The 261,925-nt window shown below is 36.6% G+C and overlaps 5 protein-coding genes and 1 long non-coding RNA gene across 8 annotated transcripts in view; 2 read left to right on the top strand and 4 right to left on the bottom strand.

The window, feature by feature from the left end:
* Positions 1 to 20,468: 20,468 nt before the first annotated feature.
* On the bottom strand, positions 20,469 to 32,706 carry si:dkey-118j18.2. The gene is made up of 5 exons (XM_038289058.1): positions 32,333 to 32,706; positions 32,075 to 32,156; positions 30,380 to 30,539; positions 27,387 to 27,519; positions 20,469 to 23,191 (listed from the first exon to the last, which is right to left on the bottom strand). The coding sequence occupies exons 2-5, from the start codon at positions 32,092 to 32,094 to the stop codon at positions 22,965 to 22,967; spliced, it is 540 nt and encodes a 179-aa protein (XP_038144986.1). The 5' UTR covers positions 32,095 to 32,156; positions 32,333 to 32,706; the 3' UTR covers positions 20,469 to 22,964.
* Positions 32,707 to 34,632: 1,926 nt separating this feature from the next.
* Positions 34,633 to 37,896, bottom strand: timm21 (translocase of inner mitochondrial membrane 21). Its single transcript, XM_038289052.1, has 6 exons — positions 37,476 to 37,896; positions 37,268 to 37,330; positions 36,479 to 36,576; positions 36,275 to 36,348; positions 36,040 to 36,145; positions 34,633 to 34,942 (listed from the first exon to the last, which is right to left on the bottom strand). Exons 1-6 carry the CDS (start codon positions 37,744 to 37,746, stop codon positions 34,850 to 34,852), a joined length of 705 nt encoding a protein of 234 aa, XP_038144980.1. The 5' UTR covers positions 37,747 to 37,896; the 3' UTR covers positions 34,633 to 34,849.
* Positions 37,897 to 40,603: 2,707 nt separating this feature from the next.
* On the bottom strand, positions 40,604 to 163,939 carry neto1l (neuropilin (NRP) and tolloid (TLL)-like 1, like). 3 transcript variants are annotated; one of them, XM_038289067.1, is made up of 12 exons: positions 163,224 to 163,938; positions 162,604 to 162,663; positions 162,366 to 162,500; positions 161,112 to 161,360; positions 75,386 to 75,427; positions 73,431 to 73,558; positions 63,127 to 63,209; positions 61,659 to 61,804; positions 53,167 to 53,280; positions 50,209 to 50,839; positions 49,357 to 49,431; positions 40,604 to 40,943 (listed from the first exon to the last, which is right to left on the bottom strand). In XM_038289067.1, the coding sequence occupies exons 1-11, from the start codon at positions 163,249 to 163,251 to the stop codon at positions 49,371 to 49,373; spliced, it is 1,677 nt and encodes a 558-aa protein (XP_038144995.1). In that variant the 5' UTR covers positions 163,252 to 163,938; the 3' UTR covers positions 40,604 to 40,943; positions 49,357 to 49,370. The 3 variants fall into 3 exon arrangements, with proteins under 3 accessions (XP_038144995.1, XP_038144998.1, XP_038144997.1); XM_038289069.1 differs by lacking the exon at positions 40,604 to 40,943 and adding an exon at positions 45,341 to 46,966 and having other exon boundaries at positions 163,224 to 163,939; XM_038289070.1 differs by lacking the exon at positions 49,357 to 49,431 and having other exon boundaries at positions 163,224 to 163,939.
* Positions 163,940 to 178,925: 14,986 nt separating this feature from the next.
* On the top strand, positions 178,926 to 184,053 carry LOC119786021. The gene is made up of 4 exons (XR_005281133.1): positions 178,926 to 179,117; positions 179,212 to 179,473; positions 179,553 to 179,622; positions 179,705 to 184,053. It is a non-coding gene; the product is annotated as an uncharacterized LOC119786021 (long non-coding RNA).
* Positions 184,054 to 248,676: 64,623 nt separating this feature from the next.
* Positions 248,677 to 255,688, bottom strand: fbxo15 (F-box protein 15). The gene is made up of 10 exons (XM_038289065.1): positions 255,607 to 255,688; positions 255,418 to 255,575; positions 254,267 to 254,371; positions 253,234 to 253,464; positions 251,695 to 251,898; positions 251,470 to 251,599; positions 251,250 to 251,332; positions 249,857 to 250,002; positions 249,150 to 249,274; positions 248,677 to 249,034 (listed from the first exon to the last, which is right to left on the bottom strand). Exons 2-10 carry the CDS (start codon positions 255,516 to 255,518, stop codon positions 248,771 to 248,773), a joined length of 1,389 nt encoding a protein of 462 aa, XP_038144993.1. The 5' UTR covers positions 255,519 to 255,575; positions 255,607 to 255,688; the 3' UTR covers positions 248,677 to 248,770.
* Positions 255,689 to 260,508: 4,820 nt separating this feature from the next.
* cbln2b (cerebellin 2b precursor) overlaps positions 260,509 to 261,925 on the top strand; it is a 3,332-nt gene continuing 1,915 nt past the window's right edge. Inside the window, exons 1-2 of the mRNA XM_038289066.1 lie at positions 260,509 to 260,819; positions 261,126 to 261,637. Of these exons, the coding sequence (XP_038144994.1) occupies positions 261,350 to 261,637 (288 nt within the window). The 5' untranslated portion in view covers positions 260,509 to 260,819; positions 261,126 to 261,349. The remainder of the gene's footprint in view (positions 260,820 to 261,125; positions 261,638 to 261,925) is intronic.

Genomic DNA, 261,925 nt, shown 5'->3' with positions numbered 1-261,925 from the left:
TGTTTGTGTAAATTAGTCCCTCCCCTAAGCTTCCCCGCTTTCACAGCTGCTCCACCTCTCCTCTGATAGCTTTCTGGTTGGCTTCTCCCACTCTACCTCTCTATGCAAGTGAACTTCTAGTCATAACCTTTCCTGGATACTTCCATTGTTCTGTACTGGATTACATTCTACATCCCTGTTATGACTAGCCCTATTATTTTATCTGTCCTCTTCATCGTGTATCTTATTGTTGCTTTTGTTGACATTAAATAGATTTATCCTGCTGCTGTTCCCAATTTTCTTTCAGCTCCTAACTCACAAATCTTGACAAACTTTCTAGTGGGACTGTTCTAGATACTCTTATCATTGATTTCTTATAGAATTTAAGCAGAGGGAATGACATGGCTAATATATATATATATATATATATATATATATATATATCAGAATCAGGTCTGAGTCATTGTCTTGTTAAAAATGCACTCTTGCTTCATCTCCACATTGTAATTCAAGAATGCTGTAACACATTTCTCCATTCATGATTAAGTTACATAAAGTCTAAAAAGACCGTTAATTAGAACACAGCCTAACAATATCATATATATTCTCGTCAAACTTCACTGTTCTCACATGGGTAATGGGTTTTGGGCAATTTACAGTGTAATTTCTGATCTTTACATGGAGTTCAATAAAATCCAACAATTTCTGTTTTGTTCTCATATAATCAGACTTCATTTCATTGTTTCACAGCAGAATTGAGACTCAGTATCCCGCAGTTGGTGTGCAAAGAGAACATTGGAGCTGGATGTATTTTTTTTTGTTTTTTAAAGAAAAACTCTCTCCTACTTCTTTTTCTGAAGCTCTCTGTATTACTGATGTTACTTCTTATAATATGTTTTTGAGCAAAAAGTTTTACTTTTATGTCTGATGAAAAGCTTTTAAACTTGATGAGAATGAGTAATAAGATCTCATATTTATCAACTAGGACTAAGCAACTGTATATTAATTTGTACTGTAAGGGGTTAATCTAGCTTTATAAGTACTGTTAGATTTTATTAACAGATTGTATATTGACTTATTTTCCCCACATATTTATATATACTTTTTGTCCTTGTATCATTTCATTTTTTATATCTCATTCATGGACTAATTAGTTTTCATTTCATTGAATGTGTAGATTATGTTGACTGTTACTGACATGCAGAGTGAATTTCCCATCAATAGCCCCAGGGAAAAGTAACTGACACATCTAAAACATATTCCTGCTAATTCAGAACAATTTCCAAACAGTAAAATATATCAGAACTATTTACTAAGACAGCCTCCATATTTGACTGGAAGAGCCAAACAAAAAAGGAAAAAGCAACCTAACTCTAATGCCTGCCTTGTTGAGCCAAGCACCCACTTCTCACTTCAACAATACATGTATTACCATAATAGCTACATGGAACGCTATCAACTCCTAAATTGATGGGTTAATTGTTCAGAATCCTCACTCTGCACCCTAATGACCGCCAAATGTCGCTTCAGGGATTGTAGGATTTGTGTCAACATTTCTCCATGTCATCTCATTCATTCCCTCCTTCCTGTCTCGCTTCTGTAAAGCATGAAGCATGAGATTGGATTTACAGTGTAATGGAATAAAGCGCTTTGTTTCTCATCTGTGAGGAGAAGGATAGCGCTGATAAAATGCTCTAGCTTGGCCAGCTGGAAAAAGCTGATCAAACACTATGCAAACAGGAAGGTAGGCCTGTGTGTTTTTCTCTGACTTGTTAAGTTTACTTTCCCCAAAACAATTTTGGTTTATGTGACATTGTTGCCACAGATTTGCTCCATTGTCTGCAGCTAGATTCTGAAAAGAGAGATGGAGTAAATACAATTGGCTATCATGAGGTGATGAAAGGCTTTGATATGAGAGGAGTTATATTGTCGCTAAAAAGCCTGCAGGGCTATTCACATTGAAGCATGCATGTTAAAATACATGCTTCTTGCTTAAAATCATTATTATTGGAGGCTGTGATGAGGCTTACTTGGCTTTCATGCATGTGAAACGTAATCAGGCAGAGTAAAATTAGCTACTCCTCATTGCCATCCAGAAGAACCATTTTTCAACACTCCTGGCCTTTCATTTCTTTGCTTTTCATCTCAGTGAATAGAGTGCCATTATCGCTTAATTAATTCTTATCGAAATTTCTGTTCCAATGATAACATTTTCTAGTGTCACACCAAAAGCCTAATCTGCTTAATGCTGCAGCTAGCGTCCATTACCAAAGGTTTAACCTATTTCCATTTGTACAGACCAAAGACAGGGGGGTGAGTATTTATATGTTCTGGCAGAAGCAGAATCATTGGAAGGTCAACGTTAAAGTAATTGTCATCCAGAAAAGGTTTTCCAAAAACGGGTTCTACTTGATGCTGGATTTATGCCCTTGATTCCATTCAGATGCGAGTGAAAGAATCTGTTGCAGTCTTGCTACATGCACTGGAAAACAGTGGTGCTTTCATGATGTTTATTTGAAGTCACCTTAAATTACACATTCCAGCCGCAAGTTGGAAAAGCTGTCAGCTTTACAAACTGTTTTGCTAAATCAATTGGCTAGGCTAATACTTTATGGAATTTGAACTCATATGTCAGAATTTCCAAGATCAAAATTTGCAATCCAACACTAAAGATCAGAGGTCCATAAGCATAAATGTGTTCAATAACACTAATAACACAATTCTAGTGAAATTTGGTGAATAAACTGTAAATGCACATCTGATTGTTAGTATCTGAATTAACACTTAGCACATAGCACTTTTCCATAACTCAGCAAGTCCTTTTTGTGATTAAATACATAACATTCAGGGACAAGATTGCATAGATTGTTACGGCCTCCAGCAGCAGCAGTGGATTTAGTGTGAGGTAAAAGTTTTTCTTATCCGGAAAAAGCTCTTTTTGATTGGTCATTTTAAAAGCCATGGTAATTTCATTGGCTCTCTCTTTTGATTGGCAGCTCTTCACATCAATATGGTTCCTATGGAAGTGCTGAGATTGAGTCCAAAGTAGTTATACATTTTTAGACTACAGCAGAAGAAAGCTTCTTTACGTACATTGGAGACAGAATGTGGATTGAAAATTTACTTGAGAGTACAAAAGGATTTTACCAGTGGTTTAATACTATGTTTTATTGTGAGCTGTAAAAAGTGCAATTTCAAACATAAAAATAACTCCTTAATTATTAGAAACATTTTGCATTTTTTTTTTTATAAATGGAAATGCACATATATAAGATGCATTGGGCTATAAGCCACTGGTTTCCACTGAATTGTCTCTGACCAAATCTGTAGGGAGAATTCTGGCAAGAGACAGAAAAAGACATGTTGGGTCATAAAGCAGAGACAGGTACATAAATATACACAGGGGCTAAACGTAAAATTAAAGGGAGTCAATTTATGATAAAATAGCACTGTTCTGTAATGATAAAACAATAGTTTTGCTTACATGGCTGTAATCAGCTTTTTAAAGACTTTGATAATGTTGAAGAAGTCTGATATAAAAATAAATGCAAAACCTGTTCTACACCGCTGAATTATCCTGTTTCATAGTATGATGCATGACTGTCTTGATAACAGAAGTCACTATAAGTGAAGTCATTGACTGCATTCATCATTGATACGTTTTATTGTTTTTTGTAGTGTATATGCATTATGTTCTTTGGGGATTAAAACTATAAATTTCAACATCATGGCATAAAATTTGATTCCCACATGTATGAGCAATTTCACACTTTTCTTTCAAGGGCAGTCCAATTTCACATCTTTATCTCTTCTTAAAAGTTTGCCATTACTGTAGTCAGGAATGGGCTGGTATTCGGGTACATGTATCCGGAATGTAATCGTCTGGCATTTTCTGGCAAAAGCTCACTAAATTCCATCTCGTCACTGTTGAGTCCTTTACTCCCTCTTGAATTCCTCTGTTTTTGTAACGTAAGTACAGGTAACCACTTGGTTAGTGTTTGTGAAATGAGTAGTGCTACAATGGATGTAAAGTTCATTCATCAATGTTCACTAGCATTTGCACAGTTTAGTATAAACACAGAGAAAAAATATTTCCAAATGTCTGACAGGGTAAAATGGCTGAAGATACTGATGCCTAACCTCATGAGGCATATACTAAGAATCCTTTCTCTTTTGGCTACAGTCTGTGGCAGATATTGAAAACTCACATATTGTATCTGCAGGAGTGTCAACTATTTGAAATAAGAAAAAAAGCCATGAACTACGTAGTTTCTTTTTGTACCCAGTAGGTTAGCTTGATACCCTAATACCCAGTTACACTACCCCCTGAAACCGTTCCGTGCCGAGTTCGGATCGAATTTAGTTGTGCCAAGTTTGCTTCCTTACGACTGTTTATATATTATGCTAGCATGGTTCCTCGCCTCCAATTGAAGATCTACGGTACTAGTGTTCTATAGGAATGAAGGAGGGAATCAAGCAAATCAAAATGGGGGCACCCGTAACATTCAGGATGTTTTGTTTGGTTGTAATTGTGATATTTGTGATATAGTCAGGCGAAGAAGGAAATCTCGGCATCATCCCAGGTCACGTCACTCTCTTTTGAAACCATTTTATAAAATGTAGTGTTGAGAAGATTTTGATTGTCGTTTACAGTTCTTCTTCTGCTTTATGGTGGTTGGCAAGCAACTTTTGTGCATAACAGCCAACTACTGAGCTGACTTTAAGGAGACTATGCAGTTTGCTCTTTGGTATCAGAGAACTGAATCAAAACTGAACCAAGCCGAGTCCTACTGTTGAACTAGTACTAAATTTAGTTTGGTTCAGTTGTCTCTGACACTGTCCGGTTCAGTTGCGTTCCATTTACGCTCAACATTTATCACGGTTACTGGCTTAGACCGCTCTCGGCACAGTTCCAAAAGGTTAGTGTAAAATGGGGCATTAAGCCATTAACTAGGATCAGGCTAGTTGACTGCCTCGTCTTGCCCGGGACAGAAAACAGATTAAGTAGTGATCTTCTTTCAGCCTTCCAGAAACGATGACAGACAGAGAGCACAGTCTATCAATCTTAACAAAAAAATCCTTCAAGGAGGAGAAAAAAACATATAGTAAGATGGTGATCCTCTTTGAGCCTCACAAAAAAATAATGAGGGGCAGACAGAGAAAGTAAGTGCAGCGTATCTCTCTCACCTCTTTCTGAGAAAAAAGTAAGAAAAACAGGGCTCTGAGAGTCACCTCTCACTACCTCAGTCAGCATATAAACCGTCCCAACGCGTTTATTGCCATATTTTTTTGTTTGTTTTTTTCTTAGAGATAGATATCAATATATTTTTAATATAGGCCTATAATTATTCTGTATCTGTTCTAGTTTGAGATGCTGCACAGACTCCTTAAGTGGGGCTTTGCTTTATCAAATATGCTGGTGGTGTTTTATAATTTTTTTTTTATAACTTTTGATAATCAGTCCAAGTGAAATGTGGGAAATTGTTTTAATTTGTATATGGCACAGAGACAGAAGTGAAAAGAAAAAATTGCGTAGATCTGCCCACCCTGCCTAGTTGGAGCCTCTCTATATGCAGTCCCTTTGACATGGACAAAAATCGTATCGGAGCTTAAAAAGCCATACGCAGCCGGTGTGTTCATGCCTTTAGACGCTTAAAAAATGCTCTTAATTAGTGTGTCTTAAATTATGAAGAGCCTACTATTCTTTACAAAAATAGAAATACTAACAAATGCATGTTATCATTTTCTCCATTGATTAAATGCGTTGAATTTCCAAAACAAATTAAACATGTTTTAATGGGTTACTGAAATATGCTGATGAAGGTTCTCAGTCATCCAGGTCATAGTCATTCCGTAAAAATTCAAAAAATATCCACTGGACTTGGTTTTCAAGATTCGAAGACGTTTCGCCACCTCTCCAGGAAGCCTTCTCAATTCATCCAGATGCGGATCCAGACATTTGAATTGAGAAAGCTTCCTGGAGAGGTGGCGAAACGTCTTCAAATCTTGAAAACCAAGTCCAGTGGATATTTTTTTTTATTTTTACGGAGTTACTGAAATACAAAAAAAAAAAAATTATAAAAAGAAAAAGCCTAAACCTAAAAACAGCACAGTGATTATCTTTGGTAGATATTTATCAAATATAAGCTATTTTTTCCTCTCTTAAAGAAAAAGTGTTTACAGCTCTCAAGTTTTATTAGCTGTACTTGATGTAAAAATGGCTCTTTGGACTGTAAAAGTTGTGGATGCTTCTCGGGAGTTTCAGCTTCATTCCAACTAAAAGTGATTGCAGTAATAAAGTCCAGCTTCAGCAATATTAAAAATTTTTAAAAAATGTATCTTTTTTTCCAGATTCATAAGGAGAGGTGTTATGGTTCTCGCCTTATGTTTTGCATAATCACTGACAAGCTAAATATCTCGCTGCCCCATTTGTCTAAAGCAATACTGAGGAAGCTGACGACTAACCAAACACAGACATGCTGACAAACCATATTGTTCTCTCTCATCAGATCAGGCAGACTCTCAGCTGTGCAACATGCCATATCAAAGAGAGTGTAGGAGTGGATATGTCTGTACTAATTGGTGCATTTCACTGATCCTTATATTATATTATAATGAAAGTACAGACAAAGCAGTCCCACAAACAACTATGGAGCTTCTACTGTAGCTTACGTTAAAAAGTTGACTCAGTAATTAATATTTGAAAAAGTGTGGTCTTGTGACATTCCTACATGCTCAAAACAGGATATTCCTGTAGATTCCAGACAAAGCAATCTTTAATCACACTAAGTTGAGTCTGTTCGAATGGCTCAGGCAGCCTGTCATCTTCTGCAGACTCCCTCTTCAAGCCCATGAGCTTTTTAGTTATTTTTTAGTGAGGGACTAAGCACAGTTTGGCTCAAACACCAGAATCCAATTAAAATGTAAATTTATAGTAAGCTGATAAATGGAAACAACAGTTCTTGGAACCACACAGGAGACATGCTTCTTCACAAGGAGGCTTGTATCTTGTCTAAAACAGCATGCAAGCAATGAGGTCCAGCAAGCGTCTGGTAAACAGCACATCAGGGTGAAGCCCAGCAATTTGTACGCTGATCTTTACAATTATATATTTTTTTCCTGTTATTTTTCACTGTTTCTGAAGATGGATCTTCTTCCTGTATTGAAAGCTTTTGCTCTTCTTTTTCCACTCACAGGGCATAGAAGTCTAGAAGGCTTCCGTAAAACTAAAGGCTGAACCACACTGCTTGCATCCAACTTTACAAGCTCCAATCTGGCTTTTTTCTGACTTACTGTCTATATAGAATCTCCCTCTAAGGACAACCAGCCTGGAGAGATCAGGTATTCATAGGGCAGTATGTACCCAATATTTTCACTGCATAACCAAGCTGGGCAGTAAGTATTGATGGTGGTGGCCTAGGCTTCAATTTGAATTAATGTCCCAGTCAGCATCATTTACAACATTAACAGAAATACATAAAGAATGTAGGGCATCAGGGTGGGTATATTCAAGGCAGTGGAGGTGGATCCATATTTCTGCTATGCCCAAGATGCTCATGCCCACCTGTGTTTGTTGGAATGCATTTAGAAACTTAGGGTTTAGGGTGGGAGAGGTGGGGGGACACATCTACCCTCCCCCTGGTTTTAAATACATATGATCAAACAGAAAACACTATATCCTAGTAGGAGGGGCAGGCATGGTGTTTTTCACACCTCTGTTCTCTCAGCTCTGCTACCTACAGTAGGAGTGGATGTTGTGCTGTGTTTGGGGCTAGACTTGGGCTATACTTGTCTTAGCCTCTCTTGGGTAATTACCAGTCCTGGCCAATTTTTTGTTTGCGTATAAAATGCATTTTAAGCATTCATAGCAGAGATACCCAGCTTAATAGCTTCGGCAACTTGGTCGTACATGAGAGCCACAAACAGAGACACCATATTCACAATAGGATTTGTCTGCAGCTTCTTGAGTACACAATTAGTGGAGTAAGCTGATAAATCAAACTTTTTCAATATCCTGTCACAAGAGAAGCAGAGACATATTTCCCATTTACAAATGCACAAAGCACTTCTCTTTACTCTTTACTGAGAAATTGTCACTATTTTAGCTAAATCCGAGTCAAATGCAGTATCGACAGGTGAGTCCTCCAGCATAGCCATGTTTGTAATGCCCTTCTGTAATGCAAAGCCATTCTGACTGTCATCATCCTACATGTCCCGCCCCTAAAAACACTGCTGGCATGTCATTCTTCCAACTCGCTGGCTGTTACAAGATGGACATATTAGTGGGAGTCTTTCAAGATGGATTTGTTGTGAGACTGAAAAAGCTTGCAGCGCGAGGTTAGACTTGTACTGTTGTGTATTAATCTGCACTAATCATAAGATAAAATAAAGTTAATGTTTTATAAGTTTAAAGTTGTTTTCACAAATACTGTTATAAGAGCCATTCAAGGCCAAAATGAGAAAAACAGAGCAGTGAGAGCCATTCAAGGCCAAAAAGGAGAAAAACAGAGCAGTGAGTGTGCATCTGGCCCAAGAGGAGTGGAATCTGCAGGAAAACGCAAGGTTGAGGCCCCATAGTGATAAGAAAGCACACTCATTAAAAATGAAATATTTGACATCTCAAGGTTGCCCAGCTCAGCAAAATTTGGCCATACAACTTGTGATAAATAGAGTTGTTATTTTCAAGGCACACGGAGCGGTAATGGTCCCAGAAAGGGTGATGCTTTGACTGAGACACGAGGGGGGAGCACTAGGCCAGACTGACATGGCTTGAAGTAAGGAAAGGATGTATTCCAACATGTTTGTGATTAAACTGTCATAAGTTTCTGATTTGAATGCACCAGATGTTTTCATGGCCTGAGAGATTGCTCTCACAAGAATGAGATGTGTCTATGAATGTCACCGTGATTTGCAGATAAATATCAATGTGACCTTTACCAAAGACTGAAATATGTTCTGAAGGGGGTTTTCCACCGATAAAAAAATGTATAAAAGGGAGCTGTTTTCACCATTTGTTCAGCTCAGGCTCACCGGTGACCAGCTCAGTGTGAATGTGTTGTGTTTAGCAATAAACACACTGGACCTGGACTCAGCTGCCTCTGTCTGAATTTTTTTTATCTTTGTTTGAGACTTTTTCTGCTTTTTAATAACTTTGAATTTTACAAAACTTAGCTTCAATTTTAAGTCGTCAAGAAGAGAATTATAGACGACAGTACTGCCTGTCCAGTCGGGTCTAGTTTTCACTAGACAGGTAGTGTCCACTCCTGGCTGCTTCTCCTTATTCTTGAAAAATCCAGGGTGGATGGTTGTAAAATCATTTGAGAATTCAAGAAACATTATCCTACTAGTGCTTCCAGGCTGAGCTCTTATCCACCTATGATCTCCAACAGACCTAAGGTTAGTGCTACCAGCCTGTAGTGACCTTTGGATGTTTAATCTTAAGCACAGTTATCAACCAACTGGAGTTAAGAAAGTAAGCTCACATAGAACATAAACCTGTGATATCACACTGTTATTCTGAGTAAAAGAGCAGTCAGTCACGATGGGAGGGAGAAAAGATTCAGAACTTTCACCCATCCAAAAGCCCCATTACTCAAAGCTGGGTTTGGACTTTTCCCAGATGGTTCTTGGTCAGAAGTTATGGTGGCATAGACTTGCCTCTCTTAACATCTTACCTTGCAAACTGCAGTGACACTCACAGGCTTCTGTCAAGATTTGGTTGGATGTTTTTGTGAGGACCCAAATGCAGAGGCAGGGAGGTTGAGGTGAGTTCTTCCAGATTTAACAGAAAGATTGCAGGTAGCAAAAACAGGACTCCACAAATCCAACATAAAAATTAAACACAAACCAGAACCACGGGGAGATCAGGGGAAAACAATCACGAGGAGCCAGGGTAAGACGAAGCAAGACGAGGAACCAGCACTGTGGGGGAATGCACAGGGAATGTATTTATGGCTGACTGAACAAAGGCAGAACTAACGAGCGGATAAGGAGCAGGTGTGAGCAGAGCTGACGAGGAAGCCAAGGGAAAAGAAAACACAGGGGGGCAACAGAGGACAAGCAAAGAAAAACCTAAGAAACTTAAATAAATCCAGAACACATCAATAAAGCTAGAAAACAAAAAAAACTGAAAACTTAGAGAAAACCAACAGAACCAAGATCGTTACAGCTTCATCATTATGACCAGATTCAAGTGTTTGGTATATGACCTGACACTCTTTTCACTCTTCTAGACCAATTTTTGTTTTGTTGCAAATAGTACTCCATCTTTTACCTGCATTTCCATCTCTGATCTTTTTTCTCAGGTCGTTCTCCTTGTTTCCTGATCTACATGTAGGTTACTTTTCATATGAAATATGTCATTTTCATATTTGTTGTATTAGTTTTTTGCTCTCCGCATAAACAATTTCTAAGTTGCTTAGAGAATAATAATATTAAATAGGTTTCTCTTGATTCTTATATATAATCAAAAACAACAAAAATTAAAAATTCTTATTTGAATTGTGATTAATTTAGCGCTCAAAAAACTTTTTTTTTTTTTATAGATAAATTATATATTTGTAATATACACAGATTAATAAGATAAATAAATAGAATTTTCTCAGATTAATAATTGATATAGTTGAGTTGGATCAATTTCTGTGTTAGAATTTTTATAAACCGAACACAATTTAGTCACCTTATCAGTAAAAAGACAAAAATTGTATGACCTGATAAATTGGTAATGTTGAATAAACATTTTTAAATGTTTACTCTTGCGTAAATGCCTCTTTTAAACACTAATAGACTGTAAAATATGATTTTCAAAAACCACAGCTAGTGTTTATTTCTCTACAAAACCGGAATCCTCTTAAGTTGCAAACCTCTAATATGTCTGCTTGATCAAAATAAATCAAATCAAAATAAAATACCAATTAATTATTTGCAAATCAGGTGCGATTTTCTTTGGTTTCTTTTAATTCTGTCACTAAAGGTTTTAGAGTATATGTGATACAAATATTGAAGACAAATATATGCTTTGCAAGTGGGAAAACATACTAAACTCTCCATTTTATAAAAATTTTTGTTGTCAAACTACTTTGGTACGGGAATCTGCTTGTGTTGATCTCCTTTACATACATTTCTTTTCTTTTGTAAATTTTTTATTAATAGGTTAATTTTCTGCTGAACTATGAGATACTTATTGCAGATTCACTATTTTCTAAATGCATCGTAATTTGCACATTTAACATGACAATAATGTCCCTCTTTGCAAAAAGGCTGTGTTAGACCTTGTGATTTAAAACAGTTTAGATAATCTCTTCAAGATTTTTCCTTGCAAAGGTATTTCTATAACTGAAGCCGTACTGGAATTTTTACAGACATAAAAAGCAATAATTCATATAACAACAGGGAGGAAAAATAACTGATTTTAAAAACAAATGTTAGTGTTCAGACTGAAAATAAAAGCCATCTTTTATTCTTTTATCAGTTAAATGACCTGCAAAAAAAAATCATTTACAAGAATCCTGTAGGGGTAGGTTGTTATGTTACACAGTTGTTGCACAGCAGGTGTGAAAGGAATTTTAAGAAGGTATGAAAGACATAAAAAAGAAAAGGTCTAATTGTCTCACCTTTGTGATGGAAAGAGGAATTTACATTCATACATCTTGACCTGGTAGGGTATTTCTTGCCAAATTCAAAAATGGGCTTTTTTTTTTTTTTCCTCTCCCTCTTCTTCCCATGGCAGTCCCATACTTGGAACCTCCAAAATACCAGTCGTTTATTAGGTGCTGCAAATATTTGCACATCCTGATAGCACAATTCATCTTTTCCAGACATCTGAGGGTAATGGAGTCATCTATTTAGTTTTATAGATGGCCTTCAAGACCTCAATATTCCTGTAAGGGCTTCAGCAAAGATATTTGGATATGATATTTTAGGCTGTTTACATTATAAAGCTGTTTATTTCCAAAAGCACTGAAATATTAAAGTTATATCAGTGATGAATTGTTAACCATTTCCAAAAACTAGTAGGCAAAGTAGTTAAGAAAAACTGACTCTGTTTCATATTACAACTAAGTATTTAGTTAAATTTGTTTAACCATATAAAAACATATTGACAGGAACAGATTTTAGTCACCTTCAGGTGAAACTCCTGTATCAGATCCAACTATAACCAATACTTTTTTTTAGGTTAAACATTTGAAACTCAAAACGTTTATAGCCTAATTTCTCTACTTGCTACTAGGAATGCAGCTATGAGGGAAGAAAAAGAAAAGGTCCTTGAGCATGCATTTAACATAATGGTCCAGCAATTGATCTTAAAAGATTTAGAAATTTCAAATGTCTAGTTTAGGAGGGCTGGACTTATGTAAACCATACATATTTTGTAGGAGCTCATTGTTTAGTTAGTGTGTCAATGTACGTGTAAAAATATATAATAATGCCACTTCTAACTTCATAATGAACCCACTGAGTCACACATTAAATATTAAGTTGAAATGCCTAAAGAAATATTGATTTTTAGTAACTGAGGTAAGAACTCACATGCTTTTATTTCTTCCTAAGCCATTTCTAACATAACATTAAGCTGTTATTAGTGTGAAATCTGTTAATTATACATTCTTTTATCGTATGTTACTTGTTCTTTCACTGTCTCTTTTTTTGTTTTTGTTTTTTTTGCAATTTTGATTAAAAAAACTAAAAGTAATAAAGCTTGCATCACTCTTTAATAGTAACATTTTTCAGAAGAAAAGGTACCGTCAGTTTAGGTCAATCAATATGTGATACAGCATTTAGATCATTTTAACTAGCATCCCAGCTCCTTTGGCGCCCAGCAACAAGTGCATCCTGTTCAAATACAGAAGGCCAAATCATAAGCTGAGTAACACTGTCCTCTGGTGGCACATTCATGGATAACGTGTTTATTCCTTCTTAAACACCATGCACAAAGCTAGGCATATACAATGAAAAAAAAGCAAAGATTTTTTTGTTTGACAGTTTTTTTAGGGAATATAAACACATTTAATAACCCAGTTATATTTATGGATACAGACAAATTATGCTCTAATGTTAAAGTGCTTTACCTTCTCTAGACATTCTTCTTACAAAAGAAATATTTATTAAAATAATTTTTTTTTTACTAAATAGTATCTAATTTAATCCCTTCCTTTTTAGGTTAGGATTTCTTTCTCAGTGAGAGAATTAATATTATATACATAAAACAAAAACACAGCAACACATAAAAAAGGGACACAAGCAGTCTACTATGCCTGCTATCTTCCCATCAAGTCCATCCAGCAGCCCAACCCCTGCATATGGTACTTAATAAGAATTTTAGACAATAAAACTTAATTAAAATACTTTTCGGTGGTTGTATGATGATTTGTGGTGACTTTGTTAGAAAACTTGCCCTAATCCATGGAACCAGTCATTTTTCTATCCCCATTAGAACATTATAAACAATTAATCTTAAGCACAAGCACCTATATACAGGTGCTGGTCATAAAATTAGAATATCATGAAAAAGTAGATTGATTTCAGTAATTCCATTTAAAAAGTGAAACTTGTATATTATATTCATACATTACATACAAACTCATATATTTCAGATGTTTATTTTGTTTAATTTTGATGATTACAAATGACAACAAATGAAAATCTCAAATTCATCATATCAGAAAATTAGAATATTGTGAAAAGGTTCAAAATTGATGGCCCCTGGTGCCACACTCTAATCAGCTAATTAACTCAAACCACCTGCAAAAGCCTTTAAATGGTCTTTCAGTCTAGTTCTATAGGCTACACAATCATGGGGAAGACTGCTGACTTGACAGTTGTCCAAAAGACGACCATCGACACCTTGCACAAGGAGGGCAAGACACAAAAGGTCATCGCTAAAGAGGCTGGCTGTTCACAGAGCTCAGTGTCCAAGCACATTAATAGAGAGGCGAAGGGAAGGAAAAGATGTGGTCGAAAAAAGTGTACAAGCAAGAGAGATAACCGCACCCTGGAGAGGATTGTGAAACAAAACCCATTCAAAAATGTGGGGGAGATTCACAAAGAGTGGACTGCAGCTGGAGTGAGTGCTTCAAGAACCACCACACACAGACGTATGAAAGACATGGGTTTCTGCTGTCGCATTCCTTGTGTCAAGCCACTCTTGAACCACAGACAGCGTCAGAAGCGTCTTGCCTGGGCTAAAGAGAAACAGGACTGGACTGCTGGTGAGTGGTCCAAAGTCATGTTCTCTGATGAAAGTAAATTTTGCATTTCCTTTGGAAATCAAGGTCCCAGAGTCTGGAGGAAAAGAAGAGAGGCACTTCATCCACGTTGCTTGAAGTCCAGTGTAAAGTTTCCACAGTCAGTGATGGTTTGGGGTGCCATGTCATCTGCTGGTGTTGGTCCATTGTGTTTTCTGAGGTCCAGGGTCAACGCAGCCACATACCAGGAAGTTTTAGAGCACTTCATGCTTCCTGCAGCTGACCAACTTTTTGGAGATGCAGATTTCATTTTCCAACAGGACTTGGCACCTGCACACAGTGCCAAAGCTACCAGTACCTGGTTGAAGGACCATGGTATCCCTGTTCTTAATTGGCCAGCAAACTCTCCTGACCTTAACCCCATAGAAAATCTATGGGGTATTGTGAAGAAGAAGATGCAATACACCAGACCCAACAATTCAGAAGAGCTAAAAGCCACTATTAGAGCAACCTGGGCTATCATAACACCTGAGCAGTGCCACAGACTGATCGACTCCATGCCACGCCGCATTGCTGCAGTAATACAGGCCAAAGGAGGCCCAACTAAATACTGAGTGCTGTACATGCTCATACTTTTCATGTTCATACTTTTCAGTTGGCCAACATTTCTATAAATCCTTTGTTTTTATTGGTCTTCAGTAATATTCTAATTTTCTGATATGATGAATTTGAGATTTTCATTTGTTGTCATTTGTAATCATCAAAATTAAACAAAATAAACATCTGAAATATATGAGTTTGTATGTAATGTATGAATATAATATACAAGTTTCACTTTTTAAATGGAATTACTGAAATCAATCTACTTTTTCATGATATTCTAATTTTATGACCAGCACCTGTATGCAGCTGCACAATGATTTGGAACACACAGCAAGTCAATCTAAACTATATAATCTAATGTAGTTGCTGTAGCTTGACCTTGAACAAGCTGTTCCTTTTTGAATAACTAGCAAAATAGCTGGATTTAACCTGAGAACATAAGGCTAAAATTCCCTATTTAGATTTTGGTTAGATCATGTTGTTGTTTTTTCTTAAAATAAAAATAAAATCTTACTTTTAAAACATGTCTTTTTTGTTTTGAAGTCTGTTGTCTTTGTATCATATGTTAATGGACTTGATAGTTATAATCATGTGAAAAAAGGAAACACAGAACATAGCTGAAAGGTGGAATGGAAGCCACAGTAGACACATTTTTCTCTTCATAATATGTCAGTTTTGATCTTTTACACAGTGTCTGTCCTCACCAAGCTGGCTGACTGTTACAAAGCTGTTTAAAGGCATGTTTATATTCTACACTGATACACTATGGTATTCTTAAAGTTTTTTTGTTGTTGTTGGTTTTATATTGTTTTGTTTATGATCAGTCCATGGAAAGCATAAAGCTATCATTTACTTTTATGGGTGATGCCATTTAAAAGCAGCTGTAGCGTATCTGTAAAAATAACAGTATACTATATTTTAAATCAATGCAAATTGATCAGAACCAATAAGGTGAATAGACTAGTTATCAGAATATAGATATGACTCATGAAACAGCAGACAGACTAAAATTTTGCAGTTGCGAGTGCCTTGTATTTATAGTGAGGAAAATTATATGCATATTTACAACATCAGTGAAACATCCAAATGACCATATAAAATGCACAAAAGTGAAAAAAACAAAATTAATCAATTCCACAATTAATGAACCCACATCTCTTCAGTTCATTCACTTTGTTTAAAGGTCCCAAGCAAGTTCCTTTTAAAGTTGATGCAGTGCAGGACAGGTCATGGAGACAAAAGTCAGGGCAGAGTGGAAACAAAATTGTTTGTTGGCTGCAAGGAGCCTCCTACCAGCTTGGCAGGAGATCGAAAGTCTTCATGCACTCAGAAGTGCAATCTTTCTGGGGCTCTAGGCCTGGACCTTCAGCTCGCCATCAACACCTAGCCTGAATAAAAAAAGAGGACCATTTTCTCCATATAATATATATATATATATATATATATATATATAAAATCAAAACATTCTAGTGTGCACACAAATTCAGATTCAGTAAGTGGCACTCTTTGCACTACAGATAATTCTAATTCCAAACAATAATTTTCAGTCAATATGCATATTCAATGAATATAAAGTTCTATATAAATTACATCCATGAAAAATCCAATAAATATGCACTATGTAAATTAGCTCAAATGAAATGTATAGAAAACCTAATATAGACAAGGGCTCAATAAATATTTAAGTCGCCTCATTGTTCACATATGAGTTGTTCAAAGCTAGTATGCTAGACAACAAACAAAGACATCAATGAGCTAATGTTAAGCGACACAGGAGAAACACTCACCAATTCCATAGTTTGTATCTCACACAAACAGGTTTTTTTCCATCTCATCTTGGCTAAGTAGTCAGCTCCTGCAGCTCTGCTTCTCCCAACATGCCCTAATCTTTCATATTTCCCCACTCCAACTCATATACCTAACAGATAGGCTGTGGTACATGTGACCCTGATACTCAACAGCAATTGGCTGTGTAGTAATGAGGGGATGGAAGTTAAAAATGACACAGATGTGACCACTGTGATCTTTCTCCATTATCTATACATTTAACAGGAAATCACTGGGATTTACACCCAGGTTACACAGCTCACCTAGAGATTCATCTCCTTAAAGTCAAACAGGAAAAACATATGTCTGAAGAAAAATCCTATTACACAGATTTGCTGAAATCAATATATGCTGCTTTACATCTAGGTTAGGTGGAGTCAATAGCTGTTACAGATTCAGGTATCCCTGGCATTCAGCTTTACACCCCTGCTGACAAAATCTCTTTCATCCTTTTTATCCTTAGTAAATGCGGGCATCTTTCTGGCTATGGAGCTTTGGAAGAGTATTCATACATTTTAAACTTTCTCTATTTTGACACATCCCATTTCTAAAATTTAATGTCCTTTTAAAAATATCTATTATGTATTAGACCAAGACAGAGTTGTGCATAATTTCCATCTAAAATAAGAAAAATGACATAGTTGGAATCTTCAAATGCAGACATAGAAAAAGAAGCAAAGATGCAAAAGGCAACTGTAAACCAGCTCCACAGGCGGCTCCATCCAGGAAATATAAGCCAGGCAGACGAGCTCTGAGCCAGCTCCCATGTCAGAGGATGAAGAGAGCACATCCAGTCAGTCACAGTCAGAGAAACAGGACTGCTCTGACAAACAGGCCGATCTCCATCATCTATAAACAAAGGTGTTGATGGCAGCAGCACAGCTGATATTTCTCTCCAGGATGGAGTCACAGCCAAACAGGAACAGACCAGATGAAGCTACTATGAGAAAAAGCAGAGAGAGCATAGTGTTAGAGATTGAACTAACACATTCTACACAGTGGGAGAATGGAGATAGAATGAAGCAAAATGATGAAAAAGGGGTCCCTATGTCCTCCAGCGGTTTAAGTCTATAGCAGCATAACTATAAAGATAGCTCAGGATAACCTGAGCCAATCTAACTACGGTATAAGCTTTATCAAAAAGGAAACTTTTAAACCTACCCTTAAAATTAGACATGGTGTCTGCCTCACAGACTAAAACTGGTAGTTGGTTCCACAGGAGAGGAGCCTAATAGGTAAAAGATCTGCCTCCCATTCTACTTTTAAAAAATTCTAGGAACCACTAGTAAACCTGCAGTTTGAGAGCGAAGTGCTCTGTTAGGAACGTAAGGAACAATCATATCTCTGACATAAGATTGAGCTTGGCCATTTAAGGCTTTATATGTGAGAAGGGTGATTTTAAATTCTATTCTGGATTTAAAAAGAAAGCCAATGAAGAGAAGTTAGGAGGGGAGAGATATGATCTTTCTTTTTAATTTTCATCAGAACTTTGGCTGCAGCATCTTGGATCAGCTGAAGGCTTTTAATAATGACACATCCTAACAGACAGATACCAACTTGGTGTTATAGATGGTTTACTGTTATCATTAAGGTAAAATGACCCATCAGAAATGTTTTTTAGGGCTCATTCTTTATGTTTCTGATGCCAGTGACAGCTTTAAGGGGGTGCACCACCCAGTGCTGTAATTTTGTACAAATTTCTCTGCTAAACTTAGATTAAATCATGTGAAAGTTTCAGTTGTGTTTGAGAATCTATTACTATAAGGAGAAGCTTTATTTAAAGTGTCATTTAAAGAGCGATTGCTTCAGGCAAAAGAACTGGAAATAAACCATTAGGCATAAGCATCTTCTTAAAAAAAAAGGTTCCAGTCAGTCAATTATCAACATAGCCTGAATTATTTTCAGTATATATTTTATTTTATTTAACCAGGAAAAAAATTCCATTGAGATTTGAAACCTGTTTTTAAGGGAGTCCTGGCCAAGAGGCAGCAAAGTTACATAATAAACAGAGATACATTAAATTAAATGACAGGTACATAAAAAAAAGAAAAACATATCAAGTAAAACAATTACATATCATTGAAGCTGCTTCAAATTCTTTCACTTTCAACCTAAAAGCATTTAAAAATAAAAATTCAGTCAACTTCCAGATTCTTTGTAAAAAAAAACAAAAAAAAACAGGCAAAAGGAACAGTGAGCAACAGCTGATCGTGTTGCAGTTGAATGACAACATATGACTACATATGTACTTAAAAGGTAGTCCTACAAAAGAGAGATTTAGGCCGCAAAATATACACAGACATCCACCATAAGACTTATGAACTGCTTTGTCTGCCCTATAAAGAAAATATAGCAAGTAAAATGCATTGCTTGCAGTTGTAACAGGAAAAATTGTTAAAAACGATTAAGTACTCTGAGTTCCTTTGCCAGGCTCTGTGTGCATGAATTTATGAAATGCATGTTTTCACATTTCATTAACTTTCTGATTATAATGCTTCTTGCTCTATAACACCTCACCAGTGTGCAGGGACTAAGGAGGAAATCATGGCCTTCATTAGATTTTAAACAAGTGTCTCTTCCTCTGGAACACATCTGAAGTCGGAGGTCAAAGTCTGACCTGAATCCATTAGTCATGATTTATATTTTGATGAGACATCAGGAGCCTGATATACTCCATTCACCTGTCAGATGACCTGGAAGACCCCCACCCCCTAGCAATTGAAGAGCAAATCTTATTTTCTCTAGGTCTGCAGCTTCTGCTTTCATTTTCTTTAGCCCAGCATGATAGATCTAAAACTGTATTATGGAATAAACATTTTGCAAATGTTCTAGAATTTGCCAGCAGTAATATTACATCTCTCATAACAGAGAAAGGAGCATTAAAAATGGGTGAAATATAAGAAACAGAATGAGAGCAAGCATTGATTAAAGGAAGAAAGATGGGTATTTTGATTGTTTCCGTTTTCTTCCAAAAATGCACTGTGGGAAATATTTTTGTGAAGTACTGATTTTGACCACAAGAGGGCGCAAAGCAAATTTGAAGTGAATTTGAGGAGGCGTAAGATTACAAAGACCAAAAGATGCAATGCAAAAAATTGTTTTATATCAGAAATTCTGGACCATTTGGAGCAAAACTGAGAATGTAAGAGGTTTTTGATGTGCAACTTGTAGAACACAATTTGTTTACTTCTACTTAAAATTTGAACAGGATTAAAAAAACATTGTACTTGTGAATTTTCTTTTATTCTACAATTACAAAAATTATAATGTAGTTCTATTTCCAAATTGCAACTTCAAATTTACTTATAATGCACAAATAGTTTTGATTCAAAATGACCTTCATAATGTGTCAATTCTGTTGGCTCCGAACCAGAGCAATGTCTAGTTGAAGGGCTGATATATCATCATGGAGGTCCATCCTCTTAATCACAAAGTCGGATGCAAATTGATTACCCACCCTTTGTTCTTCTGGGTTGTTGGAGCCTTTTGTTGTGCATAGGCCATGGGATTGTCCTTTTGAATAATCATGAGGGGTCTTATGTAACCTCTGTGGAATGGGATCCATGACTGAATAATAAATGCCTTCACCCCTCTTTCAAACCATCTGTCCTCTCTGTCCAAAATCTGATGGTCCAAAAGCTAATGTGTGAAATTAAGGACCAATGGTGTCAAGATTGAATTGTTTCAGGATTTATCTTATCAATTTAGGAAGCTATAAAAGATCATTTTACAGTTTGATAAAAAAAAAAAAGTTGACACAATTTTAGACTTTCTACTTTGGTTTAGAAGCTTGAAGCTTAAACACTCAAGTTATTTTTTCCACCCAAGCTGTTTTGTTTATATTTTTTACATCAAGCATAAAATATACACAAGATACACTTTTTAAACAAGATTTATTTCCAGATTCAGGACAAAAAAATATATATTTTTTGCCTTTCCACACCTAGAATTAATGGAAATAACCATGTTTCCAACAACCATAGGGAATGAACATGAAGTGAACGAACAGTACATACATAATATTACAAGACCGTATTGATTGTAGCCGGTTAGGACTGTTTATCATGCTGCTGCTTGCAGGTTAGTGATATCGAACAGGTTTAGACATACATTCAACTATACCTTTGCATACATCAGATGGGAAAAACAATGACAAATGCATAAGGGGCACAATTTTATCACTGCAATGTCAAGACATAGCACATAAAAAAACTCAGTTTTATACATGATCCCAACATTGAAATACAGCATCTATTCTTGTTAATGTTAAATCAGGGTAAGCAGAGATAAGGTGGTAAAGCAGCCAGGAATAGAGGATGTGTATTTAGCTCGATTGATAAAACACCATGTAAGGTGTCAAAACTGAAAAACATTTATATATACGATTTTTTTTATTTTTTATTATTCAACCAGAAAACGTTTAATAAATCCAGCTGTCAAATTGGATTTTTTTTTTAGGCCGGTCTCTGGTTACAACTCAATTGTAATCTGTATTTCCTTTCCTGGCTGATTTCAGACAATGTCACCCTGTTTACAACAACCTCCACTCTAACACAGAGCTTTCTGTTTTATTTCTTTACATTTTCAAGAAACATTAGCAAGTTGCATCGTCACAGGTTTTGACTGTCTTAGAAGAAAACCTTCACAGTGTTGTGTCTTCCAACAATTTTAACAGATGCTCACTAAAGGCTACACTTACAAGCTAATTTTGGGTGTAATTTCTTGCTCTGCTGCTACAAAGAATCACGGCCTGGCCACATAATACAGCACTACCGAACAAAGGAAAAGGGTTATCTATGATTATATCAAAATGTAGCTTTATGAAATGCAATCTCCTTAAAAATGGCAGAAAATATGTTCCCAAAATAATAGCTCACAGGAACATACTGGAACATACCTGCCTGCGTTAAAACAGAAAGGCTACAGAGAACATGTTTATCTTTCATTTAGTTATTTCGGTTTTTAAAAGACTGTTATGTAAAAAATAATTCAGTTGATGACTATACAAGTAGCTTTTTAAACTCTTTTACACTAAGTAGATAGATTTCTTAACCACTGTTATGTCTCAAGGTTTAGTTTTTGGAATACAGAAGCAAAAAAAGTTCAGTAGTGATGGTTACAATTGGAAGAACCTCTTATCTACTGAAATTAAGGGTTTCAACATCTTTCTTTCCTCATCTGCTCAGTCCCATTCAGTTTAAGTGTGTGTCAGTATAATTTACAACCAAATCATATATGCTAGTGCTTATAGATTTCTCTACTGAACTAGTGTCGCACTGAGTAGACAGCTGACAATTTCTTATGAATGTGCACAACGTAGCTCAAGATGTTTTAGATTGTCTAAACAAGAAATTTTGTATCCATCTGGTGCTGAATTGCTATTGAGCACGCATGCCCAGCTCCAGCCATTGTCTTGCATGTTCTAGATGTGCCCCTGCTTTCCATCGACGATAAACACATTTCTGCTGAAAACCAATCATCCAAATAAGGGTTTTTTAACCCTGGTCTTCAGGGCCAACTGTCCTACATGTTGTAGGCGTTTCCCTACCTCTACACACCTGGCCTGAAGGAAAGGACGATTAACAGGCTATTGCAGCATCGGATGGCTGCAGAGGAGGTAATGGAATCATTTAAATCAGGTGTGCTTGAGTGGAGGTATCCAAAACATGAAAGGATAACAAACCCTGATCCAGCAGATGTGTTCAAAAAGGGAAACATCTAAAGCTGGTTTCCCCAATTCTGGTCATTCAGATTTAGTTTCCTGCACATTTTAGATGCACATCTGCTTCAACACACCCAAGTCAAATCAGGCTATTAGCATGATTCTGGAGAAGTTGACTGCATTATTTAGAAGGTAATTTAGCCATTCAATTCAGGTGTGGAAGTGCAGATGCCTCTAAAAGATGCAGGACATCGGACCTTCGGGATAAAGCAACCTTGAACTGAAGCATGCAGTACACATGCCCTTGACTGTCTTTGGACCCTTCTGCTGTACAAACTGCCTTTTCCTGACATGCAGTGGGAATAAAAATGATTCAATTCTGCAGATATTTTACACATACAGAAAAACATATAAAAGAGCACACAGTTTAAAAGTCCCTCTTTCTATTGTTAATCCTTGCTGGGAGGCAGGTCCTGCGGTCCTGACCGAGGCACAAAGGCTTGCTGCAGTCATCTGTTATTGTCTAACTCAGATGACCAATTTTAAATACATGTAGAAAAGCAAATTCACACACATACATACACAGGCACACAACCACCCAAATAAACATTTGCTCTCTTGATGTGAGAGTAAGGCTTGCAACAATCACTGAGATTGGATGTAGGAAGGCAGTGCATGGGGGGGGGAGGCAAACTTGAGTAAGGGGTTGTTTAAGCAGCCCTGCTTTCAGGCAGAGGCTCACTCTGGCTTACAGGACTGCCTTGTGGGTTGACCACTGTAGGAGGAGTCAGTGTGTATGGGGGAGGAGCTTCGCTGTTACGAATGGAATTTCCTCCCTCTGAAATGAGAGGAGTATTGTGGGAGGAGAGGAGAGGAGTGGGGCCAGTCTCATCGCTCCGGGCGCATTCGCTGTAAGGAGGTGGCTTCAGGTCATCCTCTGAAAGATAAAATAATAAAAGTTATATGCTTTTCTAGAAATATCTTAAACTCTACCATCAATTGATTAAAAAAGGTTTTTTATTTATTGGTCTCTAAAACCTATAGAGACCTTAGTCAAATCTCTTATTTAATTAACCTTTAGCCTAAAAACCCTCAGAGCTTGTTGAATCATCTGAGACCCTCTCAGGTTTATGTTAATGCTGGGATTGCTGTTGACATTTCATTTCGATTTGGTTCACTTGACCCGATTGAACTGATCTAGTTTAATAAAATACTTAAATCTTTAAAATTATACTACACAAAATTTATTTTGTGTAGTATAATTTTCCAAAGTTTTAGTTTGGTCTTGTTTTTACAAACATTCATATCAATCAGTTGCCTTTCATTATACAATTGTATACACTGTGCTCTTAAACTTATGACAGCTTTGAGTTTTTGTTTTATAAATGTTAATTCATAGTTATAATGACTGCCTGATTATTTGTCTGCTTGTTTAGCAAATGCAGTGCCCTTAAATTTGTGGTCTGTTTAATTACCACCATCATGAAAGTACTGCAAGAAATGCAGAAAAAGAAAGAGCTACATATCATAGTTACAACACGTTAGTGTCGCCAGGTTGAGAAATAATTAGTTGTTGAATAAATCTGAAAATGCTTTCTTTTTAAGTCAATCTATAAGAATGGGAAAATAAATGCTCATGTAAAGGTGAAGTACAAACTAGCTTTAGTTGTATTTGTATCTCCTTTTGTAACAGACTGCATCCTGTTTAGATTCCCCCAGCTCAGAAATTACTATGTAAAAAAAAAACAAAAAAAAAACTAAAACAATAAGACAACATGTGGAATGATAACTGCCAAAGCTTTGTAGTTCTGCTGGAAAACACCTGCGGCAAAAAAAAAAAGGCTAATAACATGGTTAGAGTCCTCTGAAAGCATATTTTCTACAAAGCTTACAACTCAAACTCAACAAGGATGACTCAACCAGACTGACCTAAATATTTGTTCTCTTAAACTGATCAGCTTTGCAAAATGAAGTCCAATGACCCCTAATTTATTAATCTGAAATAAGAAGAAACTATTAAGTGCCATGCGAAAGTAATCCCCCCACCTTTTGCAACATTTCAGGCCTCAAACATAAAGATATAAAAAAATTTTTTTTTTGTGGATAATCAACAAGTGGGACACAATCATGGAAGTGGAAAGTTACTGAATATTTAAATATTTTCAGAATATTTAACAATTTTTATTTTATTAAATATTGTAGAGTTGGGTGTGCAAAATTTAAAAATAAATAATAACAACTCAACTTTATTGAACTCACATTGGAGAAATTCCCCTCTGCATTTAACCCATCCCCTTGGGGAGCAGTGGGCTGCTATTGTGTGGCGCCTGGGGAGCAGCGTGGGGTTAAGGATCTTGCTCAGTAATCCAGACTGCAGGCTGTAGGGATCGAACCGGCTACTTCCAACATACTCAGAGCAAAAGCGCACTGCTCTAACCACTAGGCCAACACTCCCCAAAAATTAATTGGCTCCTTTACTTTCAGTGAGGCAAACTTAGTCCATCAGTTCAGTGAGGATCTCTGAATGATCCTATATTGATCTAAATGGCTGATGGCAATAAATATAATCTACTTGTGTGTTATCAAGTCTCTGTATAAATGCTTCTGCTCTGTGATAGTCTTGAAGAACGACACAAAGAGGCTGTGTTTTTACTTCTGTCTGCTTGCAACTTGTGAAAGTGTTTAAGATCCCATCAAGTAATGAGATTACTGCTTAGATGACACAGTTTCTATCAACTATAACCACATCCTGCTATCAGACTAAACAAGCAGCCCAGAAATGGCCTGCAAATTACAAAAGAGGACACCCTTGGTAAAAGTTCAGAGATAGAATAACTAGTGAGGCAAGCTTTTGTCACCTTCATAAGAAAATACTACCAAATGTATCCTCATTGAGAATAAATCCTAGTAAAGTGAATGAAGTTATTAAGAGAAACCCTTAAAAAATAAAATGAGATAGAAACTGAATAAAAAATAAATACCTTTATTCAATAAATGTATTACTTTTTTTGTTAAAACTACCAAGATAAATATATACCTAATTTTTATTTTAGATCATAAACTCATATTGATCAGAACTGTGGTCGGATTTTCCAATATTGTTCCTCCACAGGTTGCTACTTTCCGTAGTTATGACATGAAGCTTTCATTCTGCCATGCAACCATATTGGTGAATATCTTCCTCTGTGAGGCTTCCTCAGTCTGACCGAAAACCGTCTTAGTAGAGAAAACCACGTCAGTGATAAAGCAGAGCGGACTTTCCCCATCAGCACTAGTTAGAGGTTTAATTTAAGTCACGCAAAGCAGGGACCAATTAAAATTATATGGGTTAATATTTAACCTTTAACTAAAAAAAAAGTCCTTTGCAAACGTATTTATATCCTATAACTGCAAAAGTCAGTGTATTTTATTGGGATTTTATGTGATAGAGTAACAGAAAGTCCTGAGTGTATAACACGATGGAAAGAAAATGATTCACGATTTATAAAATTTCATATAAATAAAAATTAGAAAAAGTGACTAGATTTTATATGCAAACATCCTCTAAAAACAAATTTCATCCAATTATTTGTGTTATATCTGGAGGCCAGTTAGTTATTACAATCTACATCTACATTTAATTTCTATAGAAATACAGCTGGTTTGTAAAGGTGTCAGAGGATCAGTGCTGCAGCATTGAAGCATACCGGACAGATGCAATTGTTGCAAACTCCCAAGCAGGTTCTTAGTAAAAAAATATATTAATAAAATAATATATTAATGGCCGACAGGTTTTTAATACCTTTGTAACAGTGATACAAACCTAGATCGCAAAGACCCTTTGGTCCTGAACAGAAAGGAACAGTGAGCTGCCATTGTATGGCGCCCGGGGACTAGTGCTGGGTTAAGGGTCTTGCTCAGGGACCCAGATTGGCAGTCTGTGGGAGAACTCAGAACCCCTGGATTTCAAGATCAATGCCTCAACCACTAGGCCACCACTCCCCTACAGTTTATTTTAGGTTTTTCATTCAATGAAATTGAGCATCAGGACAAAACTGTTGGTTTAAATGCCTTGGCCTTTAGGTGATCGCTTTTGGTTCCTTGTTTGCACTTTATTTATATTAATTAATTTTAATCGTAAACATTACCAGCATTACACTGCTGATTTCAAGATGTGCCGACTGAAAACGTCATCGGTTTAAATATAATTGGTTAACATTCATTTGAATATCTTTTTGCTATTTAAAAAGTATTGTAAAAGTATGATTTTCTTGAGAATCTAAAGCTGAATTTTAAGATTGTCAATATCTCACAAGATCACCTAATTCAGTAGTCATGCTTCAAAATGTACTGTCTACTTTGACATTTCTTTTAAACAGAAAACTGTCAGTCAGCAACCACAGCAACACCTACCACCAGGTTTAGTCACTTTACTTGGTAAACCCTGCGTATGGTATGACATTGCGGTCTACCTTAACTGAAAGGTCAGGCAAGAAAAGTCAGAAAGTGACCTCTAGAGAAGCTTCTCAGGTGTTAGAATCTGTTTATAGGGGCTTTTAGATGTGCACCCTACAAATCTGGCCTTAAAAAAAAAAAGGGCAGAGAGACAACAAATAAGCGTTGAAAAGACTTGAAAATTACACTTATTCTGGTCTACATGCAAGAGTAAGAAAAGAAAACCAGCTATGATTGGTTGAAAATTAACAAATTGTTAAAGTTTCGCTCAACACAAAGCATAGCAGTGGCAGCCATTATATTGTGGGGTCTTTTTACAGTAAAAGGCACATGGAAGGTAGTCAAGGTTGATGGCTAAATAGGACTTGAGAGAGGCTGGCAGTCATTTTCCAGCAGGATAGGTCAATCAAACACAGAAGTAAAATAGAAGTACTTAAGACAGAACTATGTATATTATGCACATCAATCTGTCAGAGATGCAATGTATTTGCTCAATGCGTCCTTATAAAGATAAAGCATAAGTATGAAAACAATCATGTGAGTAGACAACAGCTAAATAAAAAAAGAGGAATTTAGAGAAAAACAATAAAAAAAAAAAAAAACGTATGTAAGTGATCCGGTTTTCTGGGCCTGATGTATGAGGAAATAAAAGGATGCACTCAAAATTACAGGACTAACTGCGAAAATGCGTTTGCTACCTCCAGAGACGGCCTCATAAGGTGGGGGCATTTCCAGGTGGGAGAAGGAGGCAGTCGGTGGCAAAGCAGATGAGGGTTCCTCAACTGAAAGGTCATCCTGGACTCCATACCAGCCGGGCCATACAGAGGTTTGCTGCAGAAAGGGAGGAAATAAGTACAAGTTAATATATTTGTGCCGACAGCAAGGAGAACTGAAAATACAGAAGTGCATAAATGTCTGTATTATTGTATTAATCGCTTGTCTGTTTTTTAACATGGCCATTTTTCTAAAGATGACAGCTATGCTACATCTGTAACTCTAAAGAATAGTTCATTCCACATAAGTTAATAAAGCTCTTTAAGATTTTCTGCAAATCTAAAGTGCTCAATCTCAAATCTCTTTCTCAACATTTGTAATTATTCTATTTATATTCTGCTCAATTAGATAAAAAAGGGTTAAGTTAAATAACAGACTGGTGACAAAGCGATCCGATGAGTCATTCTTTTAAATCAATATCCTGATGTTGTGGGTGTAAGAGGAGAACAAAGCAAGCAGCACGGATGGACAAGTCTGAAACATTCATGCCTCAACAAACCTAAAATAGATTTAAAAACTAACTTTTTACTTCCTCTCAATGAAATTAAACGGATGTCTGGTAAACTCAGTTATCAAACTGCATTCTGCTCTATTAAGTTGTGACACAACCAGTAAGGGTTGTTTAAAAACGCAGCTGACTTCCACAGAGAAACATACGACAAATCCTAATTAAGGATCTGCAGTTTTTAATCAAATCAGCTGTTTTATTTTTTTGAAGACAGTCTTTTAATATAATGACTACACAAGTCATGGCTAAGGGAGATTTGATTCTTAATTTAAGCTCCAAATTGTAGCTATTTTGCAATTCCCCTAAACAGCCAATGGGTCATGGATGACCTTAAGATTCCTCTTCTAGACATTCCACTAACTTCTAAACATGGAACATTACCCACTGGAGAGAGCAAAGGTCCTAAGGAGGGCAGGAAAATAAATAGCAGGATGAAAAAATATGCAGAAGACAGAAATGACAGAAAGTAGAGGCAAGCAGTTTATAATCAGGTGTGAAAAGGAGTATGAGAAAGCTGGTAATAAGTGAGAAATAGTCAGTAAAATGAGGAATAAAATATTTATTTTCAAGATAAGTGGTCTACTGGCAAAAGGAACTGGTGTGTAATTAGGTAGTGCATATTTGATAAGATACTATCAAGTGCAACTAGGCAGCATGTTCTTTTATGCATCCTAAACAATTAGATAGCATACAGAACAGTATCAACAGTGAGGAGACACCCCAGGGCTACAAGCCTTGGTTTTGTGCAGCTTCAACTGAATCATTTATTTTCTTTTACAAATGGGGAATTTCCTGGAGGACAAATATTCTAAACAAGCCTAAAAATATAAATGTCTGTCCTTCTGCAAGTATGTGAGTAGAACGATTAGAAAAAGAAAATATCTGGTGCGGATGAAACAACTGATTTGCCCTTTTTTCCCCCTATATCTTCAATTTCTAGACAGGTTTAAATGGAACAATTTGAGCAAAACTGTTTTAACTGATTTGTTAAAGCAAAACGAAGATGCGGTCCACCTATTTTCAGAAGACTGTGTTTATAAGTTGTTGGGCTAAAGAAAAAGTTATTGCTGAAAGCACAGATGTAAATAAAAAAAACTCTTTACAGGCAAAGAGTAAAAGAGTCTTGTAACGGGAAAAACTAGAAATTCACACCGATCAGCCGATGATTTTTATGGGCCGATATCCAGGAGCACAAATACTACAGTGACATTGTATTAATAAGGGCCTGAACAATGGAGCAACTGTTTTTTTTTTCTTTTCGTAAGAGCGGCAGGATGTACCAACATAACCAGCCTATTGATGATTTTAATGATAAACTCAAGTTTAAACTTGGAAAGGGGAAATATGCTCTAAAATGTAAAAAACAAAACAGGTTCTTATTTAACAAACATAAAACTCGACTACTGTAAAACCATTTTTTAGTAAGAAGTCCGAGTAAAAAAAAAAAAGATTAGAATACTTAAATTGATTCCCCCCCAACATTTGCACAAAAACTATGTGATTCAAAGGAATCAGTGAATCAAAGTGTGAGTTTGTACACACAGTGTTTGTGTGTTCTTATTTTTAATACATTTTGGGGCCAATGTTTGAACTGGCTGCACAGATGAAGTTTTAAGGTGGACTTTCTCACTTAAAAACATAATAAAACTACTTTTTACCCACTGATAAGCAGCAAATATAGCTGCCATTGTTATAGGCAAAGATAGGGTAGCTCCACCCAACACGCATCAGACCCACTTTTTTGAACCACACAGCCTAGAGCAGCAAAGATGCTTCAGCCAGAACTAAACTTGTACAAGCATCAAAAATGAAGCAGCACACGCACTTTTGCTGCCTCTGCTGCTTTAGGTATGAACGTAGCATAACTGATCATTTTCTTATTTTAAAGCGTAGCATGCAGTTGTGTCTAAATAAGTCAACTCGGGCCTTTGATTCTCACCTAAAAACACACATCAGAATACTTGCTGACACTGTAAGAGTATCACAGCTGCACAACTAGATTTCTGTTTTCTTTAATAACAAAATAAAGTGAACTGAAATGCAGAAGTGCATATGTCAAAAAGCTAATGCATCGACTAAACTCTGTCAGAGTCTCATACTAAATGTGTGAAGTAACTAATCAAAGAAAGGGGTAACACATGCATTCTTGATGAAGACCACAAACAACCCGCCTGTTAGAACATGACCCAGCCGGCAGTGACCTTATTTGACTGTCTTACACACTTTTCTTACTCACTCAACCATATGCCTCTTAAGAGATTTTCTTTATCCCACAAACCCTTAAAGCTCTCCAGAACTGTGTCCCCACAATAATCAAGACATGCTGGAAGCAGAAAACCACTTCAGCTGTTGATGGCCATTGACAGCCTAATGACGCATTTAAAGGGGAACACGTAGGTTTGCACTTACATTCTGCCTCTCACACATCTGATGAAGGTAAGCCCTTCCTCCGACGATGACTATCTGTGCATTGCGTGTGTTGCTCAAGTATGCTGCCAGCTGCCTTTGTCTTGAACGGTACCAGCACACATAGAAGAAGATCTTTATGATGATGAATATTATCACAACTCTGTTGGAAAAGGAGAGACATTGGGGAAACATTAGCGCCATTGTTCTCAGATCTTTTTATAACCACCATTTTATTACTCAGCCAATACAATGATTTCCCAGTTCTGTCATCCCATGAACACAATCATATATGTATATTACATCTTGTCCAAAAACAATTCATGTTTAAAATAAAGATCTCCAGATTCATAAGGGGAAAATAAATATTGGGGAAATATAAATATTGCAACAGCTGCTGCTATTTGCATTTCTGACAGTTTACATCTTTCACATCCTTACAAGTATATAAAAATCTACAGCTTTGGTTCCTGAATATGTTAAACTGGTATCTTGATGCATAAAAAAGGACATATACACAGTTTCAAGATTGTTTAGTGGTTTGTTTAAAGTCCAAGTGGCCAATCCTTTGGTTTTCACGCATGTGGCAATCAGAGGTTGAATCTGCTTGGAAAATGCCACAGACTGAAATATATCTATTGATGCACCCCTCTTGTCTCTATTTTATATGAAATTGATCAAGTATTTTTAAGGTAGAAATTATTGCAAAAAACTAATGATATGAAGACTCAAAATAGGGATTTCTTTTCATATTTAATCATCTGTTATGCTATTTGCATTATAAAATGTTGAACCTCTGAAGCGTCTTCAAGCATATATATTAGCTATAAGCAAATAACATGTATTATAATAATTGTTATGCTTCATTCCCTATATTTCTTGGGGTTGTTTTCATACTTGGGCTTGAAGATTGGGGTTATTTAAAGATGGTAGAAGTCAGCTTTCTTAACAGCTTTTGGTGTAAATTTAAATAAAAACTGCCCTGTAACTTAGACACTAGTTGCTTCCAATCTTTAAACAGAACCAAGGTGCAAAATATATGCACAGCATAACCTTTAATAAGATTATTATGACACTGTTAAAACATTTATAATAACAATTTATTAGAAACAACCAGATATTGAAAGGGCTTTGCCTACAAGAACATTTTATACTGATATAATAATTTGAGGTTTTTAACTTTTCAATGGCTTTTTCATAGAATAGCAAAAACTAACAGCTGTTAAAATCAACCTTAAGTCTGGTGTGTCAATAAATCTAAACTAATAATTCACTTGTTTTGAAATGCTACGATTTTATATTGCTGTTAGTATACATCCTTTTCTATTGGGAAGAGTTCTTAAACTACTTTTCCTTACAGATATTATTTGTTTTTTAGATATAAAGCAAATACCAATGCAATAAAACTATTTTCGTGTTTCTGTAGAGCTAATTTCCCTAAAGCCTAGCTAATTACCAAGCTATTACAATATAAAAAAATCTAACTAAAAACAAAGAAACATGATATATATATATATATATATATATATATATATATATATATATATATATATATATATATATATATATAGAGAGAGAGAGAGAGAGAGAGAGAGAGAGAGAGAGAGAGAGAGTTCTCGGTTACAATGGTTCACACTGAAAAGATTACCGTAAATACATAAATATCAAGTGAAAAAACTAAGTAAAAGTTGAACTTACATATACCAGTAAAGCTCCATTTCATAACACTTTTATAACCGAGAGGATCGTCTCATCGCTGAAGAACCAAACACCACCTTCCCTGCGGGCAGGAACAGCTTTAGTTACAAAAAAGCAACATTTTTCACCTCATTTTACCCCCATGCTTGCAAACAAACAACCACGTTGTTGTATTTTTAACTTTTTTTTTTACCCTTGTGACAGACAAAGCACCAGCAGTGCTTCACTGGATTTTAAAAAGCATAAAAGTAAACTTACTTAACAGAGGGAAGTCCACCCGAGTTAGCTGGAAAGGTGTGCCATTTCTCTTTCTATTTTCGTGGGGAATGTCAGAGTAGCTCCAAGATCCAGGGGAGGCTACAGCTAGTTTTAGCTAGGCTATCCGTGTAGCAGGCCGAAACAGCAACAGCTTTCCTCACTTATTTCAGTAGCAAAACACCGTCCAAATCTAACCTCAGTTACAAGCATACCGTTCGACTGTTGATACGTTTTAATTGACGATAAATACGGTGAGCTATTCGTTGAATTGATCTTAAGGAAAGAACTTTAGTAGCTTAGCGGAGTTAAAGCTAACGCACACCGTTCACATCCTCCTGTGCTCTGTGCTGCGTTCACTGACCTAGGTGGGAGGTGTTCATGCGGGCGGTTGCTGCTTTCGTGCTTCCCGTAAGACGCCCCCCGAATTACACTAACCTACTTCTCAGTATTAAACTATCGGTTTTTATTTACGATCTACACTTTTTCTTTTTTTTTCCAACCAATCTAGGTTATATTCGGCAAAGTTGAAGTGTGAAACCACAAAAAGAAAATATTAAAAATCCTTGAAGAGTATGATGCGCTCATGGGGGACAGAAATGAGCACATCAGAAGTAATTACACACTCCATCGAAGGGACTTTCTGTGCATCACTTAAAAGTTAAAAGACAAGCAGCTTAACATATAAATAAACCACACCAGAGTTTAATATATGAGTGGAAACATTAGTTGCGGTTTTATGTCAGTATCCGGTAAGCCTACTGGCAAACGACTGCAGGGCCGCAGAAGGGATTTTTGAATTTGGTGGACAGGGACCAAATCTACTACGGAGTATTAGGGTCCGGCTAAAGATTATTATTCTTTCATTATTTCAAGAATAAAGTTGTAAAATTACAAGAATAAAGTTGCAACATTACGAGAATAAAGTTGCTACATTATGAGGATAAAGTTGTTATATTACGAGAATAAAGTTGCAACATTACGAGAATAAATTCGTAACATTACGAGAATAAAGTCACAACACTATGAGACTAAAGTCGTAATATTACGAAAATAGAGTTGCAACATTATGAAAATAAAGTCACAGCATTATGAGAATAAAGTCACAACTTTACGAAAATACTCTTGATATTATGAGAATAAAGTTGCAACATTACGAGAATGTCGTAATATTACGAAAATAAAGTCACAACACTACGAGACTCTCGTAATGTTACGAGAATTAAGTTGCAACATTACGAGAATAAAGTCGTAATATTACGAAAATAAAGTCACAACATTACGAGAATAGTCGTAATATTACGAGAATGAAGTTGCAACATCACGAGAATAAAGTTGTAATATTAGGAGAATAAAGTCACAACACTACTAGACTGAAGTCGTAATATTACGAGAATAAAGTTGCAACATTACGAGAATAAAGTCCTAATATTACGAGAATAAAGTCGCAACATCACAAGAATAAAGTTGTAATACTGCGAGAATAAGGTTTGCAACATCACGAGAATAAAGTCGTTACGTCACGAGAATAAAGTCAAAAAATTACAGAAATAAAGTTGCAACATTGGGACTAAAGTCTCTAGCCAGGCCCTAATACTCCGACAAATCATTATCATATATATATATATTTTTTTGTAACTTGGGCTTTAACTAGTTCTTAAGTATTTACGTTTGAACCACTTCATGACTCAATATTTAGCCCACCCTAACCTCACACACATACAAAAACATGTAAGTTAACAGGTATTCGCTTGAGTAACAGATGGCATGAATTCTGTCAGGTTGGTAATGTCACTGGGGCACTGTAGGCCCAATACACAGTCCTGCCTCAGTCGACTCATATGTATCAACTGATATGTTTTTGTTTTGTGTTTTTTGGTCTAAGCTAACAAAAAACCCTTCACCAGATAGTCATGGAGACTCATACATGACATCATCAAAGACAGAAAATAATTGTCCTATAGTAATTTCTTTTTTCAGTCTAATAAAAGAAAATGTGTTTTATTTTGTAAGGCTTGTATATACTGTATACTAATAACCTTTAGAACTACATGTTATACAAAAACAAAACCCCAAAGCTTATAAATAAATGAACCAGATGTTTAAATAAAAAGGTTTTGTTTTTAGATCAAGTTCACATTTTGTCTCCATCTAGTGGTCAAACCTAAAAATGCACCCTACTATTCCAAATGATGGAGACTCATCATTGAACTGGCAATTTAAAAACAAGTTTTAAAACGTAAAAATAATAATTTCAATGCAAAAAGAAGTATCAACAACAAACTTTAAAAAAGCACAGAAACTGATGAAGATGATTTTATTAAACTTAAAACTCAAAAATAATCTAAACAAAAAAAATTATATTTGTAAAACATAGGACTTAGACTGTTAGACAAAATTTCCTTTAAATCAACCATCAATCAAGTGTTGCGACATATAAAGAGTAAGGTTTTCATTTACTGACATACAAATTCAAGAAAGCACTATTTCCCAATTTCAAGCTGTAGAATCATAAATATCTCATCTGTTGTCTTCCACAATAATGGTCCTCCTAGGGTAGGAGTCTATGTCCACAAATATATAACGAAATTCATATTTTCCAGTTTCAGGGTTCTGCAAAAATAATAACACAAGTGTCAACAAAGGCAGAAATTTTCACAAAAATATTAAATATTTTGATTGGAATTGCAATGCTTTTCAAAACCAATTAAATCTCTTCAGGTTCTTCATTTTGAAACCACAAGCTTGAATATAATTTATTAGGATTTTATGTGATAGACCAACCCAAAGCAGTCAAGTAGAAGTTAAAATTAACATAGCTTTTATTTACTTTTGTTAAAGTATGAAAAACAGGCACGCCTTTGCATTCAGTCAGCTTTATTTTGATACACCTGAATCCAAACCACTACAAGCAAAGTAAAAAGTCACCTAACAACTGTGGAATAGTTGTTCTGTGAACGCCTCAGAAGTTTGTTCGAAAATGTAAGGGAAAACCATACAGACAGGGTATCAGAGAAAAAGAAAATGTAATTCTTAACATCCCACAGAGTAACCTGCTGCATAACCCACTATAAACTACTATTGTATAACAATCCACATAACAGGATAGGAAAAGAGGACATTCATCAGAGAAGCAGCCGAGAGTCACTCTGGAAGAGCTGCAAACATCCATCACCTATGCGGGAGAATCTGCTGACACCAAAACTAGCAAATGTTTATGGAAGAGAGGTAAGAAATACAGCAGTGCAGCAACCAGCTTTAGATGTGGTTCCTTTTGCAGCATAAGAACGCAGGCAGGAGTTTATGGGGAAAAAAAAAAAGTTGAATAAAGGGTAATCATGGAAGTAAGTCTGTCAGAAGCGACAAAAAGCTTCTCTTTAAACCAGGACCAGCATAAATATTAGGTCAGAGATACCATGGAATGGTTTAGATCAAATGGCCCAGTCAAAGTCCATCGCTACTGAGTAGCTGGCAAGATTTATAAACTTCTGTTCACATATTCAGTATGGTTTCCAAATAACATACATGTCAGATTTGTATCTGTTAAAAATTGTTAAAACTATAAGTCAACTTACTTTACCTGAACACTTATAAACAAATATGTATTTCGTCTGTCACATAAAATCCCAATAAAATATTTATTTTTAGTTCAGAAATTGACAAACTTTGTCAATTTAATAGGAATAAGATTTCATATGTAAAGTACCTACCTCCTTTGACTCTGTATGCACGGTTCCTTTCAGGCCCGGCTCTGAACCTTCAATGTAAAACTTAAGTCTCATATGTTTTAGTCCATCCTTCATGTACTCCACGTGACTGAGTTAGAAACAGAGGCAAGCAGAAAAATCACTGTAAAACTACAAAGACAATGACCTCTGTTAAAAGCAGCATAAAATAGATTTACTGTTAAAATATCTGAAGATAAGGTTTGGTATTTAAGGCCACCTGACTTGCTGCCTCCTTCCTCTCCGGGTCGTCTCGCCGTAGCACTTAATTGGCTCTCCAAATGCGCCGATCACCTGCATTTCAGAGGAATCAAGAATGTTTTTGTGTGTTACTTGGATTTTAACTGAACCAAAAGCAGTCATCAGTTCCAGCTATATCAGCATATGCCACAAGTCTTTTGCTGTCTACTTTTATTTTTTTCACCTCTGGTTGGGATCGGACTATGTTAAACGCTCTGCTGTAGACTTTGTTTGGGCTTGAGGAGGAAAACAGCTCCTGAAACACCACATATAGCAGCCCACCTAAAACAGAAATATCCAGACCAGTCATGTTCAATGCTTTTGTTTAAGCTGAAATGGCTTATGAGTTCATGCATCATTTAAAATGTTATTTCCACACATTCTCGTTCAGTTTTAATCAGATTTCAGAGTTTAAGTGTGCATTATATTGAGAACATTTCCAGAAATATAATAATTCATGAAAAGGGGGAAATAACAACATTCTAAGGAGCGAAGGGGAGAAGGCAAGCAGATGTAGGAGGGATTAATAAATTCACGTAAAAAAAAAAAAAATCCACAGATGGATATTAGCCTACAAATGGATTAATGGATGGTTATTAAGAACTTATTAGTGTATATATGGACTCATGCAAAGAAATCTAGATGAAAAAGAGAAACTGTCAAATGGATGAATGGATAGATGGTTGGATGGATGGATGGATGAATGACAGTTGGAACCTGAAAATGGATGGATATATCAATGAATTATAATGAGTTATGTAGAATAAGACAGATGGATAACAGATGTGAGATTAAAAACATGGATGGTTGATACACTAGATCAGACAGATTAATAGACAGATGGGTGAATAGTGACTGATGGATAAATGCATATATTTATTCATGCAATAAGATATTGTATGAAATCTGTTAATCATACCACCTAGTTCATCATCATATCTTCCCAGACAATATAAAGACGCGTTTTATTCACCTGTCACGCCCAGACCGACGAGAACTACAATCAAGTAGGTGAAATCTCTCCCAGCTTCTTTCACTGCAATAAACAAAGGAGAGCCAGTCTACAGGATTTCATAGCACTCCAAATGCAATCAGTGGGATTTTGCAGTGACGGGTGTTTAGCTCAGAGTAACCCGTCCAGGGACAGAAGGTGACTGTGGACATGTCTCCTCCCTGCGTACCTTTCTGAGCAGCTGAAGGTTTGGGAGTCCCGCTCTGGTACCGGGACACCGACTTTCCTCTGTCCTCGCTTCTGTTCCTGGCTGAACAGTGGATAGACAGAACCTGGTGTCTCTGAGCTGAAGTGAAGCAGCTCAAAGAAGGAACATTTTTCCTGAGACCGAGCCATTCTGGTGCTGTGGACGCTGTCCTCAGCGCGTGCAGAGAGAAGCAGAGCTGAGTTTGTCTCAGGTTTCTGTACACGACTTTCAAAACGTGAGTATAAGTCATCATTATTTTGATGGTGAAACTAGTAAAAAGCAATAATTAAACAAGCACCGAATAAATATAAAAAAAGGTGCATAAGAAACAAAACTAAACCACTGCAACCTTAGTGTCAACCAGTGTGCGCATGACTTTTGTGCTGCCCTTCTTCTTCTGCTTGTTGACATCTTTATGGCGGATGGCAAAAAAAAGTTAGGAGAAAGCATTACCGCCACCAACTGGTAAGGAGTGTGGACCACATGGCAAAAAAACAAAAAAAAAAACAACAACAAAGAAGCATAAAACTATATCCTAATATACAATATAACCTAATATCCTCTGCTAAATTTACTCAGTGCCAAATTTTGATTCAAACCCCATTTATATTGATTATGACTGTCCTTTTATAAGTAAGAAAACAACCAACGAAAGTATGTCAGCTTGTGTATTTATTGGTCCAACACTTTTGAAAATATTAATTGGAAATGGACTTGGTTGCTCCTTAAAAAATACTTAATAAACAATAAAGTAAGAGAAATTTCTTATAAAAGTATTCGTAATGTTTAGCCTGTTAAAGCATTTTTGATTAAAAGATCCAAATGGGATTTGGACCCAATGTGTACTTTTTGTAAAAATAAAGAAAGAAAAGCTTATTTATCTTTTTTGGGATTGCAATTATACCAAAATATTCTGGAGAGAAATGTTTTTGTTTTTTTTCCAACAAAAAAATCTTAACATTATTTTAACAGCTAAGGACATTTTTTTGGGATGGAGAAATGTGAACTTGTCAAAATAAAATGTATATATGTTATACAATTTTTGATTATTTATGGTAAATATCATATTCACACCTCCAAATATTTACAACATAAACCTAATTTCCAGATTTTATTATCTTCTATTAATATCTATATGGAATCCTTAAAATTTAGTTCAAATGCTAAAGCCATGCAAATTCTAACTGCCATAAAGAATTATTATAACCCTCGAGCATAGATTAGATTTGATTTTGACATTGTAAATTAATGGTTCTGTTCTTTAAAACCCTTTGTTGTTGTAGATTTTTTTAATTTTAATGTTCTATATTGTTCATGTATGTTCTTTTTTTGCAATAAAAAAAAAATCCTCTGCTTCCTGATTCCTTTTGCAGTAAATCAACATTGTTATTGTATAATTACTAAGTTTCCTAATTAACTTGTTTCTCTGAATCAAATATTTCCTACAACTCAAAATAACATGTTCCACTGTTTCATCTTCCCCACAGTCACATTTCCCTGTCTGATGTTTCCCTATTAAAAATAATGACCTATTCAATGCTGTGTGTCCTATCCTAAGTCGTGAAATAATTCTCTCTTCTCTTCTGTTCCTTTCTGTTCTTCTCATTTGTCTAATTCTCTTTTGGATCTTATAGAACCACCTTCCTTTCTTTTCTTCATTCCCATAAGTTTTGCCACCTGTCTTTTGTTTTTTGTTTAATTATACTCTTTCTTTCTGTTATACTAAAACTAACATTAATATCTATCCTTACCTTATTTGTACTCTCCTTAGCCACCCTGTCTGCCATTTTATTTCCCTTAATCTCGTTATGTGCTGGAATCCAAACAAAATTTATTACTAGCCCCATGATATTTATTCTGTAATGTGTTTTTTGTATTTTAATGAATATATCTGGCCTACTGTCTGACTGATTATATTACCTTTGGGTTCCTCTTTACCTCTCTCACCAAGGCTCTTCTCCCACAATTGCTCAGTTTGGCTGGACGGCCAAGTCTAGGGAGAGTTCTGGTTATCCCAAATTTCTTCAAATGAAGGATTGTGGAGACCACTGTGCTCTTAGAAATCTTGAGTGCTGCCGAAATGCTTTTGTAACCTTGGCCAGATCTGTGCCGTCACAATTCTTCCTCTGAACTATTTGGGCAGTTCCTTCGATCCCGTTTGCTCTGACATGCAATGTGACATGCAATGTGAGCAATAAGGAAATAAAATTAACTTTTTATGATTTTAGCAAATGGGTGCAATGAAATGAAGAGTGAAAAATTTAAAGGGGTCTAAATACTTTCCATACCCACTGTAGAAGCGAGATCAGATCAAATGTTTTTTATATGGAGCTAGAGGTGGGAAAGAGCAAAGAATGATCTGACAGAGGACAATACAATGGATGAGGTGATATAAGCAGTTGATCCACTATGTCTTTTTTATGTTCACCAAGCTCAACAGCAAAAAACCATGTCTCCATGTAGACTCACATAGACTAAAATGTTTTAAGAATATTCAGTTTGGGCTTAAAAGCAGTGATTTCTTTTTTTTTTTTACTAAAAATAAATCTACAAACAGCTGAGGAACTGAGAGGTTTGACAGAGTAAATACTAAGCTCAATGAAACAGCATATTTCTGATTTGGTTTTCTAAAACTCTACATAGATTAACACACTTACCTCTCGATGCTTGCCTTCGACCTTTGCTTTTAAAGCTACTAAGGGCTGCCGAATAGTATGTAAAATCAGTACAGAAAATGTCAAATAAAAGGTCCACCACAATGAAATCAGAAAGCATTAGTTTATTGAAAACAATTCAGTCCAGCATTTTCTTATATTATCAAATACATACTAAATTAGTTAAAGAAAAAGAATAAACAAAAGCAGGTTTCAAACTAAATTAACCCGATGAATTAATCATGATAATAAAAAATACAGAGTGCCACTGAAGTGTTATCAGGTAAATGTTAATAATCAGCAAATTCATTTGTAAGTTTACCATAGTGTGATTTCACATCTCCTGCTCTTATAATTTCAATATAAAAACAATCTCTAAATCAATCTATAAATTAATCTCTAAAGCAAAACTGTAACATCAAAGTGTAAAATATGTGCAATGGTAAGTATGTTTTGAAGAATGTGTGAAAACGTAATAAGAAACCTGATTCTGTCCTTTTTTTTTTTTTTTACTTAGGAGCTATTTTACATTAAAGGTACTTCACTTAAAAAGAAAGATCAGTTATCTGATCAGCACAGGGTGGGAGTGGGGATGAGGGGCACCTTTATTGTCCAAGGCAGAAGGAAGGAAGGAAAAACTTTCAGAAACTTAAAAAATATATTCTGATTACAGCACTCTACAGCAGTAAAGTTACTCAGAGTTCATCACTCAGGTTGCACACAGGAGAAAACCCTTAGCTTCAAATGATGTCAAACCTGGCAAGATGCAGCGGAATGATGCATCTGTCTGATGTATCTGCAGAGAAATAAAGACACCATTACTTAAAATCTGCTCCAGGCTGTGTTCCACTCCCACCTGCGGCCTGGGAGTGAACTGATTCAGACTTCCTCTTATCTCTGAGGTGGCAGAGCAGTTTTTGAGTATGTATGTGTCTGTTTACATGTGTATGTATTGAGGAGATATCAGTAAGTGCAGGTTAGAAGCTGTGCTAGATAGCTATTGCATTTTCTGGATTGTGAACTAAAGAAAAAACACACACATAGGAGGTCTGCCATGTATGAACACAAACAAAATAATTTATTGGTACTTCTCACAAGTATGCATGAATTTGCTTATAAGTAGGAAAAGCACAAATGTAAATAATGCATAAAATACATCATACTAATAACAAAAATGTACATAGTGTAGATGGTAAATGCATGCTAAGTGACCAAAAAAAGCACATATTTAGACAAAACGCTATGAGAACAAAACAAGCATGCAGGATGAAAGGGATTAGTTGTTAGAATTCATAGCGTTCATCTATTAACTTTTTGTACTCATGCCAATTTTGTAGCCAGCTCATCAAAAAACATAATCAGTATTGGCTTTAATTCAGTAATTTCACACCAATACTTTGATGTTCATAATAATAGCATTGCATAATCACTCACAGTCAGGCCTAGGAAAAAAGTAAGTAAATACATTTCTTATGAACTTTGTAATATTAACATTAAACAAATAAATAAGGGGGGATAAATACCACCCTTCTAAAAATGCTGCTTTTTATGCAATATGCCTTACAATGCTACAGATAGAGAAGCATTTTTGATATGGCTCACTGCACATGGCGGCACAGCAGGGTGGGCATCATAAACACTCACAGTAAACAGATGCAGCTTTAACAAGTGTTCTGTTTTCTATCACCAGAAATATGTCTGAGTCAAAGTTTGGTGTCAAGTGCACAGTATAAACCCCTGTAACAAGCAAGGCCATTCAAGGAAGGTAGGTAATGTTGCTAATAGTGTAAATTCATTAGTAGGGTGCCATTTGGTGTTAGACCAAATGTATAAAGACCATCTGTGACATATTAAAAGATATCATAAATATTAATAAATAAACAGGCATACGGTTTAATGCTCATAAAATGTGTTTTTGTTCCTTCAGCTTTCCCATTTTTAGGGAGTCACTTTGCAAAGTTTTTACACCTAATACCCATCATTCCGCGACTGGGATTTAAACCTGGCGACTTAAACGGCAGTAAAAAATACTGTAACTAATTAAATGTAGGAAGTGAATTATTATAGAATATTATAAATGCCATATTTCTTTAAAAAAGCATATTTATTTATACACCTTTGGAATAATCCTGTCATAATTTTATTCGTTAAAACTTTATTCATTAATTGCTACTAATATAGCATGTATATTCCATTTCATCATTACTAACCAATAGGTAGATGATTTGCAGGATGAGGCTGAACATAGAAAGGTTAAAGGGGCAGGCAGAAATAAAAAGGATTGCAAGAATAAATAACCCCCCAAGAAATACAAAGAAAGTATAAAACTATTAATATTGAATATAAAATATTAAAGCAGGCATGCCCACAGTTGGTCCTCGTGGGCCGCTGCAGGTTTTAGAGGTTTCCCTGCTTTAGCACAGCTGATTCAGATGATTGTAGCTGAGCAAAAGCCTGTTAATCAGCCATCAATGAAAATCAGCTGTGCTGGGTCAGGGAAACCTCTAAAACCTGCAGGACAGCGACCCCATAAGGACCGACTTTGGCATGCCTGTATTAAAGCAGACACAGAAATACATTTCAAGAATGTTTAACTTAGAAATACAGATAAAAAATAAACAAATACGAAATAAACAAATAAGGTATCTTTATATGAGGGTGAATAATTAAAGTGGAATATATATACCGGTATACATCTATATATATATATATATATATATATATATATATATATATATATATATATATATATATATATATATATATATATATATATATATATATATATATATAATGGTATAAAGTCATTACTGCCCACATGTATTTTGCTTTCTAGTTAAACCTAGTTGGAATATGATCATCTCTATCTCAATACTGTAAAGTTATCAGAGCTTGACATTTTTTTTTTAAGAAAACCATATCATAATTGCTTTTGTCTGAGAAATATGTTTGTGAATTAAGATGAAGTTGGTGTGGGGAAACAGTATCTATGGGGACATTTTTATAGACATTTTAAAAACCATAGTCTAGTTATTAAGAAAATTATGCTAGGTTAAAAAATGTGCTGCATACTAATATCAAAACTATATTATAGTTGTGATTTTTTATCAAACATTATTGTTTGGACCTCAATCTCTTCACTTTGAATTTGTGCTCCAGGAGTATTTAGGTTAATGTCTGGAGCAGTTCATACTATGAACTAGTAGTATTAGTAGTAGTGGTATTACTTATTACTAGGTACTAGTAGTACCCTGTTTAAGAGAGATTAGGTCATGTCAAAAGACAAGGAATTGAGCGCAGACAGATACCAAAAACATAAAATATGGGAAGATTCATGTGTTGTAAATATTTTAGTCTAAATTATTACATAACAGGCTTATATTTGGTGGAAGATAATAAGACATATCATTTTGGGGGTTCAAAGTTCTCTTGAAATACATGTCATTCCATAATATATTTCATTAGCACTTGATGTAATCATCTATAACCTTTGTTGTTCAATAGGATGTTATAAAGCACCATCACTTTGATAGTTTAATCCCACGCTGCACTTTGACAAAACCCAAAATACACTTAAAATACAAAAAAAAAGGAAAACCGTGTTTTGAATGTTAAAGCTCAAGCTTTGCATTTTGTGAAAATTTTATTTAAACGATGACCAGAGCTTAATATATGAGTAATTAATGAATCATTAGGATGTTCCTCAAGATTATAAACACAAACCATTTTTTATCTCTTTGTAAAGTTTTAGTACAAAACTATTCTGCCTATTTGGAGAACCTGGCTTTTCTCATTCATGTGATAAACATATATTTTCAATAAGTTTACACAACAGGAATGTTTATAAAAATACGGTAACTAGAAATGTTCTAATCTTCATGTCATCTTAGAACCAGTAACACAAAAAACATTTCTTTGTACTTATGCAAATTATTTTCCAACCTTTCTTGTAATTAAATGGCCTAAGATTATACCCAATTCAAATTAAATAATGATAAGGTATCACATTTATATTTTTATGTTGTCATAGTGTAATTAAATTTGATCTACAAAAGAAAGACACATTACTTATATGGATGACCCTTATGCTACACTATTCAAATGTTCGGTCTGCATCAATAAAGTTTTCGTCACTTTAGACTACCAAATAGCTAATACAACTGGTGTCATCCAATTACACTAGTTTTCACTAGATGTGGATGGCGCCAATGATCTGCATTAGATGGCGCACATGACGTGAAATAATTATTTATAAACAATAAACTGAAGCCAAGAGTAACGAGTGACGAGTTTTAAAAATGTACGGAATAGAAAGTACAGATACTTGTGTGAAAATGTAATGAGTAGAAGTTAGAAGTAGGAAGAAAAATAAGTAAGCCCTGTGCACCTCAGAGAAGCAGATTCATTTCTCCCACTAAAGGGCTTTATCCACTACTTAGTTTCCTGTCTTTTACTACTGGACAAGCTGATTAACCCAGGTGTGTCTGGCTGGTTACTGTGGTTCTTTTCTTTCTAGCCCTCTTCTAACTTCTGCCTGCTCTCTGTTGTAGACTGACATTGTTTCAGATTAAAGCCTTACAAGGAATTTTCAGTCATTCTTTTAAATTTTATCCCGAGTCTCTTTTACTCTGCCAGGTGCAACCAGTGGTCTTTTCTTGATTTTTGTTGATTAGTATGGTTAATGTTACAAATTTGAGTCCTCATCTTTAGTAAGACAAATCACATCCAAGCCATATTTTTTCTTTTTTTACCTGGGCAAGAACCAAACATTTATCACACGGACCAGTCCAATCAAAATTAAATGAATCACACACTTACCACAAGACAGGGCAGCTTCCCATCAGTTGCGACCCTTTGTGACAACACAGTTCCTGTTCTTCTGTTTTAAAAGTGGTGCACTCTGTTCCCCATCTTTACATTAACACCAGAGAAACCAGCTACCATAGCAGTGGTTTCTGTGCGCAACATGCTCATGTGTACTTTCTACCATAATAAAAGCCCACATGCAACTTTCCCTCTCTCGTTCAAAAAACAGTTAAATTTGAGATATTTCAGGGGTTAGCTTTAGCAGGAAATCGGGAAATGTCTGGTCACTCTAGAGGGGTGACCAGATATCAGGGTGACTTTTGTCAAACTTTTAGCCTGAGATGGATGGATAGATGAAAGAAAGAAAGAAAGAAAGAAAGAAAGAAAGAAAGAAAGAAAGAAAGAAAGAAAGAAAGAAAGAAAAACTTTAACAGAACTACAGTGAAGGTACGAAACTTTTATAAAGTGCAAATTTGGTATCTCCAAAAATAACAACATGCCATGTGTTAACCACTGGAAACAATATGTGGGAAACATTTAGCCCTGCTGTACATACATGAAGTAGGTACAGTCTTCTTTCTTCACATAACACCCAATCCCATCTCCCCCCCCAAAAAAAGCTAAATATATTTTATCTTAGATACTTCAATATACACATTAAATTAAGCAGTATGAAGTGTCTTCTGTCGGACTGATGCTTTAACTTTGATGATGGGATCCATATTGCAACATTATTTGTTATTGTGCTAATATTTGACCTCTGATATAAATGGTCAGATTCTAAATCACACTCATGCTGGGCCACTTCAAAATGTTAATTATGCTTCCATTCAAAATAAAAATACTCAGGAACACAAAATAACAATAAATCAATTTAGAATATAGATAAAAAACCAACACAATTTCAAAACTCAAGGATTTAGAGATGTTAATGGTTTGCCTAATAATCTGAGGACACTTAGTGGACAATTTGAAGGTACTGACTAAAATCTGAAAAAGCTTAAAAAAAGTTGAAAAGCTTAAACGATGTTTTTGTTTTATAAAACTTCAATTACATCAGCCCTAAAAGCTAAATAGAGCAATATATAAACTGTCCTTTTTATTTATTTTTCCTATTAGAAAAGTGTATTTTATATAAAGATATTAAGCTTCGGTTAAAGAGAATTCAATCAAAATTAAATGTTTGTCTAAAAAGCGAAAGAAAAAATGCCAGTCAAAGGCTAAGCCGGTATATTCAAAGTCAACAAACTCAAACTCTAATTACATTTAAAAAATGCTAAACACTTAAAAAAAAAGAAGAATGCTGTTTAACCACATAACATGCATACCTTTAATACATCTGTAAATACTTTTTAAATTGCATATAAAGCTTATATGACCTAATGCTAACTCATTTTTTCCTCAATTTTTTTGCTAGCATGTTAATGCATTAATGGAAAATAATGGTGCATGCACAAGCCAAACATCTCATTAGGTTTTTTAATTAAACTTGGAAGAATTCTGCCATACCCCCCTATTAATAATTTCAGTTAGGTTAGTATTAAGTAGAGTCAAGTTTCAAAGATGTTGGACTAAGGAGGTGTGAAAAATTTTAACATGTATGTTATTAACTAATAAAAGGCATGCTGAAAAAAAGAAACTTGAAAATGGTCAAACTGGCTTTATGGTAAGAAGGAATCTATCAAAAATAACAGATATTTCACAGCCCACACTGCACTCCTTCATATTTGTTTCTTATATAAAAGCCACAGATATTAAAAAGCATTCAGCAAACTGCATCAGCAGTAGAGGTAACTGTTTTCTCTTCACAGCATTGTGGCTAGAGTATTTAATTCTAGTCCATCGTAATCTTTGCACATGAATACAACTCCAGTATGTATCCATTTCACCAAAGTGTACCCTCATCATCATCATCATCACCAGCATCATGCTGGTGTGAATTCCCGATCCACTCTGTCATGTGTCAGTGACGCCCGTTCGTACTGTTCCAGGATAGCACTATTTTCAAGAAGTCTAAATGATGGAGACAATGCAACATAAAGCACAACATAAGCAGACAAATATACCAAGACAATACTAAGAAAAAAAACAATGAGAAGTAATCGGACAACTTCATTATATGCACGCATGAAGTTGCAACCCCTAATAGTTTAGTCATGTTTTTACTAAATCAAACAGTTTTTACTAAATCAAACTGTTATTTATCAATTTCATTAAAATGAACTGACAACAATTGTCTATATTGCTATTGAGAACTTAAACTTCAGTCAGACTGGGGTTTTTGCAACTTCATCTGAACATTCTCATGGAGCATTTGCACATAAAGTGTTACATACAGGCATAACATCAAGAACTGATACGTCATGCAGTCCTACAAGATAATTCCCCTTTAAAGACGTCATATTTAGAGAATCTCAGTGTGCTTTTTAATTAACTGCAGAGCAACTCAGTTGAAGTGTAGGACCATGTTTGCTTTAATTTTGGTGTTTATCTTAACAAAGTTGGTTTCTTTTTCTCAATATTTACTTAGGAGGTTTTTCTTTATTCCATGAGTCATTCCTTACCGACTTAAATTTTCCCAGCTCAAACCATGGATTGCTCTGAAGGAAACATCTCTGTAAGAGCTCATTGTTTCCTATAGAAACCCGAAATTACTAAACATTTCAATGTTTGTGAAAGCTTTTCAGAAAGATATCATGTAAATCTCCTTTTTAAAATATTTAGAAAATTCATAATTGTCTAAAATATTGAATTCAACTAATCTTTTAGGTGTTGCAACAATGTTCATTGACAAGAAATCCTATGCTATTAAAGAGGCTGTTTATTTCTCAAAAACATGCAAAATTTAAAGGAAAGGTATGTGTTGGTTGAGCAGGAGTTGTTAAATCCTCTTTACTAATGCCAAGCAATTTTGAACGGAATAGTCTGGAAAACGGAGTTACCTATTATTGAATGCAATCCAAGTATATAAAATACTAAAGTGATATGCTCCAGGATGTCAGTGGTAACTCTCACAGAGCAGGGTTTATCAGATAGAATTTGGGAGTGCAGAAAGGCTTTAGGCCCATTGAGATCATGTGGGATCAGCTTTGGTATGCTATTTGCAGCACAATGATTGCCACAAACATGGTGGAAATTTTGCATCCCACAGCAGTTTGTGACTAAGCTTGTAAACAGTTTGATGAGGATATGACAGGTTATCATGGTCCTGTATTGTTATCCCATGGGCTAAACCCCCTAATGAGCTTGCCTGCCTTGCCAACGTTTTCTTGTTTCTTCAAACTTCTTTCAACTCTCTGGATAAGATCAACAAACAAGAGTCAAGGCAAAATAAGTTATTTAACACTGGCAGAAAGGAACGTTTATTTGTTTGCGTTCAGTTACAGTACACTAAAAATTTGTTAAATGAAAAACAAAAGTAATTAACTTTTCTCTTTTTAGGGTAATTAGCTTTGTGCTATTTCTTAACCATCTAAAAAAAAAAACAATAAGAGCTATAGTTCCAGATAGCAATACAAATTTAATAGATATTTAGTAGTATCCTAAGGCCGAATCTAGCAGTATAACACTATTCTCCAGATTGAAATGGATACTATATAATTTGATAAAAACTGAATTTATTTTTCCTTTAAAGTATAATAAGATTACGTTTGTGTTGATTTGCCTGTAAACATCAATACACTTAAATTTTTATTGAGTGCAAGTTAAAAGAAAAAGTTGGACAAAAGGAACAGCTGTTTGTAATCACTGCTCAATATTCAATTTTAATTGTCTACAATGGTTATCGCTTGATGTTAAAGTCGGATTTCTTGTTTTACATTACACATAAACGCAATACCTCAATATTCCCTTAAAAACGGTTTAACATGTTTATAAGAAAAGACCTGCTTGATATAACTATGATGCCAAAGGCAATGCATTATATTTTTTGTGGTGGAAAGACAAAAGAAAAATATATGCAAAATAATACTGCAACACGGTTTTAGTTTTTAAATATTTCGTAAATCCTTGCAATTAAAGTATTCTATTTACAATTAAATAACAGTTTTTATGTAAACTGGGAAAGTCATCTAAGTTGGCATGGAATCTGTAATTCTACTAGGAGCAATAAGGGACATAACTGTATCAGTTTCAACAAAAAAGTCTAAAAATACATGCTAATACAGATAAAAGTGGTTCTTGACAAACAATGACAAACTTACTTAGAAAACAAGATGGTTATAAACAAGAACACCATCTTGATAAACCCAAACAACAAACTGAAATTGAACACAATAAATAAAAGACCCATGCAAAAGTCACAGAAAAGGAAGAATAAAAAGTTAGACAAAAGTATATACTGACGGAGCATATGACAACTACGCAACAACAAAAGGTATTGAGTGTTAGATAAGCGTGCTTACCTTGGGATTGTCTCCTAGACCCTAGTTGTGTTGTACTCTGATTCATGTTTGCTCAAAGAGCCAATGAGGCAGAACCTGAAATGTTATGGCTCTTTCATTTAATATAATATCAAACTCATTTTGCATATAAATATTTCAGAATGCATAATGTGCTACATACTGTAAATGTAATAAACTTCATTTGCCATTTGATGGGCTTAAGGAACCTTGCATGCACAATTGCAGTTAACTATAACAACACTACCAGGATTATTTTGGAAAATGTATATAGAAAGTTCAGAGAAAGTTTCTAAAGTGTTCCAATACTGTCATACAGTATCTTTGCAAGTTACAATTACACCATATTTGTTTTTGTTATCAAAATACAAGCTTATGCCAAGAGAATACAATTTATGTATCACATTTTGTAATTTGCATTAAAGTCAAAACCATATATAGAATTTTAACAAGGCACCAATTTTAGCCCTTTTAATTTTTATGAGATCAGATCCTAAAATAAAATCCATGACAACATGATGAAAAAACCTCAAAGAACAGTTTCATTTAGATATTTAAATATATGTGAATAATGATAGAAAGCTAACTGGGATGATTTGCAAATTTGAGGTTGAGCATGCAAGATGAGACATACTGTGAAGCCCTTTGTTAGAACTTGTAATGGCAGACAACAGGCAAGTAAACTGGGTAAACAAAAAAGTGAATGATAAAATTATAAATAATCAATAAACGAAGAACAAAGCTTAAATAAAATGAAAATAAATAAAAGTGAGTAGTTGTTGCACATTTCAAATATTGTCATTGTTAACTATGGTGCTGTTGTTCCACCCTCATCAGAAATCAATAGATACTGACCGCTGTACTGCCTTTTCATGGCGTGACAGTCGATGGCTGGTGGTTGGAACGTCTTCCAGGTCGTCATCCAGGTCGCATCCATTGTCTGCCGCCTCTTGAGAGTAGCTGTGCTTCATGACCAAGATGCTCCTACGGTTCCCTGTGGCTGGCAGCAGGGGCCGCACAGACATTGGTGGCTGCGGAAGGTCTGTGAGCAGAGCTGCTGTGGCCCCTGAGTCGCGGGCACTTAAGTTACTCCTGCTCCCTCGACCGCTGAGCGACAGCTGTGATATGTGTGCAGAGCCAGGGCAAGAGGGAGAGCCACAGTGGTGGTCATGAATGCAGCGGGAGGAGGCCTGGCGAAGGGCGTGGTAGTTCTCAAAGTCCTCCGCCAAGTCAACCAAATCTGCAGAGGCCGCTGTGGGTGTGGCGGCACTCCGTAAAGTACATAGCTCATAGTGGGGGGGTTCAAAGACCTCCTGAAACATGGTGGGGTCAAAGTCTTCTCGTCGGAAAATGTATTTCTTACGCGGCTGCTTTATCTGAACAATTACTGAGACGATGAGGAGGATGAACACGATGCAGCAGGTCACCCCAATTATGGCCCCATTTGAGGAGTTGAGGTTGTCCAGGAATTTGGTATTAGTTTTCTCTGCACAGTAGTAGAGACACATGAGAACAGAGGAGAACAGATCAATAAATATGAAGTTGATTTTCTCAGTTAAAACAGATCAAACATAAATTGAATCATTGAATCATTAAATTAAATAAAATAAATATCTGGTCATTTCTTACCCATATTCACTTCATATATGTATTTTTTTTTTATGTTTTTTGTCTGAATTAAACATACTTGATTCCACATAACAGGCTCAATCAAATACCCTCAATAATATGAAGTCAAATGTTTAAAAAAACCAGCCACACATTGATTTGCAACTATACAGAAGCATCAAGCATAATTCTAGCTCTTCTTAGTAGAATGGTAGACTTTTATCTAAACGTCTGGCTAACTTTAACAGTTTTGACAGTTTTAACCATAAATAAATTATAAATATCACAACGGAACTTCAGTTGTGATTTACAGAGCCCAAGATTTTGATATAGTCTTACTCTGACTTCATAAAAGGTTTTGGTTTCCTACATCTGCTTTAAATACTACTCAGCAATCGCAAAGGTTCTGTATAAGGCGGCTATTGCCCATTAACTTCTTTTCAACTCTGTTGACCATTGCAAGGTTTTTTCAGGAGATATATGCTTTTACATTCCAATGCTGTTAACTTAAAAGCTAGGTAATTGCCATCCATCCACCTAATCAAGTGAACCATTATTTTGACCTTGTCACCTAAAACAGACAATTCTTGTTAAAACCTGACGACTCCAATGGGTGCTAAGGCAAAACACAAAATTACTGAATACAGTTTTTTTAGTCTGATCCAAGTTTTCAAACCGGAAGTTAATGCTGACAAGTAGGAACTGTTACTTTACTATGCTCCATTCATCAAGGCCTTGTAGAATAGATATATTAGCAAAGATAAGCAGAGGACAAAACTTTGAAATATGTCACATGAATACATATACGTAAACTGCTTAACATAAGACTTACCTTATACCTAATGATTTATTTCACATTATCTCATAATAAAACAACCAACTTGACCATGTATTTAACTTCGATCTTGTTGTACACACCAATACAATTCATTGTAAAAATACACATGGTTGTCAATGTTAAAATATTTTTGATCACTAAAACCTAAAACCTACATTTTTCTAGTCATTCTTGGGAATCTTCAAAGAGTCTAAAGAAGGAATATATTGTTGCAACTGTTCCTCCTTCTAAATTACTTAATCATACAAAGTAAATGAAGGAATAAACAACAATTGCACATGTAATAGTGGGACTTTGGCAGGTTTTCTGTAAAGATTGTAGCTGCAGTGGAGAATAGTGGGGAAAAACCATAAACAAAAAAATGGGTGTGCTTTTGGTTGTGCTTAAGTCTCGGAGTAATATTGAATATTATTCATATTTCACATTGCATTGTGAATTTAAACAGGCAAACAGTAAAACAATAAAAGATAAAGTAAAATGATTAAAGGTTAATTATGTTTTTACCTCACTCAGACAAAACCTGAACTCATAATTTGTTTCAGGTATGATAAATTGCTTTAAAGATGGTTAGGATCCCATTTAAATATTATCTTGTTAATTTGTGCTTGGAGATCATCAGTTTATGGTCTGGACAAAAGACAGACCTGCTAAGGGGTTTTGGCCAGTTGTGCCACTTATTTTAGAAAGACAATAAATATGTTCAAATATGCGGTGGGTTAGTTGATCCGGTTTTTGCATTCTTATCAAGTTTACACATATTATTATACACACAACAAATTTTTGAAGATTAAGCTCTTGGACCACTTAGCAATTATCCTATTTTAGCTGTATCACTACAGCTCTTCAAAGAGTTACCATCTAACTTATGGCTGCTTCATCAGATTGATGCTATCCTATCCTCACTGTGTTATATTAGGTTTGTCAGTCTATCTTTAGTCTTTTCCTTTTCAGATCATTAAACATGTGTACCCTGCTCATTGTGATGCTGTTTGTTTACAAAGGGTATTTAAGAAATATTTTTGGACTTCACAAAACAGCTGCATACCTAACAAGCTTAAATGAAACACTGGTGAACTCTCTTTTTTTTGTCAGAGATGTTTTATGTTGTTCATTAAGGTATAATGCAAAGCAAATTAGTGCTTGTCATGCTAAAATGTGTAAATTTGTTTAAGGACGATAAATACTTATGCAAGATCACTGTATGTTGGGCCGTAATAGCTGCATAGGAACCATAGCTCTTTCAGCTGCTGTCCATGGTTCTGAAACTTTATAGCCAGCTGTTTTGAGTGTGGTTTGAAAGAAACTCAGAAAATCCTATCATCCAGTCTCATAATAGCTTCCGGTTTGCTTAAATATCTGTATCTCACCTTTGCATTGGTTCTCATCCCAGGGGTAGACACAGTTTTGCATGCCGTTACACACTAGAGTGTAGTTTATGCACATGTTACTGTGACAAAAGAAGGCATCGTCATCACAAGGAGCTGCAAGGGAAAAGAAACAGTTATGAAACACTGAAATCGAATAGTTCTCTAAGAGAAACATAAAAATGTGTGCTACATGATTAAATCTGATGAAACAAAAATTCAATATTTTAAAGGAGTGAGTATAAGAATCATTTGTATTTGCTAATGCACAAATTTGTGTTTAAAGTTACAACAAAAGAGAAGCTACAGAGGGGCAAATGTTGGAGAAAATATATTTAGATCAGGATTACTTAGACCAAACTTGTTTCCCCTAAACATCTTTTTTTCCACAAATCTTCAGAATTTACCTCTTCAGAACATTTTCTGTGACAATTTAAGGATTGAATGAATATATCACCTCATTTTCATAACACTTGCATTAGTTATGGGACTTTTTAAGATCACTCATACAATAAACTGTAATAAAAAAAATGTGGCTACTTTGAATATCTATTATTCTCTAACTACTGCAGCTTTCATTAAAAATTGATGGGGCCTGAAGCATATGATATACTATGCCCCCTGACCTTCTGAAGAGGTGAGAGAGAGAGACGCAGCTTAAATATCATCACCTTTATGTGACAACTGTTTGCAGCAGAGCCTTTTATTAGCATAGAAAACAGGAGATTAATGAGAAATTGTTACCAGCTAAATCATCATATGATAATACACTCACACCCACATGAGGTACACCTGTCCCATATGGAAATATTTTTGGTGTTTTTATTAAATTAAAGAAGAAAGGGAATTTGAAAGAAAAAAATTATTTAGAAAGTCAAATAAATGTATTAGAGAGACCACATTTTTACACTGATAGCAAAAAACAGATGTCATTTGAAACTGAAGAAAACGTTTTGAGAGTAAATATTTTTTCTTTTATATTTTGTATAAAGATTATTTGACATTTGGAAAAGGATTTCCGTCGGAAAGAAAGCTCTCTCTCTCAAAAAAAAAATCTCTCTCTCTCTCTCTCTCTTTATATATATATATATATATATATATATATATATATATATATATATATATATATATATATATATATGTGTGTGTGTAATTCATTACTCTCAAATATTGTTTTTTGCTATGAGAATAGACTTCTGGCTCAAAACTTTTTTTTTTATCTCTTATTATTCTTATGGACATCATTAACAATAACAAGCAAATAATCCTTGTTGAACTGGGACTACATCCTTCTGTAAAAAAACTCCAAAAAAGTTTATTTTTTGATTTTTTATTAAATTAAAGAAGAAAGGGAATTTGAAAGAAAAAAATAATTTAGAAAGTCAAATAAATGTATTAGAGAGACCACATTTTTACACTGATAGCAAAAAACAGATGTTATTTGAAACTGAAGAAAACGTTTTGAGAGTAAATATTTTTTCTTTTATATTTTGTATAAAGATTATTTGACATTTGGAAAAGGATTTCCGTTGGAAAGAAAGCTCTCTCTCTCTCTTTATATATATATATATATATATATATATATATATATATGTGTGTGTGTGTAATTCATTACTCTCAAATATTGTTTTTTGCTATAAGAATAGACTTCTGGCTCAAAACCTTTTTTTAAATCTCTTATTATTCTTATGGACATCATTAACAATAACAAGCAAATAATCCTTGTTGAACTGGGACTACATCCTTCTGTAAAAAAAACTACAAAAAAGTTTTAGGCAATGGCTGAAATTCTTTATTATAAAACCTAAAACATATAAAGATGCGTATATTTTCATCTCTTACGCAGTGCATTCCACAAAATAATGTGTTCTTGTTTAACTTCATGAAGTGCTCTCTGCAAATATGCCTTCACATACAGGATTCTTCTGTTCTGCCTAGGCTGCTAGTTAACTAATTAACCCAACAGAAAATTTGTGAAGGTCTCCACATATCTCTACCGAAAACAAAGACAGACAGTTCGGAAGTAACACATAATCTTAGGAAATAACGTGCCATTTCATCATTTAATGGAACATTTGATGCACACATATGTATTTCATGGCATTTTTATTTATCTTACTATTCTAGTAAGTAGACTACATACTGTTAAAAATACAACCCGATGTCCTATCGGCAAAGGATGCTATACAAACTATTAGCAGCAATAAATCTTAAAAAATATAGTGAATTTCTCCCAAGTAACTCCTGACACAAAGACATAATGGATGGCTTTTTTTGGTCATTAGTCTTTTGTTAAAGAGGAGATGTCCTTTTCCTTCTTCTGCAAGTCATATATATAGTCCATTTTTATCTCTTTCTTTCACCTCCCTCTCACAAAACACTGTCACTGGGACTTTCCCGACAGTTTTAGCACTGTGATGCATGGCTGTTTTTATTTCAGCTCTTATCCAGATTAAGACATAACACACCAAATTAAAGTGACTTATCTCTTCCTCATTTTCCCAGCAATCTGACTAGACCTTCGGCATAATTTCCTGAATCAAACTATGCTCTCGCTATGTATTCTAATACTCTAATTTCCATTCCAAAAAGCTCCTTAAGTCTGCCCATTTGTCAGTACACTGTATGTTAAGCCTCTGACAGGTTGTTCCAGGTAGTAACCCCTAGAGGGAGCCCATGTCATCTCTTTTCGACACCTTCTATTCTCTTTTATTCTTTACAGGAGTGAGACCAGACATAAAGTACTCAGTCTGCTCTAATCTCCGACCAAATTAATTTCAGGACATTTGTAATAAATGTGCTCTTTTGCCCAGCAGTAAATTTTCACAGTCGCTGGTGGAGATGTAAAATTAACTCCTAGATGAGTGCCTGTGTCATGTAATGTGCAGTTGGAACAAGACCAAAAGGCTGACACAAACTTAGAATGAGCATAATGAAGAATTAAGAACAGAAAAGAACATACATATAACAGTTCACAGCCCATATGTTGAGTCAGTATATATATATATATATATATATATATATATATATATATATATATATATATACACAAAAATACAACTATTATATAAGTATATTTGTGTTTTATATTTGTAACAAGATTTTTTCCACGTGTTGAAATTAGAAAACATTTTTCAATGAGTGGTTTAAAAAATTATGTAAGGCATATTACCATGACATTATCACAGCTGTCCTTGCTAAAGCTCTACCAATGCATAGATGGAAGCTACCATTCATTCCACTGTATTTACTATTCAGCTCATTCTGTTCACACTTCCATCGGTTGTAGCAGGCGTCCAGTGCTAAAACACATTAATATCTGTGTAAGTGGTACTTAAAGGGGTTTGGGAAGCTCAACCACACCTATTTGCTATTTCTAACGTAACATAATTCCTGCATCAAGTTATGAGTGAGTCTATGATGTTGTGAGTGAGTCTATAATGAGGTCTCTTTGTAACCACATATTTAACTTGGATTTGCTTGTTATCAATATATTATCAAAATTACTTCTTTCTAATCTTTAGATTTATTAATTCCTAATTATTCAACATTGTTTTTAACAGCTATACCACATAGAGATGGAGGGTGTTATGTATTGCATTCATGATGAATTTACTATTGTAACTTCTTTTGAATGCTTTATTCCTTTTAAGCAAAAATACATGGTTTCTTTCATCCCTCTTTCAAACCGTCTGTCCTCTGTGTCCATCTAAACCTTTTGGTTGTCAAAGGTGTGTCCTTTGTACCTGAGCAAGTTAACATCTTAGTTTAGCCCAGGGCTTGGTTAGGTGGAGGGGCTTCCATGTTTCAGGGGAGTGGCGGCCTAGTGGTTAGGGCATTGTGCTTGAAATCCAGAGGTTCTGATTTCAAGCCCCACTCCCACAGACTGCCACCCTGGATCCCAGAGCAATGACCCTTAACCCCACGCTATTCCCAGGGCACCACACAATGGCAGCCCCCTGCTCCCCAAGGGGACGGGTTAAATGCAGAGAGTTAATTTCGTTGATCTGTACTTGCCAAAATTTAATGAAAATAACAGCTGGGGAAAAAAAAATTAAAATATTGCTTAAAGACATCAACACAAACTGCAGATTGCTCTAGTATGAGCTAGCAGAATTCACAAAGATTCCTGGATAGTAATATAATATGATATGATAGTATTACAAAAATAAGTTGCAATGTTATGAGAATAAAGTCACAGCAGAATAAAGTGATCAGATTATTATTAGAGGCAAACTACCAAACAGCAATCTGTGTTCCGTAATACACTAATAATTTGATGCTGATGTTCTAAAACAGAGGTCTTCAACAGGGGGTGCGCAACCCCTAGGGGTTCCTCGGAGATACTGCATGAGGGTCACAAATTTTACGTTGATTAGACTTTTTTTTGTATTCCCCCTGCAATTTTTTCCACTACTTGAAATGTGTTTAAATACACATTAACATGAATTCAACACACTGCAGTAAACAGGTAAATGGAGTCAGAAGGTGTCTTTCAGACATCAATGCACACATTCAGTGACACACAGGAGTTCTTTCAATCTGGGCACCGTTTTATTCACAACACCTGTCCCATCAACGAGGAATCTGAATCAAAAACACTTTAATAATCTCAGGGCGAAATTACTTTCATTACATGAGTCCATCTGTAATAGAGTGACTATAGGACAGGTTCGATATAACACTATTTCATACAATACATATAATTAGGGGGTCCCCGCTCCATTTCGCCATCATTTTGGGGGTCCTTGGCCTGGAAAACATTGAAGACCCCTGGTTTAAAAAGTTTAATATTTCCTTATTTGTAAAACGATACGAAATTATGACTTAACAAGATTCTCAGCAGTCCTCATATCAAATCAGAGGATGATAGCAAAAGAGTTTTATAACATTAAACATATTATTTTCATAATATTATCACTTTCATCTCGTAATATTCTCTAATTAATCTGGTAATATTATGACTGTATTCTCATAATATTACCATTTTAACCTTGTAATGTTACAACTTTAATGGTCCATATTATGATTAAAAATTCACACTATAAAATTTTTGCCTCTCTCGCTGCCTTATTCCTCCTCTTAGAAAATGTGTGCTCACAATGCTCTGTTTCAAAAATATTGAATATTTAAATAACCACTCCCACCCACCTAAGTTTTTTTGGTCACCGATACCAAGCATCCAAACAGATGTGGCTAATGGGTCATTTTTATTCTGCCTTCATCTGAGCCACTAAAGACACAGAGGATAGATTTAATCTAATGAAAATCCACCTGATAAACCTAAAGCATTTCAAAGAGGAATACTTCACAACATGGGTGCTAACAAAGCATGCTTCTCCACACACCCTAAATCGAAGAGTGGATTGGTATCAACTGTCTGTTACAAAGCTGCAAAGGTAAGAACTGAACAGGACTTTACTGTGTTGTACTACTTAGCCCATAAACATGGCAGCATTGCAGCTAACATTTATGTTATCAGCTTTTTTGATAAGTGGACAGTCTTTATAAGATGGATAACCTTCCTATGCTTGACAACCAGTTTTTTTCTAATATGTCATCGGCAGTAATTCTTATCATGTGCTTGTATGAAATTACTCTTGTAAGTAGTACCTCAGTTCAATACAGGAAATTGAGTGAGAGATTGAGGAGATTGAGAATTGTCTGCATTTCCGATGGCATAAAAGAAATTTGTGTTATTGTTTTTATCAACAAACTTGTATGGCGATGAGCAACTATGTAGTCAAGCTGCTACTGTTATGTGTTGTTGTCACTTATAATCTGCTCAGAGGGGTCTATAGCAGCTCATTGGTTAAGGTCGGCCTTTGTCTTCTGTATAATTCAGCTCTCCGAGCTACCATCACTACAAACGCTGACTGGTTGTCATGGTTGCGGGGTGTGGGGGGCATGGCCATTGGGAGGGCGAGGGCGTGTAAAGCCAAAGCAGCTTGTTTAGAGGAGGGCTGAATGGGGGTTCTGGTACAGACTGTCTGCATAATTTGAGAGGAATTTTCCTGCATGGATGGCAGAAACATGCTCTGCAGAGCTCATTGTTAACATTTTTTTATTTTCAAATGTAGTATAATATAAGACCTTTAATCTTGTAATATGACGACTTTATAATGTAGGTCTTTATTCTCATAATACTGTATAATGACTTTATTTCTTAATTCTACAACTTTATATTCATAATATTACAGCATGTCAAAAACAAAATTTAGCCTGGCCCTAGTACACCGCTGTAGCAGTCTGGGGTTTAGTGGTTTCCTCTGTTCCATCAAAGCAAGTGTTTTTGCTTGTTACAACACAATTTTATAGATTATGCTTTCCTAATAACAAACCTCTAGTTTTTACAAATAACCAGAGCTTAAATGCCCAATTTGACCTTGATGAAACAATCAATTAATTTTGCCATTAATCTTGCCTTATCTAAGAAGTAGGAAAACACATTAGTCTCACTGCAGAGCCTTGTAATATAACAAGCGTATACATATAATATAATCTGATCAAAGCCAGGCAAAAACTCATGTCACTAAGATATAAAAAGTTGTTCAAAGAATTTACATACAGTGTTTGTCTCAAATGCAGCACAGCACACAACAAAGAAGCACTTCAACAGGAAATAAGTGATGTGTGTAAAGAAGCTAGAGCAAATTTCTATCTGCAGCCTCTGAGATTGTTGCAGATGAGGTGAAACAATGCTGACAGCTGAGAGACACATTTATCACATAAGACATAATTGATTCTCAAATTAAGTGAGAGTTTACTGTATTTTAGCTTACATTTGCAATCATGAACTCTGGCTCTGCAAAGCAGCACTGTATGTAAGTGTGGATAGCAGAGGAAGGTCAGTTTGAATGAAGGAAGCCGTTTGCTTTCATCAACATCACTCTGCACGCAGGAAAATCTCAGTGGAATTCAGCAACTGCAAACAGTTCTCTAAAAGCTGTTTGTTCCACTAGGAATAAACAAACAAAATGTTTAAGCTCAGGATAAGCTCTGATGTATGCTGCCAATGCAGCCTCTAAACCTTTCTATTTTGAGTTGCTGGACTGTTTTTTACATTCGTACATTGTCCATTCATTATTTTTTTTTCTTTTGACCTCATTTAAATCTATGCATCAAGCTGAGAAGCCCATAAATGCATATACCACCATTAAAGAGCCAGAAACCCTAAAATCTTAAGAATATTAAGTATAAATAAAAACAAGTCTACATTTTTGTTAAAAACAAACCAATCAATTAATAAGAACTGATTTTTTTAGCACCCAGAAAAAAGGAATCATTAGAAATATGTTATGCCCCAGGATTATGAAACAAGAATAATTTTTATTTTAAAGGGTGAAAACAAGGTAATATGAGAACACTACACGATTAATGGCAGAGCGAGGACAAATACATTGATCAGGATGAAACGCTTTTTATCTCAGTCACAACCACAGCAGATATCTGTGTACATTAGCTTTACAGAGGACAAAAATACCCCCCAAAAAACCGTTTTTTTCTTTTTGTTTTTTTCATGAGAAGTAATTTGCCACTTTAGTGAATTATTTGACCAGGCTTGCAACAGATATCTTTGAGATCCAGTCATACGAAGACGGCTTCTTTGGTTTTAAGCTACTACTTTTAAACAACATTTCTCATAACTCCATCCTCACTGAATAAGCCACTATTTTTGTTATGAGTTCAACTGCTTGAACTCCAAACATGTCATCAAAGTCACATTTGGTCAAGATTGCTGGCTCCTTTGAACCTGACCTTTACTTAGCGTGCAATTCTTCTGATTTCTAGGTTTTAGTTCTGATATTACTATTAAAACACCGAAAGCTGAACATAGTTTAAAAGAAAAGGTAGCAGAAATGATCATACATGCCTTTTACTGATCTGGGTCCTATTCATTGTTTAAATCTTTTGCAAAAATGCTCACAAAAAGGAAAGACGGCTGGAAAGCTGACTGAAAGATTTTCTCTAACTCTTTCTTTTCCAGAGATCGAACACATCTGTCCATTTCGTTTTGACAGAGTTCTTGTAAAACTGCTCAGCTGTGGTCGATGTTCCTCTAAAGGCAAAGTCTGGCTGAGGATTGGATAAATGACTTAGGATGCAGTGTTGCCCCAGCAACAGCCCATCATGGTACTGCATGGAAAAAAGGTCTTAAATAGGGAAGCCGTCTAAGAACTTCTAGTGCTTTTTGTGTTGCTGATATTTTTCAATGTGTGCTACCGTAACAACTCTTTAAAAAGCACTGTTCAAATGCAAATATATATCTAAATGTTTTAACAAGGTAAGCTGAAATATTTTACTTCTCATAATATAAAAAAGTACTTTCAAACAATATCCATTGTACTGAGAACTTTGTTTTTTGTCTTCTTTTATTTTGGCCAGAAATGTAATTGCTACTTTATGTTTACCTTTTATATCTGTTTCCAAACATTTTCCCTATTTATTCTGCTTGATTAAAGTAAGTAAAGTGTTTTAAATCAGTGTTTGCTTACGTTCTTGGTAGGTTGTGAAAAGAATACGGAAGCGACTCTTGCGGCTGAGCTCATCTGCCCACATCCGGATAACTCCCAGTGTGGACACCAGCATGATGTCGTTAGCCACAGTGGAACAGAATTTGCTCTTCAGGTCTTCCACCGAGCTTAAACAAGACAAAAAATTACAAGAAAATACATTTAATAACAATATAGAAATTCATGCATCTGTTAATAACATGAACTGCTCAGTGGGAAATTGTTTACTTATCTACAAGCTTGCTTTAGACTTATATTTGTTTTTAAGTTTCAGCTAGGTAATTGAACAATTATCTCTGAGGACATTGGTTTCTTTATAAAATCTGATTTTTTTGAAGGTGGGGACATAAAACAAAAAAGGCAAAGTTTGAAACACACTCACATCTGTCAATCAAAAATCAAAATCAATTGAAAATCAATGAATGTCTCGTCTTGTAGCTTATGATGAAGACATGTAATACTAGAGAGAGAAGAAAGACTATGTTAAGCAGCCAATAGAAGCCCTAATGAGAATCTTTTTTTAAATTTATTAATAAAAAATCATAACTCTGATTCGATGCAAAGCTTCAAAGCTTTTCCTATTTGGAAATAACAAACTCTAGTTAAAAATATGATACATTTCAAATTATCATATTGGGGAAAACTATCTCACATATGTATTTTTGAAAAGGACATGAATCCCCAAATATTTCTAATAATTACAAGCTTTGCCTAGAAGTGAAAGGAAAAGTTGCTTATTTTCAGGCCAATTTTCTCTTAGCCAATTTCCTTGGATTTTTGCAACAGTTGCAAGATATATCTCTTGTTAGGTCCTGTTTTCTAACTTTTATATATTTGCAGGGATCTCTGCTTAACAAACATCTTGACATATTAATTTGGAATTTACTTGGAATTTATAAATGCATTGGGAATTCAAAATGGGATATTTTTATGAATGAAGTCTCATAAAGTATAATGTGAATTTTGTATAATATGGAACCTTAACGACTGGCATGTAATCTCAATATATTTTCATTTAAAAGAATCGACAGGTAAACGGTATGCTATATTGTTGCCATTTGTTTCAGTCAGTTAACTTTATCTAAAGCTTAGTGAAAACTGAGTAATGTTCTACATCAAATGACGAAGTGTAATTATTTTTAAAGTTTATAAACCTTACAGCAGCACTTTTTATGATGTTTTATAATGTTCAGAAATGTGAAAAGCTGAGAAAATGATATACAATGATGTATAACTTTAAAGTTTTACAGTCTCTCCACATTAGTTATTATCTAATTACTAAATTAAATTGTTTAATCGGAAAACACGATTAAACTGATTGCCTTAGTACTAAAAAACATATGTATATATATATATATATATATATATATATATATATATATATATATATATATATATACATACGAATGCATCTGTGTGTATCTGAATATGTTTATGTTTAAAAAGATACCTTCCTCCATCATAGACTGCTACAAAGTTGCGCTTGCATTCGTTGGAGTTTGCCATCTCATAGTCCAGAAAGCGCAGGTAGATCTGGTCAAACAAGAGAAAACGTGAGGGAAAAAAAGGTTAAGGAAGTTTAAACTACTTTGGCATTTTAAATGACAGCGATGAGAAAAAGAGTGAGACCAAAGAATTTTGGTCCTTTCTAACATACCATGTGCTTCTTAGAATGTTACACAATACACGATGATATAGCAACCCCTTAATGTTGTAAGTCAGATAGACTGTTGCCAGGAAAATGTCCAAGATATATCCATTATAGAGGAGGACTTATAGACAGATAATGCACATTTGAATTTGATGTTGGTTTTTTATTACAATAGCGACCCAAACAATACAATGTTTAAAAGGGAATAAAAATAAACAATTTTCCTCTCTGTTTGGTATAAGACGTATCTGTCAGTTAGAAGAAAAAAAAAAGGTCACCAACTTTTGGCAAAATACAAACTTTTTTTAGACTCATTGAACTCCTACATTTTGTGAAATTATCAAACAAGTTTCAGTTTCAATCTTCTAAAACCCCAGAAAAAAAACCCTATTTAATACACCTTAGCCCTTTACAGTGTACTGTCAAAGTTTCCTGATTGCATATCCACTGATGCCTCTAATCCATGTATCAGGCTAAGATCAGAAACTTCTGAGCCAGGCTTTTGGTTTGTTGTGCACCGCCTTGGCTATCTTTCCAGGTTAATGAGTGGACAACTTTCTAACTGTGACAGGGAAATGTGACATCTTTAAACGCCGAAAGACACAAGCTCTAGACAGGGCAGGATAATGGACTTCGCAATGACAACCTGGCTTTGACAACATGACAAATGTAATGCATTGGGGCAAAAAAACAAACTAAATACTTCTCCTGGGGTCTCATATCAGGGTCAATAAGCTTTCATTGAGCCAGAAATGCTCAATGTCAGCTTCTCTGTTCTCACAAATACATAGCTATATTTATACACAAAGACAAACATGTACACTGCCTTACAAATATAGCATAATAACTTGATATAGTAACATATTTTTTTTCCTACTTTATTCTATTATAATCACAAATGTCAAATAGGCTTTTGGAATTGTGTATAATGGATAGGAAATAGATGCCAATTATGGGGTAGAAATAGAAAATACTTAATATTTTGATTAAACTACAGCACCCCATATCCAGCTCACCTGATTGTAGTACACCTTAGTGTAATTCAATTTGAGTATAAATAAAGCTCTTCTCTGAAGGCTTTAGAGGTTTATGGGAGAACATACCGTAAGTGAAGAAACAGAACTATGCAGACAAAGAAACATATCATACACTGGAAAAACGATCTAGAAATAATAAAAAATTCCTTAAATGAAGTGTATTTCCCCTTAATTTAAGTAGGTAAATGGGATAATTTGCTAATGATATGAGTGTTTTTACTCTTAAAATCAGATAATTAGATAACATGCACTTGAAATAAGACAATGCAATTGTTTTTTCTTATTCTAAGTGTAAATTGTCTTGTTCCATTGTCAAAATGTCTCTTTTATCTCCTCAATCCAAGAAAAATTAACTAATATTAAGAAAAATTGCATAGTTTTGGTTAAAAATTGTCAATATTTTATACATTTGCATATAAAAAAAGACAAAATACGGTACATGGCTGTCTACCTAAGTTGAAGAGACAGCAAAGAGAGCATCAAAAAGAGCACAAGGCTAGAGGCCCTCTGGTAACACTTTAGGAGTAGCAGATATTCTCAGTTCTGTTTAGAAATATTCCTTTAACCATTCTGGTCTTCATGAAAGAGCCAAATACTTGTTTCCACTAATATTTCTATTGGGAAACATTTACACACTAAAACACTGGTCGGCATAAAAGGGTTACCTGTAGCACTATAGAAAAAGACAAAACAGAAGAAAAATTATGAAAACAAGAAAATAGTACAGAAAAAAGCTGGCAAAAGTAAGAGACTGCATCTTTTTCCTTCCAGATTCTGTAAGATATTTACCCAATTTATCAGATGTTGCAGTGTCAAAGCTATTGGGATCAGATATCACAAATCCTCTGGCCTGTATATGTCTGAAGTAATCTGTCTAAACAAGTCCTTGTTTTTCCACCAAACAACCCAATCGTACTATCAAAGGCTCCATCCAAAGTTGTAGGGGTAAAAGATGGATTTGCAGATAATGGCAAAATAAAGGACAACCTTCTTAGTTTAAATAGTATTATTTATTTCCAGAATATGAATACAAACACATACTGATTGGATTATAACTGTAATTTATCGACTGATTGATGTGGGCGATTTTACAATGAGTGTCTTCCAAAGCTGCTAAGTCTTGGTCAGCTCCATCTTTCTTAAATTTATCTTGTATCCTAAAAAACTATAGTTTGATTATCTCCAGGAAACCTGGCATATGAGTTCTATGGCTGAAACAAGTACATAAAGATGTGACCTGCATAAAGGGATATTTTGTTAGAAGTGTACTGTATATACTGTGTGTATGTATATATATATATATATATATATATATATATATATATATATATATATATATATATATATATATATATATATATATATATATATATATATATATATATATATATATATATATACACTCACCGGCCACTTTATTAGGTACATCTGTCCAACTGCTCGTTAACACTTAATTTCTAAGCAGCCAATCACATGGCGGCAACTCAGTGCATTTAGGCATGTAGACATGGTCAAGACAATCTCCTGCAGTTCAAACCGAGCATCAGTATGGGGAAGAAAGGTGATTTGAGTGACTTTGAACGTGGCATGATTGTTGGTGCCAGAAGGGCTGGTCTGAGTATTTCAGAAACTGCTGATCTACTGGGATTTTCACGGACAACCATCTCTAGGGTTTACAGAGAATGGTCCGAAAAAGAAAAAAACATCCAGTGAGCGGCAGTTCTGTGGGCGGAAAGGCCTTGTTGATGCCAGAGGTCAGAGGAGAATGGCAAGACTGGTTCGAGCTGATAGAAGGGCAACAGTGACTCAAATAACCACCCGTTACAACCAAGGTGGGCAGAAGAGCATCTCTGAACGCATAGTACGTCGAACTTTGAGGCAGATGGGCTACAGCAGCAAAAGACCACACCGGGTGCCACTCCTTTCAGCTAAGAACAGGAAACTGAGGCTACAATTTGCACAAGCTCATCGAAATTGGACAATAGAAGATTCGAAAAATGTTGCCTGGTCTGATGAGTCTCGATTTCAGCTGCGACATTCGGATGGTAGGGTCAGAATTTGGCGTCTACAACATGAAAGCATGGATCCATCCTGCCTTGTATCAACGGTTCAGGCTGGTGGTGGTGGTGTCATGGTGTGGGGAATATTTTCTTGGCACTCGTTGGGCCCCTTGGTACCAATTGAGCATCGTTGCAACGCCACAGCCTACCTTAGTATTGTTGCTGACCATGTCCATCCCTTTATGACCTCAATGTACCCAACTTCTGATGGCTACTTTCAGCAGGATAATGCGCCATGTCATAAAGCTGGAAGCATCTCAGACTGGTTTCTTGAACATGACAATGAGTTCACTGTACTCAAATGGCCTCCACAGTCACCAGATCTCAATCCAATAGAGCATCTTTGGGATGTGGTGGAACGGGAGATTCGCATCATGGATGTGCAGCAGACAAATCTGCGGCAACTGTGTGATGCCATCATGTCAATATGGACCAAAGTCCCTGAGGAATGCTTCCAGCACCTTGTTGAATCTATGCCACGAAGAATTGAGGCAGTTCTGAAGGCACAAGGGGGTCCAACTCGTTACTAGCATGGGGTACCTAATAAAGTGGCCGGTGAGTGTATATATATAGTATACATAAGTGAATTAGAAATTTTAGAAACACAGCTTAGAAGCATAGCTATTTCTAGTAGTAGGTTTGCATTTGTGTTATACTCTTTCATTTTTTAAAGATGGATTTAACAATGCTCCATTTGATGTTCTAAGTCTGTTTTTTTTCTTTTAAACTAACCCTGCTTTGCACGTATCTGCATCAGGGTAAAGCTGAATACAGCTAATTTATATCTAGCACAGCCTCTAGACTTGTTTTTGGAAAAAAAAAAAAGTTTTTAATGTAACATCCTGAAAGCATTATAAAGACTTGGCAATATACAGGTGCTGGTCATAAAATTAGAATATCATGAAAAAGTAGATTGATTTCAGTAATTCCATTTAAAAAGTGAAACTTGTATATTATATTCATACATTACATACAAACTCATATATTTCAGATGTTTATTTTGTTTAATTTTGATGATTACAAATGACAACAAATGAAAATCTCAAATTCATCATATCAGAAAATTAGAATATTGTGAAAAGGTTCAAAATTGATGGCCCCTGGTGCCACACTCTAATCAGCTAATTAACTCAAACCACCTGCAAAAGCCTTTAAATGGTCTTTCAGTCTAGTTCTATAGGCTACACAATCATGGGGAAGACTGCTGACTTGACAGTTGTCCAAAAGACGACCATCGACACCTTGCACAAGGAGGGCAAGACACAAAAGGTCATCGCTAAAGAGGCTGGCTGTTCACAGAGCTCAGTGTCCAAGCACATTAATAGAGAGGCGAAGGGAAGGAAAAGATGTGGTCGAAAAAAGTGTACAAGCAAGAGAGATAACCGCACCCTGGAGAGGATTGTGAAACAAAACCCATTCAAAAATGTGGGGGAGATTCACAAAGAGTGGACTGCAGCTGGAGTGAGTGCTTCAAGAACCACCACACACAGACGTATGAAAGACATGGGTTTCTGCTGTCGCATTCCTTGTGTCAAGCCACTCTTGAACCACAGACAGCGTCAGAAGCGTCTTGCCTGGGCTAAAGAGAAACAGGACTGGACTGCTGGTGAGTGGTCCAAAGTCATGTTCTCTGATGAAAGTAAATTTTGCATTTCCTTTGGAAATCAAGGTCCCAGAGTCTGGAGGAAAAGAAGAGAGGCACTTCATCCACGTTGCTTGAAGTCCAGTGTAAAGTTTCCACAGTCAGTGATGGTTTGGGGTGCCATGTCATCTGCTGGTGTTGGTCCATTGTGTTTTCTGAGGTCCAGGGTCAACGCAGCCACATACCAGGAAGTTTTAGAGCACTTCATGCTTCCTGCAGCTGACCAACTTTTTGGAGATGCAGATTTCATTTTCCAACAGGACTTGGCACCTGCACACAGTGCCAAAGCTACCAGTACCTGGTTGAAGGACCATGGTATCCCTGTTCTTAATTGGCCAGCAAACTCTCCTGACCTTAACCCCATAGAAAATCTATGGGGTATTGTGAAGAAGAAGATGCAATACACCAGACCCAACAATTCAGAAGAGCTAAAAGCCACTATTAGAGCAACCTGGGCTATCATAACACCTGAGCAGTGCCACAGACTGATCGACTCCATGCCACGCCGCATTGCTGCAGTAATACAGGCCAAAGGAGGCCCAACTAAATACTGAGTGCTGTACATGCTCATACTTTTCATGTTCATACTTTTCAGTTGGCCAACATTTCTATAAATCCTTTGTTTTTATTGGTCTTCAGTAATATTCTAATTTTCTGATATGATGAATTTGAGATTTTCATTTGTTGTCATTTGTAATCATCAAAATTAAACAAAATAAACATCTGAAATATATGAGTTTGTATGTAATGTATGAATATAATATACAAGTTTCACTTTTTAAATGGAATTACTGAAATCAATCTACTTTTTCATGATATTCTAATTTTATGACCAGCACCTGTACACACTGTATACTGTCCACAAATTTCTATTGCTACGTCGATTAACTCTAAATGACTGAAAAAAGCCAAGGACAGATTGAATTTGATAAAAGAGGAAAATGTTATCATAATTTGAAAGTCCAAATAATTTGCTCCAAGAAAAAAAAAAAAGGACTCAAGCTTTAGCACTTCTCAATAATTGAACACAATGTTCCCTCTGTGCCCAAAATAGATTATTCTGCTCATTGCAGTCAGAATAATGGACTATATTTTGATTGTACACATAACTGATAAACAGTAGGTTTTAGAAAGTCCAGACAGTTATGATAGAAAATAAGTAACAGGAAAAACATGCTATATAGAGAAAAGAGTCTCTGAGCTCCCAAGAGCTTCCAGCAATGTTTGGACATCTGTCTTCAAAGAAATAACAAAAGGAACAAATTTATGTGGAAAAAAACACATTCAACAGATGTGTTTTTGAATTTGACATTTAAATCACCAATTTTGCTTTTTTTTTTTTTCTCATGGTTGTTACACATTCTCTTTATAGAAAATGTTGATGTTCAGATGACACATGCTGGTGTAAAGTTCTAACATCATCATTAAAAGTGCTGCATTGCTGTCACTTCTGGCAACAACACATGGCCATTACAGCTTCCTGCAGTTGTGCCTACCCTTCCTGTCTCTCTCTTTCTCTCTCACCTCTTTTTCCTCTTTCTCTCTTGCCATCTGCCATCCACCCTTAATCTCCATCCCTTATACATTAAGACCTTAGATAAAATGCATTATTAAGCAACCGCCCTCCTTTTTGCACCCCGTTTTTCCTGCTTTCTCTCTGGAGTCCTCCAGTGTAGTCTAATTAGAGCCTTGGGCATAGGATGTCTGTATCTCTCTACCGTTTCTGTGGCATTCTGGCAACAGTATAGTGCTGTGCGAGCATAAGGGGAATGAGCTATTTGATCAGATTACGACACAGCAACATGTATGAACACATAAAACAAGGGAGATAGCATCTGCTTCCTTTACTGCATTGTATTGCTGTAAAAGCAATAAATGGCTGCACACTTTGAGAGAAAAATAATAATATATGACAAAATGACAAGTGCAAGTCTGAAGACATTTAAAGATTGAAAAATGCAAAACCAAATATGCATATGTAGGAGTTGGTGGAGATTTTTGCCCTCGACTTGCTCTGGGATGCAATTTATCAGAGTGAAATTCTGATCTGTTTAAAACGGAGTGCACTAGACCACTTTTAAACAGTCACAGTATTTTAGTTTTAACTACTCCCATTTGGATATTTTAAAACAGGCTGACTCACACTCTTTAGGATGCATGCAAATGTTGCCCTATACAAGAAAAGGCAAGGAAACCATGCTAAATAAAAAAAATAAAATAAAAATAAAAACTATGACATTGATCAGTTCCCAGCATCCCTCAACCTCCCTTCGTTCTCTCTAATGACCACTTATCATAGGTCCCAAAATGGGTTCAGATAACTTAGAAAGAATGTCTGAAGGTTGATGCTTCAATCTTATAGCTGCTGTGGCCTTGACTTTTAAAGCAGCTCAATCAGAAGGACATTTCTGAGGGAAACAAAGGCATTAAAGGGAAATGGCCAACCCTGAAGAGGATGCCAGATAACAATGGCTGTTGCGACTATGAATCACAGCCATTATTATCAGCCAACCATATCATAAACGCTGTGTGGATGCATCAGAACAGCTTTGTACATAATAGAACAGGAATCTTTTCTCTCTTTTCTTTTGAGAGAGGCATTCAACTATTCAAAATGAAACATTACTTCAGCTAAGAATCATTAATTCTTTTTAACAATGTAAATTACTCCTTTCTTTTGGGAAAAATGTTGCAGAAGAAAAAAAGGTGGTCAGTCAGAATAAGGCAGCAGGATCATCCAAAGATCAAATATAATATATTCGGAACCTCTTCTCTGCTTAGTTCTTGAAACAGTGTTCTGAATGAAGACCAGTGTTGAGTAATTGTGTTACATTGTAGCAGCGTCAATAACAACATTAGTCTTTTTTTTTCCAAAAAGTAATCCAACTAATTGCCTCTCACATATTGGTGTTACTTCAGTCTAATGCAGTGAGTTACTACAACTTAATCCGTCAAAGTGGATTTTCACAAGCGCAGTCTCTCTGCAGTGAGGAGGGAACTGTTTTCAGGCTTTTGCAGTAGAGACAGAGGAGGGTAGCTGAGATAGAGGTATGCGTGAGACTGATTGGCTGTGGGGCGTATTGTGGGTGGGTGTTCAGCAAGTATTGATTGCTGCACACAAAATGAGAAGAGAGACAACAGCGGGGAGCCCCATAGATTCAGTGATACCTGGCCCTACTAAACTGGAAGTGTTCTGTGAAGTTATATACTATATGTTCCTTTAATAAAACTCACTATGGGGGCAAAGAAAGACTTAAAGTCATCTCACCATCAAGAACATTGGACTTTTAACTGTATGTGTTAGTTTATCAAAACATATTGCTATTTACTTTTTCAGTGTTATACTGATTTCTCTGGCATGGTTTGGCATTATTTTTACAAAAAAAAAAATACAAGGAGTACAATGTTACTCTTTAAAAAAAAACTGGAATAGAAAAGTACATTTTATTTTTGTTAAATTGCTTGAAAAGTATTCTATATTTCAGCATTACACTTATTTCATAGATAATTGAACATTTAAATATGTATAATATATAAGTTCTGAAACATTTAATTTGGTTTATTGTTCTTAAATGGCCAAGCTCCATCCTAACAGAGCACTCTTCTGCCTGGCTGTGTCTTTCTTGGACGGGATCACCAGTGGAACTGATTGCCAGTTGCCTTTTGCTCTCTGCTTCTTTCTGTGTCTCTGCTTCTGCCTTCTTGAACCCCAGTCGGCCTCAGCAGATGGCCACTCACACTGAGCCTGGTTCTGCTGGAGGTTCCTTCCTGTTAAAAGGGAGTTTTCCTCTCCACTGTCGCTACAAGCATGCTTAGCATGAGGGATTGCCTTTGAGTCAATGCAATCAGCTGGTTTACCTAAGATACAAAACTTTGAACAAATCTGACGGTAGGATCCGGTTGAATTTTTTCTGTAAAGTGCTTGAGATGATTTGTTATGAATTGACACTATATTAATAAACTGAATAGAATAGAATGGAATGGAATTATTTTATTATAAACATTAAACAAAAGAATCACATTTACATAATCATACTGCTGCAAATGTCTTGACACACTTGATAGACCTCACACACCAAAATGATGTAGATAACAATGTTTTCAGAATTTTTATACTTTTTGTTAATAGATTTGATATTTATTTATTTATTTATCTAATAAATATTACTATTATGTAAATAATAGTACATAATTAAAAGTAACTTTATAATTACTTTGCTGACTTTGATATTTCTGTATCTGAGTTACTAACTTAGTTGCGTTTTGTGAGAAATAACAAATAAGTAAAACTTGTTACATTTTTAGGTATTCTGCCTAAAACAACTGAAGACAAAATTAATAAAGAAACTACAAGAATAAAATGCTAATGTCCAGAAACGCAACACAATTCAAATGTGATCTAAAAAGCAAGAAAAAGAAAATGAATGGGGAGTGGCGACCTAGTGGTAAGGGCATAGAGCTTGGAATCCCGAGGTTCTGAGTTTGAGCCCCACTACCACAGACTGCCACTCTCGCTCTCTGAGCAAAGACCCCATGATGGCAGCCCACTGCTCCCCAAGGGGATGGGTTAAATGCACAGTTAAATTTCTCCAATGTGAGATCAATAGAGTTCAACAAAAAATATGTTATTAAGAATAAAAAAAAACATTTTTTACAATGAAGAGCTAGTCAGTAGGGACACAGACAAAGACAGTGTTCTGCAATGTTCAAGAGCAGTTTTGAGCTTAGGGGTTATAACGTTATGGCTGATCAGTGTAACCAGGACACAGCTTTTCTAAAATGTGTCATTTTCCGGTTTGATGCTACAGACTCAGGAGACGTTTAATCATCATTAATTCAGCACAGGTTCCTCCTGAAAATCAGAAAGTAAGTCTACACTCAGTGTATTAGCAGCTGGAGTGATGTTGTGCATGTTTACAAGTGTAGATGAATACCTGTATTTTTTTTGCATGCAGAGCTGCGTCCTGAACCCTGGCATAGAAAACAAATATGGGAAGCCTCAGCTCAAGGGTCAAACGGCTTCACAGATTATTTCTTCAGAAAATTTGTGAGTCTCTCTATCTGGTCTACCAAGTCATCATCTCCTTCAGTTTCTTTTTACATTCCACATCCTTTCAACACTTTTTCCCTCATGGCCACACTCCTTTGCTTCAAAAAAAAAAACCGTCCTGGCCTTAAATAAACCCTTCTATCCTGACTATCGCTCTGACCCTAGCTGTGGATTTTTTTATTTACCCCAGAGCAGCACAAATCTATGCAAAAGAAGCTATGCAAGATGCGTCTGAGATGTCTCTATAAAGAGTGAATTAGTTGAACTTACTTAAAACATCACGCACAAGATAGGGAAGAATTGATCTCACTGACCTTGGAACGGGGTGGAGCACGGATGTACCATTTACAGTCGACAGCCTCAGTGGCACCAGCTTTCCCATCTCTGGTGATCTGATGTGACTCAACGATGCCCTCTGGACCTACCATATCATACTGACAGGCTGAAACACAGGTATATGTATAAACAAGGAATAAAATTAAAAAAAATAATTGAAAAAGCTACTGTAGGCAAAGCTCATAATCAACAAAACCTTTAAATTGTTATTTTTTGTTTGATTATTTTATAATCATTGTGAAGAAATTTTGACCCACTTTTACTTGTGAAAATTTAGTCAATTGAGTCTGGGAAGAATTTTTTAAAGCTGACTTCTGGTCTCACCACAGAATTTCAGTAAAGAGTAAGATGGATCCACTTCCACCACACTTCAGCTGTTACACAGATAACCATACATGTGAAACTAGAGTGCACTGAATAAACAGGAGTTCATGGTTAAATCAATGACAATGAGGTGCCCAGGTTTTATGGCTGAAGACCAAATGTGCATCTTTCACCATCTGCCCTAACTGTTATTTTTCTTGTATAATTTAGAATAAATAAATGCATTCACTTGCTCTTTCAGTTGGGTAAATCTGGTTTAATATACAATTTACACAAGTTCCACAAAAATACACTTTCAAACCTTTTGGTCTGGCAACATCAGCAAGTTAATACAAAATTACAACAGCACAGTGAGCTGTTATGTCAACATGAACACAAATATAACTCTAGTTTCTATGATTAGTCCATAATTTATGGAATAGTTAATGATATAAATACAAGCTGTATTTAATTAGTTATTTAGTTTCTTAATACATGCATTTTCATCAAAAAATAAAAATATTTAAAATATATGAATACTTCAAGAAATGTTTTTTATTATTGCTTTTCTTTATATTAGACTGTTCTTTTGACAGTTCCTAATCTCTTTTTTTCAAGGTGTACTTAAAAAAGAGGAGGCAGAAATGCATACGCTAAAGGTAAAATACGAGGTAGAAATGCATAGGGGTAAGGAAAATGAGATGAGGAAATGTAAAAACAAAAAAGGCTTGTATAAGGAAAATGAAAATATATAAATTTCCTTATGAAAAGTTTATGTATTAAGAAAGGGAAAAAGAAAATATTTAATTATTTTGTCAGTTTTAGTCCTCAACAATAATTGCCTGGAAATTGACCTGTAATCCTTCCCTATATGGCATAATCATTTTTCAAACTTCTCCCGCATTAACATTAATGGAACCTAAAAGGACTGCATGGTGCTGCAGTTTGTAGCACTGTTGTCTTGCAGCAGTAAGGTTCTGGGTTTGATTCCCACTCCAAGGTCTTTCTGCATGGGGTTTGCATGTTTCTCCCATGCATGTGTGGGTACTCTGGCTTCCTCCCATAGTCCAAATCAGGACTATTGATTGGCGTCTCTATAGGCGTCTATACAGGGTTTTATGTTATTTTGTCTCTATTATGTTTGTCTCTATGTTGCCCTCCGACAGACTGGCTACTGTCCTGATTGTACCCTGCCTTTTTTCCCATTGAGAGCCAGAGATAGGCACCGGCACCACTTTGACCCTTATGGAAGCTGGGGAGGATGGATAGATATAATATGACAGTAAAATTTTATTAAAACCTAAGAAATTCTAAGAAATAAGTTATTAGGAATTTTCCATTGAAACTCAATATACCATATACCATTACATCCTTATGAGAATGAAGCCTAAATGGAAATAGCCGCTATATTTACCCATTTATAGTAAGTAACAATGATGACAGTTGCATATACAAATATTAGATAAATGTTACCCAGTATGTACAAAGAAGCATAAAATGCCTTAGCAAGAAATAACAGAGGGCTTAGGAGAAGAAAATGCAATCAGAAGTAAGCAAAAAAGACAAAAAAATAAAAAATCAGAAAACAAAACTAAAATAATATGAAGCACAGCTTGAGGAGTATACCTACAGGGCAGAGGTGGAGGCACTCCCAAGTCAGCAAAGTCTGGATCTAACGAGATGGAAGAAGAGCAGAAAAGGAGAGGACAATTATTTCAATGCATGAAACAGGAAACTTTACAGATAATACATAAACAAAAGGCTTAGTGCATTTGGAGACAAGTTTAAATAAACCTTGACATAAAAAGTTTAATGGAAATCATTTTTTTCTATGTTTTTTTAATAAATTGGTGAAGTATTAGTTATGTAACTATTGATTATCTAAGTAACCAATTAATTCATACATTTAAATTATTAATTAATCTAAAAAAATACTTTTAATATTCCTCAATGAGCAAATGTGCCAAAGGAAAAAAACTGTACATTTTGATTAAATTGTAATGCGAAAACCATAAAAACACAAAAAATTAATTAATACCAATTTAATAAAAAACAAAACAATTTATTAATCTAGAAGGCAATTTAAATAGTTGTTGTAACATATGGCTTTTGTTTAACAAGTTATTGTCAATGTTAATAGATTTAGGCAGTAAGTCCCCTGTAGCAGTCAGTCTTGCAGTACGGCTTTGAAGACAAAAGACCATTTTGTCTATAGTCTCACTACCAGGTTGCTCAGTTCTAGAGTTCACAAACTAGAGTTAGCCTTCTTTATAAACTTGTTGATCTTAAGGCTCTTTTCTCTGATGCTGCTACCCCAACAGATGATGACAGAAGATATCCCTTGTTCCCAGTGTTGGGCAAGCTACTTGTCCAGTGTAGTGAGCTAAGCTAACAATAAATTAAGCTTCACTACACAAAAGCTACCACCTAAAGAATTATAGCAAGCTAAGTTACACTAATGTGTTAAAAGTAGCTTAACTACATCAGAAGCTACTTAACGTTGTACCAACCTAATATCAATTCAAAATGAGTCTGATACACTGGTTAAAATATTTATTAAAGATCAGCCAATGACATAACACAGTGTAAACATTGCTTTATGATAAGCATATTAAAATAAAAACTGAAGTAATTACTAGTAGACAAACTAGTAAACAATCTGCTGTTATTAGAACCAAATTAAAGGTACTGTGTAGTGTTCTACACACTGAGACATGGCTATGAGTTTGCATTCAATGGACATCTCTAGGGAAAACAAAACCCTACAAAAGACCTCAATTAAACAGTTGATTCAAGTAACAAACAAAACTGTTTACAAAAGAAGGTGAAAAAATAAAGAAGCTATTTAAGAGATACATATATATATGTCTCACCATTTAATTTAATTTCTACCTACATATGTATTCATTGTATTTTTGGAGGCAATTAATTGAATGCTTATTTATTTATTTATTGAGCATTTATTTATTTATGTATTTATTTTATATACGGTAGAGCTGTTCCTCCATAAACGATCTTATCTGTGCACAGCCTAAAAACAGATTTATGTAAACATCCTGTCAGGTAAACTAGGCCATGAAAACACTACTGCTCTCTAATTAGAGTATCTTAGTGGCACAAATGGGAGAATTATCCTGCCATAATGCAAGAGCACATCATTTCAATTTGAGAAAAGAATTTCATCTTCTTGCTCTCAAAACTTATAATGCTCACACTCAAAACATGCGCTCTCTCTCAAATATTTTCTCTTCTCTCTTTGTTTCTTCTCTCAGATTTAATCCTTCTTGCACAGATATTTTCTCCTCTCGCTTGCCTCCTTCTCTTCGCGCACAAACCGCGCTCTGTTACGCTCGCAAACCCGTAGGCTCTGCTTGCGGATTTGTTTTGCCCTCTCAGACTGCAGTTGGATCGTTGCCTAGCAACCTTTCCAGCCAATAGAACGACAGCCTCGGAAAGGGTGCGCTTGTTTAACCCTACTGAGTGTGCCTGTGCTACTAAGCCACTTATAAGAGCGTCAGCTGAAACTGCTATTTACAGTAGTTTTGTGGCTGATTGTTGTTTCAAAATAGAAAACCTGGTTTCATTTCTTAGTTTTGCCCTGGATTTTGTAGCGTTTGTGGACGCTACGTCGCTACTTGATCAAAACAATAACGTTGCTACAGGAAAGTTACTTGATAAATAAAGCAGCGACGCTACGGTCAAGCTACTGGAAAATGTAGTTAAACTAATAGCTTCGCTACATGTAGCGGCGCTACTGCCCATCACTGCTTGTTCCACAACAAACGTATAAAAGTTATGCAGTATCTTGCTGCAGACACTAAAGGACCTTGGCTTACTCAAGAAGTAAAGCATGCTCACAGTTGTACACAGCTTACCAACATTTGTCGGAAAGAAATAAAAGAGTCTGTTTTATCTCCTTCAAACAAATGTTGCTCCTCAGTCTTTTTTGATTCTAGAACTAGCACATCAAAAGTTTTCTGTTCACTAAAAGGACAAGATGATCCCTATCTACCCAGTAGAGTTGCAGAAACATCGCGTCTGACAGGAGAAGGAAGCAGCTCTAGGACGGGGACGTGCAGCGCTGTGATAAGCTGGGCTTCACAATACCTGCTTGCTGTTTCAGTCAAGTCCACAAGCCAACCAGGCTTGATATGATTCCTTCCTCAGCTTTACAGCAGGCCTTACTGCCAGTATTCACCACTGTGTTTAGAGGTTGCCACTGTGACAGGCACTGAAGGCCTTCTGGCCACAGCTATGAACAGCCGCATCAACAATAGATGGAGAGAACATGGTCCGCTCCGACTCTATGTCCCCAGCCTACCTCCGAATCTTATAGCAGCTCTCCTGGAGGTGGGAGTTCATTATATCCTTGACCAAGGGCTCCACCAATCGTTCTGAGGAGACACTCACTGCTCAAATGGGTCTGCCGAGTCTGTCCTAATTCCTCCACCTCCAGCAAATCCAGCTTAGCACCAGTTGGTGTTGGTGGACAGCTTCATCACCCAAGTGTCTAAGACAGGCAGCCAGTGGTCAGGAGATATGACCAAAAAGTCAAACATCAACCTGGTGCCATTCTCTGGAACCCGGCTCATTGAGTGAGCTTAGGACTGGATTGGCTCTGTCTGTCTCCCCACAGCTCAGATGTCTCATCAGCTGAGGTCATCAACAGCTCAGTGGGGAGGTCTCTGACTGTCATTTTGGCCTATAGGCCAAATGGCAGCCACCACCCACCTGAGGGTGGGTGTGGTGGCTTGTTCAGGGGCTTGCTTGATTTGGAAGAATGAACCCCTGGTTCTGAACCAGACTAGTGTTTCATCGTCATCTCATGGATTGTCCATAAGTATGACCATGCTCAAGCATAAGGATGTTCACTTGTACACTTGGAGAGCACAGGCTAAGCATGGAGGTGAGTCTGGCAATTTTAGCAGGTATGGCTCGATAGCCTGCATAACCTCACTCTCACAAGATGCCTTTGGATTGTGTATAAAACCCCACCTTTGATGATCAGCCATTTCTACTAAGAGAAGTGAAGATGCCTTCCTTTGGTCAGGATTCAAAAACACTTATTACATCAAAAGTATGAGTTGTCTATTCTATGCCTCTTTTTAAGTGAGTCAACTTAGAATTAAATAAAAAATTAATTTAAACAGTGAGGTGATTTAGCTCCTGGAAAAAAAAAATCAAAATGTTTCATAGAAGTTGAAAAACAGTTGGCAGCTTAACTATAGGTTGCCTCTAAATCCTTAAATTTTACAAAATATCCTTGTTTTGAAATATAACTTCAACATTTAGCCTAATCAGATATTTGACCATTTGTTTAAAATCTGGCAAAAACATTTTGAACTGGGTCACAAGTTCCATATATTCTTGACTTGTCAGTCTTGTTTAATTTTACCAGCATATTATGAATATATTAAATAACTCAAACTGAAAGTTTAGTCAATTAATTTGTCATTCAAATCAAGGGTAATACCAATTTATGACCAGTTAAATGATTATAATTGTAACCCGCTTAGTCACCAAGCTTAGTCTTTTACCCAAGGTGGTACTTCTGGACCGGCTGTTAAAATCTAGTTCCCTTTCACCAATTTAGTAATGTAGACTTTGGCTATCAGCAGAGTTATTAATCTCCAACCAAAGAAAATGTCTGTTTCTTCAAATGTTAACCAAAGGAGGGTGTAACTGGCTCCCAGTAATAAATTGTTCACTGGATAAATAACCACAAAAGACCACAGATTAAAATATCAGAACCTTTATTAGCTAACAATCCCTATTCAAGTATTGTATCTAACTATGCAAACACTAAACACAACTGAAAACAAACACAATGTGAACAAATAGCTAATAAAAAAGGGAAAAAGGTGCCTTAGAATCCATTCAAAGAGTCTATGAGGAAAGTTCAGGGCTGGTGGGTTAATGCAGTCAAGTTGCCCTTTAAAATAGCAGCATGTAAATGTCAATAACAAGTTAGCTGAGATCTTAACTGCAATCAGTGTAGCTTCATTCGGTTTCACGGTGAATAATAAACGATGGCCCAGAAATGCAATGACATTGTGTACTGGATACACAATTAATTGGCAGAACAGTGAATGTATGTCCCTTGGAGCATGCCTTAGTTACACATTTTTTGATACCCTGCCTTTTAAGGAAACTGATAAATTATAGTATATATTTTTCTCAGTAGGCATCTGTATTTTTTTTTTATAAATTCATACAAAAAGAAAACATGTTTCCTAATTTAATTTTAAGAAATGTAGGCTTTGATAAAGCCTGAAAGCAAATAACATTAAACAAATGGTGTTTCATGGGTGACAGAAAACATTTAGCAAATAAGAAACTACCTCAATGATTACCCATAGATTGATCAATACGATATTGAATAGTGAGTTTTTGACTGTAATGTTTGATGATGCTAAATGACAAATAAAATGTCATGGACATGTACATGCAACCTGCTGTTTAGAACAGCCGACAGTGCACCAAAAAAGAAAAAAGCAGGGCAGGAACTTGTCACAATCTATCCTGTGATATTATGGGTTAATCAGGAGTAGACTTCTGCCAGGAGAGAGATGCAATCAGCTGTAACTGATAAGTGATGGTGGGGATGAAACGACAAAGGAGGTACAGTGAATACCTGCAATAAGTTTGGCCTGTCTCAAAACATTTCAGCTACAAGTCAGATAAACAACTGAACTCCTTGATAAATCTGCTAAAACGTCATTAACATAATTTTAGTTGATGTTCTACAGTGAAATTAGGTTTTACACTTTTGTAAAAGGAGGGGACTCAGTCAGTCACTCTTAATTTAAAGAAGACTTGGAATTTTAACATTTAAAGTAGGGTATGCATTCTATTTTTAAATATCTAAATAACAAGCTTCAAGTTGCCTTTTCTAGATAATTAGATACAAAATTAGTGAAAAACAAAATAATTTTCTGTATTTGATCATTAAAATGTTATCATAATTACTCATATTTTTAGTCAAGCTAGTAAACTAGACAACAATCAGAAGAAAATAGGCCTTCTATTAATTTCCTCTCAGATCCATCACTTCTCATCTCTATTCTTTCCATTTTAATCCTTGAGTTTTTTACTCACTGAAACACATAGGCACACAATGAACGCTGTGAAAAGACTATAGGGTGGTGGACATTTCTTTTTAGTAGTAATAGATTACACTTTTTGGAAGTAGTTATTGTCTACTTGTACTGATTCCTATGAACTCATGTTAAGGTCAACAGCCCAATAAAGACACTTTGAGGCACATGGGACAGAAATAAAAGATGCATATGGCTGGTAAACCTCACTTTAGCGTCCCCCCCCCGAGCCAATGTGTCCCCCTACATTTCAAATACTTCCGAAGCCACCGGCTCTTATACTCAGATTTATCTACTACCTGAGGGAGAGATGAACAAATTGTGGATGCTTTGCTCCCTGAAGGAGAGAAGCAGGCAGGAGCAGAAAAGTAGGAAGGAGCCCAACTGCAGCAAGAGGAGATGTTACATTCAACCCTCACAGCAATGACCCAGTGCATGGAATTTGAAGATGTCTGAACTAGAATAAACTGCTAATCTTGTACAAATGTTGTCATAACATCTCTAAAATCTCAACATTTGGACATGTCAGTGTCCACAGACAAAAAAGAGAAAAAGGGAGGATGATACCAAAGGCTTGAGGGATTTTGAGTAAATATTAAAAATAAACTGAGGATAATTCAGGAACAGGTCCAGGAAAGTAGTTGTAGAAAAATGATGCCCAAGTAAGAAGCAATGCTTTTATCATTGTGATTTTAAAGTACAGTATAGCACCCGCTTGCTAGTGTAAGGGAGAGAACACATTTTCTTTTACAGAAATACTTGAGCTTAGCACCAAAAGTGTAGAAAGATGGCAGAGGTCCAGATACCTAACCTATTCTACCTCCCACAATAGAAGGGAAAAAAAATGTTAGGAACTTGCTAATATACAGCAGGTCAAAAAAGGACCATATTTTGCCTGATGAGCTTACTGTTCCCTTATGAAGTAGAGAAAAGATCAACTAGTGCACTAAATTCAATAGATGGGATGAAACTATCTAACATAAAAAAAAAGGAAGCTATGAAAGATTTCCAGGGCTTGAAAGAAACTGTGCACACAAACATTGTTATTGGAAATGGAAGAACCTGCTATGTATTTTCCTATCTCTACCTGTGACTGGCTGGAGGTGAGCAGGCCTTCAGTAAAATGAAAATCATAAAAAAAACTACCTGGGCTCTAGGATTGTCCCAGGAAACGTTCAATGGTCTGGCAATGCAGTCTATAGAACATCAGCTTGCCAAGAAATTAGACTTTAAAGACATCATAAATTACTTTACCACTAAAAAAGTTCACTGTTTGGCATTTAGAGACCAAGTCTAACCACATTTATGAAGTGAAGTCATGTATGAATTGTTTGGAGGACAAAAAATATTTCTGTAAACGGCACATTATTGAATAAATTTATAGGCAAAGGAGAAGGAAGTATTCAGTTTTACTTTTTGCATATCACTAGAATGATTAACAATTAGGGGGACCACTTATTTTGATGATCTACCCGGAAAAAGAACATCCTCCACTATACCTTTAAGCCTGTTTTGTGCTGTATTGTCATTTTTTTCCTGGAGCAGAAATCTTTTTTTTTTATTATGATTCCAAGATATGAGGGTGAAGGGTTTTTATTTTAAATATGGCAGCTATGCTTGAGGAATGTACATTCAAGTAAGATGGTAGTTAGTTTTTGAGCGTCCCTGTGATTTTCATGGATGTAACTGATCCAGCTACAAATGCTTTAATAAAGCCTTCAGAGCTTTTTTACTTTTTCTGATGTAATATTTTACAAAAGTTTTTACTGTATCATTGCACCATTGATAATTCGTGTTCAAATAGCATATCACATCATACAGCTATGAAAATAGTTTTCATCATTGAAATTTACATATCTTCTCAGTTCAAAATGAATTCCCAATTAGCTGTTATACAAATCAATGCTATTTTTTAATGCTTATGTGCCTTCTCTTGCATTAGCATATGTAAACAAACTTTATTATTTAAATCAATCCTTTAAAGTTTATCAATAACACTATGCATATCTTATATCCTGGTTCATTTGTTTCACAATAATAGCTGCGTATGAGAGAGTGGAAGATAATGAATGTTGCTTAATACTAAAAATATTACATAGATTTGAATAATACTGCAATGCTACATCACCATTGCTGTAGTATTGTTCCGCCTTAACATCACAATCTGATAACCCAAAACATTTATCTTACATTTTTAGAAGACTTTGTAACAGGCAGAAACTTAATATTACTCTAATTGATTTCTCTTGTCATCATAACTTCAGTAGGAATGATTTTGTTTTCTAAAAAAAAAAAACATCTTCAATTTCTAAAGAGCATTAACTCAAAAGCAAATTGATTGGATCATTTGACAACCTTCATTTGAGGATGGAGTCTTTAGAGACAGGACAAAACAAAACCACTTGAGGATAAATGTGTTCCTTACCAAAGGGTGACAAGACTGCCACTGACTTTGCTCTGTGTGTAAAATGAACTTTGATTGCACAGCACGGATCTCTTTCCTAAATGCCACTGACTACTCATGTCTCTGTATATGCTCTAATTTTTCAGTCTAGACATGAGTCTGAGAAATTCTGAGTGTGCTCAGTTACCATGAATAAACAAGTTCAAAATAGCTCGCCTTGCACACCTGCTGAAGAAAGATAATTTGTATGAAAAGCAAAAATGCATTCTATAAAAAGGAAATATGAGCATTGATGGTAAGAGTGGGGTTTCTGGCCTATACGCCATATAAATAGAGGCAAGCATTTAGATTAAGCACCAATGTGTGATTGAGTTTAGGTGAGAGTTAGGTTTGGACCCATAATGTTAGGTTTAGGGTAAGAGTCTCGGTTGGACAGTAGAAAAGGTGCTGCATTCAGACTGGATGCGTTTTTTGCATCAAAGAGTCACATTTACATGCAAAGTCCAGCGCCACGTTTCAACATCCTGAGTGGCGCATCTGAGCGTTCTGGTGACCAACCATTCTGGCATCGGAGCGTCAGAGCATCTGAGCGTTTGACACTGGAATTCAAACATTTTTATTTTTTGCCACAGAACGCTGAAGAGTCAACCAATCAGAAAAGCTGATCAAGGCGTTTTTTGGGGGGGAAGATGCACACTACACGCTGTCATCGTTTCTGCAAAGCTGTCTGCATATGAAAAATAGATAAATATAAAGGGATTTAAATTCCAAAGGTTTTAAAAAAAACCTTGAAGAATGGGTTGTTATGTACAAGTAAAAGAGAGTGAGCTCTGATCATTATTGCTGCGCATAAACATATTTTTGAACTACGGCAAAACAGTTTTAAACACCCAAATTAACTAAAAATTTGAAAAGCTGCAGATGAAAAACATTCCATTCTATATTCTGGTACTTGCAGTTCTTACCACAAACCTTAAAAACGTTATATTCACTTTTCAGTAGCGACAGAAGCAACCCCCCCACAAGCTGCAGACAGGTTTCAGCTGGGATTTACAGTGCTGCCGACTGGCAGTATGCTGGAGGTCTGGCACTCCGAACAAAACCTGCACATTTTAGCAGGTTCCTGATGAAATGAAGGTGGAGTTTCTTGTTTAAAAATGTATCAAAACTATTTTTCCAACTCATCAAACTAAATAAAGCAAAGCTGCTCTCTTGCTTGAAGCTATAGCACAGAACAGATAAACAACCAAAGCGCAGAGCATCCAGAGCATCGAAGCGTCAAAGCAACTTGATCCAGCATCTGACCTAGTGTCCAAATTTCGGCATTTAAGTGTTTTTGGTGCTTAGAATGCCTTTGGTGTGCATGCAGTATTAGAAGTTATTGGAAGTCAATGAAAAGTCCCTACAAGGATTGAGAAACATCAATGCACATGTAAAAACATATAATTTTTATTTTATACATATATAAAAAAGTAAGAAAATACTTAAGAGGGCTTCTTGTGTCTCTTCTGGATCATTTTGTATTAATTCTTCTTCCTAACTACCCGTTGGTCTCAACACCTTTTAAAATATTTAATCACTGAGAAGTTGAACAGTAACCCTGGCGACCTTTGAATGCTCAATGATGGTGTAGAACTTTTCCTTTTATACCCTCTGCAGGAGAGTATAAAGTGATTGTCCCTCTTTCGAAGTCCATCTAACCCTGTTTTCTGGTTAATCAACAAATATTTTTCTTGCAGAGAAGTGCAAAAAAACAAAACAAAAAAATCTGTCTTTTAGCTTCTCTAAGCACCACCTTTTTGCATCTTGTCCTTTCTTACTAAACCTTTACTTTAACAACCTGAACAAGTCTGAGTCTCCTCACTATATGGCCCCTGCAACATAGCAGATTTTGGCTGTAATCCAGGGTTTGACATTATAAGAACACACCAAGAACAAAAACGGCAAAATGTGAACACCACAATAAATACAAGTATATTACATGTACATCATCAGTTTAGCACTTTTGGCACATCTATATAATTATGCTCCATTTACAGATTAATTTTATTGGGATGGATATGTATAATATGTTACATTACATGATTTAGAGACTTCATTGACTTAATAATGATATGCAAAGGGATGTGCCTATTTTTTTATTATAAGTTAAAATAATCTACTTATGCTATGAAACAGTAAGTGTGTGTCAAAGTGATGAATTTATCTTTATTTTAAAAGTCTTAAGTCCCCCTGAAAATGAGAACATCATTGTTGTTCGATGGTGTAGTGCACATATTGTTCACATTGTGACCGGTCTAACAAGGGAGTACCAATATGGTGGCCGGTGGCTTCACTTCAACCCCTTACTACCAACAGGCAATCAGCAATCCAGTGAAAAATTAGAGATTAGTGGCTTTTAACGCTGAAAAACCCTATTTCATGCTTCCTCAACAGCAGTGGCCTCTAAGGGACGTTGGTAACATTATAACTTTGCGAGTGAACTATTTTCTTACCTGATTCGTAAAGGATATAGGTCTGGACTCAATCATTCTATCAAATAAAAATTCTTATGGCTACATCTTGAGGTATCATAAAAAGAAACAAACCAAAAAATCCATAAACCTCTGCAAGATCTGTCTTGGATCATGCTTCCTATTTAAGTTTATTGGTACATGATACAACTAAGCCAAATAGCACCTCCCCCTGTGTTTTGTGCTCTGTATTATCCAGCACATCATTTGTTTTGGTCACTTTAGCATAATGTCATCAATAAATTAGCTTCTGAGTCATACATCAAGCGAGTGCACTGAGCCCACCTTAGCTTTTGCAGGCAGCCCCCTGCCTCAAAAGCCTGCAATAGTGCCCACCAGCATTATCCATCCATCATTTCATTCTCTGCAGGCAGTTTTCCGTTTCTCCAAGCTTTAAAAAAAAAGAGCTAAGAATCCCTGGTTGTGTTCCGCTGCCCCTTTTCCACATACTTGACTTTTGCCTGGTGTTTCAATCCTATAATATAGCCTTTTTCGCTGTGTCCAGTATTTATCCATACTTTCTTCTGCATATGTGGTTATCGATCATGTTTAATTAATGCCTCTGCTACCTCCTGTAGGAAAGACCCCATCTGTGTCGAAGCCTTCCGCAGGCATCACTGTTTATCTGCAGGCATCACTCTTCAAGCAGCCCAATACAGGCATTAGTGTTTTTCTTTGTCAAGCCTTTGCAAGCAATCTTTTGCTGTCATATGAGTCTTAAGCCTGGGACACACTGGTTGCGTATTGCTTAAAAAAAAATCTCAGATCTGAATTTTTTTCCACGTCACATTGACTGCAGAGTGTATGGGGTGATTCCTACTACATATAGGGTAACGGATCCTGATCTGTGAAATTTATTTTCACTTCTGCCTCTTTGCCTAACGAATGGAAACAATGTTCCACATTTGACTGGATCAGATTAATAAAATAAAAAAAAGACAAAACAAAAAAAACAGCAAGCGTAGCTATAAACCAAAGCCCACTTCATGACCAGCCTGCACAAATAGAACCAATAGACAATAATAGTAGTCCAAGTAGTCTCAGTCAGAGCTGTACAAGCCCCCTTGCCTGAAATGGTATTGGGTTTTTTCATACCATTCACTGTCAATGAGAGCTAAGTGCCACAACCTCTTACGACACCGTTTTCTGTCAGACCGGACATGAAGTAGTGTTCGATGTTTTCAGGACTTTACACTTTTTGCATGCATTATTGTTCTCCACTGCGTAGACAATTAAAATTGTTCTGTCTTGAGCCTCACAGACAGCTGCTCTTAGACATCTTTAAGCTCTTTCATGCATCAACAGGTTCTTGCTTTTTTATGCAGACTTTCTCATCACTCCCTGGGTAGGCTGTTACCCTAAAACAGGTCAGGCATTTCTGCAACATCACATCATTTATTTTGCTGCATTCCGTTCTATGGTCCAGGCTGAGAGTTTTGATCTGAACATGACGTTACAGGTTACAGCTCACAGTCCATTGCTTTCTCTTTAGGTGCAGCTCTCCCTCAGGTTTTGTGGATAATAAAAAAAGAAAAATATGTTAAAACATTTATTATTATTGGTAATAATGGCATCTTAAAAAAACTGCCATTTAAGGAGTCACTTTAGCCTTGACTTCAACTTTTCAGCAGACTGTCATCCTGCACACTAGAAACTGGAATTAGAAGCACTACCTAAGGCAAAAAAAAAATAAATCTAGGAAATTTTGGCAAAATGAAGTGATCAGAAAAATGAAGGGGCTCCTGATGCAGCAAGGGCCCATTTCATTTGAAGGAAATCTGCTTTAAATGGCAAAATATTATGCAAAATCCCCACAAAGTGGTCAGGATGTAAACGGCTATATATGACATGGCTTTCAGATTTTTCCCTCACATTATGAAAATATTTAAATATGGAAAAGATTTGGTTAATGCAAACCCTTCTTTTAATAAAGGCGCACATTTACATCCAACACAATCTCATTAACTCTGTCTGGCAACTGTATAATTTGTATCTATGAGAAATGAGACAAGCAAGGTAGACAAAGAAGACAGTTGATGAGACAGTGACCTCAAGGTCATCTGTACTGCCCTTCTAAGACATTTATTATTTGGCTAAGTTAACAGGTTCCTCACAATGATCACAAGGCCAAGCAGCATAAGACAAGCCTGAGAAAACACTTTTAATAAAGGATGTCCTTAATATAGCAACAAGGTCTGACTTCTGTGCCTATAAACCCCTCCACGGTGAACCTTAACCCTTTTTAGAATCTAGCAGTGAAATGTAAGCCAGACATCTTCCAAGCCATTCCCTCACTGTCTTCTTTGATTAATAGATCTAATCAATTAGTTGAATTTATAAAATGAAAGATGAACTAAAAGTGTACTCTCCAAATGAGTGATGATTATAACTCATTAAAAACAGCAGGATTCTCCGGCTCTGTTACTTCAGTAATACCACCACACAGTGTGCACATAATATTTCCAAAGCATTGCTGAGTTTTATCACAGCATGCTGACATTATTGACTTGTTTGCTTTATGCTGTCCTTGCCATTAACTTCCCCCTATGAGGTGCATGATTCCTAAGTTGTGTAAACAGCTTTGCATAAACAATATTTATTCATGACAAAAGGTAAAAATTGTTTTTACTCTTCTTGAAGTGTAAATACATATACATACAATGTACATAGCTTTAACAAGAAAATACTCACTTGGCTTTTAGTTGTTTTTATATAGTGTTGAATGAGCTTTCTTTAAAAGCAAAAGACAATTTTTGCAAAAAAATCTATGAGAAAAAATGAAATTTTGAAAATGTGCACATTGATGACCACTCAGCTCAGCAGAGGCATGTGTTTGATTAGTTGGAAAGGTATGAATAAGCATTTTCGTTTCCATTGTATGAAAATTGCTTTAAGAAGAGGTCCCAATAGGACTGAATGGCCAACTTTCAGATCAATGGCTTTCATTGTTCAGACAATTACATATGCTGGAAATAAGCTTTTTTTTAATGGTAAACCCACATACACCATATATTGAACTATCCTAGTGGGGATAGTGTGACATCCATGCATTTCTCACTCATTTCTAAACCCAATTCATACTCTAGTCCTAAACCTAACACCCCACCCTAAGAAAAGAATATAACTATAAGTTCCCAAAATGTAGTATATTCCTGGACAATTGTCTCCACCAGGTAGCAAAATATTTCCACACTCAGACATTTATATACACACATATAGACAGAGAGATATAGAATATAACAAGAAGCTCTGGTGCTCTGTTCATTCTTCTGCTCTGCATAACCCCTATCCATCTAAACAATCAAAGCAGGTGTTTGCACCTAATGCAGGTGCAGTATTCACAGAAAACACAAGGGGCAGTATACCACATAATCAGCGGAAAGCTAGTAAGACAAAAAAATGCTTTACATACATAAATAACAACTGTGTTTTCTATAAAAGCATTATTTATTATCAACTTCTGTTACATGCCAGCCACCTTTGACCCCTTTGTAAACGATATAAAAATTTAAAATTTTGAACTCTAATTAATGTATCATATCTATATAACTCCATTTTTCTTTTTCTTGTTTTTCTATTTGTTGTTGTTCTTTTATGTTAATCTTTACTTTTGTTCTCAGAGTAATGACTTATTTGTATATGAAATGCCTACATCTCATTTATTCTGAATGGGCAAAGTGCGCGGTCCACGTTGCCATACAGAAATTCGGAGGTGCAAGGCCCAGCAGGGAAGGCATGAATGGATCACTGTTAGAACAAGCCCACTTGCATGCAGTTCAATGTGTCGAGTAGGGCTGCAACAACGAATCGATAAAATCGATAAAAATCGACTTTTAAAAGCGTTGGCAATGAATTTAATCATCGATTAGTTGTGTCGCGCGATTAATGCGTCATCCGCCGCCGCCGTCATCCCGGGGAAGAAAAAAAAATATGGCGGAGCGAGTCAGCGCCGCAGTTGCAGTGTTGCCAACTCAGCGACTTTTCAGACCCCTCCAGCGACTATTTTTTTTAAAAAGCGACTAGCGACAAATCTGGCGACTTTTTACGGTGTCACTGGCGGCTTTTGGAGACTCTTACGTGAAAGCATGTATCGTTCCTACTCTTGTCCTCCAGCGGCAGCTGCTGCCGTGGGGCGCCTCCCCCATCCCAACGCCTTTCTCCCTCTCCCACAAGAATCCCTCTCAGCGCTGCAGTCCGAGCCGCAGGATTTTAGTGAGGAGTTTAACCTCAGCGTCCAGACTGCAAATGAAGCGCGCATGCCCCGGGATTGACGGCGCAAATTGATCACAATAATTAAAATAGCCTGCGCTTTGTAAAGTGAAAAAAGTCGTAACACGCGACTTTTGTAAAAACAAATAAACATGGCACGGAAGCACCACTGTTATGACGCAGCACCTGAAAAGAAAACATGTTGGAGCCTTCAATGGCAGTGAAGATAGCTGATCAGCAGGATGAGTAACCATGTTTGTTTCATTTTAAAGTGGGGAAACGTAAGTTAGTTTCTCAGGTAGCTCATCTGATGCTTTCCTTACCGTGTTAGTAGGTTACAGACAGTGATAAGGTTGGCTACTTATTTTACTTTTAATTTCATTTGAATTAGCTTAAGCAGCGTTTATATTTTCTTTATAAATAAATTAATTTGCAAATTATGAGGGCAAGGCTTTTAAAGTTTAAATCTTCTGGCAAAGATAAAGTAAAGAAGATCCTGCAATTTATGGAAGTAAAGCAGAATAAAATCCAGCAAGATCAGTAATATGTCAATTAAGTATATGCCACATTCCCATGTAAATATCTGTCTTTGGAGGATGTGTTTTTTAGCACCCCTAGTTCTCTCATTTTTATTCCAAATACAGTTTATAATTTGAATCACAGGGCTATTTTTATCTCTATGGTTCAGTATTTTCTCAAGTAGCAACTTTAACTGCTATACTTTCCTGTCTTAAAAGGCAGAACTCTTCTAGTCTAAAAAAACCTCATTTGTTGAAATGGGGGGGCCTATTGTTTGAACCCCTTAGGGGCTTTAAAAAACAAAAATGCCTGTCTCTTTTTGCGCTTTATGAAACAAAGTACCCTATATTTTGTGGATGTACAGCTACATTTCTCATGTAAGTTTGCGTAGTTTTAAAACAAACATTTATTTTTCATATTGCACCAGTACAGTTAATGAGAAACCTGTACTTGTGTGCTTGTTTGTTCTGTCTAAAATGTTTATTTTGGAATAAAGAGGTTAATATAAAAAAAATATTTTGTGTCCGATTCATCGATTAATCGAAAAAATAATCGGCCGATTCATCGATTTTCAAAATAATCGTTAGTTGCAGCCCTAGTGTCGAGTGTAAACAAGGCTTTAGGCTCAAGAATCTTTGGGTTTAGACAGGTGCTTACAAATACAAATAGCGGTTTATCTCATGATTAAGATGAACAGGATTTTGGAGTGGTCAGAAGATCAGCGCCTCGACTGGGAAAAGATGGCTTGCCCTCTTCAGGTCGGAGGAGTGGTACTGCCTCAAATGGAGGAATGAAAATATGTTGTGGTTCTTTTCACAAGTTATAGGAGAATGCAGCTGGAGATCGATGGATGTTTCTGTGCGATTCCTGGAATTATGCAGAAACTGTACTAGTCTGTTGTGGAGAAGAAAAAGCTGAGACGAAAGGCAAAGGTCTGGATTTACAGGTCAGTCTACATTCTTTCTTGCACCTATAGTCATGAAATCTGAATCACGATAACACAAATTACATAATGGATACAACCCACTGAAAGGAGCTTTCTCCGTAGGGTGGCTGTGCACTCCCTTAGAGATAGTGTGAGGAGCTAGGCCATCTGGGAGAGACATGGATTAGAGACTGTTCTCCTCCACAGTGAGTGCTCCAGGCACATCTGACCAGGAGGAGGCTTAGGGGATGCCCCAGGACAAATGAGCTGGAGTAGGTACCTTGGAAGAGAGAAGTCTGGTAGCTGCCTCCACAGCTCGGTTTAGGAAAAGTGGTGGAAGGTGACTGGTACGTGTATGACTATGAATTTTTAAGTGGTCTAGTGTGAGATAGACTGGCCAAAGTGGTTGAAGAAGGCAGTAGGCAGATGTCCAGTGTAGCAGGTGGTTTTTTCACAACCCCCCAAACAAGTGCAAAAAATAAATAAATAAATAAAAGAAATTAAATTGGTAAAAGAAATGTACCAAATAATAACTCAGAGGTTTAACATGGCTCAACGGAACATTAACTAAACTTAAATAAACCATAATTAATGTCGAGTGCACCCAGCTACACTGACCTGGTTCTCCTCTCTTCTGAACCTCACAATTCTCTCTTATACCTTCAAGTCCGAAAGACAAGATGGCCTCCAATGGACTCTTCCATATACAGATTTGGCTAACCAGTTTACCTTTTAACTTGCTTATGTTACATTCAATAACTTTGGGTAACATCTTTAAAACTATTACCATACAATTACATCCACTTAAAATGAACTTAGGCAAGGTCTCAATTTCATTACATCAAAATGTAAACAGTTTTCCATTCCACCTCTTCCTCTGGTACATTCCTGTGACCTCAGCTCTACACAGAAGGTTATAATTGCAGGAAGTGAGGTCACACTTCCTCCTGAAACACAGGTAAGGTAAGTTCACCAACACAGAAGTTAACTAATCAAACAAAAACCTGTAAGAGTTATGACCTGATTTAAATCAAGATGTTATACTAAATAATCTGTAAAAATGCAAAACATAAACAAAGCCGGGATAGTATATGATGCAAACTGCAGAATTAAGAGATGGTTAAATCAAGCAAACAAGAAAAATAACAAATGTATAAAATGAGACAAATGGTGTTCTCATCCACTTTGTCACATCTATTAAAAGCCTGACTTAATAAATAGTAACAACTAAACAACATTTTAAATACTTAAGCAAATATATATATCAAAACACCAAAACATACTAATCTCAAAAGTAAGAAAACAGAACTAAAGTCCTTTTTATCTTGACAAATGACACCTTTTTAGGTCACAATGATTAAAGAAAACAGGGAACAAATATGTGTAGTCAAAATTATGAAAAAAAAAAAAAAAAACTGGACTGAACTGAACCTGCACATGAGCTGACAGGAATTTGGACATTCCTGACCAAGACATTACCAAACTGTTAGCAAATATCTTATGTGTGTATTACACAGCTCAACCCAGTTTAGCTGTGTATTATAGTTTGTTCCACATAAATCCCCTAAGCACCCACAAATGAGATGGCATGCTAGAAAGCTGGTGATATGAATTTCTAATACGGTTACAATCCCATAAGAATTGTATTACTTTTCATAAAACAGACAGGAACAAAATTTTGATTATTAAGGTGTAGTAAATCCCATTCAAAGTTAAATAGAGCACTTCATTGCTATGTGTTTCATCACTTAATACTGTTGCCCTTAATGTGTGTATAACTAATGAATAAGCTCATGAATATGTTTGTGGGACATTGTTCCAGGAAATAAACATCTATAGAGAAATGAGGAAAACAGCAAGATAGTGACATGCAGCCAACACAAGAAAATTTGGCTTCTCAGCAGTCTTGTTTCCTCTACTGGTTGTGACATTTGAATAAGCATCTGATTAATAATGTCTGTTTAAGTGGTTGATCAAGTTAATGAATAGCCACCATTAATCACACCAGCCACAGGGGTGGATGAGGTTCATTTAAAGGGCTAACTTAAAGTTAGAGAAGAAAAGACTGGGTGGAATCCAACCAGGGGTTAAAGTTTCTAATATTCTGAAAGTTCACATCTCACATCAAACTAACAAAATAAATACTAGACTGTGTGATTGTAAAGCATATGTCGTTGGAAAAATCTCTTCTAAAGAAATGCACTATTTCAGATTAGTCACCTATTTGACTCTAACCCAGCATCACTTTGTCATTGCTTCAGACGATATAAAAAATTTGCTTTCAAATGAGGAAGCCATAGTTTCTGCAGGGAAATTATAGAATTTACTACAGCCTGGTTGTCATGTCCAGTGAGGATGTGCCCCGAACGGCAATTAGCACCGATATGTACTGCAATGCCAAGTTAGAGTCATCACCATATTAGCTGTGCTACTAGAAACTGCATCACGTCAGAAAGATGGAAAAAAACATGTCTTTTTTTATGGCACTCCCTGAAGACCTGACATGTATATATCTTCTCTTTGCAGCCTAACTCTTTTGTTTTACATTCACACGACAGCTGCCCTTGACCTCAGAATATATAGTCTGTAATCCTGAAGGAAGAGCTTGTCACTGCAACACTCCTAGGTAATTTCCGATCCCACCAGAACAATCTATGGCTCAAGTGCCCTTGATTAAAAGCACTTAACCCCTAGGATGTTCTGGTGGAGGATTCCAATATCCAGAAATATCTGTTCAAAGAAAAAGATCCCCTGTCAGCACCTGGAGGACAAACTTACAATGTTTTCAGAGGCATATAGATTACAAAAGAGGTGTGATGTTTGACCTTGCTTTTGAAATAATGATTCATATGATACATTATTGATCTCCATGATGAAATCAGTGAATAGGAATGGTCTGGAAGCAGAAAGAGATAAAATGTCTTTTTCAAGGACACCACTGCAAGACAAGAATCCTAGCACCTATGCTTTGTCATCATGATGCTCTCATAAGACCACAAGGGTTGTAAACAAGAACTTCATGCAAAAGTTTGTAAAAACAACCCTAAAATTTTACTTTTGATCAGTCAGCAAAATGCACTGGAGCACTTTAGGGACAGAAAACAACATAAAGCGACTGTTGAATTGCACAGATCTGTAACAGACAAAAATAAAAATCTTTATCCCCTGTAGAGCATCTCGAAGCACAAATTAACCCATTGAGAACTTTGCACCATAACCTTCTGCGTTCATGAGAGATTGCTGAAATTCGTGATATATATCAAACGGCTGGGAATATAAGGCATTTGCATCCATTTTTGCACAAAATATTATGACATACAGTGCAGCTTTAATAAAGGTGGTCAGGGTGGCCTCCTCACACACGTGAGTTAGCGTATACCCAACTCCATGGTTAACTGTAACTCAACTTGGTCATTATCAGAGGTATAAAAACATATTATTACATTCTTTCTCCAAAAATATTTCTGTGATTATGTGATTGATGAATAACTTTTCTTGATTTTAATAGAAAATTTTATACACTTTATTGGGCATATTTTAATAATTCACTGATATTGTTATGCTGCTAAAGATGTCTTCTCAGTTAAAAGTTAACTGCCTTGAGTTGTTGTAAGGAGATACTCAAATAAATATAAATAAATAAAAAACATTACTATATAAAACCTAAAATATGGTAAAGTAAGGAGTGCTAAATTTATTTGGCAAACAAAAGAAAAGGTAATACAGCAATAGTGGTGCAGACCGCCGTATTTGAATGAAGATTTTTGAGTGTCACTCACTGTCTCCATGGGTAGTATGGAATGCAGAATGGCTATGAAAAACGATGAAGTCCTTTAAGCAATTACATTTGCATTCCTTTAGAAGAATCTTACTAATTGTGATGATCAGCATATACTCTGCATATTTATAAGGGCAAGGCTACAATATGTGCAATTTTTAAACTAGCAGTACACTATATTGATCACTCCTGCCAATTCACCAATTTTGTTGAAATATAGGTTCATAGCAGTTAATTTGCACCTGGTTTGTAGATCAGCTGTTCTTGCTTGAAGTTAAAAAAGGGATGGAATGGGAAAAAAAACTATTAAGGCCAGAACATTTTTTTAAAACTCAGAGCCCCAGAACCCCTTTATTACAAACCAACCAAATGAAATTGACATTATACATTATATTTGTTAAGGTAAATACATTCATACTATCATAAATAAATGATGATCTATATTTTAAGCAAATCCTGAAACCTTGTCAGGACATTGCTTACTCAGATATAAGATGTCACTAAAAATATGCTGTCACAAACAACTACAATTACACACTATATTGACTTCAGAGGCTTTAAAATCTATAGTGTTGTTTGAATTAGAGAATATTAATTGTTCAGTTTGGTATATAAACAATTTCCTGTTTCACATATTTTGTAAAACACCTGAACTGATAACGTTTGTTATTTCTTGTTATTTTTATGGCTTAATGAGAAAAGTTGGCTTTATGCTGCCCTGTTGAAATATAGGTTCATAGCAGTTAATTTGCACCTGGTTTTGTCGGAAACGTACCATGACGTATGTGGAGAGCGATCAGCTGTACTAATGGCCCTAATTAGCATATGAATACAGCAAACCCGCGCGGCTGGCCAAGTCTGGCTTGAATAACCTTCTCAGTATTGGCTGAAACCACTAATCTCAAACAAATGAAATCGCTCGTGATTGGCAGCAAAACCACACGTGGCCACGCCAGGCTTTAATTTTCTTACTGAGTATTGGACGGAACCACTTCTTTTTAAACAAGTAAAGTCGCTCGTGATTGGTTTACATATAAATTTACATATATATATTTATTCATATATATATATATATTTATTTATTCATTCATATATTTATTCATTCATATATTTATTCATTCATATGGTGTGTATTTATGTTATCCTACACTACTACACAATTATTATGCCACCATCAAGGACATGAATTAATTTATACAGGAAATGAAGATTTGCCAGGAAGCTGTTTATGCAAAGAAAGAGCTTTATTAAAACACACACAACTATATACAACGCGTATCCAAACACATGCGTTTCTAAAAATTAAAAGTCAGTGAACGGTCCGCTTGCTTCCTCGGGGTTGGAGGTAACTGGCAGCATTCCCTCCGAGGCAGGTTCGATGTGCAGACGCCTACTGTGCGCGGCCCTGTACTTCGGCATCGCTTCTAACCGGGACTGCAGCTTAACACAGAGTTCAGTGAGATCCGGCCTACGAAATGGCGCCGACCGTACAATCCATCCAGAGACACCGCCGAGGAAGGCGGACTTCCAGAGTTCCACTTCCTCATCTGCTAGCACACTCTGCCTCGTTTTCAGCAGCTGAAAAAAAAACAATGAATCAGCGCACTGCGTATGGACACAACACATCTATTAATGCACCTGAAAAATAGTCACCAAATAAAGTCTTACCCTCTTTCTTCTGGCCCGACTCCGAGCAGATAGCCTCCGCACGCAGCGTGTTGGCTGGCTGCGTATATCTGAAGCTCCTGCGTACCGTCTGAAAATAAGTCTTACAGGCAGCTGGAAAACAATTAAATGAGAGTGGTATAAATAAAAAATCAAACGCAAGTCACAGTAACAAGGAAGGAGAAAACATTAAAACAAGTCACTTACACACAATGTCGTCTTTATCAACATCGTGCAAATCTGGACTTGCCGAGATGGCTCAGAGCAAATAGGAGGTCTGTGAAAACAAAATGTAAAGCTATGATCGGTATCTATCCGTATCCATTGCCTTTTACCGCAGAATGAAAGCATATTCTTTAAATCTTACCCTTGCTCCGGTTCATAGCGCCTGCAATTAGTCTCCGAGTTGTGAAGACGGCGTACTGCTTCCTGTAAATCACAAAAAATACACTTTAATAAAGCTTGTTCTTGCAAGGCTACTATTAGCCGCTATTAGCCGTAGCTCAGGCTAGGCCGCTTTTAGCTTAGCAGGCAGTAATCGAACATATATTTACCGCTAGCATCTCTTCTTTGAGTTTGTCTTGTTCGATGCAGAGTCGCCATCGCGTCCAAGAGGAGTTTTACCCCGAAATCCCACATACTCCGCTCCAGACCGCCTGCACAAAGCAAAGCATACATCCTCCACTGTGGATCCAGCCCGCCGCTCTGAGTTTCTTGGAGATCGTACAGAGCATGCGCGAGATGAACCAGGGTTTCCGCGGTTCAATAAAAATAATTAAAAAATCATTCTTTTTTTTTTTTTATCAAGGCCTTAATTGGCACTAAAATTATTTAAATATGTTTATCGAAGTATTTATAATTCTTTAATAAAAAATGCTTATAAAAACAATTTCGTCAGATATATTATATCGCTCCAGGCGGAGAAAAAGCTAGAGGATATATATATACGTATATATGTGTGTGTGTGTATGTGTTTACATACATACAGGAGTCATGGAACTCTGCTTGCAGCTCCTTCATATTTCATGTACACTAATAACTTGTGTACATGGTTCTTGTTGATGGCATTAAAATCATTTCAAATAGCATTAAAATAGCATTAAATTAGAGTCACTCATTCCTGTATGAACCCTGTGAGCGCTTAATTTAATATGACATATTAAAAAAATCCCACCATCATCCAGCATATGTTCAGTTTCTGCCCAAATATATATATATATTTTTGTAGATTTTTGTAACGGGGATAAGGATAATTCAAAACTGCTTTTTTTTTAATGAACTTGTTCACTACTTCCAAACTCAGCATCTCTTTTCATTCCTGTAATAAGAAGTTTCTTTTGAATGGATTTGATTAAAGTTTAAGTCCCTCGGTATAAAATAAATATTTTGATGGAGATGAGAAATCTGCTTCCTCGTTGGTGAATAACCAATAGTTTGGATCCAATCATTTAAATAAACGGTGTTAGTTTTTTTTTTTAATATATATATATAAGAATTGTGCTATAATTTCTAGTCACCGATCTGTTGCTGCTATATTTTAATTTGACGAACCGGAATTTGTCGATGTTCTTTTTCCTGTTTGGTGCGATTGCAATTGCGGATCTTGACCTGGCCGGACCTTATGACCACAGTGTACCAATCTTCTCATGGCTACTTCCAACAGGATAATGCGCCATGTTATAAAGTGAATCATCTCAGACTCATTTCTTGAAACTTTTCCACTTAAGTAATTGTGAATTGAGCATATTGACAGACAACATTTTATTTTTTATCTTAAATGCAATTTTTTTTTTTATAATTACTGCTCTAAATGTATTGCTCTGTCAGCTAAAGATCTGTTTTGGTCTCTATACTTTAATTAAATTAATCAATTCAAGCTAAAATGTAAGAGGCTATACTGAGCCTGATCTCTTTGTATCAGAGATTTTCTTACCCAGAAAGATGTCACTTGGGGTAAAACCCCCCCTGCAACCCTGGTTTGCATTTGCATAGCTCACAGCATGTTCATTTACATGTTAAAGCCTACCCTAGAATTCCATGGGGGGGAGGCATGGGGGGAACACTGACTAAGAGAGTCCACGTCAATTTCTGACAATTTACGGGAGTTTTCGGCGAAGCCTGCAAATTGTCGTAAACTGCCGCTAACCTGAAGTTCCACGACAATCTACAGTGCCGCATATTGACGAAAATCCCACTTTTCATGCAGTGAATTGCATTGAGACACCAGCTGACCAGATCCAGTTTTTTGAGTTTGGATGGTATGAAGAGAGAGCTTAGAAAAGACAAGACACAGCAAATGAGGGACAGGCAGGGAGGTGCAGGAGCAGCAGTAAAATGCGACCGTCGCCTTCAAGAGTCAGAACGGACACCCAAGTTTCGAGTTTGACAGCTGCCCCAGCATACACTCACAGAGCTCAAAATATTAAGTTAACTTACCCCTGTTTCTATTGTTCTATAAAAGTATGTTTCTAGATCATTTAAGGCGAGAACATTATACTTTCAAGCATCACTATATGGCCCATTTAGTCATTTAATGCATAATTTCTAAAAAAAAGTTCAGATGTTGAGAGGATCGTGGCAACCAGCGGACCTCCAAGGCTTACTGCAGCCAGGGATAATTTTAGCCCGTCTGCAGCAGTCATCTCTCAGCATAGCTGTGCATGAAATACCACTGGCTCTGATGGCAAATTATTATTCTTCTTTTATTGGGCAAAATGTTCATTTGATTTTTGTTTATTTGACATTGTTAATTATTATTCCCCCACCCAAATGAAAAAGGTAAGAATTTATTATTATCTAGAGACTATGAATAACAGGAGGTGAAATCCACCTCCAGATGAGCAGAGCATGTAGTGACTTCACTAGTACCCTTCTGTTCCTATTTTGTGCGCTGGAAAGTCTATACTATCCTGCTCTCCTATGCTTCTGTATTGCAAAGGAGCTACTGTGCATGCTCAACTTTTAACTATAGTCTATGGGCAAAGATTTTTGCGCCCTAGGGCGGTAATATGTCACCAATCCTACGAAAAATTGACTAATGCTTTACTAGTCATTAAAGATTAAATATTTATCTTGCACCTTTTAAAATATATAATAATATATTTTGACATATTTCAAATTTAAAGTGATATGAATTTAAAAAAAAATTATTTTTCTCTAATGTTTTAATCAGGGTCATTGGGTGGGTGGGGTGGCGTCCTAAAGCCCTCTATTGGCCAGCCGTCACTGAGTGGTAGCTTTTTTTCATTCTTATCATGGAAATATTAGTGGACAATCTATGTATGCTTTGATTGTCACTGCTGCTCTGCAGTTGTTTCGGAAGACCCAGGAGGGATTCAACTGCTCAAAGGCTTCTATTCTGCCAACAACAGACTACAATTTTGCCCAGTGGGGTAATGAACTACAGGCAAACACAATGATGTTTGTAACCAGTACAAGTTCAAGAGAAATAAAGTAAGGAATGCTGAACAAGTGTCTTTCTTGTGTTTAAAAATATAAATACATTAAAGGTAACAATTACGTTTTTCTAATGTAAAATATTTATTTTCTAAAATTAGCCACCAAAATGGAGGAACAGTTATTACAGCACTAAACCAATGAGGATAGCAGAGGACATTAAAAACTGTAATTGTGGGGAGAGCTGGGGACTCAAGCAGAAAGAGATTATGAGAGAGGGATTAAGAAAAAATATTGGTGATTATAAACTTAGTCCACTGTTTCCTGCACTGTGCCTTCAGTACAGTCACTGTAGAAATTCTTGAGGGAGCCATAACACCGTAAATAGCTGCAAGCTGAGATTATACAACTAAAAAAGCTGTGACAAGAACTTAACAAGAACTCGTTGGTCTGATGAAGAAAAAAACTATACTAAAAAAAGCAGTGTACAGAAGTGAACATTCTTGTTGCCTCCGAGATTATCTGAGATTTCCTGCAACATGTGAACTGTGTTTCTTAACACGTAGTTCAGTGAACCACAAGAGAAAGATGACCTGTCTAAAAACTTACAAGAACAGCAACATTGACAAAAAAGTATATCTTTAATTTTATATTTAGATTATTTTGTCTCATCTTATTTTTCATGTTTATATATGTATATTTGTATATGGATGTTTGTTTTAATGCCATACAAGTAAGTGAAAGAAACATGGGTAATATTTCATACAGATCTAACAATATATAAACCAAAAAGTTTATTGCTAACCCGGACTTAAGTTTTCATAACGCTTACTTTGGTAAAATTAATGTATTATTGGTATTAAACCTAGTCTTAAAACACCCATGAACGTTTAGCCATAATGTTTTGCACAGTACTGGCGCTCCACACACACAAGTCATTGACTCGGTCTAGGGCACCATATACTGGGAGAGGCACCAAAAACATGGGCTTGTGAAAAATTATCCATCCGTCCATTTTCCGTCACACTTGATCCCTGCTGGGGTCATGAAGGGTTCTGGTGCCCATCTCCACCTGTCTATGGGCGAGAGGCAGGGTACACCCTGGACAGGTCGCCAGTCCATTGCAGGGCAGTGAAAAAATTATAATTATAGTAATCATAATAATGACACATTATAAAAAAAGGATAAAAACACATGCTGAAGAAAAAGATGGACTTCTCTCCCACTTTTCCAATCTGTCTACAAATAATAAACTCACAAACTTGTCAAACGCTTGTAGAAAAAAATTGTTAAATTATGGCTGCCAAAGACAACTTGTAAAAGCACATTAATGCAAATTTTTTCTAACAACAGACATCTGTTTTTAAGCATTTTGGACCTTATCTGCGCTGTGGTTTGAACATTAGTTTGTATTTCTGCTAAAGCTGTTTCTACTGTTTTGTTTAACATTCAGGAGACATCTCAACACTGTCCCATGCCCGGTCCACCTCTCATTAGCATGCTCAGAGAGAAATAAAAAGAATGTTTAGAGGTTTTCACTCTAGACAACACAACAAACAATTACAACAAAACATAGCAAATATTAGCATGATTTTCTATTCAATTTTTCACTACTGGAGCAGCAATAAAATCCGGTAATTAATAAAAACATTAACAATGATTAACAAATAATAAGGACATGAGAAATTACCCCATGTTCAGCCTTTGGATAGAAAAGGCTTGAGAGAAGAAGGAATATTAGATGCAAATGGTGGCTCACATTATGCATTGCAATATGCTGTAGAAATCATATGCTGTGCATTAACAGTATCTCTAGGAGATCTCTGGAAATTTCAGAAAAATCCCCAGCTTCAGCTATCTCATGGGAATGTACTGTACATAAAAAGCTGACTTAAAGGAATAGTACACCCAAAACACGATTAGCCTTCATTTTCTACTCACCCCCATGCTGAACAACACTCTGGAGTACTTTTTTGATATCTCAAATGCATCTGGAGATCTGGGAGGCTTCTTGCTGTCTGCTGACATTCAAATAATGGAGGTCTATGGCGCCCGAGGCAGAAAGGTCCATAAAAATCCACAAAAAACGTGTCAATATTCCTCCATACTGCTCGTCCAATGTATTCCAAGTGTCCTGAGTGGGTAGCGTCCATAATTTACTCGAAACGAAGTCCTTTAGAATGTTTTTAGAGCATAAACAGTAGTGTATAGGATTTCCTAAAAGCGCTTTCACGAGCCTACGGAAACCGCGGCAGACCAAACCAGATGAAAGTGCACATTCAGCTCGGCAAAGAACTCATGCTCTTTCTCAACACTGAAGTCCTCAGACATTTTTCTTTCGTTGTTTCTTTCTTTGCACAGGTAAACAGCACATTTCTTCTTCTACGCTTGCATTATCGGCAGAGCAGACGCTGAATGCGCACTTTCATCTGGTTTGGTCTGCCGCGGTTTCCATAGGCTTGTGAATGCGCTTTTAGGAAATCCTATACACTACTGTTTATGCTCTAAAAACATTCTAAATGACTTCGTTTCGAGTAAATTATGGACGCTACCCACTCAGGACACTTGGAATACATTGGACGAGCAGTATGGAGGAATATTGACACGTTTTTTGTGGACTTTTATGGACCTTTCTGCCTGGGTCGCCATAGACCTCCATTATTTGAATGTCAGCAGACAGCAAGAAGCCTCCCAGATCTCCAGATGCATTTGAGATATCAAAAAAGTACTCCAGATTGTTGTTCAGCATGGGGGTGAGTAAAAAATGAAGGCTAATCATGTTTTGGGTGTACTATTCCTTTAAGGGGCTGATTTATTTAATCACTCTTAAAATCTATTTTCTTTATTCATTTTCCTCCATGAAACGTAAAGTTTAGTTATCTTGTGTATCATTGTTGGTGCAAAATAAGTTAAATGTTTTTTTTTTATATATTTTCCTTTATTAAATATAACTGTTTTCCAAACATTTTTAGCCATTTTGCTTAGTCTGACCTCAGTTTTCTTGTGTACAAGAGTGAAGGACTGTTAAGAAAATAACTTTTATCATTTAACTATGCTAAAGTTTGTTTGAGTCCTGTTTATATTTCTTCTCGTTTCCTCCTTGTCTTATTTTTGAAATTTCTATTACAAAAAAAATTGCCCTGTCTGCTATCACTCTCTGTACTCAACATAAGCTGACATTGGCACATACACAAAACAATAACCACTCTTAGAGAAAAAGCAGTTTTTCTTCTTTCAAAATAGAATAAACCTGTTGATTTATATGCATAATTAACACTTAATTCATGTTTAATGCAAATTTTCTATCAAACCATGTGGGAACAAATCTTATTCACATTTATTATTTAATTCACTGGGTTAAACACCCTATCACATCATTCTTGAAAATAACAATTGTTTTCTTAAAAAACTTATTGTTAGGCACTTTTTTTTAGGGTGGAAGTAGAGAACAGCCTGGAATCAGGTGTTCTTCACACTGAGCTATCTGAGCTCATCATTGCAGCTCAGGTGTCTTGAAAAAGTAAAAATAATTAAGTCGGTCTGACTATAATTATGGTTCTGTATTTTGTTACCAATTCATAAAGTTTAAATGTGATTATTATGAAGTTCTAGGAGGAGCTCCCATTTTATAAATACAGGTTTATAATATGATTTTATTTTGTTTTTATTATGTACCCTTAACAACTTCAAGGCAACATATTTATGATTTTTTTTTTATTTGAGATGGTAAGCATAACATACCTAAGAATTAAATGCTCAAATTAAAAGATTTTGGACATTCATCAATACTTTTGGCTGAGGGGGGGGGACTCATGGTATGATAAAATGCCCAACGGGGTATACAAGTCATAAAAGGTTTGGAAACACTGATTTTATTTTAAGTCCACAATATTAAGGACAGCCAAAAAAGACGAAAAAACTAAAAGATTAGGTGAACCCAAATGTTAAAATGACAAGCCTGAAAAAAGTTGCTATTTAGAAGAAGATACAAATTAGGTACAAATGTTCTTATGTTAATGTTGCATTAAAAGCATTTCAAAGTCCCACTGTTCATTGTTTTACTTTTTAGGGGGTAAGGTGAAATCCAGTTGCCTGAGAACCCATAATCTTGAAGTCAGCAACATTTTTCATCAAAAATAATGTTTGCAAAACACTGTCTAGTTGCTGTCAAACTGACTCTGTCCTGCAAAGTAAGGAGAGATTATTATTATTATGCCTAGATTCAAAAATAAGTCCTCTAAGCTATACATCGTATTGTATCTACTGTAATGCAATCATTTTCCTTGACCGTATCAAGTGGTATTTGGATGAGATGTATATTCTTGGCATAACATCTCATTACAGAGTACTGGATTATAGCATTGTCCTTTCCCAATATGCTTATAGCTACTGTACATAAGAACTCCATTTTTTAAACCAAAATTACCCAGTTTTTCAAAATAACTTTGGATTAAATAAAAAAAAAAAAAGTTTATGCCACATACATGGTTCCCTTTATTAACAACTTGGGTTGTTAATCAAGGTATTGTAGATAACATGATGTAAAAGCAAGCACATGCCTTAAAGTTTCCTTGTACTTTATTTGAACCCCTGTCCAATGAGAGTGTGTTAAAAAGGCTTATTCATGATGCAAACAGATAATACTACAGAGTATCTGCATCAGCCTCTCTCACAGGGCCTGAGAGATAATGCCTACAGAGCTGCTGTCTTCAGCTTGTATTGAAAACAGCAGCTTTACCACAACAGATAAAGCCATTTCTACCCTTTCATTATTTTCCTTTGTCATCTGATCAAACTAAACAGGATTACCTTTCCCCTTGGCACAGTGTAGTTGCATAGTATTTTCATTAATAATAAAGGCAGGTAAAACCAGTTTGAATTTGATTCCGTCAGATTCATTTCCTCTTTACAAAGCCCTAAACTTAAAAAAAAAAATGTAATTATCCATATGCAATGTTCAGGGGATAAACAGTGTAAAAGTGTCTTACTGTTTGCTGCCTTGTACTGATGCACACCATCTATATTTATACAATCCAATTTAAAGCACTTAAGTGTGATAGATGTAGCCATGAGCTCTGTAGTTAAGTATTTTCATATGGTCATACAAAAGTTCAATGTGCCAGTGTATATATATATATATATATATATATATATAAATATATATATATATATATATATATATATATATATTGTTAAGAAGCAATAAGATTTTCTGTAATGTTCAGGTTCCAGAATGTGTGTGTGTATATGATCCTTTTGTTTTTTGAATTGTTTGTTACCTTTGTGGGTGTTTCCTTTTTAGAAGCCATCTTGGAACCTTGCTAAGGAGGAGGCCGGCCTCAAACCCAGCTCTCTTATAGAGGGAGCCATGATGGCTGAACTTTGATTGGCTGAGGGCAAATTGAGAAGGTGGGGATAACAGTATATAGGTGGACTGATGGCTGTAGTAAGGGTGTGATGGGAAAGCTGCCATTTTGTTCTAAGTATAACCATGCTCTGATGGAAGAGACTTAATAAATGACCTTTAGTTTTTGCTCCAATCAACTTTGCTGAGTTTTTTTCCTTCCACACCACACCTCTCAGCGCAGCATATATATATGTTATGGCTCAGGACAGAGGACCCAGTATTCAAGTCAAGACAGGTAGTATGATTATTCAAAAAGTGTTTATTTTAAAATGGTTGTGTATCTGCAGTGGCTAGGACATCTAAGGCAGGAGCCTCTACTGGTAAGAAACACAGGTTAGTGACCACGATTATCTGACGGAGGTTGATAACGCACGTGAATCCCTGACCTGATTTAACAGTTCAGTCTACGCCCAGAGAAAAGGTAGGATACAGCTGGTGGGCTGCCAACAAGATGTGGTGGGCATTGCCCAGGGTGTCACAGATGTTGCAGCCCCAGAGGATGGAGAACAAGCAGGAAACCAGATCTGGGCAGACGAAGGAGGGCAGGAAAGTCCGGTGGCCGACATGAGTTACATGAATCCAGAGGGGAATCCAGGACACAGCTCCATGTTGAGCAAACAGGTAAAATCCATTAGGAGTCAAAAGACAGTTCAGGCAAACAGGTCAGATGGGAACAGGGGGGCTCAGTGGTTGAGAGGCAGAACAGGAAATCGGAAACATTAAGGTAACACTGGCCCACTCTCCCCTCTGGCTCGAGAGAATAATCTGGCTCTGATGACTAGTAGCAGGCAGCTTAAATAGAGGCAGGCGCAGTTGGATCAGATGAGCAGTAATGAGAAACCGGGCAAAATTGTATAGGTAAATGAAATTAGTAATAAAGCCAGTCATCAGCATCAAGATAAAGACAATATATTTAAATATATTGGAGATGCTACAATCACATTTTAAAACACTTGCTTTCACTGTGATTTCTAAAAGGCCTACATGGTCTATGTCAAACTCACTGTGCACCAAATTAATGTATCTTTTGTTTTTAAATGTTTAGACTATCTAATATCTTGTTAAAATGTTTGTCTATCTCTTGGAGCCTGAATAAACTGCAGACGTCTTGATCTCTGTCTATCCATCGTCTATGTCTGCATATCTTATGAGGTTTGTCTAAAGGCTAGTGCCTATTTTAAATGAGCACTGGGCAAGACAGAGGTCAAACCAAGGACAGGTTGTCAGTCTATCACAGGGCAAAAAAGAGGCACATAGGACCATCATCCATTCTCATAAATAATTTAAGAAATTAATTTACGTAGCACTCAAGTTTTAGATTCTTGGAGGAAGCCAGAGTACGTCAAGAGAACAAATGTATGCATGGAGAAACAATAACACTTGGAAAAAGACCATAGGCTAGGCTACCCAAGGATTTTAAACTGGCAAGCCAACAATACCACTGAGTTTTAAAATGATGTAATAAAAAAAAACTTCACAAACCTCTAATTCCTTTCAGACACCCTTTAAATTACTTTGTTTTACCCATTAAGCTGAGAGAAGCAATTCGGCCTGAAAATACAAAACGGACCCATCAAAAATAGCTCCACAGTCTAAATAAAAACTTTTAGAACCAGTATAAAGGTAAGCAACAAAGAAAAGGCTATGTAGGTCAACCAATATTTCAACTATTTTTCAAAAATGTTTGAGTTGTGATCTAATTGAAGAAAACATTTTTAACCTAGCCAAATTTCTCTACTAATTTTGGTAAGGCTCAGAATCCATAAATTGACATGGTTCTAATATTACCATATTAGGACTGAATTGCTTAAATAACTTTTTACAATAAGCTATAAACTATGATCTCTTATTCTGAAATCTGTGAATTTAGCTTTAGTGAAACTACAACTTAAGGGTTTAGGGTGAGTGCAAGCATTAAAAAGCCCTCACCAATGAAATCAGAAAACACAATCCAGTGTTAACAAGGTAAATGGTAAATGGCATGTACTTATATAGCGCCTTTTTTCAAGTCAGGTTACAAGGGTAAATAAAAAGCCTGGAAGTGTGCATTTCTCCCATTATATAATTCAAACTATGAATAATGATTATGGAGAACCAAAAGAAAATATTTCACACAAAAAACTACATTGTAACAACTGCGAACAATCAAGATTCTGTGTTGCAGGGACCAGTCAACACATAAGGGCTATTTGATAAATAAAGTTACAGTCTTACACTGATCTTATTCAATATGAAAAAATAATTTGTGTTTGTGTGTGTGTGTTGGCACATGAAATGTGCATCTAGGCATGGGCACAAAACGCAGGTAGCAGTAAACAAAGATAGTATAAAAATACATTTATATAAACTATTGTTAAGTTTAACCCATCCATTCCTCTTCTCACGCTTGTTCCATCAGGTTCACATTGGAGCCGGTGCCTATCTCTGGCAGTCTATGGGCTAGAGGCAGGATACACCTGGTACAGGTCCCCAGTCTATCGCAGACCCACACAGAGATACACAAAGGTATGAAACCACACACACTCATACCTAATGTCCATTTAGAGATGCAAATCAAACTGACTAGTCATGTTTTTAGACTGTGGGAGGAAGTATGAATACCAGGAGAGTACCCATGCAAGCACAGGGAGAACATGCAAACTTCATGCAGAAAAACACTGGACAGTAAGTTGAACTGAAAACCTATTGCTAGAAACTGCCCCATCCAGCAGCCTGTTATGTTTAACCTTTACCAATCTAAAGACAGCTTTATTCGATAAATTCAGTTATATTATGTTAACCTTGATTCATGATTAATATGAAACAGCAAACATGCAGATTAACTTATTATTTTTCTATACCTAAAGATCCTTGTGAAATAGCTGTAAAGTGAATGTAAAAGAAACACATTTAAAGCTTGTTGTAAAATATAACTGAACAAAACCTAAGCTATTCAACAATTAAGGAGAGATATTTATCTTATCATCACTCCAATCGTTGCCTAAATTCAAACCCACACAGCAGAAGCTGCCATTGCTTATCATTTTGTGATCAAATTCATGTCCTTCTGTGCTGTACTCTAACAGTTTAATGCTGTATCTGAAATTTGGCCTTCAGCATATGATACGTCATATGAGTGATCTGCAGCTGAAATGTTATGGAGATTAATTACAATTCTGATGAAAATGGTGATGCTAAAAAATCAATGAATCAAGTATTTAAAAAAAAAAACCTAATCACTAGGCGAACAAGGAGCATTTGCTCTCCAACATCTACAGGCTCCTCCAATAAAACACTTGCTTATTGAACCTCTTCTCTTGTCAGGTCTCATCTGACAAGAGAATGAATTGTGACAGACACAGGAACACTTAAATAAATGCTGCTGCTGACCACAGATGGTTCACAGAGTAATTTGCTGGTTTCCCTTGCTTTAAGATTATGAGTATCAACCAAAAATCCCTGGTATATAGGGATTTAGCACTCGAACTTACTCTCAATTATCCCACTTTGTGAAATATGGCCCTGTCATCACTCTTTTAAAAACAAGCAGGGAACTTTTGTCCTTTTGAAAAGAGGGTGGGGTTGCAGTGATTTGCTTTATATATGCTCTACATAACCCCTTTTAAAAACATAAAATAAGTCAAACTGTGATCAGAAAGATTACATATAATGTAAAGTTGTTGGAGATAATTGTACTATTACAAATGATTGATTTTACAGTAAAAGGGAGCACTTTGGAACTTCCAGTCTAAAGCCTAAGTGCCCCTCATTTACATTCATAAGGGATCACAATGGTATGGAGGGCACATAGCCTTCAGTGCGCAAGGATATTCTTCTCTCAGAAAAGATACAAGGATATGCTATACGCTACTGTAAAGGTGAGTTTTGATATTCAAGTGATACCAGGCATGGATTTGGACTAACAGATGTGTGTTTATAGTGTTTTCACCATGTCAGCAATGTCTAAAGGGCCTGAAAACATGTTCAATTGTACTTATATTGGTCTAAAACAATCTAATTCGTGCTAAACAATGTATTTGTGCTAAACGCATAATATGACTTGATTCAGAAACATTTAAAGCCTCCTCTTATGAGGATATGAGGGGAAAAAATGCACAATTTCTGATCTACAAATAGAGATGGGTAATGTGGGCATCTGTGTCACAAAAGATTTTGAGTTATATAGCTAACCACTGACACACCAGTTCTTACTTCTTGGAAAATATGCTATTCCTAAATGAACAATAAATGTCCTCAAATGTGTTTAGATTGCTCTAAAAATTAGTAATTGTGCAAAAATATTTTCCCTTTGTAATAGAAGCATTAAGGCCTCCTCTTCGGATGGATTAAGGAAGGAAAACATGACTGCATTTTACACACTTTTACAGACAGTGAAAAATAGGCATTTAACTGTTCATACTGGTAATGATGGGCTTTACAACTCAAACACACAACTATGATACTGATTGATAATTATAACAATTTATTGTCAATATATATTGCATTATAATTTTACTTAATGAAGCTTTGGAATTTCTGATATTTCAATATACAGTACATAATAGTGTATAATTACATTGTTAGTCACTGATTGACATTCCAGGATTTATGTAGTTTTGTCGTTTTTAAAGCAAATATTTCTAAGATGTTTATTGAAAAAAATTTTATATTGTTATATTGAATAAATGTAGCAAGACAGTTATGATATGTTTGTACACTGAATTATTTTATGGGCATTCTTGGCAATTTATTAGCAATGAATAATTGAGAGTAAAATTGCAACAAACTAGTAAATCGTGTTTCACTCTGACCAAAACACTCATTTTGATCTATTCTTTTTAGAGAAAGGGAAAAGCAGACGTCACATATTGCATATCAAAATTTCACATTAGGTATACATTTCAGTAAAATTGCCAGATAAGCGATAACCAAGAAATGAGTTTGCCTAATGACAGCAAATATCCACTTTAAGTGCTTTTTTGATAGGTAGATTATTTTCAACCCATGGCCACTCTGCCTCAATTGCCAAATGCAATCAGTACTTCAGAAAAAAAAGCCAGAGTCAGCTCTGTGGGCTCTGTAGGTACACACTAATAGAAATTAAATTCCTTGGTGAAGAGCGAAACCTCATGTTTTACAGTTTCTGCTATTACTAACATTTCCCAACAGAGTGGAGTAGAAGGTAATGGAGGGTGACCGCTGAGTTAAGACTTCATTTTGCTAGCGATTTAGGAATACTACAAGAACTGACAGACCTGCAATTGGCTTGCCTTACAAATTCATTGAGGTATTTTAAACCATTCCTTGTATTTTAGCCGTTTTTATTTTTATTGTGATGACATCAACAGACCTGTGACAGACTGACAACTTTTCCAGGGTCTAGCCTGTCCTTGGCCCATAAACTCCTGGAGATAGGCACCGGCCTATTGTGATCTGTACATACATATATGTAAAATAAACCTGAAATTCATTAATGTTTTAATGTGTTATAGTGATTATTTGACAACATTCATATATTGCCCTTCTAGAAGAGCACTAAGTTTTATTGCCAGTGTCAGACTTTATTTTTCCTTTCATTTCTGATTACCTGTATTTTAATGAATTGTTCGGGTTTCTCTTTTTCTTTTACCATTTAAATAGCAAAAATACTGTTTCTACAGAGATTTGTTTCACTTACACCTTTGCAACTTTAACACATTTAAAAGCAATAGATTGGGAGAAAAAAAAATACAACAGCTGGTGACTGTGTGATGGCTGTCAGCTGTGCAGGAAGACTGGATGTTCTGTGATCCTCCAGAACATACAGATTGCCAGTCTGACCCTCTTTTCAACTTCTATCCAATGCTTTACTCACTGTGGAATGTGGGATGACTGAACCTAAAAACCAAAAGGTGCCTTCACATGTTGGCTGAGTAATTTAGCTCATAACTGTTTTTAGTATTTGTAGGTACTCATATTGCATGTTTTCCTATATAGTCAACTGACACTTTTATATAAAAATGAAAAGCAAAGGACTCACTATAGAAAAGTGGTATACCAGAACACTTAATATGCACAATAGCAAGATAAATTTCAGCTCACTGATCTTGTCACATACAAATATTTCAGAACAAAACCATTGGAAAAAATGAAAATTACAAAACGAGACAGGACTTGATGTACGATGAAATCTTCTTCCTTTCTTCTAAATTCCATATGAATGAGCTATTTGTTTTAAAGCACTATGACTATGACAAGGTAGAGTAAAGTTTAACAGCCGCAATTAACAACCAGCTGTAGTTTAAGATAGAATAAAAGTACTGGCTGTGTATTCTTTCCATGGAAAAGAATGTGAATAAAAATATACCGCAATGCTTTAAAAAAAAGACCTCTCATATTTATAATAAAAGCAAACATTATGTATTATAATTCAATATAACATGTAACTGACTTCAATCTCAACCCATATCCCTTTTGCTCACTCCATTAACCCTGTAGTAAGACTTTGTTGGCACAGAAAATATCTGCATGCTCAAAAAGCCTGTAAGCATATTAATCACCAACTTAAAGCCTCCCCCCATTTTGCTGTGCTCATTCATTTTTTTTCTTTCACCCCACTCACACCATCAGCATGCAACAGGCAAAAATATAGTGTCACACACCATACTTTATTTCACCCTCATTTCAGCACATCACTGATCACTGTCAGTGGTGATGTATTTCACTAGAAGGAGGGTGAGCTATGAGGTTGTCATGGTGCTGTTGCCAAAGCGATCCTGCAGGACCTTGTGACATGTGTAAATGTGATTCATATGATAACATGACTGCATGTGCAGGATGTCGATTTGCATGAGTATTCTCTACTCCAGAGTATCTTAATGGCCCATTTTGTTTTATTGCAAGCTGCTGTTGGTTTTATGAGTCCTCTGACATAAGAGTCAGTGAAGGACACTGATGGGGACTCAATGACTGGAGAGCTGTACGCGTTTGCATCAATGATGTACAATCCCATTCATCTCTGTTCTGTGTTAACATCCCCAGTGTATGAAAATGAACTGATATGACAGCAGAAATAATGAAACTTCTAGCGGTTCTGTTCATCAGCCTCTAAGTATTCTGTTAGTTGCAAAGACTGTCAAAAAATATGTATGATCTTAAGGGCAGCTGGTATGTTGTCATAACTAATGGACAAGATTTAAACCCTTTTTGTTTTGACTCGGTAATGTAATTTATATCTTTGCTCCAGGGTAAGATATTTTAAATTCAATTCTATTGGTGCCCATGTACTTTGTTGTAAAGTCAAATATCATAAGCTTATCTTAGAATAGTGTTTTTATTTTTTGTAAATGTGACGGATTTCTGGTAACAAAATATCTAAAGACAGGATATAGTAAATTAATGTACAAGAAATGTGGTAAAAGGAAATGTGCCATCTTGACACCAAATCAAAAACATTTTTGAACTGATTTTCAATTTAATTAAAAATACTTTTTCTTTTTTTTTTTACTTTGGCTCCTCTTTATTGTTGGCTTTCTGCAATCAGTCTATAGAAGCAATTGTGCTGCCTTATGTAGTCTTATTTGTGACCTTATGCGCAATTGGCAACACAGACAATGCAGCATGTAGACAGGGTGTCTACATGCTGGAAGTCACGTACAAATCTAGGCAAAAACAAGGTTCTTAGTGGCTGACTCGCACGCAATCATGTCATAAGCTAAGAAATTTCCAGGAAGTTTTCGACAGAGCGTCCAGTCGTGGACGTACATCTACATAGTGCGATGTGGAAACTATAAAAGCAGCCTGAGATTAAATGAAAGCTGGGGGAAAACTGAGATGTCTGACGATGTAGTGCTGAACTTATGAAGTGTTTAAGACAGCTGTAGGAATTTGAATTGTAATTAAATATTTCCCCCCTCCGGAAGACAAAGTGTTGTGAATCGTGAACTTCTTTCTGCCATAATAGAATTCTACCAATGAGCTTCCACAAGTCATATATGTTGATGGATCTGGAAAGAAACAATCTCCTGTAACCATTCTGTTTTTCATCAGTTCTGGAGAAGCCTCTGACTAAAGATGCTTTGTACAACAGTCAGATGATGACTTGCATACACCATATATACATACACTGATGGTGGCAAGCTACATTATGGTCACAGGATCCCAGAGGTCTGTTTCACCATGTAGATTTAATGGAAACCCCAAGCTTTCCATTTCATGATAAGAGGGTGCGCAACCTCTGTGTCTGTAACCATAGTAACATTCTCCCCAGAACTAACCTGGTCTGGAACAGGTTTCCCTCAATAAATTTGAAGTGTCATTTGTGTCTACCCTCCTTAAAGCCAGTTGGTCTGTTAGACACACTAAGGTGGTCATACACTCTGCATTATTTTTGCCCTTTTGGGGCCGATTATCCAGTTGCACAAGAATCTTTTGGATTAGACCGAGTTTCCGACTCATCGTGCGTCCGGCATTGTGTAGTATACAGAAGGGTAACGATGGGATATCAGCCTCTGATGACCACTCCCAATCAGTAATCGTAATGTCCAGAGAAGTGTTTGTGAGCCGATTTACCTGAATCTCACCCATGTCAAAACAAGACAATTCATCTTCTTCTTCCATTGTCTATGTTTGGCTTCCAGATTGATGAGTCCGACCAGTGGCATCCCTCATCGCGCAGTCCAACTTGTGGTTTTTGGACATGCAGTTTGAGCATTCAAACATTTGGTCATACAGTAAATGATGACCAGATGTTTGAATGATGAAATTTTAAACCCGGTTGTTTGATTGTACGGTTTGAGCTGTAGCTGAGTACAAAGATTAAAAATGTTGTACAGTGTAAAACGCTATTAAGTGTTAAAAACACAATCACGGCATGCCCTTTTAATGAGGATCCAATCGATGAAGCAGCAGCATTAATTACCAACCAGAAAAATAAGCAACAATAATTTAGGAAAACAAAGAATGTGATTTTGATCAGGAAGAATCCAATTTTAGTGATCGAAAAATGAACAACAGAGAGATCTTCTAAATGTCAAAACAGTCTGTCCTAACAGGCTACACATTACCTTATGCATTAACTCAAGCAGCAATTTTTTTCCTACACCGTCTTCCTGTGCATTGCAGTTGCAGCTCTTTCACACATTCTCTAATTTTCTAGTTCCAGTGGTGTGAAATAGACACTTCCTCTTGCCAGTTGTCTTGGTGACTGGTCAAATCCAGCCATCATCAGTGGGGCCCCACTGAAGATGGCTTTTCATATTTGTTATGCATGCAATTGACTCTGAGTGACCCTAATCAGAGTTGATTAAACTAGACATTGTGAAACCAAATCAGCCATTGTGAAACCGAAAAAAGCCTCATCCTCAGGCTAGATCAATTCAGTCAAGGATTATACCCTGAGTTTGTTAAATGTTAACACATGTGCATTTTACTCATTTTATTTCCATTCAGTATGAACCACATTGAATCTACTCACTAATGCAGACCTATACAATCAGTACCAGCAGTTGGAGATTCAAAGTTTGCTCCATAGCCCCTTAAATATTCTGCTACGAATACTGTGAAGGGCTATGAGTAGTTCTGTAATGCATTGGAAGGTTCATACTAAAGTAGTGAAAATGCAGTACATTCAGATTGAGGTTGTTAATAAAATATAAGGTTTGAAAGCTTGGACACTTATAACAGTTACTTCTATCTAGTTTAATTGTGTTTGCCCTTTTCTAGTATCTATCTTTTGTCTCTCTGTAAGCCATTACACTCAGCTCAAAGGCACCTTGCAGAAATTTATGATACTTGGAAAGATATAAATGAGACTGTTTAAGAACACACTGACCTAACAATCTCCTTAACTTTAGATAAAGTAAGATTAAGAATGTTTGCTACCTTTTTAGCACAATGATGTTTTTGGGGGAAAATGCATAATGAATTTTAAGCTTATTTTTATTACCTCAACATGTTTCTATATTATTCTTAACATAACATTACAAACAGGGTTTAAGGCACTCAACTAAAATCAATATGATGAGTCCTCTATGTTTTAAAGGCTGTAGCTTTTATAAGCTTTTATAAGCCTATAGTCAGCATTTTATAAGCCAAATTCACAATAGGCAAATACATGATGAAATAATGTCTTTAGAACAGAATAGGTATTCATTTGTTATTAATATAGCTGTTTTCTTCAAACCCCGAAATAAAACATTTCCGTTCAAAGCAGGGATGGAGTGAAGACTGGTTCTTTAGAGTCCCAGACCAATAAAAAGTTGACTTTGCAAGATATAGGCCCTTTTAGACTCATGCTCATCTTCTTATATTTATTCAGGACAGCGTTCCATGAGCATTCCCAGACACTGTTCCAGGGCCAGTAGAGACATGATTCTTCTACAGTAGTGTGTCCGGGGTCATCCACTGGGCCTCCTCAGGTGGGATTTGCCTTGAAAACCTCCACAGGGCAGAGTCCAGGGGGCAATTGACACAGATATCTTAGCGACCTCAGCTGAGTTTAAATAGAAGAGAAGCGGCTCTACTTCAAGCCTCTGCAGGATTGCCAAGCTCCTCACCCTATCTCTAAGTGGAGAAAGCTCATTTTAGCCTCTTGTGTTCAGAATCTCGTTCTTTAGGTTATAATCCAGATTTTATGACCATAGGTGAGGATGTTGACATTGTCAATTTAATTCAATTCAGTTTATTCATATAGCGCCAATTCACAACACATGTCATCTCAAGGCACTTTACACTTTCCTGTAAATTAAAAGCTTTGCCTTGTGGCTCAGCTCTCTCTTCACCACGACAGATCCATGCAGCGTCTGCATTATAGCAGCAGCTACACCACTCCATCAATTGATCTCCTGCTTCCTTGTCCGCTGGTGAACAGGGCCTCAAGATACTTGAACTTCTCCACAAGAGGCAGGGGCTCTCCTCTGACCAGAAATGGGGAAACCACTGTTTTCCAGTTGAGAGACATAGCCTTGGACTTAATGGAGCTGACCTTCATTCCAGCTGCTTTGCGCTCAAATTTATTGCCCCAGCACATGCTGTAGGTCTTGACAGGGGGAAAACTATCAGAATCACGTCATTCACAAAAAGCAGGGACGAAATCCACTGATCCCAAAATCAGACTTCCTCTGGCCCTAGGTTGGGAATGCGTGAAAGCCTGGTTAAGTAGATTCTCAAAGTATTCATTCCACCAACAACAATTTTCTCAGTCAAGGTCAGGACTCTTCCACTCCCATTTAAAACAGTGTCAGCAAAGCACTGCTGACTTGGCTCTTGGAGGAGGACACTTCTCTCTCCTGTTCCCCACCCCCTGTCTACCTTAGCTCTGTGTCTTGTCTTCCGTTGGAGCCTCTCTTCACATATCTTGTCAAAACTTTCAAAACTGTATTATGGATCTGGTCAGCTGACGAGCCTTATCATACAAAGTAAGTGTTAAAAAAAGTCATATATTGTGATTTCTTTTTTAGATTATGTCTCTCACAATGGATGTGCACCTATAATGACAATTTCAAACCCCTAATGATTTCTAAGCGGGAGAACTTGCAAAGAAGCAGGGTTCAAATAATTATTTTCCACATGTATAACAACTATCACTCAGTTACTGCTCAAAGTAACTAATTACAAGGCAAATTAACTATGCAGTTGCATTTTATAGTCTAAAATCTCAATAACGTTTTCTGATACTTTAAATACTGGAAGTTCAAATATCAAATAGAATATTTCAAATTGAGTAATTAATCAAATATGAGGACAACCTTCTGTGTTAATCTACACATTTTCTGTGTGTGGAAGTACAAGTCAGCAAATACAATCCATTGCAATATATTTATATAGATTAAGTGATAATAATGTTTGATATTTATTGTAACATAATAAAGAAAACTAGATATTTTACAATGTTTTAAGATATTTTACAATGTTTTACAAGTAATTCAACAAAAATTAAACAGTATTTTGAGGAATTATGGTTCCTGAGAAATAAGACAAAATAAAGAGAAAGATTGTCTGTGAAAAAAAACTATAGAACTGGGCTGTACATAATTTAAGTGAATTAAATATAACTTTGAAGATGAGTAATGTATTGATTAACTAAGGCATCCAGCTGTTTGATCAGTGTTTTCAGTGGTGATCAGAGGTGCTGCATTAGATTAGCATATGTGGATAAAGTCTTTGTTCCTGGATATATTGACAAATCACATGAAGATTTAGCCTTTGCGTTCAGAAAGCTTTTATACTTTAGAAAAGCCATTATTCAATCTGCAGATCTCTGCCCAATCGCCTCAGTTCTCTCCTCTTTGGTAGCAAACATTGATACTCTGCACATAGGTTTGGATCACACTAACTATGTGATCCCCTCCTCAGTTGATCAGCTTCACTAATGCCTTAGCTCCTGCTCCGTCTCTGCACTAAAAACATTCTCTCTCAGCCGCAGAGAAGGTGTGCTTATAAAAAGTTGCTTTAAGTGATTAAGGTGTAGTAACGTGCTTAGTTAGATTTGAGGTAACGTAGCAGCCTTATCAATATGGGAGAAGTATGTAGTTTGTCTTCTTCAACACTAGTTTGTAACTGATCATTTTGTTATCACCATTAATATATATAACACCAGTACTCACAACAATGCATATACCTATAGATAACATTGGAAGGCTTTAAAAGCATTATACAGAACCTTATAGAAGCTAAACAAGCCAATAAGTTAGGCTGGTGCTGTTCTGGAAACTTCACAAATTCTGGATATGATTCAATAAAGCAGAATCCATCAGGAGGTGAAGAAGATTCTCTTTATCAGACGTGCGTCTTCAGTCAGGAGCCTCTCGAGTTTGTTATAGGATCTCCATCAATATCCATAATAACTCATTAAACAAACCCTGTAGTATGAGTTATAACAACATTTAATTTCAATTTCGAATTATAAAGTAATATTTTTTTTATTGATTTTGTCTGAGTTGGCATTTCTAAAACAGCTCTTTTTCTATTTAATGTTAAATAATTACAAAAACTGAGGGGGAGCTTTTCAATGGAAAATAGCATCCATGTATTGCTCCCCCATACAGTGCTGGAACCAAAATATTCTTAAAAAAAAAAAAAAAAATGACTGCTACCAATTTGCAAATATAGTATTCTTGGAAAAAGTAGCATACTGTTGATCTACTCTTATCCCTGCAGCATTGATGGTCTTTGTTTCTCTCTCTCCCATATATGCACCTCCTGCACAGTTGCTGCGGGTGGTTTGTGATAATTTCTTTGCCCCTTGTTGTCAGTATTCCTGGTTCTCAGTTTTTGTGGATTTATGTTTATGAATGTTTGCTTCTGATACCGTTTTTGTTATTAAATCTAGCAAGAAACCACTTCAGCTTCAGTGTCTGCATGCGGGTCCTCCTGTCAAAACTCCACCCCAATGTGACATATAGGGGAAATTATGCAATATTGCCTAGTCAAATTATGAACAGCTAAAAAGTTTTTGTTTTTATTTTAATGGATGGTTATTACCTAAATTACACAATTAAAAATGTGTACTTAATGAAATAATAAGCATATTCATTTTTCAATTCAGCCAATCATTACCAACTAAATAAGTATAGTGGACTTAAACTTTTTTTATAGTCTAATCTAACAGCATAGCACTTAAAAATATTCCACATAAGTGCTGCTTTAAGGAGAGCCAAGGCCTAGTTGGCAGTAAAATTGCCTTGCCTGCCACCAGCACAATAAGAAGGCAATAGGAAGCTAGCCAAGCTCTAGCTCTGAGCAGAAGCCATAAGGATCTACAGTAAGCTGCAGGGCTAAAGAAAAGCAGCACTGCAACATAGCTTTAACTATATGGCTGCCAGATCCTCGCATGAATAAATAAATACAAATAGATATGTCCAATTTTCCATCTGCCCCAATATGCTGGATCCAAATACTTTTGACACCTCCTATGATCATTCATTTTCTTTTTAAGTATGTTTAATTTCACACAGGATTAATCAGGAATAGTGATAGATTCAAAAGGGTGAGAGAAATTTACCCAGCTTGACACAGAAACTTGCGCCAGATGAGGAGATTATTGCGGGTTAAGCTGTTCCAAATGCAGTTCCTACAACCAAATTACTCAACAGGTCAAAGTTCGCTTTGGTGAAAACTAGACAGTTTTCTGAGGGCAACAAGGATAGCCCCCCCCCAAAAAAAAATTTATTTACAGCTTAAGTACTGCTTAAGTTTAGCAAATCATTTTTATTATTGGATTTTTAAGAACCAAGAGCTTTAGGAATAGAGGAATGGCATTTCATATATTAGTTTAGCGCTATGAAAATTAAAAATAGCTTGGGAAAAGGATACATTTCTGCAACTTCCATGATTTATTTTTCTTCAAGAATCACAGAAAGATGAATGTGTTGTTCAGCTCATTTTACCAAATAAGGTTAAAAATAACATGCATTTTGTAGGAGACAATAGAAAGTTGTGCCATTAAACATAGCTGAGTTTGATACCATACAAGAATCACAGACGCAGCAATATTCTGCTGTACCTTGTTGGGCTCATGGAGAGCTACAGTGTATGTTCCGATCAGAAACATGCAAGTAATCAGCTTTTCACTTGCTGTTGCCAGAATGAGTAGAATGACTCTTTTTTAGTTTCCGTACAGCAGTTTTGCAGAGCCAGTGCATGCAATGAACCACAGAGCAAAACAAAAAACAAACGCATGAAAAAAAATGGATTTGCATTGTTTAAACAAAAAAACATAAACAAAATTAACACTATATTGTCCAAAGAAAAGAAAGCCCTATAAAAACATTTAAATCAACTGTTTGACTCTTTCACTTCCACTGCTACATGTGTCCAACATGACACCTGAAGGCATGCTGATTGTTTCTACAAAAAGAACAGGCTGTTCTTAGCTTTGTATTGTTTCTTTTGAACTAAAAAAAAATCAAAGCATACATTTTTTACACCCACTAGCAGGTGCAAGCTCGGAGTGGCTAATCGGGAGGACCTGGTTAATTTCTGGTGAGCCGGTCTTATTTTTGTGATGCAATTTATTTATTTTTTTTCCTTTAAGCTGGTTGTTCAGCCATGAATGGATCACTTGCACTGCTACTGCCCTCCCTGGGCTGCCTCTGCCTGCCAGCCTCGTTTTCTCTACGCGCACCCTGACATAACCCAGTGCACTCAGTCGCTAGGTGGTGTCTGAAAGATGGAGAATAAAAGGAGCAGGGGGAACATGGAGCAAACTAAAGTTAAAGAGGAAAGCTCTGGAAACACATGCTGCTAAATGTACAAATATTGGCAGCTTTTTAGTAAAACAAGTTTCAATCAATAAAATTAGCAAAATGTTGAACTTTGCCTGCTAACCACTGAACATGTTAACTATCAAGTCATTGAATATTGTGATGTTGTGCAGCGGAAATTAATGTTATATAATTTAAATACTAGCACATAAATATATTATTATTTATTATATTTATTTTGTAGTCCCTCAGAGTCAGAGGGACTACGCAGCAGCACCAACTAGCCATGAGCGTACAATTCCCAGAGTTGGCAGGTAGGATTACTCATTAATGGAATATTAAATGAATTTAATGAAGAGCATGGTAAAGTTCTGAGTTCAGAAGTATAACCATTTTCTTTAAATGTTACTTGGTGTCAGAAGCAAAAGTAGTAGTGATGATGGGATTGCTACTGTTGGTATGGAAGAAACAGGTGCTTTTACAGTGTTTGAACAAACAAGCAAAATGCTTTTTATATAAAAGCCATTTAAGCGACCAGTTATATTTTTTGGCATTAAAGGTAAATAGTAAAAACACAAACCCACAGGTGAAATATTATGAAATATAAAATACATGCGTTTTACAGAATTATTATATTTTTTAAAAGATAACTATTTTTTATGTGATGCGGGTCCAGGAGAGTCTAGGGAAACTGAAGAAAGTATGAAATATTAATATTTTCTATAATTTCATTTCACTTTGAAGGTGGGGATATCTGTGATTGATTCTGATATTGTTGGAAAGGATAAGTTATGAATGTTAGGAATTTGCGCTGTTTAAATATATCTGCATTTATCAGGATTTCGGATTACTAATCCATGTGGTCATAAGCATTTTGATATAAATTGTTAAAAAATCCTCATAAGCAACAATCACAATCTACAGGACCACATGTCCGTCTGTACAAACATAACTTCTGATAAATCTGAATTTCTTAGCATTTAACCAGCGACTAATCCCTAAACCTAGCAATGCTTTATTTGAATGTTTTAAAGAAAGAAATATGTTGTAAGTTATGGTTGCATGAGTTTCATCTTTGTTTCAAGCAACCGCTTAATGCTACATCAAATTCTTAAAAAGCATTTAATCAGTGTAATATAATACATCCAACACAGACTGATTTGCTTTTCTAACAACTCAGAAAACATAGGAGCATGGGCAAAAACAGAAACACATGGGAAAAAACAGCAACCAGTATGTAATATGTCAGTTGAAAAAAAAATGTATCTGTAAATTTAATAGAAACAAACTGCAAATAAATATGCAACATTCCATTGGAAATGTTGACCTGTTTATAAACATAAAAAAGTAGGATCTATAAGGGGAGTTATTGATTTATCGACCGCAAAAATCATCTACTAAGCAGAAACAAAAGAAACTACATAAGGTATAGATTATTTTATAGATGAGGAGTAATAGTGACTCCCCAGATTCTGAATAGTGCTGCCCCAAAAGTGAAGAAAGATATAAAGGAGTAAAGTGTTATATTCCTCAATCATTTCCTGACAGGAAAAACTATCCTGTCCACTGCAGTCGGACAACTTCTCTGATTGGTGCAAACAAACCTCCCCATGGAGCATAGAGCTGCAAACGAGTAAATCTTATTTAGCTGCTTGCGTGTCTGATTGCACACCGGTCACAAACCATGAGAAATTTTGTCATTGTTTTTTTGACTTATACAAAGCATACAAAGACTGGTATATATAATTTTGTCACAGACATATTTTTTTTTTTTTGTTGCTGTTGAATTATTTCTTTGCTTGATTAGAGGAGATTTTGAGGCTCCATCCATCCATCCATCCATCCATCCATCCATCCATCCATCCATCCATCCATCCATCCATCCATCCATCCATCCATCCATCCATCCATCCATCCATCCATCCATCCATCCATCCATCCATCCATCATCTACATAAAAAATCTGATTGAGGTTTTGTTTTGTGGGGTTTGAAATTTAGGAGCAAACAAGGCAGCTAATTGTGTTTTTATTCTAAATAAAGCTTATTTACGCTCTACTTTATTTACATTTTACTTCAGTTGGCTGACATATATGTAATATTGTCCTTAAGAGTGAGATATTACAACACAGCTCTCTGTTAAATGGCATTCAAAGTTGGTCCCTCCTCCCAAGCCACCACTGCGTCTAAATTCTCCTTCTCCAAATCCCTTTTAGACCTGAATCAGGGTCTCTGGTGACGTCACAGATTGATGGCATAAATTAATATGGCGAAAAGTTGCTTTTTTTTTGTACTTCATCAGAGATCTTGACTACACAATGTGAAACTTAATGTCATAGCAAAGATTATTAAATGCATGTTGCATATTGTGTCATTGAATAGTCATAAAAGATTGTTAGAATCAGACAGGCCATAAGCTCAACAAACAAATAAAGAAGTCTGGCATTGTTTTGAAAAAGTTCTACAGACATTTTAACATGAGTTTACAAAGGAAAACTTCTTCATAAAATGCAAAGCATAATCCTGAGCATCTTGAACATTACAGTAGACTGTCATACAAAGACTTAGTCTTTAGTCAGAGGTTTCACCAGTTTTACTTTACAGGAGATCCTTTTTGAAGAAAACCTCTATGACATGAGGTAAAACATTTAATTTCCCTCAGGAATTTATAACTTATTTTTGATCTGAATATAATTTATATGTAACACAGAAATTAGACAAACTACCAACTGAATGTTTTTATTACGATACATCATCAGTACTTTTAAGTTAAGCCTTAATACAAAAGGTAGCATAGTGTATTTATTTTTGATGATATCCTAAAAAATACAAATGAGAAAATAAATATTGAGCCAGTGTAGAATATTTTCGCATAGAGAGAAGTGTTGATCTTCCTTGCAGTTCCTTTAAATCAAGACTAAAAACACATTTGTTTAGGATTGCCTTTCACTGTTCTAGTTAAACAGTTCAACTGAAACATCATTAGTTCAACTTTTTTATTTTCTTTAGTCCAACTGTTTTTAATATTCTTTTTTTTTTCTGCATTTTTTTATTTTATTCTTTCTATTTATATATTTTTTTTCCTATTTGCTTTGATTCTGTTTTATTTTCCTATATTTTAATCATGTAAAGCACTTTGCATTGTCTTCGTACTGAATTGTGCTATACAAATAAATTTGCCTTGCCCTTGCCTTGCCTTGCAAACATTCTAACCTGTGAATTTCAGCTAGATAAACAGTATAGCACTAAAATCTTAATGTACAGCCTGACGTGCATTCAGACCAACACAATGCGCAGTAAATCTGTCATAACTGTCGAGGAATGGAAAGGGGTAAAGACTTGAATGTTTTTTTGTTTGTTTTATTAAGCGTAGTGACATACAGGAATAAGAAACTACTGTAGAGGGCAGAATGATAGGGGCTGGAAAGTACTGGTGAACTCTAAGAAAACAGATCACTAAAAAGATGAATGAATTAAACAGATTGGTGATGATGGATAACTTTAACTTCACATGATGTAAGCAGAATGACGGAGAAATGACAAATTTTAAAAACTAAACTTGGGTGCACCTTCCTGTTTTAAGAAATATTTCAGAGTTCTGTGATGTGATGGCTTAAGTTAAGGATGGGTGTGTTTGTTTGGATAAATGAGTGTGTGTCTGCTGATGAAGGATAGATTTCTAGCAAGAAACCAGAAACCTGCCAAGTGTTCTGAAGCCAACCTGGGAGAAACAGCATCTGTCTCAGCAAAATAGACAGAGGCAATCAATAACTATACAGTGTTGATGCATACGTGCACATTTTATCAGTGTTTCTTCTGTACAGACCCCACCAATTGAGCTTACTGTACAGCGCATCCACAGAAGGTAAATATTTACATCAGTATGTAGAATCTTATGTATGACTTGTGAAATAAGTATGTTAAGCTGTAATCATGTTAACTGATGAATGTCTCGCTCAAGTAATGCAGTATTGGGCCGGGTGTTAAAACTACATAAACTGATGCTTTGATTTGGTAAGATGGTTTTGACAGTTTGATATATTTGATTAAAATACAATTTTTTTTTGTTTTTTTTACCCTGGCAAAGTTTCTGTCCAGTCTACATGTAGGTTTGAAGAAGAAATGTAGCCATGGCGAATCGACTGCAAGACATTTTTAAAGGTATGAGCTATGTCCATATTTCTAGCTCAAAGTTAGTCCATCACTTTAAAGAGAGTGCAAAGAAATATTCAAGATTTGATGTTACAGATATGTACAGTATGTTTCAATCTATAACTGTGAGATGGTAATCATTACAGAAAGAGCAAGTCACTGATAACTAAAATGAGCTTCATCCCCTGGGTTTAGCTTTAAGAAGAGCCACAGTTTCCTCTCATCAATAAAAGTAGCTGATGAAGTCAGATAAATGATAAGGATTATTCCTGGGCAGCTCCCTTTGGAGGTGTTTGAAGCAAATGCAAATTTGATCAGATCTAGACAAGTCAATTATAATATCTTTGGCAGATTTACTTTGTTTGTTGACCATATAACTCTAAAAACGTTGCTTGGGTGCGAATGTTAAAAAAAAAGACCATATGCAAAAGTTTGGTGACAGAAGTAGCTGAAAGAATTTCCCAGATTATGTTTTGGTTAGCCCTACAATAAAGTAAACCAAGGTGAATGAAATGTAGTTTCTCTATTTAGAGGTAAAGGAATAAGTATGCTAAAAATTTTTCCTTGCAAGGGTTTACAACAAAACGCTCTATATGTTCAGGACTTTAAAATACACATCTGTTTAAATCCGTTCCATGAGCACCCAATTTAGCTTAATATTATACTATTATTACTATACTATTAAGACTGAGGAAAAATACCTAAAAATAAAGGGATTAAAACAGCATTACTTGCTCTCCTTGCCTTGCTTCCAAACCGCAGTACACAGTGAATGTCATCCCTTTGTTTTAGCTTCACCCCCCCAGCCCCCGCCGCTCAGGACATCATTAAATCCATAAATACATCCAAGAAAGGAGACTGTAATCTTACTGAGCAGCAGCATGATAACAAAATCCATTTTTATTTGCTGCCCATTCTTAACAAGAAATATCCATTTATAAGACACAAAATATAACTGCTGCAGTGATAATCGGTTACTCTGCAGGAGATGCATGAGCAATTTTATGCAAATATCGTTTTTTGTTTTGTGACCCGTGGTAAACACAAAGTTTAAATCCCTTAATGGATTTTCATGACTTACATGTGTTGGCTGTGCAGAGCAACAGTGATGCTTTGCTTTGAAAGTCGAGTTTTATTCATTATTGCAAACAGAGGGTGCAAACATTACTCTACAAGTAGGTAGGGGGAGTAGGGAGATCCCACACACAAACACACAGATCCATGATGGATTAAAGTCTGGCCACAGCTATCAGGGGGATGAATTATACATACTGTACATGCACCCAATTTATCCTTCTATGTAACCTTTGAAGTCTAATAAAAATGGGAAGAAACACTCTGATCTCCTAGAGAGAATAATCTTATTGGTCAGATTTATAACATTCAAAAGGACTGTCTATTTCTCGATGCGTGTCAGAGGAAATTAGGAACCCTGAATGAGAAATTATATCATACAGCCTTTCTTTTCATCTCCTCTTCAATCGATAGCATGCCATGAAATATGTTCAAGCAGCCTTTGCCGGCTTGCATTTTCTGCAAATTGGGAAGACTTTTTCTTTTTTTTCATGGAGTTTCAAACCTCAGGTGCACTTATTTCAATACCTGTAAGATAATAAATTTCAGGTCCATTCAAAGCTACTGTGACAGGTGGGAATTAGATCCTCATTAGACTCTCTATCCTTACAATACACATTTCCACCATTCACTTTAGTCAGTTCAGGCCCCTCTCTGCTTCGATGTTTGATGGACAACCAGAGTAGCCAGGCAGTAGAGTGTAGAAAAAGACTTTGATGTTTTTGCCCAGGCTGTTGGGATATTCAAGTTGACTTTGATAAACCATATTAGTGTGTCATCATCTCTCCTTCAGCTCTCCCACTCTCTTTCTTTCAAACACTGTCAGGCTATGAGCCCAAAGGGAATAGGTCTGAGGACAAGAATACAAGGTTGTACCAACACTGCCTTGAAACTAAGACAGTCGGAGAACCAGAAGAAAATGAAGTGGATGCTTTTGCTAACAAAAAAATTGTTATAGGTGATTTCAAAATATTTCCTTTAGAACCCAAAGTTGCAACTAGATATGTACATTTTGTCCAGTACACTGCATAATCAGACAAATATTTTTTTCTAAGATCTAAATAGATCAGGCTAAACTTAAGGCTTCGGTCAGATTTGATTACAAAAATCACTTTTCCTTCCTAGATGTGAGGGTATTAATCTTCTTCTTCTTTAGGTTTGATAAACATCTAGAATATTGCAGATTTCTGAGAAATGAGTTTTGAGTTCAACAAAAAATGTTGAATTCAAGCATTTTGAGTTCAACATTTTGCAATTGCAAATGTTTCCTGATGTTTTTAATGGTCTCTCAGTCTGGGTCAGTAGGCTACGCAGTCATGGTAAACACTGGTGAGTTGACAAATATCCAGAAGACAGTAGCTGGCATCCTCCAAAGGAAGGTTAAGCTACAAAAGAGCATCAATAAAGAGTCTACTTACAAAATGCTGTATCCACATAAATACATAGAAAGTTAAATAAATTAAATAATTTAGTAGGAAAAGATGCAAAAGCAACATCGAGAACTACAACTTTGAGATCATGTTCGGACAACTATATACAAGACTTATCGTTAGTTTCATGAGGAGCTGGTAGAGGCAGGAGTCAGTGCATCAAGAGCCACAACGCATAGACAAATAAAAAAAAAAAAAAAACTTACCGGTGGTGAGTCTGACATAGTGGAAAAATTGCAAATCTTCCTTTGAAAAGTAAGCCTGTATGAGCGATGCAAATGGCAACTTTTAAACAGAGCATGTACAAGGAGAAATGTGCTTGTGCATGCTCCCGCATGTGTTTAAAGGGGTCATAGAATACAAAACAGAGTTTACATTGTCATAGATGAACGATAACGATAGTTCAGTGGGTGAAATGGACGTACAGAAAAGTTAAAGCCCCATCGACACTTTCTTTCTCTGCAAATCTCATAATTTTAAACTTCCACCATAAAACGGACGAATTCAAACAAAGCACCGAATTGATGTCAATTCATAGATGCTGCCTTATTTGGTTTTGGTCTGTACTTTTTTCACGCCCCGAAACTGACATACAGACCAGCCCACTGGTTCACTGTCATAAATGCAGTGTTCTAGGCTGCACGGAGAAGGGGGAAAATTTTCACAGTCTTCCAAAGGATTCGAAGACTACAGGCATGGATTATTTTTGTCTATCAGAAGATCCCTGCTCAGCTGTTCATCTGCTTTTAGTATTTTACAGAAGACGGCTTTAAAAATCTTGGACAGTTCAAAGCAGGATTTGCTAAACTTTGTTTACTGAAATGAGGGGCCGTTACGTGTTTCAGTGAGTGAGTGTTTGTTGCTATGATGCGTCTTTGCTCAGAAACTTTGCTTGCTGTAAACCAACCAATCAGTGCACAGCTTATCTAAATATTCATGAGCATACCATAAAAGGAAGAAAACCTGTCGTTTATTCTGGGGCACTTAACAAGGCTTGCATTAGGGCTCATAGAACAGCAAATATGCCATTTTCTACCCAACCGATGTTACACAGGCTATTCAGAGACCTTAAGAACCAGCACCAAATACCATATATAATAATTCTATGACCCCTTTAACAGGCGTTCCCTCCCTGTAGCAGGTGCAGGGTTCTGCATGTGCCTTTTTCTTTAAAGTCTTTTCGAAAATTCACAAAAATCCTCCACTTTACCTTTAACTGACTCATATTATGGCCTTATAATGCCTGTATCACTGAACCACAGCTCCCATCTCCATGTTATATAAATAATATAACATTTATACTATTTGTACTTTGTCACTAATGTGCAACACAGAGTGGCATAACAGACCAGACCAATGTAGGACAGAGACAAAGCAACAAAAAATCAAAGGCCCCTGGACTTTTATGAACCTTTTACCAAACAAATGTTTTATACATGTTCTCGTTTTTTTTTAACTTAAACTCTAAAGTTGTATTTCCTTTCCCATTTCTTAACTTAAGCAAAGAGGTAGCAATAATTGATCTGTTTCTTACATCTGACCGTACCAGACTGTTGTCTCTAGCTTACAAAATACCTATTACATTTATATACAAAACAAAAAATCCATCTATACCAATGATGCACTAGGGACATCTAACATAATTTCAAAGAGCAAATAGGAAATACAAGTGGCTGCCAAAAACAATTACCCTGCCGTTTAAAAGACAACGTCACTTCAGAATACTGCCATCCTTTTATGGCCATGCATTTTTACATTACTACCAAGCTGGTAGCAAAAGCAATGTTTTACCAGCTTAATTCTGCACAACTGCTTACTTTTATTACAACACACAAAGAGTGGAGTATCTTTAGTCCAGTAAGCTTCAGATTTCATCAGATCCCTTTACAAACATTTCAAGCCTGTTGGCCTAAAAAGCAAGGATTTCCAGCAAGCCCAGTAGCATTTTTGATGAGAGCATTAAACTGTCATGATCTATTCTCATGAAAGAGGACTAAAGTGCAGGTGTAGACCAAAAAATTAGATTAAGACGGAAATATTCATCAAATAACTATACAAATGTCAACAGAAACACAGCAGAAAAAGAGAAAGAGAAGCCTAGAAAAAAAGGAAGTCTGAATATAGGATCCAAAAAAAAAAAAACAAGGAGAGGAGAATGATATAGGATACTCATGAAATAATCAGAAGAAAATAGCCCCTTTCCCATTGACAATTACAGCTCTATTTCGATCAAACTCTGCTCTCTAAGTGTATAGTGGAACTCAGCAGAATCAGTGTAGTATTCATTATAAATTGATACGCGTGTCTTACTTCTTCCATTCAAGTTAATGTTTGTTAAAAAGAAACAAACAAAAAATAATTTGATATTACAAATCAGAAATGCAACCACTTTTCAAAATAAGCTACTCCATATTTCCTTTAAGAAGACAGGTATTAAAAAAGTGTGTCAAAAGATCTACTGCTGTGGAATAAAACGTGAAAAAAATCCACAGCCAGAGTCAAATTAAAATCTATGCCAAACCAAAGTCTCTTTTTTCTAGCCTTGCAATTTAAGCATTTTCATTGAGCCCTCGGTAACCACAATTTCAGTTTTCACAAAGCCTTCCACTTCAGAGAATGATAAAATCAATGCCTCAAAATACACTGCTGAACAGTCAATCTTTTCTGTGAGTAAGAAACACATGGTCTTTCCAGGGAGTTAAATCTAAACCGACCCTGCCATCCCCAGTTTTTTCCTTTATTTCTATGTCTAATATTATTTTAGGTCTTTTTTAACCTTGATTTATTTTGTAATGATTTGAATACATCTAAGTTACTGTGACATGCATTAATTAATGTGTTAATAGAAATGTATGTCTGTAGCGGAAAAAAAAAAGAATTACATTTGACTGCTTAAATGTTTTATAACAGTACTGAGAATTTCACTTTCTATTTGTAGACGTTTTTAAGATGACTAGGGAACAAAAGACATGGACCTGACTTCTTTAGCACTTCAAAAACTTTCATGCCTTCCGGCCAACAAAATTCAAAACCACATACTAGCTTAACTTTTTTAATTTAAAAGAAAGAAAATGATGTCCTTGTAGCATAAGGTTATCTAAGAGTAGACAGTTATTTCCGTCTCATTAGAGTTCTACATCTTACCAGAACAAGCATAAAATGATAATGATGAAATATTCAAAATTGTACAATACACAGAGCATTTCTATACATTTTGTCAAAGTGAAGCTGCATTTCTCAAGTCCTTTTTAAATTAGAAATAGGCGCTACACAGCAAGTTTAAATGATCCTTTCCCTCCTCTCTGCAGAAAAAAAGACAGTTTCACTGCAAACAAACAAACAGAATCAAGATCATGCTACAAAATAAACTGGAAATACAAAATGAAAAGGATTTTTTGATCTGAGGGCTGAGATGTAACTGCTGCATGTAGGTCCAGAGTGTGTGGCTGTGTTTTTGCTGTGGGATTAGGAGCAGCATACAGATTTAAGTAGTCTCCCTCCAACTAAAATCTAGCCTAACTTCTCTCATTTGGTAAGACATATTTGCAATGCAGACAGGAAACACATATTTAATGCAATGGCTATCTTTTGAAAGGAAACTTCATGACTTTGGGTGATCACACAGACAGTAATATCACAGGGATCATAGCAAAGTGCTGAATCTGTTGATTTTCCTGATAGAATGGTTTGGCTCAGGAGTGCAAGAACATATGCATTTAGTTTAATTCAGTATGTGTCTTTCACTATTTCATTAAAATATTAGAATGCTTTTTTACATAAATCAAAGCTGTTGATTTAATTGTCATGAAAATGTATGCGTTGTGAATCAGCACTATGTAAAAGACAAAAAACTGAATTGAGTGTAATTTATTTATTAATGTGGCCACTTCACTGGAAATGGCAGTCAGTCATCAGATAACAGGAAACCACAGGCCAGGTGTCACAAACCTTTTCAGGCTTAGTGCTACTTCATGGTTGGTGAATCAAGGTACTGAATCAAAGGAATAGTGATCTATGAACTTAGGGAGTCAGCATTCACCTAAACTTCATACATATTAAACATGTTTTTACTGCTTCTTTCAGTTTCTTTAAGATATTATGATTTTGAGATATCTATATGTGCTTAAATTTTCTTTCTGTTTATGAGATGAAATGCTCTAAACGGGAATAAAAACAGTACAGCAGCAAAATATAATAACTTTTGTAATCCAGCCCACTGGTGAATTGTTCTGTTTTCAGAAGATTTTGGGGGTCCCTTGGTGCCCGTGGGCACAAAGTTGATGAACCCAGCTATAGGCTTTACAGCAAAAGAAAATATGCTTTACCTTTAAGAAAAAACTGATTACGGTTATGAACGACAGCTATGGACCACACAGAATTTTGGAATGTTTTACAGATTTTGGAAATCCCACAGCTAAGGGAAGGGTTTACTTAATATTAGAGGTAGTGCAAAGACATACTGGAAAAGTAATTGTGCTAATAATTGTAAACTTTGTCCTAATATTAATGAAATATTGTTCATTTCAAGGGCTGGTGAAGCATGCTGTTCCTTCTCTTATATAAACACGAAAACACACCTACACAGCCGAACATGAATACAACCAATTATGCCAAAGGTTCGCCTTGCTTTGGTCGACTTACATTTCAGTTCCCTGTCATATAACTATTTTCAAGTATGGAAAGTTGTTTTACCTTTAATCAGTACGTTTAAAGATCTGGAATTCTCATTATAGATATATATAATGCCATTCGGACTAGTCAAAACTGCAGTTAAAACTTTTTAGGTAATTTATTATTGATTAGGCAAAACCTTATTAAAGATATGTAGAATAAGAGTTTTGACTAGACAAAATTATGTTGCAGGTATCAGTAATGAAAAGCCATGCTAGTGATTATGCAGAAGTATTCAGACTTTTTTTCCAACATCCTCATCGCTAGCACTATTCAGACAACATTTATTTACCACTGACACACTTTAGATTTGGATTAAAGCAGCACTAAATACAATTTTTAATTGAACTAATTCTCTTGTAAGTTCCTGTGATGGCAATCTAAGTGTTTATGAAACAATTAAGGGGTATGTCATTTGGCTCTAATGTCTCTGGCCAGAAAACGGCAGTTGGAGCCTTTTATGCCACCGACCCATTGGATGTCTCACAGCCGTGTTCTACAGTAGTTGTTGCTATCAGAAAAACAGCTTCAAAGCATCCCAATGTTGGACTTTTGGCATCATTAAAGCAGCTTTTGTGCTACCCAAGGGTGATCATACAACACATTACGATTTTGGTTTATGATCTAACAGACCCAGCATAAAAAGGACAAAGAAAACTTTCCTCAAAAAGGAAAGATTGAGAAAATGTGAATTGCAAGACAATTACTCCACTGGGAGATCTCAAATAAAAGCAAGGATGCCACAAGGATACACAATTGGCAATGCTGTCACTGGACTTGTAAGCACCATATATGCTAATCTCTGTTAGTGTTACTATTGTTACACTCAAGTGATTGATTTTCAGCCTTAAAACATGGAGGAGTATGAATAACATTATAACGCAGAAAAAACTGCTTACTCAAGAGGTAGACTTACACTTCACTGACTTGTACAAAAGTAGTAAGTTGCAGCAAGGAGGCTACTGTAATCTAGTTTACATTATATATATAGATAGAAAGACACATAGAGAGACAAAGATATATTAGTGATGTTTTGTATTTTAAAGCTATTTATGCACAACATATAAATCTTGTGGCATTTTAGTCTGCTCAATGTTTATTTAAAGTGAGGGAGAAAATATTTTAGTTTAAATATTTTTATGTATTTTGATAAGTGATTTGTATGCACGTTACACACAGGGGCTTATTAGAAGCCACTAGGTAAAAGCCATTTGGCATCATTTTATAGAGGGTGGCAAAAAAAAAAAAAAAGGAAAAAAAAGCCAGTGTCAGCTCAATAAATATGCAGATAGAAGCACAGCCTTTAGGGGACATAGAGCAGTCCCAGTCTTTTATCAGTCTTCCTCACAGCTTAGCCATAACCCACTCGCTGCAGCCCACATCCTTCTGGGTACCACTGAATCTCTTCTTTTTCTCTGCCTCTCTTTTGCGTGTCCTGTCCTGTTTAGCCCGTTACTTTTATCCCTCATTTGTTTAGAATCTGCAGTGCCAGAATGTTCTTCTTGCTCTTTCTCTACCTCAGTTGCCCCTAGCTGTACATTTTCCCATGTGGGGGAATAATGAGAGCCAGTAACGGTGGGTGGTCATGTGCGTTGCATTATATAGGAGCGCTGTGATTAATCGAGCTTGCCAAATGGAAAATTAAATGCCAGCGAGGCCATGTCGTTCGGTAGGCTACTGGTATTTGTTTGAGAGGGGGGAGCTGAGATGAACTCAGATGATCACCTACCTGACTCTTTCAGGCCTTTGCAATTACATATCTACTTTTCACTGAAATGGTGCAGCAAAAATCATGCTCTGGGGTTGCCTTTCGTACCACATAAATCAGACTGCCACAGATTTATTTGTATCACATCTGTCCACCACTCCTACAAAGTGGATTTAACATTGATTAATATATTACTAGAAATGTGGATGATACTAAACTATGCAGAACGTTCATTCAAACCAGTGTGCTGGATGCTTGAACAACCCAGTCTCATGGGAAAATGTACCCCCACTACGTTGGTCCACACTGCAAAACGTAGTGGAGGTACATTAATGGCCATTTTTTTGTGGTACTGTTACGTTTCTTCTACCTATACACTTTCTATTGTTTTACGTCCTAGTCACGTGACTTTCAAGATTCCAGCTGGGAGAAGAAAAAAATATATATATATGGCCGACATTCGCTCATTTTTTGTGGAAAGATTAATAACTTGAGTTTGTTTTTGCATTAAAATGAGTTTTGATTACATTTCTAGTGAGAAATGTATAGTTTGTTGCCAGAATATTTACTCAGGGAATGTACATATTCACTTGCTTGTTCGTTTCTTGCAAAGATTTTTCAAGATAATGTGAAACTGTAACATTTTGGTATAAACATGGCTGAGATTTCTCTAACTTTTAGTGGGAAAATCAATAATTTCAATCAGTTTCTGCATTTAAATGGGTTTGATCACATTTATAGCGAGAAGTGTAGGGTTTATTTACATAATATTTACTTAGTGAACATACATAATCACCCGCTTGCTAGTTTTTGCTACGTTTTTCGGATCTCGTCAGGATTATGTGAAATTGCAACGTTTAGGCTGCTACCCATCGCCTAGCATTTAGCTGCCGCCCCATTCAACATTGAATTCTTTGTGATTTAACTCCATCTGACGGATCAAACCCTCGCCACTGCGTGCGTTGCGTCTGAGGTTGATTTTCAGATCAATGCATTACGTCGTGGCATACGGGAGAAACTAATTAAACTAGTTTAAAAAAAGGATCATGGGTTAAGATCGGATGTGTTTTATTTGGAAATCTACCGGATCCTTTGTGCATTTAACTTCCTGTTTGGTGCGATCTCATTGATGGGTTTTGACCAGATTTTGACCAAAGAGGAACTAAAAAAAACAAAAAACAATTTGAATACACAACCAGCATATCTGGAATCAGTGACAGAGAGCGACTGGGACCAGAAGTTTATTAATTTCTCCCCACTGATTTCCATTCAAAATGTTTTCGATCCCACCGGGCTCTAGGGAAGGGGCGGGCATACCGCCACCTACTGTTCATGAGTGTGTAGCAACATTGTTTTACATCTATTAAATTCTATTTTTTAATTTTGTATTCTGAAGATAAATAAATAATGCTTTCCTTAATCTATAAATATCTTTTATATTTCCTTTATTTCCCAATAATCCTTTAAGACTCCATTCTTGGCCTGTCCTCTTTTCAATTTCTTCCTTTCAGGTCCAGATGTTTTGCAGTTCATCAATACATCTGCATTTTCTATCTCTCCACATCCTTCACATTTATCATTATTTTTCCTCCCTATTAAGTATAAATTGTCATTTAAATAAGTATGACCTACTCTTAATCTGATCATTATTATTTCTTCCCTTCGGTTTCTCTCATTAATATTTCTATTTAATACTGACTTTTGTACTTTATATAACCTTCTTCCTTTTTATCTTCATTCCACCTTTTTTTTTTGCCATTTTTCAATTTCTTTCCTCTTAATAAATGATTTTCCTTTCCCTAAAGGAATTGTAATTGTTATTGCCTCCTCTAATTGCTAATTTGTCTACTACTACTACATTTTCCCACTTTGACCTTTTAAGGTTAGCATATTGACCAAAAGCTGACACCAAAAATAAAGCAATCGATTATTTACAACAATATGCTACATTTAATGAAGACTAATACAGATTTTACTCTCTTATAAGAATTAGTTTCAGGTTTTATAGGGGAGAGTTTGTATCGGCAGTCATCTGGGAATCTTTTATGTATTTACTGGTAAAGAACAACCTCTCAACCCATTTAATGTAAATGTTGCGTCGAACCAGAAAGTTATTTGAAGAGCATAGATGCATAAATATATGCATAGCTTTAACAAGGGCCTCATGAAGGTCTGTTCTGTTATTCTCTTTTGGAGAATATAGACATTGTGGGCATTCATTTCCCTGATAAGCTGGTGAAGATTCTTAGACATCCAGGTCATAATCATTCCAAAAAAAAAAAAAAACTTTGGACTTTGTTTTTCAAGTTTGAAGACTTCCCATTCAGGACGTTTTTCAATTCAAAATTACAGTAGCCCAACAAATCCTTGTTTTGGCTAAGAAAATATGCAAATTGAACCTGATGCCTGATCCCAATAGCTTGACTCTGAACCGAATTTGATCCCTATTACTTTTTGGCCACATGCACATTATTGTGCTGCCTGGTCAACCCTAAGAAAATGTTCTGGAACTGCCACTGAACTGACACCCAATGCATGGAGGGTAACCCAAAAAGGGCCATTGTTAGAGAAATTGTGTGCCTACAAAGTGCTGTTTTCAAGCTAATTAATGGAAAGTTAGCTGGAATAAAAAGTAGACAAATAACAATTACAATTCCTTTAGGGAAAGGGGAAGGAAAATCATTTATTAAGAGGAAAGAAATTGAAAAATGGCAAAAAAAAAGGTGGAATGAAGATAAAAAGGAAGAAGGTTATATAAAGTACAAAAGTCAGTATTAAATAGAAATATTAATGAGAGAAACCGAAGGGAAGAAATAATAATGATCAGATTAAGAGTAGGTCATACTTATTTAAATGACAATTTATACTTAATAGGGAGGAAAAATAATGATAAATGTGAAGGATGTGGAGAGATAGAAAATGCAGATGTACTGATGAACTGCAAAACATATGAACCTGAAAGGAAGAAATTGAAAAGAGTTGAAAGGATAGGCCAAGAATGGAGTCTTAAAGGATTATTGGGAAATAAAGGAAATATAAAAGATATTTATAGATTAAGGAAAGCATTATTTATTTATCTTCAGAATACAAAATTAAAAAATAGAATTTAATAGATGTAAAACAATGTTGCAACACACTCATGAACAGTAGGTGGCGGTATGCCCGCCCCTTCCCTAGAGCCCGGTGGGATCGAAAACATTTTGAATGGAAATCAGTGGGGAGAAATTAATAAACTTCTGGTCCCAGTCGCTCTCTGTCACTGATTCCAGATATGCTGGTTGTGTATTCAAATTGTTTTTTGTTTTTTTTAGTTCCTCTTTGGTCAAAATCTGGTCAAAACCCATCAATGAGATCGCACCAAACAGGAAGTTAAATGCACAAAGGATCCGGTAGATTTCCAAATAAAACACATCCGATCTTAACCCATGATCCTTTTTTTAAACTAGTTTAATTAGTTTCTCCCGTATGCCACGACGTAATGCATTGATCTGAAAATCAACCTCAGACGCAACGCACGCAGTGGCGAGGGTTTGATCCGTCAGATGGAGTTAAATCACAAAGAATTCAGTGTTGAATGGGGCGGCAGCTAAATGCTAGGCGATGGGTAGCAGCCTAAACGTTGCAATTTCACATAATCCTGACGAGATCCGAAAAACGTAGCAAAAACTAGCAAGCGGGTGATTATGTTTGCTCTCTGTCATTGATTCCAGATATGCTGGTTGTGTATTTAAATTGTTTTTTTTTTTTTTTTTAGTTCCTCTTTGGTCAAAATCTGGTCAAAACCCATCAATGAGATCGCACCAAACAGGAAGTGAAATGCACAAAGGATCCGGTAGATTTCCAAATAAAACACATCCGATCTTAACCCATGATCCTTTTTTTAACTAGTTTAATTAGTTTCTCCCGTATGCCACGACGTAATGCATTGATCTGAAAATCAACCTCAGACGCAACGCACGCAGTGGCGAGGGTTTGATCCGTCAGATGGAGTTAAATCACAAAGGATTCAATGTTGAATCGGGGCGGCAGCTAAATGCTAGGCGATGGGTAGAGAAATCTCAGCCATGTTTATACCAAAATGTTACAGTTTCACATTATCTTGAAAAATCTTTGCAAGAAACGAACAAGCAAGTGAATATGTACATTCCCTGAGTAAATATTCTGGCAACAAACTATACATTTCTCACTAGAAATGTAATCAAAACTAATTTTAATGCAAAAACAAACTCAAGTCATTAATCTTTCCACAAAAAAATGAGTGAATGTCGGCCATATATATTTTTTTCTTCTTCTCCCAGCTGGAATCTTGAAAGTCACGTGACTAGAACGTAAAACAATAGAAAGCGTATAGGTAGAAGAAATGTAACAGTACCACAAAAAAAATGGCCATTAATGTACCTCCTCTACGTTTTGCAGTGTGGACCAACGTAGTGGGGGTACATTTTCCCATGAGACTGGGTTGGCTTGAAAGTAAAAGACAAATTGACAGGAATAATTTTTTAAAAACATTATCTAAGGCATTCATGCTATTGAATTTCCACATCTTTCCTCTTAATGATGAAAAGGAAGTAAATGATGCACTACACCAGTGGTCTCCAACCCTGGTCCTCAAGATCTACTGTACTATCCTACAGATTTTAGATGCATCCCTGCTTCAACACAGCTGAATCAAATGATTGATTACCTTTTCAAGCCATTCATTTGATTCAGCTGTGTTGAAGCAGGGATGCATCTAAAATCTGTAGGACAGTAGATCTTGAGGACCAGGGTTGGAGACCACTGCACTGCACCAAGGCACTCCTGGGTTTTTTTCATCTTAAAAAATTTAAGGTGAAAAATTTGGCAAGGTAACAATGCAGACTGTTATTCTAAGATCATAACCCTGAAGTCACACTGCTCCTTTATAACTGAACTTGTTGAGGAGATGAGATTGCTGCAAATTCTAAGCCTGCATAAGCTTGGCTGACAGTAGCTACACTGTTATTACTGTAAGTATTTAACTGTATTTGAATCTGTAGCTATTTCAAAAGTTCTTTGGAAGGACATGGAGTAAATGGGCACTCAATCTTGAACTAAACTGGATTAGATTAAAATCCTTTCCAGAATTTGCAGTTAGACCATTAAATGCCCCACATTCACAAGGAATATTTAAAGTTACATATTTGAACGGTTTCTCAAGCCAAAAATAACCATCTTTTTAAGCAAATTTAGGATGTGCATACCTTTTAAGATGAAAAAAAACTATACCTGCCAACTCATGGAAACTGTAAAATAAATAAAACAGAGAAATAGAAATTCACACCTAAAAGCCAGATGTACAGCCCTTTATAATAGCAATAAAATTTTCATACATTTTATTGCTATTTGTGCTATTTACCTATATGAAAGGTTCTTCTTTTTAAGCATTAAAAGCATTTATTGCCCCACCTGCACTTAAATAAAAAAAATGTTCTGATGCATTTGGATTGCATGTAAAGGAGTATACTATACTTGCTTGCCTGTCTGGTTAAATCTATGACAGTTTTGTAATTCTAACGTGCTGTGAGGATTACCGACATCCCGTATTTCATAATCTCATCATGCCCATGCTCTTTTATATTGCTAGATGTTGACTTGATTCTCCTGACAGCAAAACAAATGCTTTCCATTATCTATTAAATTAACCTGAAGCAAAATGTAATTTAGTTCGCTTTGGAATCCCAAATTTGCTCTTAGATGATAAGCTGGAAATGTAGGGCCTAACCCAACCAGCATCTAAGGAAATCATGGCGCAAAGACTTGAATGCAAAGATAATTCATAATCTTTCTGAGACAGTTTTAGAGCATTTGCTTTTGGGCTAATTCCTCAGTTCTGTAAAGTAAAAAAGAGATAACTCTCTTTTTTTAAGAGATAACGTTCGTAAATTATTGTTGATGGATTGATCTTCTAATGTACGGAAATATAAATCACTCACCTAAGCTATCCTGGTGAGGGTAAAAGTAAGGCTCCCATCATTAGTCAAAGGATCTGCCACCGTGATAGGCTGATAAATAAATAGCCCATGGATGTAAGGGGGAAAAGGAAGTACATTGGAAATAAATCTTGAACTAATTTCAATACAGCTCAGATAACAAGCACTATATGTATCATCCATATAATTATATTATAGCCAACACCCTTTCAATTTATTGAAGTGGTCTGTTGTGGATTTAGCATGGATCAGAATATGAAAAGAAAGAGACCCAAAGAAGATACAGATTGAGGGGATACAGTCAGAAATACACTCTAAATAAGCTTCTGTAAGTAACAAAGACAAACGTATTACAACAAATACACATCTGGAGAGCTTTACAAAAACCGTTTTCCACTCCAGGTGACTGATTCGTCATGTTTATATTACCCTCTTTATACCTGAATTTAAACACAGTTGTACTAATAAAAAAAATATGTCAGTCAGATGTTGCTTAAAAAAGAGGTTATTTAATTTAAAATTTCACCTATATTTGGTGGTCACTATTTTTTAGTGACACTAGACATCTAAGGAATAGCAGAAAAATTTGAATCTCAGTGTGTTGACTATTTTATTCTGCTTTGCTCAGACATGACATATGACGACAAACAACAAAATGCAAAAGAGAATATTGTCATCACAAGCTAATCCAGGAGGACCATGTCAATTCAATGACTCGATGCAATCAGCTGGATTTCTTTCATAGAAACTTTTTATCAATCTTACTGTACTGTCTCTGTTAAGTACTTTGAAATGACGTGTTCTGAATTGGTGCTATATAAAAAGTAAATAGTAGCTTCATATGGTCTGTTCCTGTTAGGCTGTGACACGATCCTGGAAAAAAATATCAGCTGTGCTGCTGCCATCAACATCTTTGTTTATGGATGTTGGAGCTTGGCCTGTTTTTCAGTTTAGTCCTGTTTCTCTTACAGTGACTGGCTGGATGTGCTCTTCATCCTCTGACATGGGAGCTGGCTCGGAGCTCATCTGCCTGGCTGTGTGTTTCCTGGACGGGGCCGCCTGTGGAGATGGTTTACAGTTGCCTTTTAGTTCTCTGCTTCTTTTTATATGTCTGCTTCTGTCTCCTTGAACCCCAGTCTGCTAGGCCGACTGGGCAGATGACCGCTCACACTGAGCCTGGTTCTGCTAGAGTTTTTTTTCCTGTTAAAAGGGAGTTTTTCCTCTAAACTAACTCTACAAGTGTGGGGAGTAACGTGACGTGACGCTCGGCCAAGGAGGGAGAGAGTCAGGTGTAGAGAGAGAGTGGAGATGCAGAGCAGAAAAAGGAAGGAGGGTGAATTCCGACCGGGCAGTGGACGCCAGAGGGGAAATTCCGACCGTGCTGCGGACGCCGACAGCCAGAGGAGTTTGGTGCAGTGAAGATATGTGCCTGCAAGTAAACTTGTCTTAAGAAAAGTTCGGGTGTTGGAACCGTGCGAGTGGTGACAGCTGGCGAGCCGCAGCGAGAAGACGGCGCTGGGGTCCATGAACGTTGGTTCGCTCCGATCCGAACAGGTCGAACATTCCTTTCTCTACCCTCTCCCTTCTTCTCTTCTATGGAACTGTGAGTATACCCTGCCACCTGACTTCACCGAAGACAGCATTGCTTTAAGGAGCCTTTTGCACTTTGGGGACAGAACTTTTGTGCAGCTGCGGGGCGGGGTCTCACCGAACGGATAACCGGTATTCGATTCCAAGGAACTGTGCTTACAGTTGTGTTGGTGGACATTCGGGACGCCGTGACGTTATTGCCTATATTGTTTTGCTGTATATTTGTGATGTATTTGTATGCCTAGACTGGCGGTAACACTGATGATGTTTACTTTATGTGGGTAAATTGGGGTTGTCTCACCACGGTTTGCATTTTCAAATGAGGTTACTGTTAAATGATCCAGCATTTCAGTTAGTACGGTCCCGGGGCATATTTGATAGTTTTGAGGGTTTTTTTTTTAATTTCGATTCAAAATAAGAGTTTGGGTTCATAAGGAACTGATTGCATTTAAGTGCCTCTGAAGGCTATTTGGTGACATAATTTTCTGTTGATTAATCCAGGCCAACTTTTATTTTATGGTCCGATTGTTTCGTTAAAAAAAAGCAATTTACTATTCCATTTCCATTTACCAGTTTCTGAGCTTGAAGCTCTAATAAAATATAATTGTTTATCCAAACTGGTGGTTTATTCTAAGTTGTGGGGGGGAAAGACATCAACCTATCACACTCTCACAGGCGCATACTTCAAATAACTTCTACCCTTCTTAACCTACTACTAGTAGTAATAAGTGATACAGGATAGAAATTCTCATGTAAGTTCAGGCGCTTACATTTGGCATACACGAACAGCACGAATATCTGTGTTGCTTATTAGCAAGCCCAGTTAAAATGTCAGACTCAGAAGAAATGAATCAGCTGCGTGCGCAGTTTGAAGAACTCCAAGCAAGGTTTCATGAACAATCCTCGCATATGAAAGAACAAACAGCATTACTTGAACAGGCCAGAAAAGATCAAAGAGAGGCTATGGCAATGGCAAAAGTGGTGCTTGAACAGAAAAACCAACCTACTGTCTATGTACAGAGAGATAGAAAGTGCACAGATTTCACAGGCAGTAAAGCAAGTGATGAGCAATGTATAGAAGAGTGGATTGGTTCAATTAAATCATACTTTAAAGTATGTAAAATCCCTGAAGAGGATAAAGTGGAACTCATAAAGCAACACCTGAAAGGAGAAGCAAAACTTACTGTTAAGCTCATGCTGGAGAGTAGCGCTACAAATGCTGAGGCTGTGTTCAAGGTCCTTGAGGAGGTGTATGGTGACAAAGTCCCTGTAGGCACAAGGCTAAGAGAGTTCTATGACCGCAAGCAAGTAGCTGGTGAAAAAATTAGGGCATTTGCTTATGATCTACAGGAGAAACTTAGTCGATTAATAAGACGTGACGAAAAGCGCTTCCAAGATCCAGATTTAGTGCTCATGGAGCAGTTTGTGTTGGGATTGCATGACGATTCCTTACGCAGAGAGATGAAGAGGCAGATTAAGGGGAGGGAATCTAAAAAATCGGAGGAGGAAGAAGTTCTGTCAGCTAGTCCAGCAAAGAACCCCAACCGGGGCACTGTAAGCGCTGCTTCTGCTGAAAGTAACTTTTGTGCGGGCCTGGCACTGCAGTCGCTGCACGAATCCATACAAAAACTTGCAGCAAGACAGGATGAACTTTTTACTGCACTGCAAAGAGCTGAGCAGCGCAATAGCCCCCAAGGGGAAGGGAGGAAGCCACCTCTACGAGACCAGGAGGGCAGACTGATCTGCTATACCTGTGGTCAACCGGGACATACAAGCCGTAACTGCCCACAGAGAAAGGGGGCCCTGCCCCAAGTTAATGCTTCAGTTACTGAGCCAAAGCAGACGGAGAAAACGCAAGCAAAAATGAGCACAGCCACTGCAAAACCCAGCACAGCTCCTCCCGATCAGTTCGGGATGGGACAGATTGGGGACCCGCAAAATGCTTTCGGCAACTGTTTTACAATAGATGTACTGATAGATGGAGTGAGGACCTGCTGCTTGCTAGATACTGGCTCAGAAGTGACTACTATTTCTGAGGCTCACTTTAACAGGCAGTTTGAGGGAAAGACCCTGTCGCCTGCAAAATGGGTTAAATTAACTGCTGCCAACGGCTTGGACATCCCCATAATTGGGTGTCTGTATGCTGATATTGACTGCCTGGGAAAGAAGCTTCCAGGAAAGTGTGTGTTTGTGCTTCGAGACGAGACTGATAGCACAGGTGGGGCCTCAGGCATACTGGGCATGAATGTGCTCGGCGATCTTCGTAGCCTATTTGCTGGCCTAGATGGGGTGCAGCAGATAGAGAGGCATGGCCAGCGGAGTGGGGGTGCAAGCCTTCATCGTGTCTTTGTGGAAATGGGCAAGGAGGAGCAGCTGGTGGACTGCAATTGGAGAATTGGCTTTGTCAAAGTGGGTGGTAGGCGGGCTGTCATCATCCCCCCCCCACAGTGAAACAGTCATTGAAGGGCGCTGTCGGGTGTCTCCTAAAATAAAATGCAGAGTCTTGGTGGAGGCTTCACCCACGGTGAACACGCCTCCCGGGCTGTTAGTAGCCAACGTTTTAGCAAACTCAGTGGGGGGGAGGGTCCCAGTCCGAATAATGAACCCAAGCCCCAAGCCCATTGTTTTGCCTCCAAGAGCAAGAGTGGCTGAGCTGTGTAAGCCACACAAAGTGCTTCCCAAAGACGTGGTGGCGTTTGAAGAGGCAGCAGGTGAAATCCGAGTCAAAGCCATTGTGAGCCAGGTGCAACCTAAGCTGGAAGAGCCAGGGCTATTGGCCGTCCCTGTGCAAGCAGACCTGCAGGGCCTCACCACGGATCAGGTACATCAGCTTAATCACCTGTTAGAGAAGCACCATGCTGTGTTTTCACAAAATGATAGGGACTATGGTTACACCACTACCGTTACTCACTGTATCCCCACTGGCAGTGCTCACCCCATTAAACAAAGACATCGCCGGGTGCCACCCCACGTGTTCCAAGAAGTGAAGCAGCATGTGCAGGATCTAGTTTCACAGGGAGTGCTCAAGGAGAGCTGCAGTCCATGGGCGTCTCCGGCAGTGGTGGTCATGAAGAAGGACGGGTCAGTACGGTTCTGTTGTGATTACAGAAGACTCAATAATGTAACACACAGAGATGCGTACCCCCTCCCCAGAGTGGAGGAGTCGTTGGATGCCCTGGGCCAGGCACAGCTCTTTTCGTCTCTGGACCTTACCGCCGGGTACTTTCAAGTAGCTGTAGCTGCCCAGGATCAGGAGAAAACTGCGGTAACAACACCATTCGGGCTGTATGAATGGACCCGCATGCCATTTGGGCTCTGTAACGCCCCCGCAACGTTTCAGCGCCTAATGGAAGTTGTGCTGGGGGACATGGCTTTTGATGTGCTTCTGATTTACCTGGACGATGTTCTCGTGTTCTCAAAAGACTTTGAAAGCCACTTGCAGCGCTTAGATCTCGTATTTGGTCGGTTGCAGGAACATGGACTCAAACTTAAGCCTAAGAAGTGTTTCTTGTTCAGGAAGGAGGTCAAGTTCCTTGGCCATGTGGTCTCGGCAGAAGGGGTTCAAGTGGATAGGGAAAAAGTGAAGGTACTGGAAGACTGGCCCACCCCGCAATCTGTAAAGGAAGTCCGTCAAGTAGTGGGCTTTATGTCTTACTACAGGCGTTTTGTTCCCCGATTTGATCAATTAGCAAGGCCCCTACATGCTCTGATGGGCAAACAGAAAAAGGGTGAGCTAAATGCTAGGTCACAGCCATTTGAATGGGATGAGAGGTGCCAGGCTTCCTTTGATAGCCTCAGAAAGTGTCTTATGACTCCACCCATACTTGCCTACCCTGATCTTGGGCTCCCCTTCATCGTAACCACAGATGCGAGTTGTCTGGGCCTGGGAGCGGTCTTGAGCCAAAAACAGGAGGGCATCGAGCGGGTCATTGCTTTCGCTAGTCGGGGTCTGCGGGGCTCAGAACGAAATGACCGAAACTACAGTGCATTTAAGCTAGAGCTACTTGCTCTCAAGTGGGCAATAACTGAAAAGTTTTGTGACCTACTGCTCTTCTCTAAATTCACAGTCATTACTGACCACAACCCACTAAGATACTTAGATACTGCCAACCTCAGCGCAGTTGAGCAAAGATGGGTGGCCCAGTTAGCTGAATTTAACTTTGAAGTTCACTATAAACCAGGCCGGATAAACCAAAATACAGACGTGCTCTCTCGTATCCCGGTGGGTACGGAGCCAGAGGTTGAAGACAGAGAGAAGGATTTCCTGGTCATAAAAGAAGATGAGGTGCGTGCCTGTCTGTGGCCAACTAGGGGTGCTGAAGCGAGGGAAGTACCAGTTCATTCAGCAGCCCAGTCGAAGGTGAGAGGCCGGATATGCGGAAGCAGCTGGGAGGAGATGCGGGAGCTACAGATGCAAGACCCTGACATTCGTCCAGTCCTGCTTGCACTGAAAGCATGTCAGAAGCCAATGAAAGGGTTTTGCGGACAATGAACTGGTCACAGCGGCGGCTTGTAGGACAGTGGGACCATCTGAAAACTCAACATGGCGTCCTTTTCCGGTGCCTGCGGGACCCCAGGGATGGTGAAGACGTGTATCAGCTGGTTGTCCCTTAGTCTCTGCAGAGAACAGTGTTTGAGAACCAACATGACCATGGGGGGCACTTCAGTGACAAGGGAATGTTAGAGGTCCTTAGGCGGGGCTACTATTGGCCCGCTATGTCTAAAGACGTCAAGTGCTGGGCACAGCAATGTAAGCGCTGTACACTCTCAAGAGACGTGTTCCCCAAGGCTCAGGCACCAATGACCTGCACCAATGTTGTCGCCCCTTTGGAGGTGCTGGCAATGGACTATACCCTTTTGGAGCCATCGGTCGGAGGGTATGAAAATGTCCTTGTACTTACTGATATGTTCACAAGGTTCACCATTGCGGTTCCAACCAGAGACCAAACAGCCAGAACAACCGCCAATGCAATTGTCAAGAATTGGTTTGTCTATTATGGCTGTCCTGCTAGACTACATTCCGACCAGGGCCGGAACTTTGAAGCCAGTGTCATTAAAGATCTCTGTCGAGTGTATGGAATTGCCAAGAGCCGGACGACTCCATACCACCCCCAGGGAAATGCCCAGTGTGAGCGTTTTAACAGGACAATGCACGACATGCTCAGATCCCTCCCCACTGAAAAGAAAAGGAACTGGAGAGAATATCTCCCAGAGTTGACCCTGGCTTATAATAGTCATGTGCACCGCTCAACTGGGTATTCCCCTTTCTATCTGCTCTTTGGGAGGGATGCACGGCTACCTCGGGACATATTGGGGGGTAAAGACCTGGAAGTGAGTGACGTGGAAAACCTTGATGAATGGGTCCTGGGTCATCACCAGCGACTGCAGACAGCTGCAGACGCAGCTCGGCGAGCTGGACAGGATGCCTCCAAGAGACGGAAAAGGATGTATGATCGCAAAGCTCGCGGGGCACTCCTTAGGCCTGGAGACAGGGTCCTTTTGCGGAACCATCGCCCAAGAGGCAGAAACAAAATTCAGGATAGATGGGAATCAGACCCCTTCCTTGTGGTTGCACAGAACCACTCTGATATGCCAGTTTTCACCGTTAAGCCAGAGGCTGGCGGCCCTACGCGGGTAGTGCACAGGGACCAAATGAAACCTTGCACTTTCGAGTGGCCCAGGTTGCAGAAAAGTCCCCGACCCCATCATTCACATAGGGCCTCAGATGAGTCCATGTCTGAGGATGCTGATATGATTTATGTGCCACATCGCACTGTCCCTGCCCCTCCTAACCAACAAACGCCTGGCACTCACCAGACACCTCACATGCTGCACGCACCCAACCACAGTACACCATGCAGAGACACTGACATAGGGGGGAGGGAAGGAAATGGTGAGCATTCGGGTGTAATGGAAGACCACTGCAATGAAGTTGAGTCAGATGCATCTTTTGATGATGCAGATGAGTCAAGTATTGATGGTGAGGATCAGCCCCTGCCTACTAGGCCTCAGAGAAGTTCTAGGGGTCAGCTCCCCCTTAGATTCAAAGACTATGTCTTGAAATAAGTGTATGTTCTGTTTTGATGTTACATGTTCATGTTCTTACCATCTACACTACTTTTGTTTATGTTTGATGTAAGGTAAAAAAAAAAAAAAAAAAAAAAAAAAGGGGAAAGCTCCCTGGTGGCACACATGGACTATAGTGTTCAAGTGGACATTGATCAACATGGTCCAATGCTGTCAAAAAGTCTTGGTGGTGGCAGGGTTTGGAAGGGGGGAATGTGGGGAGTAACGTGACGTGACGCTCGGCCAAGGAGGGAGAGAGTCAGGTGTAGAGAGAGAGTGGAGATGCAGAGCAGAAGAAGGAAGGAGGGGGAATTCCGACCGGGCAGTGGACGCCAGAGGGGGAATTCCGACCGTGCTGCGGACGCCGACAGCCAGAGGAGTTTGGTGCAGTGAAGATATATGCCTGCAAGTAAACTTGTCTTAAGAAAAGTTCGGGTGTTGGAACCGTGCGAGTGGTGACAGCTGGCGAGCCGCAGCGAGAAGACGGCGCTGGGGTCCATGAACGTTGGTTCGCTCCGATCCGAACAGGTCGAACATTCCTTTCTCTACCCTCTCCCTTCTTCTCTTCTATGGAACTGTGAGTATACCCTGCCACCTGACTTCACCGAAGACAGCATTGCTTTAAGGAGCCTTTTGCACTTTGGGGACAGAACTTTTGTGCAGCTGCGGGGCGGGGTCTCACCGAACGGATAACCGGTATTCGATTCCAAGGAACTGTGCTTACAGTTGTGTTGGTGGACATTCGGGACGCCGTGACGTTATTGCCTATATTGTTTTGCTGTATGTTTGTGATGTATTTGTATGCCTAGACTGGCGGTAACACTGATGATGTTTACTTTATGTGGGTAAATTGGGGTTGTCTCACCACGGTTTGCATTTTCAAATGAGGTTACTGTTAAATGATCCAGCATTTCAGTTAGTACGGTCCCGGGGCATATTTGATAGTTTTGAGGTTTTTTTTTTTTATTTCGATTCAAAATAAGAGTTTGGGTTCATAAGGAACTGATTGCATTTAAGTGCCTCTGAAGGCTATTTGGTGACATAATTTTCTGTTGATTAATCCAGGCCAACTTTTATTTTATGGTCCGATTGTTTCGTTAAAAAAAAGCAATTTACTATTCCATTTCCATTTACCAGTTTCTGAGCTTGAAGCTCTAATAAAATATAATTGTTTATCCAAACTGGTGGTTTATTCTAAGTTGTGGGGGGGAAAGACATCTACCTATCACACTCTCACAGGCGCATACTTCAAATAACTTCTACCCTTCTTAACCTACTACTAGTAGTATTAAGTGATACAGGATAGAAATTCTCATGTAAGTTCAGGCGCTTACACAATCATGCTTAGTGTAAGGGGTTTCCTTCGAGTCAATGAGTCGATGCAATCAACTGTTTTTCCGTAAATAGAAAACTATGAATAAATTTACTGTATGATCTGGTTGACCTGCAAAGTGCCTTGAGATGACGTGTTGTGAATTTTCACTATAAACTGGATTTAATTTAATTTAATTCAATGAACTCAACTGAATGAATTGAGTCAAAACATGTTTTTGAACAAGCGTTATTTGTTCATCATGTTAGCATTTCATATTGATCTAAATCGTGGAAATTTAACTTTCTACAAAGTTCTTGCAACTCCAGGAACTTTCGTTGCAACAAGAAAACATTGTTAAAACTTGAACAATGTGATAAAGTATCTCCAACTTTTGAACAATCATTACAATCAAAGTGTTGGAATGTAGAAAAATCAGTAAAATACAGTAAGAATACTTTTCTTCACTTTCCCATGAGCTACTATAATTTTATAGAGTATCGGATCTGCCAGGACTTTGGGCTGAGCCTGGGTGGCTGTGTTTTTGTTCTCAGTTTCTTCACCAGAGGGTTTCATTTAGGCTGTTGCTTGACTGACTAATGCATCCACTCATCACTTTGGCAACTTAAAAGGAGGGGCTCCCCGTTCAGCGCTCAGTTTTCAGAGTGTTATCCTTGCATGGTCACGCTAAGCCACCCCAAGCCTCACAAGGTTTCCCCTGACCTGGATTTCCTTGTCGCAAACTTTCTACCAAATTCAAGAAAGCAGCTCTCCTTCAGTGCTTTTAGGAAACCACCTAAACCTACTCATCCTTTAGTTGAGTATGGCCTGTCCTTCCCTATACTCTTGCTACAGTCTCAGCTATGTCTAACACCCACATTCGAGAACCACTTCAGTACCACAGCCATCAGCCAAATTGGATGCCGGTAACACAAGCCTCCACTCTGAACCAACCACAAACCCACAACCTTGGGTCCACGCACCTCTACCTGGCAGAACCCCCACTCTTGTCCTGGAAGATCACCTTGTAATTTTTCATTGAATTTACCATATTAGTTTTTTACAGACCTCCCTGTCCCGAGTTGCTGCTTCCAGCATGGATTACTCTTTATTCACATTTCACTTCCTGATAAAAAAAAACCATAATTTTCCTGATTCAGTTTCTCCTGCATGTGGGTCAAGAGATTACACAAAACCGTGACACAATCAGTGCTAGAAATCTAATCGAAACTGTTATTTTGTGACAGCCATTGCTTTATGGTCACCCATCGTTTTAAATTTAGCTAAACATTGACAAATGACTTACATTTATTGTCCTAAGATCTTTTTTCATAAATCTTCTTGTATTGTGGTGTGAAATTATATGAGCAGTTATTCATTCATCATTTCTTTTATTATTTCAATTTATCATTAGATAAAATTTTGCATAATGTAAATAAGTATATTTAATTGCCATTTTCAACATTTGTGCCCAAATTATAAAACACAGTAGGCCTACTTGGTTTCACAAAATTATACTTATACAAGTTTTTTTTAATCTCCATTCTTTGTTCACCTAGTAAGGCTAGACACAAAACAAAAAATAACTTTTTTGAGTTTGGGTCAGATGTGTTCTAGTCTTATATATCAGTAGCTAAATACAAAAATAAGTATCTATTGTCATTGTATAACTTAAGTCAGATTTAGAAAATATACAGAATTTATCAAACAAATTCTATTTGGTCTAAATGTGCATCTTTACTCTTATATGGGTTATATTTAGTCCACAGTCTCAACAACACAATTATATAAAAGCACATAATATTGTATCCTTAGTACCATATGTATAAACCATCATTGATGTTGTACATAAACCATGTTGTCTGCATTTAGACTGCAACTGGTATGAAGCTAATTATGTTCAACCATCCATAGCACGTTACAGCCAACTTTATCCTATCAGGACACTGCCGTGCACAGCATCTGCAGCTGAACAGCAGGCCTGGCTACCAAACTGCTACAGAGGTCCAAGGTAGTAGACAAGCCAAGACTCTTCTGGGTTATCGGTTGGAAACCTCGAATATAATAAAACTAGAAGAGAAGAAGATATTAGCCACTCTGTAGATAGGGAGTCGAGTTCCATAAAAGTGACAGACCTTTCCCTTAACAACGATGTCAGGACTGCTTTGCTGAGCTGGGAGGAAAGCAGTTGATACCAAAGCAAAGAGAGCAATATAAAGTGATTTAAGTATAAGAACAGGATGAAACAAGGACTAGTAAATCCATATGCATTCAATGTATGTACATTTAGAAGATGTTTATCCTATGGTTTGATGCCAAGTCTAGCTATAGAGCCACCGTTTCTAGAGCTAACCAAATTTGTATAGATTAGCTACCTCAACTTTCTTGACTGCTTTAAATTATACAATTTAGAATATTAAATAGTAAAAAACTGTTTTTTGTCCCCACTCTGGAGTGAATAGAAACTTATTTCTCTGGAACAAGACAATCAGATTATACAGTCTTTCCAGAGTTTCCAATACTAAATTACATTGGTAAAAATAAAGGTTAACATCAGAGACATATTATAGTCAACAAGAGAATGGAAAACAATATTACAAAGATTTTGAACGAGGTATTCCAATTTATACAACTAATAATAAAGACTTCTTTGTTACATCAATAATTGCAATACAGTGCAGGATGATTGTGTTTCATAATTGAAACATGACATTTTGTAATTGCTACATGTTAATTTGTTGTAATAAAAACACAATTTATTTAGGTACATGGTTCCAATACATGTTTTCTTTCCAAAAAGTTTCCTTTTTCTTCCTGTGTGTAGCAACAGAGCTTACTTAATATTCGACAATGTAGCAAATAAGCAGCCTGAAACTTCCTTTCACAGTTAGAGCAGGAGGCAGAAGCTGTATAATGCTGTATTGAAGAATAAAAACATTATGTCTCTGCTGTCAGGAGCTAAACATGTGTGTAAGCAAATACATTAGAGCATGTCAGACAAGAGCGTTTCAACAACAATTGAACATTTTTAATCTCTGAAGGTCACAGAGGAGTCCAAGTCTCCCCAAAAATGTTACGTTATTTTTAAGGGTAAACCGTATTTTGTGACTTTGGTCAAATTTTTTATTCATTTGGCTAATAAATAATCATAGTTTCTACCATGACATAAGGACACTGCCTAAAGTAAACGTTACACTGCAAAAATCTACATAAAATTCCTTAAAGAAGTGCATTTTTCTTGAATTGAGGAGTGAAGTGAGTGACTTCCAATGGAAAAAGACAATTTACATTTACAATAAGAAAAAATGATTGCATTGTCTTATTTCAAGTGCATATTATCTAATTATCTTATTTGAAAAGTAAGATTACTCATAAATACATTTCATTTAAGACATTTTTACATATTTCTAGACCCAAACTACAGCCCATTCCTAAGGGGTGGACCCCTTGATCTGGTTCAATTTGCATGTTTTCTAATCCAAAACAAGGCTTTGTTTTTGGGCCACTTTATAAAGCATCGAACTCAACGATATTTTGAATTGAAAAAGCTTCCTGGATGGGAAGCAAAGCATCTTCAAACTTGGAAACAAAGTCCAGTGGATTGTGTTTTAACTTTTTTGGAATGACTATAACCTGGATGACTGAGAATCTTCACCAGCATATTTCTAGATCGTTTTTGCAGTGTAAACCTACAAAGTATTATTATTAGTATGTATTGTTCTTTACCACACACCATGAATCAATTAACCAACTAAACAAGCTATCAAACCAGCTTTACAGCCATTCTTCTAACCAGCAAACCAATTGACTAACCAACCACACCAGTTACCCAGCAAACAAAACCAACCATCCAATATAAAGTTTTTCTCTACAACCAATCAAACATCTATCATACTAATAAAATGAGCCAATGAAATATTCAATTCAGCAATAAAACCATTATACCATTCCAAAAATATGTACTGTAATAAAATAAATAAATAAAAGTATTGGCCCAGGGGTGTCAAACTCATATAATCAAGGGCCAGTATGCTGTAATTTATAGATGTGGCCCTAGCCCAACATATCTGAATCTTAAAGCTGAACTGCCTCCTCATCATGCAGTCAAGTTCTCCAGAGTTCTTCTTATGGTCTAAAATATTAGCCAGAAGTGTGGTGAAGACACATCTAAAAGTTGCAGAACATCTATAAAAATAAACCAACAAATCAGTAAGGAAGTGTGATGCTAATATAACTACTAAGATAACAGGATGATTATAATTAGATTCAGCAGCAAATGTAAACTGGGCTGGTATTTTATTAAAAGTAAGGGTTGAATAATGGGAATCTATTTTTGTTGTAGGTAAGCCTCACTAACTGATAGTTTTTGAAATTTTCAAATCATGCAAAGCGATTTCCAAAACATTAAAGGAAGCATGTTTATAAGGTTTTTGAAAGCCAGTTAGTTTGGCTTATGGCTGTGGTGTGAGAGAGAAGAAAAGCAGTAGTGTTATCCAAATGAGAAAGCACAGGGATGAGTGAGGAGAGTGGATAGAGCTGAACTCTTCCACAGCTGCAAGAAGTGTGATTGCAATGCTAACTCGCTGCTATCCATTTCTTTTTGAAATAACACAGGGGACAGAAAGGGGAGTTCAAACGTTAACACCTGTTATTCTTCCTTTAGGAGAACAGAACATTCTTCTAAGATTGGTGTTGGCAGACTGTATTTTCAAACACTAAGCCGGCAAGAAGGACAGGGCAAAAAAGACAAATTTGAGACTCTGATATCTGAACACAGTTCTGGTATTTTATGGTAACAGAAAAATAAAAGCAGTCCCTTAAAATGCCCAAAAGAACATGTAAATCTGAGCAATGAGGGAAACATACTTACATCCTATTATAATGATAGTAATGACTGTTGCAAGGGTTGGACAGAGATATCTTTTTCTGTTTTCTTGTCCTGGAACTTAAGACTAATAATATTTAATCAGTTAATTAAGAGAAATTCCAAAACATAATGTGAATACTTCATTTTTTAATTCTAGTGGATTGGGGCCTATGTTAAACCACAACCATGCTTTTGCATGGTTAAGGTTAATCCTGAAGGAAGAGTAATCTAAAAGGGGATCTAAGTTGCAGAAGTAAAGCTTTGGGAAGCAACAAAGACTGCATATGGCAAACAAACTGACTTGGTCTGCTCATGGGATTTGCGTAAATCCAGAATCAGGAACCTGTGATTTAAGCAAGAAAAACTTTAATTATAAAGAAGTGATTTCCACTTGGCATCTAACATTTACAGTTAAAGCAAAAATACCTCTTAATAGCATATTTTAACATTTTTAACACACATTTTATTACCAAAAAAATTAATCCACATTAATTCCAATGTCTATTTCCCTTTTACAGTTTGGTAAATGTACTTGTCAGTTGTAAATCTCAGATAGTTTGTTCAGTACAATTAATACAGATTGAAACAGAAACATAAAAATGTCAGACACTGCCTTTGGCAAATGCCTTTGGAGGCCGATCTGAAAATGAGAAGTGGCCTGACTTTCTATTCAGCCTCAGCGATGGTGCTGCAGAAGTGGGCTCCTTCCAAAAGGGACGAGTCAATCTCCACGGTTCAATTTCCCAGTTCGAGCCCATCTAGGCACAATCTCATGATGCTGGCTTCTTGATGATAGGCCCATATATCCTTTTCCGGCCATAATCCTAAATGCCACTTTACTCATTTTCTTTCAAAAGGTTTCTCGGTGCAGCCAGAGCTTTGGATTGCCTTTTTCCCTTGCATAAATTGGTTACCTTAATTAGAAGTCATGACCAGGTTTTTCATCAACAGGAAAAATTTCAACTTTGGCTTGTTGAGCTTTTTAGTAATACTTGATAATGTTTTTTTTTTGTGATATTAATGAATATGTTTGATTGTTTTAATATCCAAATCACCAATATTATTAAATGATAGAAACATGAGCAAACCAGGTACACATGTTAAATGGTGTACGAGAGAGAAATTTTTAGATCACCCCACACCCTTCCTGAAGTCTTCTTTGAAAGTATCTTCTTGGCAGAGTTTGACTCTGCAGATATGGCTTAAGGTGCTGTAAAAACCCCACTTAATCTAACATTCCACAGGGTCTCAGGTCAATGTGCCCTGGGACAAAATAACTGCCACTATGCTTTTAAAATCCGTCTACAGTCTTGGATCTCCCATATATTCAATTCAGTTCAGTTTATTTATATAGCACCAATTTAGAACACATGTCATCTCAAGGCACATTACAGAGATTATGTAGTCAGATTGCATAATACATATAACCAGGCACTCCCCTTTGGTTAAATATGTTGTGTTATTGGTCTACTTACAATTTTAAACATTTGGAAATATGGTACAAATTTGCATGAGACAATGCAGCATATTTGCACTGCTATAAAGATAAAGTCTGTCAAGGAAAACATAACACTACATGTGCTAATAATAGTGGAAGCAAATTAATGAACTGATAACATAAAGCTTTTAGGGGATAATGCTGATTTATTAATTTTACAGTAGGCTTACTTGGTTTCACTTGTTTTACATAAAATAATATTTACGCACAGCTATATCTCATTAAATCATCCAACTTGAGCAAAATGGCTCAAAAACTAGTTTAAAAAACACCAAATATTTACAGAGCAGCCTAAAGATGTGTAATGTCATATATCTGTTGAGATCTCACATGTTGTGAATTAGTGCTTAATTAACTGGTTGACATGTTTTATTTTTGCAGTAAAGGTGTGTGTACCTTTCATAATAAAACATTTATCATAAAGGTCTTTATTTAATTACAAACAGTTTAGGAGCCATTTCTGTTCTTTTAATCTGTGAAATAATTAAGAGGGACTTTCTTCTGCTCACAGAAAAGTAACAAAATTTTGCTTCAAGTAAAATTTCAATTAAGTATGTTTTACTGTTAAATAAGATGTTATGCTGATTACTCTTCTTGTGTTTAAGTACAATTTTGTCAAAGTTAGTTTTCTTTTAAGTAAATACTATTTTTACTCTCTTTTGAACTCAGCATTGCACCAACTACAGTGACTTGGAACTGTGCCATGTAAATCTTCTGGGGGTGGGGCAATCAGATTTAAGGTCCAGTATTCTCCCTGCCCTACCTTCTAGCTATGCTGCTGCCCTCAGCATGAACAGTTTGGACATTGATCAGCAGGTAATGGGACTAGAGGTGAGTATTGGCATGAGTGTTGCGATTCGATACATGTCGCGATACTTGGGTCACGATACGATATTATCACGATATTGCAGTATCACTATATATTGCCTTATTTTCCCCAGCTATCAAAATCAAATTATGAAATAAAACAGCAAGTGCTGTATATTTTCATCAGAAAATATTGATAAGGTATTATTATCCATGTTGTTTGGGGTTTTCTTCCACTGTGACTGTACAGATTTGGTGCTGCACGCACAGTTAAAGGGCTCCACAGCGCTTTCTGCCAGAGTGGTGGTGCAGAGGTAGCCCATTTTCCCATCAATGTTTTATGTAACCATTTTTTTTTTTTTGAAAATCGATACTAAGAAGTGAAAGATCGATATTATATTGGGCAGCAAAATATCACGATATATCGCCAAAACGATTATTTCCCACACCCCTAAATGGGACAGATAGCTAGGTTTACTTGGCATGTACAACAGACAAAACGCATAAAGTAGCATTGTTTAATCTAAGGAACAATTGAAGTTTTGGCATGTACGGCAATCAGTGCTTTTTTTTTCCTTTTAATAGTGTTCATTTTGTGAATTTATTTGCATTTTTTCTTTTTTAACTTATAATGTCCATTCATTCTTCCTTTCATTCTCCATCTGCAGTCATATGTTTGCAAACAGGGAAGCATACAGGCAAATAAATGTTGCTGCAAACCCTGTGAAATGATTTGTATAGTAATTGGTCTGGGTGTTTGCAAGAATATCCTTGGTGGAGGGTAGAGGACAATGAGGCTTGGATTCCAAAAAATGCTTAGAAATCATGTTGTATAACAGATTCCAATGAGATTTAAGCACTTAGGGCTTGATCTTCAGAGGATTTTTAGATCTTAAAACAAGTGCTAACATGTTCATAAGCACAGAGCAGATCTTCAAAGAAGGTGCAAAATGATTTGTGTTTGCAATTAAGGAGATAGCTTGTGCGTTCACCCATATGCAGATCATTTTCTAATCACCAAATCGTTCAAATTGGTGGGTGGAGTATATGCAAATGTAAACATTTTCCATATGCAAAGTGATTGTCCAAATCAGACACTGAACTCTTGCAGGAGTTTTTGCTTTTTTTTGTACTCTTGAACGTGAGGTGCAAAGTACAAAGCAAAAATATTTGCAGTCATTGTTCACCCAAGGAGGCATTGCTACAAAACCAGATGATTGAGAGAGGTCCTGTGTGAATGTAAGCATATTTGGACCCTCAAAAAGAAAATACATCTAAAGGCTGGAGCACATAAAGCAGTTGGATGGCACACAATCTTTATACAACTAAACCAAATAAAAAACAAATCAATGAACTTTCTTATTGTGGCAAGTTTATAGAAAAGTAAGTATTATTTAGTATTAACTTTATACATGTACATACATACACATACATATATGTATCTATATGTGTATAAATAAAATGAGAAATTGAGTATCTTTACTGCTAAAATAAGATAATTGAATATGATATACCTGAAATAAGAGGCTGAAGTAGTTTTTCCTTATTTTAAATGTAAATTGTTTTATTCAATTGGCAAACCATCTCACTTACCTGCTCAATTCAAGACAATTTAAGAAAAATTGATTTAGATTTCAATTTTTTGCAGTGTATTATAACTTCCCAACATGTATATCAAGCTCTTAACCAATTTGTGCATATCAAAATAACACTTACTACTTAATATGCCATTTTTGCCAATTTGTCTGAGGGCCAGATAAATTACTGTGAGGGGCTGGATTGAATTGATACCTGTGCTTTAAGGGATTTCAATACCTCATTGTGTCTCTTTATGTGGACCAGACAGTAAACCAGATGTTCTAGACAAGATAGACACTCTTGATAAACAAAACAAAACAAAAAAACTAAATCAACAGAAAATTAGTAATATATTTTCATTGCAGAAAAAAAGACAAGATATTGACACAATTGTGATAAAAATTAATTTAGGGTTAAGGAAAATCTAGTGATGATTAGTGCCAAGAGAATCTTAATGTTAATCAACCTCTCAGTAATTTGATCTTAAGAAATATGAAGTTCCTTTGTTTGCAGCGATTTAGATGTCAGAGCTTCAAGAGCATTTTTGTTTTTATCTGGAAAACTTTATATCTGCCACAAATAAGTTATTTCATTTTCAGCACATGTACATTTAAGTAAGACAAGTCTGTTTTGGCTGAATACCTTGAAAAGCTTAAAGATAACTAAGATTATACATTTTAACATAAAGCAGTGTTTCTTTTATCTCAGATTTAATCTGCCTCTAAGCTATACTATAGAAGCTATGTTTCTATGAAATACAATTGCTCCAGGAACAGATCACTCCTGTTTTTGAATGAAATATTTTTTAAGAAGCTATACTACTAAATTTATTATGTTTGACTCTTTTAAGTTTAGCTGGTATGTCACTAACACCCTATGCTTTTCGCCTTAAAAAAACTTTGAAGTGTTGAAGTGACCAAATAAATAAAAATATGTCAAGACTATTGGGTGATCCTAAATCCCAGGAAGCTATCACTGCACCACCGTGATAAGAAAGATATAATAGGCCAAAATATTTGAGAAATAACTAATGCATTTATTGCAGATGTATTTCCGAAAGTATAAGTATGATTTTAGGTCAAAGACATAGTTAAAAAAGATTCAGACCATCATTTGCCAGAACTTGAGTTTTCTTTAGCTTCCTGCTAAATCACATCAAAACAGTGCAAAAATTTTATTTTTATTGGGACTCCTTTGAAGAACTGGATTTTATTGCTTCATAGTGATTTGTCACAAAGGGCATTCTCATTTCTCAACAGTTCTTACCAATTAATCTTTAGCCCCTGTTGTGCTCAGTTGCTTTCTTCTCGATAGCCTACAGTCAAATTCTGTGTTTATGTTGTAAAAGGTCTTTGTACTCCATGGATGTTCATCAAAATAAACAACCATCAAACCCTCAATATCCCAGAGCATTATTCCCATAAAGGTGCATAGGAGAAACAGTTGTAACCTTCAAGCACTATGATTCTAAGGCTTAAACACTCATAGGGCCGGATTTATCAAGATCCAATTTTGCGTGCAGTAATTTGCGCTCGCAAACTGGAATTTTGCGCGAGGGGCTGAACCATGGTTTGAGGGTGATTTAACAAGAGCGATTGCGTAACTGGTGGCAGGTGCAAAACTGTTGAAGACGCCCTATTTAAATGATAGTTTTGCGCGTTTTGTGGTTTGCGGCAAAGTAGTTTGTAGTTTCCACAAACTAGTGCATTAAGAAATTTAAATCTTACAGTGATATATAAAGAAAAAACTTTGGCAATCTTTATTCCCTAAGGTGGTATGTGGCTGAATTTCTACTTCACTGCAGTAAAAAACAACAACAACAAAAAACAGGTGTTTTGTATTGGCCTGTAGAAAAATGCACATACCAAATGGCTCACAAGAAGTGACTGTGGATGAGATTACGCATCCCCGCAGCATTGGCATGTTGCTCCACAGGCGCAGGGGGAGAACCCCGACCCCGTCGGACAGCACTTCTGAAAAACGAGATTGGGAGATCCCAGCTCTCGCTGCAACCGTACGCTGGAATGACCCAGATGCAAAAAAGTGCAACATTGCAAGGAGTTTTGTGATATCTGGTATTGCGTGGGTCCTCCTTGTGGCTGGCTCCAAATCCATTCTGAGTTCCACCAACAGCTCCAAAATGGCAATGCTGGATAAACGATATGTTTTGATGATCGTTTCCTCGTTCATTCCAAAAATATTCACACAGAGTGAAAAAATGCGTTCTCTGCGTCTCCTTGCTTCATTTCGATGTCTCCTTCTTGCCACAATAACCGCTGCCATGTGTGCGCAATTACGCATACAGACCATTTGCACCTTCTTTTGAAACGTGTTAAATATAGAGTCAGATACCGTCAGCAAAATTGTTTTTAGGTTTGATAAATCACTTTGCGAGTGCTAAATTAATATATTTACATGATCTCCTCCCACAAGACGCACTTTTGCGTGTAAACGCCCCATATTGCATATTCATTGCAGAAAAAGTACTAAATGGATAAGAGGCGCTGTTTAGCACGTTTTTTTACAGACCAAATCCTTTTAGCACGCTGTTGATAGATCAGTTTGTACATTTTTTAGTGCGCGCAGTGAAATAGCTCACGTTTTTATACACGCAAACCTTTGATAGATCCGGCCCATAGTATCTTTAAGCTCAATAGAATGTAGCTAAGCTCTATACACATTTTCTGTAGAGAGTTTTGACACAATAGCTGTGGTTGCACAGACTCAATTCCTTGATTGGATTGAATGTGTTTGGATTAAAAGTAATCAAGCAACTTGAGTACAGTTTTATATGGGTTTAAAATAAAATAATCCAATCATGAAATGCCTTTACTTATAGATTGGTTTATTCAGAATAGAAGAACAGAATAGTAAAATCAGAAACAACTGCATACGTGTTGAACTTCTTACTACTGTATGCAAAAAAAAAAAAAGAAAAAAGAAGAACAGCAAAACCTTGGGTGGTTTAGCTGTTTTTTAGCTGTTTAGAGCTTGCAAAAGTGACTTCCATCAGGTTTTAGTTTAAGTTCAAGTTTAGGCATTTTTCCTTTCCATATTTAAGCTACAGGCTCAGCAATTGAATGAGTGTTGGATGGATACTGTTCAGAAAATGGATCTGTATAAACTACACCTCTCAGTTAGAGTACAAATACTTTCTACATGAGCTAAACCGAAAACATAATATTCCAATTGGATTGTTTACATGGCTCATTTTAGAAAGGAGTTTTCATCAGCTTAATTAAGAGTAATTTAACTTTATTTCACCCTCAGAGAGGGTAAAATTAAGATGAGAACACCTTTTCCCCACCTACATGAAAGACAAGATATACATATTTGTGCACTTGTACTGTCCTTCTAGAAACAACAAACAATACGTACCAGAAAAAACCTATGAGATGCCTTCCAATGATACCTTATTATCAATGGCTGTGATGTGAAGGACAACATATAAGACAACATAAAGAAAGATAACGAAGAAACCAAGGTCCAAGAGAGTTTTTTTTTTGTGAGTCCCAAGAAAATGATAAGTCAAAAGGGGCAAAATAGATTTAAAAACAAAAATCCATAAAGCACACATACCTGCTGTGAAGTTGTAACTTGCTGAAAATCCCACCCCTTCCAGTTCTCCATCGGTTACAAATTTTATCCACAGGTATCGGCCGCTACTCCTAATATCGGGAGGGCTGTGCTGACCGCAGTACCTCCCAAGCATTGGGGAAAAGCCAAATGGTCCATCGCGAACCTCAATGTTGTCAAATTTACATTCCCAGGAGGACTCGATTGAATAACTGTCCTCAAAGTGTAGATCAATGCACTGTCTTGGGGGAGCTGGAAACACATCAGAAACAATGTTGTATAAAATGTAATTATGTAGTTAATGTGGCTCTTAATTATTACTATTATACGTTTCAGTTAAAAACACATTTAAGGTCACTCAAGGACATTGCACATTGATAAAACCAATATTCTTATTGCTTAACCAACAAGGCTTAACATTCAATACTAAGGGGTAATGAGATCTGGGAGCTCTTCCAATATTACCACATTAATGTATTAATGTTTTTCGTAAAAGCAGTCTCAGGAAGCAGTATTTAGATAAGCTATGGTTATTTGTTCTGAATTTAAAGGTGAGTTCTACAACACCAACAGCCTGTATCAACGTTTGAGGCTCTTATATAAACAGTAGTTCTTAAGTTGCCATACTGTATTGACAGTCAGCAAACAAAGACTCTTCATCCAGTTGACTAAAAATACTCGGATAGAAAAGCATCAAAAAAATCCTCAGCATAATTATATTGTATAAAATTCATTTTTAGTATGTGTTAGAAAAAGGAAACAGTGAAAACATACAAATACATTTTGATGCTAAGTATACTGTATATGTATAAGTTACATACTGTATATGTAAGATTGCTGCAACAGTGCTTATGTTGTCATCTGTAGTTAGTGTTTTTTTTTTTTTAGCAATCTTGCCTGAATTATCTTTAGTTTAAAATCTAAAACTATTAGACTGATCAAACCTCTACTGATTGATTATGTTCTATGAAAAGGATAGTAAATATTAATGAAATCTTCCCTTATCTCATATCTCATATCTTGTATCATATTTTTTGTCTCACAACACACTTATTCAGAATGCATTGATAGACCAGACTAAAGCTGAATAGTAGTTCTGTTTGGTAAAACATTTTATAACAAAAAAATCAAAAAACCGACAGGAACAAATAGTACGCCAATCAAGCGTCTCATTATAAAAACCATTAGTATGCTCCATCAGCGGAAAATAAATTTTTTTTTGTTTTCTACTGCAATGTGTGTAATGATTATATTCACCTTCAAGGATATACACACACTCTGTGTTTGGGGGGTATTTATTTGGATAATTGGGTGAGGTGAAGAGCCCTCCGTCTGCGTCTTTTACCCATGCTCCACACTGATCTGCAGGTTTCACTCCTGAATTGTTTTTCACTGAAGCAAAATACATACAAAAGAGATTATTCCTCAATGAATGAAGCTTTTCACAGAACAGAAATCAAGGGGTTAAACACAACACTTTTGATGTTGAGATTACCTGTAGCCATATCCTTTTTTGTTGCCCCAGAAAAGCCAAGCATGAGTAGACTTGCCACAACTGTAAGATTGGAAAGAGAAATGCATTTTTTATTGTTTAGTTTTATGTCTCTTTTTTTGTAGGTTTGAGTCAGCACAGTTTACATTCCTGATACTGTCACACATCAGCACTTTGGACATTTCTCATCTATTCTTCACTGCACTGTCTTGATACAAAAAAAACAAACAAATGCATTTTCCTAATAAATAAACAAACAAATAAACAAAGCAAATGTGACAGAATTACTCCAAATATGTTGATCACATTAAAGTAACTTATATTTTTCATGCTCACAAATTGAGCATGTTCATTTAAATTTTAATAATTAAAATAAATAAAAATACTTAAAAATAAAACATTTTGATGTGCAAAAGGTCTGTTTCTCTGATATCTATTCTTTTACAAATTTGATTGAAAGATAATTTGACTTTCTGTCTACAAGACACTATTAAGAAAAGCATTTATATATATTTATATATATATATATATATATATATATATATATATATATATATATATATATATATATATATATATATATATATACTTTGAAAATGTAAGAATGAGTAAGAAGGGCTTACCGTGAATGAAGCTGTGCCCATGTACCATGTCTGTTTCTTTCACAACCGACTTCAGACTCAACTAATTCCATTTAGATTAAGAAATTACTTGAAGAAAAAAAAAAGGCGAAGAGTTGCTTTTTTTGTTTTTCTTTCTTGCCAATTCACGTTTTCCTACAACCTTCCACAAGGCAAAACACCTTAGAAATGTGTTTAGTGAGGGAAAAACTTACAATAATTAATCACCAGTTTCATATAAAACCAAAAACAGTTCCGATTTCCATCCAAACGTTTCTAATCCTCGTTGGTGCTTTTGATGCACTGAAAGGATTAATAGTCCCTTCATCAGCCCTTCTCTAATCGCTCCACCTTTGCGATCTTAGGGGAAAAAAAGCCTCGTTTGTCCTCTTTGGTCCCTTTATCAGGAGCGCGGATGTTTCAGAAGCACGCCAGAACGCGCAACACTCATCTCTGCGGCGTTTTCCTCACAGGAGCCTTTAGCGGTGCGTAAAATTCTCCAGGAGAATAGAAAAAATAAGTAAATGCGTTGTATATCCTACATATTACATGGAATTATGTGTTTGTTTAGTTTTTTCCTAAGGAGGCTGTCTAAAGTGCTCCTCTCTGTATTGGCTTCTCTCAATTGGAGAGTCAGCAGAGGTACAAGCGTGATTTCCCTCCTCCTTTCCTGTCTTTGCCCTCCTTCGATTGGCAACCGCGGTTTAAAGGTCCAGTGCGTCTCGATCATCTCGCTCCTTTTCACGCAGGCGATTTGAACTTCTACAGGATTGCGGGATCAGCTGCACGCGCGAAAGAAATTTTGAAATGAACAAAACAAGAACGATGAAAATTTACGCGCTGCAGAAGTGAGCCCTACCGGTGTATGTATCCCACAAAGACGCATGGATATAATGCGGTAGATCAGTGTTTGGCACAAATATATGACTAAATAATATCCTTGATAAATAACAACATCGTTATTCTAATCAAAACTGAAAGGGATACACACAGGGCCGGACTCAGGGCCCTAAAAACACTGAGATCAGGAGTCAGTCATTTTTAAGTGGGTTCAGCTGTGTGTTCCCCAGAATATATTTTTAATCCCATTATTTAAATCTGGCCATTTCAGAGTCTTAAGAAGCAATACATTTATGATTTCTGAATAGGCTAGTCGTTGCATTTTTCTGTTCATCTTTCCCTGCCAGACATTTCAGTCATTATAAACTTGTAAACTTCATCTTTAGGTCATCTTTCTTTTGAAGCTTCTATCTAAGTTGTTAGAAGTGTGTCACAAACGACATTCCAGTATAAATGAAATAAGTTGCTTTATAAAATAGACACCCAAGCCATACTATATTATTATGTTGAAGATAGTACCTAATTTGTCCAGCTTTTGAACATATACATATACACAATATTTCAATTTACATGCAATAAATATTTGACTTAAAGCATATCAGTACATAAATTAAAACACATTCAGTTCAGGCACAGTATCTTCCTTTTATAATATGGTTACTGCTCTACCTCAGTCACTGTCTTTACTGCTCCTCTCAGCCTTTTCCTCTCTGTATTGTTGTTGATGAAGGTTCCCAGTCATCCAGGTCATAGTTATTCCGTAAAATATTACAGGGTAACGATGGAACCAGATGACCCATTCATCGGTTACCATTTGCATGTTTCCAAGCGATACAAAGGTTTGTCTATATAAGACTCAAACTCCCTGCGGATCCAGACATTTGAATTGAGAAAGCTTCCTGGAGAGGTGGCGAAACGTCTTCAAATCTTGGAAATCAAGTCCAGTGGATATTTTTTGAATTTTTACAGAATCTCTGTATTGTTTTTCTTTCAATTAAGAAAATCAACTCTGTCAAATACAAAAATTATAGAAATGAAAACAATATCCCACTTCAGCATCATGTTTTACTTTTCATAAAGGACAATGGTGACTCTTGAAGTAAGGGCAAGTTACCCCAGAAAATTATTTATTATTTTGAAAATTAACCGGATGCTTTTATTTTGTTTTTGTGCACAACTTCCTGTCCTCTGCGATCTGCTCTCTGTCGTCTTGGTGCATTGAGCTTCAGCACCCGGGAGATATATAAGAGAGTTTAGTGTCCTGAGAAACAAACACTGAATAAACGTTTAATTTTCAGTTCAAGACACCGCTAACATATCAATCATATAATGAATATTGATTCAACCAGTAAAAATTGACTGAAGATGAGGCTTTATAGAGTGTTCAAGGCTTTATAGAGTGGAGCAAAACATAAGCCTTGTTTTGTTTTGAAAACATGCATATTTAACTGGACCAACGGGTCCACCCCTTTAGAATGGGGGTTGTTTGGGTTCTGTGTTAACCTGCAACACCTGATACTACTCTCTGCCTCTGAAAAATGCGTCTTTAGGGGGATTTGTTGACCTGGCTAAACAGGAAAGATGTTCTTGTCCCACGGGGTTGGGGGTTGCTATGATAGCGGGAAGGAATCAACTCTATCGCTGCAGTGTAGCCTTTTAAGGTGTAGATGTACAGTTGTCCCGAGGAGGTAGCTCTCCTCTGTTGAGCCATGCACTGAACTGCATACACTAATCCACTCATATATGGTCAGGGGGTTTTGTCTTTAGGATGAACTAGTGTCTGTTGTTGGGTAGTGGCGGCCTGGTGGTTAGGGCATAGAGCTTGGAATCCAGAGGTTCGAGCCCCACTCCCGCAGACTGCCACTCTGGGTTCTGAGTAAGACCCTTAACCCCACACTGCTCCCTGGGAGTCCCAAGATGGCAGCCTACTGCTCCTCAAGGTGATGGGTTAAATGCAGAGATAAATATTTCCAATGTGAGGTTCAGTAACCATATGGTGTCTTATGGAAATATTTGATGGTAATACAGGGTAAATAGGCTCTTGGGAGTGGGTCAGACAAAGTTCAAAAAACCCTTATAATGACAACAAATGACAACAAAATTGAGTTAAGCCTTGTTGTGTGGTATGTCAGAACTGGGACCAAATCCCGGAAGCAGACCTGGGGTTGAGGATCATGAACAAGCTCCTGGTCAGGTTCCTCCTCATGGGAGCGTGGTGTGTCAAGACATAAGGAGTTATGTGAGGACAGGTGAGGTGAGTTGACATCCGTACGTTGTGTTCAAAGGTGCCACATAATTTAGTAGGTCAACCCTGTTCTGGTGTTCCTATAGCATGCCAAATCTTGAGTTGCCTTCTTGGAGAGGTAAAGAGCTTGGGTGGTCCTTCTTGTATCCTGTTTTTTGTTGGAGATCACCCCAGTGGATGAGAGTTTTACATTTCATGCGGAGAGGTTACTCTCCCTAGGTAACCTGGTCAGGAGCAGTTTCAGAGGAGTGTCCTCTGTCTCCGCATTCCTTAAAACCACTCATAGCATTTACAGTTGTGGTCAAAAGTGTACCTACACTTGTAAAAAATCATAATGTTATGGCTGTCTTGAGTCTTCAATAAGTTCTACAACTCTTATTTTTCTGTGATAGAGTGATCGGAACACATACATGTTTGTCACAAAAAACAGTCATAAAATTTGGTTCTTTCATAAATTTATTATGGGTCTGCTGAAAATGTCACCAAATCTGCTGGGTCACAAATATACATACAGCAACAACATTTGTCAACTTTGGTGATGTAGCGAGTTGTGTCAATCAAATTAGCTTCATGTCATGGCCTCTTCCCTTCTTCTAAGTGATTCTGATTGACTACAGCTGTTGACTTCTCATGAGCCCATTTAAATAGGGCTCATTTGACCCAGTGATTAGACTCAGCTACAAAAGCTACAATGGGAAAGTCAAAGGAACTCAGTGTGGATCTGAAAAAGCGAATTATTGACTTGAACAAGTCAGTGAAGTCACTTGGAGCCATTTCAAAGCAGCTACAGGTCCCAAGAGCAACTGTGCAGACAATTATACGCAAGTATAAAGTGCATGGAACAGTTGTGTCACTGCCACGATCAGGAAGAAAACGCAAGCTATCACATGCTGCCGAGAGGAGATTGGTCAGGATGGTCAAGAGTCAACCAAGAATCACCAAGAAGCAGGTCTGCAAGGATTTGGAAGCTGATGGAACACAGGTGTCAGTCTCCACAGTCAAGCGTGTTTTACATCGGCATGGACTGAGAGGCTGCCGTGCAAGAAAGAAGCCCTTGCTCCAGAAAAGGCACCTTTAGACTCGGCTGAAGTTTGCTGCTGATCACATGGACAAAGATAAAACCTTCTGGAGGAAAGTTCTCTGGTCAGACGAAACAAAAATTGAGCTGTTTGGCCACAACACCCAGCAATATGTTTGGAGGAGAAAAGGTGAGGCCTTTAATCCCAGGAACACCATGCCTACTGTCAAGCATGGTGGTGGTAGTATTATGCTCTGGGGATGTTTTGCTGCCAGTGGAACTGGTTCTTTGCAGAAAGTAAATGGGATAATGAAGAAGGAGGATTACCTCCAAATTCTGCAGGAAAACTTAAAACCCTCAGCCCGAAGGTTGGGTCTTGGGCGCAGTTGGGTGTTCCAACAAGACAATGACCCAAAACACACATCAAAAGTGGTAAATTAATGGCTAAACCAGGCTAGAATTAAGGTTTTAGAATGGCCTTCCCAAAGTCCTGACTTAAACCCCATTGAGAACATGTGGACAGTGCTAAAGAAACAGGTTCATGCAAGAAAACCATCACATTTAGCTGAACTGCACCAATTCTGTCAAGAAGAGTGGTCAAACATTCGACCTGAAGCTTGCCAGGACCTTGTGGATGGCTACCAAAAGCGCCTAGTTGCCGTGAAAATGGCCAAGGGACATGTAACCAAATACTAATGTTGCTGTATGTATATTTTTGACCCAGCAGATTTGGTGACATTTTCAGCAGACCCATAATAAATTTATGAAAGAACCAAATTTTATGACTGTTTTTTGTGACAAACATGTATGTGTTCCGATCACTCTATCACAGAAAAATAAGAGTTGTAGAACTTATTGAAGACTCAAGACAGCCATAACATTATGATTTTTTACAAGTGTAGGTACACTTTTGACCACAACTGTAATTTCCTGATTCAGTCAGGAGAGTTCTGTCATAGTTCTGTGCAAACACACACAAAAAAATTCAGTATGTTCATTTGACACATTACAGTAGCTGTTAAAAGCACAGACAAGGTTTGTCGGTTTGACATGCAAATTATTATTGCGCTCTCATCCAGTCGATGAGGGAAAAGCATTTATTTGCAGAAACTTAAATATTCGTCGCGATATGTGGGATACCGGATATAGATGTAATTTCCTATTCAAAACGTTTCATACTCACTGGCCCCTGTGATCCCACCTCACCAGGGGATTTGTTGTTCTCACCGGGATGTCATTCACTACCTCTGGAACAAGCAGTTCTGTAAACCAAAACACTTTGTACACAAAATCATTAGATTTAACAAGATTTGTCTAAAGATTTTCAAAATTAAAACTTAAACTAGGTCCATTATAGATGGCTATCAAAGTATTAACACATATTTCTATCTTTTTATCACAAATTAATTCAAATTAGCTTCTTTAGCTTTGTGTTTGTATTTGTAATTGGATGCAATACGTCAAAGCCAACCACAATAGAATACACTACCCCCATTCTCAGAGTTTTATGTACAAGTGTTATAAAACCTCCAAAGATAAATATAGAAAAGTATGCAGTTTTGGAATAAAAACTTTGTTGAAAAATCATAACAGCTTTCATCGTCAACAAGGAAATGCAATAGAAATAAGTCACTTTAAGATGCTCAGCTTTCACAAAAAGCAGAAAATTTCAAATAAGTTGTTTTGATTCTCAACGCAGTCCCTTTGAGATTTATCATAAAACATTTAACTAATCTTGAATTTTGCTGCAACTCAGTCTTTGGCTTGCATAATCTCTACGTTAAAAGAAGGGACCTAAAGACTTCTTTATTGAAAGTGCAGTCACTCTTGTACCTGATGACAAGGCTGATCAGAGGGTGCTCAGGGACAAGGCAGGGGATGTGGCTCCCAAAAATAGTTTTGGCACTCAAGAGACAATATCCATCTTCTTATACTCCTGCTGCAGAGACAGCATAGGGCCCAGTCTCCCTTTGCACATTCTGGTTGGCTGGAAATTTTTATAGGATTAAAAAAACTTTCCACACTTACATTTAAACTATAAACTTAATTTTTAAATGCTATTCTTTAATTGTAAATGGTAAAAGGCCTGTACTTATTGTAGCATTCTCAGTTTTATGAGGCCAACAACTTCAGCCCCAGAAAATTCAACTTCAGCTGTTTTTTTTGCTTCTCCATAACATAAAATTTTTTTGGAAGTACCCTGGTGCTTCCTGTTGGGCACTCCACAATAAAACAAAACAGTTTATACAGAATAAACCACATTTATATAGCACCTTTTCAAGTCAGGGGACTCCAAAACACGTTACAATACATTGATAAGACTATTAATTGATTATCAGTTAAAACTTATTTTATTTGCAACATTTTTGTCAAGTCAAATGCATTGAGTTTTTTTTTAAGCCTAAGTATTGATCTGAATTATTTATGTATTATTTAAGCATTATAAACATTTTTTTTTAATAAAGATCTAGCCTGGCCAGTCATTCGAGTACGGCTCAAAACTCTTGGGCTTAAAAAAAAAGGCAGACCAATCACAGAGCGAGAGGAGGAACAATAATGAAAAGTCTAATATCTGTAATGATAACAGTCAAGATGCAGCTACAACACATTATTTTATTGATACCCTTTATTTTATTCCAAAACACCTCTTTATATCATTAAAATATCAACAACCTGCTGCTTTAAGAGCTTTTCGTTCTTTCATTTTTTTAAAACATGTTTTTGCATCACATCTATTTAATGGGTTCTAAACTATTTCTGCTGACTCTGTCCATCCTTTGAAATAAAGCTCTACTTCTGTATAATAAAGAACAAATAAATTTGATTGTGCAGATTTCAATAAGACCCCATTGGCAATGAGTGTGGCAAGCTCTGCAACACCATGAGTGAGGCTATTGTTATATTCAAGCAAGACTGTCCAATGTTGCAGGGTGAGAAATTCCAATATGATAAAACGAAAAAGTTGAGTAATGGAGCATCTTTGATGCTAACAGTTGTTATAGTATCCCAGGAATTGCAAAGCTATTCTGGCACATAAATGAGGTTCACTTCATACAGATAGTGGCTCAGTGCAAATGAGTGCAATTAACGTGTTATGAAAAGTGATTAATATGAATGTAGGATACTTCTTGGTTTTAAGTTCAGTTTAATGGATAAAACAGTATAACATGTCCATACCGTGTTACTAGAACAAAAAAGTTAATAAAATGCATTTAACAAATTTTTCCTTTTCAACTTAGCAATTTAAGTTAATATGTTTAAATGGCTTAAGGCAGTGTCCTCAAATATTTTGAGTTCAATTTATCAAATTATACAGCATAGTGCAGAAAGAACTATGAAAACCAATTAACCTACAACTGTACAACTATCAGCTACATTGCATTTATCTAACTTATTAGTTTTCAATTAAGTACACTACAGTTTGTAGTTGTTGCGTGACAAAATTTGAAGAACTTTAATACTTCAAATAGATTGCTTAGCTTGTTTTTTTTTTACATTTTTGCTTGGTCACTTAAATTAAGGTTAAGGTATGAGGACAATGTTAATAAGATGTTGTTTTATTTAGTAGGCCTACTGACTGGCTAATTAGATTATTGATATTACAGAATCCAAGCATAAGCATAAACACAAATGGGATATTAAGTTTAACTCTGCCTCTGATTTGTGATAACATTGTATAGATTACTTTCCTTAACAACTGCATCACACTTGTATACGGGCAAGCAAATAATAATGTTCTTTTGCTCATCTAATGAAAACATTTTCTGTTGTTTTTTTGTGTTTCATGTACACCAACACCTTATCAGCTGTTCTAAATATTGAAATGTCTGGTTATAACTTCCAGTATTTTCTTTTTCTTTAAGAAAATAGTTGAACTTACTTGAATAGTTGTACTTACATCTCTTTTCAATTAGTTTTCTAATGTCCCTACTTTGGTCCAACTCATCTGTCAATCACTGCATTTTTATTCATCCAGCAATTATCTCCACTAAAGAAGGGCAGCTGCATAATTTCTACCTTAGTATTGGCTTAATTGTTGTGCATCATGTCTGCTCTAGTTATAGCTTTGGGAGGGATTTACTGTGCCATTGTATGCCCATTTTTCAGCATCCTGTCCATTAATTTTGGCAAGGGGAGGCAGGGATTTTTCAAACCATTTGGGCTAACATGCCCTCTGCAAATCTGTTCACTGTAGGAATTCCCATTCCCCTTGGTTAAACTAACTGTGTAATTTGTCAATTGACCTCATTAGTCATGTAGGCAGGGTGCCATGAACACCATCGAGTGACACTTTATGAGATCCAATAACACAGGAGAAGGTATGCACATAAGGCCTTTGTAATGTAGTGTTGAAGCCTCTTGAAGTTGGAGCCCAGTTGTTGACTGAAATGAAAGGCCAACTACCATTAGGCCAACACACAGTCAACAGAAGCAATCCATGCATGTGGGACCCCCCACTGCTATGATTGTCAGGTTTGGTGGAAGTTAGTTGAGAACCCAAATCCAGAGATGAGGAGGCAGAGATGAGTTTTGCTGATTTAATGAAAAAGGCAACAGAAACAAGCTAGGCTCCTGGAGTCATGAACATAAGGAGCCAAGTAACAACAGCAGCTGAAGAGGAGTATATATGGGGTACAGAAAAAAGAAGGACTAATCAGCTGATATGGAGCAGATGTGGTTTGAAGTAACTTGGAGGGAGCTAGAGGAAAGGAGAGTGACACAGGGGGGCAACGGAACAGCAACTCAAAAAAATGCAATGCAGCTAAAATATAACAGAAAAATAGAAAAGAAACCCATGACCAACACCACAGAATGACACAAATAATTGGAAAAATCAAAAAAGACACCCAAAAAGAAGTCCCAAATGGGAGAGCCAATATTTTAGTTTTAGTTTTATTGAAAGGATCCCCATTAGCTACAGCTTTGCTGCAGCTATTCTTCCTGGGGTCCTGAAAAAATATATACATTAAAAACAAAACCAAGAATACTGCTGATGAACGGATTCCTACTGTCGGCGCACCGCTGGTATGTGGGGGTCCGAGCGGCTCCTACAGAAAAAATATTGTAAAGCAGGATGATAATCTGAATGAACTGACTGCACTGATTACGTTTTCAGGTGTATTTTCTCACTTAAAAACATATTAAAACTACTTTATTCCCACTGATCACAGCAAATATAGCTGCAAGGCAGAGAAAGGATAGTGAAGCTCCGCCCAACGCGCGTCAGACACACACTTGGGCACCGCGCAGCCTGAGCAGAGCTGCTTCAGCCGCGCGTCAGAACTAACTGGTACAAGCAGTAAAAATGAAGCAGCAGAGGCGATTTTGCTGCTTTTGCTGCGTCCGGTGTGAAAGCAGCACTGCACAAAGATCGCCACTGTGCTAGCAACGAGCATGCTTTTAACTGGGGGGTGTAGCAGTTCCCGCCGTAAAGCAAGACCGACTCTCGCGAGACTTCTGAGCCTGTGGGTGCGGGTCGGTGCTCCTGCAATTGCAAGTGCGGTATTTCCCCCACAGACCACCAGGGCGGCCGAGAATACTTTTGTTCAACCTGAAATGACTAATTTAATCATCCAAAACGTTATGGAACACATTAATTAACTGAAAAATGTTGCATAGTGTGCCTTTAAAGCTTCATTACCTCATTATGCTACATGTGTTAAAAGCAAATTAATCTACTTCAGTAAAAAGCACTTAAACAATCATGCTGAAATTTTTCAAACATTTAAAGATTGACGGAATTGTTAAGACTTGTTCTTAAACACATACCTATTACTTATATTTAAAGGAAATCTCTAGGGGTGAGTTCAGACCGGACGTGTTGTCCACTGCGAGTGCAGTGGATTCACATAGCATTCCTATACATACAAACTGCATGGGGAAGTAGAAAGCAGATAACACCTCACGGCTATTAGATAGAACTGAGGTGTTAACTAACAGGAGCACTGCATTGACAGAGAGGAGCGGTGGTTGCTGAAGTTGAAACAAGCCGAACTTTTCAGTGAAATCATAATACAGCGAAAAATCAGGGACTGGTTGAAGAATAAACTTTTTTCACTTGAAACAGAATAATTAATGACATAATAAAATATAGGTGGTTAATGTTAAGATAGGTAGCCATTCTATGGGACAGGTACTGATTGACTGTGCAGTTTTCTATAATCTGCTCTCACTGATATCAAGTTCTGTTCAAGATTCAAGATTCAAGAGACTTTATTGTCATTCACATCACGTGTTACATGAGGTAGAACGAAATTGAGAGTCACGGCCCCAGTTACATCCGAATATAAAAAATAAAATATAAAAACTAGCTACAAGATCAAATTGTGCCAGCTACAAGATCAAATTATATAATTATCTGTTAAAGAGCTGTTAAAGATGTCTTTGTAACGCTGCAAATGTCAAGATGGATAATGTTGTGGATGCATGTCATGGATTGTGATGTGAAATGGTAGCCCTAATAATGATAACCTGCTGAATATGAAAGGACATCTACAAAGGTCTAAGAACGCACCCCTTATAGATATTTAATTCTCTGTGAATGAAATTCACTCATTCTATAATTGCATCATTTTCTAAAGGAAATGCTATTTTTGTGTTTTTAACACCTAATGTCTCTAACAGACCTATTGGCCGATTTTTTTTTTACTGTTCGCACAGAACTATTGTCAAAACTTTCCTGACTAAATCAGGAATCGAAACAATGTAATTGGCTTTAGGGAGGGTGGAGACAGAGAACACTGATTTTATTGTGGAAAACCTGCTCCCAACCAGATAACAAAGATGGCAAAGGCACCGTGCAGCGGAGGAGGAGTTACATGACCAACTGGGAGCAAAAACCAATGATCATCTGCCCGTACAGTAGGTTAACTGAGTTCGCTATAAAGTCCACTATATAGTTCCCGCTATATACCGGTAGTTACTGAGGGATTTAGGCATTAGGACGGATGTTTGGGGACAGTAAGCTTGTATGAGCTATGAAATCAGCAACTTTTGAGCAGAACGTGCACGAGGAGAAATGGGCTCATGCATGCTCTCGCAGACATTTAACAGGCCTTCCCTCTTGGGGGCAGGTACAGGGTTGTGCATGTGGTTTTTTTTTAAAGTTTGGTGGGGTTTTTTTTTTTTTTATTGTGAAAATCTTCCACAATATCTTTAATCAATTTAGAGTTGAGGGTTTGAGTCTAAATTTGTTAAACCTGCTTTGTGAAAAACGCTTCTGATGTGCAGCATACTTGCCCATCAGGGAAAAAACACCAGTGTGTATTTTTTTCCATTTAAAAAAAAAAAAGAAACCCTTTATTTAAGTGGTATCAGACACTGTTTACACTTCAACCTGATAAAGACATAATACCCCCTTTAGATTGATTATAGCACTATTTTTATTGTGCAAACCATCTGTGTAGGAGTACATTCTCTCAATTTTACGAAGTAGATTTTAGATTCAATAGTATGGCATTCTAGCTATTAAGCCTTTTGCTCTTATCTCATCACTGCGGCACTAATACAAATGCTGGAATACTTGGAGAGGAGCAGATTTAGAGCCGAGGCGGAAAATAACAGAAGATGTGGGGAACAGGGTAGGGGGAAGAAGAGCAGGATAGAGGAGAATGGAAGAAAGGTAAGGAGAAAAGAGAGATGATTAATGATGGTGGCGGAAAAGATGGCCAAGGTGGTTTTTGAAATTAACAGAGCCTTAGCCAGCAGAGGACTGTAGGGAATAGAAGGCACTCAGGCTCATACCAACACTGACCCATCTACTTGGGAAGGACCTGTTGTAAAAACACATTAGTTGGGTAGAATGTAACTAATAGTATTCTATAATATAAATATAAAAAAGAATATAAAATGTGAATCAAAAATTGTAGCATGCATCTTGAGTTATTTAAAGTGGATAAGAATTATGGTTAAGAGAGGAATATATATCACTATAAGATATCATTATTGCTCAAGACAAAGCCAAAATTAATTTTAATTTGTGTAATTTAAAGAATATAATGGAGAAGCTTACCAGGACATGCAGTGCATTCATTTGCACCCAATAGCCAATGTGAATCATAAAAAAGCCTAAAACATGCTTTATGCACAAATAGTTGTTCCTGGATGAGAAAGTGAAAATAGAGCTACCAAATTCCACCTCTCTATAAGTTTTAATTCATGAATTTTAGAATTTTTCTGTAAACTGTATGTGAGTTGTATAACATCAAAAGTTGATAAAACTGCAGACTCACAAAAAGAATTGGTTATCTGCTTTCTACTAACAAATATGTTTGACGTTTGTCTGTTTTTTCCACATCTATAATGCCCTTTTCAGTCTCTGTGTCTATTACTGCAAATTTTAATAGAAAAAGAATCAGCAAAAGTATCTACTGTAACTTTCTTTTGCCAAGCTTAATTCTAGCAGAGCATTGGTATTACAGTACTGATAAGAAGAGTGGAACTTCACAGGTGGGAAGAATGAGTAATAATAAAGACAGGAGCAGAATTGGATGTAAAAAAAAACCACTTACCTTTCCAGAATCATGACAATCTAGACAAAACATCTTCAAGTATAATATAAAAAAGGGTTTTTACACACATACTCTACATTTCTCTAAATATTATATTGTTTTACATTTCTTAATTTTATTGTAATACTGATTCACCAGTTATCCAAGTAATTTTTACCCTGAAGAGCACAGAACCTTGTGGAGCCTTTACAAATTACTTTTGCTCTAGTTTAATGGGAAAGGTTATATGTTAATTTTGATTAAGTCTGTCTTTTTTCCTCCATCCTTCATTCCATCAACTCAGAGCCCATGAGAAAACAGTAGCCTTTGTGGCCTATGAGCTGTCTGCTTATGTCAATTAGGAATTTAATTAGAGATGAATGTGCCGCATGCTGACGGCTGATAGACAGGCCAGGTCACAGCTGGGGTTGTGTGCTTATATGTAGGTCTTATGTCAAAAGTTTCTAATTATGCATTCAGTCATGGACAACCTTTTACGGCTTACTTGTCCAATTCAACGCTGGCGGCAGAGAGAATTAACAAGCCCAGGGCATTGCCAGCTACAGTACTACTCCGGGCCTTGTCTGTTCAAAGTTAAAGTCCCACTTTCTAGCTGAGCCTTAAGTGTTGTCTAAGCTAACCCATCTTGTTGCAATGTTGTATTTTTAATGCTTTAGTGACTCATTGTACTTATCCACATTGAGCTGAATGAAAAAACACTGTTTTAATTGCATAAAAAAAAAAAAAACTGCATTATTTACTATTCACATATACCTGATGTTGTTTTGACTGGACATCCCTGGATGCATTTATACAGGTCCTTCTCAAAATATTAGCATATTGTGATAAAGTTCATTATTTTCAATAACATAATGATAAAACTTAAACATTCATATATTTTAGATTCATTGCACACATTTCAGGTCTTTTATTGTCTTAATATGGGTGATTTTGGCATACAGCTAATTAAAACCCCAAATGCCTATCTCACAAAATTAGCACATTTCATCCGACCAATAAAATAAAAGTGTTTTTAATAATAATAATAAAAAAGGAAACCTTCAAATAATTATGTACAGTTATGCACTTAATACTTGGTCAGGAATCCTTTTGGAAAAATGACTGCTTCAATGGGGCGTGGCATGTAGGCAATCGGCCTGTGGCACTGCTGAGGTGTTATGGAGGTGTTATGGATGCTTCAATAGCAGCCTTTAGCTCATCCAGAGTGTGTGGTCTTGCATCTCTCAACTTTCTCTTCACAATATCCCACAGATTCTCTATGGGGTTCAGGTCAGGATAGTTGGCAGGCCAATTGAGCACAGTGATACCATGGTCAGTAAAACATTTACCAATGGTTTTGGCACTGTGAGCAGGTGCCAGGTCGTGCTGAAAAATGAAACTTTCATCGTCATAAAGCTTTTCAGCAGATGGAAGCAGGAAGTGCTCTAAAATCTCCTGATGGCTATCACAAAACTATCATTTGTACTACCTATTTATTTACCATAATTATGTAAAAGGAAAATGGAAGTTAGGGTTGTTATTTAACCAATAAAATTCCAATGTGAAACAGCTACTGAAATGAGAATATAGAAAGTGTTTCTGATTACATTAACTTTCTGATTTAAAAGCAAAACATTGAAAAAAAATCCAAAAACAGTTTAGGTGAAAATTATCTTATTGATTTTTCTTTCAGGATTCCCTACTTTTCTGTCAGATTACTCCGAGAGAAAGTACTTTACCTGTCCCATTATCAGGATGTGTTTCAGACAGGAAGATCATTGGTAGTTAATCATCATCTCCTACTTTTCCTTCATCAATGAGGTCCCTTTTTTCTGTTTTCTAAGTAATTAATCCGATTGTGGAGCTGGTGAGTTAAAGATAAACTGTACTGGTTTAAAACTCTATGGTATTTTTGAGATTATACTTGCCAGCATCATCCTACTGTTAATCTGGATTTATAGGATAATGCTTGCAAGGTGTCCATTATCAGAAATAAATGGATGATGTGGAAGCAGAACCCGTGATCTACTTTACAAAAATTTCTCAGCAACCTGCACAGCTGGATGCTGTGTTTCCCCAGGGACTCATGGTCCTTCCCCATCCGCCTTGGCTGAGTTTTCCAATAAAACTTCTCCCTTCAGTTTGTGTCCGTGCCTGATTCTGCTTGTGGGTCTGAAAGGTTCAGCCAGACACAACAGAATCATCAGGCCCGTTTTTAGTATTTTTGTACTAGCCGGGGGGGGAGGGCTGTTAACCTCTTCCCAACCAGCCTGTGTGCCAGGTTTCAGGCTGATCCTCCCACCACTACACTGTCCCCAGAAGAACCCATGCATATTGGGCGTACCCGTTTGTCTGTTAAGGAAAGACGCCGTTTGGATTCATGGGCATGCCTATATTATGGCCAGGTAGGTATGGGAATTCTGGTGGGTGTGTGCAACCAAACTGCCTCCTGTTTCATCCTTCCAATCTCTCTTCTTCTGAGAGAGAAGGGAGAGTTGAGTCTTGGAGCTCCCATTGTGTATCAACCAGTCTCTGTTCTGCCCATGTTAGACCTAGCCCAGCTAACATGAAGTCAGAAGTAACTGTAGACTTAACGTTCCTTCTGTATATCATGATTTAAAACTGGTCTTAAATGATTTAAAACTCTCTCTTCCTCCCCACCGCCCTTACAATTGCTCAATAGAGTTATATCCTGGAGCCACCTTGCCCTCAAGTCATTTGTACAACCTCTCAAAGTCTCAGAGGAAATGCATGGAGAAGTATATTAATGAGTCACTTGCTCCAGAAATAATTCGTCATTCTACTTCCCTGTTGAGGGCTGGGTTTTTCTTCGTATCAAATAAAGATTGGTCTGTCCGGCCCTGTATTGATTACAGAGGACTCAATCAAATTACAATAAAAAACAAGTATCTACTCCCTCTTCTAACCTCAGCTTTTGAACCAGTCCATGGTTCGAAGATTTTCTCCAAACTAGACCTCTATAATGCCTGCCATCTGGTTAGAATATGTGCAGATGATGAATGGAAGACTGCCTTTAAAATGCCTGTGGGTCATTTTGAATATTTAGTTATGCTTTTTGGCCTAACCAATGCCCCTGTTGTGGTTCCAGTTTGTGGGGTTAGTTTGTTTTCTTTTTCAGTTCCACCATTCGTCCACTAGATGGTGCCATCTGGTTACTTCTGTCTTGGAGGGCTTGCCTACACGTCTCAACTACCCACACCTGCAACAAATCTTTCATTACCTCAGAGGAGTATATGAGCAGCTGACTGTCATCACCTCTTCGCCAGAGTGTTTGCCTGTTTTGGGTACTCCAGCCCCTCTGAGCTTTTGCTGAGTCTACCTCTGAACTTTACTAGTGAATTCATGCTCTTACTTCTTCTTTTTTCTTGTGAATCTTAGGCAGGAAACCTTCAGATCCTCTGGGATTTTTCAAGTCCTTCCAGCCCTAGAAGAAAACCTCTTGAGACGTTGAGAGTGCCACAACTTACCTCTTCTGAGCTTCAACCTCATCAAAGCTTTCAGTTGACAGTCTGCTCTGCTGCTCCTCTGTGCCACCTTAAACTTACCTCTCCGCCGTCCAAGGACTCATCCACCTTCTACCAGCCAAGGCCTCCACAAACTGGAACCTCTGACAACCCTCAAACTCAGGCTGCTAGTTCAAGTAAGAACAGTTCATCAGGCTTCTGCATTTTTTCCCCACCAACTGTGAACTCACCTTATCACTCTTTCCTTATGTGCAGTTGCACCTGGATTCCTGGCCGCAGGACCCACCAACCTGAGATAACCCTGTTTCTGTTTTTGTTTGTTTGAGTAAGTAGTTAATTATGTTCTTAGGGATTTCATAAATGACTTAGTTTTTGTCTACCTCATGAAATTCTGATTTTTTTTCTAGAACATCTGGGGAACATACATGTCCATCTGGTTTTGCAACGTCTGATGGAGAACAGACTTTTTTGTCAAGGCAGAGAAATGTGTGTTTCATGCTTCTTCAATTTCCTTCCTGGGAGTCTTATACTCAGGACTGGGGAGGTGAAAGCTGATCCACACAAGGTCCATAGAGTTTTAGAGTGGCCAGTCCCCACTAAAAGGAAACATCTTCAGCGTTTTCTTGGGTTTTCAAAATTCTACTGGTGGTTCATAAAGAACTACAACCAAACAGCTGCCCTGCTAGCTAGCCTAACTTCACCAAGAAACTGTTTACATGGGCACCTGAGGCAGATCGGGCCTTTCAGGAGCTTAAGAACAAGTTTGGTAATGCACCCGTGCTAGGCCAACCAGACCCATTAAAGCAATTAATTTTGGAGGTTGATGCCTCTGACTCAGGTTTTGGTGCGGTGCTGTCTCAGATCTCTACAGAAGATGACAAGTTACATCCCTGTGCCTTCTTTTCCTGACGTCTTTCCCCTTCGGAGAGGAACTATGATGAAGGGGACATAGAGCTCTTAGCTATAAAGCTGGCCATAGAGGAGTGGTGCCACTAATTGAAGGAACAGATTTACCTATTATTTTTGGACTGACCACAAAAACTTGTCCTATTTACAAGAGTTGAAAGGCCTGAATCCTACACAGGATCTTTCATCACTAATTTTGTTCACTTGTTTAAAACCTCCATCCTGTATTGTTGGCACTGTTACCTGGTACATACCAGACCTTGTTTGTGCAGCCCAGCGCCAAGAACCGGATCTTAGCATCGGTCCTCCAAATCTTACTTATGGTCCCACATCTGTCTGCTTCTGTGTCACTCACTGGGTGCACACAGCCAAGTTCTCCTGTCATCCAGGAGTTGACAGAAACATAAATCTTCTGAGACGTACTGTACATTTTGGTAGCCATCTTTGAACCGGAATGTTAAGGAATATGTCCTTGCTTGCTATGTCTTTGCCCGGAATAAATCATTCAGTCAGTGGGCGTCTTCAACCTCTGCCAATACCTGAGCTGCCATGGTCCCACATTTCTCTAGATATTATTACAGGGTTGCCTTTCTCCAGTGGTTTCTCCACCATTTGTGCTATCATTGACAGATTCTCTTAGACCTGCAACCTTGTTCCGTTAAGAAAATTCCCATCTTTACTTTAAATGGCTCAGCTTCTCATAAAACATGTGTTCTGATTACACAGCATCTCTCAGGAGACTCTCTCAGATACATTTACTTCTTGGGTTAGAAGAGTGTTTTGCACTAGAGCTAAAGTTCTACTCTGCTTGGGTTTTCACCCATAGACTAATGGTCAGACAGAATGTCTGAATCAAGAAGTAGAGGCTTCTCTACGTTGCCTTTGTTTGTCCAACCCAACTACATGGAGTTCCCTGTTGCCTTGGATTGAGTACTCTCACAACAGTCATGTATCTTCTGCTATTGGGGAACGGCAGGCTTCAGTTACATCTGTCCAACATACTATTCGGTGCTGGAAACATATTTAGGAACAGACTAGGAGAGCCCTTCATCAGACTGCAGAACAGAATCGGTGCTATACGGACTGCAAACAAGCTCCTGTTCCGGCCTTCTGCTCCGGAGACAAGGTATAGCTTTCCACCAAAGACTTTCAGATGAAATCTGCTAACAAGAAGCTTTCACCCAAATTTACTGGCCCCTATGATGTGGAATCCGTTTAAGGCCCTTATTCAGTTCGTATAAGACTGCCAAGGAGTCTCAAGATCCATCCCATTTTTCATGTTTCTTTGATTAAGCCCATCAGATCTAGCCACCTGTGCCCTCTTATTGAGAAACCTCCTTCCCCCTGGACATTGGTGTGCACCCTACCTACACTGTTAGGAGGGTGCTGGATTTCTGTCAGTGCGGCGGAGGTTTCCAGTACCTGGTAGACTGGGAGGGTTACGGCCCAGAGGAAAGTTCCTGGGTTTCTTGTTCCCTCATCCTGGACCCTGACCTCATTAGAGACTTTGAAGATTTTTGTCCTGGTCCCAGTGGACCGCAAAGGGCCGGTCGTGATGTAATAATCAGGTTATTTGACCTGTTGGTTTATTTGTCGGTTCCAAATCCAGCTCCAGCATTCAATGTCATTGTGTACTTGGGCAAGACACTTCACATGCATTCCCTACTGATGGTGGTCAGAATGCCCTGTAGCGCATTGTATGGCAGTCTTGCTTCTGCAGTGAGCCAAAGGGAAGCTGTGGCTACAATGTAGCTTGCCACCATCAGTGTGTGAGTATGTGAATGGGTGAATGATTGAATGTAGTGTAATCTTTGATCAACTCTCCTGATAGTAAAAAGTGCTATATAAGTACTGTCCATTTCCCATTTTCACCATATATGGGCGTCAGATAAAACATTTTAACAGACATCCTGCAGCCACTCAAAATCAACTATTCACACAGACCATGGCCGAAATTATATTAAAACATAGAAAATCATCTACTGCTGGAGAAATATTTAATAACTTTTCAAATCATTACAAGTATCACTGTATTTAATTCTAGCTTTCCAGACTTTTAGATTAGGTTAGTTTCGCCAATTACCTCTTTTTCGTTGATTGGTTTAATCTCTCAATGGCAGGTCTATAAAACAACATCCCATTCTTCAATTTATGCCAGCCACAGGGCTCTACTTTCTCGCTGGTCAGATCAGCATACAATTACTTTTTATCAAATCTATATAAATTCAGAGTCACAATATAAACCACATCAAATTATTTCTATGATTCTAAACATGAAAACAAAATCTAACCAAATTCCAATTCCTGCACTAATGTTTTTTACTACTACTTATTTCAACTGAAGATTGACTGATATGGTTTTAGCTATAGATGCTTCATCTCTCAACATCCCGGAACCTTCGATCATGCTTGGCTGTTTCTACATCCAAGAAATAGCAGTATAATCAAAGCTAATTTTCTTTTTAAAAGCTACAATTTTTGGTAGTGTGTACACTGCTGCTAAAATTCAATGTGGGGATATTTTTCTGTTGCGCATATAAGCACATGCGTATTAGAAAAATGTATGCCAATCTGAAAGTGTATGCTGTTTTGACAGAAAACCGGCTCCTCCAGGGTTGAGGGCAGATCATGTTTGAGTGCGGAATAAACAGCTGATTAATACACAGCATTCTCATGAAATAGGTGCATTTAAGAGCATATTTAATGGAGTTTGATTACTACATTTATGAAGCGTGAAGGTAAACAATGCATATTTTAGCAATCATTTTATGAAATTTGCAGTGGAGGTTATGCCTCCATAATATTCAATAAGAAATTTTTACTGATAGAATGAACTGGTGCAGTGATGTTTGCAACTCCTCTGCATAATGCAATCTGGTAAATAAAGGAACTCCTACATATTTCTGTCTCTTGAACTAAGGTATACACAGTTAGTGCACTGTCATTTTATGAAAATGTGACAAGAATAGTGCAAGCATCATTCATAATGAAAACATGATCCAAGGATTGCATACGTATTAAAATACATAACCATTGTCAATTTGGCAGGTTGAACACCTTTCATCTTTCAGAGGATCTTTACAACTCTTATAAAATAGATACATATATACCATTACATTTATCCAGATTTGACATTTACTCAAGAGATACTTGTAATTATTTTTCTGAAGTGCAACTAATGGCAAGAAAAAGAATTTCCCTTACAGACGGAGGCCAGTTCCATTTCCGGCTTGAATATGTTTATTCACTTCTGGGGACTGTTTGGCTGTAATCAGCTTGCATAAATCTCTTTGATGATAGCCACAAGAACATCTGCTGGAGCAACAAAAAAATTGAGGGAGGTAATAAAATGTCTGGGTGAACATATGCTAATGGAAATGTGGTCTTCTCTGAAGTTTGTCACACTCCTCAACTTTCCGTGACAGTGTGAGCAGGCTATGCAAGTATAAAAGTCAAGTTTTGGTTCATTGAATCTAACACAGCTAATGCTGTTATTCCTGCTTTTGAAGGATGATAATCACCTCACAGACAGGGTGAGCTTTGTAAGATGAGGTGGTAAAGGTTTCTGTTAATGCTGAGACAGCTTTGCCCTTCGGTAGTTTTGTTTCCTTTACTCCCTATTTACAGTGAGAGGCACAGAGGCATGCACAGTTCTGCTGTAATATCAACAATATTTTACCTTTTCCTACAAAAGCAGGGTCGAGAGGGACATGGTTGGTAAGTTACTGTCTGCTGAGGAGTTTGTGTTTACTATAGTACAGAGATGGCAAAAGTACTCACTTTCCGTACTTGAGTAAAAGTACAGATACTTGTGTTAAAAAATACTCTGGTAAAAGTGGAAGTACTGATTAAACTTCTTTACTCAAGTAAAAGTAACAAAGTACAGGCTTGTAAATTTACTTAAAGTATAAAAGTAAAAGTAGAAACCACTTTTTTCATGCCGTTGCCTACATTTTAAATGGATGTCTGCCAATAGGACTAGATCTCCGTTGTGTTCATTTTCAATCATCTTGTCGTCCATACTACTATGCTAACGCCACCGCCACCAAGCTGCAATGATTTGCCGCGAATGAATAGCGTCGAATCTGTCGATTCATCTTATAGTGGTGCGTCAAATGCAACGTAGATTCCCATCCAATTAGATTGAATTTGGTATTGATGACGTGAAAAATAATAACGGTAACTCCATTGAAATGATTCAAAACTAAAGTAACGAGCCAATTTTTTTAAATGTAAGGAGTAGAAAGTACAGATATTTGTGTAAAAATGTAAGGAGTAGAAGTAAAAAGTCACCATAAAAATAAGTAGTAAAGTAAAGTAAAAATATCAGAAAAATCTACTTGAGTACAGTAACGAAGTACTGTATTTGTACTTCGTTACTTCCCATCTCTGCTATAGTAACCAAGTTATTCAATATTTTAAAAAGTAATTAAATCAAATGAGTCATCATTCAATAACAAAACGATAAATTAAAGATAAATAAGTTTTATTTCTCTGCTGTTTAAACTACTTTATTCCACCTTTCATTGCCGTCTGCTCACAAAAATATCTCTATTTGTTGGGTTCTCAATAAGAACGGGTGCCTTATTAAATTTATTTAATTCTCTCTGTTAAAAACAAAACATCAATATCACGGTCAGATATTAAGTTATTGATTAAAACGTTTTTTTTTTCTTTAAATAGATCCAGTGTTCACTAAACCCAGTTTGTATGGTTTAGTGGCTAATAGTAATTCTATGTCTGGTTGAACCTGACAATTTGTGGTTTCTAAATTTGATTGTTAACTGCTTGGCCTTTTATTTTTTTGTCACATTTTGGAAACATCTCAATAATGATCAGTAGTCAGTCACTTCTCTGGCTGTATACGGATAGGTTTATTTGGTGGAGGGTTTCGTTTCTGTTTATGTTCAGGTAAATTTAGTTAGTTTAGTAATTGGTGTTTGGTTTGGATGATGTCAACTAGTCTTTTTTTTTAGTGTATTTGGTTGATTCATGTATTGTTTTTTGTCAAATTGTCTATCTGAAATAAATTCCTACTCATCCGTTCATTCATTCCTTTATTCATTCGTTCATTCAGTAGAAACAGTGTTCGCCTCAGCGTCATTGTAAAGGCTGTAACACTAACTGTACATACATTTGATTTCTTAGGGCTTTTTTTCTGTTAAACATTTGTAACCATTTACAGTTTTCAATAAGGGTGTAACTAAATGTGAAAATAATTCCGTGCCGTGAATACTTTCTAGGTGCACTGCTTGTCTGATCAAGCTGTTTATCAACTGTTTTAACTCTCTGCATTTATCAATGCATTTATTATCTGAGCTTGGGCAGCTTTAAGTTTATTTTGCTGTGACAAAAAAAGGAGCTAAAGAAAAATCCCAAAAGAGGGAACTTGTTATTTTTGGTGAGGGATGAAAAGATATGCTTTTAGATTGATTTTGTGTCAGAGGAAACTGTCCCCAAATCATCTAGTGCTTGTGCCATGTGTCTGGTTGAGTTAATTGTGTGAGAGCAATGTGGATGGGTTTCTGTGACTGGATAATTGATCCATTTTGTGGGTGTGAAAACCACCCATAGAGCTGGGCACAGATAGCACAAAACGTACACAATGCTGTAATCGCCCCCTTTGGCAGCTGCAGAGCTTTGGAATTTCAGGAACAGAAGTACTGCAGAGGGCTTAGGAACAATTTAGATGCAGGGCATTTCAGTTTTAGCCCCACTTCCCTTATGACAGACTAGAGAGTTCTTGAGAAAGCATCTAATAAACACAATATATATTATTTTGAAGTTTTTAAATAACTTTTTAGCATATCTGTGATGTTATACCTGGTAACTGCATTTTGTTATATAAATACTATTCATTTTAGATTAAATCAAGACAGTAGGAGTAGATGTGAAACAATTATAGCTTCTGACTGGACAAGCATTATTTTTCCTTTTTTGTTTGTTTGTTTTTTTTTGTTTTAGTTTCAAGCCCCAAGTATTTTAGCAATGTACCTGTACAATTTTGTTGCTCTGGCTCTATGCAAGTCATGGCTGGACTCATAAACAATGTGTTGCTGTACTGAGGAATGTACAGAAACTAAAGAACTACAGGTTATAGATTTGTGTAGATATGAAATGAAAAATATATGGACACACCTCACAGAGTAACTGCCATGAAAAGTAAGTGTAGAATGCACATGAGGTATTGTCTATGTTGTTAGATAGAGCTGCAGACAGCAGCATGATGGATAGCAGCAAGAAAGATGTAACACAGAGTGACAATGTACTAGGATGCCCCTTTGCTCTGATTTCTGCTCTAATACACTGGAGTCACTGGTGACTAGCATGACTATAGTGACTCCAACGCTGATGCAGGTAAGTACTCTCCTTAGTTGCATTGTTGGCTTCTCATTTGCCAGTGCGGTTTCAATTATGAAAATACAGTCAAGTTCTCCTATTTTGGCTATCATTTAAATATATTCAGTGTTCTTCGCAGTGACTCAAAATTTGCTTTTGTATGTTTAGGTGACTTTTGGGAGAGAGAACATGTAAGCATGTATCAGGTGGTGATCCTGCAACATTTGCATGGTGCTCTTAGTGCCAAATTGTTGGAATAAGATGGCTGTAATTAGTGAGCCTATGCATATTAAACAGCATCCCCTCATCTTGAATAACACTAGGAGCTGATAAGCCAAAGATAATGTGCAGAAGGTTGCACATGTCACTCTAAAGTATCCAGCTTAGAGACTCAGTAATTCAGTTTCACCCTCTAACCTTTAATGTGTGATGAGGAATATATAATTATATTGAAATTATAAGGATAGGGAGAAAGCTATTTGACAGCTTTACCATGCATGAATGCACAAATGCAAATATAATTTTAAAGATATTACCAAAAGAAATAAGAATTGAGGGATTTAAAAAATAAAGGTGTTTTCTCTTCTTTCATGGTAGAATATACTGAAGACTCCCTTAAACCTTTTATCATGTTGTCTGCACAATTTCTAGAATGATTTGGCAACATTAAATACGCAGATGCAGACACTTTGTTTATTATTACTCCTTTATTAAGGAAGCACACAGATAGCAAGTTTGTTTTTAAAGCTGGAGCATCCCAAAGATCAGAGCTATTGGAGTTTGGACTTCTGAATGTTGGATCAATCTGGCTGATTCTGCACAATTTTCTCTACCTGGTTAAGTTAAAGTGATAAGATTTATATCTGTTCTCACATGATTCTTATACTGCTTTACTGTGGATCCGCTGCAAGAATCAAATAACCCAGACAGAGTTAAAGTTCATTAACGGTGTAAAACCATTATAATACTTTTAGATTGACTCTAGACAAAGCTGGAACTTTTTGTCTGAAGAGATCGTCTTAATGCTTTACAGAAAGAAACAAAAACAGTAGTATCAAAAGAACGGTATCCTTATCCTTGTTTAGTTTGGGTATTAGGTTTCGCATTTGGCCCATCCATCCTAGAACAATGAAATGCTATATCTACTAAGGCATCGTAGAGGGAAAAATACGCCACCGTCTGAAACAACTCAGCATCAGCAGCAGGTCATAACTCTTTGAACATCCATCCATCCATCCATTTTCTCTCACGCTTATCTCAAGTGGGGTCGCGAGGGGTGCTGGTGCCTCTCTCCAGGTGTCTACGGGCGAGAAGTGGGCACACCCTGGGCAGGTCACCAGTCCATCGCAGGGCACTCTTTCCCAAAACGTTTAGCCAAAACCACCTTAAAATGTATATGGAACTACATGATAACAAATATTAATCCAATTGAACATCTATTGATTGGTCAACTTCAGTGTGAAGGTGTAGATGTGAAACCTTAAACGGTTTGATCAGAAAGGGGATAAATTAGCTGTTCACAAAGATAGACAATCCACTGTGAGGTAAAGCAATCGCTTATTGGCAGTGATATGATTTTTGGTGTTGCAGTCATTTTTGTCCCCCCTCTAGCTTCATCACTTAAATAATATGAAACACTCACCTTAATCAGTAATTAAAAGCAAAGTCATATATGGATTAGAAATGACACAAATAATTCCCTTCAAATCTTGTAAATGTCAGTTCATTCCATATATACATTATATATTATGGAAAGGTACAAACAAATGCATCTGTATGTCTGGGTTAAAAGAGTTGTGCATAACCATGCATGGTAAATTCAAAAATTGTGTCTAATATGTCATGTAGATTAATTTATTTTGATTAATTTGTAGTCAAAAAGGGGTGGGGCTGGGTTGACTGGGGGGATTTTGGAGCAGGGAGATTTTGTGTTCCAAGGTCTTGGTGTGGAATTAGAGACAGATTTAGTTTTGGGAGTAACTGCGTTGCATAAGAAATTAAGTGTTAGTTTTTAATTTAAAAAAGTAATCTAACCACTTTTCAGATATTGACAAACCCATTAATGTGAACAGCTTAATAATAGAGTAGAGCCTGTTCTTCCTCGTTTAATGGTGTTTTTCTCCATGGAAATGGCTATGGGCTCAGATTTTACTATGTCTGATTTATTTCACCCTATTTTACATTAAAACTGTCTCAGAGCTCATCTGCTTAAATTTTTCTTTGAGGATCTAATTTGCCATGACCTTCTCTAACACAGTGTATAGAATAGAATAGAATAGAATAGAATAGAATAGAATAGAATAGAATAGAATAGTATAGAATAGAATAGAATAGAACAGAACTTTAATTTCATTACAATGGCACAAGTGCAAGCAAGGAAATGTAGTTTGCATCTATCCATAAGTGCTATACAGTGTATAAAATATGTATTTACATGTGTACAGAGACTATGTATGTACTGTATTGACTATATATGGTATAAATAAACTGAGAGTAATTGTAAGAGTCTATAAAATACATAAATATGGAAGCTATATGTACAGGAAAGGTAGGATGTGGCTTATATACATATAAGTGGGGTTATAATACAGGATAATGTATTTTATGTGTTTACAGATTATTGCTTCTGTTTCTCTTGTGTAGCTGCTTCTTCCTTTTTGAACCCTCGGTCAGCCTAGGCAGAAGGCCGGTCTTACTGATTCTAGTTTTGCTAAAAGTTTCTTCCTGTCAAAATGGAGTTTTTGATCTCTGCTGTCTCTGTGTGCATGCTTGTTATGTGTGATAGATACAAAATCAACAACAATGTGCAACTGAATGACTTCTGCCACCACATGTTCATCCATAAGGAGCAAATTATGCCGTCAGTGATTGAGGGTAATCATCACATCTGTGTGATTTCATTGAATTGTCCATGTAAAGTGCATTTATATAACTTGCTAGAAATTGGTGCTATATAAGTACACTCATTTTAATTGGGATAACCTTAGTTATTGCTTGGGGACATATGTCATCTACTTGTGTTGGTCAATTGTGATTATCGAGTCTACAGTCAGCACAGTTAATAATCAAAATAGAGGACAACAAGTTTTCCTCTGCAGACAAGCTATATGGAAATACTCATCAAACCGTTTCTGCTATGAGGCCAAAATTACTTGAATCATTGATTAATTTTACTGTTGGTAGGACTCTGAAAGAGATCTGCCTTTGAATCCTGTGTGGGCTCTTTCTGCAGAGAGTTTACATGTTATCTTTGTACTTCGGAAGCTTCCCTTCTGGTACTCTGGCTTCCTACTACATTCCCAAAAAAATAGCTGTTGTTGTTTTTTTAAATGTGTCTCTGTGCCTCCCTGTTATCTGTCCAATACACTGTTGATTAGCAAGCAAACTGTCCTGAATGGAATTCCACAGAGAATATATGCAGTACTGTATAAGAAGAAAGATCCAGTATTTTATCAGCCAAATAATCTCCATGTCTCTTTTATTCAAAACATTAATGCAGGGTTTCCTTTAAAAGGATGCCAAAGTATTGAGTGCAAATACAGTAAAGTATTAGAGACCCTTTATAATTGTAAAGAACTGTTTGGAATATGTCAATCTGTATTTCACTATGTCTATTTATGAAATCTATGTTTAAAAACATGAGCACAGAAGTAAATTGTCTTTTCTTTAAAATTCTTATTTAGATGCATTGTGAAGTAACAACTAAAAAATATCTTCTAGGGTAGACTACAAATCAAGAGTGATAATTTAGAGACAATATTATCAAAGAATATGTAATGAAAATTATAGAATATGTTTACTTAAAGTAAAAAGGATAACAATGATAAAAAGGTTGTGGATTACATGGGTGTATTACCCATAGCTTGCCCTACTTTACAAAACTTAGAATGATTGGAATTTGAATTTGAGAATACATATTAGTTAAGCAAATATGCTTATGTTTTATTAATGATGCACTAAAATGAAAGTTTTTTTAAAGGGGACATTTGTCTTATTGGTAATTAACGAGGTTACATGAGTTGCCCATGACCCCAAACGTTTAAGGGTAGTATTTATTTTAATTGGTTTCTCACAAACATCCAACTACAAGACAGAATTACAAATATTAAAGTTTTAAAGTTCATTAGAAACGTCTTCCTATGTTCCTTGGAAATGGCCAGGAACTGATACACACAGGAAAGAAAACTAAATTAAAAAGCGCTTCATAGGTAATTAACCTGACTATAAAATGTATATACCAAACTATAAATATAAAAAAAATATATTCTGAACAAATAAATATTTAAAAAGATAAGTGATTTTCCACCTCGATAAATCTTTATTTAAACTTTACATTTTAGATAAAATTTAACTTATCACCTTAAATGTGAAGGATTTTGAAGGATGTCATGAACAGAGTTGCAAACAATGGCAAATTGCTTTCTATATCATAATATATAGAAAGTGTGCCCCATTTGTTAAACCCTTGAATAATAAATAATAATAAAAATGCAAACAATACATTGGACTACAAGGTTAAACTCATAATGTTTAGGTAGCATAGCAGTCAAAGGCCAAAACTTTGGAAACCTGACTTAATTAACTTAGGCCTCAACAATTTTACAGTTTCATGGAGTTTATTCCAGATCACTAAAGCATAAAAGCTAAGAGTTGCATCTCCATGTTTGGTTCTGGCTCTAGGTGTCAAAAGAAGACTTGAGCCAGAAAGTGAGAGATGTCTTAGTGGCAGAGACGGGAAGTAACGAAGTACAAATACTTTGTTACTGTACTCAAGTAGATTTTTCTGATATTTTTACTTTACTTTACTACTTATTTTTATGGCAACTTTTTACTTCTACTCCTTACATTTTTACACAAATATCTGTACTTTCTACTCCTTACATTTTAAAAAATTGGCTCGTTACTTTAGTTTTGAATCATTTCAATGGAGTTACCGTTATTATTTTTCACGTCATCAATACCAAATTCAATCTAATTGGATGGGAATCTACGTTGCATTTGACGCACCACTACAAGATGAATCGACAGATTCGGCGGTATTCATTCGCGGCAAATCATTGCAGCTTGATGGCGGTGGCGTTAGCATAGTAGTATGGACGACGAGATGATTGAAAATGAACACAACGGAGATCTAGTCCTATTGGCAGACATCCATTTAAAATGTAGGCAACGGCATGAAAAAAGTGGTTTCTACTTTTACTTTTATACTTTAAGTAAATTTACAAGCCTGTACTTTGTTACTTTTACTTGAGTAAAGAAGTTTAATCAGTACTTCCACTTTTACCAGAGTATTTTTTAACACAAGTATCTGTACTTTTACTCAAGTACGGAAAGTGAGTACTTTTGCCATCTCTGCTTAGTGGTTAATACACATACAACAAGTGTGTAATGTGGTACAAGTCATTGCTGTACATTCTTATTAGTACCAAATTATATAAAGTGTAAATAATATTAAAACATTTTTTTCATAGATAATATTGTATACTGTACTCTTATTATATTGTAATCAAGAGCTATTTCTTTTTATATTACTAACTTTGGTTGGACTTCTTTCATGCCAATATTGTATTACCATGTTGTGGAAACATCTTTTTCCTCCTTGACTATGTATTTAAATTAGTGTACTAATTCTTCGTATTTTCCCATAACCATAGAGGGTCACAGTTAACAGTCATGAGTGTAATAATGATGTTTAGGAGATGTGTTTATAATTGTTTTAATTGTTTGATTTATAGTTTAAATATATTTAAGTATATAAAAAAAATAGATTAATTTCTTGTAGTCTGTTTTCTTTCATTCAATTCAATTCAATTATACCTTATTAATCCCCAAAGGAAAATTCAGTTTCCCTGAAGAGAAATTCAGTTTTGGTACAGTCCGTCAAAGGCGGCACACAATGTCCGAGGCCTTGCTGCGATACAAGGTGCAGCCCATATATAAGTGCTTGTAATTAAATATAAGAAAAATTTATGATGAAGATGAGAGGACAATCGGTGTGAAATCTACCCTTCCTTAGCCTACGTCACAATAGAATATTTAAAGAATATTGAGGTAACCTCAATTGAGGTAAAATGGAGGTATACTGTACCTCAGTTTGTTATTCTTTAACCCTTTTCCTGGCTCAAGGAGTTCAAGTCAACATTTGGTCTTAGATTTGGCTTTTTTTCATTCATAATACATCCCTACTTTTTTTTTTTTTTTTAGTTTGGCAGACTTATCTCTCTTCCCTTCTTTTCATTCAACAACAACCATAGATACTCAAAAGCCTTTCTCTTTTCTGCTCTGAATGAGGCACTTTTGTTTAGATGCAGTGATCTGAGACATTCTGAGACAGACAGCTTTTCACACTACATGTATCTCCAAGATTCTCCTTTTTCAGCCGGTCCTGAATCTGACTAATCACTAATAGATTTTTAAGATTTCTGCATTTGTCATTTGACGTTAATTTACATATTCTTGACCATCTGTTGCTTATTCAATAAAATGCATCAAATTGCATATAAACCTTTCTATGAACTTGATGCTAGGCCAAAAGCAGACTGCTTGGTGGTTTTAAGTGTCTTTTATTTTCTGTAAATAACTGGTTGCCCTTCATTATCAATTGGCAGATGAAATCTATATGCTTATGGGCAAAAACACTAATGTTGTGATGGAAAATGCCTTAGCCTAAAGAAATCTGAACAGAAGGGGAAAAAAGATAAAGAGCAGTTAAAGGCATACAGATTGTAATTTTCATTCAGGGCTCCTTTATGAATAGCAATAAAAAGTAAAAAAAAAACAATTAATTTTGTGCTGCTGATATTTAGGTTTTAAATTGCACGTACATCCTTTACTTCAGTAAAATTACAGATACTTATGTAAAAAAATGCTTTGGTAAATGTAAAAGTACAAATTAAACTTCTTAACTGTACTAAATGGAAAAAAGTACCATGCACTTTAGTAAAAAAGTAAAATGAGATTCTTGCTCTATATGATACAAAATAATAAAAAAAAAAATACTGTCTCAGTCTAGTGTTCTTCCAAATTAAAATGTTACACAATATAATATAGATAGAACTGTAAAAGCTTATGTGGGTGTTGCAAATATGATTAAAATAAAAATGAATAATTTTCAATATTTACATTTAAAATCTAATAAAAATGAAAGCGATAGAGAAAGCATTCCAACTTAGAAATAGATCCATCATCTAAAATATATCCTGGTAACATTCTACATCTATGTTGCCATAAGTGTTTTTCTATAAGCAAACTGGGCTCCCACTGAAAAGATTTTCTTCAAACACTATTTTCCCTCTGTTTTGTTACAACAGCTATGTCATATCATTATCAATGTGTATAGAATGGACATGCCAGTTTAATGAAAGTAAGGAGTGAAAAGTAAAAATAAAGTAGTTGTGTTTAAATGTAGTTAGTATAAGTAAATAGTCAAAAAACTCTCAAGTGAAGTACAGATACCAAAAAAGGTACTTAAGTAAACTTTTGTCAATGCCTACTTGGCAACTCTGAAACTATAGAAACACATAAAGTGCATACATTTTAAATTGGTTTGTGTGTTTTAAAATAAAACCCAATTAATCCACCTTCGACATGTACTGTATGTTGTTACAATGTTTCTACCTAACATGTGCTGTCTGTCTAATGAAAATTTCTCAGAAGAAAAAAAAATTTATAAATATAATGTCACTATTCATTGTGAAGCATGTGTTACTTATAATAGCCCTATATTTAATGCTTTTTTATTAGAAAGGGTGTGCATTTTTAATTTGAATTTGGGAAAGACAGGGTGACTTACATTTGCCAGGTAATCCTATCCTTGTTTTTTTATTTTCTCTGATGTGCAGTGATCATTTTACCTTCTGGGGCTAAAAGTTGTATTCAAGCTAATAAGTATTCGAACCAAAATGGTTAAACAATTGTGAATAAAAAAAGAAAGAGGAAATAAGTTGAATTGCCCTACTCTGACCAAGTCTGGAGATAGAACATCTGCACACTGTAACATAAATGTGATTGCAGTGATGCATGAGTGTGGTATGTGCTCATGTTTTTATTGCAGCAGTTATGCTAAAGCCTTTCTCCTTATGTTGAAAACATCTTTGCTAAATTATTGCTTAATATATGAATAAAAAATAATTAACATAATTAAAAACACATTTATTTTGTGACATTTTGTTTGTCTGATGTATTTCTATTAAAGCATGTGGATAAATGCTTTAGTATATCATGCTTTCTGAAAGTATTTTAATCGATTTTAATCAACTAATGTGCATATAATCAGTGATATAAGTGGAAAACCCATCTGGGTTCTGCAAGTATAGATTAATGATCTCCTGGCTAAAAGCAGAAATTGAGAATCAGCAAGGAGGAAAAACTCAGATGACAGAAAATGTCAAGACTCTCAATGATATGGAGATGAGGACTGACTAGCAATCAGTGTTTCACATCAGCCTCTTTGAGCTGTATGAAAGAGCAAGCAACATGCCATTTAAATGATGAAGATCATTATTGGCTCATGGCTTTGTTTAATGGAAAAGGCAAAGCCAAAAGGAAAAATGAAATCCCTCTGACCTCCGGCAATAAAGCAACTACCTCTTTTATAGACCCTTTTTCTTGAGCATCACTGACAGTAGCCCCAGCTGCAAGTGTAACAGTTTTCATCTAATTCATTAAAGCCAGTTACCATTCCACTTAATTTCCATGTTTTTTTCTTGAAACTGTTTCTCATTTTCTTTCCTTCCTATTTTGACAAATATATACATACAACTCTTTATTTCCTTTCAGATTGTATTGCAAAATAATATAAAAGCCACTTTTCCACTAAAAGCCCTGGATTTTAACGCTCCAGGATTTGCACTGCTAAGGTAATAGGAATCTCAGTAGTTCATCAGCCTTTCTTTCAACCACTCTGGAAACTCAGTGAGAGTTATTCGTAGCAAATCTGCCCTGTATCTCGAGTCTAGCAGGTTGCTGTTATAAGAACACACAATTGGTTCTCCCTTTACCCTCAATGCCGACCAGCTATAGCCTAAGTAAATCCCTAAACATATGAAGCTTATTTGATATTAAATTCTCTTATTAACCTACATCTGGCCAAAGTTGCTTTTTAAGTGTATGATTTATTGTGAATAACCACTAAAACAAATTAACACAGTTATTGTCTTTTATTAGAATAAAAATATTTGACATATCTATGACGCAAACAGAAAAAAGTTTTTAGGCAAAATAACATTTATTAAAATGCACATATCTATATTAGATACAATCTCTAGACGAAGGATCTGCAACCTGCAGTTCCAAAGCCACATGTGGCTCTTTGGACCGTATACAATGGCTCTTAACAGTTGCTAAAAATGATCATAATAATTTAACTTTAATAATCTCACTCTGGAGAAATACACCTCTGCATTTGATCCATCACCTTGGGGAGCAGTGGGCTGCCACTGTGCGGCACCCAGGGAGCAGTGTGGGCTTTAGTATTAACATAGGAAAGCTATTTTTTGAATTTGTTTTGGAATGTATTCAAATTTCCTGGCATTTGAGTGACTGGCAAAATTACTAAGGCTATTTTGAAATACAGAACTGGTTTGTTATGCAGAGCACCAAATGCCCTGGATCTTAACAGTATTGAGCACTTGTGGGATTTTTTTTTTCCTTTTGTTTTATATCCTATCTTAGAAGGGCCGATACAAAGCTTAGTATAATTAAAGAATCTGCCACAACACACTTTAAACAGATTTTAAAATCTGTTGATAGGTCTGCTTAGCAAAACTAGTGAGTAGCTCAGTTTTGAAACCTGTAAAGAAAAGAAACAGGTTTTAAGCTGAAATACTGATTTTTTTTATTAGTATTGCAGGCAAACCCCTTTTTTCCCCCAAAGAACTTTAATTTGCACACATTTTATTGGCAGTGACTGTCCTTTAGGAGTTTTTATTCTTTACTTTTTCTTTAATAGAGACTACACTTAAAGCGACTCAGAATATTAATGACAGCAGAAGGTAATGTGGAAATATGGGAGATAATCATAAAGCGCCTGCCACACCTTGACGATTTAGACCAGTGTATGGCTTACTCGGATAAGTTATGGGAACCATTTATATAAGTTATGAGCATGCTGAAGTACTCTAAAACACACTGGCACACGACGACATACGACAAGTACGTATGCCAGTGTATGGTCAAACATGGGGCATAAGTTACAAGTAAGTTATTTAACCGTTGACATACATTAAGTGTAAACTACTCACTAGTCATGGTGTCTAGCTTCTCCAAAAACCTATGAGTAACTTATGCATAACTTATCAAGAACTTATCTCCAATGTATATCAACCTATTTGACGTGTTCCAGACGACCGCTGCACGTGTTTATAACTTACAGCTACAGTTTAATGGAGTAATGGCAGCATTTTGTTATGAAAGGGGGTTCACAGGAGGAAACCGTCAGTTCTCCTCCAGACTGCATCCGCATCATAGGGTGAGCAAGAAGGTGAGTGTGATGGATCCACACTAGGTTTACGCCCATGACCAACAAACTCCTAGCAGACATGATGCTGAATCCTCTGTGAATGCAAACCCTCTTTCTTTCTTTCTCTTTTCCTTTCTTATTTTAAATTTTTTTTTTGGCAGGCGGTAAACAGGAGCAGGTTTAATACCGTGATCAAAGACATCTTTTTATGCAGGCTGGGTGCCTCCGGGCACATTGCTGCCCCCCTCAGGACACTGGCTTGTGATATTTGATGGGCATCACGCTGCCACGCATTTTTCATAAGTTAGGCTGTCATTGGACATACTAGGCTCTGGAATTGTTATGAACATGTTATGTATATCCCCAAAATTGAAAAAATACATAGAAAGTTCAGCGTATGCCTGCACTTTAGGAGATTCTGGGACGTCAGGCATACACTGTCTAAATCGGCAAAATATGACAGGGCCCTAAGGTAAAAGATTTTTTATTAACAAATTATTTTTACTATTTTTTTTTTATTTTGTTATAACTTTAGGAAAACCTCTTTAAATGCTTGTTGAGTTGCTATGCTGGAAAGAAGCATGTGGTTTCAAATCATATTACTTAACAAATGCATAATCTCTATATAAAAAAAAAAGAGAGATGAGGATAAGAATAGGTCCGTACCTTTCTGATTTGATTCCGATACTTGAAATTGGACATATGCCAATACCGATATTATTACGATACAGCTGTCCTTATAACGATACTTTGTTATTATTATAAATTTATCTAAAGCTTTGAAAAAAAACCTTTTCTCTACAAGTGAGTATATATAGCTATGGATATCTTTCCCAGAAGACAACTTGAAGCAAGGATGTTGGAAAACAGGAAAATCATATCCTAAAAAATAATGTTAAACTTGTGTGGTTTCAAGTTAATATCTACTAAATATCTACAGACTCAAAAGTAAAATACACACAAGAAAACTGTATAATAAAATAAACAGCACAGGTACATATAAATACATTTTAGCAATAGTTTTTAAGTGCAAAACACGAAATAAAATGTTAACTTCTACACTATTTCCCTCCAAATGAAATATAAAGTGCTGCATCAATCTTTTCTGTCTGCAGACTTGGCAATATAAAATATTTCAAATAAACAAAAAGGGCAATATTGCTTGTGTTGGTTGCAGCAAAGAAATCAAGTTTTGAAATGTCAAATAAAAGACAAAAAGTGCTAGAAGTATCCTGTAAACAACTTTTACACAAATACTATCAACACAACAGTGAGCAATCATTCTGAACAGCATAATCGAAACAAATGAGGTTTGGCAGAGAATGTGACTTGAATAAAGCTTAACAAAGCTAAACCTTTTTTGTAAAGAGCGTTTATATTTTCATCTAACATATTGGACGCTGTGCTGAATAGTCTTACACTTTCAACACTGGTCGAAGGGGCTCTCAGCATTTTCTGCAACAAGGAGAGGAAAATGAGCATGGTTGTCTGCTGGTCATATAGACTGCTGAAGATGCTCTTTCTTTTGCTTGAAAGAGAACCAACCTCCATGTGAGCAATCTTGTCTGCTGGCACTGCCCTCATTGACCCTGCTTTATCAGCCGATGCCTTGTGCAGCAGTTGCACCATCTTCTCCAGCTCTTGTTTATTTGACAAAAATAAACTGAGTTGAGTACAACTTAATGTGTTGCTGCAAAAACCTGTTCTGCAAGCGTGCACAAAGCCACACACAGGACCATACAGACAGACAGTAGACACATGCATTCACACACACACACACGCACCCACACACACACACACACACACATAAACAGTGTAATTGTAAAGAAATATGGCTCAGCTGTCCTTATAACAACCATCACGCAAAGTAACAGCAGCATAGTTATTCACTCATAATACTGCTGAAATTCCTGTTGACAGCTTGGAGCAATGTGCTTTTCATTGTTTTGACTATCAGTACTCTTCTCCTCAGTAAGCAGGTGTTTCGAAACGGTGGGGCCTGGGATCATGTCAGCTGCAGTAGCGGTCAATGAACTGATTTTCTTGGTTAAGTCTTGAAACTCCACTTATTGGAAGAAGTCTCGCTGCAGGTCGTGGTTGGCACCGTAGACACAAAGAGGTTCATTTTCTCTCGGAAGGCTCTCATTCCATCTTGTCTGGATGTCTTGTACTGTACAAGGTTTAGAGGTTGTGCTCGCATTTTAAGCTACAGGTCTTTAAGCGAGACTGTGCAAGCAGTGAATGTTCTAAATGTGCAGCGATCTCTCTACTGTTTGCTAATGCATCGCTAACGCTGCTTGGCAACATAGGCCCGCATGCAAAACAAGCTGCAGAGTGTGAGCAAAATATCACTGACTGGTAACAGCCATTTCTTCCATTACATCTTTCATGTTGCTTGCACGGTCTCATAGAATGATATGCGCTTTTTCCCAAAGGGTTCTACTGATGATTTAACATCTCAGTGATTTTCACCTGAATCACCATATTACAGAGGCCTTAAAAGTTAACCCAGTGAACTGTGAGACTTATCACTTACATTGGACAGAATCTCATTGAACTTATTGGCTAGTTTTGTTAACACTCCATTGTATAGTACCGTTAAACTGGTCTGATAAATATCTCAACTGTAAACTAAGTCTGAGCTCCCAGTGCTCAATCAGGCTGCAAAATCCCTGTAATGACCTCAGAAACTTGGACCCAGTATTCTGACAGAAAGTTCAGGACAGTTTACAACAAGCTTAATTAAGAACCAATAACTCAGCGGGCAGCTGATCATCAGCGGGGCGGATTACTGGATTCACTGCAGAAGTAGAAAAAACAGGTCAGTGACTGGTTTATTGGGCTAATAATGACGAGCAAAAGTCACTGACCTGGTTCAAAGTCCAGTCCGATCCACGATGAAAGGGAGATTGTTAGCAGCCATAACCGCTTCCAGCACCCTGAATGATGATGAGCTGGTGACAGCTTATGCCGAGGGAGCAACAGTGTCCTTAAGGAGGATCCAAGCCGAGGTCAGAGAAATAGTCCCGGTTCGATAACCAGCAGGATCTAGGAACCAGTGCAAAAAACACAGCCGACAGAGCAGACAGGGGAAAGGCAAAAAAATCCAAAATCCAAAAAACGAAACAGGTCAGAATCAGGATAACAGACAGACTTACTTGAAAGCTAAAGTTACTCTCAGAACAGCTTGAATAATCTGACACTGGTGGCTGAAAACAAATTGACTTTAAAATGAGCAATTAGGTCAGCTATCAGGGTAGTGATTATGACAATAAGAGGTACACTGAAAAAAGTGTAAACTCTGTTAGAGTATTGATCATAATTTCTACCCTGTATTTTTAAGCTTCAGCAAAAACGAGAATCTCTGAAGTAAAATTAAAACTTTTTTTAATGTAATACATGCATTAATCTATTTAAATGTTTAAATGAATTTTGGGGAGAGAGTACATTTTACTTAGATTTCCTTATACTATTTAAATGTTTAATAGCATGTTCATAAACCTAAAATTACTACATAAACTTTACTCTAAAAAGGTAGTGTTTTGAAATGCATGCACGGTGCATGCACACTGTAGCTCACAGCAGGTCTGATTTTGCTCTGAGTCCAACGTTACAGGATAACACACAGAGCAAGAGGTAGTCCCGATGTCATTTTGGCCGGGTACTATTTATGCTGTATTTGTACTTTACTTTTTTCTTTTAAAATAGAAGCATTTACACCACTGCTCAAAGTTTAAGTGGCTGTTTCTGTTCTGACCCTCGCCCAGAATTATTTTGAGCATGTTTGTGTAAATTAAATATTCTTGATCTTACATGTGAGTGTATTTATGTAACAAATGTTGAAACTCTCCGTTTCAGAGGGTTGTAGATTTTTTATTGCATATTTGAAAAGTACAATTTGGTTAGATCCAGCTTGTTCAATCTTTGCAAATTGTGCTTTCTATAAAGGCTTTTGTATTTTATGTTAAGTTGTCTTTTATTTTTGTCTTTCTCTCCCTAATTTGTGTAAAAGCCATTTGTAATTTTCTTGCAAAACCTCCTTAATGTCACAACATGGTTCAGGTGTGACAGAAGGTACAGCAACCTCCAGAAAACCAGTATTACAACACCAGCCTAAAGAGTTGTTAGGGGAAAAAAACTGACACTCCCACCAGTCAAAAAAGAAATCTAAGTCTAAGTGGAATAAAGACTCAACGTGTCCGATAAAAGAAAAAGGCGATTTTACAAAGATTTGAAAGCTGAACAGTGTACGTAACCATAATGTTCATACTAGGTCCAAATCGATTTGCATGTGTTAAATAAGAGAAAAGGGCAGATGCAATTTTCTTTGCACTTGCCTCATTGAATATGTGCAGCATATGCAAACTTAAATACTTACAACTTGATAATAATTAAAGTGATAAATAATCTTTACAGTGCACTTCATATCAAAGTATGTCAGTGCAACAAAGAAAGGCAGACAAATAAAAAGATAAAAATTGTAAAAGTTAAATTCAACAGATTAAATATTTATCATAAATGCTTTAAAGCTTTGTCTTCTTCTTCCTGACCCATCTACAGTATATTTACTGAGCTGTTCCTGGCTGCCTAATGCCAAATCACAAACTTTAGGCTTGAGGTGTTGTTTTTCCCTTTTTAATTTTCCTTAAATCTGATTTTTTTTAGGTCGTTTGTTCATCTTGTTTAGTTGTTGCCAAGTTATTATTGCACATAGTTTTCTGTTTTTATTAACACCACCACAACTGATGTAGCGTGGAGGCAGACTAGTTTGACATGTAAATTAATAGTTTATTTTCCTTGTATTATCAGTATAGAGAAGATATCAAATGATGAGTATCTGATATGATTTTCCCTTTTATTTATTTAGCTAACTTCCAGTATTGATAGTTCAACAAAAAATATTTATCAATTAATATTTCATTTTCTGCTTTGTGAGTTCAAATGATAACTTGATTAAAAGCTAAAGGTTGGAATAAATTGAATGGACATATTAGGAGACTGATTGATTTATTAATTTTTTTGATAACCACACCAGGTGAGTTTTAAATATGAGTATTTTAAACTAGCTTGTGATTACTGCAATAGTGATATGTTTGTAAGGTGTGATTATTTATTGGCTTGTACTTGTTTTACCACATAACGCTGAGAAACAATTTTTAAAAGGATACATGTATTGTATATAGCAGAGTGTCGTAGGTGTGGGAGACTAACTTTTCTGATTTCATATTTCCCCTATTACCCTTCAGTCATTGTTATCTGATGGTAAACCCCACTGAAGCAGCAAGTTATTTGCTAAATAACTTACCAAATCTTAAAAGATGTAGAAATACAGTCAATCAGCCACAAAGTGGGGTAAACATACTTCTGATTGATTAAAACAAAGCTTGACTGCGCTTGTTTTTTTTTAGTTACTAAGATGCTATACTGCTCTTTTTCTATGAATGTGTTTAACAAGCATCCTATGTAAAGCACAAAGCAGACAGCTAAAGTCTAAAACAGGGGTCACCACCTTTTTCAAGGCTGAGGGCTACTTCATGAGTCATAAGAAGGGCTACCAATGCTGACCTATGAACTGGAGAGATCCGTTTTCACCTACACTTCATACTGTACATAATTAATAGATTTTTATGGTTTCTTAATGGTTTGTTTATTGTTTCTTTAAAATTCAAATTTTCTTTAAGATGTCAAATTGAAATCTCTATAAAGGCTTGAATGCACTGTATTATTAAAATGATAAAATGCTCTATAAATGATTTAAAAAAAAAATAAGAGCAACAGAAAAATTATAAAATTCCAATCTTAGCCCACTGATGATGTGTGCTGTTTTCAGAAGACACTGTTGGTACCCCATGTGGCCCCTGAGGGCCCCTTGGTGCCGGCGGGCACCACGTTGGTGACCCTTACTCTAAAACCGTGGATTGACAGTTACTTTTTTGAAACATCAAACTGTTTCACTTCAAGAATGTTCTTCTTATCTTCAAACACCATTTTTTGCTAGGTTTCTAGATTTGGACTGTCACCTCACTAATAAGGCAGATTTACATGGCAGAGATTTGTCTGGCTGCAGCTAAAAGCATCACACCGTAACTCCTGTTTGTCAAAGACAGACAGAGACATAAGTCATCATCCCAGTCTTTGATGTTTGATGAATTGGCAAGCCACAGTGGAGATGACAAGCATGCAGCCATAGTATAGCAATTATCAATCACACTTGCCGCAGGGCTTTGCTTGTATTCATGCAAGCATTGTCAGATGGATTGAAAGTCACCCTGTTAGATTTAATACAAAACCTTTTTTTCAAATTCTTTAGCTGCTGTTATACACTGTTTTATGTTGCAATATTTTTTGTAATTTATGTAATTTTTTGCAATCTGAAAACTACTTGTTATGTACGCATTAAAAAATAAAGCCTATTGTGTGACAATTGTCACATCTAGTCATGTCACTAAATGAAGCATGGATAAAAACATATATATTCACTGTATGAAGGGAGATAAGTGACTTACCTTAGTGTCATGGCTCTGATTTGTTTCCTTTCTTTAAGCACTTATTCATCTAAACAAGTTGGGTTAGATATATGATAAAAATCTATCATTTTAGTCTTGAGCTCAGCAACCTTTTGAACTCTGAGAGCATTTTTTTGTTTTTGGTCCATCAAATCAAAATTTGTTTTAACCAGAAAAAGATTACACAACCCTTAAACCTACAAATAGCACATTTTTACACTATCTACTTTAGTCTTTTAATTCTATATATTTTTTCTCTTTAAGTTTTGAAAAAATGATTTTCATAAAGTTGAAAGTATATTTTCTTTGATGGAGTCTTCCAATTTTAACGAAATTGATGTAAACAACAATTTAACTTTGCAGCATAAAAAACTTTAAAAACAGCCCTTATACTATAAATTTAAAAACACTAAGGCTAGCATTTATTGATCACCTTTGCATTTTGAAATACTAGTCCAATTTTTAGTTATTAAGGGGACTCAAAGAGCCACTGCAGACCCCTGTCCTAAAAATAGTCTATGAGTGCCCTCACATGGTTAAGTAATGATTAGCCCAATCAGAATCAGAAGACAAGTTTTCTGCCATTGCAGCCAATTCATGCATTTGCAGTGCCAATGTAAATAAATCTTTAACAATGCAAACACAGTAGCTGCATACCATATTAGGACATTAAGGATCCATGGCCATGAGTCTATTGTAGACCTGCTTAAAATTTACACAAAGTACCTTTGTCCATGTGTGAAATTGAGGTCAACGTATGCAACAGCATCATAAGCTTTGACAAATTGTACACTATTGCCTAAATGATTTTTTTAGGCAATAGTGTAACAAGGGAATATATCATTACCAGGTGATATGTACGTATTTAGCAGAGACGGATAAAAATTTCCCCCTTTACTTTCAAATGTTGCTCAAGCTCAGAGGGATCGTATGAAATACAAGTCTTATCTCAGGTTCTCAATTAGATGTTGGACTGACCTTTGGCTTGGCCATGTTAACACACCATAGGCCCTGTTTTCCACTGAAGACTTAGGATTCAAGTCTAGACAAGGAAAAGAAAAGCATGATTATTTATATAAAACATGTATGTATGTACAGAAGAAGAAAATATACAAGAAAATACATTTTCTGGCATAAGCGCCAAACAAATAATTAAAGAGAATTAAAAACCAAATAGTAAAACACAATGCTTTTAAAAAAAAATATTAAAAAATGTCAGGAAATATGGACTGAAAACTTAACAAAATGTGTTAGGAAAGCACAATCCAAAGCCATTCAACATTTAAGTATATTCAGAAACCAAATACAACACAATAAATGGATTGTTTCTTAATGACAACCAGTTAAAAGTTATTGATATAAATCAATAAATCTATATTAATCATTCACAATCTAATGGTTTTTGCGGTTTATGACAGTAGTTACAAGAGAATTACTAAGGCTGACACAGAAAAATTATACAACGAATGAGAACAGAGGAGTCAATGACATTGCATAGAAAATCTTCTTAGTCAAAACTGGGATATGAAAAAAAACGTACAAAACATTCCTAAACAGGTTCAAAGGTATTTAAAAAAACACTTCCAAATGTGAAAATTCATCAAAAATTTAATTATTCTGAAACTTCATAGATCAAAATAAGGATTACAGAATACCTCTAAAAAGGAAAACACTATGCATAGAATTCTTAAAGTATAGAATGTGTTCATTGTTTGAGTTAAATCAAATGTAATGACAGGAAGAGTTTTCTTAAGAAAGGCTGTTCATTCTTGGGGTGAGATTTTGATCATGAAGAATCTTATTTTAATGATCTACAAAGGGAACAAAAGAGAGGAGAGTGCTTTTAATAAATGTAAAACATTAACTCATTAACTCAAGCAAAAATCGTCTTCGCCATCTTGCTCTCCTTTGGAGCTACAGTATAGTGCTTTTTCTCCGTCTTCTCTGTCTTTTTTCATTTAGTCATTAAAATCTTCAGTTCCAGTCGGGTGAAATATGTACTTCCTGTTGCCTGTTGTCATGGTGACTCGTCGAATCGGGCTCCACCGATTATGGCTTTTCATTAGTGTTACGCACTCGCTCAACTTTGTGTGGACCTTCTTAGAGTTGGTTGTACTAACATTGTGAAAACTGAAAACTTAGGCCAGATCAATTTAGAGTTGCGGATTTGAATGCCAGTTTGTTAAACCTGCTTCATGTAATGGACTCCAGCCTTTGAAAACCAAAAAGTGAAAAATACAGTCATTGACAAGCAAATCTAATGAATCTTAAATATGTTGGATGTATCCCATTTTATTGCAAGGGTGTTATCGGGATTTTTTCATTGGCGTATTTGGGGCAGATTAGGAGAAACACATTTTTCTGTTTGTTTTTCCACCTCTGCTGCACCAATCTCTTCTTCCTTTATTTTTTTGTCACACCAAATTCTATTTCTTGTGTGTTTTTTTACATATTCGTTGGTGCCGTTCATACCTTCCTATCTTCTCTTAATGTATTGTTTAGAATAACAAAAAGGAAAACAAACAGGTTTTAAGTCAGCAGGTCCAGTGTTGCCATAAGAATATATTATAATACTGGTCTTACAAAGCTTTGCTTTGTCTTGTTGCACACTACCCCAACCTTTAAAAATTTTAAGGACAAGGCCTGAAAACCTGTGAAAGTAAGGCTTCAAGAAAGTGAAATTACCTACCTAAGTTTGTACCAAGTTTTTGGCTGCCTAAATGGGTTCCTTTTGGAATACCATGTCTTTAAAGTAGCTCCATCCATCTTATCATTTTTGGTGCCATTGCTATCTCCTGATGGTATTTATTGATGTGACAGTGTCAAGTGCTGCTTCCATGTTTAATGCTTTCATTAATTGTGTGTGAAAGGGCAGTTTTATTCTAAATACCAATATCACATACTAGACTTATTAATTAATTTATTAATTTACTGTGTAACTGAGTTGCACAGAGGTCACCAGTTAGCAATGTGTTCACTTAAAAGCAATGAGTTGAACTGTACTTAAGAGACATTAAATTAACTTAATGCATCACACTTATAAATACTCTGGGTTTAAAAGATTTGAAATGTCAAACTGCCTAAATATTTTTTGAATCACTAAATTAATAAAGACACAGGCATAAAACATATGCAAATGTTTAGTTTACCTCAGAACAAATGAGAAAAGATAAATGCAGTTTACCAGTATCCAATCCAGATGAGGAGAAGCTTGTAATAGGAAGCGAAACAAGAAATGAGAGGAGGGCTTCAAGTTCCCTGAAGGGAGGACTCTGATAAGGTTAGTGGTTTTGTTGGTTTCATGCATTTCATTATTTAAACTTCTTCAAGCCACTAACCTACACTATATTGCCAAAAGTATTTGCTCACCTGCCTTGACTCACATATGAGCTTAAGTGACATCCCGTTCCTAATCCATAGGGTTCAATATGACGTCGGTCCACCCTTTGCAGCTAGAACAGCTTCAACTCTTCTGGGAAGGCTGTCCACAAGGTTTAGGAGTGTGTTTATGGGAATTTTTGACCATTCTTCCAGAAGCGCATTTGTGAGGTCGCACACTGATGTTGGACGAGAAGGCCTGGCTCTCAGTCTCCGCTCTAATTCATCAACCGCCAAACCCAGACCCGTCCATCAGATTGCCAGATGGAGAAGCGCGATTCGTCACTCCAGAGAACGCGTCTCCACTGCTCTAGAGTCCAGTGGCGGCGTGCTTTACACCACCGCATCCGACGCTTTGCATTGCACTTGGTGATGTATGGCTTGGATGCAGCTGCTCGACCATGGAAACCCATTCCATGAAGCTCTCTGCGCACTGTTCTTGAGCTAATCTGAAGGCCACATGAAGTTCGGAGGTCTGTAGTGATTGACTCTGCAGAAAGTTGGCGACCTCTTCGCACTATGCGCGTCAGCATCCGCTGACCCCGCTCCGTCAGTTTACGTGGCCTACCACTTCGTGGCTGAGTTGCTGTCGTTCCCAAACACTTCCATTTTCTTATAATACAGCTGACAGTTGACTGTGGAATATTTAGGAGCGAGGAAATTTCACGACTGGATTTGTTGCACAGGTGGCATCCTATCACAGTTCCACGCTGGAATTCACTGAGCTCCTGAGAGCGACCCATTCTTTCACAAATGTTTGTAAAAACAGTCTGCATGCCTAGGTGCTTGAATTTATACACCTGTGGCCATGGAAGTGATTGGAACACCTGATTCCAATAATTTGGATGGGTGAGCAAATACTTTTGGCAATATAGTGTACATGTCCCTTCTTAGTAAACCCTGGTCCTCGGTGGATGTGGTCCTGAAGTCCTGAGTTTCGATTAAACTGTTTAAGTCCTTATCTTGTGTTCTGGCTGAAAATTTCGGTCTTCTGTTTGGATCATTACAAAGTCGACTACTGTGTAGTCTTATCTTAGCTCTCTACTGCAAAGATATATTTATACAATATGACGGTAAAGTTTGTCTAAGTCTAATTTCTCTCATTTGCACTCGTTTTGGACCCTAGCACTCGGTTTTGCATATTCATGTGTAACGTTAGTGTGTCCGAATAATTTTAATAGCTAAGGGGAAGTACCCTCCAACCCTTAAAATTATCCCTTCAGACCAAGTGAGGTCAGGAGTTGACTTTGAAACGGAGTGGCTTCCTAGAACTCATTCAGGAAAGGTAAAATGCAAAGAGGAGCTGCTGGAAGAAAATAAAAATTTTCTTTCAAAGAACCGAAGTGGGAGAGGTGGACGTTGCTGCTACAGTGAGTAAAGATTGCGACCAGGAGATGAATGGAGAGAGCATGGGTGAGGAGGGGGGCTGTAAAGATCAAGGTAGCTCGATCAGACTCATTTTACAGCAGATTATACTAAAGTATATCCATGTCTAGTGAAGGTGAAGAATGATGAAATGATGATGTGTGTATGTATGGGGCACATTTAGGGTCGGTTGTTGTGTTGATTATGCATGACAACTTTTAACAAAATCATGCTATCATAATTTCTATCTTTACGCATGGAATTACAACGGTCACTATAGCTGCATAGACAGTAAAACGTTATGCATAATTGTCATTGCGCTTGTTTGGGCACATGGTAACTCTCGTAAGGCATGATTTTTCAGGTTTATGAGTAATATCTCTGTAGTTCCTGAGCCAATCCATATGAAAAAACAAGATGAATTGTAGAACGTGAACGCAACCCATTGTCTTAATAAATTATTCAACCTACGGTAAATGGATTAATAAGGGCAAAATAGCATCGGAATTTTACATATTTCTTCTCTGTTGTTTGACCATACAGAGAGATGTCATCAGTGCCAAAGGAATAGTTAAAATAATTGCTGGAGACGGCATTATCAAACATGTAGGAAAACACAGAACAAAAACACACTGAAGCGTTTTTAAAAAAAATTTATATATACATAATGTACAGGAAAATATACAGGAAAAGATTTATACAATATCTATAGAAGTAGAGAATCATATTACTGTAATTTCAAGCACATAATAAAAAAAGCCAGTAGATTTGCAAAAACAATAATAAGTGCATTTGAGGGGAATAAGGTTGTGAGGGCTTTAAGATTTGAGGTTAATTTGTTATTTGGGGTAAATGAAGGATCAGTTTCTGATATATGTTAACTATGGAGTTAGTTAGTTTGTTGTTGATATGATTTGCAGATTGTGTTTATTTCTTTATTTCAATATCTAACGCGAATAAAGAGGGTTTTGTTTTAATGAATTTACTTCTATGAATGTGAAATTTTCCATATAACATAATAGAGTAATTTGTTTTGTTAGTTCCTTGTTTGGGTGTGTAATACATGATAATTCTATGGCCAGAGAGGGTTATACTGGAGTTTAATTTTTGAGATACGTACTGCTCTATTGCTCTTCATGAAGAATGTGGTTACAGGACATTTGAAGAATAGGTGAGGGGATATTTCAGGGTTAATATTGCAGAGGGAGCTATTTGGATTTTTTTCAAGATACTGTATTTAGCTATTTCATTATTTGTAGGATAGATGTTATAAAGAATTTTGAAATTCATTTCATGGATTTTATTGTTAATGGTTATTGATTGGCTCCAGTCTATTCTATTAAAAATTGAGTTCTAGTAGAATTTCCCTTTTGGTTGGAGGTATTTGGATTGTTGAAATGTTTTTTGCGTATATATTTTTATTGTATTTGGTGCCAAGAAAATATATTCTGTTGAGAAACAATTTCGTGGTCAAAATTGAAGTAAATTGTGATGATTGTTTTGATCTGTATTCCTTGTATCTTATTGGGAACTGAAATTTCGTGAAAAAGTTGTCATAGCTAATCATATTACCATGATTGTCTATTAATTTAGAAATGGTTGTGATACCTTTATTTATCCATGCTGGCTCATAAATTGACTTTTTACATTTTGTAATATATTTGTTGGTCTATATTATGCATGTGTTCGGTGAAAAGTTATGAGTATGGCAGAGCTCTATGCAGAGGGTTGTGACTCAGGTTGTTTTTACACATGATGTAGGTGAACACATGGCTATGCAGGCTATTTATAACCACCATGTACTGGGCTGGGATGTACTTTTTACTAGTGGGGTCCCAGTTCTTAGGGAGAAAATCTTCACCTGCACATGCCTCATTGAGTGTACTTCACTGTGGAGGGAACTCACTGGAGTGTTCTCAGAACCAAGTGAGAGAAATGGGACTGTGTCTAAGACTAAGACTAATTATGTCTAATTATATTTAAAAAATGTATCCGTCCAAACAATTTCTTCAGTTATCTCTAGAGTCTTCCAGGGCTTTTTTTAAAATTATTTATATATCCATTGGTCTTTAGCCTTTGGAAGAGTTAATGAAAATATGTTTAGCACATTACACAAAATATCTTGGAATCAGCATAACTCTGCAATTCCTTTTCAATACTTAATAATGTATAATGTTACAAAGAACCTAAGGGAATAAAGAATTTGTGTTTGCATGAAACCGTCACGGAGAGACATTTTTCCAGAATTTTCATTTTTTTTTATTTAGTGGAGAATAATAATTATCATAATGAAAAAAACAGAATGATTCCATAGGGTTCTCTGCTCTGCTGAGAGCAGCCGATTGAATGGCTGTTACTTTACAGAGTTACATTTAGGGTCATTAAAAGCCATTGGTGTGAAACTATTCAATTACCAACATATTAGAGAGTGAAAGAGTAACAGTCTTTCAATGATGCGGAGTCTTTGCAAAAGCTGGAGAGGGCTTTGATTAAATTATTGGAAGATATCAAAAACCCAATTTAAAATCTAGATTTTATCAATGAAAGTATTGGATTGTCTTTTGAAAGCAAGATTTTACACTGTAGCTGCACTTACTACTTTGAATGCATGTTTATTGACCAGATGTGACCGGCTGTCCCTATAATTGTGTGATAATTTCTCTTCTTCACACCAGCCTCTATTAAAGAAAATATCATATTCAAAAATTATTGCCCTTGCAAGAATAGTTGCCTCCACTTTAAGGTTTGTTGAAGACATATAAACCTACATGCATCTAGAAATTAAGCTGGTAAAAAACATAATCCTGTCGTGCCATTTATTGATATTGATTAGTGCTATACTTGTGAATGAATTCAATCAGATATGAGTGTAGATTGCTGAGGCATACAACAGCAAAGATGATTAAATCGTATCAAACTTGGCACACAAACATTTCAAATAGAATAATTTTGGCTCAAGAGTCTTTGCTAATCTGATCTAAAAATACCTGCATTGCACTCAAAAAAGTATGATACTCTGCACTTCTTATCAAACTCATTTATACTGTGCTATATCGGTTGATAATAAGCATAATTTTTCTATGTAATCTGCCAACTTAAGATTGTGACTGCATGTATTTACTTTCTTGCTTTGTTTTATGCATTTCATCTTAATACACCTTGTGTGTCTTACTAATTTATTTGTGTAAGTATATCTCATTATTGAGCAAAAGGGAAGCTCACATACATTTTAAGAGGTTTTCCCCCATTGTTTTCTAATTTCGAGTAAGCCTAAACTAAAAACCAATCATTTCTGATTTTTTTCCAGAAGCATATAACATTTCTTATGTATGTATAGAACTTTCACTTAACTGTATTATTTCCTAATATGTCAGTGACATTTTAAAGATGTATCTTACATATAGTATTAAGAGAAAACAGCTAATCCTTGAACCATTGGAGACAAAAACTTAAAATAGGAAACTTGCAATGAATTAATTCCTATTTGTTGTTTAAAGTGTCATGATTGCTGCCCTAATAGCTGACGTAATAGTTAATTTCTCTCACCTGCCCTAACTCTGCCCGCTTATTAATCATCACTCATCCACCTGCTCCTGTGGCTTTATATACAGTACGGTTCAACCCAGTGGTCAAGATCATTTTTTGTTTTTGTTTGTTTGAGATCATGGCTGAGTTATGTAGTTCATGTTCTCATTTTTTTAACAAACTTTTTTCATTCACTAAGCTTTCAATAGATTGGCTTGGGGAGTAGACTCCTTACTCACATTTTACTTACCTTTTTTGTGGAGAAGGTCAGTAACTGTATTCTAGACATCTGTAGAGTCAGCAGCTTCCCCATGATTATGTGACTTACTGACCAAGACTGAGAGACCATTAAGAGACTCAGAGACCCTTTGCATGTGTTTAAAGTTAATTTGCCTTTCAGGGGGATACAATGAGTTTGTAATATTCATTCCAAAAAAAAGTAAAAAAAAACAAAAAACAATCCACTGGACTTTGTTTCCAAGTTTGCAACCGTTTCGCTTCCCATCCAGGAAGCTTTTTAAATTCAAAATGTCAGTAATAGTGTGGAGGTTGAGGTTTTATACAGTAGCCCATCAAAGCCTTTGTTTTGTTTAGAAAACATGCAAATTGAAATGAACGAATGGGTCCACCTCTTTGGAAGGGGGGTTGTTAGGCTTTTTTTGTTAGCCTGCATTGCCCCTCCTGGATGACTGAGAATCTTCACCAGCAGTTTCTGATATTTAATATTTTCACAAGACAGATTTTCAGCTGTCAGATCTGTAAGCCTTAGTCATCAAGTGGCAATGAATAAAGATCTGGAATTTTTCACTGTATGTGTTATTCATTTTTTCAGTAGATGAGTTTTACTATCTAAAATGAGAGACCAAACTTTCAAACATTCCCATTCAAAAAACAAAAATTGTCAATAGTATTTCTCAAGAGCCCGAGTTTGATGACATATACATATATGCTGATCACTTATCAAAAAGTTAACATGTTAAGTAACTGTAACTCTTTTAGGACTTGAAATCATGTTCAGCTGTTATAGAAAGCCCCACTTCTATAAAAAAAAAAAAAAAAAAAGACACGGACCAAGAAATAATCCTTGGGCTACAGTTGTGTTATTTTTTTCAACAATTTAGTTATTACATCTGTAGAACTGCCAGTAAATAAGTCAAGTAAATGGCCTGTTTTTATATATCGCTTTTTCAGTTCAGGAGACTTGACCAAAGCGCTTTACACTACATTCAGTCATTCCCCCACACACACTGATGGTGGCAAACTACATTGTAGCCCCAGCTTCCCTGGGGCTCACTGACAGAAGTGAGGCTGCCGTACGCTGGCTCCACTGGGCCCTCTGACCACCATCAGTAGGCTGTGAAGGTGAGTTATCTTGCACAATGAGATCAGACCAACAACCCTCTGATTCAGTGTATTCTCATTATTAGTTCATATGAAATCATACGAAAAGTTATGCACCGTAATTTCGTACGTTTTAGACGTTTTTTTCGTCGCATTTAGTCGTATTTTTACGTCTTGCCTCGAGACAAGATATCCTTGCGCATGCGCATCTTACGCACCATTACATAAATAATCAATCCATTTATGCTCATTTGAGATTTTGTCCCTACCTGAATGTGGTGCACACATTTTTTTTTCACATATTTCCACAATAATGGTAAAAAATAAAGTGATGTCATGGATTTTATCTACACTTTGAAGCCAATAACTACTGTAAGCCATTTGTGTTTGCAGTTACCACAAAGAAACAAGAACAGATAAAGAGAGGGGTAAGATTACCTCTAGATTTAATAGGTTTTGAAATGCTGATTTAAGATTACCTTTGCTCTTTAGACCTTTTTTATTAATGTTAAAAAATTTAGAAATTTCCCCTCCCACTCTACCTTATTCTGTTACTGTATCATTAACTCTGCCTTGAGGCTAACATAGTATGGAAGGGAACTGAGCCATCTCCTACATTCGGTTTAAACCATGCACTTGATTGCAGTTTATTTGATTTAAAATTATTTTAGTGTGTGTTTCCAAATGAACAATTAAATGCAATAACCCAGAAGCAACTGGCAGACACATAGTGAGAAACTAGGCAGAAAAAATAAGGAGGGGGAGAAATGACAAGAATGTTTTTTTTTTCCTTAGCAGGGCCAGCCAAGCAGTGATTGCTCTGCACAGTTGAGGAGTAGAGATAAGCCACAAAGCAGATGCCTGCATAACAAGTGGTTGTCTTAGTTCTGTGTTTCCAAAGCCTGACTCACAGCTCTGGTTTGCCATAGGGCATTGCTGTATGACTATGTATGTATAACAATTTAGTTTTGTTTTAGTCCTTTGTACATATCTGACAGATGGGCTGTTTTTTGGGGGAGTTGGGGGTTGGTGATTAAAGGCTGTTCAAGGTACTAGCTTATCTCAGTTTCAGTTATAAAAACAATTCAAAATCATATACAATTTATGGTTCTGTGAACAGAACGCCAATGGAGATTTTTAAAGAGGGTCAGATTATTATTATTAATAATAATAATAATAATAATAATAATAATAATAATAATAATAATAATAATAATAATAATAATAATAATAATAATAATAATCAAATTGCTGAGATTTATAACTCCCAAAAATTAACATTTCCCAACTTAGTTCAATATATTCTCAATGAGACCTGAAGTTAAGGATATTGTAGCTCTAACTTTAATGTCAAACCTTACTGAACCATTCATGTTTATGCACGACTAAAACAATGTGGGAGCATTTAATCTACAATTATTTTTAGCCTCTGTATGCATGGCCTTTGTTCCATACAGAACACAACAACCTAAATTGCAGTTGTGGGAAAATAAACTTGTCCTAGACAATAGACTGTTTAATTAAAAAAACAAAAGTATACATGATTTGCCTAAATTGATCCACTACCATTCACCAAATAATTAACCCTGTAATATTATCCTGGCCACAACAGCTTATGGCAAGTGGTTTGACATGTATTAGTTTTACTGAAACATTTTTCCTTTTTGAAATGACAATTTCAAAACGATTTTCTTCACATCTAGATAAATATTCTGGATGTCTAGAAATTTATTTCAGATCTCCATATTCCTATTATTACTGTTCAGCATTTGTGTTAATTTGACCATGAAGAAATATATTTCAGATATCATAAATACATATTCCGTCAAGTCGACAAATGTCAAAATGGCCACGTAAAATGTGCAAACATTTCTAGGTATATGAAACTTAATTCTTACTGACATCATTTTGCTTTTTAATTTCTGAAATTCAGTTTCTGCTGCAAAAATGTAATTTAGAATATATATGATTACAGTTCAGTCTGGGAATGTGATTTGGATCAGGAAGAATCTTATTTTAGTGATCTACAAATGGAACAACAGAGAGGAAAGTGCTTATATAAAAGTGCTATATAAAAAAAGCCTGCCATAGCCCACTTCATATAAACTTAAGACTTAACTCGAGAAACAATCGTCTCCTTCGTCATCTTCCTCTTCTTTGCAGCTGTAGTGCTGTTTCTCTGCCTATTAAACACATTATTCTTTATTTTTCATTTCTTCACTAAAATCTCTAGTTCCAGCAGAGTGAAATAGACACTTCCTTTTGCCTGTTGTTATGGTTACTCGTCGAATCGGGGCTCCACCGATAATGGCTTTTTATACTTGTTACGCACGTGTTCAACTCTGATTGGACCTACTTGAACAAATTCATAGCAGCCGTTGTAAAACCAAAAATTCTGAGTTCTCGATTTTACGCAGATGTAACTTGGGGGGGTAACACAGGGGAAAGTCTGTTTTGGTCCCCTGCACTTTTTCCTATCCAAAAACAGTGTTCTGCTACCAGAGATGTCAAAAGTACTCACTTTCCTTACTTGAATAAAAGTACAGATACTTGTGTTAAAAAATACTCTGGTAAAAGTGGAAGTACTGATTAAACTTCTTTACTCAAGTAAAAGTAAAGTACAGGCTTGTAAATTTACTTAAAGTATAAAAGTAAAAGTAGAAACCACTTTTTTCATGCCGTTGTCTACATTTTAAATGGATGTCTGCCAATAGGACTAGATCTCTGTTGTGTTAATTTTCAATCATCTCGTCGTCCATACTACTATGCTAACGGCACCGCCACCAAGCTGCAAGAATTGCCGCAAATGAATACCGCCGAATCTGTCGATTCATCTTGTAGTGATGCGTCAAATGCAACGTAGGTTCCCATCCAATTAGATTGAATTTGGTATTGATGACGTGAAAAATAATAACGGTAACTCCATTGAAATGATTCAAAACTAAAGTAACGAGCCATTTTTTTTTAAATGTAAGCAGTAGAAAGTACAGATATTTGTGTAAAAATGTAAGGAGTAGAAGTAAAAAGTCGCCATAAAAATAAGTAGTAAAGTAAAGTAAAAATATTAGAAAAATCTACTTGAGTACAGTACCGAAGTGTTTGTACTTCGTTACTTCCCATCTCTGTCTGCTACAGTACACCAACAATATACAAGCACTAGGACCAAGCGGAAAACCTCAGCTCAACCTTAAGTCCGCGTCCCTGAGTTTAGACCGCCCGCAAGGTCCTTATTGGCACTTCGTCTTTTCTTGTGTGATTGGCTGTCACTGCTGTCAGTCCTTAGAAGCTTACTTTATGCGCCACTGAATCGGATCTGTGATTGGACGGTCAAAGCGCTGCTGAAGTCCTACGTTCTACTGTAATTAGAGCTGTAGGGTCACAAGTCTTTTTTCTCTGCTAAGTTTTAGATTATTATTTTTTTTAAATATCTTAAAGGGTCTTGGAGTTAGGGTCCTGGAAAAGAACATAGGTCTGCAAACAGACGGTAAGGGAATCTGCTAGTTTAAATTTGGCATTTGTTCTTCACTTTGATCATGTAACCTAGGAGGGTTGTTATATCAGATGTTTTAATTTACACAAATCTTTGAATTAGTGTCTTGTGTGCATGTGTTTTTTTTTCAGATTAAGAGTAGGTCATACTTATTTAAATGACAATTTATACTTAATAGGGAGGAAAAATAATGATAAATGTGAAGGATGTGGAGAGATAGAAAATGTAGAACACCTATTGATGAGAAAGAGTTGAAAGGACAGGCCAAGAATGGAGTCTTAAAGGATTATTGGGAAATAAAGGAAATATAAAAGATATTTATAGATTAAGGAAAGCATTATTTATTTATCTTCAGAATACAAAATTAAAAAATAGAATTTAATAGATGAAAAACAATGTTGCTACACACTCATGAACAGTAGGTGGCGGTATGCCCGCCCCTTCCCTAGAGCCCGGTGGGATCGAAAACATTTTGAATGGAAATCAATGGGGAGAAATTAATAAACTTTTGGTCCCAGTCGCTTTCTGTCATTGATTCCAGATATGCTGGTTGTGTATTTAAATAGTTTTTTTTTTTTTTTTTAGTTCCTCTTTGGTCAAAATCTGGTCAAAACCCATCAATGAGATCGCACCAAACAGGAAGTTAAATGCACAAAGGATCCGGTAGATTTCCAAATAAAACACATCCGATCTTAACCCATGATCCTTTTTTTAACTAGTTTAATTAGTTTCTCCCGTATGCCAAGACGTAATGCATTGATCTGAAAATCAACCTCAGACGCAACACACGCAGTGGCGAGGGTTTGATCCGTCAGATGGAGTTAAATCACAAAGAATTCAATGTTGAATCGGGGCGGCAGCTAAATGCTAGGCGATAGGTAGCAGCCAAAACGTTGCAATTTCACATAATCCTGACGAGATCCGAAAAACCGTAGCAAAAACTAGCAAGCGGGTGATTATGTATGTTCACTAAGTAAATATTATGTAAATAAACCCTACACTTCTCGCTATAAATGTAATCAAAACCCATTTAAATGCAGAAACTGATTGAAATTATTGATTTTCCCACTAAAAGTTAGAGAAATCTCAGCCATGTTTATACCAAAATGTTACAGTTTCACATTATCTTGAAAAATCTTTGCAAGAAACGAACAAGCAAGTGAATATGTACATTCCCTGAGTAAATATTCTGGCAAAAAACTATACATTTCTCACTAGAAATGTAATCAAAACTCATTTTAATGCAAAAACAAACTCAAGTCATTAATCTTTCCACAAAAAAATGAGCGAATGTCGGCCATATATATATTTTTTTTCTTCTCCCAGCTGGAATCTTGAAAGTCACATGACTAGGACGTAAAACAATAGAAAGCGTATAGGCAGAAGAAATGTAACAGTACCACAAAAAAATGGCCATTAATGTACCTCCACTACGTTTTGCAGTGTGGACCAACGTAGTGGGGGTACATTTTCCCATGAGACTGGGTTGCAATGAATTATAAAGATTCTTCAACGTTTTCTAGGCCCCCAAACTGATGGCGAGATGGAGCGGGGACCCCCTAGTTATATATATGGTATAAAATTGTGTTATATCAAAGTAGTCCAATAATCAATCTATCAAAAATTGAGTAATGTAACAAAAGTAATTTTGCCCTGGGATTATTAAAGTATTTCTTATTCTGATTCTGTATTGATGGGATAGGTGTTTACTACAGTGTGTTGAATTCATGTTAATGTGTATTTAAAGACATTTCAATCGGTGGAGAAAAAAAAATGCAGGGGGAATATAAAAAAAGTCTAATCAACCAAACAACCCCCATGCAGTACCGCTGTGGACCCCCTGGGGGTCACTGACCCCTGTTGAAGTCCTCCGTTGTAAAGTATATTAGTTTTATTACTTGGGCTGATAGATAACATGTATTATTGTTATATATTGTTATTATCATTATCATGAAACGGGAAAAAAATACAATCTATAAATGTGATTTTATACAGTATATCCAAGCTCATAATAATTGTAAAACTGTGCTACCCAAATCGTCCAATTGTTCATGTCATGCATCCATACACTTTGTCATGAGAGGGATAGCAGAGAGGCAAGGGGAAGTGGAGGAAACAAACACAGAAGAACTACTAGAAAACATGCTTAACTTATATATAAGCGTTATATTAAAAAATACTTGCATCCCCCTCCCTTCTGAAATCAAAATTCTGTCAATGCTACTTTTGACTAGATCCAGTTAGAGTTGGGAATTTGAATCTAAGTTTGTTAAACCTGCTTCTATTATCTAAGTTTCAAAAATTAAAGCACAAATGTCAAAGCAGGATATAAAAACAAATTCCATGCCTTTATCTTTGGTACAATTGATTTCTGCAACAGTGTTTTCATAGTTTTTCTTAAAAGTCTGTCAGACAGCTGCAGCCGATCCAAAATACAACTGACAACTTTCTCACTAGAAATAAAAAAAATAGAGCACATGGTTCCCTGTAGCCCAGAGAACAGACATCAAAATCCATCTGTTAGTATATAAATCACTGGACGCATCAGCACCTCAATAAATAACAGTCATCTTATCAGTGTATCAACCTCCCAGACCACTCAGGTCATCTAGTTCAAGCCTACACTGTACACCAAGAATTAGAACCAAACATGGAGAAGCAGGATTCAGTTCCTATGCTTCACTTATCTGGAACAAACTCCCAGAAGACTGTTAAAGTGCTGAAAGCCTGAGTTCTTTTACATACGTTTAAGTGAAAAAAACATTTGTTTAGGGCTGCCTTTTTTAAAGTAAGACCGTTAATGAGGTATTATTAATTTAAGTTTGTGGTCCAGCTGTTTTATTTATGTTTTTACTACCTGCTTTTATCATCTTTTTATATGTACAGTACTTGCTTATATTTCCCTTCTATTTTGTTTAATTAATGTAAAACACTTTGAATTGGTTTTACTCAATTGTGCTATGCAAATAAATGTGCCCTGCATTAAGAGTGGTCCAAGTTGGTTATCTCTTTGCAAAAACAATTGTTTTAGCAATGCCTTGTCAGCACTACATTTTGGACAGAATCTAGCAGACAAAATTAAGACATTTTCAAGTGTTCCCAAAAAAAAGCCAAATTAATCACTTAACTTATACTTAATCTATCTAAGCACTGTGGAATTGTTATATATTTTATTTTCTGGTTTTATATATGTTTATGAATGGCAACATTGGGTCAGCGATTTAAGTGAAGCTTTATTTGACAAGTATTTAGGCAGAGTTTATGTTTTAAACAACCGTATGAATCGAGCTAGAATCTATGTATTCAAATCTCTGCTTTGAGAAAGTACTCCTAAATCTCTGTTTAAATCTTCATCAAAAATGCTGGGTTTTTTATGTATTTATTACCTAGTATACGTTACACAGCTGGCTCGTGGTATATATACTCCAAACTCTTTAGATAGTTTGATGATTTTATGGTTTTCCCTTTTTGGGACTCTGAGTTTTTAGGTTTCAGTTATTAGTTACTATTATATTCAAGCAGTCTTTAGTTACTCTCCGTTGCCCCCTTGTGCTGGATACCTTTCCCCCTTGCTGCTTTCTAGTTAGTTCCATTCACACCTGCTCCATATTCAGCCCATTAGCCCATCCTTTGTTCTGTTCCCCTTATATACACCACCTCTGCAGTCACTTAGTGCTCTTTCCTTGTTTTTGTTTGCTGCTTCCTCGTCTCTGGCTCCCAACGTAAGTTTCCCCCTGATGTTTCCTGGTTTTTTGGCTCTTTGTATTTTGTTACTTTGTGTTTTTATAATTTTTGCCTCAATTGCCTTATTAAACCTTTAAGACTCCCCTCTGCCTCCTGATCTCTGCATTTGGTTCCTCCAAATCCTCCACCCAACTGTGACAGATAATGCTGTAAAAGTAAATTTTATATAATATTATTTTTCCTTAAATAGAATGCCTCAAATCAGAATCATTTTCATGAAGTGTCAGTCTGAGATAAATATCAAATCATTTTCAGTTTAAGATAAATGAAATTGCAAATAGTGTACATCACTTTGACATTATCTTTCCCTTTGATTTATTTGCACATCACCAAGAAGACTGTTTGTGAACAACTGAAGGCTGCATTGAATTTAGGTTTTGATCTGACAGATAAACGAATGACACTGAGAAAGATTATGCTTTGCAACGAGGTTTGTGGACAAATTGATAAAGGACTACTAATCTGGGTGGAGGCAAAATCTAAAGAGAGTCACGAAAAGCAATGTAAAACCAACTATGCAAATCAAAAACTCCACAGATACGGTACAGTATTTCTGTGACATTTCAGCAACTGATTTAGAATCTACTCAATGAAGGAGAAAACACATTGATTTTTTTAATCATCTTTAAGACAGAGAATTAAGTAAAAAATATTCAGGGGTTTAAGGTTTGGTTTGATGCCTTATGTCTTTTTTCTATTTGTATTGAATCATAGATTATGCCCACAACGTGAAAAAAAAAATAATAATAATAATCATGAAAAACAAGTATAAGAGCGATTTCCATAGATAAATGTGACAAATTAACATTAAAAATTTTTAATTTAACTGACTTAAAATCAATTTGCATTGATCAGTGTAGCAAGACAACCATTAATTCTCTCTTTGCTTTGTGGCTGCATAACAACTGTCCACTAATTTCCTCTTATCAGCTCTATTAACTCCCCTGATTCAGCAGCTCTAATGCCTCTGCTTGAATAAGCCTTTTCTTTGTAAACACAATTTGATTCAATCTATATCAATATACACTTCCGAGCACCCAGGAGTTTTTTTTCTTTTTGGTGGGATGAGAGGTGGGGGTGGAAATTTGTTTTTGTCTGGTAATATTAACCACATTCATCAATAACATTCAAATATTGGTTTTCTTATGCTGGAAATTCACCATCTTTTTTTCATGACCTCCCTTGTAGTTTTTTTTGTGAATCCCTTTCATAACTGACAAACACTGCTCTTTTGCATGCACAGAGGAGACATTAAAGGCTGAGTTAATCCTCTCTGATTTCCTGCTCATGTCACTCACACAGATTTAGTGAAAGCCACTAAATGTTGCAGGATAAAAAAACGTGGTGCCATTCTTGAAAACTAAGAAGACTAAGAAATGCACCAATTATCTGTATATAAACATGTATGAAATTTAGATTTTACGTTAAACATAATCATATGCAACATTTACTTTTGTTTGATATTTTTAGTTTTGCGTTTATCTTATGCTTAGATTTGTATTTTACTTGCTATTGGGGGACCTACATTTTCTTACTTTAAGAAAATATGGATTTCCATTCTATTTTGTAAAAAGCATTGTGTGACATTTTGCATTTGGGATATCACATGTGACGATCATGCATAGTAATGAATGGTTGACTGTAAATAGATAGGTTTATTCTGAAATGTGTCCTGATGCAGAAGTCTTGTGTTGCTTATTAGTACAGTAATTAACCCCAGAGGTAGATAAACCATCTTTCTATCGTTTTCCAACAGCAAAAGGACAAGAAAGATCGGCTTGGGTACAAGCTTTACAAAGGATTAACGGAAATGGTAAAACCTGGAGTCCAAAGTCAAAGCGGACCGAAATGTGTAGAGAAAAATTGACATTGTATTATTAAGGCTGAAAATAAGAAAATATCATGAACCGAACACTGTTTTAGTGAAGGAGGGAATATAGATAAGCTTTTTATCAAATGGAAAATGAAGAAAATTATGCATAAAAAGGATGAAGTGGGGAATACTCTTTAGAGGTTTGTTGGTGGCTTTAAAAAAGCCAATTGAATTCAGCCTGGAAAGGACTGTTTCGTGGTTCTACCTCCAGTGCACTGGCCAGCTGCTTCTTTCTTTTTTTTGGCTCCCCTGCACTGTCTGCATGTACAGTAGCAGCAATTCAAAATTTCCCCACTTTCCTTGATGGGCCTTTCGCTGGCCCTTGGCTGGTCACCTATAATTCCTTTTTAAACATCAATCTTTGTACTAGAATATTCTTTCTGTCATGATTTGCGGACATTAAGATCTAAATAGAAGTGTCATCTCCTGGTATGAACTTGTAGTTCAGTGAAAGGGTGGAGTCAGCGTAAAAAGACGCCCAAGAGGAGCATGGGGTCACTCCAGTGACTGGAAGTTGGAGGGTATTTTGCTTGGAGTTGCAGGGAAGTGGGCTGCCATTTGGCTGAAACTTGACTGGGAAGGGCCACTTTGAATGGCTGCTACTGTAAGCTGTGCTCCTTTCATCTCCTGCAGTTACCCCAGCCTCAGTCAGCTGTATTGTCTCTGTTGCGTCCTGAAAACAGAAAGAATAAAAGAAACTCAGCCACAATGCTCCCATTCAGGCAGACACAGCAGGATTTTATTTACAATCCAAATGTATTTCCAAAACTTAAATTCAGCTTAAATTCTCTGTCAAATAAATTTTACTATTTAAAAACAAAAATTTATCTCTGTATAAAACAATTGTTATGTATTTCAAGATTTCCATGCTGCTTCTTTTATTTTATTTTTTATCTCAACTGAAGATATAAAAGCCCAAATGCTAATTTTCCAAATAACACAGTGGAACTTTTACCGTCAACTGTACCAGACTCACTTACAGTTTTTAACCTCTTTTTAACTTAGATGCATGTTCGAAATACAAAAACACAATGTATGCTCATGTACTCATGACACGTCATCAGCCTCAGCCCCAGCACTGTTCCAATTGCCAAGAACGCCAGACCGAGAACGCACAAAATCCCTTTATGTTGTTCTCGCCCCGCCCCATTTATCAAGTATGCAGCAGAGCAGACTTGTCCGTTCTTGGGATTCAACACTTGGGCTCCATTGAAAGTTAAAAGTTATCTTTCTGTTGCTGTTGTTCAATAAAAGTACGTTTTAAGATCATTATTTTGCTTGAGAGACCCACTATGTAAGTCCACTGGGGATGAACAGGGGTGTGGTCAAGTTTAGGCTAGAATTTTTTCTAGTTCATGGCAGATTCCCTCCCAAAGACCTCACAAAAAAAAATATTTTCCTAGTCATCAGTTCAAGATATAATATGTTGTAATTCTAATAAATTTGGCCATACCACATTTTGCTCTACCGTGAAATTGACAGTTGGAATTACTTATTACAGGTAGAGGTGGTTCCCCATTTGCCATATTCAGTTACTTGGAAATGATTTCCCCACTCTCTTTGACCTTATACACCAGTCAGATCATGATCCCAAGTGTTCAATGACAGAGACACCTAGATCTCAGTTCATACATTTGAAGCAGTACCAATAGTGCCATTGAATCCCTGTCATGCTATCATAAGGGCCCAGAGTGCACACCGGCTGCACTCTGGGCTGGAAAAGCTGTCGTTTGGGGAAATGTCTGATAGCAGAGCCAGAGAAGACTAAGGCCCCGTCCATACGAAGACGAACCCTGGCCTAAACGCACAAATTTTTCACCAAACCAGCCTCTCATTCACACGAAGCCGGCGTTTCGGGGGTCTGTAAACGATCTTTTTTTTATTCAGCCTTCAGAGTGGGAAGATTCTGAAACGCCGTTTTCGCGTTTCCATCTTTACGCTCTAACCGCATATTTTTTTTTTACACGCATGCGTCATAGCGTCGCCTCTAAACACGCATGCGCGACATCACAACAACAATGGCGCCGTTGCTGCTAATGCTACTCACCCTGCTGTCGGGCTTACAACAGAATCTTCTTCTTCTGGAATATCTCCAGGAAGAACAGAGCAATATCGACCACATAGTTCAGCACCTGAATTTGACTTAACCACGAAAATAGACCCGCAGGGCAACCATGTATAAATATTAGTGCGCATGCCCAACATTTCGTCGCTTATTTTTGCTTTTGCACCACAGCGCCACTTACAGGCCTGGCATACATTTTGCAGCGTTTTCATGCATTGGTGTGGACGCTCACATTTATTTTACGTCTCCGTCTTTACGGCAAACGTTTTGGAAAATATCAGCGTTTCGTGTTCGTTTTGACTTCGTGTGGACGGGGCCTAAGAGGTCTAGATCCCAGAAAAGAAAGGATCAAAGCTTCAGGCAATGAGAAGTCAGCACGTTTATCTAAGCCAAATCCCTTCTTTGATTTTGACATTCCCTCAGATTTAGGGGCACTTCAGGAGATTAATCCTACTCTAAAACCCTGGTTTGAAAAAGTGACAGAAATTGAGGTAACTGTCAGTACAAGGTAAACTTTCTGGAAGATGCAGTTCACATAATTAAAGGAGGCATCTTGTACCAGAATAGGGCAAAGTATGAAGCTTTAGCCCTCCCGCAACAGTTCCGGAACAAAATTATGGAGCTTAGGCATTCAAGTCATATGGCCTTTCACAAGACATTGAGCATAGTCAGGTTTCTAAGTTTTGTAGCTCCTGTGAAAAGTGTTGGTTGACAGCATGCAATATGTAGCTCAAGCACAGCTACAACCACTCCCAGTTATTGAGGCTCCCACTAGAAAAGTGATCAACAGGTTATTGTATATTAATATGTAAGTACGCTACACAGTACCCTGAGGCCTTTTCACTTTGACCCATTAAAGCCCACCTTGTTGCAAACTGCCCCATGCAACTGTTCTCTAGAGTTGTAATCCCAAGAGAGATTGTTACAGATTGTGCAACAAAGTTTTGGTCCAAATTATTGCATCAGGTGTTGTCAGGGGTCTTAAGAACACTCCATATTACCCACAAGCGGATGGGCTAATGGAGAGATATAGCCAGACTCTGAAAAATATGCTGGGCAAATTTGACTATGAGACAGGTGCAGACTGGGACCAATGGCTGCCTTAACTATTATTTGCTTACCTTGAGGTTCCGCAGGTTTCTACAGGCTTCTCACCCTTTGAACTACTGTGCCAAGTGAGAGGCCCAATGGATCTGCTGAAGGACTGCCGGGAAGACCCCGGGCCGAAGGGTGAGAACATTGCTGCCTATCTCATCAACATGAGGAAGAGACTGCAGGAGGTGGCATCATTTACACAGGATAACATGAAAGCAGTGTCAACAACATAAAAAGTCTTTGTTGCATCGAGGGTCAGAGACAAAGTCATCCTTCCATGGCAGAAAGTATTGTTACTGCTTCGTACCAGTGAGAACAAGATGCTGAAAAAAGTGCATAGCCCATATGAGATCACTAAACAGGTAAAGTTATTTATGAACCGAATAAAAGAGCTAAGAACTATCAGACATGTCATGTCAACCTGTTGAAGGATTTTCACAGTCAACAGGAGCCTGCATGCAGTTGGAGATAAAGAGGTGATTCTCAGCTCCAAGATTCACATCACTAGTTCAGCATAAGTTCCTGGTGAAATATGCAATTAGCTAGCAAAAGAGCTATTGTATACTGAAGCAGTTGGCGCTGGGGGTGAGAAAAAAATAAAGCTGATGTTGGATTTGGGAATAATTAAAGAGTCCGGTAGTAAGTGATACAGCCACATTTTGTTGGCGCTAAAGAAAGATGGCTCCCTTAGATTCTACATGGATTTCAGATATATAAATTCCCAAGCTACATTATAATGCTAGATCTGTGCAAAGGATACTGGCAAGTGGCTTTGGTTCCAGAGGCAAGAAATCTCACCGCCTTAGAAACTCCTTTTAGTATGTACCAATTCAAATTTATGCCATTTGGATCTCAAGGGTGCACCAAACATTCCAACATATAATGAATGGTAAACTGAGAGATGTTTTGGCATTTTCGTTGTTAGGTTAAACGTAGTACTCTTTGATGCCGCATATTACAAAGCTAACAAAAGTCTAAAAAAAATAGCTTTAATCCCTTTGGGTTTTTTTTCTTTTATTCTCCACATCTATACATCTATTTTACAGCTGCTAGAACAATAACATGGGTTAGTTGACCATATCTCCGGTTAGGCCTGGTGCATTTGTTTATGCAAATATTTCCACAAAACCTCTCGGTAGAAGGAAAAACAGCACACATGAGAGGCACAAACAATATGGATGAATTTAACATTAAAAGATTCAGACTGAACAAAGGTAAATATGTTATGCATTAATGAAACCGATTTTAGTTCACCAAACTTTGAAAAGTTGAATAGGGCATATGAAATATGTAATTGTGAGGCCAGTTATCCATAAGGTCCGTTGGTGTTGTCTTTGTTTTATTGATGTTCAGGGGGGTTGTTTAAAGAGCATAGAGAAAAGTTAATGGTCTTTGTTCTGCTTTTTAAGTAAGTAGAATGGTAGAGTAAAAAGCCTTTGATTAATTAGGCAATTGCAATGATGATTGTAAAGCATTAGATGAATGAGACTAAATGATGCAGGTCTAAAGGCCTTCCATAATTTAACTCCAGAGTCACCGCTAAGGAATAGAAGCTAATTTCTTATTGCTTTGATCTGATACAGATTGATGAAGGGGTACAAAACACCAGGTCCTGTGTTCACAAAGATTCTCAGTCCACCCAGAGAGCATTGTGGCAACAGACTTATTTATCTCTGTTTTATGCTGTCTTCCGCCAGCTATGATTGTTTGATACTATGAAAAAAAAAAGTGTACTCATAGTAAACAATGCAGAGAAATAATGCAGTAGCAGGTACAGTACAACACAGCTAATCTCACCTCTTGTATTTTTTCTATTCTTTTATGTTTATCTTTTGGAACATTTTACAGTCTGTAACACTACTTAAATTCCTCTGTATTAGATATTTTTTTAAATTTTAGACTACATTTTTATCCTCAATAACCCATCTGGCAGCCATAATTAATCAAACTTTTCGGAAAACAAACATATTTACCCAGCCAATAAAAATAACTTATTAGATTCAAATTTGCATGGAACAATATAAATAATTTCTGCTTTGAATGAATTTCTTTCACTGTTGTAATGTTACCACAGTCCACAATGGGAAAACACATGTATTCTGTATATTCTTAAGCAGAGCTCAAAGAAATTATGCCAGAGCGGAGGCATGCTAGCAGATACATGATGCAATCGAAGTCTGTGATTATTAGTGTTTGATGGTGACAAGTATGCAGAGGTGTCAAGTAACAAAGTACAAATACTTTGTTCGTACTGTACTTGAGTACACTTTTTTTCCCTGTGGTGCAAATTTTAGCATTTGCAACTTAGAGCTTTTCTGGACGCAACACAAGAAGCCTCTGGGTAGAAAATTTACCAGCCTCTCTTTTCTCACTCATAACTACACCTCCAAATCCCGTAAAATATACTGTTGGCTTCATGCAGCAATAAATCCTGATAAGCACCTTCACAGGTATTGAATGATGCATACTGAGCACTAAGGGCAACATGTTGCAGGGTCTCAGGCCATATGTACTTTATGGGGTATTGACTATGCTGTGTTCAGAAAAATCTGCAACTAGAAAGTTGGAGAGATATTTATAGTATTATCCAATATTTTGAGGAAGGGGTGTCAGCAGTGACAGTACTGCAATGGTTTTAGTAATTGTTTTGAGATAATTATAGTGGAATGCATTGAATGGGCTGAGGAGCAGAATACATTCTGTAGTATTTTTCGTGTGATCACAGATCCCCAGTGGCAACCATCAAGCTGTGCAGCATCTCTGTCACACAAAGGCTCTAACTTGACACATTAAATATGGGCATTGAGGGATGCTCTGCATATCATATTACTTGCTTCAGAGTTTGCTTTGTGTCTGCCTCTCAAACTCTGGTATTTAAAGTCAGTAGGCTGCCTTCAAGCAGTTGTTGTGGCCTGAAGATTTAAGGTTGCTTTAATTTAACAAAAAATAGTGATACTAACACCAGCAACAATCCCACCTAAAATATTATTAAACAGAAATAGAAAAAGAAAATTTAACCCTTTATGTATTTTCTGTCATAAACTAAGTCATAAATAAACTGAAACATTTAAAAAAGGTTGCAATAATTTCTGTGTCATAATCTACCAAGACATGGTACCTGAACAAACTAAAAGTATCAACATTGGCTTTGGGGAGGAAGATATTCCTGCGCTTGTTAGACAAGCAAATTCAGCACAACTAAATCAAAAGGGAATTTATGGAGGGTTATCAAAAGGAACACAATCAACATAAGACCAAGCAATACAAAACAGGCAGAATGTCCATTGGCTTCTTTAACAACTCAGCAAAAGTACTGCTGATCACCTTCATTGAATTGTGCAGTAAGGCCGTAATTGAAGCAAATGTAGCTCTGATTAAGTGGTGCATGCACTTAAAGTCGTAGGGAAATGGCTGTTCCAACTGTTGCAGTTCCGAATTCTCCCGAGTGGAGAAAAATGAATGTGAATGGTCATTTATCAAGAGGGTGGGATTGTTGTTGCGGAAGGTTCGCAAGCAATTTTGGTTGTGGTCGGTTTGTCGAAAGCATCTTGCAAACCAGTTAGCAACTTAGTGCCAGTAGGTTCCCAATAGGAAATTACATCGAGACAAAGTAGCACTAAATTGGTGACTTAGAAACGACACTGTCAAGGAACGTGAATTATTTATAACGTGAAAGAAGTATTTAAATAACCGTTTGCAGTCAACCATAATAATCGAATGTATGTATTTAGAAAGGAATACATTTTTGAAAATATCTTACAGTCAAAACTAACTCAATGAGTATAATTTCAAGTGTTTAAATTGTTGATGTAATTGATCTGTATAATCATATTTTTATTACAAACTTAGAGAGTAAATGGCAGCAGGTTTTTAGTGCCCTTGGAAACATTTTCATAAAAAAAATAAATAGAATATACACAAACAGCACAAATCCACCATACTGTGTGCTGGGATTAGTAAATACCTAAAAATAAATGGAAAGCATCTGAATCGTCCTGCATTACAACGGCTACATTTCTGAAATGAATCAGGCTATAGTAAACATAATGGATGATTGCTGACAGGGTTTGATGCCACATTTCAAACGTATGTGAAAAATGGTTTCCACTCAGTAAGCAGAGGTGATTTAGAGATGAGGACTGAGACTGTTCCACTCAAGCTGTCACATGGAAGCTGGAAGCATCAGTTCCACTGACACATTTGAAATTGGCTTCGCTCTACCTGTGTGTGAACATCTAGATCCTGGACGACCTTTGGCGGCCTAATCAGCAGGAAGAAAGGGCAAAGTAGTAAAGGATGTGAAGAAAGAAATGGTGCATGTCTTGTCACAGCAAAAGAGGTTTCTAATCATTTATTTATAATGTAATTTCATCAGCAGAAATATTTAACCTGACAAACAGAGGTGATTAAGCAGCTGCTTATTGGTTAGTATCTAAGTGCCACAAAATGTGATCTCCACTTCAAGCATTTTTATATATGTGTTGCCATCTTCAATCTTTTTCTCTCATGTGCTTTCAAGAAATCCCCATGGAGCTCATCTGCATATGCTGGAAGGCTGCCTTGAATACCTTAGTCACAGTTATGCTCCTTCTGTTTATCATGTTTCAAACACTTTTCTTACCCTTTTATTTTCTCTTTCCCTTTTCTCACATTTCCATATAAGATTTCCTCCTACAAAAACTGCAATTGACAGTGATTGCACCCGCTATTTAAGATTCAGATAATAACTCAAATGCCTTGAAGTGCCTGTGGTAGCCATCCCTCTTCTGTGGTTGAAGTGTTTGGGATTTTCAATTAAAAGCCTTTATATCAGCTAATTCAATTTCCTCTGCATATTTATGTTGTTTAAAGTTCATACTTGATTCTCGCAAAAAGTGTGATCAGTATAAATTTTCAGTAAGACATTCTAACTACTGTTTTTAAAATGCTTTAAAAAACTATGCATTCATGAGGGCATGTTTTTTCATTGTCAGTGTGGAAGGGGGTTAGCAGGTAACTGCAGCCTGGAGAGGATAATCAACCAAAATCCATTCAAGAATATGTGGGAGCTTCCTAAAAAGTAAACCAAAAAGCACAGAAGAATCTTACATATAGTTTACAAATGTCACACTCCTGCTGAACTAGAAACAGGACTGTTGCTTTATGATCAGACATTCTCTTTTCAGATACAAGATTGCATTTGTTTTGATAAACAAGGTCCTAAGATATGATGGAAAGTGGAGAGGCACATATTCCGAGTTGCTTAAGGTTACCACAGTAGGTACTGATTTTGGGTGATTTGTCAGTTGTTGGTGTTGGTCCACTGTGTTTTTTCAAATAAAAAATTGCTGGAGCCATCAAACAGAAAATTTAATGACTGGTGTGCCTGTGCTTGATTAGTCAGCAAACTGTAAGGTACTATCTAGTGAATGATGAAAGATCACTGTCAAAAGAATTTGGGCTTCCATTACACCTCGCCGAAACCAGAAGAAGATCATCTTAATGCCACACCACATGGATATAGCGAATAATGCTAAAGATTTGTTGTGTTCTGTGTGTACTTATAAGTTTCTAATCTGTGTTCACTTCCTGTAATTCCATTTTATTCTTGATTCCCCAAGTCTGTTCTATGATCAGACTTAGATGCTTTCAGTCTGATCATTCCTCTCAGCTGTTTTTGTTGCACTGATCAATTTTCCTCATTACATATTCCTCTTTGGGTTTTTTTAATCACTGATGGTTCATCAGATTTAACTGTTTTATTGTTCTTTACACCATCTCCTCTTGCCGTTTTTGTAAGATCTAGGACTTAATTAAAATGGCTTTTTTAAAAGCCATCTAAAAAAGAAAAAACACTCTACAGAGCATTCCTTATTTTATCCTTTGCTAACATTGTTCCCTCTTTATTCCATTTTAATTGAAAAAAGCTTTGTCTTAAGTGCAATTTTCTTACCAGTCCCTGATTGTTTACTATAGTGTAACTCAATATTTTTCAACTTCAGAGGTCCATTTCATGTAATATAAATTCAAATAAATATTTGAATCTGAATTTGTTTCACCTGCTTCATGAAACGGACGCCAGGTGTCACTAATGCACTCTCTCCATGCAGTGCCGCTGTTTGACAACACCTCAGTTCTTTTGAGTACCACACTGTGAATGCCCTCACCTTGTGGGATTCAGAGCTGGGTGCTTTACTAGCCTTCCCCATGTGGTTTGTATAGGGATACTATATAAATCTACTCCTATATAATCTATATAACTCTTCCAGTATTCTTCCCGGCCTATACAGCGTAACCTATCCCAAACAATGACAATCAACGATCAGCAGTACCATGAAGTTGGTTATCATCTTGTTAACTCAACCAGACTTTGTAAACGTGCAGGTATAAAGGGGTGGCTCCAGGTAGCAGAGCAATCACAAACATAAGTGCAGAAAGGAGAGCACCATATATCACAGATATGAAGAGGAAAAAAAAAGTTTCACTAAAAAGTCAAACACACACAAAAGCTCGGTTGAACTGGCTGCTATATTATCAATTATGAAAAATGAGCAGAGTCCAAACGACCCGTAGTATTACTAAAGGTTAGGGAGCTAACGTGTGGGTCAGTCCCTGTATCGATCTGTGTCATGTGTCTCCCACGCTCTCTACAGAGAAGCAGTGGTGCATACTTGTGACATCATTAGCAATACTGGAGTATCTTATAGAGACACTACACAACTACAGCTGGTATAACCTGTAAAACTCATGTTTATCAAAGTAAACTTTCTCTTCAATCACAGCCCAAATACACTCAAACTTCTCTATTCCACTGATTCTTATGTCACCCAATAAAATTGAGGTAATATACCATCAATCAGTTATTATAAATCAGGACAAATAGATTTGACAAAATATGGGGATATGGTAGAAGATGGCGTATTTAACATTACAAAAAAATATATTTGTTACCGTTGAACCTGTGAGACATTGTTGAATAGGTCATCATAATGTTGATATTCGTGATGTTTTAGGGTTTGATGCTATTACTAGATACAAATTGTATGTGTAGTAGTAAAGTTTTAGTTACATAATTTTCATTTACATGTAACAACAACTGCCACCGTTTAACTGATCTTTTACATTTTATATATATATTTCTAAACCAGGGAAAAACCTGACGGGTGTCATTACAAGGATAAAATGTATCGAAGGGCATACAGAAATTTGATATTCAGTTTACATCAGCAAACACTACAGACAGAACCTCCTTGAAAAAGATGTATCTGATGTGCTGCTGAAGGATCACATTTCACACAAGGTAACCTGGGGTGCAGCTGGAACAACTGAAATGGACTCGGAGCATCCAATGAAAGAAATGCACTGCTGGCAAAAAGCACAGGGACGTTGATGAATGTCGTCCTCAGAGTGTTAGGTAATATTCTCCGATGAGATGCAGTATGTGTCGTGGCTTCCAAGGTTGTGAGCACTGCAAAAACTGATGACGTGAGGGTTTGGAACCAAGCCAGTAGATGGCAACACTGACTGATAGCTGCATATGAACACAATTTGATTGTTTTATTTAGATAACCAAACATGCATACATTCTTTAAAACAAGTTTTGGGGAAAAAAAAAAAAAAAGATTCCTTCTTAGTTTTGTCATAATAGTTATTCTTTTATTTATTTATTTTTTTCACAAAAAATTATATTTCTTGTCTTACAAATCAGCAGCAGCATGGCATCAGAATACCTGTTGTAATCTGAGTTTTTCTCCCACTGAGACAAAATCAGATTACAACAGAATTATTTTTTATTAGCTATATAATATTATTACATACTTTTTTTTTTTTACCTGAAACAATGATTTTGAGTCTAACAAAGATATTTAGATTGAGCCAACAGTTGGAGGTCTTTTTTTGTCTTCAGTCATTACATCTAAACAATATTATCACATTATTACATTAAAAGATTGTGGGAAACTGAAGAATCTTAGATCCAAATAATGTTAGATTTATTTTTTCAGTGTAAAAAGCTTTGAGAAACTTTTCCAAATAAAATCGAAAAAAAATATAGAATGTTTTAAATAAAAATTGGAAAAACAATTAAAGCTGACAATGTTTTTTTCTTACAGAAGTGACATTGAAGATGTGGAATATATATTAGAAAAAACAAACAGATTTCAATAAAATATCTTAAAATCAAGAGCTTTGTCACAACTGCTCTATAAGACAAGATGCAATAAATCACAAGAGGTTTCAGTGCCTTTTTGTGGCCACTTAAAAACTAATTGGTATTTTCTTTGGGTCCCTGTAAGTGTTTGAGAACTTAACAGACAGCATAAATCACTCTTCAAGTCACCTTTAAAATAATCAACATGCAGATCCAGGGATCTTCCCCCTAATGGAACCCATCTTTTTAAAGTGTAAAGTTCAGAGAAATGCAGGGATATTTTCAGCATGTCACTATTAAGCCATGAAATTAAGTGACAGCGTGATGGTTTTATCTCTGTATTGTGGTATTATGGACACTAAAATGTTACTATTAAAAATAGTTAGGTGAGAATATTAATCCCACTAAAAATAAGAATGGGAAATCAGCAGTGTGAGAGCATGAGCCTAATTGTATGGATTTAATAGTATTAGAACTAGCTGTAAATGAAGATCTTTCACAGAGGTGTCTTAGCTTAACTTGAGTAACCTGCTATCATTAGTCATGAGTGTTGCTCATTATTTAACGAAAAACCTCTGGGACTGCTGTTCAGGGAAACAACATCCATCAGTTGCAGGCAGACCAGACACATTCAATCACAGAATGGGCAAGATAATAAAAGAAATCCATTTCATCAAGATAGCAGAGTAATGATGTGCAGTGCAAAATACTTGACCTTTCAGAATCCATTCCTTTTTGATAGAGACTTGAATTAAGGTGAGATTTCTGAAATCAAATCTCGATACATTTTCAGGACATATATAAAAATAAACACATGTCATTCATATAAAATTTAATAAAATGGGACAGTAATTATGTCCTTTATTTTTACACATTTAATAATATTTAAACAATAAAAATCAAGTGTAAAAACCAGGAATGAGTATTTCATACGATTAATAAAATGTCTCAAATCGATAGTGTTATTAAAGGGGAACGCTGTTTTTTTTTTTTACATTGGGCACTTGATTTTACGTTATTACATCATGTTCTACTCACCCATATGAGTTTTGTGTCATTTAGAGCTGTTCTGAAGATATTCCGTTAGGTTATATCCAAGTAACGTCTTCCTATGGGCAACGAGTTGAATGCACAAGCTAAACTGTTCATAATTTATTCTTTATGGTACGCCAGCATTCATAAAATGAAGGCGAATCACTGTCCCCCAGATGTCCGCGGTTATATTTTTTATATTTATATATTTTTTTAAAACAAAGGGGAGTGTGTATGATGTCATCCGTGTCATACACACTGCCCTTAAAAGTAGACATGGTGTCTGCCTCACAGACTAAAACTGGTTGTTGGTTCCACAGGAGAGGAGCCTGATAACAAAAAGATCTGCCTCCCATTCTACTTTTAGAAATTCTAGGAACCACTAGTAAACCTGCAGATTGAGAGTGAAGTGGTCTGTTAGGAACATAAGGAACAATCAGATCTCTGATATAAGATGGAGCTTGGCCATTTAAGGCTTTATATGTGAGAAGGAGGATTTTAAACTCTATTCTGGATTTAACAGGAAGCCAATGAAGAGAAGCCAGGATAGGCGAGATATGATCTCTCTTTTTAATTTTCAACAGAACTCTGGATGCAGCATTTTGGATCAGTTGAATCAAGTTGAACTGTAATTCTTCTCTTTTAATTCTAAGACAAACTAAAGGTTCCCAATCAGTTCTAAAAACCTCTTTAGGTGAACCCTTTTTGATCCCTGGAGAACCATCGTACCAGATTAGCGCCTTACAAGGAGTTTTCAATCATTCTGTTTAATTTTATCTGATTCTATAAGTCATGCCAGCAGCAGTCAATGGTCTGTCTTACTTTTTGTTGATTACATTTTCGGTCCTCATCTTTAGTAGAACAAAAACATCAAAGCCCTATATTTTTATTAACATAGGCAGAAACCAAACATTTATCACAATGATCAGCCAAATTAAAATCAAATTAACCGATTAATGCAGGGCAGGCGCGACCTGTTCTGTTAACAAATTTTCTTAGTTTGCTTTAACAGAGCTTTAACAGCCAGGTTTCAGCGCTCCGCATGCTCTTTCTACCATCATTAGTCTACACGCAAGATTTACCCCTTCATACATAAAATGTTAAATTCGGGGACATTTCCGGGGCGGCTTTAGCCTGGGACAGGTGGTCCAAAACGGTGACTGTCCCCGGAAATCAGGGATGTCTGGTAACCACGGCTCATAGGTCTTTCGTCCAATAAAAACAAACAAAAAAATGTTCACAGCACCCCCTGTTCAAAATTACTTTCAGTGGCCCTGCCTGTGGGCCATGAAGGCCTGAAGAGTTTGGCTATGGATTCAAACACATTCAGCCTTCTCCACCTGTCGACACCCCTCACTCAGGGCAAGCCCTGTCCCCTAGCAACCAATGTTATCCCAAAAAAGCTTACTTTTCATAATATAGGCAATTTAATTTATGATTTAACTAAGGTATAATTAGATTCCCACTGAGAGATAAATTGATATTGGTAGATTTTGGCCTTATTAAAATTTGTTAAATGATATATCAGATTTGCAACAGACGGCAAAACACAAAGTAAATTATTTTAGGACTGTCAAAGGGGCAAAAGCTCCCAATTAATCTATTTTGTTTGTTGTAGCCTTGGGATGGATACTTTAGCTGCCTTGCCTGCTTTTGATATTCAGAGGGCCTGGTAGCACTCCCAGTGTAAGCCTAGTTTCTACAAAGCAGCTGTGGCTAGTATGTAGCTTATCACCATCACTATATTAATGTGTGGGTGAATGACCAAATGTAGGATAAAGCGGTTTCCTCAGGCTTGACAAAGCACTATATAATACAGACCATTTACCGTTTCAATAAAACTACACTATATTGCCAAAAGTATTTGCTCACCCATCCAAATTATTGGAATCAGGTGTTCCAATCACTTCCATGGCCACAGGTGTATAAATTCAAGCACCTAGGCATGCAGACTGTTTTTACAAACATTTGTGAAAGAATGGGTCGCTCTCAGGAGCTCAGTGAATTCCAGCGTGGAACTGTGATAGGATGCCACCTGTGCAACAAATCCAGTCGTGAAATTTCCTCGCTCCTAAATATTCCACAGTCAACTGTCAGCTGTATTATAAGAAAATGGAAGTGTTTGGGAACGACAGCAACTCAGCCACGAAGTGGTAGGCCACGTAAACTGACGGAGCGGGGTCAGCGGATGCTGACGCGCATAGTGCGAAGAGGTCGCCAACTTTCTGCAGAGTCAATCACTACAGACCTCCAAACTTCATGTGGCCTTCAGATTAGCTCAAGAACAGTGCGCAGAGAGCTTCATGGAATGGGTTTCCATGGTCGAGCAGCTGCATCCAAGCCATACATCACCAAGTGCAATGCAAAGCGTCGGATGCGGTGGTGTAAAGCACGCCGCCACTGGACTCTAGAGCAGTGGAGACGCGTTCTCTGGAGTGACGAATCGCGCTTCTCCATCTGGCAATCTGATGGACGGGTCTGGGTTTGGCGGTTGCCAGGAGAACGGTACTTGTCTGACTGCATTGTGCCAAGTGTAAAGTTTGGTGGAGGGGGGATTATGGTGTGGGGTTGTTTTTCAGGAGCTGGGCTTGGCCCCTTAGTTCCAGTGAAAGGAACTCTGAATGCTTCAGCATACCAAGACATTTTGGACAATTCCATGCTCCCAACTTTGTGGGAACAGTTTGGAGCTGGCCCCTTCCTCTTCCAACATGACTGTGCACCAGTGCACAAAGCAAGGTCCATAAAGACATGGATGACAGAGTCTGGTGTGGATGAACTTGACTGGCCTGCACAGAGTCCTGACCTCAACCCGATAGAACACCTTTGGGATGAATTAGAGCCAGGCCTTCTCGTCCAACATCAGTGTGCGACCTCACAAATGCGCTTCTGGAAGAATGGTCAAAAATTCCCATAAACACACTCCTAAACCTTGTGGACAGCCTTCCCAGAAGAGTTGAAGCTGTTCTAGCTGCAAAGGGTGGACCGACGTCATATTGAACCCTATGGATTAGGAACGGGATGTCACTTAAGCTCATATGTGAGTCAAGGCAGGTGAGCAAATACTTTTGGCAATATAGTGTATAAATATGCAGCTTTTATGTATGCCATACATTTATAACACAGAGGCCACCTATTATGGTAATGCAGCTGGGTTTCACTTTTAACCACTGTCTAAACCAAAGAAGGGAATTGAGGACTTAATGTGTTGTTTTACACAACCATCTTCAACAAAAGCAACAGCATCTTTTTAGAATTTGCTGTCTTCGCAAAACCATCCCTTTACCCATTAAGAAGTGTTTTACAACAAAGATTGCTCCACTGTAAAGAAAGAAAATGTCTTGTAGATGTAGGTAAGCATGCTTTTCTAGTGCCACAGTCTAAGATAATTTAAATGCATTTGCATACTAGGCATTGTTTGTTAACCATGCTCCTATATTCATGAAACCCATTTACACATCTATAACATACGCTTTCTTAGCTTGAAATCTTTTCAATGTTTTTGTCTCTGCTTCTCTCTCTGTCTCTCTAACTCATCGTCTGCCTTCTTTCTTAATAGAGGTTTAGATCAATAGCATTTGCCTCAGGCACAGACCTTTGCACTGATGTCAATTGTTCCAAGAACTTGCAGAGCCCAGACCATTTTATGTGAAACCCACAGAAGACACCACATTTAACATTTGATTTAGGTGGGTAGAAAACATGTTTATTCTGCTCACTGTCACAGTCTTGTTTTGGACATTGCCTGGAATAACAACAAGCTAGGTGCAATAGATCAGTAAAATGAATGTACTTTATTGGATGTATTAAAAATTTGATATTTTTGAGAAAAAAGGTCAGTTTAACAGATTAATCCTTTGCTGTATCGACATTTTTCACATAAAAGCAAAAGAGACGTGGAATAATTATAATCCTCCTGGATGGTAAAACTATGTAATTAATCATTAAAAGTACAAAATAATGTCCTTAATTCTTTTCATAAAGTATTAACTGATGTCATTGAATTATGTAACTGGCAAAAACCAAAAATATCCTTGTAATTTCTAGTGTCTTTGTGGCATTCGTTGCATTTACAATTTCCCGTGGATGTCATTTGAAGTGGTTTGTTGTTTAAGATCATGATATGTTTTTACCTATAACTTTTGCAGGTTAGCTATTTTTTTCTGTTTGTTTCTCTAAATAATTCAGCTCAATTCAGTTTATTTCTTCTTGGTCAATTTAAACAAATCATACAGACAAATTTCTAAAAAGCTTTCCATACTGTATAAGGACACTGAGCTAATTGCTTTAAGTCATCAACTTTGCTAAATTTGCCTGGATGAACATGTAGTGACAGTTAACATTAACTTCCATAGTGTTGACTTTGCTGAAATCCCTCACATCCAACAGTCATACAGCTACAGTGGATAGAAATAAATCCCTTTAACAGGAAGAAACCTCCAGCAGCTCAGTGTAAGCGGCATTCTGCCGAGGCCGACTCTGATAAGATAGAGGCAGACACAAAAAAGAACATAGAAGCACTAATCTATAAATGTAATCATAGTCACCTGCTTCCAGAGATGCTCTGTCTATAGCTGTCTTTAATCCAATGATGCTTTGCTTGCACCTAAAGCAAGTGCTCTAAATCAAGTATCCAAAGTTTAGTTTCATTAGTTTGATTAGTAATAGATCAGTAATCAACAAAAAAGGGCCATTAGAATTTGAATCATCAACTGAAAAAAAAACCCTGTATCTTTGCTCCATTCTTTTAATCAATAGAAAAAACTAATGAGGTAGATTCCACTCTACTCTATTGATACAACTAAAGCGTACCAACAGAGAAGAAAAATTAGCTTTTGAAAATAATTATTAGTACTGCTAAAAGCGGATCAGTAATGATGGTGCTGGCTTAAAACATAACATGTAACATAGGTATGTTTTAAAATCTGCGATAATTAGTTTATGCACAGTACAGGTGCTGGTCATAAAATTAGAATATCATGAAAAAGTAGATTGATTTCAGTAATTCCATTTAAAAAGTGAAACTTGTATATTATATTCATACATTACATACAAACTCATATATTTCAGATGTTTATTTTGTTTAATTTTGATGATTACAAATGACAACAAATGAAAATCTCAAATTCATCATATCAGAAAATTAGAATATTACTGAAGACCAATAAAAACAAAGGATTTATAGAAATGTTGGCCAACTGAAAAGTATGAACATGAAAAGTATGAGCATGTACAGCACTCAGTATTTAGTTGGGCCTCCTTTGGCCTGTATTACTGCAGCAATGCGGCGTGGCATGGAGTCGATCAGTCTGTGGCACTGCTCAGGTGTTATGATAGCCCAGGTTGCTCTAATAGTGGCTTTTAGCTCTTCTGAATTGTTGGGTCTGGTGTATTGCATCTTCTTCTTCACAATACCCCATAGATTTTCTATGGGGTTAAGGTCAGGAGAGTTTGCTGGCCAATTAAGAACAGGGATACCATGGTCCTTCAACCAGGTACTGGTAGCTTTGGCACTGTGTGCAGGTGCCAAGTCCTGTTGGAAAATGAAATCTGCATCTCCAAAAAGTTGGTCAGCTGCAGGAAGCATGAAGTGCTCTAAAACTTCCTGGTATGTGGCTGCGTTGACCCTGGACCTCAGAAAACACAATGGACCAACACCAGCAGATGACATGGCACCCCAAACCATCACTGACTGTGGAAACTTTACACTGGACTTCAAGCAACGTGGATGAAGTGCCTCTCTTCTTTTCCTCCAGACTCTGGGACCTTGATTTCCAAAGGAAATACCAAAATTTACTTTCATCAGAGAACATGACTTTGGACCACTCACCAGCAGTCCAGTCCTGTTTCTCTTTAGCCCAGGCAAGACGCTTCTGACGCTGTCTGTGGTTCAAGAGTGGCTTGACACAAGGAATGCGACAGCAGAAACCCATGTCTTTCATACGTCTGTGTGTGGTGGTTCTTGAAGCACTCACTCCAGCTGCAGTCCACTCTTTGTGAATCTCCCCCACATTTTTGAATGGGTTTTGTTTCACAATCCTCTCCAGGGTGCGGTTATCTCTCTTGCTTGTACACTTTTTTCGACCACATCTTTTCCTTCCCTTCGCCTCTCTATTAATGTGCTTGGACACTGAGCTCTGTGAACAGCCAGCCTCTTTAGCGATGACCTTTTGTGTCTTGCCCTCCTTGTGCAAGGTGTCGATGGTCGTCTTTTGGACAACTGTCAAGTCAGCAGTCTTCCCCATGATTGTGTAGCCTATAGAACTAGACTGAAAGACCATTTAAAGGCTTTTGCAGGTGGTTTGAGTTAATTAGCTGATTAGAGTGTGGCACCAGGGGCCATCAATTTTGAACCTTTTCACAATATTCTAATTTTCTGATATGATGAATTTGAGATTTTCATTTGTTGTCATTTGTAATCATCAAAATTAAACAAAATAAACATCTGAAATATATGAGTTTGTATGTAATGTATGAATATAATATACAAGTTTCAGTTTTTAAATGGAATTACTGAAATCAATCTACTTTTTCATGATATTCTAATTTTATGACCAGCACCTGTATTCAGGTCTTCCCATTATGGACCGCATTTCCAACCTAAAGCAGAAAAGCTGCAGAAATTTAATGTGCAAGCAGAATAAAATAGCCAAATTGAAACAGACTTAAACTATACTCTAAACAAAAATGGTCTATTAAAACAGACTTAATCTGCCATATGTTGATAAAGCAGTAAATATGCCAAAATACTTTAATAAAGTCATTTTCTTTGGGCTATCCCTCAAAGATGGTGTAACTAGAATTACTTCTTCTTTAAAGGATACATTTAGAAAAAAAACATTTGCTTTGTGACAGACCAAAAATTGGTCGAGAAGTTGCAAACCATTCTTGGTCATAGATTTGAGATTAATAATTTTCAGAAACCCATATTGATGCAGCTCAACTGCAACATGAAATTGGTTTAAAGGGATCATAGAATGCAAAACCGAGTTTACATTGTCATAGATGAAAAACAATAGTTCAGTGGGTAAAATGGACGTACAGAGAAGTTCAAACCCCATCGACACCTCCTTTCTCTGCAAATCTCACAATTCTAAATGTCCACCATAAACAGGGCGAATCCAAACAAAGCCCTGAATTGACGTACAGACCAGCCCACTGGTTCACTGGCCCAAGAACAGGTAGAGGTAGATGTAAGACACCAGTTTAGCTTCTTTAGCCTACAGTTGGGTTTACTTCTACAAGAATTACAAAGCAGGCAGTTTCTCTATTAAAAATGAGCCAGAACCATGGGCGTAAACGCAGTGTTCCAGGCTGCAGGGAGAAAGGGGACATTTTTCACAGTCTTCCCAAGGATCCGAAGACACAACAGGCATGGAATATTTTTGTGTATCAGACGATCCCTGCAAAGTTTGATTCTCAGCTGTTCATTTGCTCTAAGTGTTTTACCAAAGACAGCTTTCAAAATCTTGGACAGTTCAAAGCAGGATTTGCTTAACTTCTTTTACTGAAACCAGATCATTCAGTCAGATTGGTTCAAAGTTTTCTATCTAATGAAACCAGCTGATTGTATAGACAGAATGTCTATGCAATGTCATTCAAACCGCACGGGCCACAGGCGGCTACGCTCTAACCCTAATATTCATTCGGCTAGCTAATCTGAATCATTCAATCCCATTTCGAGAGCGAGATCATCTGTGGTAGTAGCACTAGACATCTTCCAGGCATGTGAGTAAAACTAGCAGCAGTTCAGCAGAAAGGATGAATGAATGGTAGCCGGCGCTTGCGGATGACGTCATTCACAAAAATATATAAATATAAAGAATATAACCGTGGATATGTTGGGACAGTGATTTGCCTACATGTAATGAATGCTGGCGTACTGTGAAGAATACATTATGAACAGTTTAGTTTGTGCCTTCAAGTCGTTTGCCCATAGGAAGACGTTACTCAGATATAACGGAATATCTTCAGAACAGCTCCAAATGACACAAAACTAATATGGGTGAGTTGAACATGATGTAATAATGTAAAATCAAGGGCCCAATGTTAAAAAAATGGCGTTCCCCTTTAACAGATTTTTTGTAGCCTTATATTTTTTGCATAGCTGTAAAATGGTATCATAAGCTGAAAATGATCCATCTAAGTCCTATAAGAAAAATGAATATAATCCAGGCTGTTTCAGTTCAATCTTTAGCATGTTAGTGATTATATGACCTTTTTCTACAGAACTCAAAAGCTGATTTTCAGAAGAAAAGGGTTGCACTTCACCTGTCCAACAAATAACAGCTCTGATACCTGAGAGACACAGGATGTTATTGTGAGAATAAAACCTAGCGAAGCATCAAATTGCAGGAAGTGATTCAACCATGTACAACATAATGTGCTGACACATGCCATCTCTTCTCCTCTATTACAGCCCCACAGTTACATGCGAGACAAGGGGAGATCACAACAATGTTGAATTATTTGTCTGAGACACGGAGCAGCTTTTAGGCTTTTCAAGGTAAAAGATGTGGATGAGGGAGCTTAAGAAGTGATCCCTTCTGTTTACTATCTCTTGAGCAAGTTTATTGAGCATCAAGAAAGATGCTCATCTGTTAGGAGGTAATATAGCAATGATACTTGAAGTTTGTTCACCAGATTGTCTATGGAGTTTAAAACTATCACAACTCTGTCGTTTATCATCTTTTCTTAGGATAATGAATCAAGACTTGATAAGTTAAGAATTAATTAAGCAGACCATTAATAAAAGAAAAATCAAGCCTAGGATCTTGTGTGTTTTTGCAAAAAGATGTAAAAAAAAGTTCTGGCTTGTGACGTCTTCTGAGCATAATGAGGTTATGTTTACATGCGTCACACTCACACAATTGCCTCAGGACAGCTTTTATAGGTACTTATGTGTGCTGTGCTGAGGCTAAAGTTCCAGTCCTCCATCTTTAATCGATTGCCCTCTCTACAGCTGCCCCCAGCTATTCAGCCAGTAGAGGTCTGTAAAAACACTGTAAAGCTGCATCATTAAGCCTTTAGGCCAACAGACTGTCATTACACAAGGTCCTATGTAACATTTAGACTTATGGTTGTCTGTATCTATTTTTAGTACTGTATATACTTTGGTCATGCTTTGTAGAGCTAGATTGGCTTTGTGTCACCAATTTAATTTTTTTTCTGTCAGCAAGAGCAGCTTCAGCTTTTATCATCTAGTCAGGGATGTTTTGTGGGCTATTTTGGCCTGGCTGTTCCTGAAGCTAGAATGCATTGATGTCAAGAATTATTGATTTTTCATATTTTTTTTCTCCCATAGAGTACCAACCATTGAAAAAAATGGAGCAAAACCTTTAAGATCTGCCTCTAAACTTTCGCTCAAATAAATTCCATCTTTGACTTCATTACTTACTTTATTTTCCAATGGATGATATAACACAGAGATATAACCAGGATTTTTTAAACCTTCGTTTACCTCTCAGCATGATTATAAAGGTTGTCAAAGCAAGGTGAAAGGAAATGACAGTGGGGAGTGCAGTATCTACACTATAATTATGCAGAAGTTCATGTCCGGCGTTGTAATGTGTTGGGCCATCTGTTAATTTGTTGTATCTACAAATCACTTTTTCCTGATTATGGATCTCCTCACGAGAGGATTTTGGCAAAGACATTTTGGGCTGTTGTCACAGATGTTGCAGTGATTATCATATGCATAATTAACTTTACTGACATCTCATCCCAACCCAACAGTCTTATAAATGTGGTATATCAATTATTAGGGTTTTGTAAGGACAAACCACTTAAATGTATGGAAAATGTGTCTTAATCTGTAAGGTTAAACCATTCGTGGGCTAAACTAGTTTCTGACAAGCGAGAGAATTATAGACTAAAAATGGAAGCAATTTTCTTTGAAGATTAGTCTTTGTGATAACTAAGACAGCTAAGTTGAATGGCCCATCGTGTCACTGCATCCCCACACTATGGTAATTTCTTGTACCGGTATATTATTTTCCCTTTGTTCGTAGTGTTGTGTTGTTTTATATGTTTGATTATCATAAAAGGCTGATATCTATTTTAAATTCTGTCACTGAACTGATAGCATTGAGAAAATGAAAACTGGGCTTGCAGTATAAAGCTCATAGTTTACCAAAGAGAGCCCTCTGCTGGATAAGTGCCTTGTTGAAATTCTATTCAAATCGAAACATATTGCATCGCTGCATGTTTCCCAGAAAATACATTTCATAAAGAAGAATAAATACATTAGGATAAGTTATTACTTTCTTCCAAAGCAAACTCTGAGCGTCACAGTCCTTGGCCCCAGCCGCACCTGTAAGACCTATTCAGCCATTATGTGACTCAAATACATGAATAACTGGCTCAGATTTTGCCAGGCCATTACCAACACACATTACCCTTGGGTCGTGCTTTTTTCATATGAAAAGGAATGAAGAATTGCCAGTTTGCAGCAGATGATGATGGCAGCAAACAGCAGTGTGAGGCTAATTTAGATGGAAATGTATGTCAACTTGAAAAGTCATAAATCGTAGGTGTTATTAGAAGTCCAAGCAATGGCATTTGCATATTATCTTTCAGTTTATTATGTGCTCAGCGCTTTTTCTATATGAGTCTTTGGCCTTTGGAGTCTGTTTGTGTTTTTTTTTTTTGCAATATCAAGTAAAGTCCAGTTTTGAATATGAATAGAAGTTAATTTGGCTTTGGAATATGTCAAAGAAATTAAAGAGCTCTGGTGATAGTTCCCAAACAATATACATAGTTAATGTCTCTTTTTATTATTGAAGCCTAAAAAGTAAATAAAGTATACAATTTGTATATATTTCCCACTTCGTAGTTTGAGAGTTCAGGAATATGATTCAAATTATGTAAAAAAGAAAAGTGTCTTTTCAAAATGATGATTGCCTTTCTGCAAGAAAGTAAGATTTGTTTTTTAGTGCCTATTATCCACACAACATCCATTTTATATTTGTTTGGCCATCGGCAACGTTAGTCGATCCTCAGCATGGTAACAATGTGGAAAAACTGCCTCAACATTAATTCTATTGCTGGGGCCAGACATGCCTACAGTAAGAACAGCCGCTTTTCATCTGAAAATGATTAGGTTATGTCTTTCAATGCAATTTAGCAAGACATGGTGTAATTACCGAGGCTCTTTATGTAAAAAAGACTCCGTTTCGACATTGTTCCTAAGTACAATGGTAAACATTTTTGGTTTAAATTATATAAAATTATTTTTAAAAACTCTAAAAGAAACAAAAAACAACATCTGTACGCACCGAAATATCTGTTAATTTATTTTCCTCCTAAGATTGACAAATTTTACTCAATTTCACACAGGTTAATATGGATAAACTGAACAGAAGTCTTACATGAGAGGCTGAACACTTTTGGCGCTCTGGTTTTCACACTATTAAAGCTGCTGATAGCATTAAAACTGAAATAAAACTTAAAACGTAATCAAAACATAATTTTGAAATCTAACAAAGGAATAATAGATAGGGAATGTCTTGCATTATAGAATTTGATCTAACATCTACAATGTTTTGCAACCCATGCTATCGGTGGACTTAATCTGAGTAGCTTCCTTTTGCACTCTGGATTTTCAGTTATCAATATATATGGAAATAATGACCCAGTTTGAGAAAGTTAGGTGTAGAAAGTAAATATATTTGAGTTTAAATGTAGTGCGTATAAAGTAGAAAATCCTTAGAGAAAAGTACTCAAGTAGAGATGTCCAAAAACCTAAGCATAGTATGCCTTTCTCTAGCAGTCCACGGGCAAAAGGAATGGTGCACCCTGGACACAAGTGTATTCCAAAAAGAAATCATGATCAGCCCCAGTGTGTAAGACTTACCTCCATCTAGTGATGTGCTCAATGAATTACAAACAACTGAGAAGCCTGCTCTGTTACCTTATCCTTAAGCATATAATAACTACTGTAGAGCCCACAGAGTTTCATATATTAATATGAAAAAGTCAACATTCTGTCAAAGTTTGAGCACCACGCGAAGTAATGAATATATTGATGCAAAGAAGGGAGAAGCTGAGAAGCTGTTTCATAAATCGATAATATTCTGAGATATTTTTTAGCATTACATGTTTGTGGCAAGTTATCATTGCATTCTAAATATTAATATTTTTTTTAAATCAAACACAAGTTCAAAGGTTACTGGAAATTCAGATCTGATTAATTGAAGAGAGGAATATTTTTTACATATAAAAATGTAAAAAAAATACTTACAAAAGTGTGATTCTCCATTTCATGTAGCAAAATAAACCAAAAAGGAAACATAGTTAATTTAATACTAAAATAAAAATAAAACTGGGTGAATAAGATGGATGTAATATCAATCATTTATAGACTAAACTTTATACATTTTTTAAAAACAAAGTAGAGGAGCATTAACGAGATCTAAAGCCAAAATGAACTTAATTTTTCAATCTAGAGCCTATTAATTAAACTATTGGAATATTTACAGAGGCCAAATGTATATCTGAAGAAGTTCAATAATTTTACAGTAATTTATATGTGTTTGGTTAATTATTCCATTTAATAAATTATGACAAATTTATTCTATTTATTTATTTTTTTTAACAGCATTTGATTGATTTAGTGTAACATGGTTTTATTTTTATAAAGGAATAGATTGTGGCTTTGGAGATCAATTGCTTGATATTAAAAATGTAAAGTTATTAGACAAGGGGGCAGCATCTCACCTCTACTGTTCATTACAATCACAGAGCTCCTCAACACCTTTTTATTCTTACAGATAAAGTTAAGAATCCTCTGACTATTTGGACACACCTGCAGTTTGCAAAAGCCACAGGTTTCATTTTAAACATTGATAAAAATTAATGATAATATAATAAGATTGAATATAACCCTCTATTCACAACATACCAGTCAAAATAGAGGTTCAATGCATGGGATTATGGATCACAAAAAGCTAGCAGCATGAAGAAATAGAAAAAAAGAAAAGAAAAAAAAATGACACATAACTAATTACAGAGAAACCCTAAAAGAAGGAAAAAGTACCCAGAATAACATAATCTGCATGCTCTCTACCCATTTAAAATAAAAAATATAAAAGAAATCAGTGAACAGAATTTGATTCCCAACATTTAAAGTGATGGAATGAAAAATTATAAAAATGAATACTTAAAGGCCATAGATTTTGAAATAATGACCTGTGTGTAAAAAATAAATTGGGTCCAATCTTTTATGATTAATGGACATGTGGTTTGATTTGCTCTATACACTTTCATACTTAAAAAATTAGAAGGTACTTTGTTCTTATCAAAAATATGAAGAAATGTATATTTCTAAGTTAACTGTCAAATGATATAAAAAATAATTTGGCAAATTGCTTACAAGCATCATTGTAGTCCTTTAATGTGCATTTATGAAACAACCAGCTTTCTTACTTGCTTTACATAAAGGAAAGTTTATGCTGCATAATAAACTGATTGGTTGGGCTGCTCAGTGGGGCAGTGGGTACCAAGAACCTTGCACCAAGTAGCTTCCGGGTGCGACTCCCTGCTCAGGGTCTTTCTGCGTGGAGTTTGCATGTTCTCCCTGAGCATTCGTGGGTTCTCTCTGGGTACTCCTGCTTCCTCCCACAGTCCAGAACCATGACTGTTAGGTTAATTGGCTTCTCTAAAATCTCCCTAGGTGTGAGTGTGTGTGTGAATGGTTGTTTGTCCTGTCTCTGAGTGGCTCTGCAATGGACTGGGGACCTGTCTAGGTTGTACCCTGCCTCTCGCACCTAGACAGCTGGAGATAGGCACCAGCACCACTCCCGACCCCAGCTAGGATAAAGTGTGATGGAAAATGGATGAATAAATTGATTTGATAAGCAAATCTTGATAAACACACATTTAATGGATTATAATGGTAACCTTTATGTAGTTTAAGTTTAAAGTTAAAAGTTTACCTGTAAATTTCAATTAATATGTATATATCATAGCCTAATTGATAATATTCCTGTTTCTTTTTATTATTTATTAATTTATTTTAAAGTGACATCTATCTAAAATAATACATCCTGGTCTTGTAGAAAAAAAAAAGATTACATTTGCAAAATATGTATTTATTCAAGCAACATTTGATTTTTGACTAATAAAAAGTCAAGTGACGTCTTTAAACATCAATGTTTTAATGAAAGGAGATTTTAAACGATATCCACAATGGCTGTAAAATTCCGTCAGTACAAAACAGCAGAGAAACACATCAGTAATCTCTTCTAAAATGCTTGTTGACAAAACAGACACTGACATATACAATCAAACTTATGACAAGCTGCTTTTTCTTCTTCGTCTTTACAAGCTGCATCTTCACCTGAATGTCTGAGCTCTCATATCGGATGAGATAGTGTTCACCATCATAGTCATAAGACACAGCCGCCTTCTCCAGTTCCACGGAAACAGGAGAAGCGACACAACTGAACGGTTGCCTGAATTCATCCAGCAGGGTCAGAGACATGATGCAGCAATTCTGAGAAAGTGTTTCAAAGTAAACATTAGTCAAAAAGTTTCTTTAGGTTTTGCATTATCAAAGCCAATCTACAAGGACTTGTTTTGTTGTTGTTGCAGTATTGTAATAAACTCACCTCTACTGTGCCTTCCAATGCCTCACACCGCCAGGGCAGGGTGAGATTCCCTGACAGCTGGATGTGTTGTGAGAAGCCTGTTCTGCTAATGGCAGTGAGCTGGATGAATCCATCAGAGATGTCAGCTAAAACAATAAACCATATAACAAGCAAATAAACTCTTTTAAAAAATAAATCACCAAATCACCTTGTATTTTCAACAATTGGTCAATATAATCTTAATTCTTTTTTCTTTAAACCGTCTCTTTAAGATTATTTAAAGCATAAAAAGGACAACAAAGCGTAGAAAGCTTACAGCAGTTGCTCAAACTATAAAAACTTTCCCTATTTATAGAAAAGGGTCTTGTTTTCAGGAAGTACAAAATATCAAGTGAGAGAGACTTAATAATATGGATGCATTATAGAAAACTTACAAAGACTGGTTAACCAGTCAGAAAAAAAATACAATAGCATTTTTTCTTAAAAATGTACAATTTCAAGGTTGAAATGGTTAGAAATAAATGTTCTAGTGAGAAGATGGGCTTAATTAAGCTGGGTACCATTGAACATATCACTATTGTTATGCACTGAGGAGTATTTCCAAAGTTTTCTTAGAAAAAAAAAGGAAAAGAAAAAAGAAAAAAAAAAGTTTTCATTGTCTCCTGATTTTGAATAGTCATGTAAACCAATGCAGTGCCACTTGGAGATTATAAGCAGAAATAGGTTACCTCTGCGACAAAAGAGCTGGGAAAAGCTTTCAGACATGAATTTGCATTCAGCGTTGTGGAGAACAATGTGTAGTTGGTAACCATGGAGACCATATTCAGGGTCTATGTCATCAAAAGGGGCTTGGATGATGGGCTCTACATAGTAACTGAAGAAGATGAAAATGCACAAGATTAAATGAAAAGAGAACAAAAATTAAACTGGTACAAAGTTATTTTAGAGGTGTAATTCTTTTGTTGGAGGAACTAAGTCCTAATGTACTGCAGCGATACTAAGATATTTAAATTCACCAGTAGAGGGTGCAATATCCACAAATCATTAAAAAACATTAAGGATTGAATGTGTTTGTAATATACTGCTTTTTGATCCCTATTTAATGTTTCAATTTTTGACGGTTCCAATGTTAAATATCAGACAGCATGTATTAGATCATGTTTTAGGGAGGACATGAAACAAAAGTAGTATTTGATTTATTGCAAAAATCAGGGCCTCTGTATTAACTACCAGGGCTTATAAATATGTGCATTATGAATACATCAAAAGTGGCATCATAACTTATAACTTCCTTTTCCTATTAACCAATGCCATGGTGATGGTGATTTACAGTGTCTAGCAAAAAGAGTAAACTTTTTCAGATTTTATTGTATTATCTCAAGCAAACTCAGAACATCAGCCTCTAAAAGATTTTCTTCCAGCATTGTCTTGTATTAAGTTCTGTCCATTTTTCCAAGACTTTGAGGATTCCTAGAAAATCTTTTTTCTGGTCTATTGCATATATTTTAACAAACTAAAGAACAGTTTTTATATGACTTACATTTACAATTTTACATTTTACAAAAGCTTTTTTTCTTACCCCCTATTTTCCTATAGTCTGCTAAAGGAAAAATGCCCCATCATATGACCCTGACACAACTGTTTCAATAAGTAGCTGGTGCTTGTTTTCAGGAATATGTATAATAGCTTTTCCTTGCGTTTAATGCTTTGCTTGTATGCAAAAAAGTAGACTGTTGGTCTCATCAGTTCAGGTACCTTCTTCCATGTTTGCTTTGCCCTCCACAGGGATTCTATCTAATGGCAAACCTGACCCCTTATTGCCTTTTTTTTTTTGCTCATCTGCCATACAGACCAGAGTGTGCAATGAATAGTTATAGCTTCTACTGCAGTTTCTATGAGCCTCTTGAGTACTTGCCTGATTGTTGCAGTAGATCCCACATGGTTCAGATACTGTAGTGCTGAAAACCATATCTGTTTTTTTTTTTTTTCACTTTACATTTAAGCTCTAATGATGGGTTTATATAAATACATGGAAGGTTTTAGTTATAAGATGAAAAAAATACAAAAGGCATAAAAAAAAAAAAACTGACAGTTTATGAGCTGGACTGTGTTGCAGCCTACCAATCTGAAGATCCTTGAATGCTCCTCTCCACCAGTTTGTAGAAGTGGAGGGTAAACATAATGAAGGCTACAGACCTCTGGCCCTGCAAGGAGAGACACATGCATAGCTTGTAATTGTGATTTCTACATCAGTCATGAGATGAATTATGCTTTATCACACAGCTTTTGCTGCAATAGCAAGACAGAATAATAAAGAAACAACACAGCTTCTGGATGTTACCTTCCAAAGACCAAAGATGATCCCAGGCTGTAGCAATTCCAATTGCAAAATTTGGTCCTGTCCAATAACCTGTGGGCTTTTAGTTAGTAACTGCATATCCATCTTTGCCATCAGGGATTTCCTGTTGGGTCTGAAAAAATCAAGTAGAGAGCACAGTTAGTTTCAAAAAGAGATGAGAAAACAGAGGGAGAAAGGTGTTGAAATAGATACTACAGCTGTCTTCACTTCTTTAAGCCAGAGCGGCAGAGGGCAATCCTCCTGACACCGTGAAGTTCAAGGCTGGAAACCTGCTTGTAGTCGGGCAAGAAGTTTCCACCACACCAGCACAGTGTCACTGAGGTTTCTGAGAAGTGGGACCAACTCAGCTCCAATGTACTCTCACATCCAGACATATCAGTGATGGTCAGTTCCCAAGTGACATTCAGGTTTCTAGAGAGGGATAAAACATTGCTGAAATAAAGCAATACATGTTGGAGAGGGACAAACATGCAAAGGTTTAGCTGCTGCTTCTTACACAAAGATAAATTTGCCAAAACAAACGACTGCTTTATTAAATACAAAACAAATAAACTGAGTGAGATTAGCCAAAAGCTGACTGCTGCTATTTTTTTTTTCAAATCAGCAAAACTGTAAACCCTAGTGGCTTTAGCATTTCTTATGTAAGTCAGGGAGAATTGCATGACTCCTTTTAAGCTGTTCTGACTAATAAAATGATGCTCAACGAATGAAATCAAACAACAGCTGTTGTGATAAATCTCTTGATCCAATTCTGTCTAAACTGTGATTCACAACTGCCCCCGCTGTGATTGTAGCCAGCTTCTTGCTGAGGCACGAACCAATATCAATTAAGTGGAGAAACAAAGCTTAAAAACTGGAGCAGCCCAGAAGGCCGCGAATGACCCAGGGGGTTTCACTCTGCATCCTCTGTGTGTGTGATGTCTTGTGAAATGATTATTACCAAGGTAAATCGCATGCTCCTCAGTGTCTCTAACAGACAAAACCCCTGTAGGGAATTGTCTCAGCTGGTGGGATGAAGGAGGGAGGAAAGAGATGATGGGGCGTGCATCCGTGTATGTGTATTGTCAGTGAGGGTTTGAGGGGGCTAAGTAATTTATTTCAACAATTCCGACAGCCTCTGCAAAGAACGCAATTATTTCTACTAAACCCTCACCCCACCCCTGTGTAGCACAACAACGGCTTGAGAACTCAAAATTGAGTGCTGCACAGCCTCTAATCAGAGGTTATAAAAACACAGCAGAAACTGCAGTGGAGGTGCTGGAGGAGCACACACACACATAGTTGCCAGTATCCCCTCTGCGCAGACACAACATTCAGACGCAGACCTCCTCTCTCACCTTTAATAAGAAAATGTCCTTAAGAGTGCACAGTATAAAAACGAACCACATTATGTTTTGGATAGCAGGCAGATTTTCCCTTCCGCCTGCCCTTGAACCTGCTCAGCAGCAAGGCTGGATTTATAAAGACTTACCCTCCGCCTAATAGAGCCCAGATCCCTAGTTGCAATGCTTATAGTTGGGGAAAAGAAGTAGGAGAAAAACACTATTGACATATATAGACAAACTTTAATATCCAAGTGATCCCTAATATTTTTTGTATTTCTTTTTTTATTAATTCCTTCATTTATGTATTAGTAAGTGACTGTATAGTAAAATCAAACCACTGTTACATTCAACTGGTTTGAAATTTAAAAACTAGTTGTTTTTTTTTTTTTACATGTGATTATTTATCTGTTTCTTACACTACCTGAGGGCTTGCTCTGTTTGGCTCGGCAGACCAGTATGGCTGCTGACGGCTCCAAGAAGAGATTTCCACTTTTTCATGTCACGATGTGCCACTGTCTTAAAATACAGCTGTTTCCAGTAGCCCACAGGATCATCACCAGTCTTCTTAGGTAAAAGCTGGACCTTCTCACTCTTTGTTTTTTGCCTTTTATTGTTGCCAAGATCAGTGATGTAAAGCTTCTTCCACAGAGCACTATATGTGGCACAAGGAGAAACAGAACATTAAAAGACTATGGTTGGTAAACCTAAAAAATATCCTGTTATGAACTTGTAAGAAACTACACAATTTTCTAGTTAATTCTCAAAAACTACTATGGAACAATAAAAAAAGCTGCTCTAAGATTTGGTTGTCTGGGAAATCTTGTTTTAACCTTTAAGTGAACTCTCTTCCTCATATATTTGAAAATGTTTGAAATGTCACACCTTTCTATGGCATAAATTTACACTTTTAGAGGTAAGAGAATAATTTAAAAAAATATATCATGTATTAAAGTTTGAATAGGCATTTGACTGACAAATAAATTTTTGCTGATTTCATGCCAAAAGTTCTTTTCTTTGTGGAGTCATAAAGACATACAGGCTGCGTGAAAAACAAGGAAGCAAGGTCAGGCTGTGCTTCAATGCAACATAGTTAAAATGAAGTGACAAACAGTCTGACAGCAATTCAGAGTGACATACCCAGTCTTTTAATGATAGCTTTACATCTCTCTACATTACAAACCATAAATATGTGTTTGACATATTTAATTTATCCTTTTTTTAATTCAGTAACCAAAAAAGTTCCTGTTTAGTTTTAACTTATAAATATGTCTCTTTAAGAACATGTAAAAAACATGTAAAAAAAAAAAAATCTGTTTTTATGCAGTTAGTATTCAATACCGTTACAATAAACTGTTCAAATGTAGTCCTAATCATATGTCCTATTTATTTGTTTGTATATTACATTAGTAAAAGTTTTTATTTTATTTTATTGATCATCACTCTATGAAACTTACTTATTACTGGCAAGCTGATGAAACAGCTTATTGGTGTGGCTTAAGCTGAGAAGTGCAGAGGCATCCAGGTGGGATAGAATCTTCACCAGAATCTCAGGTGGCAGTCTGGAAAATTGATAAAGAGGATTAAGTATAGAATTCCTATGCATTTCTAATAGTAAAGTTTCCCAATTTCCCAGGGCTGCAGTCTTTCCATTCATACTACAATTATTAGAATCAAGTTCCATATAACTGTGTTGGTACCCTGTGATTAGAAATAAGGGCACACTTGTTAAGTATTTTGAATTGATCACAAGGGACAAAAGAGACTTAATTTATACACTTGAAATAGTCTAAATTGACCTTATGCCTAGCCTGATACCTTTTTATGTGTACAGTTCCATGCAAGAGTTTACAGCCCTAGATTAAAAAAAAATTAAACTTACAGTTCAACAGAAAGAACCTTTTAATTGTATTTGGCATTTATGTGACTGAAAAAAAAAACACTAAAAGCATTATACAATTGTGAAGAGGAGGGAAATGATCGGTATTTACACAGATAAAAACAAGGCACAAATAATCAGCGGATTTAAGTCTGAAAATATAAAGAGGCCATTCTACAGCACAACACAAATGGATTATCATCTTATGATGCTAGTTATTAACACTTTTTGCAATTAGATAAACAAAATTACAGTTTGGTCATGTCTAAACAGAAAATCATTTTCTTGGTCTATTTCATATATTTAAAAAATACTGAAGAAGGGCTTTTATATGACTTACATTTAACTTTATTCTTGCCTACAATAAAGGAGAGATTTATGCCATAGGTATTATGTAGGTATGGCCATAACTGACCTATAGATAGATTTTTTGTAGCAGCTGATCCAAAGTTATCATTTGCCATTTGGCTGCTTCTAATTAATTTACTCTTTGCCAATCTGTTAGTTGAAGTAAACAGCCATGTCTTGGTCGTTTTCCACTCCTCCCTTCTATTAGATTTCTTTGCAAAGATATCCCATGCGATACTGCCTAATAAACTTCTCTAACTTTGAAATTCTCCACAAACTTTACCCCGGGCCTATCAGCTTTGTTTCTTGGTCTTCATTATGCTGTGTGCGCATTATGCGCATTGAGAGAATATTGGTTACAATAAAACTTTGACTGCTTACCTCTCAAATAGACTTTGAGTGGACATTGCTGTTCGTTCGTCCACTCTTTTTGACGCTCTCCCGGCTCGCAGTCTTGGAGTAACTGCTTTGAAAGATGCCATATCATAATTTTTATGACAAAAAATATCGTTGGGTCATTTTACGCTACAATCCACGCGCGTTGCCAAACAATTATGTGCTAATGTCGCGGAGGAAACTCTAGATCACTTTCACAATTCTGTTCACTTGTGCGCCTGTGATATAACATCAGACTATAGAGCTTTCACGTTCTGCGTCTCGTTTCCATGGTAACAACAAATGGCGACTCTTTAACAGGAAAAGGAGAACAGCAGATAGTTCGGTTCCAGTAGTTTAGAGTGCCTTCAAAATAAGGGCAGGCAACATCCCACTCATTGACCAGAATATACTGTAGGCTGAACCGGAGGTGTTCAACAGGGGGTCCGCGACCCCTAGGGGGTCCACGGAAGTAATGCATGGGAGTCTCGAAAGTTTTGGTTGGAGTTAGACTTGTTTTATATTCCCCTCTTGCAATTTTTTTCCACTAATTGAAATGTCTTTAAATACAATTTAACATGAATTCAACACACTGTAGTAAACAGATAAATGGAGGCAGAAGATGTCTTTCAGTCATCAATGCACACATTCATCGACACACTGGAGCTCTTTCAAGCTGGACACAGTTTCATTCACAACACCTGTCCCATCAACCAGGAATCAGAATCAGAGATACTTTAATAATCCCAGGGTGAAATTACTTCCATTACATGACTCCGTATGTTATAGAGTCAGTGTGTGAGTGTGTGCGTGAATGGGTGAATGAATGTGGTGTAAAGCGCTTTGGTCAAGTCTCCTAACTTGAATAAAGGCGCTATATAAGTACATGCCATAGAGTGACTATAGGACCAGTATTTATAATTAGGGGGTCCCCGCTCCATCTGTCCATCAGTTTGGGGTTCCTTGGCCTGGAAAACGTTGAAGACCCTGGGTTAAACGATGAATATCGTTTTATTCTGAGTCATAAAGAAATTTCAATTTAAACTGCATCTTAGTTACACGTGATCTAACCTTATTTTCTGTGTCGTACTTTTATTTTTAACAACCGCACGTTTTAATTGTCAATTGTTCTCATTGCTGCACTTTTTTAAAACCTTGCATTTTGTAAAACCCAGAATTAGAAATCCAGACTTCATCGGTGTGCATAATAGTGGAAAAAACGGCACTGGATAAAATCTTTAATGTTGTCTTATCTTAATATATTTGATGATTTCAGAAAAGTACAAGCTGCTGAATGTGTAATAGCAATCCCATGAACGAACAAACCATTGTTTGCATTAAAAGATGTTTGTTCAAAATATTGAACATTTGCTACTTATTTTGCACTATATATATTTATATATATATATATATATATATATATATATATATATATATATATATATATATATATATATATATATATATATATATATATATATATATATATATATATATATATATATATATATGTGTGTGTGTCTGGAAGAACACACGGCTTTAAATTACTTAATTTAAATCTAAGATGAATAAAAACTTCACATTGTGATTATATCAACTTTTCATACACACACCCACACCAATGGGGAGATAGTACTGTCTGCTGTGAGTCTCTTAACCCAAATATTACACTTAATCATAAAGTTAACCCAAAACCTGCCATATAAGAACATGTAATAGTAAAGTTTTTTTGGGGGGGTCTCTTTTAGTCTCATTTAAGATAGGGATGGCATCTTACTGACACATGAGATGATTCATCCATCCATCCATCTACTACCACATGTCTGTCAGGCTCATGTGGTGCTATGGCCTATCTCTAACAAAGTACTCTCTGCAAAGGTCACAATTCAATTGCAGGGCAATATACAGACATATACCCAAGCACACAAACAAATGCGGGTCAACAATCAACCTAACAGTCATTATTTTTCAGATTATGAGCAGAAGGTAACATGCCTGCTCCACGGAGAAAGACTCTAAGCTGGGATTTGAACCCAGGACCTTCTTGCTACCAACTGCATCTCTGCGCATTCCAAGATAAATCCTAATTTATTTATTTATTTTAAGACTTCAATATTGTGACCTAATTCCAGACATTAAAATACAGTATTATTTAAAGCTGCACACACAGATGGACAGATGGTCTTGCAGATATTTAAAATGTTTGTACTAGCACATGCTGTTGGCCAGCTTGGAGTTTGGTTTTATTTGCATTATGTGTAAAAATAACTTGTATAGGTTAAATAGAGATGTATAGACAAAGGATCCCATTAGTGTAGAAGGAAGGAGAAAAAATGTATTGCTTCACATCTTATCATGTCTTTCTTAGTGAAGCTGTGCTGATGTAATCTTATTTCTGACATATAAAGAACACAAGGCAAAACATATTGCAAAAAGAATAAATAAATAAAATTAAAAAAAATATCTAAAACAGATGGCTCATTTTAAAACCCATCACATAACTGTCCTCTTTACTCAAGGAGGCCAGTAGGCTTTGCTGGCTGTCAGTGAATATAACCATAACTCTGTTGTCAGTCTCGCCGATCAGCTTTCCTGATAGAAGTGAAGTCCCTTTCAGGGCAACAGCAGCCCCTGGTATGGTAACATTAAGTAGGCCACATCTCTTTTCCGAGCATGTCCCCCTGTACTTGACATTTGATGTTTTCTGTAGTTGTCTGTCCTTTGGAAGGCCTGGGGAAAGTTGTGGCTCTTGGATACCTGATGTCACCCTTCTGCATGGTTTGCCAGTAAGCTCTGACAGAGCAACGCTTGACAAACGAGACTGAGAGCAGAAAAGTATTAACCATCATTAAGACTAAAATTAGGGATTTGCTGTTTAAACTTGGGATTTCAGATTTAGTGAAGCCTCAGGTTTGAAGAGTAACAGATTTATATTTTGTCAGTTATTTACCAAATTGTTGATAAGGTACAGTGTCTAAATATGATATTTAATACAAGAATAAAACCTTTACCTATATTTTCTCCATTTCTTTGGAAATATATCTCACAAAACATCACTTCCTGATGAAGAAGACAAATAATAGTTTCCTATATATTTGGTACTGATAGTAACAGTCTATCTGTACTTTGTATAGCTACCTTTCACTTTAGTTACCACTAGAAGTCTTTGTTGTATCTCTTCTCTGGGTTTGCACATAGAGGCTGACATGTGTTATTAGTCATCTTCACTAAATAACTCAATCTCAATTTGACTAGATAGAGTGTGCCTGTGAACAGCAATCTTTAAGTGTTGTCTCACAATTGGATTTTAGCCTGGACTTGAACTGGTACATTCTAACACATTATGCTTTGATCTAAATCATTCCAACAAAGCTCTGGCTTTTTGTTTGAATTGTTATACAGCTGGAAGGTAACTGTCTTTCTCTATCTTAAGTGTTTTACAGCATTTCAGGTTTACTCAATACACTCTATCATCCCGCTAACTCTGATCTGGGATCAGAATGATCCTATTTCAAAGAGAGGTTAGTATTAAGGGTGGGGTGTGTTGTTACTGTGTGTGTTTTGCTTCTTAGATTGACAAAATGTTCAGTTTTGTTTCACCTGACCACTATTTATACTTTCACATGTATATATGTGAAAGTATATATATATATATATATATATATATATATATATATATATATATATATATATATATATATATATATATATATATATATATATATATATATATATATATATGGGGTGTTTATCTCTGCAGCTTCTTTAGAAGTAACGTAAAGTACCGTAAAGGCAAGGAGAATTGCTATGGAAGTCTTACTTTTGACAACAATTAATTAATTTGTATTTAAAGACTGTTTTATAACACAAAGCTCATTGTGTTCATTGGTCTTAATGACTTAATGATGCTGTTTTTTTTTGTTTTACAAAAATGTTCTCTGAAAAAATTGATAGGGTTAAATTATATCAGTAAAAAGTATCATTGCAGTAATGTTATTGTAATGGTGATGTAGATTTCAATTTTCAAACATTTCCATAGTTCTTTTTCTTTCCTTTTTGTCTTTTCTTCCAATCATGTTAGTCCACCAGGCTTTGTGATTTTTAGCTCCCCAGCCACTAAAAATGCATTAGGTGTGGGCATCAAGGGCCATGAAACCTCTTTCAACAAGCCAGGTGTATCACTGGTATGCATAATTTGCATACAAAGAACAGAAATAGTAATTTGAATTGGAATTATGCTCACATTGATATTGCAGGTTTGACTGTGATACAGAACAATATGTTGGACAGCTCACAGACCGATGGACCCCCTTTATTCATCAGGTCTATTTCTATTTAAACTGGACATTTTTCCCCCCCAGCAATTAGAGTAAGACATTAACAAAACAAGAAAGAAAAAGAAAAGATAACAAAGAAAAGTGACTTACCATACAAGCATTTATCCCACTTCCCAATTATGCAGTCCTTTGTGTCAACATATGAAAATTATACTAAAACACACTAAAGCCTCTTTATGTGTTTATCCTATATTTCTCTCGCTAAATTCTGAATAGATTAACTTAAAGAAAATAGCTCCCTGAATACATGTTCATGATTCATGCAAGTTTGCATATTTTTAAGTTTAAAATAGTAGAAAAATAGTATAAATGACAGGTCATTAAAGCCCTGAGGGGCTTGCAGAAGAAGCCCTCACACAGCTATTCAAAGGACATTGACATGTCAGGGCTTCAAAAGAAAAGGTTAAAGTTTCGCCAGACAGGTGAAGCTTATTCTTTGTGAACTTATTCAAGAGACCCTTTTTTTTTCAGCTGACATACTGTATTAAATATTTCTTGATTATTTCTGTGGATGTGGAGATGCCTGTAGATTTCTTTTTTAACAAAATAATTTAATGATTTATTTCTGCTAGAATGGAGCACAACTGCAAAGATGAATTTAGCCGCTGGATGGCGCACAAGTACCTGTATTGGAAAACCTAAGTACCAAAGTCCTGAATCAAAAATACAAAGATGCATGCTGATTGTGACATGCACAGCCAGGGTTATCATATGCAAACGCTTTCATTTTTTTTAAGTTTATACAGTCACATGTAAAACCAAAGATCCACGTTAATAGAGGACAATAAAAGATAGCTATCCAACACGTACTCTGGGGACTCAAGAGTTTAGGGCGTCGAATTGATTAATAAGTAAACGAAGCTATTAGTCTACACCTTTTCTCTTATTTTAGGGGCACTTGTAGAGGAGTCTTGCTTGCAGCGGCTCACACACTAAGAATGGGCGTGAGTTGTCCCTCGAAAGGAGAGCCTAGAGACCCCTGCTTTCGTTTTTCTCTCTCTTCCAACGATCAGAGGATCTCACTTCTGCCTGTGAAAGACAGCGAACACAAGAGCGGGATGGAGAGCACAGGTAAACCAAGAATGGGATCTTTTTTCTTTTCTTTTAAAAAAAGAATATACTTAAATAGCCTTATTTCAGATTCAGTTTTATGTCATCATCATAAAGTAAAATTATATTTAATTTTGTAACAAACGATCAGATGTTTATTACTGCCTAATGCTGTACTCACTGGCAGTATCTGTTTACTTTACGCACGAGAGCTTATTTTACGCATAAAGAAATTACTGGCTCACCGAGTAGAACGTTATAAACTTTCAGTTGTTTTGTTTTTTTTTTACGTGTAGTTTTCAACTTTTTTCTCTACTGTGTCGTCAGGAATGACAAATATAGCAGTGTAAATCATCTCCCAAAATCTAAGACGCACAGGAGGGAGGGGAGCCTAAGTGCGTCTGTGTCAAAGAGCGAGGGAGCATCGCAGACAGAGGAAGAGAGAAAGGAAGAGAGAGGAAAAGGGGGAACGAGCCTGAACCAGGTGATCAATAAACCTCCAAGGGGTTGCCAGGGTTGTCTCATTGTACGCTGGATCCAGTGATCCAACTATGGTGCCATCGCGCTGCCCGGGACCCTGTGCCATCCTGGCACTGGCTTTCTTCTTGGGATGTGGCGTGGTCCTGTGCTCCGGCCAGAACGACACGGAGCCCATAGTGCTGGAGGGAAAGTGTCTAGTGGTGTGTGACTCGAACCCTTCCTCGGATGGAGCGGTGACCTCCTCACTTGGCATATCCGTCCGCTCCGCAGGGGCGAAAGTGGCTTTTTCCGCCGTACGCGGGACTAATCATGAGCCGTCTGAAATGAGCAACACGTCAATGACCATCTATTTTGATCAGGTAAATATTGCACACAGCTAAATAATACTATATAGGATAGATATGAGAAAATAATGTTTTCCGTGGGCATTACGTAGTATTTTCTTAAAAGTTACTGTGAAAGCAATTTGGAACATTTTGGAAATAGTTCAAAGAATCCGATGCGCAATTGGCGCAAAGAATGATGTGAAGCCAACAAAGCAACTATTATTCCAGAGATATTTATCACAAGGAAGATATACAGCTTTGATTAGTAGCTCCAACAAATCCACACATCTGGGATGTTTGTAGAGAGGCCTATTCATGCAA

The sequence above is a fragment of the Cyprinodon tularosa genome, unplaced genomic scaffold, assembly GCF_016077235.1.
Source record: "Cyprinodon tularosa strain WSP-4 unplaced genomic scaffold, ASM1607723v1 ctg262, whole genome shotgun sequence".
NCBI classification, from domain to species: domain Eukaryota; kingdom Metazoa; phylum Chordata; class Actinopteri; order Cyprinodontiformes; family Cyprinodontidae; genus Cyprinodon; species Cyprinodon tularosa.
Note: the sequence above shows the minus strand (reverse complement) of the source record. Positions and strands in the feature narration are given on the sequence as shown.

Excerpts from the sequence above, each read along its gene's own strand:
- si:dkey-118j18.2 (XM_038289058.1), bottom strand. The coding sequence starts at position 32,094 with ATGGAGCTTTACTGGTATAT. Across the intron at positions 30,540-32,074 it reads ATGGAGCTTTACTGGTATAT|AGTTGTGATAATATTCATCA; the intron begins GTAAGTTCAACT and ends CTTTTCCAACAG. Across the intron at positions 27,520-30,379 it reads AGATGTGTGAGAGGCAGAAT|CAAACCTCTGTATGGCCCGG; the intron begins GTAAGTGCAAAC and ends CCCTTTCTGCAG.
- timm21 (XM_038289052.1), bottom strand. The coding sequence starts at position 37,746 with ATGATGACTTATACTCACGTTTTGAAAGTCGTGTACAGAAACCTGAGA. Across the intron at positions 36,577-37,267 it reads CGTCGGTCTGGGCGTGACAG|GTGGGCTGCTATATGTGGTG; the intron begins GTGAATAAAACG and ends TTTCTGTTTTAG. Across the intron at positions 36,146-36,274 it reads GGAAGGAGGCAGCAAGTCAG|TCACGTGGAGTACATGAAGG; the intron begins GTGGCCTTAAAT and ends TTTCTAACTCAG.
- neto1l (XM_038289069.1), bottom strand. The coding sequence starts at position 163,251 with ATGGTACATGGGCACAGCTTCATTCACG. Across the intron at positions 162,664-163,223 it reads TGGGCACAGCTTCATTCACG|TTGTGGCAAGTCTACTCATG; the intron begins GTAAGCCCTTCT and ends CCAATCTTACAG. Across the intron at positions 61,805-63,126 it reads GCAGTCTATGATGGAGGAAG|CTCGGTGGAAGACCTGAAGA; the intron begins GTATCTTTTTAA and ends GTCTTGTTTAAG.
- fbxo15 (XM_038289065.1), bottom strand. The coding sequence starts at position 255,518 with ATGGCATCTTTCAAAGCAGTTACTCCAAGACTGCGAGCCGGGAGAGCG. Across the intron at positions 254,372-255,417 it reads ACTCAAAGTCTATTTGAGAG|ACTGCCACCTGAGATTCTGG; the intron begins GTAAGCAGTCAA and ends TCAATTTTCCAG. Across the intron at positions 250,003-251,249 it reads ATTCAAGGATCTTCAGATTG|TTACTATGTAGAGCCCATCA; the intron begins GTAGGCTGCAAC and ends CATCTTCTTCAG.